At 36.7% G+C, this 235075-nt stretch overlaps 13 protein-coding genes and 1 long non-coding RNA gene across 33 annotated transcripts in view; 8 read left to right on the top strand and 6 right to left on the bottom strand.

Moving 5' to 3' along the window:
* Positions 1-7503: 7503 nt before the first annotated feature.
* On the top strand, positions 7504-11215 carry LOC113505555 (putative nuclease HARBI1). Its single transcript, XM_026888330.1, has 3 exons — positions 7504-10060; positions 10161-10438; positions 10600-11215. Exons 1-3 carry the CDS (start codon positions 9852-9854, stop codon positions 11169-11171), a joined length of 1059 nt encoding a protein of 352 aa, XP_026744131.1. The 5' UTR covers positions 7504-9851; the 3' UTR covers positions 11172-11215.
* On the bottom strand, positions 11175-12760 carry LOC113505556 (fibrinogen silencer-binding protein-like). Its single transcript, XM_026888331.1, has 4 exons — positions 12179-12760; positions 11730-11882; positions 11519-11644; positions 11175-11410 (listed from the first exon to the last, which is right to left on the bottom strand). Exons 1-4 carry the CDS (start codon positions 12576-12578, stop codon positions 11208-11210), a joined length of 882 nt encoding a protein of 293 aa, XP_026744132.1. The 5' UTR covers positions 12579-12760; the 3' UTR covers positions 11175-11207.
* A 5347-nt stretch (positions 12761-18107) lies between these two features.
* Positions 18108-19508, bottom strand: LOC113505552. The gene is made up of 3 exons (XR_003401631.1): positions 19243-19508; positions 18453-19029; positions 18108-18257 (listed from the first exon to the last, which is right to left on the bottom strand). It is a non-coding gene; the product is annotated as an uncharacterized LOC113505552 (long non-coding RNA).
* A 20264-nt stretch (positions 19509-39772) lies between these two features.
* Positions 39773-63547, top strand: LOC113505642 (ATP synthase subunit beta, mitochondrial-like). Its single transcript, XM_026888445.1, has 14 exons — positions 39773-39982; positions 40513-40847; positions 41388-41571; positions 49007-49084; positions 50600-50782; positions 51463-51600; positions 52064-52161; positions 52903-53001; positions 53620-53778; positions 54227-54349; positions 61275-61487; positions 62119-62238; positions 62568-62639; positions 63404-63547. The coding sequence occupies exons 1-14, from the start codon at positions 39931-39933 to the stop codon at positions 63506-63508; spliced, it is 1959 nt and encodes a 652-aa protein (XP_026744246.1). The 5' UTR covers positions 39773-39930; the 3' UTR covers positions 63509-63547.
* Positions 63548-72128: 8581 nt separating this feature from the next.
* Positions 72129-95770, bottom strand: LOC113505558 (exportin-7-B). 2 transcript variants are annotated; one of them, XM_026888334.1, is made up of 24 exons: positions 95710-95770; positions 92960-93055; positions 91667-91770; positions 91205-91304; positions 90571-90678; positions 89654-89778; positions 88922-89129; positions 88213-88428; positions 87172-87318; positions 85432-85604; positions 83506-83684; positions 82841-83007; positions 81766-81932; positions 80980-81124; positions 80033-80183; positions 79097-79256; positions 78218-78408; positions 77778-77907; positions 76805-76886; positions 75881-76019; positions 75321-75398; positions 73809-73915; positions 72816-73030; positions 72129-72396 (listed from the first exon to the last, which is right to left on the bottom strand). In XM_026888334.1, exons 1-24 carry the CDS (start codon positions 95722-95724, stop codon positions 72300-72302), a joined length of 3300 nt encoding a protein of 1099 aa, XP_026744135.1. In that variant the 5' UTR covers positions 95725-95770; the 3' UTR covers positions 72129-72299. The 2 variants fall into 2 exon arrangements, with proteins under 2 accessions (XP_026744135.1, XP_026744136.1); XM_026888335.1 differs by having other exon boundaries at positions 82859-83007.
* Positions 95771-96865: 1095 nt separating this feature from the next.
* LOC113505619 lies at positions 96866-108512 on the top strand. Of its 2 annotated transcripts, XM_026888410.1 has the most exons (4): positions 96866-97310; positions 98727-103091; positions 106910-106934; positions 107220-107327. In XM_026888410.1, the coding sequence occupies exons 1-4, from the start codon at positions 97205-97207 to the stop codon at positions 107248-107250; spliced, it is 4527 nt and encodes a 1508-aa protein (XP_026744211.1). In that variant the 5' UTR covers positions 96866-97204; the 3' UTR covers positions 107251-107327. The 2 variants fall into 2 exon arrangements, with proteins under 2 accessions (XP_026744211.1, XP_026744210.1); XM_026888409.1 differs by lacking the exon at positions 106910-106934 and having other exon boundaries at positions 107220-108512.
* Positions 108513-112782: 4270 nt separating this feature from the next.
* LOC113505643 (hemolin-like) lies at positions 112783-119114 on the top strand. Its single transcript, XM_026888446.1, has 6 exons — positions 112783-112809; positions 113110-113165; positions 113716-113857; positions 115690-116292; positions 118212-118414; positions 118777-119114. The coding sequence occupies exons 2-6, from the start codon at positions 113117-113119 to the stop codon at positions 119040-119042; spliced, it is 1263 nt and encodes a 420-aa protein (XP_026744247.1). The 5' UTR covers positions 112783-112809; positions 113110-113116; the 3' UTR covers positions 119043-119114.
* Positions 119115-119475: 361 nt separating this feature from the next.
* LOC113505610 (protein TEX261) lies at positions 119476-129252 on the top strand. The gene is made up of 5 exons (XM_026888397.1): positions 119476-119738; positions 126229-126308; positions 127659-127880; positions 128112-128226; positions 128858-129252. Exons 1-5 carry the CDS (start codon positions 119669-119671, stop codon positions 128974-128976), a joined length of 606 nt encoding a protein of 201 aa, XP_026744198.1. The 5' UTR covers positions 119476-119668; the 3' UTR covers positions 128977-129252.
* Positions 129253-132748: 3496 nt separating this feature from the next.
* LOC113505460 (gastrula zinc finger protein XlCGF57.1-like) lies at positions 132749-165879 on the bottom strand. 9 transcript variants are annotated; one of them, XM_026888158.1, is made up of 5 exons: positions 165402-165865; positions 163500-163656; positions 162914-163015; positions 162306-162467; positions 132749-133947 (listed from the first exon to the last, which is right to left on the bottom strand). In XM_026888158.1, the coding sequence occupies exons 1-5, from the start codon at positions 165555-165557 to the stop codon at positions 132845-132847; spliced, it is 1680 nt and encodes a 559-aa protein (XP_026743959.1). In that variant the 5' UTR covers positions 165558-165865; the 3' UTR covers positions 132749-132844. The 9 variants fall into 9 exon arrangements, with proteins under 9 accessions (XP_026743959.1, XP_026743962.1, XP_026743958.1 ...); XM_026888161.1 differs by lacking the exon at positions 132749-133947 and adding an exon at positions 134909-136112 and having other exon boundaries at positions 165402-165863; XM_026888157.1 differs by lacking the exon at positions 132749-133947 and adding an exon at positions 138454-139658.
* A 605-nt stretch (positions 165880-166484) lies between these two features.
* LOC113505468 (zinc finger protein 208-like) lies at positions 166485-171922 on the top strand. Its single transcript, XM_026888188.1, has 5 exons — positions 166485-166806; positions 168163-168298; positions 168415-168495; positions 169265-169438; positions 169973-171922. The coding sequence occupies exons 1-5, from the start codon at positions 166678-166680 to the stop codon at positions 171169-171171; spliced, it is 1719 nt and encodes a 572-aa protein (XP_026743989.1). The 5' UTR covers positions 166485-166677; the 3' UTR covers positions 171172-171922.
* A 4329-nt stretch (positions 171923-176251) lies between these two features.
* LOC113505469 (zinc finger imprinted 3-like) lies at positions 176252-183340 on the bottom strand. The gene is made up of 7 exons (XM_026888189.1): positions 182961-183340; positions 181425-181563; positions 180734-180802; positions 179836-179991; positions 179062-179141; positions 178239-178347; positions 176252-177275 (listed from the first exon to the last, which is right to left on the bottom strand). Exons 1-7 carry the CDS (start codon positions 183087-183089, stop codon positions 176272-176274), a joined length of 1686 nt encoding a protein of 561 aa, XP_026743990.1. The 5' UTR covers positions 183090-183340; the 3' UTR covers positions 176252-176271.
* A 189-nt stretch (positions 183341-183529) lies between these two features.
* On the top strand, positions 183530-208332 carry LOC113505463 (zinc finger protein draculin-like). 7 transcript variants are annotated; one of them, XM_026888167.1, is made up of 5 exons: positions 183530-183836; positions 185046-185190; positions 185701-185781; positions 186686-186811; positions 204153-206399. In XM_026888167.1, the coding sequence occupies exons 1-5, from the start codon at positions 183699-183701 to the stop codon at positions 205301-205303; spliced, it is 1641 nt and encodes a 546-aa protein (XP_026743968.1). In that variant the 5' UTR covers positions 183530-183698; the 3' UTR covers positions 205304-206399. The 7 variants fall into 7 exon arrangements, with proteins under 7 accessions (XP_026743968.1, XP_026743969.1, XP_026743972.1 ...); XM_026888168.1 differs by lacking the exon at positions 204153-206399 and adding an exon at positions 202562-203791; XM_026888171.1 differs by lacking the exon at positions 204153-206399 and adding an exon at positions 200298-202163.
* A 1535-nt stretch (positions 208333-209867) lies between these two features.
* LOC113505475 (zinc finger protein 569-like) lies at positions 209868-211665 on the top strand (the record flags this gene model as incomplete). The annotated part of the gene is made up of 1 exon (XM_026888198.1): positions 209868-211665. A coding segment is annotated over one exon (1215 nt), but the record flags the coding sequence as incomplete, so codon positions are not given.
* A 16969-nt stretch (positions 211666-228634) lies between these two features.
* LOC113505471 (zinc finger protein 501-like) overlaps positions 228635-235075 on the bottom strand; it is a 9934-nt gene continuing 3493 nt past the window's right edge. Inside the window, exons 5-8 of one of the 4 annotated variants that reach the window (XM_026888191.1) lie at positions 234819-234953; positions 232360-232725; positions 230508-231055; positions 229107-229225 (exon numbers count right to left, since the gene is read on the bottom strand). In XM_026888191.1, the coding sequence (XP_026743992.1) occupies positions 229193-229225; positions 230508-231055; positions 232360-232725; positions 234819-234953 (1082 nt within the window). In that variant the 3' untranslated portion in view covers positions 229107-229192. Of the gene's footprint in view, positions 229226-230507; positions 231056-231879; positions 232726-234818; positions 234954-235075 lie in introns of those variants that run through there. The other 3 variants (XM_026888193.1, XM_026888194.1, XM_026888192.1) reach the window with 3 other exon arrangements.

Below are 235075 nucleotides of genomic sequence, written 5' to 3'. Positions count from 1 at the left end.
CTCGCCTGGAGAGCTGAAACTTCGAGTCCGTGGTTTGAAGAAAATTAAAAACGGAGGAGTTATTATCAGTGCGGACAGCAAAGGCGACATTGAGAAGCTGAAAACTTCAGAAAAACTGGTTTCTTCAGGCCTCAAAGTCGAAGAACCCTCAAAGCGCCGTCCTCGTATCGCAGTCGTTGGTGTCCCGGTAGCCCTTACTGAATCGGAGGTAATGGAGTGCATTTTTGAACAAAACCTCTCTGAAAAATTGCCGAATACTACGCGTGCGTCATTTCTAAGTGATGTAAGATTGAGCCACAAGTCGGGTAAGAAAGATCGTCCTACCTGTAACTACATCATTGAAGTTCCAGCTAGCATTAGAAAAATGCTGATTAATCAAGGCCGTATTTTTATTAATTGGACGTCGTGCCCAGTAAGAGACTTTACAATAGTGACCAGATGCTTTAACTGCCAACAGTTTGGTCATGCAGCCAAGTTTTGTCGCGAAACAAGCCCTACTTGCAACCACTGTGGGGAGATGGGACATTCTTTTAAAGAATGCAACAACAAATCCGCTCCTGCCCAATGTGCAACCTGCAAGCGATTCAAGCGTAAATGTGACCACCCTACTGGCGATGGGAACTGCCCAGCACGCAAATATGCAGAGGACAATTATATACACACGATAGATTATGAAGGCGCCTAAGAGCGCCGATTATTTTACTTGTAAGTAGCACTTAAACACTAGATTTTACTTCTCTTTTGTGTTAACTTATTTACATCTTAACGCAATGATAAATAATCTCTTAAGCGAAATTGATCATTTTTCCGTATCTGAAGCAATAATCTGCAATGTCGAAAACTGCAAAAAGAATATTCCTACTGGTGAAAAACTACTAACTTTCCTAACTCAGAATATTCGTAGTATTTGCCGAAATTTTAGTGGGTTTGAAGTTCTTCTACAGAACCTTGATATAAGCTGTGACATCATAGTACTTACGGAATGTTGGTTATCAAAACAAATAGATAATTTGCCATTGCTAGATGGTTATACTATGTATAAAACCGCGATAAATGTCAATCAAAATGATGGCCTGGTTATATATATTAAAAATACCCTAAAAGTAGCAGTAGAAGAACCCTTATTCCAAGGCTGTAATAGCCTCTTGATTAAAATTAACCTAAACATAGTAGCATTGGCTATATATAGGCCACCATCTCAAAATGTTGATACTTTTTTAAACTCGCTTAGTATAATCTTAGAACAGCTTTCGTCTTATAATAATATCATACTTTTAGGCGACATAAACATAAACATTGTTTCTGGGAAAATTAACACTCATGCACATAACTACCTCAATATCTGTACATTCCATGGACTATGGCCAGCTCATGATTACCCTACACACCAAAGTGGTTCATGCTTAGATCACATATTTATAAAGTCTAAATTACCATCAAAAACTTATATTACGAATTCATCGCTTACTGACCACCAAGCAATATTACTAACATTACAAACCTCGTTACCTAGAAAAAACTGTATGCGTAGCATAACAAAATTAAACATGACGACACTTGAAAACGACATACGCGACTTAAATCTTGACCGCGTTTACAGTTCTAGTGATCCAAATATTAGTTTGCAGTATTTTGTTGGTTCATTACAAACTTTAATTAGTAATAATACCTCTAACAAAATGATACCTAGAAAATACAGCAATATTAAGCCGTGGATTACGCCTGGCCTTGTCCGTTGCATTAGACATAGGGATAAACTTCACCAAAAGCTAAAACTTGCACCTGATAACGAGATGCTTTCCATTACTTACAAACGCTACAGGAATTTCTGTAATAACCTATTGAAAAAAATAAAAACCCGATATGACAAAGTTCAAATACAAAAAGCCGGCAAAAACAGTAAGCTGATATGGAAAGTTGTTAAAAGTAACACTTTCAGATCTAAGAAATCAGACTCTGCTCTAGAACTTTTAGCAACAGATGTAACTCCAATACTAGCGGCAAATAAAGTGAACAATTATTTTGTCAATTTGGGTAAAGATTTAGCTGAAAATTATTCCCGAAATTCTTGTCCACAAACTACACATATGTCGCCTAATACCTTATATTCGTTTGTGTTATTAGATACGGACGTTAAAGAGGTTGTTAGTATTATAGATGGTTTAAAAGACTCTTGTGCCGTTGGATGGGATAACATCCCAAATAGCGTACTAAAAAGATTCAAGCACATAATTGCACCTCCACTAACTTACATATTTAACTTATGTTTATCGAACGGTATATTTCCTAATCTGCTTAAAAAGGCCTTAGTAACCCCAGTTTTTAAAGCCGGAGACAAAAACAATATTACCAATTATAGACCAATTGCAGTTCTATCAGGAATTTCTAAGATTTTGGAGAAAATAATTAACGTTAGGCTTATTAAATATCTTGAGAGCAATAATTTGCTTTCGGATCGCCAATTTGGCTTTAGATCAAAAAGATCAACTAACCAAGCGGTGCATCAGCTAACTAACTATGTATGTACAAGTCTAGATAAAGGTATGTACACAATGGGGATCTTCTTAGACCTTGCCAAGGCATTTGACACCATTGCTTGCTCTCTGTTATTGTATAAACTGGAAAAAATTGGTATAAGAGGAACACAGCTCAAATTATTCTCGGACTATCTTAATAACCGTGAGCAGTGCGTAAAAATTGGTCAATATAGAAGTGCGGGACTAAACAGCAGTAGTTACGGAATCCCCCAGGGTAGTATATTGGGACCTACTTTATTCCTAGTTTACATAAACGACCTGTGCAATTTGTCTCTGCAAAATGGTGTCATTATATCGTATGCTGATGATACAGCTCTTGTGTTCTCAGGCAAGTCTAAGGATGAGGTCTATCAAAATGCCCAAAATGGTTTTAATGTAGTGTCTAACTGGCTTAACAATAATATTCTAACATTAAATTCAAGTAAAACAAATTACATGTTATTTTCAATGAGAAATAGTAATAAGTCGACTACTAACCTAAATATTTATGCGCATAAGTGTAATACGAGCGCGTCCGCGGCGACTGCATGCGCTTGCCCTACATTAGTAAAAACTGACAATACTAAATATCTAGGTGTCACTATTGACAGTCACCTTAATTTCCGTAAACATATTGATTCATTATGCACCAGAGTACGTAAATTAATCTATATCTTTAAACACTTACGCAACATTGCAGACTTTAATCTAATTCGCCAGGTGTATATGGCTTTGTGCCAATCCATTCTTACCTACTGCATAGGCTCATGGGGTGGTGCATCTAAATCTATTATCTTGCCCCTAGAACGTGCTCAAAGAGCAATCCTAAAGGTCGCCACCTTTCGTCCTTTCAGGTTTCCTAGTCACCAGTTATACAGGGAATGCAAAGTACTTACAGTACGCCAGTTATTTATTCTACATATAGTACGACTCCAGCATACTGAAATTGGTTTCAGCCCGGTACCTTCCGGCAAGAGAAGAAAGGATTTAGTTTGCACTAACCCACAAACGCAACATGCTTTTACTAACAGATTTTATTTATTTCAAGGACCCTATTTATATAACAAGTTTAACAGGCTACTTAAGTTATATAGTGTAAGCTTAAATAGGTGTAATAGAATGGTAACAGAATACTTACAGTCCCTCAATTACTCAGATACGGAAAAATTTCTAGAAATATTACAATAAACTGTTTAGCTTAGAAATTATAATAATAAGTACAGGTAATGTAATTAAATAATTCAGGACAGCTTGTCCTGCTTAGTCTTTTATAATACAATTAAGTGATAGAATTACATTAAAATATCCATCAATCATTTTTCTGCACTGATAACCCGAAACACAGGTTTAAAACAAACCTAGTTCGGGTGTCCCTATATTATCTTTAGACCATCCTTCTCGTATATTATTATGTTTTGGTGTAGATTAACTCAACTCCTATGATTATGACTATTAAGATATTTTTACTGGTTTTACATCCGAGTCATTTGTATTCGTACATGTATTTAAGTAATGTGAACTATGTTTTTAATAAATATATTTTTAATTTAATTTTTTTAATATATACACAACAATTACAAATATTGTTATTTATGCCTAAATAAAAATAATGTTAATCACAGCCTATACTCGCATATCTGATTGTCATTTCTACCTATTAGGTACATGATTATGAATCAATAAAAATGATTTGGCCTTAATCTTTGTGTGTTTTTTCAACATCTTCATACAGTCGTATTGTGCGAATTAATTTTTCGTAGCATTCTAATCGCCTGCTTGCAAGCACATTTCTGAGTCTAAAAGCAAGCATCATACCTAAATCATGCTCGAACTGGGCGTAGATTGGAGGTAGTTCGTCTTCTGTATTTAGTTCGCTTCTTAAATCTTTTGCAAATAATGCGTTAAAATATTTTTTGGCGGCACAACATACAGCACTCGTTTTGGTTTCACTTAAAGTTTCATTATTTTGTGCCGTTGGCAATTTGTTTATTTTAATTTTCTTTGCAACAACTTCATCAGAATCAGTAATTTCATCAAGGCTACTGTCTGTTGATTCTGTGTCTAGACAGGTACGTGAATCTTCAAATTTCCTTTTCAATGGAATGTTTTGTAATATTGATTGACTGCATTCAGCATAATCTTCATATTCCTGACGGTTATCTTCCAGTTGTTCATCTATGTCAGTAAATACTGCTTGACTACATTCAGGATAGTTATCATTGCATTGTTTTTGATTACCTGCAGTTAAACAAATAATTAATAGTATTAAATAAATTACTAATAATAATTAGGGTTAGGTTAGGTTAGAACAATAACCATAAACGCGCGAAGACGAGCGATAGAAGCGAGCGTGTTCGGCAAGCGGCCATCGAGCGCCAGATTTCCTCTTTTGCTCAAAAATTCATCGTCATTATAATTAGTTTTATCATGTATAAAAAAATTAAAAATATAGCAAATAACTTTATTAATTAAACCTATTAATACAGTTAATCGATTAGTTATGAAAGTAGTGAAAATAATTATTAAGTATTTAAGATTTCATGATTATGATAACTGAAACTTTTTTTCTAATTAAATTATGACATACCTGTAAAAATGGCAACACAAATACACAATCAGGCTTCACATTTTTTTACTTTATTACTATTTTCTAATTATTATTTGTGAGAGTCTTCAATTATTTAAATTCCTACTAATTACTAGAAATACCTACATAAGACATAATAATCCTAATACCTAACATATTTTGCATTATGTAGGTACATAGCTACGTACATTTTTGTTTTATGACACCCGCAGGGTATGTAGGTATCTACTCATATTTATTTATAGTCTGATTTTTAATTCGAGTCAGTAAAATGACATTTCCAGTGTTGCACAGTTTTAAAAAAATAGGGTCTCAAATAAATAGTGATGTAGAAAATCGAGATTTTTAAATCGAGAATTAAAAGTTGTACATACATTATAAATATGTAATTTACGGAAATTAAACTGAAGACATGTAATAATATATTACATAAAATACTGTTGTTATATTTTTTTTTTGTTATTGGCAGGACTATCACGAACGACGAATTACGAACGCTATGCTGTGGAAGAGTTGGCCGCTGAATATGGTGTCACAATCCTGCGGCTGCCCCCTTATCACTGTGAGCTCAACCCAATAGAGTTAGTTTGGGCTCAAACAAAGGGGTATGTCGCCAGGAACAATAAAACTTTTAAAATAAAAGACGTAAAAAAGTTGTTTGAAGAAGGTGTTAAAGAAGTGACACCTGAAAATTGGCGACAGTGCATCAACCATACAATAAAAGTCGAAGACAAAATGTGCCAACTCGACCACATCATAGACGAATGTGTGGATTCATTTATAATAAATGTAACTGATTCCGATTCCGATTCTGAATATACTGATTCAGAATCGGATTCGGAATCGCAACTGTTATGAATAAAAACCTATAAAATTACTTGTATTATTCTTACTTTCCATTATTGATTCCTCTGAATCCCCCATCTTTAGTAATAATGTTGTAGTGAGAAGTTTTAATATGCCGGGAAGGTTCATATTTCTAAAATTGTATTATTTAATACGTTATGCTTTAAATATTTACAATAAAAATAACGCTCTGATACCTAATAAAATAAATCATGACTAAACTTCTAAGTCGGTCGATTGTGGAACATCACTATTGTAGTGGGTCACCCTTTTTTGTGAAAGTGACAGTTGCCCCTGTCATTTTACTGACTCGAATTAAAAATCAGACTATAGTTCTTAAATCACTGTGTATGTACATGATGCAAAACATAAATAAATATGTATATTAAATTAGTGCACACATTAGTAAAAAATTTGGTATTTGTAGTAAATAAATACGATAACTTCAACTAAAACAGGTATCGTGCCGTAAACTTACCTATCTAAGTTAATATTATGTATAAAGTATTTCAAAATGACTACATGTTTGCGATCTCTGATAAAATTACGATAATTACTTACCTAAAAATCTATTTCCAGCCATAATTCCAGGTTAAATTCACTACCGTATTAGAATCACCTTTATTCTTGCGAAGCGAAATGCGAAATAACTAATATTCATCGTTAAACCCGAGAAATAGACAAATTTAGAATTTAACTTCATCGACGTGCCACTGAACACGCCTAGCGTGTCAATGTTTAACTAGATGCAGTGCCGCCGACACGCCTGGCGTGTTCGCGTGAATTTATAGGGCGGCATCGCTATGAACTTCAAGAAAATTGTGGTGGCAGTGAACGTGTTAACGGAAGATGTGCCGCTAGAAACGAGGCGAAACATGATATTCATGCATGATGGCTGTCCGGCGCATTTTAGGCTAGCTGTGAGAAGTTGGCTAGACCAAAACTTCCCCGACCGATGGATAGGTAGAGGTGGTCCAATACCATGGCCGGCACGTAGCCCCGACCTCACACCCATGGACTTCTTCGTGTGGGGTCGAATGAAAACTTTAGTTTATGCCACTGACGTCCCTGTACCAAACGTTGAAGATTTGCGCAACAGGATAATCCACGCAGCGCAGGAAATACAAAGGGAGCTTACAGACTCAAGGGTTGTAAAAACGGGTGTCGTAAGAAGAGCACTAGCTTGTATTAGAAATAATGGTGGACACTTCGAAAATGAACTCTAAACAGTTTTTTTTTTTCAATAAAGTTTTATTCTTCAGTAGTTTGGTTTTTTCTTTCATTTTTATTATTAGTCTTATCTTGATGGTTCCTTAATCGATTTTGGATTTTAATATCTCATTTAAAAGGGAACAAAACGTAGAAGTTTTTAAATTATTTTATTTGTACGTAATAATAAAGGGTGACTTTTTATAGAAAATTGATGTCTTATCAGCCATCAAAGTATTTTCTTTACATTTTCCGTTTTTGTTTAGCAGTTTTTGCATAAAATAATGACAGTTGCGGAAATTTTACAATTAATATTACTTATTTAGAATATCTTTGTTGCAAAACAAAAAAAAGTAGGCCAAAATCACTTTTTTTTAGGATTTATTACTATTTGAAAATTTTTTGGACGAATTTTTGGGTTACCCTCTTTAAGTAGGAATATCTTGGAAAGGGTTAAGTAAGGACGGTAGGTCTCATAGTGATATCTGTCGGAATAACCCTAGACTACCTCCCCTTAACGGCTCCGCCACTAATTTCCAGTCACCCCGTATATACCACGTGGCTATCATTTAGAAATAATGATATTTGAAGGGAGCGCTACAAAAATACTCCTTTTTGTACATTTTATCAAAGAATTTTAACGCTCCTTTTGGTATGGCTTACATTTTTCAAAAACTATTCGATACGAGTATCGCTACTTTTTAAACGATACCGAGTTAGTATCGATACCTCGATCAATGTTACAGCCGACAATTGGTTTTCTTCTAAAGAGCTTTTTGATGAACTTACTAAAAGAAATGTGACTTACGTGGGAACTGTGAAATAAAATAAGAGGGAGATACCAAACGAATTCTTGCCACAGAAGAATCGGCAAGTGAACTTCACCTTGTTCGGATTTATTGGCCAAAACACGGTGTGTTCCTATGTGCCAAAACCAAACAAAGCTTGGTTTCTTCTATGCACCATAATGATAATCATAAGATTGATAATGTCTCTAAAAAACCTGATATGAATGATATGATTCTATACTACAACTCTACAAAAGGAGGAGTCGATGAAACAGACAAGAAATGTTTCATTTACTCAAGCAGTCGTCGAACACGCAGATGAATTCTTGATTTGAGTGGCGTCAATGCTAATGTACTATTCAATCAACATAAGGACAATAAGGAAATAGATAGAGGAATCTTTATAAAAACGGTAGCGCGTAGTCTCGATGTAGCGCATTTGCAGAGACGATAAACCTCGATCAAAAATTTGTCAAGAGAACTGAACCTGACGTTGAAACGCGTTTTAGATAAGGATGCACCACGATGATGGATGTAGCAGAAGCTCCAGAAGGAAACCAAAAGAAAAAAAGTAGTATTTGTCTTCTTGCAAAAAGCCGATATGTCTGTAATGATGCACCAACAACCCAATATGCAAGCCAAGCAAAGAGTGGCAAGAATAATAGGACAAATGATCCTGTCAGAATTAGAATAAGAGTAGGTAATATTTTTATAATTTTAGGGGGCTATTTAGGGGAGATTATTTACGGGGCGATATATTTTTTAGTACCATAAGTGATCTCAATGAAAATGTTGACTTAAAAGTGCCGGTTTTCGTTATTTTTGTAATAATTAGTACCTTTTTCTAATAAATAATTTAAAAATATTCAAATACTATTACTTACAAACCAATCTTTAATTAAAATAAACTCAATATGTTATTTATATGGTCAAATCATTACATGGGTCTGTAAGACCCTATGTCCGTGCTAAAATACAAGATGTCAATATTTAGGTTAGGTAGATAGAGGAATTTTGCCTCTGCTTACGTCAAATCCAACGATTGTATGGTCTTTTTTGTACGATATAAAAATAATTCCAGAAAATGCCTTGTTAGAAAAGGCCTGTGCTGTTTGCAAATAACCATAGCCAATGGAGAAAATTGTGACATAAATGGACAAGAATTTATTGAAGAAATCTAAATCCATTATTAAAAGATCTGTAATCAGGAGAGCCAATAAAAGTTCTTATAAAAATAACGATCGGCAAGATGTTTTTGCGAATGTATGTGCAGCACTTCGTATCCTATTAACTGTTGCCAAAGGAGAACAAAGTTCTTACCTAAGGTCTACTGTATCAGGAAAGACTGTCCTAACTGACTGGCCTAAAAGTTAAATTATTTAGAATTGATAAAAAAGTTTGCAAGTGCTAAAGCTAGAAAAGTGTCAATATAGTTATATTCTTGCGATATTCAATCGATTTGTTTGCATGAAAATCAGAATAAATAAAAGAAGTTGACAAGCATAATAAATTATTGTTATTTTTTGCGACCCACATCACATACAGTCGTGGTCAACTAATTAGGGACACTCTTTGGTTAAACCGAATTGTTAATTAGTCATTTATGTGCCCGATTATACAAACAATAACAACTTATTAAACATTAAGGGCCTGTTTCACAATCGCGAAGTAAAGTTCTAAGTAAGCTACTTCGAACATAACTGCTCAGTAAACTACTTAATTGCGTTTCACAATCCAACAGTAAGGTTAATCACCACTTTATCTGATCAGTAAATTAATCATCGGATGGACTGCCAAGTAGCCGTTTACTGGATAAGTAAATTTGACAAATGTTATAACCTCAAATAAATGCGGTTCGAAATCCGCATTTAATTAAAGTGCCTATCAATTTGTTTTCGTTTTAAAATGGATATTTTTGATATTATTGAAGAGGAATTCGATGAATTTTTTGATCGAGTGACGGGACCGCGTAGGGAACCAATATTTCGAAATCGTTCGAATAATATGGAAAAATATGACGATACTGACTTCAAGATGAGATTTCGACTCTCTAAAGTAGCTGTGACTTATGTTTTTTCTCTAATACAGGACACAATAACTGCTCCTACGTCGAGGTAAGTTTTTATCTATCATACATCTAGGTATCTATGTAACTTCAGTGCTTTGCCTGTGTTATGCACCTACCTCGTCTAATGTATTGTGTCCTTGTTCCAGGAATTATGCAGTTACGCCTATGGATCGTCTTTTATTAACATTGAGATATTATGCAACAGGAAGTTTCCTTACCGTAGTAGGTGACTTCACTGGTGTAAGCAAGGCTTCTGCTAGTCGCATTGTTAAGTTAGTTTCACATGCGATTGCGCAATTACGATTACAATTTATAAAATTTCCTACAAATACGAATCACCTGCAGGAAGAGTTTTATGATATCGCAAGATTTCCCAAAGTAATAGCCGCTATTGATTGTACACACATACCTATCAAATCTCCAGGTAAGAATCAATTTTTGTATTTCGTAATAGTTCAAATTACTGTGTACCTACCAAATTAAAATCTGTTCTGTATTGGTCATACCTATCAGACTCCAAAAGTTCATATTAAATAAGTACAGATTCAAATTAATGTAATTTAATATATATATTTTTATTTTTAGGTGGAGAAAATGCAGAAAATTTTAGAAACAGAAAGTCATTTTTTTCTTTTAATGTTCAAGCTCTGGTAACTGCAAAATTGAAAATAATTGACATTGTGGCTAGATGGCCCGGAGCAACCCATGATCAAACTATATTCAATAATTCATTTATAAAGCAACAATTGATGAACAGAGAATTTGGTCCTTGTGTAGTTCTCGGTGATAATGGATACGAAAACAATTCATATCTTCTAACGCCCCTCTCAAATCCAAGAACACCTGCAGAGCAACTGTACAATGAATCCCAGATAAGAACCAGGAATGTGGTAGAAAGAACATTTGGTGTTTGGAAAAATCGGTTCCCTGTTCTAACCAAAAAAATAATATTGCATGTATCACGAGTTCAGGCTGTGATTGTGGCATGTGCAGTATTACACAACATTGCTATTGATATGGGAGATCAACAATTTGAAGAAAACTGGCCAGAAGAGTCTGACAACGGGGAGGAATATCACAGCAGCACACAGAATACAGAGGATAGTAGTGTACGCAGCAACTTAATAAATGACTATTTTGCTTCACTAATACGATGAATAGCTATGTACAAAAATTTATTGGAAATAAAATGTTTACACAATTTTATCTATTTTATTTTGTAACAATTGCCTCTCTAAGGCCCACATTGTTTGTTTGTGCTGTCGTTCTTCTTCTTCAAATAACCACTGTTTCCGTTTATTCTCTAATTCTTCTTCAAGAATTTGTTTTTGGATGCCTGCAATTTCCAGTTTGCTTTCTGCCACCCTTTCAAAAGGTCTCTTGGGTTTCTGTTTACCTGGAACAAGTAGTAAATAAATATATTTAGAGCATGCTGTCGACCACTCACATATAGAAACAACCTATATTTGGCTACAATATATAAAAAAAAATACAAAAAACTCACACAAAGCAGGATGTTTCTTTGCACGTAAAGATGATGGTTTCCATTGTGACCATTTTGTGGCAGATTCAACATCGGCATCATCAGAGTTGTTTTTGCTCAACTTTCTTATTTTTTGCTCATTCTCACCTGAATCCAAAAAAATATTTTTAAATTTATGTAATAATGAAACAAGGAATAATAATGGTAGGTAATAGAAATAGAAAACACTCACATGAAGCATTTGATATTGGTTCTTCATGTATCAGAAGCGTTTCATCAGGCATTTCAATAGTTTCAACAACTACAGGTTCAGATTGGTGAAACTCAGTGAAATTTCTAGAATTTTCATCAATTATATTTGGGTTGGTCATCAGTTGAGGAGATTCTGTAAATAAAAATAGTAATTTCCAATTTTAAGATCAGTAGGTTAGGTAAACAGTCAAGCTATGTTGAATGTAGCCTGAGAGGGTATTTTCTAACCCTACTATCTATCACAATCACTTTCAATTTGACTACCACTGCTCATTTGCTAAAGCAATTTTGTAAGCATGCTGTAGACAACAAGCAATGCCAGTCAAATTGAAAGCAATCGAGATAGATGTTGGGGTTAGAAAATCACCCCCCTGGTTATATATAGGTATGAGTTTACTTGTGTTTGATATGGGTAAAAAGTATTTTTACCTGTTTCTGTTATTTTGTCAGAGTCAAATACACTGTCCATTCCAACCACTGAAAGTAAAATCATCTCCTTTACTTTTTCTTCGCTCGGTGTCAACACTGGAGCGGTACTTGGACCGCCTCCCGTACGATACGTTTCTGCCCGGATCGCCGCGGATTTCTTTCTCGTATCCCTCTTTATTCCGTCGTATTTGATTTTTAGTGCTTTTGCACTACGAAATCGAACACTACTTATACTGTTAAAATTTGTTTCTATTTTCTGCCAACATTGTTCTTTTTCCGCCCATGTAGCGGCATCGCTTTTTTTGTTTTCCAGCACGTTTTTATATTTAAGTACAAGTTGAATTAACGTGTCACTTTCTACGCGCGTAAAATTACTACCTCTTTCCCGTTTTAAAGCCATTTTAACAAATTTTCGGTACGATTCCAAAGAAAATCACCATGAAACCCCAGCTAGCCTTGACCATTAAAACTGACACTGACAATTCGTTGCGTTCCGTTCTTACAGAAACATTGATTTTAAAAACATCGTCAAAAATGTGAAATGAGTCACATTACATTACAATGTACTATTTTTTTACATCAATACACCTTAATATACTTGATAATTAAACTAAAAATATTTCTAATGATTATTCTGTGTTTATTACACTTTAAAAAAATCACTTAAATTATGCGCGCCTTGAAACGAAACGTTAAACTCTAAGGTTGCCAGCACACACTTGAGTAAGTATTAATTAGTTACTCTTTACTTTAATTTACCGATTGGATGATTGTAAAACGCAAAAAAAGTTAACGAAAGGATTTAACCTCGAAGTAGTTAACTCGTTAAGTAACTACTCAAAGCTTTACATATTGATTGTGAAACAAACCCTAAACCTCTTGACAGTATAGCTGATAGATTATCGTAGTGCTATTTGTTCAAATAATGCTGGCTGGCCATTTAATTAGGGACACTGAGATATTGCGTTCTATTTTCAAAATTCGAATCTCAATACTTTTTTACTTCTTCTCTTATTAATTCGTGGTAGTTTTGGCGGCAATCCCGATATTTATTTTAAGTTTTGAAAAATATTTTGAATAAAAATGGGTAAAAATAAAAGTTGCGATCCAACACTACGAAAAATTATCATGAAGTTTGTTGTCGAGCATGGTTGGCCATACCGAAGGATAGCAGAACATTTAACACTTAAGAAATCTCTAGTGGATCTAATGAACCCAGTACTCTGTATTTTGTTTAATAATTTTAAAACTTTAACGGTTGCGACATTGCCGCTCTTAGTACCTTTCAACAATAGTTTAGCGTGACAGATAACGATTTCAGTCGTCAGTTAGCGCGCTGCGTGTGAGTGCTACGGACGTGTAAGGTGTGTATGGGTCCACAGGACCCGGTAGCGACTAAACACGTGAGTTATATTTGTTGAATGTTATTACTTTAATCACCTACCTTTTCTCACTTTATTCCATAGAAAATGGCTTCTAATCGGGTCTTAAGACTTAATGAAGTAGAAGAATATCTCAATGAAGAAATAGATAACGAAGACTGTTCTGAGACTGAAGACAACTTAGAAATAAATGAGCATGAATCAGCTTCCGAACAAGAAGGTGATGACGGCGAAGTGAATATACGATCTGAGCGTGAATTATCCTCACAGCCAAGGCAAGGCATTCGTCGACCAGCCCCTGATCTTCGTCGTTCAGATTTAGGTTGTGTTCCATTATCGATTTTACAAAATGGCTACTACATCGGCAAAGATAAAACTACCAAATGGAGTATCGAAGAACCCGCAAGGAACGTAAGAACTCGAAGTCATAATATTATACGTGAAGTTCCAGGGCCTTGTCTAGAAGCATTGAACTCGACTACACCATTAGGAATGTTTTGTCATTTATTCACAGATCAAATTTTGATGAAAATAGTGGACTTTACTAATATTTACATAACCGAAAAAGTTACAGATAAATTTGAAAGAGAGAGAGACTGTAAACCTACAATTATAGTCGAAATAAAAGCATTGTTGGGACTTCTTTTTTATATAGGAAAGTTGAGAGGAGCACACTTGAATACAAAGGACTTGTGGGCAACTGATGGTTCAGGATGTGATATCTGCATATCAGCCATGTCAAGATGTAGATTTCACTTTTTGCTTAGATGCTTACGTTTTGATGAAATTAGGACAAGGCAGGCAAGAAAAGAAACAGATTAATTGGCGCCAATCCGAGAAATTTTCGAGGAATTTGTGTCTAACATTCAAAAGTACTACAAACACGGAGAACATGTCACTATAGATGAAATGCTATTAGCCTTCCGTGGTCGGTGTCCATTTCGACAATATCTTCCCAGCAAACCAGCCAAGTACGGACTCAAAATTTTGGCCGTATGTGACGCAAATACTTATTATACGTCGAATCTCGAAATTTACGCCGGTAAACAAAGAGATGGGCCATATCAGATCAGCAACTCTCCCAGTGATGTGGTGAAAAGACTGGTGGTGCCAATAAAAGGCTCTAATCGAAATGTCGTCATGGATAATTGGTTCATGAGTTTTCCATTGATGACAGATTTATTATAGCTTTATTATATATTAGCATCTACTATGCATCATGATGCCAAAATAGATGTAGATTCCGGTGAAAAACAGAAGCCGGAAATGATAACCGACTACAATTCCTTGAAATGTGGAGTCGATATAGTTGATCAGATGACTGGCACATATTCTGTGTCAAGACGGACTCAAAGATGGCCACTTTGTATATTTTTTGGGTTACTGAATATTGGAGGACTAAACACTTATATTATTCAGAAAGCTACTGTGCCTGTTGATAACATCACACGAAGAGATTTCACCAAAACGTTGGCTATTTCCCTGAGTCAACCACATCTACATGAACGAATTTCTATCACAAACATTCCACAGCATATCAAGAACAGTATTCGAAATATAATACCAGAAGTCGAACCAACTATGGCATCCAACCCATCCCTACCAATACCTGGACGAAAAGTGCGCTGCGGCCTATGTAACTGGAAAAAAGACAGGAAAACCAAAGTTTGTTGTGTAAGATGCAATATACCAATTTGTGGAGAACACACGAAGCACGTTTGTTCAAGTTGCTGTAACTAGTATTTAGTGTAGAAAAAGACTGAAGAATTTTGAGATGTGACTTTGCGCCAAAAGAAAATAATTAATTTTGTTACTTTTCAAAGTTGTTTTTGTTTTTTTCTGTATTCATTGATCTCAAATTGCCATTTCGCCTAAGTAAATACATTATAGTAGTCTAAGAAAATATAGAAGATTTTGTTTATAATAAGTAATTATAGAAATTTAAACAATTAGTCTTAATCTTGCCTAAAAAATGTGGTAAAAATTCATTTATTTTTGTTATTATGTTTTATTAATAAAAAACAATAAATATTAGCATTTGATTGAAAATTGTCTGTGTTTTATTCATATATTACCCTTATTAAAAAGTAAACATTCACTTTTATTGATCAGTTTTGAAATAAACTACATTATTATACTAGGTCCAACGCACCCGGTAGCGAGTTTGTGTGTTACAAATCGAGGCGCGAGACCCTAAGTGTTAAATTGTTCAAAAACTATGGTATACAATGCAGTGCAACATGACAGACGCAATAACACAGATTTAAATGTGCCCAGAACAAAAAGATCGAGAAAAACAACTCCGCAAGAAGATAGAATGATAGGCAGGTTAGCTAAGTAAGATCCGTTTCTAGGCTCTATTTTAATTAAACACGAAGTGTTTGGGACAGACGAAAGAGCTGGTGTCTCAGCGAGGACCGTTCGACGACGTCTGGTAGAAGCAGGGTTGTTCGGAAGAGTGGCTCGCAAAGTACCGTTGTTGAAGAAAGAACATAGAAATGCTCGTTTGGCGTTTGCACGTAAATATGGACATTGGACCTACATGGCAACATGTATTATTCTCTGACGAGACCAAGGTTAATTTGATTTCTTCAGATGGAAGGCAATACGTACGGCGTCCAGTAAAGCGGAAATGAATCCAAGATTCACAAAAAAGCAGTTGAAACATGGCGGTGGAAACATTAAAATGTGGGGTTCATTTTCTGGACGTGGAGTGGGACCTGTGAGGAAAGTTCAGGGTAACTTAGACCAACATCAATACAAGGCAATATTGGAGGAAACGATGCTTCCCTATGCTGAGGAGCATCTCCCTATTATATGGACGTTTCAGCATGATAACGACCCGAAACATACCGCCCGTTCAGTCAAGTCGTTTCTTACCAGTCAGTCAGTATCGGTGCTAGATTGGCCAGCAAATAGCCCGGACCTTAACCCAATCGGGCACCTTTGGCACGAAATCAAGAAAAAAGTAGCCACTTATCGTACCACAACTTTAGATGAACTTAATGAAGCTTTTTGTGAGGCATCGGCAAACATTCCTGTCGAAACATGCCAGAAACTGATAATGTCTATGCCACATCGGTGTCAAGCGGTAATTACTAACAAAGGTTTTGCTACTGGGTACTGATTTTACACGAAATAAAATGGAGCTGTTAAAGATATTATAATACTGCAGATTATTAGTTTTGTTTAACTCTATTTTTCATTATAGTTTACTGTCCTTAATTAAATGTCCAGCTACAGAATTATACCTTAAAATTGAATACATGTTCAACCTTTGATATTAAATACTTTTTTCTATTTATTTATTCTTTTATTTACAGCCATTTAAAGCATAATAATCGGACCAAATTATGCAAATAATAGTTACTGAGAAATCAATAGGGTTTTATATTTGTATGTACATAACAGGTTATTGTTCTTCACTATCTTGCATGTCCCTAATTAGTTGACCACGACTGTATATGGTTTATCATTACTGGTTAAACGAACTTTACTAAGATTTGCCATTTTTGACAGCAAAATAATCTGAAGCAACTGCTTTTACTGGTGAATATCAACGCAACCGTTTTTTTTTTGTAACTCTGAAGATGCAAGAGTTCATAAAACACCCGAGTATTGGTCATTCATCATAATATATCACAATAAATCATCTTTCTTATTTTAAGCACATAACATAAATATAAAATTAACAACACCATGGTCAGAACTTGGACTTTACCCTTCAGAAAGAGTTGTTAAACCAACTACAAAACATTGATGACAAAATGAGTACAACACCACCCACAACATCAGACTTCTGGCCATCTCAAACAAAATAATTACCTGTACCGATTATAGACAAGCAACTCATTAAAATATTACTGTAAAATCGACCGATCAAAAAAGTCTTCATTAGTTACATAATTTACTATAGGCCAATACAACAGCATTTATATTATACCATATGTCATATGACAAATAAATAAGTATCGCAGAACCAAACAACCACTGGAATAAGAAACGTAATTGACGTAAATAAAGACTTTTTAACAACTCAATACAAATAACCGTGTCAGTGACTTGCCAAGACATCAAGTGCCTTGGTACCAGATTGTACATCAAATCAATACATACTCTGATATGCTAAAAAACTGGTTTTTATTATCTTTACATAAACAACTGGAATAGATGTTGACTCCTATGACATTGGCCAAAAGTTACCCTAAAAAAATCAACGCAGAAAAAAAATGTAATTTTTGTCTAGATAGGAATATTTGATGATTTTGTGACTGTTTGACCTTCATGTCTTCAATTTACTTTCTTTTTCCATACTAATAACAATACAAGTTAAATGTTTCAATATTTTGAGAGCTGATTAATGAACTATTAGCAAAGATGCCAAACTTCAGGTTATCCTACTGAGTTTTCGAAGGCACAGAAGTTTTCTTACTACTTATCATCGGCCTAGCCTTTTCCCAACTATGTCGGGGTCGGCTACCAGTCCAACCAGTTTCAGCTAAGTACCAGTGTTTTACAAGGAGCGACTGCCTATCTGACCTCCTCAACCCAGTTACCTGGGCAACACACAATACCCCTTGGTTAGACTGGCTGTCAGACTTTTACAGTTTTTTCAATTTCTTGTAGATGCGTAGTCAGATCAACCTTTCGATCAGTTGGATCCACAAAACTGGCCTCTCGATGTCACGACTTTCATTCTAAAAATAAAAACAAAGCTTTAATTAGAAAAGCAACATTCTAGTCGAAGTATTCATATGCAACGAAGATGTATCTTGAATATAAAATAAAATTTCAAATGCTTTTTACAACAAAATAATTATGCATCATAATTACGGGATTTCGGAGTTGTAATAATGAAGTACCTAATCAATGTAATTTTGATGTAGACTTACCATTCTAATTAATCAAACGAGTCTGGTATCCAAACACCGTTCGTCAAAAATAAAAAAGTGTAGAGGTCCATGGCGATTAACTGAAAATTCCTAATGTAGGTCGCAGCTTGATCGAAACAATGGATGATCAAAGAATAAAAGAATCTATGGAAAAAATAGAGGAATGGCCATAAACTGTCAGAGACGTAACAAAAAATTTCTTTTTTTCTAACTTGGTGACAAGTCTTTTGAGCTACATTAATAAATGACTTTTGATTTTTGAAATGTCTGTAACAATTTTAACACCCGAGGGATTTCGGCTGGCTAATATATTGTTAAGATGGGCCTAAGGAAATATACACAAAACGTATTTTTCTGCAAATGTATGTAATAGTGAACATGTTTACTAGTAAGGTGGTCGCATACCATTGTTCATAAACCTCAATTTATTATGTATTCAAAGGTCATGTCCGATATGCAATAAGTTAGGTTATGACGAAATATGAAAGAATTTTTTGATAAATTAGAAGTTCAGGACTCACTTGTTTCTGTGTTGGACTCCATGTCGCTGGTAAATAGGTACTGTAGGAGCAGCAGTCTGAAAAGTACGGTTTTTATGACCATTTATTTAACCTAAAGACAAATAGAACTTCAAGTCCATGCGTCCACTAAACCGGCACGAATAATTAAAGAAATCACTAAGAAATAATTAGTATAGAAGCAAAGAACTAGAAATTATTAAGTTTTTGACATTTTCAGACAATGTGACAAACGATTTTCATTCGTTTTCAGAAATAAAATGGTCACTCACGTTTTTGAGGATTGTCGAGAAATTCCTCTGTGTGTATATGTCGGAACTTAAACCGGAGCACTCCAGAGCCTTACGGCCGATCGCCCGCGTAGCGGTCAACATTTTTGCAACGATATTATCAACTATTTAATTTATTTTCCGACTTTATTTCACTTCAAACAGAACATGTGGGTGACGCAACTTCATGAAAGAACGATTTTTACTTTTTTTTCTAGCACACCTAACTCAAACTTGCCATCACAGAAAATTAATGCTTCGCGCACTAGAATGTTCTCCTTTTTACGAAGCGACTGGAACGTTTTCATTGGCATTGAAATCTTTAAACTGACATTCTATTGGTTAAATTCTTATGACGTCATAGATTTTCACCAATGAAACGCGACTCTTTTTTTGACGTCAGTAATTGTTTCCAACGGAAACGTACTTCTTACGTAATTCTAAAAAGTTATTAATTTATGATTCAATTTAATTTTCTAAAATTTTTAATGATATACTCAAAATACAGATTTTTTTAATTGTAAATAGTAAAATATTATTGAAAAATACCTCTTCGACGATTCTTTCCAAACTCCTAAATACATTAAAGTAGCGTCATCTAGTGACGACTAGCGTTTTTCTTTTAGTAATTCCCGCAAATTTAAAATAACAATTAACATTTTCATGGATATATTAAATTTACTTAAAATTTGCCCGTGTCTAGTTGAGTCTCATCACAAGAATAGAGAGCAGTATTAAAAATAAATATCACAGAATAATGAAATTAAACAAAGAGTATTTATTTTTAAAATATAATTTAATATTGTTGTATACAATAGTCATGTGATTGTGCACAAACACGAATTCACTCACAAATATGGTTCGCGATGCCTTTTTAAACTTATTTTATTATTTATTATTACTTATTTATTTAAATTTAATAATTGCACTTTATTAAATGAGATCGATCATAACTTAAATATTAAAAAGTTTATATTTCTAAACAGTTAAAAACTTAGCAATTACTGGACGGAGTCAACTTAGCCTTAATAATTTTTCATTACTTATTATTTCCTGTTTTTTTTTTGTCTACCATTTAATTAACTGCGTAGTAGGTTGTAAAACATTCAAGGACAAAATATACTTAGATGAATTAGTTAAAAAATACTGGCAGAGTTTGCACTATGCGCGGTCAAACAAAACCTTACCCTCTTTTTTTAAATGTGGATTAAAAGAAAGATGATAAAGTCATTGATAATCTGTGGTCCCTTAGAGTCCCGATTCTGCTATTTACAATGTCCGTTGAATTAATGACAATAGGATTAAATGCAATGAATTTCGGCTCGCGTGAATGTTGAGCCTCGTACTGAATTTCCAATTATTGAGTTTGAAAAATCTAAGCAATTTTCCAACTCAACAATTGGAATAATACGAATAATGCCAATTAATTCCAACGTCCATTAATTCATGGGCCATTGTAAATAGAAGAATTAGGGCCCAGGTCCATATCACAGACAATGGTTTGTTGCCATGTATAATATGTGGAATATTTCGTTTCATAACATTTTGACGAAGGCACGGGTAGCGCGGGATTTGTAATCTGATAAATAAAGAAAATCTCAAAAAAGGTTGATTACTGCATTCTTAGTTATGACGGCAGTATGGAATATTTGTCTTTAGGAGGTCCTCAATGTTTCGTACAAAGTTTGGAAAATTAATCTGGGGTCGTGGAAGAAGGTGCTGGTGGTGGCTCGTCTCTGGCTGCGAGGAGTGACCTTAAGGCGAGGGCTTCTTGACGTAGCGCGGCGACGTGAGCTCGTAAAGATGCGTTCTCTTGTTCTAGAAGGCAGGCTCTCCAAGCTATCTGTAATTGACAAAAAAAAATGTAAATTTTTTATAGTCATCACACTATCGTGGAAAGATTTGCCCAGCAGTGGGACACAGTGGGCTAGATAAAAAAATGAAACGCACTTTTCTTTTAAGAACCTTGATAAAAGCTACTGAGCAACACTTTTTATGGGACCAAATGACATCTATTTTAGGTTAAATGAAAAAATAATAAACAAAATATGATTATGTAATCCGAAAACAGAGGTATTAAAAAAATACCGATGAATTGAGTACCTCCTCGTTTTTGAAGTCGGTTGATTAAATCGAAGGTAGTAAAGAAGTCACAAGACGCCCGGCAGATGCGAAACATAAAAAAATCACCAAATTAAAATAAGTAAGAAAATTACTGGACCGGTTTCTTGATTTTTTTTTCATTTAACTTGGCATAGCTGTCAAATACATCTATCTAGCTTAAAAAATTACATCTATGCTATTTTGCAGAATACAATATTTCACTCCACTTGGTCTCGCAAAAAAAATCATCAAGGTAGTTTCAAAGTAGTTTTTTGAAAGAAAGAAAAAAAAATATTATACAGCACGGACCCAGAGACAACACATGCATGACAAAAATAACAAAACGAAAAGGAAAAACCAAAAAATAGAAGAAAGAAAAAAATATTTTCATAATTTACAGGCCGTTGTAAAGTCTCGTCGTTAAAAACGTTTAAGTTACCTGATCTTCCCTTATCCGCCTAGCGTCCCGAGATTTCTTCGCGCTTGGTTGTTGCGTCGTCGCCTCTCAAAATACTTCTCGTCTTTAAGTTCTGGTGGTATCGGACGTTTTTCGCCTCGCCGACGGTATTCTAAATCGCTGGTCGGGAAGGTAATACTGGAAAAATATGTCACAAATTAGGCTAATGTGTGGTACTTTTCAAATGTCTTTGGTGTCTTTGAACAGACCCCAGTTTTGCCCACCATTCACCGCTTCCTAAGTGCTTTTTCCGTGAGGAAGCAAAGGATAATGTCACGTAGTACTTTTCGAATGTCTAGTTGAATTGCACAGCACCCCGTTTTGCCCACTCTTCACCGCATCCTAAGTGCTTGTTCTGTGAAAAAGAAACGGCGCAAGAAACTCCACAGCATAGTTGCTGTCACTCTTTTTGCAAATAAAATAATTTATACTTAAATAGGTTATTGGCAAATTTTATCGTATCTGATTTTGTTAATTGTTTTTGCGGACGAACTAAACTTTAACTTTCCAGTCATAAGTCATTGCGCCAGATAAATATAACTTTATGCTATGCCAGCGGAATTCTCCAAAAGTATTGCCGTGGCCCCGGTACACAAATTGCAAATGAATGAACATGGGTGGGTTTAAAGTAGTAAAAATATGGTTCTCTCAGACACAACCCCAAGCCTAAGTATTAATTTAATGATTTCCTATCCGAAAAAAAATAAACATTTAAACTTAAAAACTGAAAAGCTTGACTTTCAACACCATCTAGTGGGAATCTTCTTCTAATATATAAAATTCCCGTGTCACGATGTTAGTTACTGTACTCCTCCGAAACGGCTTTACCGATTTTTGCCAAATTTTACACGCGTATTCAGTAGGTCTGATAATCGGCTAACATCTATTTTTCATACCCCTAAAAAATACATACAACTAGAAATAGTTTACTTGGCAAAATAGCGTTTGCTGGGTCAGAGCTAGTTTTTATATATTCATAGAATTATATAATTTATATAATTCTTACCATCCACCTAGTACTTACATGTGGTGCTCCGTGGTGGTATGTGGTGACAGTATGGTGGGAGGCAGTGCAGCTGTGGTGGCAGAGCAGCGAGCAGTGGACTGACTACATTGTGGACATCTGGAAATACAAGCATTTGAAAATAGCAAAAAGAAAGAAAATCCGGTGAAGAGTCACGAGCAGTCAAGAGCAGTCACGGTACTAAGGGTTTCGTACAAATATTTTAAAGATAATCAAGTTTGGGGTCCTGCTCCCATAGTCGCCTAGCATCTATAGTTATTTTCATTACTTGTCATTATCGCGGCGACATAAAATACATCATCTCTGAACATTACAACTGTCTCGCTATTATGGTTCAGAACATACAGTCTGGTGACGGATGGACGGACGGTTATATACTTTGGATTGTCATATCGGCTTAGGTTCATGATTATGTATATATAAGCCGATACGAACATAAGTGCAGCAGTGTCAACGGTGAATTCAGAAAATGGTTGGCATTGGTTGGCCATTCTTATTAGAGTTCGGGTAAACCTAAGAATTTGCTAACTGAAAAAAGATTAAGAAGACAAAAAGGCTAGGCCGATGATCCTGTTTACGAGGTCCACATTATCATTAAGTGACAAAACCCCCATACAATAATAAAGAGAAAATGAAATAATCTAAGGATACTTCCATTATGAAAAAAATCAGCGATATTTTTATCCCCGAGCCTTTAAAAATCCTGTCCTCAGTTTCAACAAATATTAGTACAATGGCAAACCCCTTAACGTCGCGTGGCGGCGATCAGATGTAACAGGTAATTATTTTGGACAGGGGTTGAGTGATACAAGTGACAAATTGAAGGGACAATATTGACTCATGGTCGTAATGGGTCAAAAGAGTAAATGCGGTGGTAGAATGAGCAAATATATTATGGAATAGAGCTTCTGTTTTTTTATATTAAACGGCTCTATGGAATTTAATCCTTGTATCGCGGGAGGTCTGGCAAAAAATTGAAGTCACATGCACCCAAAGAGATTCAATTCGCGCAGGTATTAAACCTGTGATAGGTCGCGAATTTTTCATGGGAACTTACCCCACTTTGCTATAGTCAAATTGAGTAGAACAGAGAAGACTACATATTATTATGTGGTTCAGTTAAAGTTAAGCAAAAATATTACCAGCAAACATCGTTAATATTTTTTTTTAAATTAAAACACGCCCACTTCAAAAAAGATCAACTAAGCCATACCATCTCCAATACAGAACTACCGAACCAAATTTAATGTTTTTTTATGGAAACAAATGGCATCTATTTAAAGTTAAATAAAAAATGAATCAACAAAATCAATTAATCCATTTTTAAGTTCTAAGGTAATAAAAATACATACGAATTTAGAACTTGCTTTTGAAGACTGTTGAAAAGTGCCGATCTTTGATCTATGCCCATATTACCCGCCCTAACCTTACAAAAACACGTATATTAGTTAAAATAAACTCCAGTTTGCACCTGCCGGCTAACCCCATGGGTACATGTGCACCTGTGTTTGATAATGATGGGTATTGCTAATTGTTCAAGGGGTCATCGGGACCTAATGATCGGAAAATGATTCGTAAGGATTTGTGTTTGTTATTTTTTGAGCTTGTGGCTAAGGTATAACTACACAAGTTCAAGCCTACTAATATTATAAAAACGAAAGTTTGTATGTATGGATGTTTGTAACTCTTTTACGCAAAATCCACTGACAGGATTTAGACGAAACTTGGTGACGAAACGAAACGTGGAAATAAAATCATAGGATAGTTTTTGTCTCGATTTTATGTTCCCGTGGGATCATTTGTAGCGGGTGGGACCGTGGTCATCAGCTAGTACCATGTATTCTTAGGTAGTAAAACTTTAAATAATAGATTATAACATTTAGCCTGTCGGGCACGGCAAATAAATAAGTTTAAGAGGATGAAGCTTAATATGGTTGATTGATCAAAGGTACACTTGATTTCGTCCGCGAATTGCCGACCATCTATGTCATGACGAGTAATTCCTTCATGTCTCGGAAGGCATTTTAAATTGTGGATCTCGGCTGTTATTTCACATCTTTGAGTACAATCGTCACGAGCAGTTAGAAGCTAGAAAGTATCTCCGATTATTCTGACAACTAGTCTGAATAATCGGAGGATCGTGTTGCACAGGTTGAGGAGGTCAGATAAGCAGACGATCCTTGTAAAATATGGTACTTAGCTACAAACGGTTAGAGTGCAAGCCGACGGCAACATAGTTGGGAAAAGGGTAGGATGATTTTGATTTATTCCCACTTTTCTATACACTCACTTTCTTGTTTGTTTGTCGTTCCAGATGGATTTTTGTAACTCAATTTTGAGGCACTTCCTGAAAAGCAGTAGGCTGAAATTTTCAGGGTAGCTTCAAACCGGATGACAATGCAATCAACATCTATAAAAACGGCTGGACCGATGTTGTCAAAGTTAGAATGGAGTCACATTTAAAAACGAGGATTTTTATATTTCCATCTATTAATTATTTTATTACGACATAGATCAATTTATATTCGTCGATAACAATGTTCACTTAATGTAACCTCAGTGACTGGTGTTAAGGTGACCCGGATACAACTCTTTGCCCTTTTCGACACGCCGCGTCGTTTGTGAAGCCACGTAATTATGAACTACCCTCGTAATTAGGTAGGCAAACATTTGGCACGAGATATCGTGTAATAGGTCTTATGGTGGTACCGAATAGGGGTGGATTTTAGGGCTGGTACAAAGCAGAAATGGTTTTTGAGGTAGTTCTATTGGAATGCCTTTATTTGAGAATTTCACGTTAAGTTATAGAATCAGCTGATTGTCGTAACTCCTTTTGTTTAGGAACTTAAAAAGACTGAATCATCTTTATTTGTCTTTTTATACAAACACATAAGTAACATTAAATAATTAAACGACTGATCTATTTGAGTCGTATATTAATTTGGTGATCTATTGTCGTTTATATATTTGTTTTAAGGCGCTGTCAAACTTTTTTACTAAGTTTTTAGACAAAAAGACACACCAAGATTGTTCACCTTTTTAAGTATCTAAACAAATGCAGGATAAATTTTATTCTGCAAATATCCTATTCCAAAATTGTGTTGTCTATTCCTAAGTTAAACTAAGTTCTCCAACAATCTCCGACAATTCATTCATTTTTGATCTTGCAGACAATTTGAGGTCTAACGGTTTTTTTTTTATATTTGTGTCTCTGGAAGTATTTTATTTTCAATAACTAAACTGGAACGCCATGAATACAGCGTGTATTCTCGGCCAGGTAAAAGAGCGAAAGCTGACATTTTTATATTCTGTAACAGCCCTATTCAAATATAATGGTACTTAATTAGAAGAACACTCCCCCTCTTGCAAACTGCTTGCATTTAACCCCAACAGTATTTGGTTATTCGTGATGCTCCTGTTATTATTAACTATCATCATTTTTTAACCGCGGCAAAATGGTGACGTGTGGGTTAAACAATGGTGGAACTTTATTGTATTTTTCGTAAACTACTTCTCTGGTTTCGCCTGCTGTTATTTGTTTTGTGTTATAGTGGCAGTTCTTATCGGGGTTTATTATAATTGTAATTTCTTATCTTAAAAAGAAACATCTCGCTGTAAGGAATTGATTCCTAGTGTCGCGGGGGTTTCATAAACATAGTGCAACTTGAGTCAGTAATGTAACGTTTTTAAAAAGTGCCTGAGAAACGGCCTCTTTGAAATAAAAACTTTTGATTTTAATAGAATTGACACGCACAAAGACACCCAGACTCAGGACAAGCATTCGTGGATCACATAAATGATAGTTTTTTTTTTGTCGGGATAAAATCCTAAAGGTTTCAACCCACTCTGGCTCAGGCATTTGAAGGGGCCCCGAGTGTTTTTAGTCGGTGACAATCCGACATATCCGCAAGTAAATGATTGTCCTACGCAGGAATAGGACCCGCATCACGTCGCGCACAGAGGGTTTAGCGTGGTGACCTCAACCACTCGACTATCCCTGCAGTGAACGAATCGATAAAAGATGTATCCGTATTTGACTTTACCCTCATGTATGGTCGATGATACTGATGTACGGTAAAACTCGAATGAGTTTATGTTTGTTTGCATCTTTAGTATGTTTTTGTTAATTGTACCTTTATACAAATAAATAGAAAAAAAAAAAAAATAGATTAGCTTAAGTTTTCACATCAAACATTTTTTGAAGTGAAAACTTCTTTAGCGGCGTTGTATTTTCTTGTAATGAGTAAAAACTGTTAAACTCCCGTCAGGACACGTGACCTGATCGAAAATTCGTCGACGAAAACTTCTTTAGCACAATACTGCATCGAGAGCGAAATAAAAAAGTATTGTATTCTACCACATAAATTATAGTTATTTAATATCATCATCGGCTAGCCTTTTCCCAACTATGTTGGGGTCGGCTACCAGTCCAACCGGTGAGTACCAGTGTTTTGCAAGGAGCGAATGCCTATCTGACCTCCTCAACCCAGTTACCTGGGCAACACGACACCCCTTGGTTAGACTGGCTGTCAGACTTTTCAAGCTTCTGACTACCTGTAACGACTGTCAAAGATGTAGGAATAACAGCCGGGACCCACAATTTAACGTGCCTTCCGAAACACGGAGGAACTCGCTATGACAAAGATGGGCACCCATGTACGGACCAACCGTATAGCTTAACCTGTGATCGAATCACTTATGCGGTTATAGCACATCCACGAGCTCCTCTTTTAGTTATTTAATAGTGATAATTAAAACAATTCGTGCAAAATTATTCCCTAACCATTCCAGAATATCAAAAATGCACAACTTAATGCAAGTTTTCACTTCTGCCGTCACTCTCGGAGTGGAACCCGTAGCTTTTTTAGTTATTAATAAAAACTTCACACCAAGTCATTCTGTTTGCCTTCCACCCTGTTCTATTACAAATAAATATTGATCTGAGTAATTAACCTGACCCTTAATAACACCTGGTAAATCACATAACCTAACATTTAACACGCATTGTAAATTAAACTTTATTGTAAGGGTTTAAAGTTCATATTGATAGTAGATATGAGCACATGACCCATGTTATTTTATACGTATTGTAAATTGAACTATGTTATAAGGTGATAAAGTTGATATTTTATTATTGTTGAAGTTTGAGTGATAATTTATTATTTATTGGTGTTGTAAGGACTTGTAATTCACCTCAAAGTCTGTAACGTATTTGTCATTAATGTCTTTCATAATCGCTACCTTAATGAATATAAAATTAATTCTCAATTAAAACTTCTATCTCAAAACTACAAAAATTGTACGTATATTGAAACTAATCCAAATATAGACATCTCGACACAAATTATTCACCAAATAAATATTGCACAATATACGAACACATTTCTTTCATACAATGACCACAAACTAGTAAAGAGTAATAATTTTAGAAATATTGTTCGAAATCAGATTACAAACGAAATTCAGCAGATGCGGCACCGACTGTCAAACCTAAAATCAACAACACCATTATATTGGAACCAAGAAAGGGTACAATACCGTTTTATTTTCCCGTTATTAAAAAAACATTACAAATAGAACCTGACTGCAAATTGACTAACAGAAGCAAATTTTTTCGTAACTAAGTACTCTCACACAATTTTTCATCAAAATATTGCTGGTGCGTTAAATAAAATACCCGATTTAGAAATTGCGTTACAAGAGTTAAAAGAGTTAAAGAAAAATGTTATAATAGTATGTCTGAGCGAACATTTCTTGAAAAAGAACGAAGAAAGTTACTTAAACCTAAACGATTTCTATATGGCTGCGAGCTACTCACGACTTAATCAACGACGTGGAGGTTCTTGTATACTGTGTAGGAAAGGTTACAAAAGCACTGAACTTGATGTGACAAAAACCTTTGCTGAAGATAAACATTTTGAGATCTGCGGCATACAACTAGATAAACCTAAAATAATCGTACTTTCTATATACCGAACACCCAACTCAGACGTAAAAATTTTTTCAAACATTTATCAAATATTCTATCGAAATTACGAAATAAAAAACATAAAATAGTAATCTGTGGGGGATTTTAATATAGATTTAGGAGCGTCCGATAAAAATAGTATCCAATTTAAAGAATTAATAGTTAATCAGGGATTACAATATCATATAAATAAACCTACTAGACTCAACAAATGTATAGACAATATTATTAGTAACATTGACGGTGCCATAGGCGAAACTTTCAATTTCTATCTCTCTGACCATAATACCGCTCAAACTATAACGGTAGAACACCAGGATTTAAATAACAATAGATTCTACAATATGACTTTAAAAGACTTAAGTAAGGAAAATATTAATAAATTTGTTAATTACATTGGTAGTATAAGTTTCAATGAAATTTGTGAACTAAATAATGTCAATGACGCCTTTAATGAATTTCACGATTTGTTGACACTATTTCACAAACTTTGTTTTCCTACAATAAAGGTAAAAATAAAACAGAATAATAAAAAACCTAAATGGATAACCAAAGGTGTAAAAATAAGTAGTAAGACTAAACGGTTATTAAGGTATAAATATTATTTAAATAAAAATAGTGAAAATAAGCAACAATTTAAAACTTATTCCAGACTCCTAAAAAAATGTATCAATAACCTACAGTCCCTATGTAACCGTAGAGTTATAGCCCTTTCACGAAATAAGGTAAAAGCCACGTGGGATATTGTGAAAAAAAGTATGGGTAATGTTCTGCCTAGAGAATTTATCGGTAGTATTATTGACAACTCTATAACCCTTACTTCTGGGTCTGACATATCTAATAAATTTAATAACTATTTCATTGACATTGCCAATAATAATTCATTCAATTCAATTAATAATAATAACACTGACTTGCTTAGTATACAATCACAGGACAATAGTATTTTCTTAGAACCTACAAGTGCAACGGAAATATATTGGGTAATTCATTCGCTAAAAAATACCAAATCGGCTGGTTATGACGGCATCACAACAGATCTTATTAAATATATTGCTCGTTATATTGCTCCGCCTTTAGAGCACATTATTAATCTGTCTTTTGAACAGGGTTGTTTCCCTGATAGATTGAAATTATCATTGATTAAACCACTACACAAAAAAGGCACAAAATCAGACGTAAACAATTATAGGCCGATAGCGTTAACTCCAATATTATCAAAAATATTTGAAAAGATAATGTACAAAAGATTGCTTAAATACTTAGATAAATTTGAAATTTTAGTTCCGCAACAATATGGATTTAGACAGAATAAATCGACTACCATGGCAATATTTACCTTAGTAAAAAACATCTTAGAAAATATGAATACAAAAAAACCATCCTGTGCCTTATTCTTAGATTTAAGTAAAGCATTTGACCTCGTTGATCATAATAGACTTATAGAGAAACTTGAAAAGTATGGTGTCAGAGGCCCAGCGAAAAAATGGTTTCAGTCGTATTTAAGTAACAGACAGCAGATAACAAGGATAGCTAAACTTAATAAAGTAACAAATACTATTGAAGATTTTGATTCTGTTCCACGTACTAATAGCTGTGGCGTGCCTCAGGGTAGTATCCTGGGGCCGCTATTATTTCTTGTGTACATTAACGACCTACCACAGTCAATAAGTCATCAGTGTGTCCTATTTGCAGACGATACTACTATCATCATAAAGAGTAATCAACCCCAAAATTTGAGTTCTCAGGTCAACAAAGCATTAGGTGAAATTATTAAATGGCTAGATACTAATAAGTTAAAAATAAATATTTCCAAAACTAATGTAATTTATTTTAAAACATGGAAAAGTAAGCCCATACAACTTAATGTATCTTATAATACTAGTGTTATAGAACAAATACATTGCTCTAAATTCCTGGGTATAACGGTAGACGAACATATTACTTGGAAAACTCATATCGAAAATGTATGTGTAAAAATTAATAGATTTGTCTTCGCTTTAAGAAAAATTACATGTATAACATCCATGCAAACTGCCCTAATGGTATACCATGCATACGTTTGCTCGGTTATCCGCTACGGTATCATTGTGTGGGGAAACTCTTCAGATATATCACGAGTGTTCATTGCTCAGAAGAAGTGTGTTCGTGCAATGTTTAATATTGACTGGTGTGATACATGTAAACCCGCATTCCAATCAAATAACCTCTTAACGGTTCCCTGTATTTATATCTACGAGATTTCTAAATTTGTGAAAAATAATCCTCAATTTTTTGTGTCCAACAATAATATAAATAAAAGAAAAGCTACTCATTTAGAATTTCAGTTACCTATTCCTAGATTAGAGTTATTTAGACGAAGCTGTATTTATATGGGTCCCTTAATATATAACTCTTTACCAAAAACTATAACCGGTCTACCTCCAAATAAATTTTGTGTAATGTTAAGAGAATGGTTATGTCAGCAATGTTTTTACTCAGTTGATGAATTTTTAGCAAAAAACCCATGTAAATTCTACAATTGTGAACGATCTGTGAGGTATAGACTGTAAATTAAAATAAGTTGAATTGTTATAAATGTTCTATTTCTGTGATAATACTATATATTTGAACTGTATAAAGATTTGCATGTCGCCAAGCGGCAAGATGTATATGGCACCTTGACAATGTTTTACCACCATTATGTACCTACATTTTATGCAAATAAAGAATTATTATTATTTGTATCTCTTTTAATTCACGGGTTAACTTCATGGGAAGAGACCCGGTCCTTTTTAAAGGCGTACACGGGGACACAGGTCCAACGCGCAGAGGCCTTCTTGAGAACTTTAATCTACAATGTGATGGGGCATCTACTAGGGATCATTCACCTCCGCTCTATGGGAGAACAGACATGAAGAATCCAAAGTAGATGCAAAACTATTGCAAGTATGTATGTAAAAATAATTAGGCTATTATAAAATGAGGCATGTTGTGTGGACCAGTTCCTTAGATAATTCGGAGAACTATGGCACCTGCCTTTTTACACATGGTAATGCATATTATTATTATTATTATTGGTTTTGATTGGTTTGTGTAGATTTATAATTATTTCCATACTAGCTGTTGCCCGCGACTTCGTCCACGTGGTTAGAAGATTTTGAACCATTTTCGCAGCGCACGCAACGAAAGCCATCAAAGATGAATAATTTCCCCCGTTTTTTTCTACATTTTCCATTGTATCTTGGCTCCTATTAGTCGCAGCGTGATGGTATATAGCCTTTAACCTTCCTCGATGAATGGTCTATTCAACACAAAAATATTTTTTCAATTCGAACCAGTAGTTCCTGAGATTAGCGCGTTCAAACAAGGAACAAACTCTTCAGCTTTATACTAATACTAGCTGTTGCCCGCGACTTCGTCCCCGTGGGTAGAAGATATAAGTTATGATTTAGGTATACCTACCTGCCCGGTTTTTTTCACATTTTCCATTATATCTTAGCTCCTATTAGTCGCAGCGTGATGGTTTATAGCCTAAAGTCTTCCTCGATAAATGGTCTATTCAACACAAAAGAATTTTTCAATTTGGACCAGTAGATCCTGAGATTAGCGCGTTCAAACAAACAAACAAACAAACTCTTCAGCTTTATATATTAGTATAGATTAAGTATAAGTATAGATGAGTCCCGCGCTTTTCGTATCGTTTTTCCTGTATACTAAGATTATATTTCTCTATTAGGCTTAAACCTGGAAATCCAGTTTTAAATCAATTTCTTATTAGAAAAATTCCTATCAAAATCAGTCAAGCTTTCAGAAAACCTTTCAGTCAAATCGTCTTCTTCTTTGCCTTCAAACTAATGAGTGTACCAACCATTGATGTTTATTTTTATTATTTATTGTTATCTCGCTAGTTAAACAAATGACGTTTGCTTTTTTAATAATCTTTATTTATGTTTAAGGAGTTTTTATCCACATGGAATCGTCAACTCCATTGTAATAGGCTTGTAGACCTCTTTATCAGTATCTCGGCGGTCTTCTTTAACCAAGAATTTTTCTGCTGTCAAGTTTTCTTTTTTCAGTTATAAACACAAAATATACATGCACTTTATTGTAATGTAATTTAATGAATTAATGCTGAAAGAGAGAAATAAACACTTTTGAACTCAACTGAAAACAAATTTTGTTTATATGTATAGATGAACCGGAACATTTGGTGTAAATACACAATATTCGTTTCGGAGCCACACACATGCCATTTCTTTCCAAGTCCGATGGAAAGTACAGCATGTTTGGATATAACGCATTTATACCTCTTCATCATAAATACCAACTTCTTATGCACCGATACAAAGCCACTTAATCTGTCTTCCACTTCTTTCACGTCGTCTTCCTGTATCGCTTAAATCGCAATAGGTGCCTATCCTATGCGTTAATCCTGGTTATAAACTATCCGTGTACCAACTTTCGTCCCAATCCGTTCAGTGGTTTTTGCGTGTGAAAGGAACAAACATCCATTGGATGCATATTGCATACAAACTTTCGCGAGGGATGACGACAATTTTTTGTTCGTTTTTTACTTTCATAAGCATTATAAAGGATACGTATTTTTTCCTTTGACCCGCAAATATAAATTGATTAAATTATAGTGAATAGAAAATACGCGTGACGTCACAATATGGTATACATTTTACGATATCTTTACGTCACAAGCTCCCTGTTGACCAATTGTTACATCTCCTGAACTTTAAAGCAGTTTATCTATGTCAATGTTCATAGTTTACAAAAAAGAAAGAAATACGAGTCAAATAAGTTTTAATTATCTAACTGAGGTACAAAATAGTTTTATTTTATACCCAGTTGTTTACCCTAAATTAGTAGGATTTCGCGTTTATAATCTAAAAATGTTCGTCTCAAAATTAAACTTACCGGGAGCAGGGGCAGGTGCCGTCGGTGCCAGCAAATGATTGTAACTTCTTAGGAGACACGCCACAGACTCCAAAGAATACATCGGCATTCCCGCTTCCATTGTCAAAACTTTTTTACTGGCACTTTAGCTTTGCATAATGTTCATACAGCCAAACACTTTTTTTTTCACAGTTTCGTGAAGGTTTCACAAGAAACTTCCTATTATGACGTTTCACTGGCTTGCTTTAAGTTTTCATGATGTCTTTCGCCTTAAACACTTTTTTTATATTTTTTTATTGGTCCACTATTATCATAACTTTAAATTATTTTCTTTGCCTGTACACTTTTTTTTGTTGGTCCACTTTCACAGAATACCTTAGTATTGCCTATAATCTCGTCTTTTATATTTATTTTTATTAGTCCATTTAAAATAATAACTTCGAATTATTTGCTGTGTTTCTAAAAAAAAAAAAGATGTCACGTAAAAGTTTTTTAACGTGAATTCTCTTGCCGCCAATACTTGTTTTTTTCTATTAGCACAGTAGGTTTATCTTTATAATTTAATATTAAATGCTTTCCTTTCTCAACACGTTTTGGTTTTTTTTTATCCGTTTGGTATTTTAACTTTGCGTGACGATTTTGCTTCTGAAAATATTATTTTTTTATTATTTTGCAGTTTTGCTGTGTACACTTTGCAATGTTTCATTTGCCTGTATGTGCCTTTTGCAACGGTAAGTATTTTGTGTTGTGCATTTAATAAGTTAAGTTAAACTTTCTTTTTTTGTCTCGTGTTGACTTTTTGTTACACGGATTGTAATGTATCTAATTCAAATATAAAAAATAATGAGTGCTTACTTTGACTTTTTACTTTTTATTGTTTGGTTAAAGTCGAAGTTAAAGTCGAAAAATAAATTCGCTTTTGAGCGAATTCAGTTTTAACACTAAATTAAACGAATAGAAATCAACTTTATGAAATCCTAAATTATGAGTTAAGTATTAAGGAAAAAGCTAAACACTAAAAGACAGTTCGGTAGAAAAGTTTGTCTTGGTATAAATAATTAAAGCTATTTAATTTATAACACTAACAGTTATAACTATTGTAACGGAAAACATTCGTTGCCTGATTTTTTTTAAATCCTGATAAGGGACACCAATTTAAAATATTACTAATTGAGTTTGTTTTTATTTAACGTGAAACCAGCCATGTTTTGATTTATTTCGGAGCCGTAGCTATAATTTTAAATATTTTTTTTTCAATTATTCAGTAATATTATGTTTAATTTAGATACCTAGGTACCCATTTTAATAATTTACAAAAAGTGGTCGAAATTTTTTAATAATTATAAACCGAATGAATTAATTATTTGACATATTTTTTTTTACTAATTTTTACTTTTTTAAACTCACCACCGGTTCAAAATCAAACAAGTCGCTCGAACAACTAAAACATTACATTACGACACAATGAAAATACCAACACTTATGTAATTTGGCGCGCTTTCTCTGATTGGCTGGTTCACTAATTGTCCGTCACCGTTCTCGCTCCTGATTGGCTGCTGGTGTAATTATCGCGTTCGTTGCTGGCTCGTGATTGGCTGGCCACGCCTGCTGTGTCCGCGTTAGAGGGCTATGCTTATGACACTGGCAGTAACGATCAACGGTGAATAAATAATGGAGAGGCATTAAGTTTTCAGGTGACTGAGAAGGTTAGTTTTCATGTCGACTTTTTATATTAATTTTGTAATTTTTTTCATAATTCCTATTCACTTTCTGTGTACTTTAATTCATTTTAAAGTAATTTAGCTAGTATAATGAATTTATAGCTGGGAATAATTTTGTGGAAGAATAAGGTTGATACCTTTGCCTGGCAATGGGATTATAATATCATAAGCTTGAAAAAATACCAGCGTTATTCTTGTGTATACATTAAAAATTACTTTTCTGGCTGTATTTAATAGAAACTGTTGCTAGAGACTTTGAGATGTCCGGTAAAATTGATGAAAAGAAGTAGTTACAAATATTGCGGTAGCACTAAATGATTAAAAAACTTGGCAGAGAGAGAAAATATATATAAACATATCTTGTAAAATGTGTATTACATATAAAGTTGAGTCATTCGTTTCTGCTACGACCTGCTACGCAACGCTACGCCACGCTACGGCATGCTACGAAACCTACAAACGTAGGCATGCACACTTTAGAAGGGAATCTTTTGTTATATCTATACTCTATACGAATATATAGTTTGTTTGTTTGTTTGTTTAAACGCGCTAATCTCATGAACTACTGGTCCAAATTGAAAAAATATTTTTGTGTTGAATAGACCATTCATCGAAAAAGGGTTTAGGCTATAAACCATCACGCTGCGACTAATAGGAGCGAAGATACAATGGAAAATGTGAAAAAACAGGGCAGGTATCAATCATAACTTATATCTTCTACCCACGGGGACGAAGTCGCGGGCATCAGCTAGTTACAAATATATGTTTGAAGTATAAGCCCACATGTGATATTGCATAAGAAATAACCTTTTTTTTTCTCTTTGAATAATAGAAACATGACAACAGACACGAAAAAATTGCCTTTCTCTTGATGCAATAAAATTTTATTTCGATCAAATTTTTATTTATATTGGACTGCCCTTTTGATATTTGGTGGTCGGACGGAATTTAATAAGTAACTATTCAATCAAATTGAGTTTTTTTTTGTGTTTAGGGTTTCACAAATATAAAAGTTACAAGCGCAAAGGCACCGAGACCTAGAAACCGCGTTCTTTGATCATACGCCGATACCGAACCCACTACACGCTGCGCACAGTTCCTCTTGCAATTTCTACCCTAAAATTTAAAAGATAGCCAATAAAATCCAAAATAAATATTAATACAACGAAATGAATCCGAAGTGTCGACTATAAAGAACCCGTTCAAAGCAATATGGCGTCCCGTGGCGTTATAATTGCCGCTTACGGCAACGCCACCGTACGCGTTATGAGCGCCCGGGTAACCCGGATAAAGACGGTTATGGAGACTTCTAATATCATTATTTTATATAAATTTTATCAAAAAAAGACTAATAATAAGGAAATTAATACTTGTGAAGCGGGGCTTTTACTAACATACAAATCACTTGCACCCAGACTCAGAACAAGCATTCGTGGATAACACAAATGCTTGTGCTACGCGGAGATCGAATTCACGACATGATGCGTACAGTGGGTTTGGCGTGGCTCAACCACTGGGCTATCCGTGCAGTCAAACATTTAACTATTAAAATTTTTGTAAAGACATTTGGAGGTGGATATAGCCTTCAAATTGGTATTGGCTGGTACAATTTTTTCTATTTGAGACCCTATTTTGATATTCGCAAGGTAGTTTTCTATCTGACAACAGACAGATGGTGTAAGGAAACATCGCGAGGAGACGGACAGATCCAGAGGAATATTGGAGTCTAATATCGCTAATACGTAATGGTAATAGGGATGACGACTGGGTATAAAAAGAAAAAATCTCATTAGTCCCTCAGTTAGATAATTGAAAAGTATGAGACATGGATTTTTTCCTTTTTCAGAAAAACTAGAATTGAAAAAGATTAACTGCTTTAAAGTTTAGGAGAGGGGGCTTGTGACGTAACGATAGAGTAAAATTTATACTCAATCGTGACGTCACGCGTAAGTTTCATTCACTGTAATTTGGTCAATTTATGTTTGCGGGACAAATTAAAAAATACGTATCCATTATTATACAAAAAACTACAAGACGGACACTGCAAAAAAAAATTGTCATCATCCCTATTGCAGCACCATTACTGACTCCATTTGTCATAAATTAAAAACGCTCGATTGATCGAAGATCAGATGACAGTTAGAAGTCAAGTGATATTTATAACTGCATTTTTTTTCTTAAAAATTCACCGTACTACGGAATTTAATCATTGTGTCGCGGGGGTTTTCACAAAAAGACTCTGCACAAGCATTCGTTGTCATTACGATTATGTCATAAATATATTACGACAATCATTTTTTCGTAAAAATACTAAACTTGTCCTACGATCGAACTCACGACTCGACACGGTTGTACGTTTGGCGTGGTGACCTCAACCACTCGGCAATCTTCTTTCCTTTTCTATATATAAAAATGAATTGCTGTTCGTTAGCCTCGCTAAAACTCTAGAACGGCTGAACCGATTTGGCTTATTTTAGTTTTGAAATATTCGTGAAAGTCCAGGGAAGGTTAAAACGGTGATAAAAAATTGAAATGTTGCAAAAATAATGTATTTTTGTCTGCATTGTTATCATAGACTGTTAAGCGGTACGTAATTCGCCGGGACATCTAGCCTATTAATAAAAAACAAATGTAGCAATTCATTCACCTTGTGTTCGGCGATCAAAAAGTCAGCTACGCCCTCTCCATGTCATCCCCTGTCGGGCGAAGGTTCAACATCAAATAACCGACTAATAACTATTGAATCGAAGGTAATATAACTAGACTTCTACAGTTTGGGCGCTTGGTTTAGTAGCTTAGGAATCAAATTAAAACTTATTCGATAAATATTGGCAGTTAAGTACAAATAATGCAATGATACAATACCGTTCTTTTTGTAACAAATCCTTACAAATGACTTCAAATAAAGAGTCCTGAGCCAGACTTGATGCTGTAAACTGAAGGCGGACGGAGTCGCTGGCAACAACTAGTGGGTAATGTGGGTATGTAAGGAGAAGTTTGAAAGTGGCACCGTTTACAGAGAAACTACGTAGCAATCGGCTGCCATGGTATGGGCATGTTATGCGGAGGAATGAGAATCAAGTGGTGAGGAAGGTGTTGAGTATGGATATGGATGGATATAAGGAAACGACGGATGGATTGTGTGAAAGACAATGGCTGCAAAGAGAGTTTCTTGTGAGATGACGTCAGATAGAAAGTCGTCAGACGGAGGAGGTAATACATAGGTACTTAATACATGTTTCGCCGAAACCAAATAGAATAATTGTGGTAAGAGCAGGGGTATGATAATTAACATCTGGAATTTATAGAGTTATTGCCGGTTCTTCTCCATAAGAATGACACTTTAGAATCGCGCAACTAGAGTCGTCATTGTAGCGTTTTGAAAATGCCTGAAAAACGGCCTACTTGACATAAAAACTTTTGATTTAAATTTTGACGTTTTTTGACCGAAACCAACTCGGCTCAAAGCTCAAACCAAACGCGTCAGATTACACCAACTATTAATGATCGGTGTGAGAACCTGCGCGTTGTGTCGACAATTAACCCTTTACATAAACGCCCCGTCAGGGAACATGCTGACGTGTGCCTGATATATCGTTATGCTAGCTTTAATGGTGGTAGCCAGCTTGAATACACAATAAATGAGTTTATAGATGAAACTTGGTACACAGATAGTTTATAACCGGGATTAACACATTTTTTTTGTATCAAGCCCACTGCTTTGTGTCTCAATGCTTTGACAGGTTGAGGACTATTGAGGAGGCCAGATAGGCAGTCGCTCCTTGTAAAATACTGATACTTAGCTGAATCCGGTTAGACTGGAAGCCAACCCTAAAATACTTCCACGATTCTTAGTTGTGGGAAAATAGGATTGTTTTTATCCCGGTTTAATGTTGCCGTGGGATCATATTTAAAGCGGACGGGCCCGCGGGCAATGTACAGTATAAATACAAGTTTTGGCCTTAAAAGTAGATATTTTTACTTCGTTATCAAATCGTAATAGCTTTCCAGTCGATAGTTTTTGCTGATGTATATAATATATGTAAATCCCATCCCTTACAAATCCAAAATGATGGAACACAAAATCTATTACCAAGTTTCGTCTGAATCCGTTCAGTAGTTTTTACGTGAAAGAGGAACAAACGTCCATATTAAATACAAAACTTACGATTGATACCTACGCGCCACGGTCATATTGACCAGACCACAATGATGATTATTATTATAAGTAATTCATTGATTGAACACCTTAATTATTCCCTCTTTTAAAATCAACCAAAATCTGGACAGAAAAATACAGACACAACCTCTTTCACATTTCCAAACCTCTTTAGAAAGCGTCAAATAAATAATTTTGCAATAAAAAAGCAAATGATTTTCAAAAAAGGAATTTAGCTTTGTTCCAAGGCAACATCTATTTTGGACACCACCTAACACCTTCTCTAAGTCGAAATTATATTATTTTATTTTAATAGAATTCTTTGATCTTGGTTTTATATATCTAATATACTTATAGCGGCAAACCAAGTGCAAAATGAAACGATTTACGAAACTTCCCGCCGAATACTATCGTGTCGGAAGTGCTTGTAAGTTTTATAACATTCTTGACATTTTTTTTATTGCGCTAGGCTGGCTTTTCGTTACAAAATGTCTGCTTTACTACATCTAATGAATACGACTTTAGAAATACGACCACGGACTTATTTTATGATATTTTTTCGCGTTGTAGCAAATTGTCATTATTGTGTCAAAAAATCGAATACGTTTTGTCCGTCAGGCAGATTTCTAAAAATATTCGATATTTTTTTAGAAATAAACTGAAAAGCTTAAAAGCTTTCTTCTGGTTCTCCTGCACGGATACCCAAGTGCTTATAAAAAAACCTACATAACTTATTGAGAACTAGCTTTTATCGCGTTATATCGAGTTTCCAAGAGAACTCTTCAAAAGTTCGGAATAAAAACTATCCATGTTCTTTCTCAAGGTCAAGTCTATCTCTTTATCAAATTTCATTAAAATCAGTTCAGAGGTTTAGACGTGAAAGCTTAACAGACAGACAGAGTTACTTTCGCATTTATAATATTATTAGGGATAATTTCCTTTAAACCTTTTCAACAGTTGGCCACGGCTCAAGACCCATCTCATCAATACCAACTCGAGATTTTGTGAAGAACCTCCCGGATGCTCCGTCATCTCCAAAACTAGACTCGAAGACGAAAGCTCGCCAGTACACTGAGAAATGGCGGCTACCATCGCCGTCCACGACTAGGAAAAGTCTGTCCAGTAACAGGGCGAAGGTTGTCCCTTTGCCTAGACCGACCACGGTCCTCAACTCGACGATCAACACTGCCGATAGTTGGGAACCGTATGTCGTGAAGTCAGGACTCCAGAACAGAGTTAGGCCGATGTTCAAACTCGGAGCTTGTGTTACTTTGAGGTCGTTTTCGAAGAAGGTACGTTGTGTTTTAAAGTAGCTGTTGCTAGTGGCTCCACCTGGCTGCAAAAATGGGGATAAAAACTTTTCTCGTGTTAATCCAGGTTATAAACTATAGTGTGGCCCAAATTTCATCTAAAACCTTTGTGGTTTTTGTGTGATGGAGTTGCAAACATTGATCTATAGAAACTTTGGCTTTTATAATATAAGTAGGATAACTGCATGTCCTTGTAGTTTTTCGTATGGTTGATGTACAACCTGGTGTCGGAGTTATAGTCAAAATTAGGCATCTAAAATTGCTGATGTGTTCTTTGAAAAATACCGAGATAGTTGATTTGACACGTAACTCCTTTTGTTTTTTTTTTATTTTAGTTTTATTGATAGAAACAACATATTCATTTACTTTAGAAACTAGGGGTGCAACTTGGAGAAGGCTTGACAGGCTGAATTGAGAAAGACCTCCATCAATATTATCGTCAAAAGAATACATCCCATTAAACTCACCATTCTCTACGGCATCAAATCAATGTCACATACTCAACAGAGCCGTTTGTTTTAGTTTTCCACATCCCAAATGGCTAGAGCGCCTACACCGAAGTCCACTCCGCCGCCGGCTGCCCCCGCGGCCCCGGCGGCCCCGGCGCCTCCCCCGGCGAAGAAGCCCCCGGCCCCCACCAAGACCCCCGGCCAGGAACCCCAGAAGCTCTCGTCCACTGCCGGGGCTGAAGGGAAGATTATCGCCGGTCAGTCCGATCTGTTCTACTACGACCCTTATTATTAATCGGCCTGTAATTAAATATCAAGGAAGCAATATACCTATTTCTAGAAGCTTTTTGTTTTATTTTTTTTTTGTAGTTTTTGCTCCTCTTTTCTTGTTGGGTACGGTTTTTGGCAAGACAACTTCCCATACCGTTTTTCCAGTGATCTTTTTGGCTAACTGACTTTCTTTCTACTTCATTTTCAAATTGAGAGCCTTCAATATCAGTTGGGTCTTGAATGTGATAGACTGTCACCTCATGAGACTGTCAATGTGATAATGTGACGCTCAATGGTATAGATTATTTATGTGCGTGTGAACTGAGGGACCACACTGGGAATTCGCGAAATAAGAATCCTAGGATTTAGTAGTAGATTTAAAACAATTGTAGAACGAACCTGGGAATTTGTAAACAAATGTATTAAAAAACTACGACCCATAAAGTGAGGTCCCTCAGTTCTCACAGACGATCAGCCAGATCTCAGAAAGTGTCTTAAAAAATAGGGTTTTGTGTATTCAGACTTTTAGTAGAGAATTTTTAAAGATATTTTATAAGTAGTAGACCACAAGGGATTGAAGATAAAAAAAAATATGACGACCGAACTGTGGTCCCTCAGTCCACATTAGTACGAAAAATATTTTGGTAAATATAACTGGATACAATTAATAAAACCGTTCTTTTTCTGCATGAAGATTTAGTAGAAGTCTTAAAACAATTTGTAAAAAAGAAATGAGCCCAAAATAACAAAGCACTTTGAAGATAACGATGTTTAAAACTGGTCCCTCAATCCTCACCTCCACCGACGTATGTGCGAGCGCTAGCTGCTAGACGAGAGGATTATCAGAATGTCTAGTGTACTTAACTTTTAGTAGTAAGTTCCTACTAAATAATAAGTATCTAAAACTGTGCATTCCTTATCTCTTAGCTGAGATAATACACATTTTTCAAATCTATAAAAATACATGGAGTAGTATGACCACAAATAAAACGAAATGCAGACAGTATTATTTCATTTTATTTAATACTAGCTGTTGCCCGCGACTTCGTCCCCGTGGGTAGAAGATATTTATGATTTATACCTGCCCTGTTTTTTTTTTCACATTTTCCATTGTATCTTCGCTCCTATTAGTCGCAGCGTGATAGTTTATAACCTAAAGCCTTCCTCGATAAGTGGTCTATTCAACACAAAAATATTTTTTCAATTTGGACCAGTAGTTCCTGAGATAAGCGCGTTCAAATAAACAAACAAACAAACTCTTCAGCTTTATATATTAGTATAGAGTATAGAAGTATAGATAAACCAGTTTGTATGGTTTGTATGCTAAAAATTAACTTAAAGTGCCATTTGAATGTAGCTTAATGAATGTAAATATATTTGTTGGTCAGTACTTTCAATAAGTTTAAGATTTTGGTCATCATAACAAAAGAAATATGGTAACAACGCCATCTTGAGGTTAAGTAACGTAAGTACTTCCAACCCTGAGTACTGTAAACCGTTGCACTGTTTTACCGACTATCACGTCAATATCCAATCCAATTGATTATGGCTGCCTTCACACTAGCGTTTATCTAGCGTAGGCGTTTTATGACCGTAAGCGCAGCGCAAACGCCGGGAAGACGCGTCGCGTGCTTGGCGTTGTTGCCGCTTCTCTACTGAAATAATCAGTACGTCGTGCTAGTGCCACGTGTGCGCGACGTATGCGCCGCGTTAATGCGGTGTCATGTACAATCCTGTTCGCCTCCTACCTCTCCTCGCCTGCCATGAAAAGTCTTTTTCAGCCCCAAATATGTATCCTGATATCTATTATTTCTTTGTGCTTTTTGTAACAATTCATCAAATACGTGTGTCGGAATTTGAAAGTAAGAATAAAAATAATTTGAATCATTTATTATGACCTGTTTAGAATAAAGCATAAAATAATCACTTTCGCTTAATCGTACACTCCATCATGGTTTCTCCCATCGCCTTTTATTTTCTTGTCTCCGCTCTAATTTTCCTTTAAAAAGCGCAGCCATAAGGCATGTTTCCTAGGCGGTATTCATTTTGTTCATGATAATACCGAAATGACTACGAAATGCTCCAACTGCAGAGGAAACTTTACGACAACGCGACGCATACGTTCATCGAACGTCTGTGCTGGACAAACGCTAGTGTGCAGGCAGACTTTTCGTTTTGACTTGATTTCTGTTAAAAGTAACAGAAATCAAGTCAAAACGAAAAGTCACATTTCAGAAGGATTTTAGCCAGCGCCCAAACTAAAAATAAGATTTCAACGCTGTACTTCATTAAAATCTATATACATATAAATACAAATACGGTACAGGTACGTATCATTTTCATTAACTATAGGAATTAGAATGTTTCAGTTTCAGAGATGAATAAGTTGTATGGCGACATTTAAATTGGTTTTCGCCTAAGGATTCGTGTGCTTATGCTGAAAGGTATTCGATGGTTACTTTCAAGTAGAACTTTAACAGCGTTATAAATATACGGTTATTTAAAAATATATATGGGATACAAATTTCAAATTCATGACCGATATTATAGGAAATCAATGTATGTATATATCCTTCCATCTATATAATATATGTACCTATCCTGTAATCCTTCCTCTAAAATCCATACATGTTTTTATTACAGCGGTATAATGGCCAGAGGTCGAATACCGAAAATTTGTTATGAAGATCAGTTCAATATTTTTAGGAAACATGCTGAAAAATTGAAAGATCCAAAAATCAAATATAATGATCCAATTTTTTTAATACTATCTGAAGAACTTGAGCACAGAATGACTCCCTTGGCTTTGTATATATCTCTACAACGCAATCGAAATTTCATTTTCGGTAGTGATATTCCATCGCCTGACCACACAACTGACCCCACTTGGTCAAACGACAACCCCACAACTTTCAGTGATGAAAATAATTGTTCTGCAAGCAGTAGTCCTTCATCATTGTCATCGGCAACTAATTTTAACTTAGGTGTGAGAAAATCCAAATCATTTTCATTTAATCTTGATACATATGAATGGAGAAAAATAAAACCCTTAAGTGGCTATAAGAAACGGAGTGGTACTTCAACGTATAGGCAATATAAAACGTTGCCAAAATACAAATGGAGTCACATATTAAAAGAAAAAATTTGGACACATTTAAAACTACCGTGCACATGGGTCTTTAAGAAAGATAGGATCCAGGAAGATAAAATTAATTTGCACGGAAAATGTACCCAATGTAGTGCGGAAATTAATTTATCTAATCAAAAAATGACTGACAAAATAGTTAAATTTTTGTGTAACGTTCGTAACTTTGATGTTAAATTCAAACATAACTCGAAGACTAAGTCCAAGTTAACGCCTTATAGAAGGCAACAATTGGCTAAAGAACTACGTTGTAAGCCAGCTGTCATGGTACATAATGACTTGGCTTCAAAACTGATTGACAGCGAAGACCACAAAAGTTCTCCTGTATTGCCATCCATATCGGCCTTAAGAAAAATTAAGTCAGATGCTAGAATGGAACATTTGCCTCATAATAACCCAATTATTTCGTTATTGATGATGGCTCAAAATCTTGATCATGACAAGAATATTATTCGTGAAATAAGTATCTTTCCAGATTTTCGTGTGTTTTTTTGGAGTGACCGCCAAATTAAGTACTATAATGAGTATCACGCAAAATTTAACAGAACTACCATAACAATAGATGCTACTGGTTCCTTCTTCGAAAAGTTGAGTCTTCTAGATGGTACAAACGTTACAAAACGATTATTTTTATACGTAGGCCTTATCACAGGTAACGCTAAGTTTAAGTCCGTGCCTATTTTTCAAATGGTAACAGACTCACATTCTGATGAAAATATTTTGATTTGGTTAAAAAAATGGTTAACTTTCGTAGATAGCCCACCACACGAAATCATAACTGATGATTCATCGGCTTTAGTTTCTGCTAGCGTTAAGGCGTTTTCGTTATGCAACTCCACCAAAAATTATATAGTACAATTGTTTTCCTATTTCGACGGCAACAACACTCACATTCCTAAAGCTTTTATCAGACTAGATACGAGTCACTTCATCAAATCACTCCACAATCTAACATGTTTTAAGTCTAATATCGATGTGCGGATAAAATATTTTTACATACGCTGTTTAATATTTTTAAAACATTGTGAAAATTATGTAACTGTCAAACAAACTATCCAAGACATTGTTAATGTTTGCCTTGGTCAGTATTCCAATGATACGAACAATGACTGTAAAGAAGCTAAATTACGTCTTAATAAATTTATAAACGGAGTGGAGGAAGTTGGTCATTTGGATTCAGATGGAAAAGAATCAGATGAAACATACATATTTGATAATATTACGGAGGATTTTACTTTTTCAATTTGGTTCGAAAATATTCTTAAAACTATAAGAAAGAAAAATCAAGCTGCCATGGTCTTAAAATGTAACGAAAATTTATACTATTTTCCACCGTTCATTCCAACTTTAAGAAGAATAATATTAAGACTTCCATTGTGGTCAAATTTATCGTGTTCTTATTTCGATTCCGAAAATAAAGCACCATCATCGTCAGGTGTAGAAAGTTACTTTAAAACTTTAAAACACTTGGTTTTCAAAACTAAAGTACAAAAGTATAGAATCGACGAGTTCATTAACAATTACTCCATGCTTGTAGATGGAATAATGAAAACTGCCCTCGCTGAACTAGGTGAAGATGTAGTAAATAAAGTAATCCCACCCAAAAAACGCTCTAGAAAAAGAAAACGTAACGTAAATTTTAATGTAACTCGAGAAAAAAGAAACGCCAAAAAAGTTAAATCTAATACTTCTACTTGTTTTAATGCGGATTCAATATTTTCTGATCAACCCTCTTTTATTGAAAATTGGAGAGGAGAAGCTGAAATGAGTAAAGAGAAAACAAATCATAATGTAAAATTATTAAAAAATGGTAACTTGTGTCATTCAGTATTACTAAATGATAAATATGTTACTCTTAAGAATACTTGTGGTTTCGATTCTGTAATGTATTTTTTGAGTGCAGGATTTTACGAATATGAGAATTTTCGAGACGTTATGAGCACTTCTGATAAAGATTTAATTCCACAATATATAAACAAGCTCTGCGACATAGAGTCTACAGACGATGACATTTATTTAATGAGAGCAAAAATTGCTACACAATATTTTAGCACATTAAATGAGGAAGGAAACCATATTAGCTATGATTGCCAGTGTAATATTACGTATATATTTGAACATATTCTTCTAAAATATGTTTTCAGTGCAACTTTCATAAAAAAGTGTTTAAATACTTCCTGCCAATCAAACTTAATCAAAAGAGACATTGCATTTTTACCCTTAAATATAAATGTTATTGAAATATTTGGCATAGGTATTTTAGAAGAGGCAATAAACATTGATGAAGGAAGCAGGAACTGTACCAGTTGTGATGACCAAGTTAGTTACAATTACGAGACTTCAAAAATTATATCATTCGATTTAAACGGCACTAATAAAAATTCTCTTACTAATGTTCCTATTACAATAACCGTCAAGAATCAAACCTTTAAAATCATGGGTGCATCTGAATTCATTCCAGCTTTAATTCCAGGCGGTCTTGGCCATTACCGATGTCACTGTTTTATGAATAAGCGTTTCTTTTGTTATGATGATCAAAATTTTAAACTTATTGAAAGTACTGACCAACAAATTTATTTACATTCATTAAGCTACATTCAAATGGCACTTTAAGTTAATTTTTAGCATACAAACCATACAAACTGGTTTATCTATACTTCTATACTCTATACTAATATATAAAGCTGAAGAGTTTGTTTGTTTGTTTATTTGAACGCGCTTATCTCAGGAACTACTGGTCCAAATTGAAAAAATATTTTTGTGTTGAATAGACCACTTATCGAGGAAGGCTTTAGGTTATAAACTATCACGCTGCGACTAATAGGAGCGAAGATACAATGGAAAATGTGAAAAAAAAAACAGGGCAGGTATAAATCATAAATATCTTCTACCCACGGGGACGAAGTCGCGGGCAACAGCTAGTATTAAATAAAATGAAATAATACTGTCTGCATTTCGTTTTATTTGTGGTCATACTACTCCATGTATTTTTATAGATTTGAAAAATGTGTATTATCTCAGCTAAGAGATAAGGAATGCACAGTTTTAGATACTTATTATTTAGTAGGAACTTACTACTAAAAGTTAAGTACACTAGACATTCTGATAATCCTCTCGTCTAGCAGCTAGCGCTCGCACATACGTCGGTGGAGGTGAGGATTGAGGGACCAGTTTTAAACATCGTTATCTTCAAAGTGCTTTGTTATTTTGGGCTCATTTCTTTTTTACAAATTGTTTTAAGACTTCTACTAAATCTTCATGCAGAAAAAGAACGGTTTTATTAATTGTATCCAGTTATATTTACCAAAATATTTTTCGTACTAATGTGGACTGAGGGACCACAGTTCGGTCGTCATATTTTTTTTTATCTTCAATCCCTTGTGGTCTACTACTTATAAAATATCTTTAAAAATTCTCTACTAAAAGTCTGAATACACAAAACCCTATTTTTTAAGACACTTTCTGAGATCTGGCTGATCGTCTGTGAGAACTGAGGGACCACACTTTATGGGTCGTAGTTTTTAATACATTTGTTTACAAATTCCCAGGTTCGTTCTACAATTGTTTTAAATCTACTACTAAATCCTAGGATTCTTATTTCGCGAATTCCCAGTGTGGTCCCTCAGTTCACACGCACATGATTATTTTTGGTACTTAAGTGGCGTATTTTTGAAAACTCAGTTGTCGAACTGAACGATTCGTTCAGCTTTCGAGCTCGGAGAAAAGACGTTTGTTGAGATGGTCTATTGTCCAGTACACAAAAAGTAGGTGCAAAAGATCAACTTTATGGTATGTGAAATCCAGGTTCTCAAACGATGTTTTCTTTCATTGGTCAGTGGTGTCTTGATAAGAGAAAATACTTACAACTTTATAAAAGCACACTTTGCCTGCGTTGAGATCGAAAATGCTTACAAATCCAAGCAACCGCAAGGACACCACGACGGTTGGTAGTAAGCATTCCATGCAAAAGTGTGTAGCACCCGCAGAAAAAGAGTTAATTAAATCATAGTAGGTATTCAAGATTATGTTCCTTTTGTGTCCCATCAATTTCGATACTTTTTAATGGGTGAAACGCGTTAGGATGCGTCGGTCTCCAGCCGACTAAAAACACCATGACTCCCTTCTACTGCCTGAGCCAGAGCCACGGGATCGCTCGCGAATTCGCAAGGTCTTAGTGCGGGAATGCGGGAAAAAATCTTTACAGTAAATATTAACTCTAGATCAGCCACTTGAGAAAATATGAGATTGCAACTTATAAAAAGTACGTATTAACGCAGTGATCGGAGCCGTTGTGGACGTGCAGTTTGACAAGAACCTGCCGCCGATTCTGAACGCGTTGGAGGTGCCTGGACGAAGTAAGTATCGATTATAGAATGTAAGTAATAATTATTAGATGTTAAAAATAAAAAATCCCACGTTTGCAAATGTCAAAAGCAGTATCGTGTTGCCCAGGTAACTGGGTTGAGGAGGTCAGATAGGCAGTCGCTTCTTGTGAAACACTGGTACTTAGCTGTAACCGGTTAGACTGGTAGCCGACCCCAACATAGTTGGGAAAAGGCTAGACCGATGATGTTTGTAAATGTCAAATTTTATCAAAATAAGTACAGCCGTTTTTATAGTTGTAAATTGATGTGCGTCAGAATGGCTGGTTGCCTGTGGCGTTGGTATATGAGAGTTGATTTGAAAATTGCTACATAATTGCTTATATTTGCTACATATAATAAATAATTGCTACATAGGATATATATTTAGAAATAAAATATTTATTTTGACCAGCCATCCTGACGTTTGGTTGGCTGGTCACCTCCTAGTTTAAAGTTAAGCATGCAGAGTTTCCCGAAATGTATTGCGTCAATAATTGCTACATATTTACTTCATTTATCTAATTTAGTTGTAACTTCAAACATATGTTAAATCAAGGATATAGCAATTATTTAAATTATCCCAATGAAAAGTGCCCGATAAAATAATAAATGCAAATACTTAGTTATGTAGGTGTCGGTTTAATATCGTTTAGGCTCTGGTAACCGTGTAAGTAAAGCGATTCTTGCGTTAAAAAAATATGTACTTACCCTCAATAATCCAATAAGTATCATTATTTCAATTATTCTTAGTCATTGCTGATGCAGATATAATTTTGGAATCACAGTCTAGACTTATTTAATTTTATTTGACAATTTAAATAGTTCTATGTCAATATAAGGAATAAGTGCCTACCTATAGAACCTATATTTAATTCGTGTTTTGGTGTTTGTGACGATGAAGAGAGGAAGAAAGTTCGTTGTGCCACCCTTTATTATTTTATCAGGCACTTTTCATTGGGATAATTCCGTCTTAATCCGTTAATGGTTTTTGCGGGAAAGAGGTGAACTCCCTGTGTTCCAAATTTTTCCAGTGTTTATGCGTAAAAGATTAACTAACGTCTATCTATCCAAACAAACTTTCACGTTAAAATATTAGTAGGATTACTATACGCATTTAAACATGATTTTGCATAACATTTTCAAGGTATAGAGTGCGCAGTAGGGTTTATTAATTTCATGTGCCGGCGTAAGGGCCACTGACACCCCGGTCGAAAATATTGTGGCGCCCACTTGAGGGAAGCAATATCAAGTGTTAGTTTTTTGCTGATCCCAAGTAAAATTATATTAAGAATTTCATCTTTCCTTTAGCGTTACGTTTGGCGGTGGAAGTATTCCACCTCTAGCGTAGAGCACAGTTCTGAGGGTTTGCGCCAGGAGAGGCAAGAGACTCCAACTTCAGACCTTGGCACCCCCCAGAATTTGTCGCCCTGGGCCATCGCCCCATCGCGCCCACCCTAACGCCGGCACTGATTCATTTATTAAAATTTGTATGCATTCATTGTACAGAACCCCGTCTGATATTGGAAGTGGCGCAGCACTTGGGAGAGAGCGCGTGCCGCACTATCGCGATGGACGGAACGGAGGGGCTAGTGCGGGGACAGCCTATTATAGACACAGGCGCGCCCATCACTATCCCGGTTGGGGAGGGCACGCTTGGAAGGATTATAAATGTTATTGGAGAACCGATCGGTGAGGAATATTCAAATTTAAATGAAATGTATTGAAATATCCAGCAATTATTTAACATATTATATGTTCTCGATTTTATGTTGCAGGTTTCTTAATTAAAATTAACAATTTCACAGATTACACTATAATAGGTATATGTTGAATCACTTGAAACTTATGACCGTATAGCCTATATGCCAAAAGTGCACCGTTTGTTTTAAATAAATTAATTTTTGGATGCTTTAAATCCAAAAAAAATATCTATTTAAAAAAAAAATGGTACTACTTTCTCTTGGTTCTATTCGACTTGGCGTTGATGTCTAGGACATCCATAGACATGTAATTTCTTTATCCGTTTTTTTTTCTTTTTAGAACACCTTACGATTTCTTTGTCAACCTGTAGAAGACGTACCATTTTTTTTGTCTTGGTGTATTGGTGATATTCTTCTATATTGTAGAGATCAATATTTGACCTTACAGAGTTACTTTGCTGTAAGGTAAAATATTGTTGCTTCCTTATTTTGATGGAAACTTTCGTGAGTATGATTCATTATTAAATGATGTAACGATTTACTCACGCGTATTTATCGGGGTATCCCGACTAGTTTCGGACCCAACCGGAGTCCTTAATCATGAGCAGACGCATCTGCTAAAAGCGTGAGTAAACCGTTACATCATTTAATACTTCTTCCTCATCTTAGACGAGCGTGGCCCCATCGAGACGACAGAGTTCGCGGCTATCCACGCAGACGCGCCGCCCTTCGTCGAGATGTCCGTGGAGCAGGAGATCCTGGTCACCGGGATCAAGGTCGTGGACCTTCTCGCGCCATATGTCAAAGGTATGTGTTGCGAATCCGAACTAGGGAACAATCGAAACGGAAATAGTTAGAAAAGCACTGAGTTTAATTGTCAAGTGACACCATTTGTAAGCGCTGTAGGAGTGGATGCAACCACCCTATTTTTACTGGCAGGTGGTTTGTCTTGGGGGGCTTTCTTCTTCGTACATGCGAGGTGTCAAAACGGAACCCGAACTGACGCAGAGTTTTCTGTAGTTGTATCTTGATGTATCTTCCATGGGACTGAAATTTTCAATGTCGTTCTTCTGTTGCCACTATTACATTTATGACCACAACAAATTCGAAATTAAGCGTCGCTTAGTGTGGCCAAATATTTTGAAAGGGTTTTTTTTCTTAGGATATTTGTAAGGTTACTACTACGAGTAACTTACCCATAAGCGGTTGGTTTGAATCTCTTTTAGATAACCTATTAATTGTCTAATAGCTGTCCTTACATTATTTCCAGGCGGCAAAATTGGCCTTTTCGGCGGCGCTGGAGTTGGCAAGACTGTGCTAATTATGGAACTAATTAATAACGTTGCCAAAGCCCACGGTGGATTCTCGGTGAGTATAATCTGTTATAATTATTGAGCTGAATACTGTTTGCTGTTCTGTTCACGTTGAACTTATTGCCTTAAAAAACTTCGAGTCATCGTTTTTACAAAACGGTCGTATGTCACTTACAAATAATACTCATAGGTACTTCAAAAAAAAATTGGATAACTACGTTGATTGGAAAGTGGCGGACCAAGCCCTTTGGAGACGCGGTTTAGTTAGCAGGATGTCGTATTTCATCCCCATCCTATTTGCTACAAGTTATAAGTTTGCTACGAATGTCAAAATGTCAAGTCAACATTGCTACGAATGTCATATATTTTGCTATGCACTCCATCTGCCTCTTTTCTCCACAAATGTCAAGTCAACGTTACGAAAGTTAAGTCGATGGTGCTCCGAACGCTAAGTAAGTAAAGTTGACTGCACGGATAGCCGAGTGGTTGAGGTCACCACGCCAAACCCTCAATGCGCGTCGTCTCGCGGGCTCGATCCCCGCGTAGGACAAGCATTTGTGTGATCCACGAATGCTTGTACTGAGTCTGGGTGTCTTTGTGCATGTGATTTGTATGTTTGTGAAACCCCCCGCGACACAAAGATTAAATTCTTTAGTGCGGGAGTCGTGTTTAAGAAAAAACTCATCATGAACCTAAAATAATGTTTTTTTAAGAGAAATTCGACTCGACTGTATTATGATAAAATAATGCCCAAGTCTGTATGATCTTTTGAAAGTTTTTCATTGTTTTGATTTAGGTATTTGCCGGCGTCGGAGAGCGAACGCGTGAAGGTAACGACTTGTATCACGAGATGAAGGTCGGGGGCGTCATCACTGATGACTATAAGACCTCTAAGGTGGGTCCAATGTCACACAGATCTCACTATTTGATTTTTGTACGCGTAAGATAAGATTTCGTGAAACACACATCCTACGATGTGTCTATAATTTTTTGTTGAAGAAAGGACATTCAAATTATATAAAATCAGCTCTTGTCCGCTGGCCCGCCTTTTTTTTCCGGGGTGAAACGCTAATGAATTCAACCCATGTCGAGGGCACGGCGTGAGGATATGTCGGACTTCCACCGACTAGAAACACCCCGGACCCCTTCTACTACTTTAGCCAGAGTCTCTGCGCGACTTACTTCCGAAACACTTAGGAACTAATTAGACAAAGATGGTGATCTACGGACCAACCGCGTAAAACTTAACTTGTGATCGATTCAGTTGTGCTGTTTTAGCCGACTATATAAGGAAACTTCTTATGACAAAGTTGGTCAACCATTAAATTAATTAGATTAAATTAATTATTAAATTAATTAGTTTTAGTAATCATGCAAACACAGAAAAACTGTGCAAACAGTTTTGTGAGGTTTTATGTTCAAGTAAATGTTTGATAAATAAACAGGAACGGACCAACCGCGTAAAGATTAACTTGTGATCGATTGTAGTAAAGAATAGTATGTTTGACCCCAGGTGGCTCTAGTATACGGTCAGATGAATGAACCCCCGGGAGCTCGCGCCCGTGTGGCTCTCACGGGTCTGACTGTCGCGGAACACTTCCGAGACAAGGAGGGACAGGATGTGTTGCTGTTCATCGATAATATCTTCCGGTTCACTCAGGCTGGGTCCGAGGTGAGTTAGACCATTTCTGAGGAAAATTTTCGTCCTTTTTGCAATTTTGTATTTGGTAGATCTTTCATTGTAGTCCACTGCTGCAATTGGACTGCACGTTTGGTTTGCAGTTCTATTGCAGTCGTGTTAACTGAATTCAAACTGTATTTGAACTGCAGTTAGCAATTGAAATATGGTCCGTCTGTGTAGAGCCTTACTTAGCAATAATCTTTATTCTATTTACTTTATATTTTATTATAAAGTTCTCAACTTCTAAAAGTTTGTAAATTTAGGACAAAATTACAGAGATTTCACGTTAAAAGAAAAAAATATAAAAAAAAATGTTGACTAATTGAGAACTTCCTAATTTTTGAAGTTGGGTGAAAGGTTTGCTGTCGACAAGAAAGTGTGTATGATCACACTTATAAAATGAGTCAATATAATTAGAATACACATTCCTATTCCCCAGGTGTCAGCCCTGCTAGGCCGCATCCCGTCCGCTGTGGGCTACCAGCCGACCCTGGCCACTGACATGGGCACAATGCAGGAGAGGATCACCACCACCAAGACTGGCTCCATCACCAGTGTGCAGGTGAGGGGTATGCAGCGTGGGGCTGCGATTGTGACGTCAATATAATATAATATATATCCTGGGACAACTCACACACGGTTATCTGAACCCAAGCTAAGCAGAGCTTGTGTTATGGTAACCAGATAACTGATAAACTTACTTATATATTTCTAAATACATACATATTATAAAAAAATTACACCCAGACGCCAGGACTAACGCTCATGCTCATCACACAACATTTGTTCTGGGTGGGAATCGTACTCACGAACTCCGGCATAGCAGTCAGGGTCACTAACCACTAGACCAACAGGCCTGTCCATAATGACGGCATTGTATCGCGTATATGTTGAGATGGAAATAACTGGCTGAAAAACTCTATCCCGCTTGGTCGATGATTCAAAACAGGCAAGAATATGAAAATTAAATGTAGAATAATAATATGTTAATAATTTTCGTTAAAAATTAATGACTACATTCACTGACTGGTACTTTGTCTTCAGCCTTCACTGGTACTTCGTGTCAGGCGTTAGAGTCCCACGTGAGCGTCACATTGACACGGTCACATGTGAGAGTCAGACGTGAGTGTCAGACGTGAGGGTCACATGTGAGAGTCAGACGTGAGGGTCATATGTGAGTGACAGACGTGAAATTCACATGTGAGTGTCACACGTGAGGGTCATATGTGAGAGTCATATGTCAGGGTCACATGTGAGAGTCATATGTCAGGGTCACATTGACACGGTCACATGTGAGAGTCAGACGTGAGTGTCAGACGTGAGGGTCACATGTGAGAGTCAGACGTGAGGGTCACATGTGAGTGACAGACGTGAAATTCACATGTGAGTGTCACACGTGAGGGTCATATGTGAGAGTCATATGTCAGGGTCACATGTGAGAGTCATATGTCAGGGTCATATGTGAGGGTCACATGTGAGTGTCACACGTGAGGGTCATATGTGAGAGTCATCTGTCAGGGTCACATGTGAGAGTCAGACGTGAGGGTCACATGTGAGTGACAGACGTGAAATTCACATGTGAGTGTCACACGTGAGGGTCATATGTGAGAGTCATATGTCAGGGTCACATGTGAGAGTCATATGTCAGGGTCATATGTGAGGGTCACATGTGAGTGTCACACGTGAGGGTCATATGTGAGAGTCATATGTCAGGGTCACATGTGAAAGTCATATGTCAGGGTCATATGTGAGGGTCACATATAAGAGTCAGACGTAAGGGGTCACATGTGAGTGTCAGACGTGGGATCCAGGCGTGTGAGTCACATAAGAGAATCATATGTGAGGGTCACATATGAGTGTCAGACGTGAGAATTACAAATGAGAATCATATGTGAGGGTCACATGTGAGTGTCAGACGTGAGAATTACAAATGAGAATCATATGTGAGGGTCACATATGAGTGTCAGACGTGAGAATTACAAATGAGAATCATATGTGAGGGTCACATGTGAGTGTCAGACGTGAGAGACCCACGTGAGCGTCACATTGACACGGTCACATGTGAGGGTCACACGTAAGGGTCACATGTGAGAGTCACATATGAGTGTCAGACGAGAGGGTCACATGTGAGTGTCAGACGAGCGGGTCACATGTGAGAGTCAGTCGTGAGTGTCAGACGTGAGAGTCACATGTGAGAGCCATATGTCAGGGTCACATGTGAGAGTCAGACGTGAGTGTCAGACGTGAAGGTCACATGTGAGTGTCACACGTAAGGGTCACATGTGAATGTCAAACGTGAGAGTCACACGTAAGGGTCACATGTGAATGTCAGACGTGATGGTCACATGTGAGTGTCACATGTGAATGACAGATGTGAATGACAGATGTGAGGGTCACATGTGAGAGTCAGACGTGAGTGTCAGACGTGAGGGTCACATGTGAGTGTCACATGTAAGGATCATATGTGAGTGTCAGAGGTGAGAGTCACATGTGAGTGTCACATGTGAATGACAGAGGTGAGGGTCACATGTGAGTGTCAGTCGTGATTGTCAGACGTTAGGGTCACATGTGAGGGACAGACGTGAGAGTCACATATGAGGGTCAGACGTGAGAGTCACATGTGAGAGCCATATGTCAGGGTCACATGTGAGAGCCAGACGTGAGTGTCAGACGTGAGGGTCATATGTGAGGGTCACATATGAGTGTCAGACGAGAGGGTCACATGTGAGTGTCAGACGTGAAAATCATATGTGAGGGTCACATATTAGAGTCATATGTGAGGGTCACATGTGAGTGTCACACGTGAGGGTCATATGTGAGAGTCATATGTCAGGGTCACATGTGAAAGTCATATGTCAGGGTCATATGTGAGGGTCACATATAAGAGTCAGACGTAAGGGGTCACATGTGAGTGTCAGACGTGGGATCCAGGCGTGTGAGTCACATAAGAGAATCATATGTGAGGGTCACATATGAGTGTCAGACGTGAGAATTACAAATGAGAATCATATGTGAGGGTCACATGTGAGTGTCAGACGTGAGAATTACAAATGAGAATCATATGTGAGGGTCACATATGAGTGTCAGACGTGAGAATTACAAATGAGAATCATATGTGAGGGTCACATGTGAGTGTCAGACGTGAGAATTACAAATGAGAATCATATGTGAGGGTCACATGTGAGTGTCAGACGTGAGAATTACAAATGAGAATCATATGTGAGGGTCACATATGAGTGTCAGACGTGAGAATTACAAATGAGAATCATATGTGAGGGTCACATGTGAGTGTCAGACGTGAGAGACCCACGTGAGCGTCACATTGACACGGTCACATGTGAGGGTCACACGTAAGGGTCACATGTGAGAGTCACATATGAGTGTCAGACGAGAGGGTCACATGTGAGTGTCAGACGAGCGGGTCACATGTGAGAGTCAGTCGTGAGTGTCAGACGTGAGAGTCACATGTGAGAGCCATATGTCAGGGTCACATGTGAGAGTCAGACGTGAGTGTCAGACGTGAGGGTCACATGTGAGTGTCACACGTAAGGGTCACATGTGAATGTCAAACGTGAGAGTCACACGTAAGGGTCACATGTGAATGTCAGACGTGATGGTCACATGTGAGTGTCACATGTGAATGACAGATGTGAATGACAGATGTGAGGGTCACATGTGAGAGTCAGACGTGAGTGTCAGACGTGAGGGTCACATGTGAGTGTCACATGTAAGGATCATATGTGAGTGTCAGACGTGAGAGTCACATGTGAGTGTCACATGTGAATGACAGAGGTGAGGGTCACATGTGAGTGTCAGTCGTGATTGTCAGACGTTAGGGTCACATGTGAGGGACAGACGTGAGAGTCACATATGAGGGTCAGACGTGAGAGTCACATGTGAGAGCCATATGTCAGGGTCACATGTGAGAGCCAGACGTGAGTGTCAGACGTGAGGGTCATATGTGAGGGTCACATATGAGTGTCAGACGAGAGGGTCACATGTGAGTGTCAGACGTGAAAATCATATGTGAGGGTCACATATTAGAGTCATATGTGCGGGTCACATGTGAGAGTCAGTCGAGCGGGTCACATGTGAGAGTCAGTCGTGAGTGTCAGTCGTGAGAGTCACATGTGAGAGCCATATGTCAGGGTCACATGTGAGAGTCAGACGTGAGTGTCAGACGTGAGGGTCACATGTGAGTATCAAACGTAAGGGTCACATGTGAATGTCAGACGTGAGGTTCACATGTGAGTGTCAGTCGTGAGTGTCTGACGTTAGGGTCACATGTAAGTGACAGATGTGAGGTTCGCATGTGAGTGTCACACGTGAGGGTCATATGTGAGGGTCACATATGAGTGTCAGACGAGAGGGTCACATGTGAGTGTCAGACGTGAAAATCATATGTGAGGGTCACATATGAGAGTCATATGTGCGGGTCACATGTGAGTGACAGACGTGAGGTTCACATGTGAGTGTTACACGTGAGCGTCACATATGAGTGTCAGACGTGAGGGTCACATGTGAGTGTCAGACGAGCGGGTCACATGTGAGAGTCAGTCGTGAGTGTCGAGACGTGAGAGTCACATGTGAGAGCCATATGTCAGGGTCACATGTGAGAGTCACACGTAAGGGTCACATGTGAATGTCAGACGTGATGGTCACATGTGAGTGTCACATGTGAATGACAGATATGATGTTCACATATGAGTGTCAGACGTGAGGATCACATGTGAGTGTCAGTCGTGAGTGTCAGACGTTAGGGTCACATGTGAGTGACAGACGTGAGAGTCACATATGAGGGTCAGACGTGAGAGTCACATGTGAGAGCCATATGTCAGGGTTCACATGTGAGAGTCAGACGTGAGTGTCAGACGTGAGGGTCACATGTGAGTGTCACACGTAAGGATCACATGTGAAAGTCATATGTCAGGGTCATATGTGAGGGTCACATATAAGAGTCAGACGTAAGGGGTCACATGTGAGTGTCAGACGTGGGATCCAGGCGTGTGAGTCACATAAGAGAATCATATGTGAGGGTCACATATGAGTGTCAGACGTGAGAATTACAAATGAGAATCATATGTGAGGGTCACATGTGAGTGTCAGACGTGAGAATTACAAATGAGAATCATATGTGAGGGTCACATATGAGTGTCAGACGTGAGAATTACAAATGAGAATCATATGTGAGGGTCACATGTGAGTGTCAGACGTGAGAATTACAAATGAGAATCATATGTGAGGGTCACATGTGAGTGTCAGACGTGAGAATTACAAATGAGAATCATATGTGAGGGTCACATATGAGTGTCAGACGTGAGAATTACAAATGAGAATCATATGTGAGGGTCACATGTGAGTGTCAGACGTGAGAGACCCACGTGAGCGTCACATTGACACGGTCACATGTGAGGGTCACACGTAAGGGTCACATGTGAGAGTCACATATGAGTGTCAGACGAGAGGGTCACATGTGAGTGTCAGACGAGCGGGTCACATGTGAGAGTCAGTCGTGAGTGTCAGACGTGAGAGTCACATGTGAGAGCCATATGTCAGGGTCACATGTGAGAGTCAGACGTGAGTGTCAGACGTGAGGGTCACATGTGAGTGTCACACGTAAGGGTCACATGTGAATGTCAAACGTGAGAGTCACACGTAAGGGTCACATGTGAATGTCAGACGTGATGGTCACATGTGAGTGTCACATGTGAATGACAGATGTGAATGACAGATGTGAGGGTCACATGTGAGAGTCAGACGTGAGTGTCAGACGTGAGGGTCACATGTGAGTGTCACATGTAAGGATCATATGTGAGTGTCAGACGTGAGAGTCACATGTGAGTGTCACATGTGAATGACAGAGGTGAGGGTCACATGTGAGTGTCAGTCGTGATTGTCAGACGTTAGGGTCACATGTGAGGGACAGACGTGAGAGTCACATATGAGGGTCAGACGTGAGAGTCACATGTGAGAGCCATATGTCAGGGTCACATGTGAGAGCCAGACGTGAGTGTCAGACGTGAGGGTCATATGTGAGGGTCACATATGAGTGTCAGACGAGAGGGTCACATGTGAGTGTCAGACGTGAAAATCATATGTGAGGGTCACATATTAGAGTCATATGTGCGGGTCACATGTGAGAGTCAGTCGAGCGGGTCACATGTGAGAGTCAGTCGTGAGTGTCAGTCGTGAGAGTCACATGTGAGAGCCATATGTCAGGGTCACATGTGAGAGTCAGACGTGAGTGTCAGACGTGAGGGTCACATGTGAGTATCAAACGTAAGGGTCACATGTGAATGTCAGACGTGAGGTTCACATGTGAGTGTCAGTCGTGAGTGTCTGACGTTAGGGTCACATGTAAGTGACAGATGTGAGGTTCGCATGTGAGTGTCACACGTGAGGGTCATATGTGAGGGTCACATATGAGTGTCAGACGAGAGGGTCACATGTGAGTGTCAGACGTGAAAATCATATGTGAGGGTCACATATGAGAGTCATATGTGCGGGTCACATGTGAGTGACAGACGTGAGGTTCACATGTGAGTGTTACACGTGAGCGTCACATATGAGTGTCAGACGTGAGGGTCACATGTGAGTGTCAGACGAGCGGGTCACATGTGAGAGTCAGTCGTGAGTGTCGAGACGTGAGAGTCACATGTGAGAGCCATATGTCAGGGTCACATGTGAGAGTCACACGTAAGGGTCACATGTGAATGTCAGACGTGATGGTCACATGTGAGTGTCACATGTGAATGACAGATATGATGTTCACATATGAGTGTCAGACGTGAGGATCACATGTGAGTGTCAGTCGTGAGTGTCAGACGTTAGGGTCACATGTGAGTGACAGACGTGAGAGTCACATATGAGGGTCAGACGTGAGAGTCACATGTGAGAGCCATATGTCAGGGTTCACATGTGAGAGTCAGACGTGAGTGTCAGACGTGAGGGTCACATGTGAGTGTCACACGTAAGGATCATATGTGAGTATCAGACGTGAGAGTCACATGTGAGTGTCACATGTGAATGACAGAGGTGATGGTCACATGTGAGTGTCAGTCGTGATTGTCAGACGTTAGGGTCACATGTGAGGGACAGACGTGAGAGTCACATATGAGGGTCAGACGTGAGAGTCACATGTGAGAGCCATATGTCAGGGTCACATGTGAGTGTCACACGTAAGGATCATATGTGAGTGTCAGACGTGAGAGTCACATGTGGGTGTCACATGTGAATGACAGAGGTGAGGGTCACATGTGAGTGACAGACGTGAGGGTTACATGTGAGTGTCACATGTGAATGACAAACGTGAGGGTCACATGTGAGTGACAGACGTGAGGGTCACATGTGAGGGTCACATGTGAATGACAGACGTGAGGGTCACATGTGAGTGACAGACGTGAGGGTTACATGTGAGAGTCAGAATGATTCTTGCGCCTTAGAAAATTAGAACCTAAACTTATTTTCAAGTAATCCATCTTCCACAGGCTGTTTACGTACCAGCTGACGACTTGACGGACCCTGCCCCGGCGACGACATTCGCCCACTTGGACGCCACCACGGTGCTGTCCCGGGCCATCGCCGAGCTCGGCGTGTACCCCGCCGTGGACCCCCTGGACTCTACATCCAGAGTCATGGACCCCAACATCATTGGGCCAGAACATTACGGCGTGGCTAGAGGCGTGCAGAAGATTTTGCAGGTACGTTGGACCTTGTGTGAAGGATTGCAACGCATTGCCATACACTGACACAAAACCGTGGATGACGTAGCACGGCGGTTCAGGTTTACTCAGTATGAGTCTGATACTACCCGTTTCCTCCCCCGAGGGAGTGTCCATGAGGATTCCCCAGCTTTAGTCCCATTTTGGTCCGTATAAAAAAGTTAAATAATAATATTACAACTTACATACACCGCCATCTAGTCTCAAACTAAGCAAATCTTGTATTTTGAGTACTAAATAACTGATAGGCATATTTATATATTTCTAAACATTTTATAATGTAATTACACCTAGACACAACATATGATTCTGCTTATCACACAAACATTTGTCCTGGGTGGCATCAAAATCAAACCCACGACCTCGGGTGTAGCAGTCAGGGTTACTAATCACTAGACCAACAGGCCAATCAATGAAAACAACAAATATGTGAACATCATAACAATCGCTTGGAGAGGCCTATGTCCAGCAGTGGACTGCGATAGGCTGATGATGAATGAATGAATGATGAATAACCGTCGCTTAACTTCGGTCTTTATTTTTAGTATTTCCGCATCAACCCTTATTTCCCTAATTTGGCGTTGGACTATACTTGCCATTGTTCGTCCAGGACTACAAATCCCTGCAGGACATCATCGCTATCCTGGGAATGGACGAGCTGTCGGAGGACGACAAGCTGACAGTGGCTCGCGCGCGCAAGATACAGCGCTTCCTGTCGCAGCCGTTCCAGGTTCGTTCTCACGAAAAAGACGCGAGTAACCATCACAGGCAATTGAAGTTAAACTTCTTTGCTATATTGTACGAGATGGCAATTCATTTCATTTTTTTTTTCAATAATTTTTGACTGATTTGTTTATAATGTATAGATGTCTAAATCAAAAATATTTAAAACCCGGATGGTGCAGAAACGTTACGCCAAATTACCTATTTATAAAATAACTAAATACACGTGATATGTTTCTTCGGGAACACTTTAAGTCAAAAACAGTGTTACCAGCTCTGATCCGTTGAACATTTGGTACGAGGATCGTTTGCCAGAATTTGTCTTCTATGTTTTAGGTAGCTGAAGTGTTCACCGGCCACATCGGGAAGCTGGTCAAATTGGAAGAGACTATTAAAGGATTTAAGAGGGTAAGGATAAAGACGGGAAGGAGCTCGTGGCTAAGCTATAACCGCATAAGTGATTCGATCACAGGTTAAGCTATGCTTGACGCGGTTGGTCCGCAGATGGGTGACCATCATTGTCATAACGAGTTCCTCCGTGTTTCGGAAGGCACGTTAAATTGTGGGTTCCGGCTGTTATTCCTACATCTTTGACAGTCGTTACAGGTAGTCAGAAGCTTGAAAAAGTCTGACAGCCAGTCTAACTAAGGGGTATCGTGTTGCCCAGGTAACTGGGTTAAGGAGGTCAGATAGGCAGTCGCTCCTTGTAAAACACTGATACTTAGCTAAAACCGGTTGGACTGGTAGCCGACCCCAACATAGTTGGGAATAGGCTAGGCCAATTATAAGAGGGTAAGGATAACTAGTATATTCAGCATTTTAATAAAAAGGTACTCCATCTTTAACTCATTCATCATAAGACATTGGATTGGGCTGGACATTTTTGTCGCTTGCCCGAAAACTTCTTGGCCAACATATGTACCAAATGGGTTCCATCATGATCCCAAAAGAGTTGGCGCGACGAAATGGATACCAAAACAAATAGACAAGAAGAGCCATAGACCGGACAGGTTAGAAGAATCGAAGGAAGGCCTCGAAGGTTAGAGGGACAGTAAAGGTTACATGAAAAGAAAAACCTGATATTTTTACTAAATTTATTATTAGCCATTAGAGGCTTTCCTTGACCGTTTGCAAGAATGAGAAATACATTAATACATACCTTTTCATAACAGATCTTGGATGGCGAGTTAGACCACATCCCGGAAGCCGCTTTCTACATGGTAGGGACAATTGAGGATGTTATCGCTAAAGCTCAAGATTTGGCGAAGAGCGTGTAGTTGTGATAACCATATTTATTTATTAAATATCTATATATTATCTATGTAAGCTTTTGACATCCGAAGTGTCAAATTATCTGCGCCATTTGCTGGTAGATGCGGCCACCATTTAGGCCCGATTTTTCAATCGTCAGATAACTTTTATCTGAGGAATAAATATGGCCGTTTGACATATTTTCTATACAAAAGCTGTCAAAACGTCAAACATATTCATCGAATAAAAGTTATCTGGCGATTGAAAAATCGGCCCTTAGACGTCAATAATTGAAGGTACATATAAAAATTTTCGAGATGTTATAAATAGCTTTTATTTAGGTTCATTTGTCTCTTTCTGCTAGCAATGAGCAATTAGTGGAGATTATAAAGCTCATTTCCGCTTTTCCGTAAGTAGATAGATATTTTGTATTCTTAATAATGCAATGTTTTTGTGTAAGTCTCTTAATGAGTTAAGTTTTTTTTGTTCCATTGTAAATAATGTTAATGTTATGAACGATGCGAGGTGCAATATTTATTGAAATAAATGTAGTCTTAAAAGCTTTCCATATTGTTTTATTTTGCTTATTATATCGATTTTTCTTAGAAGTTTTTTTAATATTGTGGAATTTAATATTTGTATCGCGGGTTTCCTAAACTTGTATACTTGAAATAAAATACTCGGATTTATGCTCCATTTATTAAAGTACCTAACAAAACATGATTTGTCCTTATGTATACTAAAGTTTACCAAAAAGTCTAAAAAAAAATTTCGCTTATCCTCTGTACTTTGTGAATAATCTCCCAAATTCTATAAAACCACAGAAAAGAAACAACATTATCTTTTATACTTATTTTATTTAAAGAATTACATTAATATTTACACACACTATATTATATACGACAACTATAATATATAAATGGCTTTAGGTTGTATGGAGTTTATACTATTCATACATAACTTATACAATTATTATTTTTTCCATACATACATTTTTCAAAAACACCTAACTTTGGCTAATACATGTTAAATGGCTATTTTCTATAGAAAAATGTATATGGACAGGTTTTAATGTACCTTTAAGATATAAATTATCTACTAATAGTATCCAGAGTTTAATTTTGAAAGATGACAGTTAAAAATGTTGCCACCTGAAAAATATATAGAAAAAGGTGACATCTGGCTGAGTATTCAATTTTGAATTCTAAACACTCATTTTTAAAGTAGGTTCTTATAAAATTAAGGTCAATTTAGTGTTTAAAAAAGAACAAAAAGAACGAATAACTTATTTAGATTAATTAAAAACGTTAAAAGACAGCAATTTGTCAGGTTACATTTTAATTAAAACATAAGAACGGTTAGCATCAAGAGTCGATAGAAACAGTCCGTTTTATTGCGTGGCATGTTAATCAATGTGCCCATTTTAAAATATCAGTATCTTGAAGATTTCTAACAAAAATATATTTTTTGTTTTCAATGCTAAACTTGTTTGGCTAAACAGATGTATCTATTGAATATTCTTTGCTTACCGCACATTCATTTTTTTTAAACCATCATAAAACAAATTCTTAACACTCATAAGACAGAAATACAGAACCGAATTTGGATAATTTCAATGAAATGACAACGATTTTGAAACTACAAATACATGTAGTATTAATTCTAAAAATGCTATCTTAGAGCCAAAAAGACTTATAAATAAATTATTGCTCTTATTCATTAATAAATATTATAGTACATTAGTATAAACTCCTCGAACCGATATGAGCAGCCGAATGTAGGAAACTTGATGTTTTAACTTAAATAATTAGAATTATTGATGTAAAAACTAATTTTTAAAGATTGAAAAACTATGACGACGTGACATTTTATAAACATAGCCATTACCATACAATACAGATTATATATTTAGACTTTACTTGTGCGAACTGCAAACTGTTAATACCGATTTACTCTGATATTGTTTATAAATTTAACTCGCATTTTAAAATTGTCTGGACTGAAAAGAGACTGCGACCCCTGAATTTAATATAAATATAAATGCGATCAACATCACATACATTGTTCTGATCCCAAATTAAGTTGCTAAAGCACTTGTGTTATGGAATTCAGACACAACGAAGGTACCACAAACACTCAGACCCGAGACAATGTAGAAATGTGATTTTTTACATTGACCCGACCGGGGATCGAAACCGGGACCTCAGAGCTAGCGACACCTTGAAACCGGTGCGTACGCCACTCGACCACGGAGGTCGTCAAAACGTTGTTTCGACATTTCTCCTCAGGGTAGTGAGGGTAGTCAGATAGGAAATGTCGACTCGAGCGTTCTCAAAAAAGACATGTAAAAGTGATGAATTAATATCCTAGTTGCAGAATATATGATTTCATTTCATATCGAGATCGCCAGACTAGTTTCGGACTCAACCGGAGTCCTTAAGCTGACGTGGGCGAGCGAGTCGTTTTTCATGCGAAAATGATCCGATCTTTAAAATCTTTTAGATTTAGATATCCCGTTTTAAATAAACAAGGCTACAGGATATATACCATCACGCTATGATTAATAGAAGCAGGGTAGTAATGAAAGCTAAAACTATTTAACAAAAGAGTAAAAATTCGTGAATCTTTATTACTACGCGGGCAAAGTCGCGGGTAGCAGCTAGTTTTTTACATAATAGTTTACAGATTCATTCAAGTAAAGTCTTACGGATAGAATAAGCACAAAAGTGCACACCCCGTTCATAAATTTGACATCGGCCAGCTTGAGACTATGAGACACAATATTTAATAAATATTTTTGCATATGGCTACACAGTCATAATGAAAACACATCTAATCTATAACTCGTGCGCTTTCAGAATTAAAAAAAAAACGTGTGAAAGAGACATTTCTTTTCGTAAATCGTTTCAATTTCCGCCTTCCTCAGAGCCTTCATTCTGACGCGGGTTGGGACGGACGATAATCTAGCATATTTAAAATAGGGATGATGGACGGCTATAAGAAGTAAAATCATTTAGTCCCTCAGTTAGATAATTAAAAACTATTAGACATGTATTTTTGCCTTTTTCTTAACAACAAAAAATTACAAAGATAAACTGTTTAACATTTAGGAGGAGGGCCGTATGACGTAACAATTTGCGTCACTGTACATGATAATTTTTAACTTTTCCATTTTTACGTATTAAACTGTAAGACGGACACTTTAAAAAACAATTGTCATCATCCCTATTTAAATCCAATCCTTCGATGGAAACATATTTCAAATACTTTCTAAGAATCGACTCCAGAAGGCAATCTATTACTGTTATAATGTTCTTTCACACATTTTTTTCAATTGAAAAAGGGCACTAAATACATACATATTATTATTAAATTTATTGCATAATGAACGCTGGCCTCAGTACATAAGTATCCAATATTATTGCATATATCCATAGGCTGTTTCGTGGTTGACCTTATAACATTGTGGAATGTCATATCTTAGACATTATCTTATAACACTTGAGTGCAGATTAAAAATAGTTCATTACGTTTAAAAGGGATTAAAATTATAAAAAAATATGGAAATAACTTGTATTGTTATTAAAAAATGAACATTTCAAAAAAAAGATTTTGAAATTAAATACAAATAAGACGGTGGGCAATTCAAACCACAGACAAGTGGTTAGTAGACCTGGCTGCTATTCCGGTCGTGGGTTCGATTACCACCTATAACAAATGTTTGTGATGAGCACGATCATTTGTTCTGTGGTCGGGTGTAATTTATCTATTTAATGTATGTATTTGAAAATATATAAGTATGTTTATCAGTGGTCTAGTAATCATAATACAAGCTTTGCATAGTTTGAGACTAGATGGCGTTGTCTGAAGGCATCTGCACTCAAGTGATATCAGTACCTGTACCAAAAGATCTTGAAGTAAAACTGTTTGTGTTGAAGCGAGATGGCAATACATATAGTTTTGTCTTGCTTCTACATCAACAATCTTATTTCAAGAGGTGTTAGTACGGGTTTAAAATTCCTTTATATACCTGCTAGGTGTTGGGGGATGAACTAGTTTTCTTGGTTTATTAATATATTATGTCTAGCAGTTTTTTGAATTTTAGAAATTTAACAAAATCTAGGCGAGGAGAGACCTGCGCCTAGAATTGGGTCATATACAGGCTGGTAATATAGAAAAATATTGAATACACCTGCAGTGACACAAGAATGTGTTTTAGAAATCAATATAGTCAAATTCGGGTTAAGGAGGGCACTTAAAATATGCGTCCTAGATATCTCTCCGGTCATGTCCACCGGGTTATGAGTCTAAGCGCCTTTATGCCAACACAATAATTGGAAATTCAGTAAGGGGCAGAACACACACTGTCAATACAATGAATTTTCATTAATGCAATGCTTAGGAGAATACGAATTGTGTAATTTTATTGAAATTTCCATTTAAAGGCAATAGTAATGATCAGAATCGGGGCCCTGAGAGTGCACCTGTGTTTGGCGAAACCGCTTGTGGATTATAACACATCCAGCATAGTTAATCATAATAAAGTTCATTTTCGTCCACTAGACATAATATATAAATGAACGGCTGAATGTTATAAACTATAAATGCTAGCTACAGACATACATACACGTACATGATACGTATTATTTGATTTTTATTATATGAAATTTTAACAGTTGGTTTTGTGTGAAACATTGTGTTCCACAATAGTCTAAACATTTTTTACGTACTTTTGATTTTATTGTGGACTTAAGATACATGCTTTCGCAGAAGACGTTTTCTATTGAAGGTATAACAAGAAATAAAAATCGAGTTTAAGCAAAATCAGATGCGGTCATCAATCTGACAGGTGACCGATATTTTATTGCAGCTAAATTTTTTTTTAGGCTATTTGTACGAAACCCTTAGTGTCGCGAGTCCGACTCGTAATTGATCGGTTTTTGTTGGTTAGATAAGTTTCTAAAGCCACTTAATTTGTTAATTCATTAATAACTATTATAATCAGCATTATTCATTTGCACAAAGTCAGTTTAGGCTTTAGAACGCCATTGGGGTCACCGGTAACCGACAAACAATATTACCTTGCTTCATACAAGTTTCAATTATAATAAAAATCAAATAAATACATAAACAACCAGATATTATTGAGAGACTACAAAACGAAAGGAACTTTGTGTTCAAACATGACATTTAACAGTGAACTGGCAACACTGACTTCTATTGTGATACGACAGACTGGTTATTGATTAAAAAAATACAGCTATATTTTTTTCAATCAAAAAATTACGATTTCAGCACTGTGATTTTATTTATTTATCCAAAAACACAAATTTTACTGTAACAAAAACAGTTTTTTGGCGAAATTAGCGCTGTTATAACTAAATATTTTTTATTAACAATCTTAATAATAATCCTTTACTCCTTGTGATTTTAGATTTTCTCCTCTAGTAACACTCTCATGCTTTACAAATGCTGCTTGCAGGTGGTGTCCTGGTGTCATCCTCATGATTACTATTTCTACCGTTCCCTTAATTTAATATTAATACATTCCATTGTTACTTGAATGCTCTCGGCTTCAATCTATACTAATATATAAAGCTGAAGAGTTTGTTTGCTTAAACGCGGTAATCTCAGGAACTACTGGTTCAAATTGAAAAAATGTTTTTGTGTTGAACCATTCATCGAGGTAGGTTTTAGGCTATATACCATCACGCTGCGACTAACAGGAGCGAAGAAAAAATCATAACTTATATCTTCTAACCACGCGGACGAAGACGCGGGCAATAGCCAGTATAGATATATTAATACAGGATTCATGAAGTACCGATAACCAGTCTATCATATTACAATGGAAGTCAATTATTTGCGTTTTAATGACGTCATACGGCATATCTCACTATTTTAATAATCATTACGTCATAGGATGAAATATACTAAAATGGTACCGACTGTCATTTTGATTTCGCTAAATTCATGTAAATTTTGTTATACAAACATAAGTTCGTTATACAACGACTGTCTATCTTAAAATGTATTGGAAAGTAGACAGTCTATGTATAAATATGTCTATGTAACAAAATGTCTTGAACACCCTATTTCGGCTTGTTACATACGAATTTTTAAAACATTGTTGTTACACAGCCTGTATAAATAAATTCCTAAAATAGTGAACACGCCGTATAACGCCAGGATAACCTTAAAAAATCTAGACAACGAATGCTTAAAGAAACTCAGGAAGAAACTAGATTTAGTTATAATAGTTATAATAATAATAATAATAAAAAAAAAACAAAAATAAAAAAAAATACTATGTAATTTTATTGTGATACACTTACTGCTTGACTTGACAGAACTATTTTCATCATTAATAATAATAATATTATTATTTAAAACTTTCATATGTATGATACATTATTTTAAATATATTCATAGTTATAAATATTCAAATTTCTCCGTAAAGTCTGTGGCCTGAATTACACACTGTCCGTTTTAGGAGTAACTTTTTGACAGATCGTCAAACTGATTGACCAAACCTCACAAGTATTACGTTACTGAATTGTTGTATTTCAGCCTGCAATCTTTTCACTGTAGACGAATCTAATGCATGTTGCTCGTTCGTTTAGATCAATATTAGGACCTGTCAAAGTGTTATTGTTAAATAGGGATGATGACTGGGTATAAAAAGAAAAAAATCTCATTAGTCCCTCAGTTAGATAATTGAAAAGTATGAGACACGTATTTTTTCCTTTTCCAGAAAAACTAGAATTGACAAAGATTGACACTCTTGTGACGTAACGATAGAGTAAAATTTATACTCAATCGAGACGACACGCGTAAGTTTCATTCACTGTAATTTCGTAAATTTATGTTTGCGGGACAAATTAAAAAATACGTATTTAATTTATTATTTTTTAATTTGTCCCGCAAACATAATTTTTTATTATTTTTATTTTTATACAAAAAAAATTACAAGACGGACACTGCAAAAAAAAATTGCCGTCATCCCTATTGGACACTGTTTAATTTAACACCGTGTATCACGCTGACACACTTCTCCAACCATAATAATACAAGTGTTACTTTACTTAAAAAAAAGGATACCGGGCCATCTTTAACTCAGTATTTTCTACTTTTAAAAAGATTTACGGTAATTTTAAGCCAATTTTTCTTTAATTTAAAACAATTTATAATACACATAAAAGTTTTAAACGCTTGACGAGATGATTGCTACATATGTTCTAAAAAAAATATTTGCTTATTTTTAACCGATTACAAACAAAATGAGGATATGTCAATCAGATGAATTTTATTTTAGCGACATCTATTAATTTTTAATGATTATTTTGTTACAATTATTTGATAAGAGTATTATTTATGTTGTATTTCTTCCTTACCAGCATGAGAAGTGACTTTTGCTCAGTATTTGGATAATTCTAGGCTGGTTTTATAATTTTTCTAAACTCTCTAGACGCATTACAGATAGGATTTCGCTTTCCTACGTCAAAACTTATAAGCGCCATGACTGGACTATGCCCAACCGTGGCATATTCTTAAATACCTTGACACATAAAACCTGATTTTAGATATCAGTTAACTTTGTACTTCGACATCAAAATCGGTTCAGTAATTTAGACAACCCACTCCACCACACAACAAACAAACATTTTATTTATAAACATATGTATAATCATCTCGTCTGCTTGTCGATCACAGCGGAACGATCGTTACGAATAACTACTACATTATATTACAACTTGCGTCAATTTCGGACTCGAACCGACTAGTTTCGGACTCATAAGGAGTACGGAGTTTAACTATAGATTTCGGACTAGTCAGGCGAGTCCGAAATTATAACGCAAGCGTACTACATGTGGGGCGACTGGGTGACAAGTTGGTGTACATGTTGATAGGACTAAAATGTAAAGATTTTATGATAATTATATTTTCGAGTTATTGACGAAGCTCATTTTTTGTAGCATCCATTAATATAATCAAATCCTTCCACGATTCTCTATACTGGGCCTCACGGTACCAGCCTAAAATGCGCATATTGTTAGTTTAAAAAACAGATCAAGATTTGTCTGGCTTAATTAAATATGAGATCTTTAAGTTGCCTCAGTTAGTAGATTTATAGAAAAACCCTCATTTTGATGCAGTTGAGTATAATAAAATTATATGTAATTTAATTTGTGACAATGAAATATAGATTTTACTGTCATGTTAGTTCAAAATACCAGACATGATATATAAAGGATAGCAGAGAGGCTGATTTTCGGGCTAAGGAATTTAAGCCTTGTATGTCAGAACAAGCATTCGTGGATCACACATACGCTAATAACGCGAGGATCAAACTATCTACACGCAACACAATGAGTTTACTCAGACGCTCAAGCAACTCACTTGAGCAACGGCATAAATTAAGAATGAATATTCTTTATTGTACGAGACGGAATAAAATCAGTGAGATTAACAGCACAGAGTAAATCTCTCCAACACAACGTTGTCACAACGTGACTGCACGGATAGCCGAGTGGTTGAAGTCACCACGCCAAACCCACTGAGCGACGTGTTAGGTCGATCCCCGCGTAGGACAAGCATTTGTGTGATCCACGAATGCCTGTTCTGAGTCTGGGTGTCTTCGTGCATGTTTGTAAAACCCCGGGACACAAGGATTAAATTCCTTAGTGCGGGAGTCGTTTTTATTTAAAAAAAAACACGCTTTTGTCCTATCAACAGGTCTACTCTTGTCACACAGTCGCCTCACACACGTCACACATCTGATACAGGCTACAATATGTATGTATACAGTGGCTCACATTACGACGTCATCATGTCGTTGTTGCCGCCGCTGACGCCGGCGCCCTTCAGCAGGTCGTTGATGTCGCGTCTTAGCATCGACATGTTTTGGGTGAATCTGTTGGGAAGGTGATAATATTATTATATTGTCCGTAATTGTGATACGGAACAAATTATAGTAGTTTTATTTTTATTAATAATCAGCGTCATCCTACTGCTAGCCTTTTCCCAACTGTTGGGATCGGCTACCAGTCTAACCGTTTTCAGCTAAGCACCAGTGTTTTACAAGGAGCGACTGCCTATCTGACCTCCTCAACCCAGTTACCTGGGCAACACGATACTCCTTGATTAGACTGGTCGTCAGACTTTCAAGCTTCTGACTACCTGTAACGACTGTCAAAGATGTAGGAATAACAGCCGGGACCCACAATTTGACTTGTTTTGACAAAGATGGTCACCCATCTACGGACCAACCGCGTCAAGCATAGCTTAACCTGTGATCGATTTTCGCTCCTTGTAGACAATAATTTAACCAACCTATCTCTGTTCTTGGTGAGCAAGTTGGGTTCGATGCCGGCCATGAGACCGTTGAACCAGTGAGCGAGCTGCTGCTGCTTGTCGCGCGGCTGTTGCGCGATCATTTCGCTTCGGATGCGCGAGAACTGCTCCTCGTTGAGCAGGATCAGGCCGAGGAGGGGCCGGGACATCGACCACTGGTTGCAGCGGTCCTCGAACATTATTAGGTTTAGTACCTGTTGGGGTAAAGGAGGATTATATAATAAAATGCGGACAACATCACATACATTGTTCTGAACCCAAAGTAAGTTGCTAAAGCACTTGAGTTATGGAATTTAGATACAACGAAAGTTCTACAAGCACCCAGACCCGAGACAATTATGTATTTGTTAGGAATATGTTGAGAACCCCTGAGAACAATGCTAATAGATTTTAAGATACTTTTACCGCGTTCTTCTTCAGTTTATAACTGAACAGATGAGATGAAACATTGTAAAAAAAAACTCGCGACACTGAGGGCATAAAAAATAAAGAAGTGTTTCGCTCATATTTATTTGTGGCTTATCGTCGATCTTTATTTTTGTTATTATAACAACAGGTTACGAAAATAGTTTTTTTTATTAAACAATACATAAGAAATACGCTATAACTGTAGCTATTATATACAGGATGTCCCAAAACACAACGATAATCTGAGACCAGATGAAAGGCTAAGTGATAACAGATCAGGGAAAAAAAAAAACCATATTACTCAGTTCAGCGATAAGAGAGATTTTTTCATTACATTAATTTATAATTGCGATTAATAGCATTTCAACTTTTTAAATGTCTCTTATCGCTGAACTGAGTGATATGGATTTTTTTTCCCTGATCTATTATCACTTGGCCTTTCATCCGGTCTCAGATCATAGTTGAGTTTTGGGACACCCTGTATACATTTATTATACTCCAAAAACACTGCTACCAAATTCTTCAGGACTCCGACAAGAGCTTTGCCCAACAAGTACAACATACCGTTGCTAACAGCTGCTGCATGATCTCGGGCCGTCGCTGCAACACCTCGATGAACATGTTGCTGGTCTCCGGCGGCGGCTGGCGCGGGTTCGGGACCTTATTGCTTGCTGTTAATATGGAAATATTAAATTAAAGTTGTTTTATTATGATTTTTACTATACACGGTGATTTTTTAATCGTCTTACAAAAGCAGCCCAGTTCATGTATCCGACGTAAATAAAATACCTCTAGGCGCGATTTTTTTTTTATTATCAACTAAGATAATAAGTACGAAGAAAAATTAAACAAGAGAAATCTGAAATATGCTTTTAAAACGCCGCCGCCCGCGCCCCTCACCATTGTTACAAGGCTCGGACCGCGCTCGTAACAGAGTTGTGTTGCTAAAAAACTACGAATTGCATCATAATATTGAATAAAAATTTCATTTTAAATTTATTCAAATCTCATAAATACCTATTTTTTTTATCATGAACGTGTTCTAGTCATTGGATACATGAACTGGGCTGCTTTTGTAAGACGACTAAAAAATCACCGTGTATTGATGTATTATACATGTGAATATTGTGAAGACTTTCTTTTTTTGTTATGTTGTTGTGCATTTGAAATTGATGTAAATCTAGTTTTAGGATTCGTGAAATGTTAATTTTTATTTTTGTGTTTATATTCAATTATTTTATTTATTTATTACACATGCCTGTGTTATAATGTTAATCATGATAAGAACATTCAATCTGGTGCAATGTCTAACAAAACTATGGACATAGTCTGTCTGTTGGATCTTGTTAAACATTTCTTAAACATAAAAATCTAGGAAATGTTGTTTATGTGCCTTAATATATAAATATTAATTAATTAATATTCAAGGAAAATGTCCTGAGAGAATGAGACTTGTTGATTAGTCAGACATTACTCAAATATAATGAATTGAAAAATCAAAGTCACGACAAATGTCGAAAATAAATTTCATTAATAAATATCGCAAAGGTTTACTCGCGCGTATTTATCGGGGGTGCCGACTAGTTTCGGACCCAACCGGAGTCCTTAATCATGAGCTGACGCATTTCATCATTTAATAATGTGTAATTCTCACAACATTTACTATCAAAATAAGGAATTTTATTTTCAAAAAGTTGACTAAAAATCTAAGTCTGTCAGGTGTTCAATACGAATTCTATTTCATTGATTCAATTTAAAAAAATCATCATCATCATCATCATCTCAGCCTATAGCAGTCCACTGCTGGACATAGGCCTCTCCAAAATTTCTCCAGCGCGACCGGTTCATTGCCACCTGCATCCAACGGGACCCAGCGGTTTTCACCAGGTGGCAGGTGGCCATATGGACCGACGACCATTATTATTTAATAAAAAAAAATACAACGAATTAATGCATTTAGACAGGAATTGCGAATGGCAGAGAGATTTGGATGAAAAAGGGGGAGAACTATTGCCCAGCTGTGGGATCTGACAGGGATCTGTCGTCTGTACGATAAGTGCTTAAATATAAACTTACATTTCTGCACAAGCTGTTTGAATAGATAGGTGACGATGTGGTCCAAAGTGGCACACGAGCCCGTACATACGCTCGTATCTGTAACGCATTGAAACGCATTAATAAATGATTATATTAACAAGAAATATCACTTCTATATACAATAATTCGAAATTAAGTTAGGAGAAAATTGATATACTTAACTGAAATGAAATCATTTATTCAGTTAGTAGGATATATTATCACTTTTGCATGTCTTCTTTTTTTGAGAACGCTGGAGTCGACTTGTTTCAAGAACACTACAGTAAGAATATTATGATAGTGTATTGCTGAACGTTCAAAATCAATATCAAAATCAAAAGTTTTTATTTCAAATAGGCCGTTTTCCAGGGCACATGTTACGTTGACCACTTTTCAGATTATGTTTTTTCACAGTTTAGCTTTATATATTACAACGACTGTCTGTACTACAACGTGTCAATTTAAACTGGAACTACTGCTGCATATCTGGCAGGGACAGACCAAGTTGGGCCTTCACTAGGGCCAGGGTTCTCGCCCAGCGGTGGGCTAGTGGGACTTACCGAGCGCGGTGAGTCCCTCTGAGATGGAGCAGAGGATGTAGAGCGTGGCGTCGGGCTGCAGCGACGCCAGGAACGGCATGTGGTCCTGCGCCAGACGCTCCAGCAACACGTAGTACGTCTGGGATAACTTCGGGTAGTCCTGCGGGGAATGGGAAGGGGTAGTATGAGAAAAAATGGTGTTGTGTGTAAATATTAAATTAATATTGTGACAAAGGTCACCGGTATATAGAGCTACGACGACAGCGAGCTGCGTTAACGCCGTGCTACGACTATTACGACACCGAGATATGGTAACGTCCAGCTACGCCGACGCCAAGCTTCAATCACGCCGAGCGAGTCGACAACGAGTTACGGTAACTCCGACCTACGCAAAAGTTGTGCCACAACAACGCCGAGCGAAATTGACATCAAGCTACGGCAACTCAGAGCTATGCCAACGACGAGCTACGGCAAGTCTAACGTAAGCTGACATAGAGCTACGACAACGGCAAGTTACGCCAACGTAGAGCTATGACTACGCCGAGCTACGACGACGCCGAGCTACGCCAGCATCAAGCTATGACTTCGCCGGGGTAAGTAGAAGTCTGAGCTACAACTACGTAGACCTACGACACTCTACAACATCCAGGCAAAACTACAACCATGACTACGACATTCTACTAAGTTTAGGTGTCTCTGATTTTTTCGAATTCCACGATACAAGACTTTCTGCTTTAGGGAGTGCTTTATTAATCAGAATATACTTCTGCGACACAAAGATGTCTTCTTTTATTTTTTCAAATAGGCCGTATCTCAGGCACTTTTAAAACGTTATATTACTGACTCTAGTTGCACGGTTCCAAAGTGTCATTTTTATGGAGAAGAACCGGCAAGAAACTCCAAAGGGAATCGTTTATTAAACAGTATTTAAATAAAAATACTTACGAGTAAATCACTCTGCGGTATGCTCAACAGCAACTTGACGAACATGTTGAGCGCATTGTCGAGCGCCTCGTCACCGTACAGTCTGAAACAATACATCAAATAATGTATTAAATAAATACGTGTGTCGGGGGGTTTTTTTTTCAGCGTCTTTCGGTTAAATCTGGTTTTTTAAATACCAGCTCTTGAGAAATCTTCGGCGTTCCATGTGTAAGGCGCATATTAAATGTAATGATTTTAGAAGGTCATTTGACTAATTCGCGTGCGTGAGCAAATGAGGCTGTATGGAAATCTAAAAAAAATAATAAAAGAACAGAAAGAAAAGAAAATTAGCGGGAAGCGAAAGGGACAATTCATGACGGGCGATTCTGGCGGGAGCATTGAAAAATACGTCTACGCTTGATGTACGGTTTAAAGATTATTGTAAAAGATTTAAGAAGGTGTGGTAACCGAATAAAGTTGTATTGTCGACAAAGGAATTTTATTAAACACGTGGTATCGATTGTTTCTCTTATGACGTTGTCGTGTTGTACTTTCGTCACTAAACCGACTTTTTTATGTAATCACTTATTTCCTGAAGCGGTATTTATAGGTAATAGTATTTTTGTTCACATTTTACAATCGATGAGGTTTTAATTCGATTCATTACATAATTCTAGTTGCTTCTCCATTTGACCCAAAGGTTGACTGGTAAAAAATCCAGAATAAAAAACTATCCTATGTTCTGTCTCAAGGTCAACTCTATCTCTGTACCAAATTTCATTAAAATCACTTCGGTGGTTTAGACGTGAAAGCGTAACAGACAGACAGAGTTACTTTCACATTCATAATATTAAGTAAGGATTATTATCGCTTATTTCTTGAAGCAGTATTTATTACGATCAGTATTTTATTTCACATTTTACGATTGGAAAATGTGATACGTGTTTTAATTTGATTTCATTACATAATTATTTCTTATTTATGAGTTTGTTACCTGAATACTCCGAAGTTGGCGTAGTTCCCGCAGAGCGCCGCCTTCAGTATTGAGAAGCAGAGCGATATGCCCTTCAGCTTCATCGCGTACATCTGTTTCTTGTTCACGTCCAACGTTAGTATTCGGCTGCCTGGAATTATTAAATAACAACCTCATTCAATTTGACTAGGGTATTGGCGCCCAAACGTGGGGCAGATAATTAAATCCTATCCCAGCTAATATTATTATTTATCTCACTCATCATAAGCGAATATACTGTTACAAAATTCGCTGGTTAGACCAGGATATATCAAAGCACAATCCTTACATAACTAAATTATTGGCTCCGCGCCCTAGCGCGGGATCCGTTAATGGCGCCCTACCCTGGGACCCGATAATGGCGCCCAACCGTGGGGCAGTTACACCCTATTAATACTAATATTACAATTTATCTCACTCACCATAAGCGCATATGATATTCGACAGCTCCCTCAGCAGCAGCGTCCCGTTGGGTGACGAGATATCGAAGTGCAGCCTCTGGTTCCTGTTCTGCGCCAGCTCGGCGGTCAGCTTCAGGACGGGAGTGGTGAGCGCCTGGTCGGCGTACCACACCTCTATGCCTCGGAGGAGAACCTTCATGTATACCGGGTAACTGGTGTGGGAGAGAGAGAGAGACGTTTTATAAACAAAATTTTATTTAGAATCTCTCATAGCAAATCTATAATTGAGAGGATTTTTTCTGTAAAAAAAGAATGCCGCAATAAATAATTCTATCCTTTTGTCCAGGGGCATTTCACAAACATTCAGTTGTCACGTCCACAAAAGACACCCAGGCTCAGAATAAGCATTCGTGGTATTGGTATCCAACCAACGACCTCTGTTTTATCACTCAGGGCTACTAAACTAGACCAACAGGCCTGTCAAAATGTAAAATCATTATCATTATCAGCCCATATTCGTTCATTGCTGGATATAAGCCTCTCCAACTCAACTCTCAACTCCTCTACACTCAAACAAGGCACCAGATCACAACTAGTATACCTAGGAAAGCAAGAATTCTATGTATAGGAATCTAATATATAAAATTCCCGTGTCACGATGTTAGTTACCGCACTCCTCCGAAACGGCTTTACCGATTTTTACCAAATTTCATAAGCGTATTCAGTAGGTCTGAGAATCGACTAGCATCTATTTTTCACTAGCTATAGCTTCTATTTTGGGCGACATTTTTTGATTTTATTTTTTTATAATGTGGCATTAAAAATACATACAACTAGAAATAATTTATTAGGCAAAACAACGTTTGCTGGGTCAGCTAGTAATATATAATATATACTTACATCCAATCAAACAACATCATATAAGTTGTCTTCGTGTTGAAGGCAAAGGCCAGTCCTCGTAGGTCCCGCGCGAGGCCAATCATAGTCTTTTTTGCGTTCTCGGAATTGTACATCGGTGACTCGGGACCACTGAGCAGGCCTATTATACTTTCGAAGGCAGCTGTTGGTGTAAAGAAAGTAATTTTAATAATTTTTACATTAATGTCGATATTTTTGCCTCTGATCGGAACGAATTTAAAAATTGTTGCAAAATATCATTGTATTGAGTCGGCCTGTCAGGATTGCATAATTATGGCCATAACAAAACGATTTTTTTTATTATATTTTTAAAGCAGGCAACAGAAATACATTATCATTATGTGTCAAATTTCAACTGACTATCTAGCAGTAGTAGTAGATTCAGTCAACACTATTAAAAACCTTTGAATCCTTCACCGCCCAAAAGGAACTCTCCTTCAGCAAAGAATTTGTTTAAAAAAACCGACACCATGACTCCCGCAGCAAGATATTTAATCCTTGTGTCGCGGGGGGTTTTACAAACATACAAATCACGTGCACAAAGACACCCAGACTCAGAACAAGCATTCGTAGATCACACAAATGCTTGTCCTACGCGGGGATCGAGCCCGCGACACGTAACACAGGCCGCTTAGAAGATTTTCGTTCATGGTCGAGCGATGCCACGTTTTGAACCGCCGCGGCCGTAATGTGCTATAATATGCTTAAATATCGAGCGCAGTTTTTACACTGGGCTAAAATAGCATTTCCGAAATCTTGGTTAGATCCGCCACTTCCATATCCTTTTTTGTAACTTTCTTATGGATATTATGATTGTTGATAATTAAGCTCCTTGTAAGTCAGAGCCAGGATGGGGCCAACCGCTCGGCTATCCGTCTGTTGTCTGTCTGTCTGTGTCTCGTGAGGCATGTGTCGCACCTGTGAGCGGCATCATGAAGGCCAGGAAGCGGTCCTCGTCCTCGCCCAGGTCCACCATGAGCAGGCGGCCGAGCGCCGTGTACAGCATGCTGCGGCAGCGCATCTCGGCCGCGCCCACACCCGCTATGCTCAGGAACGGGAAGTGTTCCGCCTGGAGAACACACCTTATATATGATAAAGTGACACCAACATCCCACTAATAAATAAATTAAATTAAATTCATTTATTTTGGACCGGAATCCACAGTGTTAGTGACAATAATCTTAAAAACTATGTTAGTAAAATAACAAGCTAAAAGACTATGAACGCGAAATGCATTGTATACTCGGTCGATACGACGGACGGGCTTTTCTTACACCTGCCTATACAAGGTACTAATTTCAAGCTCTGTACCAAAAATCAATAAAATTGGAGTAGTTTAGTCGCAAATGATTTTTTTAACTTTTTATCCCGTTTGAACACGATGTATCTTTCTTAACAGCTGATTATGACTACACAAATGGGTCATGCACTTACAACGATAGATCCGAGGAAAATCTACGATACGTTTTTGCCGCTCTGACGCAAGTCACAAGTACAAATATAAATTTTTCGCAAAAAAGATACACACTATTTCATTACGAGAGAGACAATCATAGCAAAACATCCCGCGAGTAAAGGAAATAGAAATAGGTCAGTATGTTGTTATTGCATTTAGGATCATGTATTTATTATCGTATGTACTATTATCATCGCCATATTATTACACTTAGACTGAATTACCTAATCTATACTAATATATAAAACCGAAGAGTTTGTTTGTTTGTTTGAACGCGCTAATCTCAGGAACTTCTGGTTTGATGAAGATTTGAATGACAGAAATTTTGTTACAATGCAAGCATATATTTACGCAAAATGTTACGACGACCCATCCATTTCTAAACATAGACAGCGGTAACTTGACTTACAGTATGATGAGTCAGCATGAACTGGACCTCGTCGAGTTTGACGAGCTTCCTGACGCAGGAGTAGCCTCCGCTCAGGTCGCTCAGCAGACCGAGGGTCTTCGATATGATCTGTTCAGATCCACCCCAGTATTTCAGGTTAGTTATGCTGAGGGCAAGAAGGAAAGCGATTATAGGATAAATTAAAATTTAAGAAACTCTCAACACTCTCTCGAGAAACATTATAAACTTTCACAGACTTCTTCCAACAACTTTTAAATGGCTTGACCGATTTGAACCAAACATGTTTAAGAACACTTGCACATGATGCCACTTTTAAATAATCTAAATTAAAATGGATCAATCCATTCGGAAGCTATGATGCCACAGACAAACAGAAAGCCAGAGGGGCAGACAGACAGATAATAAAGATAACAAATTTTAAATGATTAGATGTTGTGTGGGTAAGAGTTTTTACTTGGGTGGTTCTAACAAAAACTGTTTTTTTAGCGATCAATTTTAATCACGTTGGTTTCACGAAAATTCAAGTCACATGCACATAAACACTCACGACTCATAACAAGCATTCATCGATCACACAAATGCTCGTCCTACGCGGGGATCCAACATCTCTCTTTCTCGCTCTCTCTCCCTCTCTTTCACCTCCTCTCTCTCTCACAAACACAAACACACACATAAAACCTTTACTCCCTTGCTGACCTAAACAACACAACTATACAACTTCATAAACATTTCAAAACTCCCTGTAAACCGATCTATTTGAACTAAAATCTTTCATTCTAGACTCACATCTTCCTCATGAGAACGCTTAGCAGCTGGCTCTCGTCGGCGAGGCCGAGGACGTCGCTCAGCCGGCGGTAGACCTTCGTGTTCTTCTGGACCTGGTCGCCGACGTATATCTTGCGGAACTGCTCGAAGAACGACATCATGGCCAGTTCTAGTTTCTCGCAGCCGCCCTGGGGAGTTAAAAGGTACAGGTTATTTTAGAGATAACAGCAACTGATAACGGAACTGCATTTTTACATGAATTCCGAAACCTTGACATTTATTTTTAAAATGGACACAACATTTTTCCTAAGTTTCTCCTATTGCAGGTATATAGAAGGAATTTAAACACATTTATTTATTAAGGAATCTATGTAGCTTTATACATTACTATTAGAATGTATAAAGCTACATAAAATACAGTCGCTCCTTGTAAAACACTGGTACTCAGCTGAAACCGGTTAGACTAGTAGCCGACCCCAACATAGTTGGGAAAAGGCTAGGCCGATGATGATATTATGTTTTGTCCTCTGTAAACTTGTGTGTAGTTAAATAGAAAATAAAATAAAACATTAGAAAAGTCTTGCGCTGAATTTGAGATCTTCGAAGTTGAAATCAGTTGAATTATTCGTTCAACTTTTCGTTGATCCTAGCCTTTTCCCAACTATGTTGTGGTCGGCTTCCAGTCTAACCGGATGCCGCCAAGTACCAGTACTTTACAAGGAGCGACTGCCTATCTGACCTTCACAACCCAGTAATAGTTACCAGCACGGATCTTTGAATAAACTATTATAAAGTTCGAATTTTGACAAAAATTAAGGAATGATCTTGTTCACAACATGGCGGACCAAATGTTGACAACTGCCGTACTGACTGCTTTCTTGTACCACGAAACACATAAAGACAGCTGTCATCGACTAACTCACGCCATATATGCGCGTACGAGTGATAAGGACAGGGATAGTAATCCCTCACTATCGCAATGTAACTCAGTAAAGGTCCGCTTGTTTACGTTTTTGAGTTCGTCTCGTTGGCCTTACTATAGTCGAGTCACCCACATACGTTTACTGCCCATGATATAGCTATGTTAAGCTTGTACCTGGTTGGCGGGCAGTACCTGCGCCAGTCGGGAGTCGGTCAGGTCCATCAGCTGAAGCACTCGGCAGACCAGTTCGCCGTCCATGGCGTCGTTCTCATCGCAAGTGTTGACCGAGGCGCGACCGCCTATGGCCGCGCCTATTATGTACACCAACCATGTCAGTTGGCCTGGAAGGGGAAAATACAGTTAATAGTGGCGTAAGAAATATATATGTTGGTTTTGGCAGCGATTTAAACTGTGTGGGTGTTAGTTATAGCTGTGAAAAGAAGACATAATTTTGATCCTGGGAGTTAGCTACCTACGTATTGAATTGTATCAAAATTGATGAAGTTTTTTGAGGGTAAGATGTTACGTGAGTGATACTTACTGCCAAAAGGATTTCAATAGAGTTCAATTTTAAACTGGCTCACAGCCTGTGTTTCTGCTAATAACTAATGTGTTTTGAGTGTAAGTGAAAAAATGTAATAAGGTACACAATTTTTAGATATTTGCCTACAAGCGAGAGCTACCAACCTTGCTGGGGGTTTCGGATGTTTCTCGACGCTGAAGTAATTGTGTGAGCTAAAAAGGCGTGGGTTATATTCTCACCCAGGACCAATTAAGTGTGACGAGTTTAGGTGTCTATTTTGTAACGCCTGTGTGTTGCTGGGTGCCTGGCCACTCACCCTGCAGCACGGCGGTGGGCTGCGGCTGCGTCTCGCGGCTGTAGGCGGCGGCGGCGCGGTCGAAGTGCGCCACGAGCAGCGCGCACGTCTTCCCGTACGAGCAGCGCCCGATCACCGACAGCTGCTCCAGCTGCTGCTGCACAGTGCCCACGTCGTCCAGGGGGTCTTCCAGACCGTCCCTGGGGGCGGAACGGGTACGATAATGATAATTACATAGGGTTAAATTTTAACCAGGTAAATATAAATACGAAGGACGACTTACGATATGATCCTACTACTATTATAAAGGCGAAAGTTTGTAAGTATGGATGTATGGATGTTTGTTACTCTTTCACGTAAAAACTACTGAATGGATTTGAATGAAACTTTACCACAATATAGCTTATACATCAGAATAACACATAGGCTCCAATTTTTGAGGTTTCTAATGTGAGGTCGTAAAAAAACACATTTTTTGCGCTTACATTGCAGACGCTGACTGAATCCTAGACGGGACGAACCTGAAGTCCACGCGAACGAAGTCGCGGGCAAAAGCTAGTAGTAAATACATTTCAAAATGTCCCAAATAGTTTTGACCTAATAGAGACTCTATAAGGACGATGACCCCCTAAGCCGCCTACGGTGCCGCATCCACACATGCCTGGCGGCATGGCCATGTGCTTCCTCTGCCTGCGACCACATTTATCGTCACGGACCACTCTGTAAATGCTTGTGCCACGCCACTGGAACACTAACGCTAGTATCCTATTGACGTGGCACAAGCATTTACATACCGGCATTAATACTCTCGAAACACGGACCGCATAGAATTGACTGCACGGATGGCTATCCGTGCAGTCAATTCTGAGTGGTTGAGGTCAAGGTCAAGGGAGTCAAGGTCAAGGCCAAACCCACTGTGCGCGTCGTGTCGCGGGTTCGATCCCCGCGTAGGACAAGCATTCGTGTGTTTTACAAATGCTTGTTCTGAGTCTGGGTGTCTTTGTGCATGTGCACAAAAAAAAAATACAAAAATTGCTAAATAACAAAGAAATCGAGGACTACGCAGGTGAACCCGCGGGAAACAGCTAGTATTATATAAACGAAAGTTTGTAACTATGAATCGATGTTTATTACTCTGTCACGCAAAAGCTACTGAAAGGATATGGACCAAGTTTGGTACATAGATAGTTTATAACCTCTTTTTGGTTAGTCTCTTACTGACTAAACCTGAACCACCATGGAACATCTAATGCGTTTTGACCGGTACGTGGCAATACGTACAATTATCACATACAAAGATAGTTTTTAACCTTCATTGCCATATACATTTCGATTTATATCTGGCAGATCAACTGGTATCAGCTAGAATAAACAATATTGTCGCCCTACGCCCTACCACCTTTGTCCATTCTCTGATAGACTCAGGCCTACGAATCCAGCCTTGATTCGGAAAGTAATACGAAAGAAAGAAAGAAAAGTTATTCATTCAACACGGACACAGAGACAAAACATGCATAACAACTTAAATTTAATGCAAAAAATAGGAGAAAGAAAAAAAAAGGAGACAAAAAGACTACGACTCGCTCGCTTACACTTAGACACCTGATGCCACCAGACATCGCCACAGCGATGACAAAGGTTTATTCCCAATAGTTCCGTAGTACAGTTCCGCGACGAAACTGAGATCTTTCTTGCCCATTTTTGTAAAGAAAATATGACAAACCGGCCTATTTATTCCTCAGATAGGAGTTAACTGATGATTTAATGAAAAATTGGGCCTTAGTCTGAATACTAACGACCTTGTTTAAGGAGTTTCTTGCCGGTTCTTCTCCATAAGAATGACACTTTGGAACCGCGCAACTAGAGTCACTACTATAACGTTTTGAAAGTACCTGGAAAACGGCCTATTTGAAATAAAAAGTTTAGATTTTGACACACTCCACTCACCTGACAACACAAGCCACAGAATCCAGCCTGGATCCTATATAGGCGGCAGTAACTCCTGGCGCGTAGCTCTCCAGCAGATGGGGTTCGCTCGCCTTCACGTAGGGAACCGAAGCCACCATGCGTTGCCACAGCGACAGCAGATAGTGAATGGAATTGGACGCGAATTGCCACATCTGGACAAAAATATCAAATCAAATCATTTATTCATTTGCGAATATGGGTACATAGAAGTTCTTAAATATTATTATTTCACCTAAAAAGGCATGCAAACTACACAATTTTAAACATCACTGCACAGACATAAACAGTGTTTTATTAAAACTAAATCTTATATAATCTTAAGTTATCCTCTAGGTATTCTGCGACATTGTAATATGCTTTTCTTAATAATAATATCTTAACACTAATTTTAAATTATCTAAGTTTGTTACTTCCTGAACGGATTTTGGTAAATGGTTATAGATACGTGGAGACATACATAAAATGCTTTTTTGTTAAATAATGCTGTCTTGTTTTCTGGTAAACTTATATTATAATTTAATCTTTGGCTTTTTAACTTAGTGCATGTTTTTTCTAACAAAATATATGTATGTATAATCTTTTTCTTTCGTAAACGACTCCCGCAGTCAGGAATTTAACCGTTGTATCGCGAGGGGTTTCACAAACATACAAATCACATGCACAAAGACACTCAGACTCAGAACAAGCATTCGTGGATCACACAAATGCTTGTCTTACGCGGGGGTCGAAGCCGCGACACGACGCGCACAGTGGTTTTCACGTGTCCACTCGGCTATCCGTGCAGCTTAAGATCTAAAAGAGTGGAAGAATCTTCTGCGAGGCCCGTGACAGGCTAACAGGATTTCAAAATCATCATCATAAAGAGATATAGTTTTATGGAGATGATGTAGTACAACACAACGATGTGTACGACACAACACTTTCGAAACGTCTGAATTGATTTGAATGTATTTTAATTATTATGTTTTGTCTAACGTGCCTATGCCACTTGACTGTATATGAAGTCCAGAATGAAATACAGTTAAAGAGTTGTCAGTTTATTTTTCTTAGCTTATATTTCGACTCGAGACTCCGCCGCGTTAGTTCATGATTAAGGACTCCGGTTGTGTCCGAAACTGGTCGGGCACTCCCGATAAATACACATGAGTAAAGTGTTGTATCATTTACTCCTTAAAATAGTACGAACGTGAAAGTTTGGATGTACATATGTTTTTGATTATTTCACGCAAAAACCACTGAACAAATTTAGACGAAACTTGGTACACAGATAGTTTATAAGCAGGATTAACGAATAAAGTTTTTAACCACGTTCTATGTCTCTGTGGGCGAGCAGTCCCGCGGGCAACAGCTGTTATAGTAAGGCCAACTAGACGAGATAAATAATGTAAACAGATTTTCAGGGGCTCATAACATTTTTATTTGAATAAACTATTATAACATTTTAATTTTGACAAAAATGAAGGAGAGAACATGTTCACAACATGGCGGACTTAATGTTGACAACTGCCGTACTGACTGATTTCTTGTACCACGAAACACATAACGACAGATGACATCGACCAACTCACGCCATAACTGCGCGTACGAGTGATAAGGACAGGGATAATAATCCCTCGCTATCGCAATGTAACTCAGTAACGGTCCGTTTAACTCGTCTAGTTGGCCTTACTTTAGTCACTATACAAATACAGTGACAATGTGTTTAATTAATAGTGTTACCTGTAAACTCTGCACAGTGAACTTGGCTATGAGTTCGATGAGACGCGAGTAGTTATCGACCATGACGAGTTCGCCGAGCTGGTAGTTGGACTTCAAGCGGGCGAGCAGGCGACAGAACTCGTGGTAGTTCGTGGGGTCGGAGAGGCCCTGAGGGTTAATGGGACGACTGTTAGGAATATGTATGTGTACAGTTCTTCTCAGGGTAGTCAGATAGGAAATGTTGACTCCAGCATTCTCATCATCATCAGCAGCCTTTAGTAGTCCACTGCTGGACATAGGCGTCCCCCAATTGTGTGGGGATTATGGGCATTAACCCCCTTATGAGCAAAAGACATGTAAAAGTGATATCCTAAATATCCTATTTGCAGAATAAATGATTTCATTTCATCTATATTATGACAAGTAATTTGCCGTCATGACTAAGGATGCAGTAATCAACATTTTTTAGACTATCTTATTTTGTCTAGGAATGACATTTTAAGAGGTAAATGTACAAGAAAGAAAAATAATTTTCATAAAAAAACGACTTCAGGTATGTTTTTCATGTAATTATTTACATTGCACTTGCATTAAAACTGCTTCATCAAGAAACCGCCATTTTGCGATTACTGCATTATTAGTTATGACGGCTAATATAAAGCGTGGCGTTACATTGGTCCCTTTGATAATGTCATAATTGTAGCGCCACGCTGTATAATATGCGTTTGATGTTGTTAATGAGAGTAACAAAAAAATAATTAAAATAGCTGTTTTATGCGTGGATTGAACTTATTATCGATTAAGAATTATTTGCTACAAAATTTGTCGTTTCGTTGACGTTTCGACATACTGCGTAGACAACTGATAAACATAATTACATATTTCTAAATGCATACATAACATAGATAAATATCACCCAGACACAGAACAAATAATCGTGCTCATCACATAAACATTTGTCCCGGGTGGGAATCGAACCCACGACCTCCGGTATAGCAGTCAGGGTCACTAGCCAGCCACTAGACCAACAAGCCCGTCAATGTAACCCTTCTGAAATGTTACCTGAGTATTATCAAGTATCCTGAGGACGCCGGCAGCCAGCCGGTTCAGGAACTTGGCTCTCTCGCTGGAGCTGAACAGGGTCCTCCTGACGGAGGCCAGCTGCACGAGGCAGGCGAGGGCCAGGCTGGCCAGGGCGCCGCCCAACACGTGGTACAACTCGAAGAACAGGTCCAGGGTGCCGGACTCGAGGAATGTTGGACGCCATGATGTTGGGATCTGGTGATGAGATGGATATTTTATACTATACTTTAAGGACAAACTTTGAGTAGCAGCAACCAACCTTGACGCTTGGTCGGGGTTTGGCGTCATCTATTCTATATCTATATCTGTTGGAAGATCGAAGCGTAGTGACAGTGGGAGACCTGAGGATAGCACTGTCGGATAAGATGAAATACTTGTGACTGGTTTTCGACGGGCGGTTGGGGTTCCGAAAGCATTTCAAGCGGCTAGTACCAAGACTTCGAACCACAGCGCCTGCTTTCGGACGAATCCTGCTAAACGTCGAGTGTCGCCGTGTATACGCATCGGTCATTTGATCGATAGCGTTATACGGTGCACTAATTTATATTGACCGAGAGTTGGATGTTTCTACTTGGTTCGCAGCTTGCTGCCGCGTGTGTCTTGGCCGGCACGCTACCGTGGGACTTGGCCGTCCATGAGAATTTCTCTATAGCCTAGACAAATAGTGTAGCCGATGACGACGCCATACCTGCACGGTACACAGATCGTCGCTGGACTCGTCGCTGGTGGTCCCTATGAAGTCGAAGGTGAGACAGTTGTGCGCCAGCCTCAGCAGCGCGGCCAGCAGCGCGTGCTGGCGCTCGTCGGGCGCGGCGCCCGCCTGCGCGCCCGCCTTGCCGCGCAGCGACCCCAGCATGCCGCACGACAGCTCGAACATCTCGAACAGCTGCGTGTCTCTGGGGGGGGGGACGTCTGTACAGCCGAGTGCAGGCGGGTGCGGTGGAAGTGAGCGGGGTACAGTTGAGGTAAGTGGAGGTGAGAGGAGTTCAGCGGAGTAGGGTGGGTTAGGCTAATGTAGGCGGAGATGGGTGGAGTAGACGGAATGTGTGTGTCTACATGGACTCTTTTATTGTATCCTTCTTGTAAGTACCTGATTCTACATTTCAGAGCAAATATAAATATCCTATTTTATTTTATTCTAGTGTGGCGGAGAGGCTTGAATTGGGCAATCACAGAAATCTAAGTCTTTCTCACAATTTTAACTGTTTAAAAGTAATATTATTGGACAAATCACACAATTCTACGCTTAACTTGGCCTGCTTGCGTTCAAATCGTGAAAAAAAATATCAATTTTACATTTCATGTGACTCTTAACCACCCAAAATATATTTAAACCAACCTAGCAGCAGTTTAGGAGTCGAACAACATTTTTCGCCTACACATTCAATAAAATCACACACACACCTAAAGACAGTATTACCTGAAAGAGGAAGCTATCTTCCTGTGCTTGGCTAGCGAGCGGTTGGCATCAGCCTCAGACACCTGGTTGATTTCCACCACCAGCTGCGACAGGAGCTGGACACCAGTCGTGCACAGCTCTTGGCTCTGAAAGTATATGCGATATACACCATTTGCAATGCGACAGCAAAATTTTGGCAATTAATTAAAATGAAATGAAATAATTTATTCTGCAAATAGGATATTTTATCACTTTTACATATCTTTTATGAGAACGCTGGAGCCGAAATTTCTTATCTGACTACCCTGAGAAGAAATGTCGTTGTTTCTGTGTTTTTCCCCACACCAAACTTAAGTGTTTCGGTGGTTTTCATTGGTTTCATTGTAGATCCTGGCTTACAGGAGTTGCAACGACAGGCATGTGTGGCCAGCTAAGTCCCACAAAAAAATCTTTATGTTATTATAATAACTATCGGGATTTTCCCGCAAAAAAATATAGCAATGTTTTTGGGTTTCAATTCTAAAAAATAATTCACATTGAGATTTTATGTCTATTTCCTCTCTTTTAAGATATTGCTGTGCCCGACAGGGTCCATAATGGTTCTGTATCATTAAATTTTTAAGCCCTTCATCATTCATTTTTATCATTATTTTGCCTAGTTTAATATTTTAGACTGCATTAAGTTAAAATTTACACAAATAAGGCCACTTTCGTTCGAGTTTTTTTAACGACACCCACAGTAAGGAATTTAATCCTTGTGTCTCGGGAGGTCTCACAAACATACAAATCTCATGCACAAAAACGCCCAGACTCAGGACAAGCATTCGTGGACCACACAAATGCTTGTCCTACGCGGGGATCGAATTCGCGACTCGTCGGGCTCAGTGGTGACCTCAACCACTCGGCTATCTTTTCAGTCATATATCAAAAGTACATACCCTGAGAAAGTTGGTGAGGTCATAGACCACGTTGTGTATGACGTATTCGCCTTTAACCATGTCGAACCAGCTGATCTTAGTGATGCGAGCGAATAGAGACACCAACGCCTGGCAACAAACACAAAGTGGTAAGTAAATTGATTTATTTATTCGAGGAGCTCGTAGCTAAGATAACACTGCACAAGTTGATCGATCACAGGTTAAGCTACGCTTGATACGGTCAGTTCGTGGATGGGTGACCATTTTTGTCATACAGACTTCCTTCTAGTTTCGGAAGGCACGTTAAATTGTGGGTCCCGGCTGTTATTCCTACATCTTTGACAGTCGTTACAGGTAGTCAGAAGCTTGAAAAGTCTGACAACCAGTCTAACCAAGGGGTATCGTGCCCAGGTAACTGGGTTGAGGAGGTCAGACAGGCAGTCGCTCCTTGTAAAACACTGGTACTCAGCTGAAGCCGGTTAGACTGGAAGCCGACACTAACATTCTTGGGAAAGCTAGACTCTCCAGCAAGGCTGCTGATGATTGCAAGAGGAACAAACATCCATACATACAAACTTTCGCCTTTTTTATATTAGTAGGATATAATCATATAAGACATGTTGTATAATTACATCTTAATGAACCATTAGTTTACCTGAACGACAAAATTTGCCAGTTTAGGTCTGGTAGCGAGGTAGTTGAGGACATAGTTTCTGATGTCCAATCGCTGCTGTGTGGTCAGACTTGATGTGGACCTGTCGACAAACATTTATTTAGAATATATTGTCATTCAACAACTTGCATAAAACGCCATCTAGTCTATAACTAAATTTCAAATGGCTCGAGCGATTTTTATCAAACATGTCTAAAACAGTCGCACATAATTCACCATTATTACAAAGCCAATTAAATGAAATCCCAGAATCTATTTCGGAGCTATTATGCAACATACAGACAATCAGACAAACAGACACCTCACACAAAAAAACTACTCTCTTTTTACGTCGGGGCTTAAAAAAGACAATGGCTTTGCAGATGACGGATCGGATGCCTATTCCCCGACAGTTCCCCTGCCTTACCAAAAGACTTGACAGAAAATGATGAACGTCTTCCTCACCTGCTAATCAATTTGGAGAGTGTGGTGGCGGCGAGCAGTTGCGAGTAGCTCGAATCCGCGCGTTCCAGTAACGCCTGGCATTTACTGAGGGTGTCCGGTGACTCCTGGGAAAAAGAACATAAAAACATGAACATAGTAGCAAAGCAACAATGAAAAAACTGGACAAGTGGAAGTCGGACTCGCGACAGTGAAGATTCCATACAAATATGTTAGTGAAAATTGGATGGGTGACAAAATGACAGAAAAAATAACACTTTTTGTCATATAACAATGACCGTAACAACTTGATATGAATCATTATTTTAGTGTAGAGGCACCGCAAATACATCATCTCTTAAAATTTAAATTGTCTTGCTATCACGGATTCATGTGATACAGCTTATAGACAGACGGAAAGACAGCGGTGTCTCAGTAATAGGGCTTTAGCAGAAGTCTAACCCTCCTTTAAACTCAACCCAAAATGGGAGGAATCATTTGATGAATTCTCCTCCCACAAAATAGGATCGAATCTTCAGCATCTTGAAATGTAACGTCTAAGAAAACAGCGAATTAAGCACTGTTCCCATCCTTGAAATACCTCAAGAAAATTAATTGCAAAACTAGAAAATATATCTCCAATTATAAAACTATAAATATTAATTAAACGAATTATAATAAAACTCTGTTCTGGAGTTGTAGACCACAAACTTTCACTATTTAGACTAAACAGTTTTGTAATCTGAATATTTAAGTCTAAATTTTGCATTTTTAAATGCAATTTTCGGCTAAAGTTACGTAGACTGTGTTTTTGAGATAAATTGACAAGAAGAGCTAGTTTCAAATGGACAGTAACACAATTTTTGTATTAACAACCACAGTGGCCACAATGAAGCAAATAAATACAAAAGTAACAGATTTTAATTATATTTCAACTAAACCTAACAACAGCCTTATCCAAACATGATGACATTTAAGGGTCTAAACAGACGGACCGCATTTCAACAGCAATCCAACTGCAAATTTGCAATCCGGATGCAGTTTGAATGCAGTTGACACGACTGCATTGCATGCAAACCAACCGTTAAAGCAACCGTCAGACGACTGCACGCCGACTGCCCTTAGACCGGACGGTTGGTTATGCGGTCCGTCTGTTTAGACCCTTAGTGGTACCAAATAACAGCAATATCACATTAAACAACAAAAAGAATCAACGAAATCCGATTATCCAGCCCAAAGCACAAAAGTAACACGGAAAAAAACAATACAGACGAATAAAGAACCTCCATCTTTTTAAATTCGGTTCAAGTATATTACCTGGAACGCTACCACCGCCTTCTCCGCTTGCTCCCGTATCAACGGGTCCTGAGACTCGTACAGTTGCTTGCATAGCAACTCTATTTGTATCACCTCCTGAAAACAAAATACAGAACAGAATAGAATATACTTTACTCGTTATTGCCAGCGACTTCGCCTGCTATAAATCGAAAATGTATAAAGGTCGGTTTAGGGTCGTCGCACACGGGCCACCGGCCACAACTATAAAACGATGTTGGAGCCTTTATTCTCAGGCTAATAATTTTTAATATGTATATAAATATACTGGTTACTTTTCAATGACTAGTCATTCTTTTTCATATATCTGAATCGATCTGTGCCAAAAAACATAAAGTACTTTATGGGTTAACAAACATCGAAAGATTTTTTCAAATCGGACCCAAACTCTTCAGCTATATAATATTAGTAAAAAAACAAGGTTCTATTTACGCTATCAGTTGCAACAAACCTCGAAACGGTAGGCAAACGGACCGGTCATCTACTTATCTTAAAATACATATACACACATATATTCATCTCGAAACAATTTCAGAATCTAACTCAGTAACTTGTTCACCTATTCAAAGTTATTACGCAATACAGCGACCCAGTTTTCGTAACAAAGAAGATGCATAGATAATAATTTAAATTAGTTTTAAAGTTATTTATTTGCACCAGTCTATCTTTAATTATTATTATTTTACGTGATCAATTTTTGACGACCTCCGTGGTCGAGTGGCGTACGCACCGGTTTCAAGGTGTCGCTAGCTCTGAGGTCCCGGGTTCGATCCCCGGTCGGGTCAATGTAAAAATTCACATTTCTACATTGTCTCGGGTCTGGGTGTTTGTGGTACCTTCGTTGTATCTGAATTCCATAACACAAGTGCTTTAGCAACTTACTTTGGGTTCAGAACAATGTATGTGATGTTGTCCGCATTTATTTTATTTATGAGAAGAGACCCGGTCCTTAAGGACTTTAATTGAAAATAAGATGGGGCATATACCTAGGGCCATATATCCCTGCTCTATAGAAGAACAGGCGCAGACGATTATTGTTATTAGTTTTAAGATGCCGTACAGCGTACCTCAGTAGCTAATCAAAGTCATGTCCTTCACAAGACATGATTGTTCATGATCAAATTCAAAATCCGACCTGTCTTTATTTTCGAGTTTCGGATTTCGAAATCTAATAAAATTAATGAAATATCTTAATGCATACTAGAGATTTTCAATTTTTGTTGATATAGTGAAAAATTATTTCACATAATTAGTTTTTCATTGCTATTTGTCATTTATGTATTAAAATAATTTAGAAAGATATCTTTGAAAGGAATCCTCTTTAGTAAATAAAAAAGACTTTCACAAAGTTATATTTTTACATTGGAACTGAACCTATACCTTGTGCACTCAAATCCACATTTTAATATTGTCTAATGGTAAAAATAATCTTAATATATATAAATCTCGTGTCACAATGTTTGTCCTCAATTGACTCCTAAACCACTTAGCCGATTATAATAAAATTCGCACACCATGTGCAGTTCGATCCAACTTGAGAGATAGGATAGTTTAAATCTCTAGTTATAGTCGCAATTTCTTCTAACCACATAGACGAAGTTACGGGCAACAGCTAGTATTTTATAATTCGCAGTATTGTAAACATTTATAATGATGTCCTATAAAGTCAGGGTAAATAATAATTTCATAGCCGAAAGTTTAAAGTGGCACATTTGTTTAGATTAAAAAAAATGTAAACAATCTTGGATTATTTTTTAATGCAAACAATTATTAAAATAAACAACTGACATATTTTATTTGGTAACCTTTTTTGTTGTTACATTGGGTTTTATGAAATTTCATTTTTAATTTCGTTTTTGGTCAAAAAGAACTCACCCAGATTGTTTACCTTTTTTAAGTTCTTGAACAAATGGAGAATAGTTAATTTTATTCAAGCTTTGATAAGAATAGGTTCTTTGTAAGCACTCAGAGTGAGAGAAAATATCTTAAAGTGAAAGTTTTTTAGTTAAATAACACTTTATATTTATTTATTTTAACCTTAATTTGCTTAAATGTCATTTATTATTATGATTGATACCAATATTGAAGCAATTAGTAACATATTAGCCTAATTTTAAGTAATAACAAAGGCAATGTTGTTATTTTAGACAAAGAACATAACATTATTAAAATAATAAGCGATTTATTGCACATATTGAATGAACATTGATTTCGTCTTTATTCTACTTAAATAGAATATGGAATGTTATTGAGTGATTATACAGAAATATATGTGAATAAAACACTTTATCCTTTTCTAGAGTCATAAGAAACATGCTCCTATCAATTATAGTACATCAAAAATAGTACAACGCACTAGGGGGGCAGAATCTGTTGGGTGCAGTCAATTTAACACTAAGTTTTGATTGAATCTCAAGGATACTTGGTGTAAACATAGAACAATAACCAAAATGCCGGCAACACAATGCTATAATCTACTCCTGTAAAGGTATTAAGCCTTTCTGTAATTTATAATTTACCAAAATTACGCTAAATAAACGTAAATTTACTTAGACAATAATACTTCGCGGTCCAAACACGATAGAAGTGAGACGAAATCAAAGAAAATTGTGGCGGCATTTCAAAAAACTATACATTAAATAAATTTGTTTGGTTTTAAAATTATGTTCAATGCAATATTTGCAGTAAATTCATTTAATATTAGTTATAAATCATAATATTTTGGTTCTCACCTGTTCTTCAGCCATCTTTGTTATTTTCTTGCATTTGAAATGACGTTTCGTTACCTCAAAGTTGTCTAATCAGAACACTTCATGCTTAATTTGTTTATTAAGTATCAAAAATTACATTAACTTGTGATATTTTAAGTGGTATTTTATAAGTAAGATTAGAAGTACAAAAATCATTAGATTTATGTTTAGAAATAGCACTCTAATAGCTATTTCGAACTCAATATATGCATACTAGTTAGCACGAAAAATTGACTTGCAACGAAACGTTTTAGAATCGCAAAGAGGTTCGTTCATTAAAGTGCGTTCACTACTTATAGTTTTCCAATTGATCATGAAAGGTTTTACTTAAACGAAATTAAATTGAAATATGTTACTTTATTCTTTCTTTAAACTACACCTACCTTATAAATAATATTCACATATAGAATGGGCAAATATGTAAACAAAAGATGAAGAAAGAGAAGCTTTTGCTTTGTTACATAAAATTCAAATACCTATTATAAAAGCTGTTATAAGTTCTTCAAACATGTTTTGCTTTTTAAAATTCTCATAACATTCTACGTTTAATAGTTTCATTAGTCAGAAAGCTTTTTATAAGGAATGTTAACTTAATTTCTCATCTCAGTGTGAATAAGTACACATTAAAATATACCTTTGCTCCTTTTACATAATAATTGAAAACCAATAAATCCCGCTGGCCATGCTTAATAATATATCTATATCTATTCTGTGTAGCTATACGATTTTAATGTAAGTTGTAGTGCCGTTTGACTAGGATAAACTCAGATTTCAGCAGCAAGAGAGATGGACCAATCACCTAACTGACTTCGGAAAAAGAAATATTTGTACGTTATACTCAATCAAATCGAGAAATCGAGGACCCCTATAGATCTCCCCAAAGTTGCCACAACACTCTGTCCTGACGCCGCAACTTGGTAGGTAATTCTGGGGCTCAGATCCAACTCCTGGGACGACTGTCATCTTAGTGGGTGTGGGGCGTGGTGTTCGACGCGTAGAGCACCATCTAGCTTCCAACACCGTCTTGCACTGAGAGGTAATGGACCCCGTCTGGATATCGAAAGATTTCTTCAAATTTTCTCACTTATGAAAGGTTTTTTTATCAGGAATGTATGGGCCTGGGTGCGTATTCTTCTATTTTAAAAACATTGAAAACTAAGTAAGTGGGATCTCAAATTGTATTTGAATTTAGCACTTTATTTAAGCAGAGTTACCGTTTAAGCAAGAAATCTTTCAAGGAGTCCCGACTCCAAAGTCCTGTCTACTGCATTATTCTGAAAAAGAAACTCATTTACCCAATGTTACTGGCAGTGTACGCAAAGAAGACGAAAACATCATCAAGAAACAAAAAGTAAAAACCCAAAAAGGAACAAAAGACGCAATTGTCAAATTAAAGTGGTAGCCTTGTATAAGATTCAGAAAAATGTAAATAAATTATTTTCGCTGATTATCATTTCAAAATTTATGTAGTTTCAACATGTTAAGAACGACAATATCAAGATTGAAGAAGGTGTGTACAATAGCCTGCGTTCCGCGTTTACTCCGTGGTTATCAGCCATATTCACCAGGCAAACTCGAAATCTGTAAGTGAACCTTTTTGTTATACAATAACTTTATGATTAAGATAGATTCCTGAGCCTACAGCTACAGAAAAAGTTACAGTTGTGCATGAAAGTCGGCATAGGAAAATATAAAATGTGTGCAGCGTCGCAGGCAAAGGCAAATGTGAAACATCGACATTTTTTTCAAAAATTATAGCGTCGATGGGCGAGGAAAACTACGATCGCTTATTTACCTGTAAATAGTATGAAGTACACAAAAAAGGACGGGTTAAACATACGGTAGATGTCTAAAAAGATGACCGAAATTAACCGCACAGGTCATCCAAATGCTTAATTTAAAAAAAAAATTGTCGGCGCATGCCGCCACAAACACTGCATAATTTTAGAAAATTTGCGATGTTTCACAAAGGAGTATTTAATGTCATTTTTACGTTACTAGGATTTATTTATTTGCAACAACAATGATTCTTATTTGAAATTTCTCATTTATAGAAGCAAGTGTCGCTCAAAATTTTCTAGTGTTCCTTACTTCATTCACATGAATCAACGACTCTAACAGATAGTTCAAACCATCTATGCGCGCGGCGTTGTGTGTGCGATAGTTTACGTGACAGAGCACACAAATGAAAGCCGTATTAGTACACAACGACACTGTATATGTAAAACGGGCTACCCACACATAGAGCCACGCGCAAAGTTGACTTGAATTGATTATACTTGCGTGCAGTTATGACAGACTGTCACTGGTGTGTTTTTGTATCTAGTTGCCTGTTCCTGTAGGCACTATGAGCCCTTATATCGGAAGACCACTGTGCGCGACGTGTCGCGGGTTCGATCCCCGCGTACGAAAAGAACTAAGCACAATTTTAAGTCATCGTTACGAATGAAATATCTGTGTAATAATTAGTTTTACTTATTGTATTGAATCTTCTAAACCAAGATGAAAATGTTGTAGATTAAGAATAAATAGAAATTATAAGAATTGTAGTTTTATTTCTACTTTCAGATATAAAACAAATATTTTGTAACGGATATAGTTTATTTAAGTGGCATTTTGCAGCGATTATTTACCTAAGTTGCAAAACGGAAGCAATACAGAAGCGGCAATTCTTCATAATTTTAGACTTAGCATAAAGTGTTGGTACAGAGTCGCTGCAAAATGTCATATCAAACATACTTGTGGCTGTCTGTCTGAAACGAAGCACAGTAACCTATGTGTGAAGTGAAAATACAGTACGGAACACTAATACCTTTATTTTAATATTATGATCCGTTTATTGACTAATTATCGTTTTATTTCCTGCTACCAAACATTTTAAAACACGAAAAAATGGCGTAAAAAGCCCGCGAGGAGGATTAATCGCAAATTTAGTCCCAATTTGTACTTTTTATACATGAAAACAAAAAAACTCATGGCTTTTTTCGCTATTTTTTCAGTTTCGTATGCTGTGCTTAAGAAAGCTCCGAAAAGTACAAAGTCGACGGACGACGACGAGCACGAACCAAAGTCAGTAAGACACAAAGAGAATCCAGAATACTTGATTGTACCAGAGAAAGAAGCGAAGTTACCAGAAAAAAATGAAAACGAAGATGGATCGACGGAAGATGCAAAAGACGAGGGCGTCACGCCTATCGTCCTGGCGCCGCAACAGGCGCGGGATGCCCATAGCGAGGAGTGCCAACGGATTATAGACAAGGCATTCGGCACCGAGGTGGTCGAGCCCATCCTCAGCGAGCAATACTTCAGCGTCAACCACATGAAGGACACCAGACAGGCCATCACCAAAGCTGAGCTAGCCAAGTTGCAGTTCACCGCTGAATCTCTGAGGGAACAGATGGTTCCCGACCAAAGAGTACAATTTGGCCTATACAAATCCGTTGACCCCAACGTGGAGGAATGTACTACGGAACCCGACGCAGTCATAATTAAAGACAATACCTTAATAACGTCGACAGATACAGATACCACACAGGCACAACACGAACCGGCCAATCTTCAAAAGCCTGTTGATGAGCAGCTGGGCTTCTTGCAACAGTCTCTGCGTGCGCTACCCGCCGAAGAAGGCAATAGCGAACTCTCAGAAAGAGTTAGAAACGCACATCCCGGAATAGCAAAAGAAAATAAACCCTTAAGCGAATACTTAAGTGTATTCAAGAATGCTTCATTTAGCAAAGATCCGTTTGAACCCTACAGTGCCGAAAATTCGCCCAGTAATAACTCAGAGCGGATGAAGGAACACAATATTAAGTCTATCTATCTAAATAAACCAGATATAAGTGGCAGCGAATACAACTCACAAGTGCACGGCCCCAATGAGAATCCTAACAGTATGACTCTAGGATTTGATAACAACCCTGGACGCAAGGGAAAACGAACCCAAGGAGTTATCGAAAATATTGGACAAGCCCATACATTGCTAACCAACGCGCAGAAAGAGGAAGAAGAAGCTGCGATCCCTTACAACTTCGAAGGCATGCACTTGAAGGAATATTGTGTCAGAGCAACGACAGCTAAAGAAGCAGAAGAACAATTGACTCAAAGGATTGAAAATATAGAAGAGACTCCTTTAGTGGAAGCCCATACTCCGAAAGTAGAAGGATTCAGTATTACTCCGAAGGTCTTAGGCCAGACAAATGATAGCATCGACAACTACTGTGATAAGAATCTCAACAACCCAGAAGCTTCTCCTGGCATAGATACGTCCGCCAGTTATGACGAGGTAGCCAAACGTTGTCTGGACACTCCAACGAGCCAGATTGACGAAATACTCTTGAAAGAAATGGAAAAACTCGGCATACCTATAACCGGTCATCGGGATTCTGGTATACGCTTACCAGTTTGTGAAAACGATCTAGTACAAATGGATGTTATTAAGAAACCAAGGAGGCCAGTTGAGAAAAAAGACATAGACTTGGAGAGCCATGAGTGCGAGAGAGGGGCAGTAGATCTGTTTGAAAACGAAGAAGAGGATAATAATATGACATTGAACTACCCTATACTACTGATAAACAAAGAGTCAGTGTTGCCTGACTTCGACGAGGAAGCGCTAATGCAATTAGTTGAGCTTATCAAGAACGAACAAGTTAAGTGCGAAAGGCTTGAGGAAGAGGCTGAAGAAGTAGTCGACACGATGCACCCGAACCAAGTCCTAATAGATCCTTATGATAAGAAAACAATCGCTCGTGACACCGGCGAGTTCGATCCTGAAGAGTGGAAAGATCCCAAGCGAGGGTACGCGCACATCCTACCGTATTACAATACTACTAAGTCAGAATCCGTCAGACAAACGGTAGTGGCAAAAGCAAAAGTCGCAGCAGAGGTTTTGGAAGAAAAGTCAGCACAAAAGACTCCAGCCATGAGTCCGAACCATTTCGCGTGGTTCAGCGAGAATACAAACCGATGTTTGAGGCGTAATCTAACCTTTGATGAAACCGCAATGAGCGAAAGGCGACTTATACTTAGTCATGCGCAAAAAGCAATGTACGAAAACAACTTAGCCAGTAGAGAAAATAATGACAGCAATATGGATATGTATAAGGCAAAGGATCTTGGACCAAAGCAAGACATTAATTATAGCAGGATGACTGGAAGGCAAATGATAGTAGATGAAGCACAAAAACGATTATTCGAGTACAAAGAAAACAGAGAGGCATATAGCAAATACATGAATATGTCCAAAGCAACTGGTGTCGAACGGAATGAAACCGCTGCTGAAGCCAGCATGACCGGAGGGCTTCTACTAAACGAGGCACAAAAGGGATTACACGAGAATGAAGAAAAAAATACTTACAACAAATACATGGAAATGTGCAACCCAAGCAGATTCGAGAGAAACCTATCCGCTGAAGAAAGTAGGACCACTGAACCGCAACTTCTACTAAGCGAGTCACAAAAACGATTATATGAAAACTATGAAAAAGCCGAAAGCGGCATGGACACGTATAGCAAGTACATGGACATGTGCGACCCAAGCGGCTTCTGGCGACACCAGTATGCTCACGGCAGTAGAGAACAAAACGCTCAGCCAAATTATATTTACACAAACTTGAAGAAGCCGAGTGACATGTGGCAAAACGACCAATCGCGACAAGGCTACCAACCAGGGAGCCAAACTGACAACAAGTACGATTATACCAATAACCCATATCTACAGAATCCGAAAGCGCCACAATCTGAATTCACAAACATGATCGTGAATACGGCACAAAGTGAAGGCATAACAGGCACTGATCAACCAGTAACACCACTTCTGGGGAAAATGTCTGCAGGAGCGACGCGCCTCCCTGCTGGCGATGCTTACGCCAGTCGCCAAGTCCCTTGTTACCTGTCCAAAAGTCTGAATACCTCAGATAACTCGTTCAATATAAAAGAAACTCTCAGAATTTCCGAGAGAATGAAAGAGCCGTCTAACATTAATGAAGTAGAAAAGGCTCTTAACATCAAACCAAGCACGACGATACCAGAAAAACTTGCACATAAAGTGAAGTCCATTGCTCTACCACCACCCACGTATAGGATCTATAAACATATGTCGAAAACCCACCCAAAACCACCACAACGTGCAAGACCATTAAAGCCGATGCCGTTATCGCCGCAAATTTTTCAGGCCTCACATAGGGCGCACTCCAGTAGAAATGAGGTACTTGACCGGAAAAGATCCCGCACTGCCAAGGACTGGCGGCGGGCTATAGACCCACCTGCACCGCTCACACACGCACAATTTAGCCAACCAACCGCAGAAATAGTCGAAGACCTCAGTTACGAAAATAAACCTCCACTAACAGTGGCTCAAGGGCCAAACTTTAAGTACAAAACATACGCAAACGAATCCGACGAGGTTTGGGATGCAGAGGGTGATGATCGCCCGCCAACCGAGAAATATGCTCGAGCAAATTACACAAAAAGTGTCGCGGCACAAGCCCAACCGGCTAGTGAAGCGGTAGAAGCTTCCACTCACGCTGTTAAGAAGTCTATAGCACAAGAAATATGGGACAACGAGCAATTAGATCCCAAACACGTACTTACATGTAACGAAACCTGTCCCATCGCACTGAGATCTTCGACTATAGAGCCGAGCGAAGCCAACAGACTCAAAGCCATTTATGATCAGGATTTCACGAAAGCCGACTTACAGAAAGACTCACGCTACAACATGCGGAAGTTTTCACCCAATATGAATGTGGAGCGGCTACCAGATTTTGAACCGCTACCTAATACTGAAGGTCAACCCAATATGGGGAATGTGCCCAACGTGATGCATGCCGATGCTTGCTTAAGCCCTGAGCTGAGTGATACGCAAACTTTCAACGCTTCCGCTGCTACGCTGCCGGAAAGTTTCACGGAACCTGATCTGGCACCCAGACACTCTACCAAAACCCATGCAGGCGCCAGCCCCGTGCAGATCTCTGAGTGTCCCTCTCTACCGAAATTAAACGAAGACGTATCTCTGTCCGAACTCCTGAGGAGAGTGAGGCTAAGGAACAAATTGCTTGAACAACAAGAGAAAAATAAAGGCGCCGTCGAAGCCACCATGTCGAAATGCCCGAAGGCTCCTCGTTGCCCTCCTACTGCACCTCGCGCGCCTCCGAACCACCCAGTTGTGATGCCTCCCTTCGCTCTGCCGATGCTGAAGCCGCGACCGCGCTCCTGCCCCCCAAGGAAGAAGCCTAAAAGCGCAAAATTCTCCACTTGTGACTTGGACGTGGATACAGGACTGCCACTAGGCAGTCACGCGACAATCGCCTGCCCAGAGATGGTTTGCGAAATGAACGGTGTTGGAACATTCGACCTGGCTCCCAATGGTAAGATGACAGTTGCAGAATTGACTGACGATGTCATTGAACGTCTACATAATTTAGGTAAACTATTAGGTGGGATCTGGCGGGGATCTAAGCTTGTGTTGGCCAAAGACTACGATCCTTGGACTCCTATCCCTTCCTGGCCGTCCAAAAAGAAACCAACGAACGATAGTAAAAAACCTTCGCGATGTGATCCAGGCTGCAAGAGCTACCCCCCGACCCGCTCAGAACACGACCCCCCCTGTGAGCAGAAGCCCTGCATTTTCCCCAGGAAACACTTTTCCCTGTTAGACTGCTTTGCTGTTTCGATTGGTGACCATAAAGTGTACAATTTTAGCGAGTATTAGTAAATAAATTTCAGTTATATTTAGATTTTTCTTGGTAAACAGCGAAAATAAATTTCCGGACATACAATTGATGTTTTCTTTGCTTATTTTACAACCTTATCTTGGCTTGACAGTATTTGGTCATGCAAAGTACTATAAAATTGTGATTGCAAGGATTGATTTGTTGGGTAGTGATGTATCTATTTATGAGGACTTTCTCGGTTGTTTTTTAGACTAGAACTTTTAGTTACTTACGTACTAGGAGTCTATACACAATTCGTTATTAATTATTGCCAAAATAATCACTCCACAAAACATTCTTGGTGTCCCTGAGCGCCAGTTAAAACTCTATTAATCGTAAAAGATAATCATTGGCCTAGCCTTTTCCCAACTATGTTGGGGTCGGCTTCCAGTCTAACCGGATTCAGCTAAGTACCAGTACTTTACAGGAGCGTCTGCCTATCTGACCTCCTCGACCCAGTTACCGGGCAACACGATACCCCTAAGTTAGAATCGTACGAGATAATATCTGCTATAATTATTTTTTCAGGCGTTCGTTTTTTTTTTCACTATTTCCATCAGAATCTTTTTAAATTAAGTAGAATCCTAAAATGCTCTGGTTGGTCTTGTATGATTAATATACTAAATAATTGAAAAACGCATATAATAGAGCATTTAACTTTGACAAAGAAACCGTTTATTCCGTCAGACAGATTTCAAAGTATTGAGGATACGTATTTTTGCTTTTATCCCGTAAACAAAACATGTGTGTTACCCGTCTCCACAGAGTTGCTTTTGCGGTACGAATATCCATTCAAAAATTTGACCTCCATAACCCCCCACCCCCAGCCTTTTCTTTTAGCTAAAGCGTAGCCTTTGTCCTTCCTCAGGCTCTAGACAATATGTGTACCAAATTTCGTTAGAATCGGTTCAGTAGTTTTGGAATGAAAGCGAGACAGACAGGGAGATATACTTTCCAATTTTATAATTATTAGTATGGAAGTTCAGATATTACTTTCATATGTGCCGGTAGGCCCTGAGAACTTTACATTGTAGCTGTGTATGACTAAGCGGTACTTCCCTGAAAACTTCAAAAGTAGATCATTTGTGGAAATCTGAATAAGTCACTAATTTTCCTGTTGTTATCTATGCAAGTGTATTGTTATCTGCTTCAAGAGAGAATATTTAAAGGTATTTGCTAAATTTCCTAGGTTTAGTTTAGTAAAACAGGCAGAGAATTTAGCACATTTTACGCACTGGAAAAAAATGGTTTCACGAACTAAGTAGGGCATTTTTTATAAAAGTATCAGTATCGACTAGTTGTGGACTTGATGGAAGACCTCGTGAACCCTCATCAGATCATGTTTAAAGACTCTGGTTTTATCCAAGGCATAAACTATGGTATAGTACTTCCAAGGCTTGTCGGACGATGCCGACAAATGCGCAAAAGTAGACAATTGGTAGGAAGGCGAAATTATTACGCAAAGGTGGAGTTTGGTTTAGAACCAGTTCTAGAAGTTTATGTATAACTGACATTAATTTATAGAACAGAAGCTGACTCATAAGCTACGAAACCCTGTCGCTGTCAAATAGGGATGATGACTAGATATGAAACAGTAAGAATCTATAGACGTGTATTTTTGCCATTTTCTGAACAACCTAAAATTGACCAAGGAAATCTGCTTTTAAAGTTTAGGATAGGCTTGTGGCTTAACTATATCTAGAACGACGTTAGTAGCTATAGCAGTGAGCAATATAAAAGAATGTTTGAGATATTTTTACTCATAATACACGATTTCTTAATTTATCACTAGATGGCGTTGTATGACCATTGTGTAATAATGGTCCATTGCCCTAAGGTAGTCCCTATATCTGTTTACCGTTTTATTATTTATCAAATCAATGTTCAATCTATTGCTTGATTTAATTACAAAACTACCTACAACATAACAATTAGCTTGAATGTTTAAGGAAAATTGCTTCGAAATGCACAGAATTTGCAACTTATAAAAACCCGCATAAGTGTTATATTTATGTATTCGATATAGACATGTTAAATCTGTTACTGAGAGCTTCTTTTTACCTGTTTCCTGTAAATGTTGCATCCCACCAAAAACATTTTCGTGTAAAATGTTGCCAAGACGAGCTCATGTGACTCGCACTGTCAAAAAGTTATCAGATCTCATGTAGAGCCAAGCTTCTAACACTACACGCCGTAACTCTACAAGGCCTAACTTCACAAACTCTACACCTTAGTCAGAATATGTGGCTTGGCCATTTCGCTACATTCACATAGGCGTAAGGTGAATAATTAATTCACTGTTCAATGTCACCAATGTCTTTATGAAGTCATGTCTGTAGGTGTAACAAAGTAATTACAATGTGCTTAAACTGTGGACGAAAACTTTGTGAGGAAACCGGCACAGCTTGAATATTCTTTGGTGTGTTGAGCCACGTCAGTGGTCTACGGGCGCGACAAACTCTGACACCAGGTTCTACATTAAGAATACGAATGTTTTTAATATTATACTCTGCATGACCAAGACCGTAGTTAAGCCAAGACTAGTACACAACTTGCAACCATAAAAAAACCTCGGCCATATTACAAAACAGCGTCTGTCCATGGCAATGAAAAATTCTTCAAAACACAATCTGTCTGTACCATGTATCTATATAAGGCTATTTGTTACTGCTTCCTCTCTCCTAAGATATTGCTGTGCCCGACAGGGTCCATAATGGTTCTGTATTATTAGATTTTAAGACCTTGATGTACATTATGGAACGCAATAAATAATTGAGTATTGTGTATCAAAAAACCTCTGCTCGTCCCGACAAACAAATTTGTTTAATGTAGGTTTTTTAAGCCTGTAATGTCCCAATTCCAGGCAAGGGCCTCCCTTAATCCTTCCACATTGTCCAATCCTGCAGTACCCTGAATTACCCTCGCGGTATGCTTCCAAATCATCCTGCCTTTTTGGTTGCCTGGTTTTTGAACCAACCACGACGTGCTGTACATCTTCCAGCAATTTTTTTGCAACTCCTTTAAACCAGGATCAACAATGACTATCAATGAAAACCATCCAGCTTTTAAGATCGGTGTGAAATTAAATAGAAGTAGAAGACAATGTTTTCTACTTCCCTCCAGTGTATTTAGGAGACACAAGAATTTATGATTCAGCATTGAAAAGACAGCAAGTGCATGAGATAAACCCGTAGGAAACTGAACATAACCTAAATCTGATGGGGCTAGTATTTAATAAAGACAAGAAACTCTCGGAGTTCTTGCAGAAAATTGGTCATTGCCATGCATAGAGGACTCATTTACGACATTAACGACCTTTACTTAAACTGTAAATCAATTTAAAACATCAATAATTTGTATCAACGAAAACAGCATAGCATGTCTAACAGTCCAATATCTGAAGTTTTTTTTATGAGAACCTTTAAATAAGTATTTACTTACTTAATAACTAAAACCTCTTTTGTCTTAATCAGGTATCGAGTTGGCTGCATCAGGAGGGTTCGTGTTTCCTGTATCTATTAAAAAAATATTTCTCAACATTATTTCTCATATTTGTGAGGCGTTGTTTAAACCAAGTATAGTTTATTGAATTTTCATACGTTTTCACTTGGCATGTATTAAACGTTATAACGCTGTACGCAGTAATTGTCGAAGTACCGAATAGGTTGAGTATATAAACGGTCACAGACTCACTATATTTTTGGTTTAAACAAAGCCTAAAAGATGTTCATTATAATTCCAGGAATCACTATAAATATTTAAATAAACATCATTTGTTTTCAGTCGAAGAATGTCTGCCGTTACCGAATCGTAACTTTTCGAAAACCGAATGGACAAAACCGAAATTTGACGTGAGTAAACCATATTCTAACAATAGAAAAGATGGCGACCCTAGCAATAAAATCTATGAGAATAACAAAGACAAAAACCTATTGTCACCATTGAACCAAGATAAGAACGTTAATGATGAGAGATCGGTTTATCAAGCCTGTCAGAGTTTACGAAGCATCATTAACTCCTTCTGTACCAAAGTGGATTTACGCGCCACGATTGCGCATTTGAATTTAGAACGTCTTCTAGCCCCGCCAATGGCCGCGGTCTCATACGTCATGGTCAGATACTACGGGAACACAGACCCAACAAAAAAGGACAAATTCTGGAAACCCAAAGTCAGAATACCCGTCGGTCCAGACTGGAAAAGCAAAGTCCAAAACCCTAAAGATGTTAAAGAGATGGAACAAGAACTAAAATACTATTTGTTGTCTGTCGAAGATTCGAACGCAAAAAAACAAAATCCCAAAATGAGAGCTAATAAATAACGCTCACAAATGACATACCTGACGAGAAAACCAAGAAATAAACTTACACCTTAAATAATATAATAATAAAAAATCGAAAATATTGTTTATGGTGCGTTCGGCTGTATCGTAAAATACCATGTTCAATTTTAAAAGATGAAACAAAGATGTCTGCAAAAAATGGCTGAATGCTTGATTCGCGTCGTTTTTCGCCAACGCTGTTTTATTCTTGTTTTGACGCCTTTGCAGTTGTAATTATTGCATTCTGTAAATGTATTTTAGGTTTTCAGAAACTCCGTTAGCTTTCGGAAAAGGCGCGCTTTATCAATGTGTCATTTTTTGACAGATTTCTTAAATTCTCTTAATTATTTGAGCGAGTACTTTATGACATCAGTTTAATTTATATTTCTTAAATCAATTTTGGTCGTGAAATTTTTAGTTTCAAGCTTTCATTCTAAATTACATGCATTTTGAATTTGATAATTTGGCATTTACATAATTCTGAATAGGTATACATTTTTATGTTTATTTGTTCATAGCCAATTGATGTTTGACATTTGTTAGTAAAAATTTAAGGTTATAAAAATGAAATTAATTTCAACGCAGGATATTGACATTATTTTGGCTTCATATTTTTTTATGTCTTCAAAATTCGATCAGTTTTAAAACACAATTGAGACAATTTCTATATGTTTTGTGGCATTCTTATACGTTTACAATTTCATATAATTTGTCTTTATTGTATTTTTTTGTTTACATTACAATAGTTTCTTGTAAATGGAGTTTTATTTTGACCCTATTGTTAAAGTAGTACCTTACAATATGACATCCATTATTAAATGATGTAACGGTTTACTCACGCGTATTTATCGAGGTAGCCCGACTAGTTTCGGACCCAACCGGAGTCCTTAATCATGAGCAGACGCGGCGGGATCGCGAGTCGAACTCGACTACCTCGGGCTACCCCGATAAATACGCGTGAGTAAACCGTTACATCATTTAATAATGAATCATTCTCACGACAGTTACTAACAATATGACATCCGATGCAAAAAGAGGGGTGTTATAAGTTTGACGTGTATGTCTGTCAGTGGCATCCTACCTCCCGAATGATTTCAATTTAGAACGCATTAATCAGGAGTTTATAACTTCGATGATATAATATGGTGGTGCGAAAACGAGATATCAAAATTCGATTGTCAATATCGATTACTACATAGGATTTTTTTATAGGGACCTGTTTATCGCATAACATTTGAGGGAGGCAGATTGATGTATTAAGATTCTCGGAGTTTCAGAAGACTGCAATACTCAAGTTCCCACTTTTCGTTTACAGGTGCCTAAAAATGTATAAAAACTACGAGTCGTGCCGGAGACGTCACGTCGATACGAGGTTGTGACTGTGTTTTAAATCTACTACTAAATTCTTTGATTCTTATTTCGCGAATTCCCAGTGTGGTCCCTCAGTTCACACGCACATGTTTTCGCGAGTGTACCGACCACTATTGTATTCTGCTTTTAATATTTTTTCACTAAGCCTTAATTTATAGTTTCAAGGTGTCGCTATCTCTGAGGTCCCGGGTTCGATCCCCGGTCGGGCCAATGTAAAAATTCACATTACTACATTGTCTCGGGTCTGGGTGTTTGTGGTACCTTCGTTGTATCTGAATTCCATAATACAAGTGCTATAGCAACTTACTTTGGGTTCAGAACAATGTATGTGATGTTGTCCGCATTTATTATTTATATTACTATTTATTAGTAATCCAATGAGGTTTGACTTTTAGGTACCTACCTGCATTACAAATGATGATCTAATATAGCCAGGGAATCACATAGCGTCTACGAGGTAACTTTATTCCTACATTTTCCTTTTGTTTCGTTGCAAGAAACTTCCTTAAGACAATTTATTAAGATGTTTTATAATATGGTGCAATTTAAGAGGTAAAAGGTCTGGGTGAATAAAACATACGGTAAAACGGGGTGAATAAAGGCATTTTTGGGGTGAATAGGGACGGAGGATTTGTTAAAATTTCGACGTTTAACAAGACAAAATATTAAAATTGTATGAACATTCTCAAGTTGCTCATAAAATCATTGTGTTTAAGTATTTTTTATGTCGCCAAATGCATGATTCCCTAAAAAAAGGGATTCTTCAGGGATTCTTAATTTTATTGTAAACCTGTTATCTTGGCAAATAAATGTACCTAAGTATTCTTTTAACTTTCGTAAAACCCAGCGGGATTGTTCCCTACAGCGTGCAGAGTCATAAGATGGTGTCTAAGTACTTAATTCCTTTTGACTTGTCAAGAAACATCCGTTACAAGTGCCATACAGGAAGTTTATTGCAAGAACGCATTGTAAAATTTAAGGAAAATATTCGTAAAGTGTACTTTGCTCCTGTTATTAGCTCCGTAAAGACGAATCATCATTGGTAATGTTTTTACCTTTATCTGAAGAAGTAAAGGCAAACATGAAAATACAAGCTGTAGTCTGCTGGCCCGCCCTCTAAAAATGACCGCACGGGAATATTAAATCTTGATAAAAACTATCATATATATGTGGTAATACTAATATTTTAAATGCGAAAGTAACTCTGTCTGTCTGTTACGCTTTCACGTCTAAACCACTGAACGGATTTCAATTAAATTTGGTACAAAGATAGAGTTGACCTTGAGAAAGAACAGGATAGTTTTTTATCCCGGAATTTTGATGAGTTCTCTTGGAAACGCGACATACCTCGCGACCGACCTCGACGCGGGCGAAAAGCTAGTAAACTATATGTTAACCGAGTTTCGTCTAAATCCATTCAGTGGGTTTTGCGTGAAAGAGGAACAAACTTACAAACTCTTGCCTTTATAACACTAGATACTAGTAGTGTTAATTAATTTAAGTGAAGCCGCATAAACTATAAAAATAGGTGCCTCATTAATCATAGTACGCCTTTATGCGAGCGAAGCAGTGGGCAAAAGCTAATCGACAGTTGTATCGGAGGGAATATCTAAAAATATCCTTCCATTGCAAGTAAGCGCTAAGCACGCCGTCAACAAATAATTTTAAAACCAGTAGTTTGTGTGTACCGTTGTAAAAACATGTCTTGTTTAGCTCATTACAAGTTATGTTAGGTTATGCACCAGCTTCTTGTCTTCAAACATGTTTATTATATACCAGCTCTGCCAGCGACTCTGTTCTTGGGGCAGTATTAGTTATTTACTAGCTGACCCAGCAAACGTTGTTTTGCCGATTTTTTTTTTCGTATCTATGTATTTTTAATGCCACATTATAAAAAAAAATAAAAAACAATTTCGTCCAAAAAATTTAATATTTTTAACATGCAATGTCAAGTCATTCATGATTGATTCATGTTGGTATCAGTTCCCGCTTAGATAGGCAATCTTGGAACAAGTTCTTGTAACTTGCAACCTACTTGTAAACGCGAAAGTTTGTATGTATGGATGTTTGTGCCTCTTTCACCCAAAACCACTTGTTATCCGTATTGTAAACGGAAAGACAGCGTACTGCTGGGGTTGCGCCGTTTCTTCTCTCGCAGCAAAAGCACTTAGGAAACGGTGAAGGGTGGGCGAAACTAGATGCTGTATTGTTATTTGACCTTTTAAAAAGTGGTACTTAAATGACTTTTCTCACTTGATTTATGAGTCTTCTTTCTTTTTTATTCGAAGACTTGATTTCATTGAATCCCCACTGTATATATTGCACGAGTATATTTCCAGACACTCAGTTATTCCACTTTTACCCCTCACACCGTTTACACTCGCACACGTACATATTCGGCGGCCATGACAGACAATCAGAGACGTCAAACTTTTAACACCCCATTTTTGCGTCGGGGGTCCAAAGGCTTTACCTCACCCAACATCGATCTACCCAGATACAGACAACATAAACAGACAGACATTTTCACCATATTTTTACCTTTTAAAGAAAGCTATTTCATAAGGAAACCAGTGCTCGTATAATAATTGCCTCTCCAGTAAAGTCCCGTGTTTATGTAGGTAAGTACTTATGCGGTTTATTAAAGCAACAGGCACAATACAGATAGGTAAGAAGGTTTAAGACTAGACGGAAAAACGTATTGAGGAAAATAGTTCTGAGTAAAGAGGTTGGATATCTAGGAGCAATAAAAAACGATGAATGAATTAGCTAATTTGTTTCATGTTTATAATATTCAATTCTTGTGTCGCGGTGTTTTTAGTTAAACAGAAACGGCTTAACTGATTCTCATGAATTTTTTTGTACAATCGGGCATCTATTTTTCATCCCCTGAGTGATTTTTTTTTCATTCCTTTATAATCTTTTTGAATTCCATGTATGTCATTTGAGACTAGGAGTTTCTCGCGGTATTTTTTTTCAAAAATGATGCTTTTCTGTATGCAGCGAATAGTATCAGTAATTTATCAGTTAAACTTGTCAAAGTCGTACAATTATGGGAAAATTCTATACCAATTGATACGGAAGCAGTACGGTTTTATACCTATTTGTTTAGTCTGAAGTAGTCTGAACACATCGTCATCGTTTTAGCATGACGATTAATTAACTGAATATCAATATTTGTAAGGTTTCCCACGGATTTCGTCTTTACATAACGTTTGTGTTTATCCGATTAAGTTCTTTCTGTATTTAATGAAAGGAACTGCTAAATACATTTTACAGAAAAACTGAAGTTATTTATTTTTTATATTAAGTATAAGATATTGGGAATGAAATGGAATACAATTTTATTTATAACACATCGTATTAGGGAGTCAGGGAATCATTGTCATACTAAATTTTTAATAAATTCGCCAGCCGACGCGTCAGCTCATGATTAAGGACTCCGATTTGGGTCCGAAACTAGTCGTTCACCCCCGATAAATATCTACGCGTGAGTAACACGTAAAATAATTCGGCCCCAGGCCCTCACAAACAAATATCAAAATAGGTATATATGTTTACTTTATTTAATAAACCTTCTGCTTTTTTTTTGTATTCTGAATAATCTGAATCATTCGCATTCAATATATAAAGTGCCATCGTCCGCCATGATGCGTAGTCTAGTTCCCGCCAACTGCGGAAAGGTGCGTTCTTTATTGAAATTGTTTTGTTTTTAATTACCGCGCAATATAATAAGTGCTATATTTTTTCGATTTACGTCTTTACATTTTATTTTGTAGTTTTAACAAAAAGCTTTTAATTACTCTGAGTTATTTTTATTTTATTTTATCATAATTGGTTTTTGCATATAAAACATCAATATTTCTTTCGAAGGCTAAAAGTTAATGATAATTACAGATCTTTGTACTTTAGTTTTGTTAAATTTATATTAGATAGTTAAGATAATGTGTGAAAATATGTATATTTTACAATATTATTCACAGATTCAAAATGTATCGTATCACATCAACAGTGGTTTTGGCTGCCTGCATAGTTCTATGTAAGTTTTTATTAATCTTTTAATTTTAGAAAAGGCATGTAAGCCTTTGATTTAAACAGAAATTCCGACAATCATGTTCAAAATAATGATTTCGAATAATTTCTTTAAAGTGACAGAAAAAAATATTTTGTTTTTTTTTAATGCCAGATAAGTAATACCTATCACTTAGGGAGTTATATTTATTTAAATAATATTAATGTCTGTCATATGAATTTCAATAAATTTAAATTCAAAACAACATTAAACATTTTCAAAATAGACATAAAATACCAGTCTAACTAGAAACTTGTCTAGCAAAGATTTTATCACAAAAGCCAGTTTGGATTTATAGATTAAGTGTCTTTAAGTCACACCACTGAGGAAAAATGTTTGCGTGATGAATACTACATTTTTTCAATGTCTGGGTGTGATTTATCTATAATATGTATGTGTTTAGAAATATATAAGTATGTTTATCAGTTGTCTAGTACTCATAATACAAGCTTTGCGTATTTTGATACAAAATGGCGTTGTGCGAAAGTTGTGTGTTATATTATATTTTTTCTTTCAGGCACGGCATTGCCCGTAGAGAAGCAGAAGGTCCAAGAATTGCCCGTGCTGAAGGACCAGAAGGCTGAGGTTCTGTTCAGGGCTGACAACTACTCCACAGCGTTCCTGGAGTGCGCCCTTGAAGGGCACGGGAAGGATGTTAAGTAAGTTCTAATTCATCATCTTCATTGTCCCAGCTATGTTGGGGTCGGCTTTCAATCTAACTGGATGCTAAGTACCAGTGTTTTACTGAATTCAGTTTAGTGAAGTGAAATGGAATTTGATTCTTATTTGAATAATCAAAAGGTATCGTTTTAAGTGACATTTCTAGACCAGGGGCTCAGCCACCTTATAGTCAGAAATTCCAAAATTTAAGTTACATAATTTGAAAGGTCCCACAAAATCAGAAAGTTTTTGAAGTTATGCTCTTAAACTTATTCTTTCAAAAAACGCGTTATAAAAATATGATGAGAGTGAAATTTTACGATGCACGCGCATCAGTGCCCAAATTTTCATTTTTCAATTTTTATTTATTATTTCAAATAGAAAAACATTTGGCTACCGCTACTGTTCTATTACTCTCTTACGATAAAAAAATACTTCGATTTTACTGTACGGACAGCCGAGTGGTTGAGGTCACCCAACCAAACCCACTGAGTGCGCCGTGTCGCGAGTTCGATCCCCGCGTAAAACAAGCGTTTATGTTTCCCACAAATAGTCGTAATCGTAATCGTGAAATCGTAATTATTCATTGATTGTTTAATTATATTTTATTATACAAGTTATATCTTTGATCATCTCATAATACTTCTGCCAGTATCTTGACAAGCCAAGTATTTTCCTCAATAAAATATTTATGGGTAAAACAAAATCACCGTAGTCTTATTTCGTAACGAGCTAAAGCAAAATAATAAATACTACAATAATAATTATTATTGTCTTACAAATCTATACTCTATACTAATATATAAAGCTGAAGAGTTTTTTTGTTTGATTGTTTGTTTGAACGCGCTAATCTCAGGAACTACTGGTCCAAATAGAAAAAATCTTTTTGTGTTGAATAGATTATTCATCGAGGAAGATTTTAGGCTATAAACCATCACGCTGTGACTAATAGGAACGAAGAAACAATGGAAAATGGGAAAAAAACAGGGCAGTTTTAAATCATAACTTATATCTTCAACCCACGGGGACGAAGTCGCGGGGAACAGCTAGTAGATAATACTTGCTTCTGATCGCGGATTCGCCCGCTTGGCAGTCGACAATAAATTGTTAGCTATATACTACCATACAAAATGTCATCGAAATCTGTCCAGCCGTTTGAACGTGGAGATGTAACAAGCATGCACACATACTTTCGCATTTATTATATGAGTGTCGTAGCTAGCTGTAGTTTTAAAAGGAAGTTAAATTAAATAATCTTGTATCGCTGCCTCTTTCGATACGATCGCAAAAAGCGCAAGTAAAAAAGAAATAAAATTACAACTGTTCAATTATTTATATCGCTATGTTAAGATAATATTAAATTAATGCAGTTTGTCTGTATGTCACTGTGGCGTAGTTGTTTTAAAAACCAGATTCTTTTCAAGGTTGTTTTTAAAGTCAAACGACTTGACTTTGTATCTTGCTTCTCTTGATTATTTTTATCTAGGCGAATGTATGTGTGCTTGTTACATCTTAACGCTTAAACCGCTGCACCGATTTCGATAAAATTTATTACACAGTTAGTTGACATAATGTGACTCTAAACGTATCCTAACAGCTTAGTTTTTAAATGAAACCTCTTATTTGACCTCTAAGAAGGTTGCTTAAAACTTTTAACGCTAGGAGGGAGTATTCAACGATAAATGGGGTGGAATAGAAAGAGACAGAGTGAGACTGAATGTAGCATTCGAATTCATTTCCACATTACGAAGCTTCATTTCCTTCGGGCGGAGAGACTTCACTTACATTTTTTCGTTTTAATTCTAACTTAACAAATAAAACCTCTTTCCAGATACACCTGGTACAAAAACGGCCAGATCTTCGACTGGGAGAAAGCAGGTCACATCGCTCAACGCCCTGGCGAAGGCAGCATCATGTTCTTCAACCCACAACCATCCGACGAAGGACAATACAAATGCCTTGTCGAAACCCCCGCTGGGATCGCAAGCACACGAACAATTACCCTGAAAAAAGCTTTCATCAACATCCCAAAAGTGACACTTCAAGAGCATAGACCAATAGAAGGGAAACCGTTTAAACTGGAATGCAAAATCCCCGAATCGTATCCTAAACCAACAATACTTTGGAAAACGCAACTGGTAGCTGAACCTAGTATTATAGAAGACTTCTTGAGCCAAAGAATCACTCGTTCCCCGGACGGTGCGCTGTATTTCTCGAATGTGACGGAGGAAGATGTCGGTGATAAGTTTAAATATGTATGTTATGCTCAAACTCCTGCATCCAGGGATGATGTCCTGTTAGCTGAACATAAACTGGTCTCTTTGGAGAAGCCTAAGACGCCGAACGATGGAGAGCTGTCTTTGCAATACGTTACAAATGATATCACTTCGAAAGTTGGAGATGTGACCATGATTTACTGCATCTACGGTGGAACGTGAGTAGTTTTTTTTTTTGTTTTTTATCCGAAAGTAGACTTTTTTGAGTTAATTAATTCTTTAATATACTTATTAAGTATCTAACTTAACTTTCAGCACGATGATTTCACGACGATCTCGTATATATCTTCGTAATATTTTTAACGACAAAAACTTATAATTGTCTTCAGATAAAAAAAATCTGGGCAAAACTTGATGAATTTGTCAGACCAAAGATAAATAAAATAAAAAAGAATCAAGAAAATCGGTTCATCCAGTCCAATTTTCTAAGGCGACAAACAAAAATAAATCTATTTGAGATCTTTCTCTTTTTTAAAGTCGGTTAAACACATCTAAAGTTATAAGCAGTTAGACACAAGTATTGCCGAGACACTGGGCAGAGCAAGACAAGAGATCGTATTCACAAGAGCACATTTTGATTTTATAACAAGAAAACTGCATTAAAATAAAAACACAATTTATTCAGCTTCATAATCAAATATTGAATAAAAAATAATATTCAAAATGAAAATAACTAGCATTATAACAGTCATCAAGGTTAATAATCTGAATAACGGGACTAATACATTCATTTCGTAGGTACATGAAATAAAAAAGTTACCTACTCTAGTCCGCTAGGTAGGGTCGTGTGAAATCTCCATTTTCTATTTGACATTATAATCGTATTACATGGTTCAAATCATTTATTTCACCATAAAAATTATATCTGTAAAATTGTCTTGCGATAAACATAGAAATTTTCTATTTCTTTCAATTATGTAAGCATGAAATAACTTTGAAAAATATTCGAATAAAAAACTATTATTTTCTTATCGTGACATATTTCACATTTTCTTTGCACTCAATAATAAATATGTATTTATTACGATTTGCTTAATAATGATAACAGGTCTTTAATGCGGGATTTTACTAGTGTGACAGCTGTCAAATTTGAAAGCTGTCAAGATAGCGATGAGTTCAGTTTCACATATTTTTGTAGGGACCAATGAGTATTTAATGTTCACATTCAATAAACAAGTAGATTCTTATCTGCTTAATTCATAGCCTGAAGAGTTTGTTTGTTTAAACGGCCTAATCTCAGGAACAGCTGGTCCGAAAATATATTTCAGTGCTATTATTAGCCTATTTATTGAAGAAAACTATAGAATATTTACCATTACGCCATAGGAGCAGATCAGAAATGAAATATATTGTTACAAAAACAGAGGAAAGTAGCGTGCGCTCTAAAACTCGTTATAAATGTTATAATATCGTTATAAATAATAAATGCGGACAACATCACATACATTGTTCTGAACCCAAAGTAAGTTGCTAAAGCACTTGTGGTATGGAATTCAGAAACAACGAAGGTACCACAAACACCCAGACCCGAGACAATGTAGAAATGTTAATTTTTACATTGACTCGACCGGGGATCGAACCCGGGACCTCAGAGCTAGCGACACCTTGAAACCGGTGCGTACGCCACTCGACCACGGAGGTCGTCAAAACTAATAGTCCGATTTGAAAATCCACACTTAACCTTGCGGACAAAGTCGCGCACATAAATAATTAATACGACCCCGCCGCGTCTGCTCATGATAAGGTCTCCGGTTGGGCCCGAAACTAGTCGGGCTACCCCGATAAATACGCGTGAGTAAACCGTTACATCATTTTATAAAAAACTCGCGTGGTTAGAAAATATAAGTTGTGATTTATATCTGCCCTGTTTTTTCCACATGTTCCATTGTATCTTCGCTCCTATTAGTCGCAGCGTGATAGTGTATAGCCTAAAGCCTTCATCGATGAATGGTCTATTCAACACAAAAATATTTTTTCAATTTGGTTCCTGAGATTAGCGCGTTCAAACAAACAAACAAACTCTTCAGCTTTATATATTAGTATAGATTAGGTTGCTAAATGACAAAATTTTCCACAGCCCCCTGGCCTACCCCGACTGGTTCAAAGAGAACAAGCTGATCGAAGCCAAGCCAGGAGACAGGATCACGGACCACAACCGAACTGGAGGAAAGAGGCTGCTCATCAAGGAGACTCTGTATGAGGACCAGGGAACCTACAAGTGTGAGGTGAACAATGGAGTCGGCAAGAAACTGACGCATAGCATGAAGTTGACTGTCGTCAGTAAGTATCTTGGACCTGAAGTTTTGTCTTCTTCTCTTTAACTATATCTGTACAAGTTGGTCGATCACAGGCTAAGATACGCTTGATTCGGTTGGTCGGCTTGGTCGGTCCATCTCTGACTTAACGAGTTTCTGTGTTTTTTGGAAGGCACGTTAATGTAGTTACAGGTAGTTAAAAGCGAGAGAGTTTGGCAAGCAGTCTTACTAAATGGTTGAGGAGGTCGGATAGGTAGTCGCTCCTTGCACACTGATACTCTCGCACTAAAGACCTGCAAGACAACAAGTTCCTTTTCATTTAAATTTTCTAAACAACTTTCGGTAACCTACAATAATTTATTTAACAAACTTTTCTTTTCCCAACAGGCGCGCCAAAACTGTCTCAACAACACGAAAAGCGTATTCTCGTTAAGGAAGGCGAAGATGTATCCCTGCCGTGCAAAATAACAGGTTTACCAGAGCCCAAAGTAACTTGGACTTACAACACCAAAGCTGTCAGCGAGCGCGCCATTTACAAAGATGGCGTCTTGAAAATTAAAAACGCTAAGAAGGGTGACACTGGTTACTATGGCTGCAAAGCCGAAAATGAACATGGCGACTTATACGCCGAAACTCTTGTGCAAGTCGCTTAGGCTTTCATTGTATTTTTAATTTAAGTTATGTGATGATTTTTTAACCAAATAAAGGTTTTTTTAAGTTGAAAATTAGTTTATTTTTATTTTTCATATCCCTTTTAGCTCAAGCCTATTGGTCTAGTGGTTAGTGATCCCGATTGGCATACCGGAGGACGTGGGTTCGATTCCCAGTTAAGACAAATGTTTATCATTTTTATCTTTTCAAAATGTTGACCTGACAATATTATAAACTTTATCGTTGCTTAACTTTGGTATACATTTTTTGACTGGGATAGCAAATTAGTACACGTAGTAGTCTAATAACTAATACGGGCCTTTAAATGTCTCGTAGCTGCATGAAACTGCCCTTTTCCCTTGAGCAGTTCACATTGGATTTTCACATGAGCATAATATACTATATTAGGGGTGTGCTTTATAGAATAACACTTAAAAAAAAGTTTATATTTTCTACCTAAAACATGGGAAACCACAACACTTTAACAATATTTGTACAAAGCCTGGTAACTCCATTTTGACTTAAGGATTTGATTTTGACGTTGATTGCATTGACATTGGAATGACAACGCGTATAACCTCAAAGACTGCAGAATTTTCAAAACAAACGGGATATAAAATAAGAAACCATGATTTTCTTTTACATTTTAAGTATTTTATCTTTAGCTGTTCAAGCTATATTCGTCACTCTGGCCATTGGTAAGTTAACCACCATTTTTAAACACAAAATTCTAAATAAAATTTACGTTCAGCAAATATTGCAACTTACGTGTTAGTAAATTAATTAAACATTACTTTTATGTATTAATTGGATAGTTCTAAGATTCTTGCTCATTTCAAAAACGTTTAAAGTACTGTTTGCCCTAACTCAAATTAATTTAAAACATTTTTCTAACAACTTATACTTAACAACAATTAAGCCATTTAATTTTAAAACGTAAATAAAGAAATCAAATAGCCTACTGTTAATTCAATCAAATATTGCAAACTAAAGTATTTTAGTAAGTTCTCAATGAAACGCTTAATTTATAATTAAATATTTCAATTAAATCTTTATAAAACAATTGGCCACAATCCAATAAGAAATTGGCAGAAGAAAAGATAATATGTTTTTCTATTGTGCTATCATATGGTAGGAAAATCATAATTAGAGTCATTCTTCAAGGATAATATCAATAAACCCTATATATGGCTATAAACAAAGAATAACATACTTCATAATACAAAGATTTCTTACGAAACAGACATGTCTACGAAGTAACCATTGTAAAAGTAATAAAATACAGCAAAATGTAAACTGACATAGGTACTTGGAAAGGACAAATGTTTGTGTAATGAGCTCAATGACTTGTTCTGTGTCCGATAGATAGAATACTCTTTCTTGTACACCATAAGGAAAAATGTATAAGTATGTTTATCAGCTGTCAAGTACTCTTCAAACAAGCTTTGCATAGTTTGAGACTAGATGGCCATGGTATGAATGTTATGGAAATAATGTGTATTAGGACTGTTATTGAGTGGCACAAAATAGGTTATCATAGTATGATCTGGAAGAAACTGTTGCTCAACAGTGGACACTAAAAATATAAAGCTAGAAAGAAACAAAACTCTATCTAGTTCCTATTATACATATGTAATACGATAGTTACTTAATCATTGAAACAAAAAACCAAGTTGTTGCTCTGTAATAAAAGAAATTTATTTCTGGTTATAAAATCATAATTACAAGTGAGATAAGTACTTCAAAATCCATGTTTAGCTACACGGTACACATAAATTAATAACATTTACTAACCTGTAATAAAAGAAACAACGTTAAATGCTATTGCTTCAATTAATATTTTATTTTACAATGCTGCGCCTTTAGTTGCACAAGCTAGAGAGAAACCATATTAAGAGCCGTGCTGTCACCATTAAAAACTATCCTTTGACAAAACGTCAAAGATGAACGCGCGCGTATTTAAAGGAAGAGCAAAAAGGTCCTACTTTACATCTCCCCCCCATTAAGTCGTTACTGGTATAAGCTTAGTGATGTGAAACAAGTTTGATTCAAACTTTTTGTATCCTGTATCTATCCTGTAAATTGAGTCTGATAGTTTTTCTAAAATTTTGTATGGCCCAATCTTTAATTCATCTATTTTCTTTCTGTTTAATCTATTACCATTCTCTACATACACAAAATCTCCTACTTTTAATTTAATGTCTTTTCTGTTCTTGTCAAATTGTTTCTTATTATAATTATGTGATTTTATTGTTCTTTCCAATGCTATCCTCCTATCTTCTAAAAGATCATTTTGTGTTTTTTGTTCATTCAATTCGTCTGGTAAGATATTATTAACTTTCCCTTCCATTAAATAAGCCGGGGAAAATCCGGTCACAGTGTGTTCTGTGTCATTATAACAATTGATACACTCATGAGCGACAGTTGTCCATGCTCTTTTACCATCATTCTCATTAAATTTACACCTAATCTTGTTAACCAATGTTTGATTCAACCGTTCATTCAATCCATTTGAAAAAGCTGAATTCACTGCCGTGAATATAATTGGAATATTTTCTTTTTTTAAAAAATCTTTGAATTCCTTTGAGTTTATACCCGGGTATTGATCAGATAGAATTGTTCCAATTTTGTTTTCAGGAATTACTTTTCTTATAAGTTTTATAAAATCAGCTGCATTTTGTGTTTTTGATGTTAAAATGTAGGCATATCTGGTGAAGTGGTCTACCAACAGATGTAAATATGTCTTTGTAGAGCGGGACCCACCAAAACCACCAATTGTGTCTATTGAGACTATTTCAAAAGGGTAAGTAGCGGGACCCAAATGGGACAGCAGTCCATAATTCAATTTAGTTCTTGATTTATTTTTTATGCATATTTCACAACTGTTACAAATCTCTTTTATATTTTGCATTAAATTTTTTGATGTATAGTGCGGTCTTATTTTGTTTTCTATTTGTTTTATTCCTATATGGCAGTATGTATAATGTATATTCTTTATGATTCTCTTACAAAATTCTTCAGTTAGTATAATTTTGTTTTTCTTTTTTATCCTTTTGTAGTATATTTTATCCTTTAATATTAGTTTATTTTTGTGTAGTTTTATATATTTATTTTTTTCTTGGTCTTTTTGAATATCTTCTAGTTTAATGAAATTGACAATTTTTAAAATTTCCTCTTGATTTACATGTGATTCTAATACGGGATTTCTACTTAAACTGTCTGCTTCCAAGTTATCTTTCCCTGGTGAATATATAACTTCAAAATTAAATTGTGACAGGTAATATGTGAGGTCCCCTAGTTCTTCATCTGTCCTTGCCTTAATATTTAGTTTTTCTAGAGGTTTATGGTCTGTAAATACTTTAAATTGTTTGCCTATGAGCCAATGCTGCCAATATTTAACCGCTTCTTTTATAGCCAAACATTCTAAGTATATAGCCTTTTTGCGTTTTTGACTTTCATTTAATTTTCTCGAAAAATATGCACATGGCTTTTCTTCTCCGTTTTCTTGAGGTTGTTTCAAAATAGCTCCTATACCCAGTATACTGGCGTCAGTGTAAATATGAATTGGTAATTCGGGATCAAAAATTTCTAAAATTGGTTTCAAGCATAGAAGTCTCTTTACTGTGTCGAAACTTTCTTGACATTTTTTTGTCCAAGTAAATGTTTGGTCTTTCCTTAACAAATTGTGCAAAGGATCTAATAACACTGCTATATTTGGTATATATTTTCCATAGAAGTTTATTTTACCTAAAAATTGTCGAACATTTTTTTTTGTTTTAGGAACGGGAAATTCTTTTATAGCTATTAAATTATCCTTTAATGGAGTCACCGTGTTATTTTGTATAATGTGACCTAGGTATTTCACTGAGTCTTGTGCAAAGTTACACTTAGTGAATTTCAATCTAAAGCCCTCTTTTGAAATTGCTTCCAATAGTAACGATAAGTGTTTTATATGTTCTTCAAATGTTTTAGAATACACTAAAATGTCGTCAATGAAATTTACTGTAAAGTCCGATAATTTGTGTTTTCTAATAATACTTGTTAGTATTCTTTGGAAAATTGCTGGAGATGTTTTTAAACCAAACGGTAGACAGGTCCATTGAAAATGGTTTTCCTGTGTTACAAATGCAGTTTTTTTCCTGTCGTCTACTTTTAAAGGTATGGACCAGAAAGCGGAATTTATGTCTAATGTCGAAAATAATTTACAATTTCGTGTCTTAATCATTAAATCCTCTATAAGTGGAAATGGTTGCGACTGTGGTACCACAATTTTATTTAAATCACGAAAATCAATACACAGTCGACATTTTCTACCTTCTTCCTTCTTATATGCTAATGTAACCGGAGCTGCAAAAGGACTGTAAGACTCTTCAATTAATTTTCTTTCTAACAATTTTGAAACTTGTTCTTCTATCTCTTTCTTATCTTGATAATTGCACCTATATGGTCTTTTGCTGCAATATGTATCTACTAGTAGATCTATATGTGCTTCATAGCCCTTCACTGTACCCACATCATACTTATCTTTAGCAAATAATGATTTGTATTTACATACTAATTCATCTATTTTGGATTGTTGTTGAATGTCTAAATGATTGACTGAAATGTTGAAGTTTGTTACTTCTATGTGTTCATTGAAGTTAACTTTACAATTATCATTATTATTATTAATGTAATTTTGTTTGTTTTGTATTTTGTCACCTGTAAAGCCAGGAATATTTTCATTATTTTGTTTTTTCTCTTTCTTTTGTTTTTGAGTGATTGTTAAGTCTTCATTCTGAATAAGCTGAAAGGATTTTATGCAATCCAACCCAATCAAAAAATCGTAATCAAAGTTTTGTTCATCTATGACAAAAACATTGGCATTTTCTTCAATATCTAAAATCTTAATCTTGAGAGTGACAATCCCTATTGACTTTTTTACACCATTAATCGTTTTTAATTTTGCGTTATTGTTATTGTCGCCGGGGTGGTATTTTAAGGACAATAATCTTGAATTAATCAAACTTACATTAGATCCTGAATCATAAACCCCCAGCGTCTCTATGGAATCATTTATTTTTAATTTAATTTTGATTAATGGTGGTACTACTAGTTTTTTGGATCTATTTCATTTAAACTCATTTCTAATTCGGAATTATTTACACTTCGAATGGACTCTTTTTTAAAACGATCATCATCTCTGTTTTTAAACCAACATACAGATTCTGGGTGATATCGAGTACCTTTTTTTTCCTTTTCGCAGATTCTGCATGCCTTTTCCTTTTTATTTTCCTTAATCTTAGTTTCTACCCCCTCTAACATTCCCTTTTTCTCCACAATCCTTTTATTCATTAAATGTTCTAAACCGCGTATACTATTAAATAAATCTTCTGTATTTTTTAATTTGTTTCTATCTATTTCATCAGCTATAAAATGTGGTAACCCAGTTGCAATTAGATCAATTAAAGTGGGTTTATCTATGCATTTATTCACCTCTAACAGAAGCCTCTCTTTCTTTAAAGCGTAATCCAGTAACGAGCCCTGCCTGTATTTAAATAAAATAGCATACCTTATGGGTGTCCAGCCCTTGCTTGCATATGTCTCACAAAAGCTTGTTTTCCACGTACACCATTCAGAATCAATTGTATACTTAATAAGCATAGAATTATACCAATCTTGACAAGAATCATCTAAAAATAAACGAAACACCTGAATTTTTTGAATGTCCTCACCAATACCTATACGAACACATTCAGTTTCAAAGATGGCCATCCACTGTGTAACGCTTGTTGTTTTCTTTGTGAACTTTTCTAGTACAAACTTTTCAGATAATTTCTTCAAATTGAATTGTTTGGATTCCTTCTTCAATTCTGCAAAATTTTCCAAGATTTTTGTCAAAGCTTCTGTAGACATTTCACTCGTAGTAACTCGCTCTTGCATTTTTTGTGTAGCCTCTTCCAATAAATATCCTCTAAATTGCATATTCCCATCATCATCCATATAAGTGTCACGTAACTCTTCCGTTAATGAAATCCAAACTTGTCTTTTTTCATGTCTCCTTTGTAGAGTAGTTTTGACCTTCAAAAAAGCCTGGGTTCTCATTACAACATCATGCAATTTGACTGGTTGTAATTGTTCCGGAATAATAAACACGTTTTTTTCGACGTCCGTGATTGAGGTTATGCATAAAATGTTTGACTTCGGGTCTTCATTTTGTTTCACCATGAATTCAAATTTTAGCTTTTCCATGGTCAACAGCTATAATTAACGTTGTTTTGTAATACGATAGTTACTTAATCATTGAAACAAAAAACCAAGTTGTTGCTCTGTAATAAAAGAAATTTATTTCTGGTTATAAAATCATAATTACAAGTGAGATAAGTACTTCAAAATCCATGTTTAGCTACACGGTACACATAAATTAATAACATTTACTAACCTGTAATAAAAGAAACAACGTTAAATGCTATTGCTTCAATTAATATTTTATTTTACAATGCTGCGCCTTTAGTTGCACAAGCTAGAGAGAAACCATATTAAGAGCCGTGCTGTCACCATTAAAAACTATCCTTTGACAAAACGTCAAAGATGAACGCGCGCGTATTTAAAGGAAGAGCAAAAAGGTCCTACTTTACACATATATTTGTACTAGCTGTACCCGGCATGCGTTGCAATGCAATTTTTTTTACCTTCTACATACTACCTACCTACAAATTTTTCCTGAATTTTCTTTGGTATAAACCTCACAGAGCCCGAGACCTTTCTAACGTATGCAACACTGTGGAAATCGGTCTTGCATTTTGGAGGTATAGCATCAGGAAGGAAAACCCGACTTATTTTTATATATTAGACTAGCTGTTGCCCGCGACTTCGTCCCCGTGGGTAGAAAATACAAGTTATGATTTATACCTGCCCTGTTCTTTTTCACATTTTCCATTGTATCTTCGCTCCTATTAGTCGCAGCGTGTATTTATAGCCTTCCCCGATGAATAGTCTATTCAACACAAAAATAATTTTTCAATTTGGACCAGTAGTTCCTGAGATTAGCGCGTTCAAACAAACAAACAAACTCTTCAGCTCTATATATTAGTGTAGATTATTAATTATTTTATCTTCCTTAATTTATTGCACATTACTCTTCTAACAACTGTACATGCCTATTTACTTTTCCTGTTTATATTTAATAGAAATAATTTTAATTTTCAGCGGCCGGACTATATTATTTAGCAGAATTAGTTGAGGAGTACACTGTTATGGCTAAATATATTATCACATGGGCTGTTATAGTAAGTATAACACCTAAATAACTAGACTTATGTTGATGGATTTTTGTTAAAACATTTCTCATTAAAAATAGCTACATACAATGTTATTTATTTAAGTTATAACTAAGTCCAATTTCTATATAATATTGTACATGCTGTACAGACAACAACTATAGTTTTGTTAGTAACTATCGTGAGAATGATTCATTATTAAATGATGTAACGGTTCGACTCGCTCGCCCGCCGCGTCAGCTCATGATTAAGGACTCCGGTTGGGTCCGAAACTAGTCGAGCTGCCCCGATATATACGCGTGAGTAAACCGTTACATCATTTAATAACAACTATGGTGTGATTTTTAAATGGTCGGACTAAAATTGACGACCTCCGTGGTCGAGTGGCGTAGGCACCGGTTTCAAGGTGTCGCTAGCTCTGAGGTCCCGGGTTCGATCCCCGGTCGGGTCAATGTAAAAATTCACATTTGTACATTGTCTCGGGTCTGGGTGTTTGTGGTACCTTCGTTGTATTTGAATTCCATAACACAAGTGCTTTAGCAACTTACTTTGGGTTCAGAACAATGTATGTGATGTTGTCCGAATTCATTTTATTAAAAAAAAAAAAAATGACGTCAGTTTAGTACCTACTCATAAAACAAGCTTATATTTTCTGATGTTAGTGCCTATAGGTTAGGTTAAGCTTGTTTTTTGTGTATACTTTGTTGGTAATCGAAATATATATTCAACTAGCTGACCCAGCAAAAGTTGTTGTCCCTAATGATTTTTTTTCTAGTTGCATGTATTTTTAATGCCACATTATAAAAATAAAAAAAATAAGGGGAAGTTTGATAGTGGCACCGGTTACAGAGAAACTACGTGGTAACTACGTGGTAACCGGCTGTCATGGTATGGGCATGTTATGCGGAGGAATGAAAATAATGTGGTAAGGAAGGCGTTAAGCATGGATGTGGATGGATATAGGGGAAGAGGACGACCAAAGAAACGATGGATGGATTGTGTGAAAGACGATATGGCTGTAAAGTGTGTTTCTTGTGAGATGACGGCCGATAGGAAGGTATGGAAGAAGATGACATGTTGCGCCGACCCCAAATAAAATAATTGGGATAAGGGCAGGGGAATGATGATATAAAAATAAAATTAAAATCATCCAAAAAATAAATAAATAAATTTTTGTATGAGCAACAGGGCATGCAATAGGGTTATGAAAAATATATGTTAGTCGATTCTCAGACCTACTGAATACGCATATAAAATTTGGTAAAAATCGGTTTTGCCGTTTCGGAGGAGTACGGTAACTAACATCGTGACACGGGAATTTTATATATTAGAAGATTAATCTCAATTCTAATTCCTCAGGCCACAGCAGCTATCCACATAGGCCTCCTTCTCTTCGAGGACGTTCCTCTTCACCTGAACGCTCTGGGCCTTCTCCAGCAGTTCTTCCACGTTCTCCTGCTTCGAGACTTCCCCGTCGTCAGGGTCCTGAGCGTACCCTTCGTGGCAGGAGTCCTGACGCTAATTCTGCATCATTATATGGCCTTCAAGTTCTTTGGGGCTGTGTATTACACGTTTACAGAGGTAAGAATTTAACCATGAATCAACAATTAAAAGAAATCAATACAGCAATTTGGGCGTAAAGATTTATCAAACACACAAACATTCATCAGGTCTTTTCTTATTCCCGCTCTTTAGTTCTCGACCTACTAAATGGCTTGACCGATTTTGATACAAGATAACTGTTTTGCCTAAAAAAAATCGGTCTTTTTCAAATTATAATAAAATGTAAATATAATATACTTCTAATTTCAGGTTCTCGCGTACTTCACTCTATGTTTATGGATCGTTCCGTTCGCGTTATTCGTGTCTTTGTCAGCGAACGACTACGTTTTGCCCACTACTGGGGAAAAACAGCCACTTTTATTAGGTAAGTTCTTTATAAACTCTCACATCTAATAATCTAGTTTTCTGCTCTTTTTGCTGGTGACGGCTTTCTGTATAACCGGTTTCTTCATTTTATTTAATTAATTCATTCATTTCTCCACATATCTTGATAATTAGTCAATACACGGTGATTTTTTAGTCGTCTTACAAAAGTAGCCCAGTTCATGTATCCGACGTAAAATACCCCTAGGCGCGATTATATTTTTTTTATTATCAACTAAGATAATAAGTACGAAGAAAAATTAAACAAGAGAAATCTGAAATATGCTCTTAAAAATGATAAAAACGCCGCCGCCCGCGCCCCTCACCATTGTTACAAGGCTCGGACCGCGCTCGTAACAGAGCTGTGTTTCTAAAAAACTACGAATTGCATCATAATATTGAATTTTAAATTTATTAAAATCTCATAAATACCATTTTTTTTATCATGAACGTGTTCTAGTCATTGGATACATGAACTGGGCTGCTTTTGTAAGACGACTAAAAAATCACGGTGACTATAAAAACAAAAAATATATCATATTTGGTTTAGTAGTTTATTATTCGATGTATTTTTGTATGTTTTTGCTGTTTAAACTATATGTTTGAATAATATTTCTTTTTTATATTTACAGGAGATAATAATGTATTAACAGATTACCTCTCTCGCAAATCGAAGAGATATAGTCTTCTCTCATTCTTCAGTTTTGCAAAAGAGTCAATTTTACCTCAAAGGAGCAAGAAAGCATTCTGAACACGGATGCGGATTTACGGATCTCGGATGTGAATTAGGAAATTGTATATACCAGAGTGCTAGCCAGGTAGAGGATTATTTAAAATGACTTCCGTACGGATTTCATTATTTATTTTGGGAAAACGGATGCGAGTTTGGTGTTCTGAAGATCATCATCAGCATATTGGTGAGGCGAATAATAATTACTACTGCGCTACATCCGGGTTCGATCCCCAAGCAGGACAAATAATTTTGTGTTCCACGAATGCTTTTTATATGTCTGGGTGTCTGTGTGCATGTGATTTGAATGTTTGTGAAACCCCTGCGATACAAGGATTAAGTTTCTTACTGCGGGAGTCGTTTTAAAGTGATCGTAGATTTGTAACTTGTGAGTGACGGATGTGGATTTAAATAAAATCCGCAAAATCCGTTTTACGGATGTGAATATTTTTACTTGCTTTTGTTAAGATGTTGTTTAGTGAAGCAATATAATTAATATACAGTGCAAAAATTATGTGCTTTGTTTTAGACTAAAATGTTGGGTATTTAACTAAAAAGATCTAATTATTCCGTCAGATAGATTTCCTAAAAATACTAGCTGAATATTTTTTTTTCTAGTTGTCTGTATTTTTATTACGACATTATAAAAAAAAAACAAACAATGTCGTCCAAAAAATAAAATATTTTTTTTTAGTGTGAGCAACCCTTATCACTTAGGGGTATGAAGAATAGATGTTGTTCTATTCTCAGACCTACCCAATATGTATACAAAATTTCATAAGAATCCGTCGAACCGTTTCGGAGGAGTACGGTAACTAACATCGTGACACGGGAATTTTATATATTAGATCTGATAGGTAGATTTTCTTCTATCGTGTGATGTCAATTTTCCGTACACTTTTTACCGACTAGAGACGTTACTGAGACCCACTTTAATACGTTGCAATATCTTTATTGCATGTTATATCACTTTTACCTTTATTTTTAAACTAGCTGTTGCCCGCGACTTCGTCCGCGTGGTTAGAAGGTATAAGTTAGGAATTTTTGAACGGAAGCCTCGAAGATGAATATTTTTCCCCGTTTCCGCCACATTTTCCATTGTATCTTCGCTCCTGTTAGTTGCAGCGTGATGTTATATAGCCTAAAACTTTCTTCGATGAATGGTCTATTGAACACAAAAAGAAAATTTCCAATTTGACCAAGTAGTTCCTGAGATTAGCGCGTTCAAACAAATAAACAAACTCTTCAGCTTTATATAATAGTATCGATCTATCAGACTACCAGTTAGATATTTTTAGTCGAATACCCTATTTCAGGCGTGGTGGATAGTCTACGGACTTTAGATAACCATCTAGTCAGTAAAAAGACAACGTTTGTATAGCCAATTAAACTCATCTTTATACGGCGTTATGTGTGAGTAACCCTTGTGTACTAACACAGCTGTCATTTGTGTGTCACTGTCACACAAAGTGACTGCACGGATAGCCGAGTGGTTCAGGTCATCACGCCAAACCTGTTCGCGACGTGTAGCGGCTTCGATCCCCGCGTAGGACAAGCATTTGTGTGATCCACGAATGCTTGTTCTGAGTCTGGGTGTCTTTGTGCATGCGAATTGTATGTTTGTGAAATTGCCAGCGAGAAGAGGATTAATATTCTTGCTGCGGGAATCGTTTTTTAACCAAAATTAAAAATCAGTCACACATGGCGCCGCGGATATAGATAAGTTGTAAAATGTGTAAATATTTAAATGTAATCATTATTTATTTTTATTTGTATATTTTTTTTTTATATTTGTACTTACTTATGGTCACGGAAGCGTGATAGCACTACCGGGTGTATAGCGTTGTCCCTTTTCCTCAAATGCAATATTACTTAAAGAAGGAGCACTCATTTGAGACAATAGTATCTTTCTTCTGTCGTTTTAATCCCCGACGCAAAAAGGTTGTTATAACCGCGGTTGGTAGTTCAACCGCTATGTGACTGTCTGAGGTATCGTAGCACCTAACCGGCTGAACCGATTTGGATGTTTTTATAATTGAAAGAGAGATTTCTCGAGATCGTTCTAAGATATGTTCTGCCGAAATCGGTCTAGCCATTTCAAGATAATGAACTTTTTAACTGAGAAGGGTAGTTCTAAATCTGGGGGTGTTAGAAGTTTGACCGATGTGTGTGTCTGTCTGTGACACCGTAAACGAGGTTTTAAGTGGTATTTTCCTGTTTTTGAAAATTTGTTAATACATTGTAATGTAATATAATTTTCATTGTAATACTCATCGAAATATATCTTTTGTCCTTTTCCAACTGTCTATGTAGGAAAGAGATAGATGCATTAGTGTGCTAGCTGTTAAAAGGTTTTCGCGCTTTTGACCTTATCTGAATTAATAGTCATCGGCTTATATGTATATTTTTTTGAATGCTATGTTTGCCAATTGATTTTGTATCAAAAGATCATTTGTATCATGTAAAGTATGATAAAAGGGTTCTATTCTTAACATTTGTGAGCGGAACCCTATAAACAGAACCAAATTAGTTTCGCGAATGTCTTGATATTTTCTCTTTTGGATATAAGCGTGATAGACTTGGATATTAGGAATGCAATAATGATTTGTTTATTGTAAATAGTTAATGTATTATAAAGTTTTACACTGGGTGATAATAAAATAAGTATAAATATTGTTGTTTTATTTACTTTTTCGAATTGCGCGTTAAGCCCACTGTTGGGCAAAACCTTTTCTCGAATAGGTGAGAAATGGATACTGATCTAGTTTCTTACAGATTTTTGTTTTCGAAAAGAATTAAATAATAAATTTATTTAGTTTTTATTGCGTACGTACTGACTTTACTATATCCGACTGAACGGTTAGCCCAGTGGCCCGACGGCAAACTGCAATACGTCGCGGGTTCGATCCCGTAGTCGTGGGTCAAGCATAATACAAAGTACCATTAATTAATCGTTACACGGTGGCAACAATAATTGAGAAAATATTGCCGTCAATGGTACCACAAGAATGAAATCCTAGATACCCACCTCCTCGGGGCACAAGCGGGTAGTATCAGACTCTTACCAACTAAACCTGGCCCGCCGAAAACCTGCAAATGGCTGAAGAGATGATAAAATACGCAATAATAATAACTAGGTACACATTTAATACTTTAAACATAACATAAATAATATATTTATATCTAATATCACTATTAATAGACAACTAATAAATAGTCTTAGTTCATGTCCCAACCTAATGCTAATATTTTTAGTAACATTTACTTTCATGAGGATAATTCATTATTAAAAATGCAACGGTTTACTCACGCGTATTTATCGGCATTGCCCGACAAGTTTCGGGCCCAACCGGAGTCTTTAATCATGAGCTGCCGCGGCGGCAGGCAAGAAAAAAGAATGGTTTAACTCGAAATCCCTATAAATACGTGTGAGTAAACCGTTGCATCTTTTAAGTTCCAATGTTTAGCAATCAGCCGTAGATGGCAGGCTCGCTATGAGCCCAGTTTGGACGTGACACTATATGGTTAGTGCATGTCCACATTCACCCATTTATATTAAAAACTAACCAAACGTGTGGTATGAACATGACCTATGACGTATAAACGCAACGATTTTAACAGATTATAAAAAGAGCCAAGTTGGAGTCGATCCGGAAGCGAAAGATCTTCGCATTTTTCCCACGTTTTAAGCTCACTTTCTTGTTTGTTTGTTTGTCGTTCCGGTTTAATTATTGATTATTTTTATATTGATTATTATGGGTATTTAGATTTTTTTTATCTATTAATTATTTTCGATATGGCTGCTGTTTTGAAAATAAGATTGCTTCAAAGGAAACATTTATTCAGACCATTGTGCCCCGATGTGACAGATGGATGTACAGATACTACTTCAATGCCAAGACGTCCCTTCGTTCCCCCCATGATGGACTCTCATATGCAGTTTCCAGCTTGTCACCTGAACGAATGCTCTCCCGCACTCCTTGCAAGCATACCGCCTATCGTTCGTATGTATTCTAGTATGAACCTCCAACGTCTTCTTCCTCTGAAACGATTTCTTACAGAACTCACAAGAATACGGCCGGGAATCATCATGGCGGACCATATGACGTTTCAATAACTCATTATTGAAAACTTTGAAGCCGCATATTTCGCACTCAACAGTCTTCTGCTTCAGATGCGTTCTCAGTTTGTGTTCTACAAGTTTGCTTTTCATTGTATACACTTTATCGCATTCGTCGCAATGGAATTGTAGCTTTTTGACGTCGTGAACGAGCGCTAGATGGCGCTTTTTTAAATATTTCGATGCTAAGATCTCAGGGCATTTTGGACATTTCAACATTTCTGTTTTATGTGTACGTTCGCGATGTATTTCCAAGGCGTATGGACTACGAAATACTTTGTCACATTTCTGGCACTGTCTATTCTTGAATGAATGTACGTTTTTGATATGGCTATCGACGTTTGCTTTCGCTATAAAGCCTTGTCCACATATCTCGCATAGATACGTTTTGTATTTATTATGAAACTTGTGCGAATGTTTCAGTAACGGTCCAAAGAATCTGAATTCCTGTCCACAGTCCAAGCAAGACATTCCTTCGTCAGACAAACTGAAAGTGAAAAGACTTTGGGACATGTCCTTATTGAATTTCATATCATGAACAGTTGCTACATGGCTTAAAAACAGTTCGAAATTATTGAAACTTTTCGAGCATTTTCTACATATAATATTTGAAATATCAAGTTTGATTCGACTGCTCCCGATCAGACTTCGGAGTACGTTCTTCAGTTTTGCCCCCTTGTGTTCCTCTGCCGTATGCTCTTTTAGCTTCACGCTATCCACAAACGTGCAACAGCAGAAGAAGCACATGTATTTGTTGGCCGCCCACCTGAAAGGCATTATCGTGGAGTTTTCTAGAACTACAGTCACCAAACGTGTGAGATCATCTTTACGTTTCTTTTCGAGACGTTTATCGTCTGTTCCTTCTGATTCATCTGTAACAAAGAGTTTTGTGATGTAGATTTGTATTTTATGAGATACGTAAGTATGCATATTGTAGGGGAAAATGACTGACTGACATATCAAAGCAGGATCCAAAATATAAGGATTAGAAACTTGTATTTTTGAACAACCTTTTCTGGGAGCTCTAAAACACGATTTTTGAAAATGTGGGTGTAGATTTTAAGGGGAAAATCAGGAAGTAGGGAGGGGCATAGTTCGTATGATTTTAAAGTTATAAACAATAGTAATAAAAGAAACCCCTGAGTTTGTTTCGACGTTTCTTCTCAGGGTAGTCAGATAGGAAATGTCGACTCCAGCGTTCTCAAAAAAAAGACTTGTAAAAGTGATGATTTATCCTACTTACAGAATAAATGATTTCATTTCATTTCAAAGGTTTGATATTATAATTTGTCGTACCCAAATACTCAATACCCCCAACAAAGGGACTGGCAATGTAAAATAACAAAACTATTTAAAACTTAACAGGTATTTATTTAAAACATCTTAAACATTATTAGATAAAACAATATTAGATTTTAAACCTTCACAACATTTAAAAAAATACATATAACTATAGCACATAGTGCCTTAAAGATACAAAATATTAACAAAAGTGAACGCCCTTATTGTCACGCGTATTTATCGGGGTTGCGCAATTTACTATTGTTGTTTTTAAAATCCTGTAATTATATGGTTTTCTATGTGTGGTGTATTATATTCTAGTTTCAACCTCCGGTTAGGTCTGAATCTAGTCCCACGATCCCGATAAATATGCAAAGGTAAACCCTTCTTAAACCGTTAGTTCGACTCGCCCGCCTGCCGTAGCATCAACACATGCCCATGAAACTAGTCGGACGATCCCGACGCGTGAGTAAACCGTTGCATCATTTATTTACTTTCTTAAATAATTACATATCTGTCTCAAGAAATCTAAATTATAAAAAATCTCGTTTGACCGGTTTACGGTGTACGAAATTGAGCTCCTCCGTAACGGCTTGACCGATTCTTACGAAATTTTGTGGTAGGCCTGGGAATAGGACAACATCTATTTTTAAAAGCATTTTTTTCTTAACAATATAATATTTTTCTGTATGGCAAATAACCTTTTGCTGTGACAGCTAGTATATTATAAAACCTATCTAATAAAATTAAGAAAAGCTATCAACTACAAGCAAATCATCCATTTTATGCGTCCTCATGTGAATAACAAGAGTCTTCTTTCTTCTGAAAGTTTTCTCACAGAGTTCACATTTGAACGGCCTCGTCTCATCGTGACAGACCATATGAGACTTCAAAGAATCCATATTAAACGCTTTATGACCGCAGTATTCACAAGTAACATTCTTCTCCTTGAAATGCACGCGAAGTTTATGCTGCATGTACTTATTATTCCTGGTAAAAATCTTTGAGCACAACTCGCAAACGAATTGAGAATTCTTGCAATCGTGAACTAACGCAAGATGGCGCTTTTTCAAGTACCTGTTTCCTAAAACTTCGGGGCAAATCGGACATTTCAATTTCTCTGTTTTATGAACATTTTCTGTGTGGTTCAGCAAAGCGTATTGCGTTTGAAATGTCAAGTTGCAATCTTTGCACGACTTGATTTTGTGTATCTGTTTCACGTGGTTGTGAACGTTGTGTTTACCTACAAAACCTAAACCGCAAACTTCGCAGAGGAACTGGTCTATATGGTATTTATAAGTGTGTAATAATAACGGTCCAAAAAATGTGAAGTATTGCCCACATTGGAGACAACACATGCCGTCATCGGCTAAAGAAAAACAGTCGAATGACTGCGCTGCATCGGTTTCGAAAGATAAACTGTGTATTTTGGATAAATGTTTCAAAAACGATTCGAAGTTTAGTATTTCGGTATCACAGGGCCTGCAATTGATGTTGGTGACATCTAGTTTAGTTCTCCCTCGCCTATAGAGACTCCGGACAATAATTTCTCGGATTTCAATCTCTTTATGCTCAGTACTGGTGTGGTGTTTTAGGCCACAGCTTTCGACGAACAGTGCTCGGCAGTAGAAGCACATGTATTTGCTCTTATGCCACCTAAACGGTACTATATCTGTGTTCTCTATGATGATACTCAATAGTGTCGCCAGCTCCTCTTTTCGGCGTTCTTCGATCATTTTATCTGCCACTGTTTGGTCTGAAATGAAAGAATTTTTCTTTCTTAATATATTTGCAGCTTGTGAGATGATTTTAGCCATTTTAAGGCTTAATATACAGGGCGAAAAAGTTGTGATTTCAATAAATAAATTTATATCTGAAAGCGGAAACTGTCCAAATATTTTATAGCAAAGGTTGATTTAGGAAATTCTTTTACCAATAGAAATTTTATTTTTGAGTGTAAGGAATAAAAATTAATAAGAATTGGGCACGAGTCAGCTAGTTCAATATAAGAAGATCTGCTATGCGTCTGGGGGTCTCAAAATTTATTCTAATAGAGGAGGAGAGGGCATCCAGGGGAATCATTTGGGGGTCATTTGTTACCCCGAATTAAAAATTGAAATGAAAGTCATATTATTAAGGTGTAATGTGAAAATGCCGACCGACCGATATAAGAATTGAAGGGATGGATGCTGAATAGTAGAAGACATGACTAGGAAATATAGATATAGCACTCAATCCGGATTAAAAACGGATCCAAGTGTGTCCAGTATGGGTTGTTAATATTTTGTTTTGAGAACACTGCAGGTTTTGCTAAGTATAGATGTTTCCATAATTGAAACAGTCTTACTTCATGAGCACATACAACAGGCACAACTGAACTTGTTTACCATAAGTGAGGTATAACGAAATAAAAGACAAAAATATATTCAATTTTAATTTATTTCTTTACAATACTAATACTTTATCGTCTATAGGAGGAAAACAATTAAGCAAATGTAATTTAAGTAAGTATTTTTTATACACAATGGTCAGGGAATTTAATGGAAAATAATTACAGACTACAGTGAGTGTCTTTTTTTCCCCTTGCTCAGATCGATCGATCGATACTTTCTTCAAAATGCCAGTCCAAAGAAATACCGTGCATTGGTTTATGCATTTCTATTCGCATTGAAATTGTCTGGACTTCAAAAGAGACTGTGACCACTAAGTTTGTTTCGACATGTCTTCTCAGGGTAGTCAGATAGGTCGACTCCAGCGTTCTCAAAAAAATAAGAAGACATTTAAAAGTGATGATATATCCTACTTACAGAATAAATGATTTCATTCTAGTGAATGTTATTGTTTAGAATAAAACATTTAGTCATAGGAATATAATTGAATGAAACAATAAATATTTTTGATTTATTTATTAATTCTATTACGAAATTCTCAGACCAAATTTGCTGTTAACATAATATACCTCAATATAATTTATTAATATACTTAAAGGGATAACTATTTTGGTATGTAATTTTTGCCTAAAAACAGTTTAAAAATCAAACGCGTCCAGAAACAAATGTAAAATAAGTTTAAATATTACCAAATCAAATGTTTTCCACTGAATCGCGTACTGTGCAGTGTAACTCGTATTATACACGGTGATTTTTTAGTCGTCTTACAAAAGCAACCCAGTTCATGTATCCGACGTAAAATAACCCTAGGCGCGATTTTTTTTTATCATCAACTAAGATAATAAGTACGAAGAAAATTAAACAAGAGAAATCTGAAATATACTCTTAAAAATGATAAAAACGCCGCCGCCCGCGCCCCTCACCATTGTTACAAGGCTCGGACCGCGCTCGCAACAGAGCTGTGTTTCTAAAAAACTACGAATTGCATCATAATATTGAATAAAATTGCATTTTTTTTTTCAAATCTCATAAATACCTATTTTTTTTATCATGAACGTGTTCTAGTCATTGGATACATGAACTGGGCTGCTTTTGTAAGACGACTAAAAAATCACGGTGTATATTAAAGAATGTAAATCTTATCTTAGGATTTTTGGAAGCATGATATTTTGTTTGCATTTTTAGCCTAGTGTATTTTTAATATTTTGAGATCCTTTTTTTAAACTGAAAACAGCTGAATACAAGTATTTTAGAATAGTGTAAAGATAACCGACTTCCTTATCGAGACCTTCTTATTTAACTTTATTTCCTTATATAGACCTTACGAGTCGATACGTCGACTACCGTAACGTATTTACAGGTTTTTTAGAGGCGCGGCTGCAATGTAAGCTCTAGTGGGCATAGAAGGGCTGTTCATCTCCTAAAGTATTTGATTGCACGGATAGCCGAGTGGTTGAGGTCACCACGCCAAAGCCACTGAGCGCGACGTGTCGTGGGTTCGATCCCCGCGTAGGACAAGCATTTGTATGATCCACTAATGCTTGTTCTGAGTCTGAATGTCTTTGTGCATGTGACTTGATGCTTGTGCAAACAAAAAACGGACTAAATTCCTTAGTATGGAAGTAGTTAAAACAGAAAAGTGCGGAAGATTAACAACTGAATTTCGAGCAAGAGTGGCAAGGGCTCTACAAGAAACTACATGGCATAGAACGGCAGTCTCCACAAATTTATTTCTATTAATTTAAGAAGTGGTGAAAAGTCCTTAAGAGCTATTAGCACGCACTCATTACACTTATAAAGCTACTGTCCGACGTACGAAGCATCGTACTGCATAATGGGTTGAGTATTTTTATGCATCCTCGCAAAGTGAGCCTTCATAATCTTCTTCGTAGTGAACGCTTTATCACACACTTCACATTTGAAGTTCTTTTCCCCACTATGCTTGTACATATGATTCTTTAACCGGTTACTATTAAAGGCTTTCCAACCGCAGACACCGCAAACGTGGTTCCGGACCTTCAGATGCGTATCTCTCAGGTGAGTCATCATCATGCTTCTAAAAACGAAAGTTTTAGGGCAATGAGGGCACTTAACCTCCTGACGATTCTTATGTTCAGCCGCCATATGCCGCGACCGCTTGTAATGGCTTTGAAACATCAACGAACAACTCAAACATTTATACTTTTTATCTAAATCATGTTGGTTTTTCTGATGAGTTTTTAATTTAGAACGAGTCTCGAATTTCTCTCCACATTCTGGGCAAAGAAAGCCTATGCTTTCGTGTACAGTTTTCACGTGAATCCGAAGTAAGTTGGCGTCTTTGAAATGCTGTCCGCAAACGTCACAGAGAATCGCTGAGGTACCTTTATGATCTTTATTCGTATGGTACAACAACGGGCCGAATGTGTAGAAACTAGCACCGCAAGCTAGACAATTCACATTAAAATTATCGAGCTTGAACGCCACCATGCAAATACCGACATCTTTGTTATATTCCATCCCATGAGCAGCTATCAAATGATCAATCAAATCGTACAAATCTGTTATATTTTCGGGGCATAGCTTGCAAGATAAGTTTGAAATATCTACGTAGACGACTGCCTCCCAATAGTTACTCATCGCTTGCTCCTTAATAGCGTCCCCGGTATGTGTCGACTGATGATTCTTAAGCTCAGACGCTTCTTGAAAGATGTCGTAGCAATAAAAACATCGGTAGGAACTTTTTAGCCATCGAAACGGCATGATTGTGGACCTGGTTAGCACTTGAACGACATTATTCCTCATTATTGTGCGTTTGTCTTTAGCTGTCAGTGTTTTCTTGGTTGGTATTGCACTGATCGTTACGTCATAGTCCGGTGTTTCCGTTTCGGGTTTTTCTATTGGTTTCGGTTTCTGGATGCCTCTGGTTTTCCCTGTAAGGAAAACAAAGGGTTATTAGAGGCAGCCAGAACACGATTAGTTATTTTATGTGTATACGATCATATTCAAGTCATGGTAAGGTTTTCGGTTTTTCTCAAGTGTATTTATTGGTATTGCAAGACTAGTTTCTGACCCAACCGGAATCATTATCTGACGCGGCTGAGGGTCGCGAGTCGAACTAGTCGGGCAATCTCGATCAATGCTCGTGAAAAAACCGTTGCATCATTTGAATATGAATAATCTTCATGAAAGTTACTACGCATGCTTACGACACATACTTTGCAAAGTTCTAGATGTAAAATTTGATTTCGTCAAAATATTCTCGACCCCGTATGTTTTCTGGAAATCTCAGGAAATTATTATTAATTCCTAGATGTTATAGATAATGTTACGTTGGAAACTAATTAAATGCATGTAATAATCGACGCCATTGATTTTATTTTACTTTCCTCGTAAAATCTAAGCTAAATCTTTTGCTACCAAAGTACTTGTTGATTAATCAATTAACTCAGCCTGTCACGTTGGACATTGAAGTACGTCAGAGGATTGCAAAATCTATCTTTTATTTCGTCATAATTCACCCGCGCCAAGGAAACACGCAAGACACCTAGACTCGGACAAGCATTCATGGTTCACAAAAATTCTTGTCCTACGCGAGGATCGAAAGCAAGGCATGTCGCGCTCTGTGGATTTGGCGTGATGGCCTGTGTATACTATCCGTAAGGCTATCCGTACAGTCAAAAATCAAATGAAAATCAAGCGTTTAAGATATCAGGTATATTGAAGTTGTATCGAACTATACATAACGTGTAACATTTAAATTAAATACATTCCAATAAATGTATTCTGCATTAGCATACAAAAGTGTTCCGTTCATCAATTAAAATATACTTTCTTAAAAAAAAAACATTTCTATGGACATAAATGAAATAAAATTCAAATAACTTTAAATTGCAATTTAAACTAGCCTCTAACATTTCTCAAATACTTTTATTATTTAGGTTACCATACACAAATTGTTTAAAACGAAGTCCTATCACTGAGGCTCCGCTGTCTAACCGTCTATTCGTCATCAGGCTGTAGGTACCTGATGATAGCTAGACGTTTAAAATTTAAGCAACGGTTGTAACGGTCATTATCACCCAACAGATTCGTTTTTCTTTAGCTTTTTTTTACGGAACCCTCTACGGACTGGTTTTAGTTACTTTAGGTCTAAGACACCTAAGTATCTTAATCTTCCATATAATGTACCACTTCATGTCGACTTAAAGTTTCATAATCCGTGAAACCACGTCGACAAAATCTGCAAACGCGACCTGAAACCCCAGAATGCACCTTCATATGGGCTCTGAGGTTACTAGACCTTCGGAACAGCTTCTCACAGACACTGCATGCATAATCCCTACTACCAACATGTTTCCGCATATGCAGAGTAATCAGCCACTTAATCCCAGTTCTGTATTTGCATAAATCACACTTGAACTTCAATTCCGAATGCTGTGATTGGACATGGAGGAGCATAGCTCCTTTCGTCGTACATACTTTGGGACAATGCTCGCATTTAATAAGATATTTCTCCACGCTATGTACTTTCCCTAAATGCACTTTTAATTGATATTGACTATGGAAAGTGGCTGAACATAAATCGCATTCGTAAAGCTTAGTTCCTCCATGGATTCTTTGCTTATGTCTTTCCATTCTATGTGAGGCGTTAAACATTTTCCCGCATACTGTGCATCGATACCCAATATGACTGTTACTGATATGTCGTTTAAGTCTTATTTGGCTGATGAAACTTATGCCGCAAATCTGACAGATTACGGAATGGTTAATATGTTCCTTGTGCATATGTCCCATCATACACGTGAAATTATCGTAAGAATGGTCGCAGAGAACACAGTGCATCAAATCCTTGTGTAACACGAAGGGAAAAATGCATACGCCCATATTGTAATCGTATCTTTCTTTGTGGACTTCCGTGATATGAGCTACGAGATTATCCAGATCGGTGATCGGTATTTCTGGACACATTTTGCATGATATCTCGGACACATCGATTTTGACTGGTATATCTTTGGATATAATTCGTTTTGGGATAAACTTTTCTAGATCGACTATATGTTTTTTTGTGTGTTCTTTTAACGTATCGCAGTCTCTCATGGGTTTTGAGCAGTAGAAGCAACTGAATCCTTTGGTTTGCCAGTTAAATGGCACCACGTTTCCATAGCGAAGGACTTGTAGGATATTTCTTCGCTTGTTTTCGAGGCGAGCGATGTATGTCTCTTGTGTCTTCTTTCGTCCTGCAACGAAATTTAATTTTTACGGTCCTTTTTGCTTATGAATGGGTTTTGAAAATTGCTTTATAGTATTGATAATACGTAGAAGGCAGTAGGCATGTAATTATGACTGAGTGTTGGTTTATGAAGATTGAAAGGAACAATTGCTCCTGAACGATTTTAATTAAGTTTATGTGTATTAAAGGTGAATTATGGGCTAATATTCTTTGGCATGTTTGATCAAAATCGATCGAGCTATTTAAAAGTAGTACAGGGTCAAAGTTTTAACTATTGGGCTTTTAACAAATTCTAACAAAGCTTATATTCGCGTTCTACAAACTAAATTCATTGCAATTATAAGTAATTCAGGAGTTGGATGATACCTTTAAAATCGGAGTATACTATCCGATAATTAATATTGTCCATTGCAGCAGTAAGATAGCGCATTACATTTCTCGGAGTGCTGTCTTGTTAGCACTACGGAAACTAACTCGGTGTCATGTCTATAATCGCTAACGACAATATAACGCTCAAATGTATGTAAATTACATTTTGTTTAATAAGATTCGTTAATTAAAAAGGGGGAAATTCAATGAAAACGATGATCTTAATTAAAACATATTTATTTACAAATCAATCAATAACAAATCAAATATTTACAGTCGCCTAATTTTTAAAATCCTGTCTTTTCCGCCAGAGAGGACACAAAATTACATTACTTTTTGATATTGTGACATAACATGCTTTCAGTTTCCATAAAACGGGGTGACTAGAGTTTTAAGGGGCGAATAGAAAATATTGTTTTTTAGCTGGTCTCATGGGTTTGCTTACATAAAAATGCTTACACAGTTATTTTATGAAATGCTTGAGAACTTTCATATTATCTTTATATTTTGTCTTGTAAAACGTCCAAATTCAATCCACCAGAAAAATACCTCTATTCAGTCTATTCACCAAGTTTTATTGATTCTTCACAGTCGTACAAAATTAACATTTTACATTACATTACAAAAACTTGGACGAGAAATGTCGTATAAGTTGCGATATATTGCCAGAGTTCATAAATAACATTTGCTACGCGAACAGTGAGGTCACGCATTGCACAAAACTATTTAGTAGTACGAATGGTACCAATCTTCTTAGTTAAAATATTCCCATTCATCCCTCTAAAACCCTGAATAAGACTACCGAATTAAATTTAATATCATCATCATCATCTACAGCCCCCACAGCTGGGCCTATATAGGCCTCTCCGTTCTTGTGCCAATTTCTAATGTAAATGTAATATAATTCCCGTTGACAGGTACGAAGAGGATGGGGTGAGCGGGAATACAAGGAAACTCTCACGATATTTCTCGCATGGTCTAAAGGATCCTTCACTGACGGACTTAATAGATTTATCTTACCCAATTTTTCCGTTCCCTTTACTACGTAGCTAGTAGTTTTAACTATACAGGTTACACTAAAATATATCTAACTATACATGGCATGGACGCTATACAAGTTTAAGCACATTATCATTCTGTTTTTATGTCGCCTTCAGACAAGCATTTCTCTATTTATTTATATTATGTATAAACCTGCCACGATAAAGCAATGTGTATAACTAGCATAGTTGCCACTCTTCTGCAGTCAAATGAACGCCATCTTAGTTGATACGTTACAAAACAAAGAAAATGGTAAAAACTTCTGTGAAGATGCACTAAGTATATCAAAATAATCTATGAAACAGACAAATGTAGTGCAACTGTCAAACATAGTACAGGAGTTTTCTTGTGTATGTTTCATTAACGCAACAGTAATATTGAGATTGGTTGGGATTGTACAAACCAATAATCACGGCTCTGTATTTGTTTTGTCTAAAATATATTTAAGTAGGTCTGTGTTGGAACTATGAAAACAGGATATGACTGACCGGAATTCGATCCGAGAGCCTAACACATCTAAGAGTAAATCTGTTGCTATCTCGCTTTGACAACGGCAAAATTACTTAAAGATGTGACGGCATGCCCTCAGGATATATAATATCATTCAATATACGATCCTGGCTCTCCTTCCAACTCCTCTTGTATAATTTCCATCTGGACTATCTCACTTTGATCCAGGTCATCAACAATAGGGGTCTCAAACTGATTGTGACGACTTCGAATATGCATTCGTAATGTCGCCTGATGTGTAAACGCTTTATTACAAATCACACACGAGAATTCCTTTTCTCGTGTATGGAGAAGGAAGTGCGAATTCAAATTGCTTCGTTTTGAGAATTTCTTGCCGCAAACTGAACAGACAAACTTCTTTTCCCCATTATGCTTTACCATGTGAAGTTTCACGTCGTACGGACCGAAAAACCGATCCCCACAGACCTCGCATTCAACGTTCTTTTCTCTTAAATGTACCCTCCTCATGTGTCTAGACATAATGGACTCTTGTGGATACACTTTTGGGCAATAAGGACACTTAATTTTCAACTCCTCAACTCCATGCACGTTCGCCAAATGCAACTTCTTTAAATATGGACTTTTAAACGTTTCGGGACAATGCGGGCAAGTGGAAAGGTTAACTAAATGCACGTTCTTTTCGTGTAGAATCTTCTTGGATAACGTAGCGAGGCTGATTCCACAGTATTCACACGTATAACCTCCCTCCCTATGATAGTACCTGTAGTGCATTTTCAAGTGATTCTCCCCTTGGAAACTAGTCCCACAAACATCGCAAATATAATGATGGGACAAATGATGTTTATTCGCGTGACGTAACAAATACTCGAAGAAAACGAATTTCATATTACAAGTCGGGCAAGTCGGCTGGTCTTTGTCTAATTTGAATGGTAGTAGGCAGTTCGGTACGCTGACGTCATACTCCGCATCATGAGCTATGATCAGATGATGGATCAACTCTTCTAGGTTTGTGACGGCTTGCGGGCACAGTTTGCAAGAAATCCCTGTGACATCGATTTTCACAGCGGCATCCTTATTCCTATTGTTCTTCGTTCGGTCAAAAACGACCAGTTCAAGGTTCGCAAATTGATGTACGCTTGTCGTGTGCTCGCGTAAGACGCTTGGATCTTTGGTCGTTTCGCTACAATAGAAACATTTATATTTGCCTTTGTGCCACATGAATGGGGTAACATTGCTGTATTGCAAAACATATTCGACGTTACGTCGCTTTATCAATAGCTTACGCGACACTTCCATTTTCTTAAACTTCTCCTCGACTGTATTGAATTTTGAACCTGGAAAGAAATTCAGCTTTTATTTTTTGAGGTTTCTGCAGTTGGAACTTTGTTGTCACTGGGTTTGTTTTACACTGTCAAAAGTCTGGGAAACAGACGAATTGAACGATGGGCTTATGTGGTTGAATAATTGGTAAATGTTCAGAAGTGGACCGCGATAGGCAAGACGTAGCGCATTATAACTTAAATAGTACGATATACGATACGATAAATTACTTTTTAGTTAAGTACTTGGGCTTGGGTAAGTAATTTAAGGACTAGTGATATACAAACAAAAGGGAATTCGACATCCGAGCCTCGACAAAAGGTGATTTTTTAGGTGATCTGTTGCTATTTTAGTAGTGAGATATCGTTATACTGCTCATGGCTGCGTTTCTTTTTCACAATTCTCATTTAGAAGCCAAAAATATCACGTGAGTTACAATACATTGCGTTGCTGTGCAGCTCTGGCAGCAAAAGTAACATTAACGACGACAGTGTATCGCAATTCGCACGATACCTTTGGCATATGAAAACGACGATATCGCGTATAGCGGTATCTCACATCTAAAATATCATCACTCCACTTAAAAAGTTCTCGACACAATGGTGGGTTTGTTTTAAGGGAAAAAATCTAATGCACCTAGAGTTATAATTGTAACGTTTTAAAAGTAACTGAAAAACGGTCCATTTAATTTGAAATAAACGCTTTTGATTTTAGTAATGAAGAAGACCGACAAAGATGACTATTTACGAAATAGGTAACAAATAGATGACGGAGTAATAAAAATGGCTTATAGCGATTCAGATTTATGTTTTTTATTTACAAAATAATATAATATATATAATTCATCATACAAGGCTTATGTATACAATATTTCATACAAGGTTGACACGATTTCACATGTCATGGGGAGGGCAAACCGACAAAGCATGGTACTTTAATTACAAAATAATTAATTTTTACAATTTTTTAAGTATAAGTATCACGTAACTAACGTGTTTCGGCAAGCCTCGCTTTTATTTAAATAACGTCTTCGTAGAATAATTATAGCTTCTGCATATCACACAAAAAACATTTTTTGTCTCTTAAATATGCTTGTTTTTGTAGAGAGTTTAAAAATATATTTTAAAATAGACGGCACTTTTTAAAACCAAAATTAGTGTACTAAAATTAAGTCATTTCCTTTGAGATCATTATTGATACTTTTTTTATAAGAAGTTGATGCTAAAACAGCCATGCGTTACAATTAAATAAATGCGGACAACATCACATACATTGTTCTGAACCCAAAGTAAGTTGCTGAAGCACTTGTGTTATGGAATTCAGATACAACGAAGGTACCACAAACACCCAGACCCGAGACAATGTAGAAATGTTAATTTTTACATAGACCCAACCGGGGATCGAACCCGGGACCTCGGAGCTAGCGACACCTTGAAACTGGTGCGTACGCCACTCGACCATGGAGGTCGTCAATTTAAGTATTTCTCACACAAAATATTGATCAAGAAATTCTTATTAGTTGACAATGTTACATTGCATTAAAAAAGAAAACTTAAAATGTATGCGAATGAGATTTACGAAAAGTGACGTCATTTAATTGTACGTGAATGGGAGACCTCCGTGTTTCAGAAGGCACTTTAAATTGTGGGTCTCGGCTTTTATTTATACATCTTTGACAGTCGTTACGCGTAGTCAGAAGCCAGCAACTTTAACAACCAATCTAACTAAAGGATATCGTGTTGCCTAAGTAACTGGTTTGAGGACAGATAGTCAGCCGCTCTTTATAAAACACTTAGCTGTATCCGGTTACAATGGAAGCCGACCCCAACATAGTTGGGAAAGGACTGGGATGATGATGCATAAAGATAATGCCTGTTAAGTTTAGGATATAATTTCAATAAAATACAACACAGCCTTAACCACCTAATCAAACTAAACCTGCAACTGTACATGCCCATATTTCTTATGCATTTCCATATGAGTACTTAAATTCGTTCGCCTCAGAAAAGCTTTACCACATATCGAACAACTAAATTTCCTTTCGCCCTTATGCCTCACCATATGTAACTTCAAAAGGTAGTTATCAAAGAACTTCTCGTTACAAACTGAACATGGGACATTTTTTTCCTTTAAATGCGTTCTCCTTACATGATCCTTCATGAACGAATTCCGCGTGAACATTTTGCCGCAGTACGAACATTTATGACCGATATCATGGACTTTGATCAAGTGTTTCTGCTTGTGATACTGAGATTGAAACAACTCCGGGCAGATCGGGCATTTGTAGTCCTTAGCGTTGTGTTTCGTCGCTCGATGACGTGCTAAACACCATTGATTCTTGTATTTCAAGCCGCAGATATCACATTCGCAAGACCCGGTATGAGCGTATGACAAATGTACGTTCAAATTCGCTACGTTACGAAATGAACGGCCGCAGAAATCGCAGATTCGATTGTTGTTACTATGTTCTGAATTCATGTGACGTAGTAAGATTCCGAAGTACCGAAACACTTGATCGGGACATAGTGGGCAAGGAATATTGTCTTTAATAATCTTAAATGCTTCTAGAGAACTTGGTATCGTCCTATCATAATTCGCCTTATGTTCTTCAATCAAATGATCGATCAATATTTCTAAATTGGTCATAGGAACACAGCAAAGCTTACAAGCTAACGCAGACACGTCTATTTTAACATTAATTCTTTCTCCTTTACATCGTTTCATACATTTAGACTTCAAATCGCACACAGGATGCTCTAAATTGGTATGCTGGCGTAAATCGTCGAACTCCACAAACTTTTTTGAGCAATAGAAGCAGGAATATTTCGCCATGAATTTGAAAGGTATAGCTGTCGACATGTTCAACACGCACTGTATATTTTGCCTGATGGTAATAATATTCTGTTTTTTTCTCGGTTCTGTTTCGTCTTCGGGGAGAGATGGTTTGGGCTCTTGTGATACCATTTTGACTTTGCATTTGTTGATGTGTTGTCGAACTCCAAGTGATGTATGAAACTCTTTGGAGCAGTAAATACATTTCATACTACCCTCTTTATGGGGATGTTCCACTTGTAGGTGTTTTTGCAGCAAAGAGAGTGACGCGAATCGCGACCCACACGTTTTGCATTGCCGATAATGTGTACTGTTCTGATGTCTTCGTAATGTGTGTGAAGTTTTGAAATGTTGCATGCATAGGTCGCATGGGTAACCTCCTTGCTTGTGATAGTTCCTTATATGTATCGCTAGATCTCTCTTCTTGTTAAATGTGAGTCCACAATCATCACATATAAAACTGTTTTGCGGATGAGCAATATTTACATGCTTAACCAAATATCCGAAATAAGAAAACTGTTCATCGCAGAATATACATCGATAATCTACCAAACGATACTCCTGAAATGGTATTTCAATGCTTTTGTTATACTCCATACTGTGTGTATCGATTAAATGATCGATTATCTCTTCAAATCGATTGAAAGTTTCATTGCAGATATCGCAAACGATTTCCGAGACATCGATTTTAATTTCGACATTATTCCCTTTAATTAATTTGAGCGAATAATCTTTTGTCGTACACAGGCCATGTGATTTCGTATGCTTTCTGAATTCTGTGTAATCGGAATAGTTTTTACCGCAGTAGAAGCAGAGGTATTTGCCTCGCCATTTAAAAGGTATTATGGAAGTGTGGTTGAAGAGTATTTTGAGGTTTTTTCTCCGTCTCTCAGAGGTACAGCCCTCGTAAGGGCCTGGTGGGTCACCTGAAAAGAAATTGTTCTTCTCTATAGTTTGCTGTTATTTTTCGTCTTCTATTGCGTTTGGAAGATTTGTTAGTTTGTGGAGAATCTTTATCAAGACTTGTGGTTCCCACTCGAATGTAAATTAAAATGAGTTCTAGTCTAGATTATTCTTCATAATTATTTCCAGGTGTCATACTTAATCCAATAAGGTAGTTCATTTTTTACTGGTATATTTAAAAACGCATCTTTTTAGCAATTTTGTTATTGGAAGTTATGGTAGGACTTCTTATAAATTTATCGCAGTTTTTAGCCTTATAAGTAACTATGCTTTTAATAAGTAAATACTTATATATACTATTGTTGTATTTATTTCGGGCAAGAGGAAATCTGCATTCGATTTTTTCAGTTGAAAATTGCTAGTTTAAAGCTAAAATACTGTGTTATATTCGGATAGATGATTAAAATATTTAAAGAGCAACGAATATGGTGTATGTGGTAGGGTATTTTGAAAAATAAAATCTCCGAATATTAAATTATTAATATATTAATATGTACAACGATTACACTAAAATATAAACTATAACAATATACATATCTTACTTACACAAAAGATCATTAATAATTATGGCTTTTAAGTAAAAGTTTTATCAATATTGATTTATCATTTTACAATAAATGACGAGTAAAAATAGGAAATAACACTGATTTAACTTTATTGGGGTTCATGAACAATTTTTTATATCACCAAAGTATTGAAACCTCATTAAATAATGTAAAAAAAACTACAATTGAGATCAATTTCTTAATACTTCACACCATACTTGGAACTTATTTAATACACGCTTAAAATAATTATTTACAAAAGGAGGTTTATTGCCTTTTTTATTGAAACTAATACTTTTTAACATTTGCTAGGTAGTTTCTTTTTCAGTCATTATTTCACTATTCCTTAGCTATAGGACTTTGTCGTCTTTCACCGTAGAAATTCATAGATTTATTATCATAGATCATAGATTCTATTTTTTGTTTATTTAGTAATTGACGTAGCCTCTGTCTTAAGCGTCTTGCTTAGACTGCTTTATTTGACTTATTGACGAGACCTTGACGAGACGAGATCATTAATAGAAAACCTTAGATTTTACGGGAATGACTTTCCCCTTTTAATGACCCAGCCGAAACAAATGACGGACATTGAAAAAAAGGCTACGACCCCATTATTTCAATTTGGAAAAATCTGAAACCGCATTCAGACATCGGACGGAACTACCAAACATGTCATGGCACTAATCTTATCAAAATAGAAATACCACAAAATACTATGTAACTTGAGCATTAGAATTCCTTATATGAGAAGACATATGCCCTCTAAGATTCCGTTTCCACAGGAACTTCTTACCGCAAACATCACAATGGAAATTCCTTTCACCTATATGTTTAACCATGTGCATTTTCAATCTTTGCCCATCGAAAAATCTCTCGAAACAGACCGAACACTCAACATTTTTCTCTTTCAAATGACATCTTCTAACATGGTTCACCATAAAAGAGTTTTTAATGAAAAGTTTGCCGCAATAAGAGCACTTGTGGCCGGTACCATGAATGGTAATCATGTGCCTTTGCATCCAATATTGTGAGGTGAATTTATCTAAGCACTCACTACATTGGATGATTTTGCTCCCGTGGACAGCTCCCAAATGGATTTTCAAAGCATTATTCGTCGGGAATACGAGATCACAGTCCGAACATTTATAGTTACCTAAGTTCGTATGCCTTCGGGAGACGTGAGCCCTCAAGTTCGGGTCAGTACGGAAAGATTTTCCACAATACATGCATATGTATTTATTATCCGTATGAGCTCGGCTGATATGATTTAGAAGAAGTCCGAAATATCGAAATATCTCACCACATATGGGACAAGGGAAATTGTCTTTAATTAATTTGAAACATTGGATATTACTCTCAAGAGATTTGTCGCAGTTAACTTTGTGCTCTGAGGTTAGATGGCGAATTAGATCATCTAAATCTGTTAATTCCTCAAGACACAGCTTGCAAGAAAGATTCGAGATATCAATTTTGATTTGGACACCATCGTATCTATTTCTCAACTTCATGGATTTAAATGAGATATCACATAAGGGGTGCTCTGATAGAGTATGCTGTTTCAAATCATCGCTGGTCGTAAAATCTTTTGGGCAATAAAAACATCTGAAGCGGTTCATGAAGAATTTGAAAGGTAATGCTGTAGACATATTAAAGATACACGCTATACTGCTCCTTAATTCTTTAACGGATTGCTTTTTTTCTTCGTCATCTATAACTATTACGTCCTTTTTAGTATTCTCCGTGCATATGGCTGCATGTCTTAAGAACGCTTGTTTGGTTGTTAAAACTCTTTGACAGAACCCGCATTCGGTTTGATCGTCGTGATCCCTTTTCATGTGAACCAGTCTTTTGCTATCAGACGAAAATGTTTTGAAGCAGATATTACAAGTGGATGAATGGGCGTTTGTTCTATGGGTGTGTAACGCAGAATTTGACGGGAATGTTTGTTGGCATTTCATACAAGCATACTCTTTTCTATGATGGAAACGAACGTGTGAATCTAAGTCTCTCTTTTTGTTAAATTTCTGATCACAATCTTGACACATAAAGCAGTTATTCGGATGAAAATTATTCATATGAGAGATTAATTTACGTAAATAATTAAATTTCGTATCGCAGAGCAGGCATTGGAGATCAATTAGCCTATATGCAGACATCATTAGCTCTACGTTTCTGTTATACGGAAGACTATGTTCTAAGATCAAATGATCGACAATTTTATCTAGATCGGAGAAAGTTTTTGAGCAAATCTCGCAAGTTACATCTGAGACGTCGATTTTAATTTCACTGTCTGATGCCTTAACGAGTTTTAAAGCCCTATCTTTGTGACTACAGAGGCCATGGCTCTTGGTATGCTTTTTCAATACTTCGTAAGTGTCAAAATCGTCACCGCAGAAAAAGCACATGTATTTCCCGCGCCACTTAAAGGGTATTAAAGTGGTATTGTTGAATAATATTTGCAGATTCCGCCTCCTTAGATAATTAGCACTGTTCTTTGTCGGCTCACTTTCCAAACCTGAAAAGAAATTTATTGTTTGTACTTTTGAAGCAGCAAAGACAGTGCAAGGAGGGGTTGCATATTGATATTCTTTTTTAAAGTGTAGCAATTTTATATCAAAAAATTACATAAAGTATCATATTGACTTATAATCTTTAGGTATATCTGCAATATTCATCAATAAGAGTGTTTTGTGAATCTACAGAGTAGGATACAAAACACTTTCATGGAGCTTGTTAATAACCTAAATGCTCCATTTTGTATAAATGTATTTAGTATTTTACATAGTAAAGTAAGCCTAGTGGTATGACCTGGTTGGACTGCCAAGTCAAAGTCGTAGGTTCAGAACCGCACCTGACTTTTCGAATTTTAACCCGTGAAGCTTATGTAAAGTAATTCGTTGATTTTATTTTTAACAATGGATAAAATATATTGTTTGCTTTTTACTAAAAGTTTTGGTTTACATTTGTACAGCATTAAGCTTATTATGCCTCGCCATATGAGTCCTAAGACTCTTCCTCCAAAAGAATCTCTCCCCGCACACATCGCAATGAAAATTCTTTTCACCGCTATGCTTAACCATATGCCGTCTCAAAAGTATATTATTAAAAAACTTCATATTACAAATAGAACACTCAACATTCTTTTCTTTCAAATGCGTCCTTCGTATATGGTCTCTCATGAAAGAGTTTCGTGTGAAAAGTTTGCCACAGTAACTGCATTTGTGGCCGGAATCGTGTGCTTCGATCAAATGTTTTTGCCTTAGATATTGCGTGGCAAAACTTTCTGGACATTTCGGGCATTTAGCTGCTTTAACGCCATGCGCTCTCGCCATATGCATGTATAATCTTGATGGGATGTTACAATCAGCTCCACATATATTGCATTTGAATCTGCCGTCTCTATGATGCCGCCATATATGGACTCGTAAGTTTTGGTCGCGACGAAAAGTTTGGCCGCAGTAAACGCAAATTATATTATTGTTGGTGTGTTTCTTGTTCATGTGTTTTAGTAAGGTACCGAAAAATCTGAAGACCTCGTTCGGGCAATTTGGACAAACCATGTGGTCCTTTATCAATCTATAGGGTTGAAGACAAGTTGTTATAGACTTGTCATAATTAGCTTGGTGTTTCTCTATCAAATGATTTATTAAGCTTTCCAAGTCCGTTAGAGATTCGAAGCAGATTTTACAGGCAAGTGATGAGATATCGATTTTAACACACGCGACCGACTCCCTACATTTCCTTATGCATTTTTGTTTGACATCACAAACAGGATGCTCCATAACTGTGTGTTCTCTCATCGAATCCGAGTCAGGGAAATCCTTGGAGCAATAGAAACAGTTAAACTTATTTTTATAGAAATTGAAAGGTATTGCTGTGGACATGTTTATTACAGTAACAATATTCTCTCTAACTTGTTTGACACTCGGCCTTTTGACTTCATCGTAATCCTGATCTAAATCCATAACGCACTCTTCTTTTTTTATCGCTATATCAAATAGATCCTCTCCTTTGCATTTCCTGTTATGCATTCTGAGACCCTGTTTCGTGTGAAATTCTTTATAACAGACGTCGCATTGTAAGGAGCCGTCGTCTGGATGTTCCAAATCCATATGTTTCTGTTTTAATGCCGCAGAGGGTAGTTTCAATTGGCATATATTACATCGGGTCATATGCCTATTATTTCGATGTTTTCTTAATATATTTAGGGAGTTGAAGACTTGTGGACACATCTCACATTGGTACCCGCCTTCCCGATGATAGTTTTTCATGTGTGAAAACAAGTCACGTTTTTTATTGAATTTCTGATTGCATTTATCGCAAATTAGGCATTTTTTGGGATGGTTATTGTTGACGTGTGACACAAGGTAACCGAAATATGTGAATTTCTCGTCACAACCGTTACAACTTAGATCTATTAACTTATATTCCTCGATAGCCATTTCAACAGTCTTGTCATATTCCAATTTATGTTTAACGAACAAATGAGTTACGATCTCATCTAAACTCGGAAAAGGTTCGGAGCAGATCTCACAAGTGATGTCTGAAATATCGATTTTGATCTCCATATTCTGACCTCCTTTTAAAACTTTTAGCGAATGGTCTTTTATAGAGCAATCACCATGAGATTTCGTGTGTTTTCTCAGCTCTGCATATTCAGCTAGATCTTTACTGCAATAAAAACAAAGATACTTCCCGCGCCACTTAAAGGGTATTATTGAAGTGCTGTTGAATATAATTTGTAGATTTCGCCGCCGTCTCATCGACGACGATTCTGTTCCGTTGTATTTCTTCGTTTTTATACCTGCAAAGATATTTTTCTACTGTAAATGTACCCAATATATATAGACAAGTTTTCTAAAAGTTCTACTTCATTTCATATAACGTTTTATTTCTGTGGTTAGGGTACATTTAAAGTTGGTTCTTTAATTCTAAAGCTGATTATCGGAACTTGAATCAGTATTAAGCCTCCATTAAAATCCTCCTTGATATCAAAGTCCCTGCATCATCATCGGCCTAGCCTTTTCCCAACTATGTTTGGTCGGCTTCCAGTTTAGCCGGTTTCAGCTGATTACCAGTGTTTTACAAGGAGCGACTGCCTACCTGGCCAACACCATACTCCTTGGTTAGACTGGTTGTCAGACTTTTCAAGCTTCTGACTACCAGTAACGACTGTCAAAGATGTAGGAATAACAGCCGGGACCCACAATTTAACGTGCCATCCGAAACACGGAGGATCTCGTTATGACAAAGATGGCCACCCATCTACGGACCAATCGCGTCTGCGTAGCATAACCTGTGATCGATTCACTTATGCGGTTATAGCTTAGCCACGAGCTCCTCAATCAAAGGTATTCAAAGTCCCTGCATAATTTTAAAAAATAACTTTTCACAAGTGGTGTCTAAGAATGATGTTCCTTTTCGACAAGTGACGTGTGGCTTTGATTTGTCAATGCAGTACATTAGAACGACTCAAAAGCGTTAGCGGTTGGAGGAATGTAACTTGTCTTCAAACTGTTGTCGACTGACCTATTGGTCTAGTGGTTTGTGGCCCTGACTGCTATACCGGAGTTTTGATTTCCATCCAAGTCAACTGTGTGGTATGCAGGGAGACTTATCAGGGTGTAATTTAACAATATTATGGATGTATATAGAAATATATAAGTATGTTTATCAGTTGTCTAGTACTTTTGTATATAATGCTTTGCTTATTTTTGAGACTAGATGGCGTTATGTAAAAGTTCATCATTATCCTAGCCTATTCCCAAAATCTGTTGTGGTCGGCTTCCAGTCTAACCGTATGCTAATCTAATTATCAGTGTTTTTGCAAAGAGGGACTGAGTGTTAAAGTTGTGTAGAAAATATAAAGAACCTGAGGTTTCTGAAACTTAATCAGTGCAATATGTTATCGAATCAGCTGATCATGACTGTTACTGGTAACGAGATTTAAATCCAAGCACAGTGCTGAACACTAGTATTGACAGGCGAATAACTCATTTTTGTTTTAATAGAATATGATAAACCGACTCCAAAAAGCCAGACTTCCAGAAAATCAATCGTTTTCTATGTTTTCAGATCATTATTTTTAAGTATCGATTTACCGTCGCATAGACGAGTTGAGGTCCCCACGCGAAACCAACGACATGTATGTTTAGCTCCCCGCGTAGGACACGGGTAAGTGTGATCCACGCTTGTCCCGAGTCTGGATGACTTTGTGCGTGACGTCATGTGACTTGAATGTTTGTGAAGGACCCCGCGAAATAAGAATAAAACTCGTTCGAACTAGAGAATCATTATTATTTTTGTCGATATAATAGTAATTTACAATGTTAGTGTAATTGAAAAACCTTGTAATTAAAAATAAGAAAACTTACTTATTCAATACTGATTTATTTGCTTAGTATATAAAATTAAAAACTCTACTCTTATTGATAATACAATGTTATATTGATATGGCTTCCTGATACAGAAAAAACTGTTATCTACCGAATTAATGGATGTTTGTTCCTGTTTCACGCGAAAACCACTGAACATATTTAGATGAAGCTTTGTACACAGATAGTTTATAACCAGGATTGTCATATAGGATAGGTTTTATCCCGATTTTATATTCCCGTGAGATTTTTTTCGAGGTTTCTATCGATTAGCTTAACTTAATCAGTAATCCCCGGATGGTGGACCTTCATATGCAACCTCAAACTGTTATTTTGGACAAAGGTCTGACTGCAAACGGCGCAAATAAACTTCTTCTCGCTACTGTGTATCCTCATATGGTCTTTTAAGGTCTGTTTCCTGGCATATGACTTCTTACAGATATTACATTCATGTACCCTATCCCCAAAATGTTTGACCATATGTTTTTGCACATGAGTCTTGGAGAAAAACTTCTGATCGCACATCGAGCAAGCGAAATTTTTCTCTCTTATATGTACCTCTTTCAAATGGACTCTCATTTTGCTTAATATTTGAAAGATTTTCCCGCAAACCGGGCAGTTATATTCCGGTATTTTGACGCCATGCTGTAAATTGTGATGTCTTTTACGCTGGCTATAATTTTGGAATGTTTCTGTGCAAAAGAAACATTTGAGTAGCTTATCTATATTATGTACTTCAGACTCATGGTTGTTTTTTCTCGTTAGAGAATCGAAGGTTTCTGGGCAGCTGTTACAACGAAACCCAGATCCATGGGTTAAAGAATGACACCTCAGTCTATCCTGACTTAGGAACGATTTGCCACATAACTCGCAGATATAATTCCCGTAGTGCACATTCATATGTTGGTTCAGTTTCATGAAATATTGGAACTCTTCCTTACAAACCGCGCAGTGAAAAACATCGTTATGCAAAAAGTATGGTATCAGACCATACCCGCATTCCTCTGTAAACTTTATACTGTGTAGACCTTTCAAATGGTCTATCAAAGAGGTTAGATTGTCAAAGTTTTCTTTACAAGTTCGACATTCGATGACCGAGACATCGATTTTGACTTTTTCGTCCCTCCTTAAGTACGAAACAGCGGCTTTAATATTCGATTTTTGGTGCTCATTTCTCGTATGATCTTTGAGTAAAGTCGTGTCTTTAAAGTTCAAATGGCAATAGAAACATAGGTAGTTCTGTCTGTGCCACTTGAAAGGAAGAACTGTGGAACTTTCTAGAATGCTTATAGCGTTCTTCTTCATTAGTTTGTTTCGTCTAGTGGCTGTCATTGAGGACTTACTCGATGCCTCCGAGCGCATTTTCGTACCTAAAAAGTGAAATTTTTGTATGAGATTCTGCGTTTTTCGAATACTTCGGGGTATTTGCTTTCGTTAGTCCATTTTCTTGATAAGTAGTCTTGTGGTACGTAGTAACAATTTGCAAAAATATTTTAATGATAATACGGTTTAGTCCATTTCAATTGTTTATAAATTAAGTTAAAATTATACATTTCCTTCGACAGTTTCTTCCTTTGACAAGCATAGTAATACTTTTAAATCTATGATTAGAACGCAATTTTAGACGAGATTATTTTGATAAACCTATGTTTGGTTATAAACTATAGTAATGCGAAGCAACATAATATCTAACAACACATCTAATAAACAAATAATGCATATTTTTCTTTTTATATTGATATAGCTTTCAAAATGTAAATATTAGTTTAGTTTAGTTCCTAGATACTCCTAATTTTAGATGATGAAGATTAACTTTATTTTAAATTAATATAAGACATTTTGATTAAAAATAAACAAATATTGTATAAGATGGGCAGACGGTATAAATAAGATGTTAGGATTAGGACAGATGCGAAGGGCAAGACACAGTGGAGAATTGCAAAAATAGAAGGTTTGTACCTAGCAGTGGGTTATTCAAGGCTGATGATAATGATGATAAATATAAAAGAGAGATTGACAAAGAATTCTTAAGAGTCCGAGTTCAAACTGAATTCAATGCAGGTTTTCATCAGCATAAAACCAGAGTGCTTAAAGATTTTAATTCCTCCCTAATATTAAATTCATCAAACTATAGGATACCTCTGATAAATAGGCGTGTATAAACCGTTCTCAAAAAAATTACTAATCAGCTTTGGGAAACTCTTTTCTGTCACGGCATAACTTATACTTAAGGCCGTCTTGAGAAACTTGATTTAAAATGTGATGAGGTATCTACCAGCGGCAATCCACCCCAGTTCAGATATGATACACGTCCATATATTTTTTTAATTTTGCCTTCCCCGCCCACAGCAGTCAATCGAGCGATGTGGCGAACACCGCAAACGATTATACCCAAAGATAAAGGATGTACAAGACAAAAACCTATTCAAGAGGCGGTGACAGAAATGGTTTTTAACATGTTTATTGTGTCAACGACAAAAACGTATATACTTATGAAATTTATATCCGTTTCGACGATTTTCTTTTGTAAAATCACATTCGTACATAGAATATGAAACCGCATTGTTACCACAACACTAAAAACACGTTTATTATTGGTTTAAGTTATATTTAAATAAATAAATTTTAATACAAACAACCATAGATCTTATAACTTGTCTCTCTTTTACTCGCGGTAATGTTCAATGAGGCCCAGAATAGAGAATCTTGGAAGAATTTGGGGGAGGCCTTTGCCCAGCAGTGGGATACAGTGGGCTAGATAAAAAAAAAATGTTCAATGTCTTTCAAAAGCTTATTTTTCGGATGAGAAATCTTTGACTTCTTCCGCTTTGGGTTGAGGGGAAAACAGTGTCAGACTTCTACTGACTAAAACCACCCATGTTCCTTCCTTTGCCCTTCGTGTACCGGGGCCATAGTAACCGTTTCGAACAATCCCGCTGCCCTGGACGCTTTGTGACCGTTTAGCATAGCGTATTATACTAAGTCTGTTTTTATACTGGACCACGGATTTAAGAGCTGCGAGCTTTTTATAAATTTTAAAGATCATTGCAATAATTTCATGTAATAAAAATACGATGGGAGACAAAATATCTTAAAAATACTTTGCTGTGCCCGACAGGGTCCATGATGATCTCATATTTTATAATTTACCACCTAAAAAACACATTGTGGAATGCAATAAATGATTGAGTATTGAGTATTGAGAATATTTAGTTCAATTTCATATATTATTGTTTAAGTTTGTAATCTGTACAACAGATCATTCAATTTGTTGAAGAGATATTCAGTCAATAAATAAATAGTTAGATGACAAAATAGTTTGCATATGTTTAAGATCAGATGCAGGTCAGAGTCAATTAAAACACGTAATAATATTATAAAGGAAAACACATATAACTGAATGGCTAAATCATTTTTAAGGACTTAAATATTCGTATAGTAAGACCAACGAGACGAGATAAAGAATGTAAACAAATTTTCAGGGGTTCATGACATTTATATTCGAATAAACTATTACAAAGTTCGAATTTTGTCAAAAATTAAGGAATGAACTTGTTCACAATATGGCGGACCAAATGTTGACAACTGCCGTACTGACTGCTTTCTCGACCAACTCACGCCATATATGCGAGTACGAGTGATAAGGACAGGGATAATAATCCATCGCATTGTAACTCAGTATCGGTCCGCTTGTTTACGTTTTTTATCTCGTCTCGTTGGCCTTAGTATCTATACTAATATATAAAGTTGAAGAGTTTGTTTGTTTGTTTGTTTGTTTGTTTGAACGCGCTAATCTCAGGAACTACTGGTTCGATTTGAAAAATTCTTTTTGTGTTGAATAGACTATTTATCAAGGAAGGCTATAGGCTATATAACATCACGCTGCGACTAATAGTAGCGAAGATATAATGAAAAATGTGGAAAAGACGGGGAAAATTCTAACCACGTGGACGAAGTCGCGGGCAACAGCTAGTAAGTACATATATCTTTTCATTCTCGGGTTAAGTTCATGAGAAGAGACCGGACTCTTTTTAAAGGCGTGCATCTCCTACTTTAAAGCAGTTAATCTTTGTAAATTTTTGTTGTTCAGAATAAGGAAAATACATTTCTTATATTTTGAAATTATCTAACTGAAGGAGTGAATATATTTTTAGTTATCATCTCTGTTAAAATGGAGATTCTTGCCGGTTCTTCTACATAAGAATGACACTTTGGAACCGTACAACTAATCAGTAATGTAACGTTTTAAAACTGCCAAAAACTGCCAATTTGAAATAAAAAAGAGCCGCAGCCTCCAAAAGTTATTTCTTGATGGTATCCCTATTCCTTACTCCGATACAGCCAAAAATCTAGGTGTAACAATCGACTCCAACTTATCATGGCGTACGCACATTAATGATGTTAGTCGCAAAGTTCATCATGCTTTTCATTCCCTCAAAAGCTTGCAGTTTTTTCTCCCAATAAAAACTAAAATTTCGCTGGCACAAGCTTTGATCCAGCCAATAATTGATTATGCCGATGCCTGCTATTTAGATGCTACTGAGGAGCTATTAAACAAACTTGAGCGCTTGCAAAACTTGTGCATACGTTTTGTTTTCGGGCTACGTAAGTACGACCACGTCTCCAACTTCCGCAAGGATCTCAAGTGGCTCCCGATCCGACTTCGCCGGAACACTCGGATATTATGTCTCCTATTCAACATCCTACATAATCCTCAATATCCATCCTACCTGCGAGAGCGTTTCTCTTATGTTAAGCCTCCTGACGCTCCGTGTCGATCCCACCTCAAAACCCTCCTTAAGTTCCATCCTCACAGCACGGACTTTTACTCCTATTCCTTTTCTGTGCATGCAGTCCGACTCTGGAACTCACTGCCGCCTGACATACGTAACTCTCCTTCTATTTCAATATTTAAGAGACGAGTGAAGGAACATTACCTGTCCTCTTAATTTATGTTGTTTTGTTTCTTTTTTTTTATATTGTTTTTCTCGTGTCACTATCTAGTATGTATTATCTATATTCTTATCTTTGCTCTCCTATTTCTTTTCCTTTAACATACACAGTATATATTATTATCTTATTATTCTCTCTTGCAAATTTGTGCACCTATGTCTATATTTCTAATTTTCTTCTCCTTTCGCAGGTCTGCTGGAAGAGATTTCTTATAGAAATAAGCAGTACCTTTGTACATGTATTTTCATATCCCATATTTTTGTGTATTTTCCGTGTACATGAATTGTTAAATAAAATAAATAAATAAAAAAAAAAAGATTTTGACAAGAGCCTTACTTTGAAAGATGATGGTACATCAGCCCATGTTTTTTAGTCATGTAATTTGAATATTATTTCACACAAAATTAGCTCGCTTTCCTTAAAAAATGATTTAGCCTTTCAAAACACTATTAAAAAATACTACATTATTGCTACAGATATTTTTTTAAATGCTTTTCTAGACATGAAAAAGATTTATTTATCAATTTGGAAACGACATAGATCAATCACATATAAAAAAGTCTAGATAGATTTAAATTGACTTACTACTACTTGTAGCAGAAATATAGTACACAAATTACAGAGTGTGTGTTCTGATTCAAGTAAATTAAAAAATACTACATGTCGTAGTGGCCTTGCGGTTCTATGCACGATGTGCAGATTCGATCCTGACGCAGGCAAATGGCTTTTTTAAACTTTTGTACTTGCAATACTTTCTGAATTAATCTAAGACACCACTGACAAAACGTTGAAGGAAAACATCATGAGGAAACCTGAATTCCTAACATTAGAATCTGAAATCGCCCGCAGTGAGCTAGTATGGTGATCAGTGCTCAAACCTTCCCTATACGGGACGAGGCCTGTGCCCAGCAGTGGGACGTAAATATGCTAGTGGTATTATTATACTATTCAAGAAAACTGATTTTTCCATTTCTAAATATTAGAATATTATTTATTTTAAAGGCAAACTTTATAGAGCCCCTACTTGGTATTTTAATATCATCAACTGGTACAGAGTTAACCGGGGCAGCTAGATCTCGTTTATAAAATAACTAGCTGACCCAGCAAACGTTGTTTTGCCAAATATATTTTTTTTCTATTTGAATGTATTTTTAATGCCACATTATAAAAAAAATGAAACAAAAAATTTCGTCCAAAAAATAAAATATTTTTTTTTAGTTTAAGCAACCTGTAACACTTAAGGGGTATAGATATTGTTCTATTCTCAGACCTACTGAATACGCGTCTAAAATTAAGTAAAAATCGGTTAAGTCGTTTCGGAGGAGTACGGTAACTAACATCGTGACATGGGAATTTTATATATTAAAAGAAGATCATCAACCGGTACGAAGTTAACCGGGATAACTAGCTCTCGTTAATAAAATCACTACAAATCAGAACACACACTCCAAAACAGCTGTTATCAGTAAAACAACCTACCTTTAGCCACGACTTTCTTCTTATCATCGACTTTGGTCTTCAATCGCTTCTCTGGCTTGACTAGCGCGTTCTTGCGGGGCCGCCCGCGTTTACCCTTTACCGGTAGAGTGGAGACAGTTATGTCGGAGACTGACGGCTCCGTCTCATCTTTGATTAGGTCTTCTGGAATGAGGGTAGGAGGATATTAGATTTCTGATTAGCTAAAATCAAAATGGAAAGTCTAGTATTCAAATAAGAGTAGCATAATAATTAGATCGGTTAATGCAATGTGGCTGTTGCAGCAATGCAATTTCTCAAGGTTAATTCATTACAAACCTGAAGCAATTTTTTTAAAATGTAAATCCTCATCGGCCTAGCCTTTTCCCAACTATGTTGGGGTCGGCTTCCAGTCTAACGGGATTCAGCTAAGTACCAGTGTTTTAACAAGGAGCGACTGCCTATCTGACCTTCTCAACCCAGATACCTGGGCAACATGATACCCCTTAGACTGCTGGCCACACTTAGTAGCTTCTAACTAACCGACACAACTTTCAAACCTGTATAAAAAACAGCCGGTACCCACAAAATAACGTGCCTAAAATAAGTATGAAACAAAATGGAAGCCATACCTTCGCCGAAATCGATATCGTCTTCGAGATATTCCACTTCAGCATCATCGGCAACCGCCTCGACTGCATCCTCAGCCTTCATCTGTGTCTGATAGATTAGCACTGGAATATCACAAACAATATTAATATAGATAAAATTAAGTAATACAGTTACAATTTTCACCCTTACAACTTTGAAATGGTTGCCCCCATAATCAAAATCAAGTTTTTATTTTAAGTAGGCCGTTTTCCAGGCACTTTCATAATATTATAATGATGATTCTAGTTGCGCAGTTCCAACGTGTCATTGCTATAGAGAAGAACCAGCGAGAATCTCCACACCCCATCATCGGCCTAGCCTTTTCCCAACTATGTTGGGGTCGGCTTCCAGTCTTACCGGATTCAGCTATGTATCAGTGTTTTACAAGGAGCGACTGATCCACATCCCATTTTTATAAGACATGTTACGAACCAAAGTAACTTAAAATCGGTCAAGCCGTTTGGAAGCTATATGCCACATACAGACAATCAGACAAACATGTTAAACATATAACACCCCTTTTCTTGCATCGGAGGATTATACTGTTATCAGGATATTACTACTTACTCTTCGGCCTGAACTCTCCCCGTCCCATCATGTCAATGAATTTCTTCTCCGAGTCCAAGACTTGCTTCTTAAAGTTGCAGGCATCGCGTAGCCGAGTGATGCAAACTTCACATATTAAACGGTTTGGACCGTTCGGACCTTCGTTGTGTTGCGTTATCTATGATCAAAATATTTCATTATTAAATATTTTACAAGGAAAATTAAAGTTCTCTGTTGACTGGTTTTGAAAAAAAACTTAATACGAAACGACTCCCGCAGTACGGATATTAATCCTTGTGTCGCGGGAAGTTCTATAAACATACAAATCGCGTGCACAAAGACACCCAGACTCAGAAAAAGCATTTGTGGATAACACAAATGTTTGTGCCACACGGGGATTGAACCCGCGACACGTAGTGTACAGTGGGTTTGGTGTGGTAACCTCAAACATTGGCTATCCATGCAGTCAAATCTTAAGTGTACTAGTTATCTATCGTACAAAACACAATGCTAAAGAAAATTCAAAATATTTTAGTTATAAAGTCAGTACAAAATTCATTCAATTCAGGTAGAAATCAAAACCAATATCATTGCCTAGCCTTGTCCCAACTATGTTGGGGTCGGCTTCCAGTCTAACTAGATTCAGATAAGTACCAGTGTTTTACAAGGAGCGACTGCCTATCTGACCTCAACCACCTGGGCAACATGTAATGACATAGTAAGACTGGTGTACTACTAATAAATACTTGTCATTGAAATAGGTATTCAACTCAACATTATAAGCTCTAAGATAAGCCAAATGAGTTAAAATGTCCTCGTATAATAGCATTATTGCAGTTATGGAAGATAGGCAACAATATACATCATGTAGTGACAATTTATAATACAATCTCCAATCCACTTGCTCACCACAACACAAACATAGAACTGATTTGTAATAACACACTTCAGAAGACACTTATTACTTTAAAAGGCAGTTGTAGGCAATCTTACGTCTTTGAAATATTTGTTTATCATTCTGCATTTGCTTAATGTTTCACAAAAAACTTTTGTTCCAGGGGTTTTCCAAACATTCAAGTTACATGTACAAAACACACAGATTCAGAACAAGCATTCATAGATCACACAAATGCTGGTACTAGGCCGGTATCCAATCCACAATGTGTGGCCCTCAATTGCCTTGGTAATGTTTATCACTTAGCTATCCATGAACAAGTCTATTTCAAGTATTACATGAAATGGTAGTACCATATTTAAACATTTCAGAATTTAGCTTAGATCAAACAGGCTGGCAGAATCGAAGGGGGATATTTGCCCAGCAGTTGGACAATAAAGTATAAACAAGCAAAAACATTATCTAATTAGAATTAGCATTATAAACATGGTGGTATGCCTCACATCTGATAGACAGACTAACATGTGCAAATTGGGTGACTTAGATAGATAGTCTTTTTGGTCTAGTGGACTTTTATAAGTTAATTTACGGGTTCGGTTTCGCCAAGGAAAATGATTTTCTTTTTCATATTTATGTTTTTAGAAATAAATATTTTTTAGAAATAAACCTTTTGTTAATTACTCTTGATACAAGGTTTGCTTCATTTGAGGCTCGACTGTGTGAAAATTATGGAAGCCGTTATCAAACTCAAAGGTGACTAAAGAAATGCCTACATTGATTTTTGATTTGTTTTATTTTTTTAATTTATCCAAAATCCACTGCAAGGCAAAGCCTTTCTTATATCCTGTACGGTTTAGTTTGTTTTTGGGAGATAAATGACTGTATCATAGTATTATACAGAAATACTACGGACTGGATGGTAAAGGCGAAAGACCCAGTGTTGTGATTCCACTTAAAAATTATTATATCCATATGAACCTAGATTTTTATGCCATTAGGTACTATCAATGAATTAAATAAATACTTACACTTATATCAAAGCATTCTAGCAACATATCAGCGTAGACTTCCGTCTCATTCATCCATGAATATTCAGACCCCAAGTCTTTGTAACAACCTTCGGAGAGACAACACCGGCAAAGGCCGGGCGTTTCTTTCACCACTATCTCGTCAAACTCCATCATTATTGCACTATACTATCATAACCACGACAAAAAATAAAGTTTTTAAGCATTCAAAGTGAAATCGAAATATACATGGCGTCGAACCGCTAACAATAATCAATTACAGCGGCCATTTTGATTTCACTGTTTTTAATTTTGAGTTTGACTTTTCTTTTAGTTCTGTTTCGTTTTGTTTCCTTTTTGTAAAATTTTCAGGTAGAATGATTTATTTACTAAAGGAAATTGCTTCTTAAGCAACTATGATTTTATATGTTAAAGAAAAAAGAAGACAACAAACTTGACGATATTTGGTTTCCAATGACAAATTCAACACAGGTTTATTGGGGTTTATTATAGAAAATAATTTCGACTTGATTTTACAAATTATTTGGAAAATATTAAAAATATGAAATAAATAAGCAGTTTGCTTCTTGGGCAGCTCATCAAATGGTGGTTAAGTCATCTAAGAAAAAACTAAACGCACATTGGTCTGTGCTCTAACTAAATTGTCCCTCTTGAGTGGAATACCCGTGAATTATCAATGTTATCACGATGTATTTTGAATTTAATAAGGGAAGAAAAAAGTAATACTTCTAAATAATGAACAATGGTGTAAAATTACATTGAAAACGGAGAGAATTACAAAGATACTTCTTTGACTCTTTGCCTTTTAAATGTCGTTTTTGTAATCGAAATAAAGAAATCATATTAATTATTGAAAAGTAACTTCACGTCTTTAATTGCGTTGGGTTCCCCCTAAGTCTGGATAAATCCCTAAGTTGGAAACACTTGACACGGTTTTTTTCCCTTAAATGTTGCAATGTTTATACTCAATCATGCTGCTGTTGTTTATTAAATTCGGATTAAATCAAATCAACCCGGTAGTTTTACTGAATCCCGACACTTACGAATTACGATACGAAAAAATGTTGCACTCAACTAACCGTGATCCCAATAAAAAAAGAGAACGAAAGAAATTTCTAACATTTCGTTTTAGTACGCAAGTAGTAGCATTAATAACTCACATGCTGGCATCCCCAAATAATAAAAAACAAGAATTGTATTAGAATTTTTCAGCAACATATTTTAGGATTAACTAAGTTATGAATCAAATTAAGTGGATGTGAATAAAAACTTAATAATGGAGACTGTCGGTGTTTGTCGCTGCTGCCTCGCGGAGGGCTTACACAAAGGGTTACACACTAGCTATACTTGGCTTGACAAGAAAGAGATTTATTCAGACATGCTACAAGAATGCTTTAATATTATTGTAAGTTTACCTTTTACACTATTTATTATACATCACAAACCTTTAGAAATGTTGAAAGGATGTAAATAACAAGTAATTTTCCCTAAAAATTGATATTTAGGGACTTTAAAACTAGGTCAAATTGTTTGCGATTTCACTGTTAGCTTTTTTTTTTAATACCGGTCGCTAAATGCTTTTAAATGTAGTAAATATGCGTATAAAATGCCTTACAGAAGCATCGCCTTGATTATTATTTGTTGATGTACTTAATTCTTTTAAATGTTACTCTATCCTTTGATTTTTCAGGCTTGTGTTTATACATAAATTGTACATAAATTTTCCTCTAAAATAATCAAAAAATAAATAAAGAAGAAATGTTTTAAAGTTCTCTTGGTCTCATAATCCTAGATTATGCAATTGCAATTTTTTTTTTAATCTAATTGGATTCAGATTAAGTGAAGCTGTTTAAGTTATATATTTTGAATATGCTTTCAAATAAATGTAGACATAGTATTAGGTAACTAGTATCCAAAACATAATTTATATTTAATTTACTTTAGTTCAGAATTTAGTTTTCTTTTTAATTCTTAGAATTATGGAATAACATTCATGTGTAATATTTTATTTTATTTTATGTAGCCTGCTTTAGATCCCACTGCTGGGCAAAGGCCTCCCCCTTACTCTTCCACACTTCTCTATTTTGGGCAAGTTCCGGCCACATGTAATATTACCAGCCAATAAATATACTGCTGCAGGGCTTAGGCCTATTCCCATATAGGGAAGGTTTGAGCATAGATTACCATGATATCTCAATGCATGCAGTGATAGATACCAATATCTGGAATCTGGGTTTCCTCACAATGTTATTTTTTTCCATAGTGTCTTTTATCAATTTTGAAAAGCAAAGTGATTTTGAAAATGATATTTTGTTACTCTATGGCATGCTTCTTTCTAGTTTGATAAAAAGAGAAAACTTAAGCTTTAACTTAAAGAAAATTCATGAAATGGAATCCTATTGGATTCGGATTGACCTTCAAGTCGAGATATTCTGTGACATTCTGTCACATCTAATTGAGTATAATTTTAAACAAAGTGTTTACAAACAGCCTATTTTCAAGTATCTACATTTCTAATGCTAATTTACAATAACACAATTGTCTTTTAATATAAGTTGTCTGTATAATACAGCTGAAAAATCATAAATTAAAAATTAAACTACACTTGTATCACAAATGAATCAAAAAACATGATTCCCTCCTATAAGATTGTTTTTTGTTTTTATAAAACAAAAATATGCACTAAACAATAAAATAATTCTTCACTTATTTTTTTCAAAAAGAAATACTGTAATAGTAACAGCAATTCCTACATTTCCAGGTGACTCCCTCGGCAGACAATATGGGTATATGTGACGCATGCATCAAAACCCTCCGTAGTTCCTTCAGCTTCAAGCAACAAGTGCTGGCGGTGGAAGAAGACTTGTTCAAGAAGTTACAAGATTTAGGACAGAAAGGTAAATAAAGGTTTACTCACGCGTATTTATCGGGAGTGCCTGATTAGTTTCGGACCCAACCAGAGTCAAGGGCTGACGCATCATTTTGTTTTAAATTGTTGTCATAAATATTACAGATGAGAAAGTGGTTGAAATCAAAGTGGAGCCAAAACAGGACAGTGGTGATGAATCTGATGACTACTTCCTGGCTGATGCAGGTGAGGATTTGAAGCTTTTTATTTTAATTTCACAATATGGCCGCAAAGAGTGTTTCTTGTGAGATGACGTCTGAAAGAAAGGTACGGAAGAAGACATGTTACGCCGACCACTAATTATGATTGGGATAAGGGCCATTGAATAATGATGCGTTGTTTTCGCAACAAATCATTAATGAATAAACAGATTTTTTTGATACATGATTTGTCATTAGAACCCCTACAAGAGTAGAAAATTATATTTATTTAATTGTAAGTAATTCGTTACATATATACAAGGTCCATAATATTTTCTTGTTTTGCGTATAAATACTTTAGTTCTCAACAATAATGATTGTTATAATAATATCCCTTTCTCACAACGCCATCTAATCTTAAAGAAAACACGCTCTTTTTATTTATTTATTTTAAATCTGAGCTAGTTAGTGTAAATTTGCTTATAACAAGCTTTCACCAATGAACGCTTTGCAGCTATATCACCTTTTACTTAAACTAAATAAATAAATAAAATCATATTTTGACGAACTCCGTGGTCGAGTGGCGGTTTCAAGGTGGTCGCAAGCTCTGATGTCCCGGGATCGATCCCCGGTCGGGTTAATGTAAAAATTCACATTTCTACATTGTCTCGGGTCTGGGTGTTTGTGGTACCTTCGTTGTATCTGAATAATACACATACCATACCATAACACAAGTGCTTTAGCAACTTACTTTGGGTTCAGAACAATGTATGTGATGTTGTCCGCATTTTATATTATTTATTTTATATTTCCAGTACGAGAAGCTTCGATAGAGAAAATCAAAACCGAGGAAAAGGAGTTACCCGTTAAAAAGAAGTCGGATGTTAAGAAAAGTCGAACGAAAGCCGCCGTGAAGAAGTCGACCTCGGGTGATGCGTGGAAGAGCGGGAAAATCAAAACTTTGGTGTCCAGACTCGCCACGTCTATCAGTAAGTATTTATATGACCTTGTTTAGATTTAACTAGAAGAACGATTATCGGTAACTTACTAGTTTGAGCCCTCAGGCAGAAAATGAACTCATGGGAATATAAAATCGGGATATAGAAATTAAAGGTTATCTGTGTACCAAGTTTGGTCTAAATATGTTCAGTGGTTTTCGATTGAAAGCGATCCATACATACAAACTTTCGTGTTTATAATATTAGTAGGATTGTATTTCGATATACATACGGGGCTATTTTTTAACGATAAGTTTTTTTTTTTGTTTTTTTCAAATAATTCCAATTTTCAAATCGATTTAAGCGAAAAAACAAAGTACTATTTTGTAAACATTTTTTTTATGTTTGTCCCTTATTAAAATACCGAACTCTGAATACTTACCAGCCCAAGTCAGTTAATTCACCTTAAGGCGGACGAATACTACAGTATCGCATTACCTGTAACTTACTCATTAATAATAAGATAATATTTTTCGCAATTTTTATCAATATTACATCTACATTATAACTATCTTCAATTTACAGATACCTGCGAAATGCCAGAAATAACACCAATAAAGAAAAAAGATACGAAAAATAGAAAGATAACGATCCCTAAAGAAACATTCTCATCGGAATCCAAAATCAACCTCCTTTGGACCGGCAAAGCACATCACGACAAGATGAAACACAGAGAGAACTTACAAACAATATTGAAATTCTCGAACGCAACCCCTTTTAAGAACAAATCCTTGCTCGGCTACATGTGCGGGTACTGCGACACCTCTTACCCAGATCCCGCGGATCTACGGATCCACACGGATGCGGATCACAAGAAAGAACGACTCAACTTCAAAACTAATTTCGATATGACCGAGTATAATGTGAAACTTGATGTCTGTGACCTCATCTGCACTCTATGCGACGAAAAAATGGACAATTTACCAATTTTAAAAGAACACCTAGTTACAAAACACGAAAAGGTTATCTACAATGATATTAAAGACCATATCTTGCAGTTTAAGTTGAAAAAAGGCGAGGTTTACGATTGTGCGATGTGCCCGTCGACGTATGAAACTTTTAAAATGTTGAAACAACATATGAACAAACATTATTCGAATTATACATGTTCAAAATGTGATACATCGTTTGCAACGAAACGCTCACTGAACGCCCATCGAACAACACACATAGAAGGCAGTTTTAAATGTGATCATTGTGAGAAAATATTCTCGAGTCGAGCAAAGAAACATTATCATGAGAAAATGAAGCATTTAGGTGCTCGGAACATCTCAAACTGTCCGTACTGCAACCAGCCGTTCAGGAGTTATTACCAACGAAACCAGCATTTAATCAAAGTTCACAATTCGGAAGCTCAGTACAAATGTAATGTGTGCAGCAAGTCTTATATCCTCAAGAGTTTGTTGATGTATCATATAAAGAAGAGTCACTTGATGGAGAGGAATTGTCAGTGCACGGAGTGTGGTTACAGGTTTTTCAGTAAGAAGGCTTTGAAAGCGCATATGGTTAAGCATACCGGTGAGCGTATATACGCGTGCGAGGTCTGCCATAAGTCGTACGCTCGGAAGTACACGTTAAGAGAACATATGAGGATTCATAATAATGATAGGAGGTTCAAGTGTGATGTGTGCGCAATGACGTTTGTACAGAAATGCAGTTTGAAAAGTCATTTGCTGTCGAATCATGGGATTAGTATGGCTGCGTCGGATATAACGTCTGTTTGACGGTTTCGTTTTGTAGTTTAATGTGTTTAATTGTCGCTAGATGGCGTTGTTAGGCGGGAAGAAACTGACGTGCAGTGTTGTGGATTTTTTTGAGGCAATTGCAAAAGATTTTGAAGTTGAATGAAAGTTTATAAATGTTTGACTAAATAGGGTTTTTGAGTAAATCTTATTCTAAAATTGGAATCTTGCTGGTCAAAAGAAACAGTACGTACTTAATATTATTTATGAAAATACTGGTGATTATATAAAAACTTATTAAAATTGTTGCAACAATAAATATATAAAAAGGAAAAAAAAACAATAAATATATTAGAAAAACAATAATTTCTGATAACGTTTTAGAAATTTGTTTGTTCGTACTTAGCATCAAAACGGCTGGACCGATTTTGATGAAACAATTTTTGAAATCAAACTATTTGTTATTTACCAAGTTTAGGTATTGGTATAATTTTTAAATGTTTTTTATTTTTTGTACTTACTGATATGACTTTGAACGTTTTTTTCATTTCTAGCAAAGATGCGTAGCGAGAGATTGTTAATAGCTAATAGTTAGCTCCAATAATTATTTATCTAACCTCTTTTACCGGTGTAGAAGTCATCAAATGGATACCTCCCACTTTGGGTTGAATGGAAGGGAGTGTCAAATTTCTTATGACTAAAAAATTCAGGTGGAGAAAGCCAGTCTATTTAAAAATAACTCGTCATACGAAATAGGGCACAAAATAAAAGTTTTATCCGTCGGACAGATTTCCAAAAGATTCTTTTATATATATAGATAGATAAGAATTGTAAAAAATATTTACCTATATAATTACTAATTATAAAACTGAAAATGTTATTAATAGCCCTCCTCCAAATTCTTATTTTTGTTATGCCCGACAGGGCCCACAATGCTCCAAAACTAATGTATCTTGTGTACCTACCACCTAAGTTCACATTGTGGAATGCAATAAACGTATTGAGTATTGACGTATTGAGAATATATCTCGTAAACAAAAAATGATAGTGATTTAAAATCTCGTGTGACGTCACTGACTCTTACGAGTTTTACCAGCAAGTGATGTTTTTAATCCCTACTATCAAACTTAAATGATTTTTATTTTCCTTACGTTCTAATTACGGGATAAAATGAAAAATATGTATACAATATTTTTTTGGAAATCTATCTGAAGGGCTAAGGGAGTACACTGAAATTGGTCTCATCTTATTTATATTGTTTGTGATTTTGTGTGTATTTCCTTTGTTGGAGGTCCTAAATAAAATTAAATTAAAATAAACAGATTCATAATATGAGAAGATCTATAATATAACTTTAAAAGGCCTTCAAATGACTTTCATTGAACAAATGTAAATTATTTTAAAAAATTTAGAAAGGCACATTCATAATTAATTATTTATTTAATAACGGTAAAAATTTGACGTATCCCGATAAATACGCATGAGTAGACCGATATTAAATAAATAATTATACATTTAATGACTTAAGTGTAAATGTTTTAATTACTTTACTGTGATAATCTAACTGTTTTCGAATTATTTTGAAAGTACAGAATTAAGTTTTTGATGCGATAGTGACTTATTAAGTAAATGTGTTGTTCTTAATTTTAAGGATACAGCATTAAAATCTCTTTGAAGTATATACTTTTATTGTGTTTTATTTCATTTCATAGGCTAATTAGTAAGGTATATTCACTACTAGTTGTTGCTCGCGACTCCGTCCGCGTGGATTTTGGTTCACAGAGAGACAGACAAAGTTACTTCTTCATTGACTTAAATAAACAATATTCAAGCAAAATGTTAAGAACGTAGTCCATACAGAAAAAAAGGTTCAGACAAACTGAAAGTACGGAAAAGTGGCGGGTAGGGGGGTCAACCCCCACTATCCGCCCTTATAGACCTGTTTGTCGCGGCAAAATAGCCTATGTCCTTCCTCAGGCTCTAGACTATCTATGTACCAAATTTGATTGCAATCGGTTCAGTAGTTTTGGCGTGATACTATCACATTTATAATATTGGTACGGATTTAATTGGCAGAAGCTGCTGCGTCATCGGGCTAGCCTTTCCCCAACTATCTTGCCTAGCCCTAAGGCTAGCTTACTAGACGCCGCGTAGTAGACAACATTTGTAATTATGAACAGCACTGCATGCGTAGCTGAGAGTTCAACACAGCAGTACTCACTAGCTGTTTCCCGTGGCTTTGTCCGCGTGGCTATGATATAATAGATATACGATAGGATTTTTTACTCCTACTCCTCATATTAGCACATCGTTTCCTTGGAACACACCGATCTTAAGCGGACAAAAGATGATGGGACACAAAAAGGTTAGCCAAAAAAAAAATACAAGAATAATTATAAAACCTTTTAATATATTAACAAAAATAAATAACGAACTTACATTATGTTTAAATAAGATAACTTATGGAAGAACAAATTAAGATATTATGAACATTAGACATACTATGTATAAAAAAATAATTATTTTCTATTTGACAAAAAGAGAACAAAATATTTAGATTATTGCACAGACTAGGAAAATATGTAGACGGACCATAGACCATTAATCATAGACTATTATGGAAAACTAGTCAAGTGCGAGCCGGTTTTAATATGATGGGTTCCGTACTACAAATTAAAACTGCAAAGATGCAAGTCAAGAAGTGACGTAGTGGTCAGCTGTGATGAATAACCCACAATTGGAAAAATCTTTTTAACCCCCGAAGCAAAAAGAAAGTTATTTCGTGGGGAGTGAAATAAAGGCGTACTAATGCTGCCAGCCTTTTGGGCACACTCCCAGCCGGCAGCGATGCCGATGAATTTTTTGATGCATTGATTTAATTATTGTTTATGTTTTTGTATATAGAAAATCATTGTACTGTAAATATTTAACTCGGTATAAATAGGAATATTTATTCTTAAAAGCTATGACATACATGTAAGTTTGTCTTTAACTTGTTAAAACTTGGCTAATTATACAAAAATAAAGGAAAAAATAATTTACAGGTATACTAAAATAGAATATTGATGGCTTGAATCAAGAGAGTTCTTGGATTCGTTAGATGAGGAAAATGAGATATAGAAATCAGATTATCTAGTGAGAGTATCTTTGCTAATATTGATTTTTAATGTGGGTTATAGTCGGGAGTACACATTTTCCTTAGTCTTTAATTTCAACACCATTTTGATACCTATTAACAGGTCACTGTAGTTTTACATCGGACCTCAACTGGTCTCACGTAATCATACAATGATTTTAACTTGCTTGGTTTACGTTCATAATGTGACAACCTCCGTGGTCGAGTGGCATACGCATCGGTTTCAAGGTGTCGCTAGCTCTGAGGGCCCGGGTTCGATCCCCGGTCGGGTCGATATAAAAATTCACATTTCTACATTGTCTCGGGTCTGGGTGTGGTACCATCGTTGTATCTGAATTCCATAACACAAGTGCTTTAGCAACTTACTTTGGGTTCAGAACAATGTATGTGATGTTTTTATAATAACTATCGTGAGACTGATTCATTATTAAATGATGTAACGGTTTACTCACGCGTATTTATCGGGGTAGCCCGACTAGTTTCGGACCCAACCGTAGTCCTTAATCATGAGCAGACGCGGCGGGATCGAAAGCTTCGGGTCCGAAACTAGTCGGGCTACCCCGATAAATACGCGTGAGTAAACCGTTACATCATTTAAGTATGTGATGTTGTCTGCATTTATTTATAATATGACATATCAAATGTACGGGCATTTAGCGACTTGAAGACGGGGTGTGAATATGACGGTATATACGCGTAGGAGTCGTAGCGGGTATCGTAGCGCGTAGCATTGAGCGGCGTAGCGTTTTATCGGTTAGGTGCGAATGAAAAAGTGAATATATTATACTCCCTCGCAGTCGGTGACTTTTAAGTTTTTTTTAAACGACTCCCGCATTAACGAATTTAATCCTTGTATATCGCGGGTTTCACAAACATACAAATCACATGCACAAAGACACACAGACTCAGAACAAGCATTCGTGGTTCACACAAATGCTTGTCCTTCACGGGGATCGAAACACATCACGACAACTCGCCCTCAGTGGGTTTGTAATGGTGACCTCAAACACTCGGCTACCCAGTAAGTCAACAGTCACTTGAAAACGGCGAAACGAGGATTCCCTTAGTACGGGAGAAGATTGCAAAAAAAATACTATATTAATATTGATCGGTACAAAAAGTATCGATTAAAATGGACCAACAAATTGAATTACTTTACAAAGTCCTGAATAAAGTTGTCCCCAACCCCATTTTAATAAACCTTCCTAATTTGACTACAATTTAAACATTTAAAACAGATTCCCAACAATTATTCAACATTACTACGTTTATTATCATTCATTGTCTCTGTGGTTGGTGGAGCAGTGATAAGGCTGTCACGTGACATAAAATGACAAAAATGTATGACATGTCACTGATCTGCGTATCTACCAAAACCAGTATTTAAAGTCAATAATAATACATTTTGAAACAACTCCGTTGTTTATTTACACCTTGACTTTCTAGAGAACGGCCACGCATGCAAAAACCTACCTCACCAAGCGTAACTTAACGCTAAAGATCTAGCTTTATAAATCCGATTTCCAGTCACACCCAAAAACAAATCCTACCAACAATTGCTTACCCTTATAGATTAAGCTTCAATAATCCGATTCCCATTCACCCATCCAAATACAACCTCACCAAACGTCGCTTAACCTTAAAGACCAAGACTAAACCTTTCTAAGTCCGATTTCAACGATCACCCATCCAAAAACCGGCCTTACCATCAATCAAACTTAACCATTTTTCCCACGTTTTTTTACACTCACTTTTCTTGTTTGTTTGTCGTTCCGGTTGGATTTCTGCAACTCAAATTTGAGGCACTTCCCCATAAGCTAGCAGGCTGCAATTTTCAGGGTAGCTTCAAACCCGATGACAATGCAATTACGAACTATAAAAACGACTGGAACGACTTTGATAAAATTTGAATGAATGATTTAAAAAACGTGGGTATTTCGATTTTCTATCATTATTATTTAACACCATTCGTTTCTTTCACATTTCTTCTATAAATAAATTTCAAACTATGGACTATTTTCAGTCCTAGAATTCTCATATTCAGCCAAAGTTATCCCATGATTTGACAGCATATGACTTTTCAAACTGCATTTCTGGACGAAGGCTAACGCACAGACCCCACACTTGAATCTCCTATCATTATTGTGAATTCTCATATGTTCTCTAAGGGTTTTCTTTCTAGCATAGGCCTTACTGCAAACCGTACATTTGAAAACCCTTTCGCCATTATGCTTAATCATATGCTCATCTAACGACTGTTTTATAAAGAAACCTTGTCCGCATTCGCTGCAAATATGATTGCGTTCCATTAGATGTACTTTCTTTATGTGAGATGTCAGTTTCGATTTCAAAATGAAGGATTTGTCGCATATATTACATTTGTAAGTCGCCGCCGCGGAATTATGTTCAACAGACATATGCCTATTTCGTCTGTAATAACTTGTAAAAGACTGATCGCAGTGCGGGCAATTAGTTGTATAACGAGCGTTCGAATTGTGAGTGTATTTCTCGTGACACAACTTCCGGACTCTTGTTGTAAAGACTTTTTCACAGAACGAACAATTGAAACTGCCTATATCGTGTGTACGCTGATGATTCCTCAATTTATGCTTATTAATGAACCCCAAATCGCATATTTCGCAAATATAATTCCTGTAATGTCCGTTCATATGTTGTAATAACATTTTGAAAGTTTCAAATGTTGAGTTACAGAGGGCGCAGTTTAAAATTTCACCATCTGTCAATTTGAATTCTAGTACATAGTCTTTTACGTCGGGATAAAACTTGACATCGTGGTCTTTGATCAGGTGTTTTTTTAAATTGGCTATGGTGTCGACGTTGAGGTTGCATAACTTGCATTTTAAGTCTGTGACGTCAATTTTTATTGAGAGGTTGTTTCTGTCCATCCGTTTGTTATCGATAAGGTTGTCTGTTGAGTGGGTCTCTTGTATGTGCGTTTGAAGTAAGTTCAGGTCTTGATAAGTACTTTTGCAGTATGCGCAGATGAGGCCTGGAAAGATAATAAAAAACTGAGTTATATGTTGTGACATGAGAATTTAATATTTATACAAATATATAAAGCTGAAGAGTTTGTTTGAACGTGCTAATCTCAGGAACTACTGGTCCAAATTGAAAAAATATTTTTGTGTTGAATAGACCATTCATCGAGGAAGGCTTTAGGCTATAAACCATCACGCTGCGACTAATAGGAGCGAAGATACAATGGAAAATGTGAAAAAAAAACAGGACAGGTATAAATCATAACTTATATCTTCAACCCACGGGGACGAAGTCGCGGGCAACAGCTATATAAGATATTAGGCAGGTAAAGTTTGAATCGATTTTGAAGATTTTTTAATCGTAGTTTGGATTATAATAAAGGCTTATTTAGACGTTGGGACAAATAACCTTGAATTCCAAATATTGAAATCTGAAATCGCTCACTCGCAGTGAGCTAGCATGGTGATCAACCCTTCTCTAAACGGGAAGACGCCTGTGCTCAACAGTGGGGCTTATATAGGCTAATATCATTATCAATTTTTATTTTGATTTTCTCATAACGAAACCCCGTGTTTCGGAAGGCACGTTAAATTGTGGGTCCCGACTGTTATTCCTACATCTTTGACAGTCGTTACTGGTAGTCAGAAGCTTGAAAAGTCTGACAACCAGTCTAACCAAGGGGTGTCGTGTTGCCCAGGTAACTGGGTTGAGGAGGTCAGATAGGCAGTCGCTCCTTGTAAAACACTGGTACTTAGCTGAAACCGGTTAGACTGGTAGCCAACCCCAACATGGTTGGAAAAGGCCAATTATGATTTCTCCAAGGTTCGATCCTCCGTAGGACAGGCATTTGTGTGACCCACGAATGCTTGTCCTGAGTCTGGGTGTCTTTGTGCATGTGACTTGAATGTTTGTGACACCCCACGCGATACAAGGATTAAATTCCTTAGTGCGGAGGTCGGTTTCATAAACTTACCAGCGAGAGTTTTGTTCAAGAACGGCGTGCAGTTGGAATGTTTGAGTAAGTTGTCGATGTTCACTTTGTGTTTTGTGTTGTCACTCACTAGTCTTATTGAAGGAGATACCTGGAATAAGAGAAAATTATTTAACTAGGTGTCGAAACAGACGTTGTTTTGCCAAGCAAATGAGTTTTGGGGAATAAATAAGAGGCGGTATGAAAAATAGATGTTGTCCGATTCTCAGACCTACCGAATATGTGCACAACAGTTCATGAGAATCGTTGAAGCCATTTTTGAGGATCTCAATTGACACGAGAATTTTATATATTAGATTGGCAGAAAATTATTCATAAACACAATGAAATTTGAGAGTGTCGAGATCGAAACAAGGAGGAATTTCTCTAGAAAAATGAGGATCTATATTATTATTTTTAGGGCTTAGTACTCACTGCCGGGGCAGAGGGATTATCAAAAAGGGGTTTTTTGGCCTCGGTACACGAAGGTCAAAGGGAGGAATATGGGTAGGTTTTAGTTAGAAGATGTTTGATACTGCCTTTCACTCAATTTAAAGCGGAAGAAGACATTTGATGATTTCCCATACGAAATAAAACGGCTTAAATGGGGAAAAAAATGCGCATTCAAAAATATTATTCTTATGCGGCTGGTAGTTTCACAAACATTCAAGCCACATGCACAAAGACACCCAGACTCAGGAAAAACATTCATAAATCACACAAATGCTTGTCCTGCGCGGGGATCGAACCCCCGACACACACACATTCGGTTTGGTGTGGTGACCTCAACCACTCGGCTATCCGTGCAGTTTAAATATTAATATACCTTGACTGGCTTAAGCAGCTTGTTCATATGAGAGAGGGCACGAAAAGATATCTTCATCGAACGGTTCTTGGCTTTCAGATCTGAAAATAATAATTATATAATTAAATTTCTGTTATTGATACTCAACTTTTGATTCTTTTCTTAACGGAAAAATACCGAAATGCATGACTATTTATTGCCTGACTGGGTCGAAAATGATTATCTTGCTGAAGTCAAAAGTTTCGAAAGTTAGGTAAAGAATTAATCCTACACAGATCAAAAATTAGCATTGATTATAATGCCTCTGCGAGTTAATATTTTCCAATTTTTAACTTTCGTTTACTTATAATAATTATTGGGTTCAGGTTATTTTAATAAATACGTACGATTAAGCAAGCTAACAATAAGCATAAAATATATTGGCATAACGAAATTGGGCATAATATTAACCTAAACTGACATTTTTATTATGCCAAAGCAGTATTATCACTCCAATATAATAATATAAATGCGAAAGTATGTGAGTTTGTTTGTATGTGTGTATGTTTGTTATCGCTTCACGCACAAATTGCTTGACAAATATCGATGAAATTTACTTTGGAGCTAGCTGGCACCTTGGATTAACACATGTTCTACTTTTACTCGACCTCTTCAAAGGAGGGTGATGTTTGTGTAGTATAACCGACATCCAGTCGAGCAAAACCGCAGGCAATAGCTAGTTATGCTAATAAAAGGTTTGCCAAACTATATTAGACCTTATTGTTCAAGCAGTAAGGGTTCTATCTATTTTCTTACCAGTCCCCGTCTTATCCATAATAAGTTTCTTGGTGCGTCGCTTGGTGGAGTGTTTCTTAATTGTGACATCTTTAAAACCCAGCATCTCCGCCAACTTCTTGTTGTCATCCTCGTCTTTAAAGTCGTCAAAATCGTCTGATATCTCGTCCTTTAATTCTAGAAATAATAATTATAATGTATCAAATTCCACAACTAGCACACAACGCCATCTAGTTTAAAAAAAGCAAATTAATTGTAGATTTTTATTATTGTAATAAGTTTAGTTAGGTGGACTTATAATTATGTATTTAATTACGTTTAAATGTATCGCTGGCCCGCCTACGCCTTTGTTCATGATTAAGGACTCTGGTTGGGTCCAAAAATTGTCCGGTACGATACATAAAAGTTGCAATGCCAGTCCCATTAAATTACTCAAAAGTCGAACTCATATATCCTACTACTATTATAAAGGCGAAAGTTTGTAAGTATGGATGTATGGATGTTTGTTACTCTTTCACGTAAAAACTACTGAATGGATTTGAATGAAACTTTACCACAATATAGCTTATACATCAGAATAACACATAGGCTACAATTTTTGAGGTTTCTAATGTGAGGTCGTAAAAAAACACATTTTTTGCGCTTACATTGCAAACGCTGACTAAATCCTGCAAGATAGATAGAAGGCAGGTATAAATTATAACTTATATCTTCTAACCACGCGGACGAAGTCGCGGGCAACAGCTAGTTCTCATATAAAACTGCTGTATAAAAAAAATTATTATTTTCTCATCATCACACAATGTTACAATACTTATTTTTGTACTAAAATAGAGACTGGTGTCTGTGATAGGTAAGACCTGTGTTACAGATCACCAGGCTACCCGCCGAGGAGACAATACTGCTGTATACTGCTTACCTAGAAAATATATTCCATTCTCGTCATCTAGATCTTCGATTTCTTCCTTCACCTTAGGAGTTGTCTCTTCTGAAATTAATCAATGTTAATATTGAAATAATTCAGCTTATATTTTGACTCGAGACTCCGCCGCGTTAGCTCATGATTAAGGACTCCGGTTGGATCCGAAACTAGTCGGGCAATCCTGATAAATTGCACAATGACAGACTCAGAACAAGCATTCGTGGATCACACATATGCTTGTCCTACGCGGGGATCGAACCTGCGACACGTCGCGCACAGGGGGATTGGCGTGGTGACCTCAACCACTCGGCTATTCGTGCATATTGACAGTGAATGCAATGCCGGCGTTAGGTGGGGGCGTGATGGGGCGATGGCCCAGAGCCAAATTCTGGGGGGCGCCAAGGTCTGAAGTTGGAGTCTCTTGCCTCTCCTGGCGCAAACCCTCAGAACTGTGCTCTACGCTAGAGGTGAAATACTTCCACCGGCAAACGTAACGCTAAAGGAAAGATGAAATTCTTAATATAATTTTACTTGGGATCAGCAAAAAACTAACACTTGATATTGCTTCCCTCAAGTGGGCGCCACAATATTTTCGCCCGGGGTGTCAGTGGCCCTTACGCCGGCACTGATTGAATTTTAAGCCCTGAATAATAGCGACTTGGCTCCGTGCAATCGAAAGTTAAGTTACCTTTAACACTATATGCATTAAGTTTAGCTTGAAAGTCCTTCTGGCACTGTTGCACTTGTAACTTGAAGTCGTTTGCATCGCGCAGCCGTGCGATGCAGACCATGCAGATGCCATCCGCGTCATCTGGGCTTGGTGTTATCTGAAATTGTCGTAAAATAACGGTTATTTTTAATCTATTTTAGACGAGGCTTCAGCATAGTCAATTTGACTATGTAAGCCAAATGGGTAGTTTAATTTTTCTTTTTTAATTACTTCATTATAGGTTGTAATGGATATAGGATGAAGAAGTAAGTAGTACATGGGTGAGAATAATCTGGCTTCTGATTGATAATAGGACACATAATTCCATCATTGTCTTTGAAGAATTTAGCCATGTCAGATTCCAGGATGTCATACAGGTGGGTTTGTGGGGGGGGAGGCGCATGTGTTTGGGGACAGGTGGGTTAAACTCTGACACCAGGTTGTACAAGAAAGCTTACCACGCCAAACTCAAGGCGTGTGGCGTGTCGCGGGTCCAATCACCATATAGGGCATGCATTTGTGATCCATGAATGCTTGTCTCTGGGTGTCTTTGTGTATGTGAATCTATATCTATACTAATATATAAAGCTGAATAGTTTGTTTGTTTGTTTGAACGCGCTAATCTCAGGAACTACTGGTCCAAATTGAAAAATTCTTTTTGTGTTGAATAGACCATTCATCCAGGAAGACTTTAGGCTATAAACCATCACACTGCGACTAATAGGAGCGAAGATACAATGGAAAATGTGAAAAAAACAGGGCAGGTATAAATCATAACTTATATCTTCTACACACGGGGACGAAGTTGCGGGCAACAGCTAGTTAAATTATATTTTGGGAAACCCAGCTTTACAAGGATATTATATTTGGACAATTTTGCGGTTTCTATGGGTTCATAGAATATTTTTATAGTAACAACATGAGACTGATTCTTTAAGCAGAATATGTAAAGTTGTCCTAAAGCCTTACATGTCAAAGCTTTATTATGCACAACTATTTTAGACCTAAAATAGAGCAACAGCCTCTCTTATTTAAATTTGTCTATGGGACAACTTGCTATACCTCATTTGTTATGATACTTATAAAAAGTTTAGTAAAAATAGAGTAAATTAAAAAAAACAACGTAAATGTAAAGAATACTACTGAAACCTATTAGTTTTTTATTTATTTAATGTTAATGTAATAACTTATTAACTCTAGTCTCCTCAATTAAACTTGAATTGGGATTGAATATTAGTGATCTTGTACTATTAGTGATATGACATAAAGTTTCTATAAGACAATCTTTTACCTTCACAAGATATTGTTGTAAAGATAAATGGATGTAATTAAATAAGTAATTGTCATATTAAAGTCCTATTATTGAGGTCATACAGCCCACATAAATAACAATCTATCAGAAACCAAAATAATAGATTTTTGGCTTAATTTTATAAAAATTATGGTATTATTAACTGGGAGTCATATAAAGAGACTTTATATAGACGAGAGAAGTTGTTTATAATGAGTATTTACGTGAATTTCGAAGCAATCCTTCAACATATCTCCATAAATTTCTGTTGCCCCTAATCTTGTGTATTCAGTCTTCAAGTCCTTCTCGGGAGGTCGCAGCAGGCAGCAGCGGCAAGCAGCCTCTTCGGACATCGCTACAACCACTTTAAATTACTTTATATCTAGCTTTTAATGTATTTTCTTGATAATCTAAATAACCAAACCCAGAACTATTAATTTGATGACATTTATGTTCGTGTAAGACTCGCATTAACTTTAAGCATAGTTTTAACGTTCATCTTGTTCTTTCACAAGAGTTAATTAATCTATCTGTTTCTTTTTTATGCTATAATTAAAGTTAAGGTATGGGAATGAACTCGTATCGGGAGAATTCATGAAATAACTTAGTTGACAGCTGTCACTATTAACCTGTCACTTTTATTTTTTTTATTTAATTGCTTCTTTCATCTGGGAACCTAAATGTGTCGTTGGAAAATATTTTTGTATTCCTAAAAAAATACAATATCAATATTCATTTTATCTTCATTGACCAATATTGGTTAAATAATTAAAAGTAAAACTAATTTAAAACAAAAAAGTACGTATGTAGCAGTTACCTTTGCCCACATTTCACTGGCAGAATAAGTTTAAAAAAATCCATAGAAAATGGCGGAGCTTCGAAGCTGTAGCGTCCTTTAGCTTTTCTCCTATTAAATTTTATTATTTTTAAGTGTAAATGGTGTGATTGTGTAATTAAAAACGATGGAGACTTCTGTGAATCATAGTATGTGTCGGTGTTGTGCGTCGGAAGGTGCATTTAAAGATGTTAAAAGCACATATCATTGGATGGGAGAAGAAGAGATTTATGCAGACATGTTGCGAGAATGTTTCGATATAAATGTAAGTTATTTACTTCAACACATCGTAAATAATAAGTAAAATAATTATTCTTAGTGTTAATACAGATATTCAATTAGCCAGAACTATATAAACGTGCATACAAATGCTGAAAAAACTGATTTCTATATTGTGTACTATCGGTAGCTATGTACTACAGACTGTAGCCGATTCGATTAGGCTAGTAACTAACTCAACCGTATCTAGAAAAACGTGTCGGTTTTTACATTATTGAAGTTCATATATAAAGATAAAACACAATATTTAACGAAAACAAACTACTCGTGACATAATGTTCTTTGTGTGACAACATTGTATACACTAAAATTAAAAAAAAAAAAATATCTATCACCCTTTATTTTATAAGTGAAGGCATCTAAAGAAACAGCCGTAATGCTTAATTAGAACCTTTTTAGTGTATGTTTTGTGTATTAAAATATTAAGTTGTTCAATAACCTTTTCTATATTAAATACAGTTTTACATAGGCTATGTTTTGCCACTGATTAAAATCATTAGATTATTATTAAGAAAAATCATAAGCATTTCCCTTTACTATGCCCATTCAGTATGTTAAAAACCCCAGTCTTAATTAGACTTAAAGATAGTTTACATAGTTTGAATAGTTTTCCAAAGCAAAATAAAGCCAATGCGTATGAATTTCTGACTACAGGTCATAACCAATTTTTAACATTCCATGCCAAAAAAGTAAAAAGAAACCCTAATACAAGACTCGGCTGTGTCTGTGTGTCCATATCATGAGTATGTGATTGTATGATTAACAGATGAAGTATTTCTATGGCCACTGTATCAACAAATAAAAAAAAAGTAAAAAAAAAATTAAGCCGCGGTTGTTAGGGTCATAATTTGTATGTCCTTTGCATTTACACTCCTATGACATGTAATTACAATCTTAAAATGAAGAAGAAAAAAAGCCTTTTTACCTTAAATACGGTAAAATGGGGTAAACGGAGGTATTTTTGGGGTAAATTGGGATGGAGGTTTTGTTAAAATTTGGATGTTTAACAAGACAAAATATAACAATTATATGAACATTCTCAAGCTGTTCATAAAATCATTCTGTTTAAGTATTTTTATGTCGCCAAATGCATCGCATGCATGCAAAAATAATACATTCCCCCTGTTCTGGTATCACAACATAACAAAAATAATTGACTTATAACAAATCTCATAAAACTATGTATCTTCAACAGTTAAATACGTCAGAGGACTGTGACGAGAGTGGTATATGCGAGGTGTGCATCACACAGCTGAGGAACGCGATCAACTTCAAGAAGCAAGTGCTACACACAGAGGAACATTACAAGAAGCTTGTGCAGAATAAGGCGCTGTTCAGAAGTAAGACTTTTTATAACATTTATTTATTTACTAGCTGTCCCGGCGAATTAAATACCACCAAACAGTTGATGTTATAAGGCAGGTAAAAACATTTTTTTTTAGCAAATTTTTCGTATTTTGTCGCCGTTTAAACCTTTCCTAGACTAATACGAATATTTCAAGACTAAAATGTGCTAAATTGAAGTAGCCATTCTCGAGTTTTAGTGAGACTAACGAACAGCAATTCATTTTTATATATAAGAAAGAAGAAGAAGAAGACGCGTATTTATCAAGATCGCCTGGAAATAATTATACATAAAATCCGGATAAAAACTATCGTCTTAATCCTAATTATAAATTATCTATGTACCAAGATTCGTCTAAATCCGTTCAATGTTTTTTTGCTTGAAAAAGGCACGACCATCCATACATACAACCTTTTGCGTTTACAATATTAGTAATATGAGATAACCTACGTCATCAATTCAAAACTTCATTTTAACATTACTAAAATTATTTTTTTGTCCGCAGCCAACATCGTAAAGATCGAAGCCAATGCAGATGATGATTCCGAGGGGAACGTGTCAGCTGATGATGCATTTTCTGGTGCCGGTAAGTTGGTAACTCCTAAAGAGTATTTGCAGGTATACATTTTTTACACCACAGCTGTAAGAAGGTAGTGTTACTTGAGTGTATATCTTTGAGATTTTCTGCCAGTAGTATTTATTTGGTAGTATACCCACCTATAATAGGGATGATGATTGGGTATAAAAATAAAAAATCTCATTAGTCCCTCAGTTAGATAATTGAAAAGTATGAGACACGTATTTTTCCTTTTTCAGACAAACTAGAATTGACAAAGATTAACTGCTTTAAAGTTTAGGAGAGGGGGCTTGTGACGTCACGATATGGTAAAATTTATACTCAATCGTGACGTCACGCGTAAGTTTCATTCACTGTAATTTGGTCTAAATTCTGTAAAAAAAACTGTTTGCGGGACAAATAAAAAAATACGTATCCATTGTTATACAAAAAACTACACTGCAAAAAAAAATTGTCCTCATCCCTATTCAAGTCAACGTAAAACCTAGTTCAGTTATAAAATGAAATTGCGTTGTTGATTGGTGGACCTTCCTTCCTATACGTTCCACCACGACACTGTTCAATGTTAACCTTTGTTGGTCCGGAGATGGGTGACCTTCGTCATAACGAGTTCCTCCGTGTTTCGGAAGGCACGTTTAATTGTGGGTCCCGGCTGTTATTCCTACATCTTTGACAGTCATTACATGTAGTCAGAAGCTTGAAAGTCTGACAACCAGTCTAAGTAAGAGGTATTGTGTTGCCCAGGTAACTGGGTTGAGGAGGTCAGATAGGCAGTCGCTCCTTGTAAAACACTGGTGCTTAGCTGAATCTGTTTAGGCTGGAAGCCGACACCAACATAGTTGGGAAAAGGCTAGGCCGATAATGTACGACAATACCATACTAAATTCTCATCCAACCCCAATCTCATTTCTAGAATTCGACGTCCCCATAAAAACTGAGGAAGAGGAACAGAAACCTAAGAAACGAGCGGCCACCACCAAAACCATGACCACGCGCTCGAAGAAAGCCAAAACGGAGAGCGGCGAGACCTCCACCAAACGTAAGTTGTTATAGTTTAATAGATAGTGGCATTGGCTGTGTGTGTACTCGGCTAAATTTTGGGATAATATCCAAACTGTGTATTTATTCAACGCTATATGAGTCGAAAATACTTACTTAACTTGAGATTTTTTAGCCCAAATTCGTGTAGATACTTTATTGATCTTCAAGATCTTTACTGGTATAATTGTACTTGCGTTATATTGTAAGCTAGCTGTTACCATCTTCTCCGCCTGATACAAATCGAAAAGGATCCCACGGGATTCCTATTCTATGTGTTCATCCAGATTATAAATAATCGGTTTACCAAATTTGGTCGAAATACGTTAAGTGGTTTTTGCGTGGAAGAATAATAAAAATCGGAGTAAAAAACAAACTTGCATGTCTTAAAGTGAAGGTGCTCTCGCTTGTGAACGGCAGAAGGCTAAAGATTTGTAACATTCGGGAGAAGGATGCGTTTGGTCTAACGGCTCCAGAGTGTGCAAATTGGTTGTTCACCTATTAAACATATGCGGTTCATCTAATCGCAAGCTTTGACGGGACTAAAGAAATTTTCGAGAATTCTTGGAATGCTGTGAACGGTTTTGATATGACTGTGACAGAGTTCGTACGAGTTTCTTTGTGGATTCGCAGATAGTGAGAATTCACTTGCAGATACGCGCACCGTTCGAAGACGGTTCGTTACGGCACCACGGAAAAAACATGATGTATGCAAGGAGCTTTATGCCCACCACTGGAATGCATTTAAAAGGATTGAAGATTTTTAGACAACTGAAAACTTCAAATTAATATGACGGTGCTATATTAGAAATATGGTTATCATTGAAAGAAACAGGTATTATGAAAGCTATGGAATAAAATTTTGCATTTGCCTTTTAACAAGTTGTCGCTAAGAAGAATCCTTCAAATAGAAATCAACACATCAACTTAACCCGTTGATATCAAATGGTGTCACATAATTTAACTTGATAAATTATTTGTCACCTATATAAGAATCAATCTCAAAAAGTTTATCATAATATAATTGGAGAAGTCCTTGAGTGGAGACCGTGGTTCGGCTAACGCAGTTCTCCAGCCTGACAGACCGGTGTCCTAAGAAAAGGTATCTAGTAGTAGATCGAAGGCTTCGAGTGGATGCGGTAGGTGGAGGATCAATAGTGAAACTAGATGGGCTGAATTAATTGATGATTAATAAGTAGTTTATTCTTTTATAGATAAGGTATATTTCTTATGTAATTTTTGTGAAATAAATGTTTTTGATCTAAAGCCTCCTTTTATTATGCCTGTCCCTATTTGCAATCTGAATTAAAGTGTAATTGTTTACTTGTTCCACAAGCATTGTTATTAAAATGAATATAAAATATTATAATTTGAAACGGATGTCGAATGCACACACAGTCAATGTTTCACTTAGAGATATGTCAAAAAAGTTGCGAAGATTTGAGAATATGAACAATGTTCTTGTAGTTCCAAAAAAAATTTTCCTAAATAGTATTTCTGATGATAATGAAAAGGATTATGTTGCTTATAAAGTTTAATTTTTCCATTAATGTGTCGTATCTACACTCAATTTTGTTTAGGTACTTGAAAGGTAAACAGTCTTGTAATAGAGAATCTTAATCTTTGTATCTTTTTATACAAAAACCATTCTAAATAAATGAACTACTAAAATATTTCAGTGGTTTATTTAATTTGGTTATCTTTATTATTGTTTAACAGTCGTTCTTAGTCGCGTTTCATTTTGTAGACAAAACGACACACTATGTTAACATTTTAGTAACGACTAATTACAAATTGAATTAAATGCTTAGTTTTAAATTGTTTACTCTTACTAAGTAAACCGTTTGTCTAGCGACAGTGTCAAATGGTTTCCACGTCTAATTAAGTCATACCAAATGAAAAGCAACATTTTTGACATATTTAATCTTTTCAATGTTTCTATGTTTGTTTTTAAGGTTTACGGTGTTGCAAAGTTAAAAAGATGCTTCTATCATATCCAAGCTTTTAATTAAAGAGGTTACGCGTTTGTTTTTTTTTCAGGTTTTTCATCTGGTCTTAGCCGTGTAGTATAAAATATGTATTCTTGAAATTGTGCGGAAATTAAAAGTATTTTAATTAATTTACAATCTGTAGAAGAGGTTTTTACCTAACAGTGGTAATGTAAAACATTTCTGGGCGCTAAAAGCCAATATCAATAAAAATGAATTGCTGTTTGTAAGCCTCGCTAAAACTCGAGAACGGCAGAACCGATTTGGTTTATTTTAGTCTTGAAATATTCGTAGAAGTCCAGGGAAAGTGTAGACGGTGATAAAATAAGGAAATATTGCAAAAATAATGATGAATTTAGGAAGGCGCTGTCATCATCGACTGTTAGGCGACACGTAGTTCGCAGGAACAGCTAGTTTTACATAAGAACATAAAATCCACGTTTTTAAATGTCACTCCATTTGTTTGTAAATTGCATTGTCGTCGGGTTTGAAGCTACCCTAAAAATTTCAGCTTGCTAGCTTATCGGGAGATGCCTCAAAATTGAGTAACTAAAATCCAACCGGAACGGCAAACAAACAAAAAAATGAGTGTGTAAAAACGAAAATAAATAGGCCATTATGTTGTAAGTATGGAAGTAATTATGAGAAGAGGTCTATGCTCAGCAGTGGGATATATACAGGCTGGCATCTAAAAATCTTAGTCTAATCTCTAAATAATCTAAGGTCTATGATATCAGTTGGCAATAGGCAGACTATTTAACTTCAAATGTTACTTATTATTGGAAAAAGGTAAGTGAGTAACATAGTTTTTAATATTATAAAACCTCATTTTTAAATATATTTTGCTTGGATATCGATATTTACCTATTTTTTAATTAGTCTAGCGTTTTTAACTTTGCAATGCTTTATATGTTTGCATGTTTCTGTGACATTTTACTTTACCCCTTGAAGTTTTGAATTATTTTTAAACCAGGTCATATACACCGAGATATAAAATTTAAAAAATACTTTTATACAATACAATTTACCTTGAACAATGTTTAATAAAAAAAGGAAAGCTCCTCAATAAAATAATTTTCGTTAGATGCACTTACCAATTTTTACATAAATATATTTTACAACTTTAACAAACACGAAAAAAATAATAAAAGGTATCTAAACTAAAGAGTTTTAAATTACTACAATATATTAACCCATAAGAAACGGCTAAACAAAATTTATTCAATTATTTTTATACTATTTAATCATTGTTATTTATTGAAAAATATTTTACCCATCTAGAGTGATATATAAGTTACATATTTTGATCAATGGATAACCTGAACACAATATTATTAAAAATCTGGGTAAATGTAATAAGCGAAATGTTTTAAAGACATGAATATTATCTGGAACGATACTCGTTCTAAGCCATATATATTCTCTATAACACGCTTTTATTAGCTTCACTTGTAAGTATGTAAGATAATCTTGGAATCTTAATTTGACCCACTTCCCGGTCTTCCATTAGGATGAAATTTTTTACACTCTACTTGTACCGTCTCATCATAAAACGTTATTTAGATGATGCATGAACTATAGTGCAAATTGCGATATACATTAATTTTCAATTTGAACAGCTCTGCAATATATTACAAATCGAACGATGTTTCTTGGTAGTTTTTATAATAGTACATAAATGTATATGCGTATGTATGAGCATATGCGCACATAGCAATGGTTGCCGGTAGGGTGGGGATCAGCCTATGCCCAGCCGGCAGCTCGGTAACAAGCTATATCACGTAGAGCGAGCCGAATATAAAACATTAATAGCTATTATACTTAACCAAGCAGCAACTACAGCTAGTACAATTATATCTGTGATATTTCTCTCTTTTAAAGAAGTATTGATTAGTGATATTAACTTTTCTTGATAGATTTTTCTCATATGTGTTGTACTTATGAGAAAAATCTAGCCAGAAAGGTTAATATCTAGCCAAAACGTCAACAATCCGAACGAAGCAGTTGATTATAGAATGTAGGAAAAAAACTATATAAAACCGTTAAGTTATCTACGCCGTTAACTAAAACTAACGCTACTACTTGTAAAACGAAAAAGGATAATGTAATCTACAAAACCTATTTGCCCTGTTATAAACACTTGCCGTATGCGAAATACCGACATACTATAAAAATACCTCCAAATGAGATTCTAACCCGACAAAAAATAAAATGCCCAGATTGCAACATCCTCAAGAGATATATTATACGAAGAGTGAATGTTTCCCAAGCTATATCGGGGTCGGCTCCCACTCACCTGAACACCGTGTTAATGGGACTGCCTAACTGACACCCACAACCCACTATCGGGTAAAACGAAGGGAGAGAACGAAGATAATCAGATGTGCTCGTTTGTTGTAGGAACGGACGCCGACGGGCCCAAACGGAGGAAACGGAAAAAGAAATCAGACGATAGTGCGACACCGGAGCGCGTAGAGCACAGGGTCAACCTGACCGCTATACTGCAGTACTCCAACGCGAGCCCCTTCAGGGACAAAACCATCCGAGGCTTCTCATGCCTCTACTGCTCCAAAGCATTCTCAGACATCCAAGACCTACGGGACCATACAGCACAGCAATCGGAAAAAGACAAAATCAATTCTATCATAGATTATAAACTAAGTTACAATCCTATCAAAGTTGATATCACGAACTTGCATTGCACGGTATGCAATCTACAAATGAAAGATCTAAACGATCTCAAGGACCATTTAGTTTCTATACATAATAAAACTATTTACAAGCACATAAAAGACATTATTCTACCTTTTCGTTTAGAAGATGGGCATAATTTTACATGTGTCCTATGTTCCGTTGTCCATATTTCATTTAAAAACTTATACCATCATATGAGCAGTCACTATAGGAACTATTGCTGCAAGAAATGCGGTGCTGGATACATAACTATAGCTGCTTTAAGGAAACATGGTAAAACTCACGCTCAAGGCATCTTCCCTTGCGATTTCTGCGACAAATCTTACACGTCGTTAACTAAAAAACGAAATCACGAAAAGGGTGTCCATACGGGCGGTTGGCTGAGAAACAAGTGCCCACATTGTCCGGAGATTTTCGTCAGCTATTACGACAGGAGTGAACATCTGGTTAAAGTTCACAATCAGACCCCTGTTATATACCCCTGTAACGCTTGCAATAAGACTTACAAAAAGAAGTTTGAATTGAACAGACATATCAAACATCATCATTTGCAGCAACGAAGCTTCTTGTGTGATAAATGTAACGCGAAATTCTTTTCTAAAAGAGGTTTAGTTGATCATTTATCGAGGCACACCGGAGGTGAAGTCTGCTCCTGTGATATATGTGGCAAAGCGTTCTCTCGAGCTCGCACGCTGAAAGAGCACATGAAAATACATGAAGACGACAAGAGATTCCAATGTGAGATATGTCATAAGACCTTCATGCAGAAATGTAGTTTGAAAAGTCATGTGAGACTCCATCAAGACGATTTGGATATTTTCAAAGAGTTTGATGACGTCAAACATTTAATAGATAATAGGGAACTTACATTAAAACAGATAGCGGCTGAGAGTAAGAGTAAAGCTATAGCCGATAAAGCTAAGGAGCAGTATGTGTAGTGTAAATTTAAAGGTTTTTGGAACATTCCAAAACCGGGTGGACTTTTTTTAGGTGTAAGTCTCCATAGGTTTCTGTGTTCTTTGGTATATGACGTTTATTATCTTCACAAATTGGTGCCAATGCTAACACCAATGTTGGTTGTACGTGTTGTATCATGTTTTTTGTCTGTTGGTGTTGGTGCTAATCGTTTGACCAATGTTGGTCATACAAGGACCAACTACCAAGTTAACTTCAACATTATCAAGCAAAGCTGTTTTATACAGTATGTATTTAAAAAGCCTATCCGGTCATTTAAGGGTTTATAATGTAGTGTTAAATGAATACTTGTGATTATTTGTTAAAAAAAAACCAAGAATTTTCGCATTCAGTTTCAAATTTCGCATACACTGAAAACTAATAATTCATAACGAGTAAGAAACAACCTAAAATTGGGAAATTGCCCAAAACTCGGGCTAAAATCTACGTTAGAGAAATGTATTTTAATTTCACATGAAGACCTAGATTATTGTAAAATATTTTTAGCACGTCTTTCAAGTCACGTAACCTCAAGGACCGGACAGAGTTTTTTATACATACTGTATATTTGGCCCAACCTGTACAGTTGGCTATAGATCACAATTATTTGTTGACCATGAAGCAATATTGGCTTGAACCGTCCTTATATAGAATTTTCTTTAATATTTTTCTTCGACAAATAAATTATATGTTTTGTGAATTTTAAACCCGAATGACAGGCCATCTGTTATATTTGTAAATTGATTGTCAAATTATTTGATAAATTAAGAGAATGTTTGACAAAAAATCACAGCGTTTTTAACTTGAAATATGAACATTGTCAATTGTTCTACAGGTTTTTAGAATTAAATGTCGAATTGTTTTTAGAACTACTTATAATTTGTATACTAAAATACTGATTTGGGTTTTGGACGGTTATGAATAAATGACAAATTTATTATGTTTCAAACGCCATGCCATTGCCAAGTCTTAAAGTGATATTATAAGGTATTTGACAAAATATTATAAAATAAATCTGTTTAGTCATTCAGACAGATTCTCAAAAATTCTGGCAGTGCCTCAAAATTGAGTTGCCATAATCCAACCGGAACGGCAAACAAACAAGAAAAGTGATTGTATAAAAACGTGGGAAAATTATGTGTATTTTTATTTTCTTGATTAATGTCATAAATATTATGTATAGAAATACATTTTTTTGTTTATATTTTTATTTTAGTTCTTTTTATTATTTCTACAATGATAATATAGTATTTCAGGAATGTCTTGATATTCATATGAGTTTTATATTTAGGGACCATCAGCCGTTTTTAATCTGATTATTTATCAACTACAACTCCCTTTGTTTAGGTACTTAAAAAGGTAAAAAACCTTGGTAATTTTTTTGTCTAAAATCTCAGTTTAATTATATTATAGTGGGTATATTGAGTTATAGTGATTTTCGTTGGTTTCTTTGTAGATCCTGGCTTACCGGAGTTGCATTGAAGGTTGAATTAAAGAAAAATAAATATGGAAATGAGTAAATATAATTCATGGGATAGGTAAACGGTTAAGACGTGATTCTCTTTTCTTAGGGCCCCATTGCTATAGTAATTTCGATCTATCCTTTAAAATACATATGGAATCAAGACATGACTGTTTCAATGAGCCTCTGAAACCAGCCTTTAATACATAAACAATAAATAAATAATGAATCATGTAAATAGATATTGTTATGTACCAGACATAGATGTGTTTTAAATAAACTTATATTATATTTGATTCGTATGTGTTTTTATTATATCTAAATCATTGAATATCCACCTAACGCAGACAGACGGGTTAAAGTTGTTTAAACTTTTTGAAAATCGCTGCTCAAATTGTAATTGCTGTATTTTTATTGTAAATTGAGATTTTCTTGACGATTTTAATAAAGCCCAATGACTAAATAAACACTGCCAACAAAACGACTAATAAAATACTGTTTAGTGTATATTAGTCCTGGATTAAACTTAGATAAAATGAAGTGTCGTCTACAACACTACGGTAACGTTTTGTTGCACTGACCGATATCAGAAGTAGGCCTATTTAAAACCATCAACGAGATATGACTTTAAGAGTGACCATTGGTATACCTTGTCATAAACTGTTTAGCTTATTCTAATGCGGTTTCCCTGCTTTTGCGGACGTATTTAATTTAAACAATAAAAAAAAAACAATCGTACCAAATAAGGCCCGAAATGTGAACAATTTATTAATAAGAAGCCCTGAATCGCGTGTGAAAGTCATTTTTCTTTTATAGGCGATACCGGAGCAACAAAAAAACCACGAAAACGGGCTGTTAAAGAAGAAACGGACGACGAAAGTCTGAGTCGATTGATCTACCGCGAAAAGCATCTGCCGGAAATGAAGAAACAGTGGCACAATCTCACAACACTACTCAAGTATTCGAACGCGACGCCGTTTAAAGATAGGAACGACGCGGGCTATATATGCGCGTATTGCTTTAAAACGTACCCAAACCCCGACATCCTACGATCTCACACACACAACGACCACGCAACCGAAAGGCCTTCTTACAAGGCTGGTTCTGGGATGGCCAGTTTCGTGGCCTTCTTAGATATAGTCGATCTGAAATGCACTATTTGCGAACAAGCAATGGATTCTTTAAATACTTTGACCGAACATCTAGTTAGTGTACACGAAAAGAAGTATTATTTGGGCGTCACAGATTACTTTCAACCTTTCAAACTGTCGAATGAGCAGCAAATTAATTGCTGCCTCTGTAACGAAGTCTTTCACAACATGAAGTTACTCATGCAACATATGAATGTGCACTACAGAAACTTTATCTGCACTACTTGTGGCGCTGGCTTCGTAAACTCTTTCCGTCTCAATAGGCATGAGACCACGCATGGGAAAAAGAAGTCCAGTTTCCCATGCCGGCATTGCGGCCAAGTCTTTGCTGCTGAATCAAAGAAGAAAGCTCACGTCAATACGGAGCATAAAGGAATAGCAGGAGACAGTGTCTGCCAAATTTGTAAAGCGAGATTCAAAAATTACTACCAAAAAACTAGGCATATGATGCAAATACATAACGCTGAAGGAATCAAATGCGATCTATGCGAGAAGAAATTCAATTTGAAGTCGAATTTGATGCTGCATATGCGGAGTGTCCATTTAAAAGAACGACCATACGAGTGCTCGGTTTGTAGCATGGGATTCTTTATCAAACGGCATATGCTGGGACACTACATGGCCACGCACACGAATGAGAGGAAGTTCAAGTGTGAGGTATGCGGGAAAGCATATGCGACGCAGAATAGTAAGAGGAAACACATGAAGAAGAATCATGGTATTTCAAAAAACATGATGGTTCCGAATTTGGCGAAGTAAAAATGTGATTTGATGATGAGATTTTGTAGGTTCATAAAGTAGCAGCTGAAATAATGCGGTCGATACTGATTTGTATGTCCATATGTCATGCAGATTGACCTTGGTACTTGTTACTTGATGGTGGGGGGTCCCTTTTCCGCACTTTAGTCCGGTTTGCTTAGGCTAGTTTCGGAATGCGCTCAATCCAGCCTTGCCAACTCCTTCAAGAAGCGCGGAAGGGTAGTCTTCTGGGACCTTCGCGATCCTCCGTGCTGGAAATTGTATTTCAATTCTCCGACCGTGATAAAATCTTGTGATATGCAAGCTCTTGGCTTGACAGAAGAACTTAACTAACATTGCTGAGTAGGGATAACGACATTTTTTGCTTAGACGTCCGTCCTGTAGAATCAATAATAATGGATATTTATTTCTTCAAGCAAAAACTGGTCAAATTAGTGTGAATGAAACTCATGCATGACGTCACTTCTACGTATAAATTTTACTAAGTTGTTACGTCACAAGCCCTTTCAGTTTAGCAGTTTATCTTTATCAATTGTAAATGTTCAAATAATTGCAAAAATGTGGGTCGTAGTATTTTTAATTATCTATCAGACGAATTACAAACATGCATGCAACAGTCGTCATCCCTATTGTATTTAGCCTAGGATTAAATTAACTATATAACCACCAGTATTAACTTCCATGTAAACTATAGTTATATACAACTATTAAAAGTAGGTTAAGCATTGATCTCGCAAATGTAAATGACATGGTTTATCTGTAATAGTTTCGTCCTAGCATAAGAGATTTACCTAAATCTTAAAAATGTCTCACGTACTAAGGAATTCAATCCTTATGTCAAGATGGTTTCAGTTTCATTTGTGTGACCCACGAATCCTCGTTCTGAGTCAATCTGAGTGAATCAGCCTCATAAGGACACAGTCAGACATTCATATGTTTAAGGAACTCCCCACGGCACAAGGATTAAATTCCATAGGACGTGAGTCTTTTTTTAAGATTTACGCATATCTACTACTGTGGGCGTTGGAGATGAGAGTGGCCAATCCTTGTCTATTAAGACTATTAAGACAAGTTACACCAACGCCAGTGTTCTGCTAACCCTAGAGAGACACTATGGCAACAGTAGTCTTTAGTTTGCTCTAATAAATGAATCCCAATGATCACAAAAACACATCACCTCCAAAACGTCTTCTTTGTATTATTATTGTGAATTCCAAAACTTTATTTAAGGTGTAATAAGCATTTATTTATATGTAGCTGTTTAATTGTACAATTCAGTAATATAATTATCATGACAATGAATGGTATTTTCTTTTTAACTAAGTCTAAGCCTTTTCCCAAGGCGTGTTTTGTTTGCTTCTAATCTTAACAGACTCTGTTTATCTTGACTCTGTCTGAATCATATTATACATTTAAATCGCACGATTTTGGTTTTAAAAGATATGAAAAATGAGTTTTACTTCAATCTTCACTAGTGCTGATATATACATGAAGAAAAGCAACGTTGGCAGTTGTTATCTCTCAAGCAAGGTGTCATAGTTAATTTTATTATGTAAGGACAATCTACATTGGTTTTCTTAACTATTGTTGTTTAGAATTTATAATATAAACAAGTATTTTATAGCGCGTTGCCCAAATTTCTAAGACATCGTGCTTCGGTGTAACTGGTCCTATGTCTTTCGACCTTCAAAAAGTTGTATTTTGTAGCCTAATTTACCAAATGACTTTATTTGATTTGGTTTCGATTTCGTGGAAGTTTCGCGCAGTGTTAGTGATCGTAAAAGTCCTCTCAATAATGTTCGAAGTAATTAATTAATCAAGAAATTTTAATATTCCTTTTCTTTGTAGGTATCGGCCGTGTATCGGAAATAAAAGTTAAGTTAGACCAAAATGTAAGTAAAATTAATGAAGTAACTATTGTCGATGAAACAGGAAATGAAAAAATATTTGTAGAATATAAAAATAAAACTGTTAATAAGAAAGAGACCAAAAGAGTTTCAAATGATGCACAGAAACCAAAAAGTGTTACAAAAGTATCAAAAGGTCTTAAAGCCAATTCTGATAAAGGAAATACCAAAAATGATACGGAAAAGGCCAAAAATGATACACAGGATCCAAATGTTGACTTGAATACAGATAAAAAATCAAATCAACCCATACTAAAAATCCCTGACGAAAAAGAAATAGATAAACATTTACAGAATATTAGAAGTATTCTCTTAAATACGAACGCTACACCGATCAGACGCCATACTGGAATGGGCTACATATGTAGTTTCTGTAATGATAACTTCCTAATCCCGAAAGATTTAAAAACTCATACGATTGACCAACATGACGATACTGCCAAACTACGCTTTATGCGAGGGTGTCCATTAAAAAGTTATGTCGTTAAGTTGGATATCACTGGACTAAAATGCAAAGTATGTAACGAAGATATAAATTCTCTAGAACAAATTTTGGACCATTTAAAACTGATGCACAGTGAGACAATTTATACTGACATCAAAAATTACATCGTACCGTTCAAATTTGAAGGCGAAGAATTCAATTGTATATATTGTCCCAATAAGTATTCGCGTTTTAAAATGCTACAGGAACATATGAATCATCACCTTGCGAATCATATTTGCAAAGTTTGTAATTCTCCCTTCGTTAATTCAAGAACGTTACGGGGTCACATGATGCGGCACAAGCAAGGAGAGTTTCCCTGCATAACCTGCCGAAAAGTCTTCGATACTCCAACGAAGAAATACAACCACGAAAAGTTCGTGCATTCCGGCAACCCGAAACGCAATAAATGCTCTTTTTGCGCCGAAAAATTCACAAGCTATGCACTCAAAAACGACCACATGGTCAAAGAACATGGTGTTGAACAAGTTGTCTTAAATTGCCTGGCTTGCGACAAGTCTTTTACGAGAAGGGCGAGACTTAATCTGCACGTAAAACGAGATCATTTGTTAGAGAGGAACTATGGGTGCGATCATTGTGAGAAGAAGTTTTATGATAAGAAGGAATTGAGTAATCATATGTTGAAACATACTGGTGCCAAGCCACACGTGTGCCAGGTGTGTTCGAAGGCATTTGGGAGAAAGCATACACTGAAAGAGCATCTGAGGATACATGCCAATGATAGACGATTTAAGTGCGAGCATTGTGGTCTCGCTTTCGTCCAAAAGTGTAGTTGGAAAAGTCATTTGAGGTCGAAACACGAGGAGTTGTTTTTCCCTCACATGAATACTTAATTACCTTAAAAACCCCTTTAAAGATTGGATAACGGGTAACTCCAAAAGAGGTTTCAAAATTATTAATATTCAAATTTTATAGTCTGTTCTAGTCTCAGTTTTTTGCCAATAGATTGAGTTACATTAATTGTGACAAGTAGAAAACTTGATAGATTTTGTTTTAAGTCTTTTATTACTCCATCGTGTGACTTGCCTCTGTAATTAAGTCAAGGGAGTTGTGCAATACTGTTGTAAAATAAGGTTTTCCGGTCACTTCACTTGACCTAGGTCATTCAATATGTGGAGCAACCGCGATCAATACTGACAGTCTAAAAGAAAGGAATAACCTGAAAAAAATCATTCGTGGCGCGACCCAACACTCGATTCAAAGAGTAAAACTCTTTTATTTATCAACAAATATATATAATTGATGTAAAGTTGTAATTTTATGTATTGTAGGCTAATTTATAAAAAATAAATAGTATGATCTCAATTGTATTTATTTTACTATTATGAAACGAAACCCAAATTATCAGCACAAGAAACAATAAGAATCTATTACTATACCGCCTACGACGACTGATGAATTAAACGCGTCTTCACCGAAAGACTTGACTCTCCAAGCGACTGTCGCCATATTAACTCCAGGTTCTAGCGCTCATCAAGTCCTCTAGTTTCGGAAACTTGCTTTGGATTTTCTATGACAAAGATTTATATATTAGGTTTATATGTAAGATTATTTATGAACGTAAACCCTTAGCCTTCGCTCTGGAAAGTTCGTCAAGCCACTTATGAACCTTCTTCGATCTTCGAGGTCATATCATGGCCCCTATACTCTTAAATGAAGAAGTAGGATATTAATAAGGAAGGGTACCTAAAAGGACTATACGAACGAACCAAGGTTTCACATGTATATACATTTCAGCTAGTATTTACTGGTAGACAGAAGCCGGAAAATCTGAAAACCAGTTTCACCGATAGGTATCGCTTTACCCGGGTGACTAAGTCCGGTATCAAAACAAAAGGTTTTTATTTCAAGCAGCCCTCTTCTATAAGTCCTGTAGGTGGTCGCAAAATGTAATTTCTGTTGAGAAGATCAATCTCGAAACTCCATATTTTTTTTTATTCAAGTATGCTATGTAGGAAGTCGATCCTAACGTTGTTGAGAAAAGAATGGGTTAGACAATGATGACTTGGAAAATACGATCTCATAAACACGATTCAAAAATCCAAATAACCTATCTTTTCTTTGTAGGTAAAGTGAGTAACGCGAAAGCCACGGTCGAAAAACGCGTAAGTAATTCTCAAACGAGCGCAAAGAAAGGAATTCCGGAACTGTATAAGCATAGGAGTAACATAAGACTCATACTACAGTGTTCTAATGCTACCCCGATAAGGTGCAGGGGCGGCATCGGGTACGCCTGCAGCTTCTGCGGCGACGAGTACCCAGAACCGGCTAATCTAAAAAAACACACGATCGAAGAACACGATGATATAACCATATCAAAATTTACACCCGGAAAGTATCTGGCTGATTTCTACGTTAAACTGGACATCACTAACCTGATTTGCAAAATATGCAACGAGAAATTTAACTTACTAGAACAATTCATAGACCATCTCATAAACAAGCACGATAAGAAATATTTTAACGATATCAAAAATCACATAATGGCTTTCAAATTCGACGACAATCTCCTAAAATGTATATACTGCTCACAGAATTTCCACAAGTTCAAGAATTTACAGCAACACATGAATTTGCACTGCCGTAATTATATATGCGAAGTTTGTGACGCGGGTTTCATTAACAAAAAGATTCTAAACTGCCACAGCGAGGCTCATAAAATAGGTACTTTCAAATGTGATTTGTGCCCAAAAGTTTTCGACACACACCGGAAGAAAACGGGCCACGAAAAATCAGTCCATGTGTACGCGAGCTTCACCCTAAAATGCGGTTATTGCAACGAAAAATTTAACAGCTATCGAAAAAAAGACATACACATGTATGAAAAGCATGGAGTTCAGATCAAAACATTGAAATGTTCAGCTTGCGAAAAAACATTTGAAAGTAGGAACGCGCTTACGATACACACTAAACGCGACCATTTGATGGAGAGAAAACACTGTTGTACTGAGTGCGATATGAAATTCTATGGGCGTCGAGAATTGGATCAGCATATGGTTAAGCATACAGGGGCTAAGGACTTCAAATGTGACGTGTGCCACAAAGAATATGGACGGAAGAAAACGTTAAGGGAACATATGAAAATACACAATGATGATAGGAGGTTCAAATGCGAGCATTGTGGTCAAGCGTTTGTGCAGAAATGTAGCTGGAGAAGTCACATGAGGAGTAAACACAACGAAGTCGTTTGATTTCCATCTTGGAACAAGGTTTAAACAATAGCTGGTAGTTTTATATGAGAATATAAACGTTCTACTATTTGGTACAGAGGCATCTTCTCGTATAGGGACAGTTTGAACATTGATCACCTAGTCTACGCCTTCAATTCCGGATTCCAATATTTTTTAATCCGAGAATTTTTTTTCAACATGCAGAAGGAAAGTTGGGCAGTGACAAGGCTTGGCTTAGGAATACCTAGAATTCAAGTGGAGTAGCGAGTGCCACGGAAGTTTTTCTCCTTCTAAGAGACAGGACTTGCTAAGCAGAGCAGATTCCTAAATTTCGCTAGTTATAGAAGCCATTCAACAAAAGAACAGAATTATAATTTGACAGGTGAATCTGATGATTCATGGACCTAAATGTTGACGACTCCATTACCGACTGCTTTCTCGTACCATGAGACGTCCAACGTCACCTAAATAACTATGTTTAATTAATAGTTAACGTCACTTGCCCTGGTATCGTTATAGGACTTAGTAGAGGTTAGGTCACGTGTTAAGCACGTGTTCTGATTGTTCTGATTGAATCACTTGACCATACCATTGTTGTGTTGTAAATTATTATTGTTATTAATTCTGTAATTACAAACTTTATCAATGCCATTATATGTGTTTGAATTACATGAGGAATAGATAAATGTTTTGAAGTACTGTGCAATGTCTTATAACAATTAAATACACAATTTGACTGAAATCAAGCTCACGTTTTATTTAGTAACCTCTTTAACTAACTTAAGGATTTCTCTAAACGAACGATATATTTTTTCATGGGAGAGATTCGCTATAAAGTTTCAACGCATTTTGATCATTGGTTTAGGATGTCAGAGAAGATTACGATTTTATACACTTGCGCAAATAAATATTACCGTTTTATTTTTATTTAAATGAAACTTGTCATTTTAAGAGGTTGGTGTAAACTATATCAAATCGTTAATAAATGATGCAACGTTTTACTCAAGCGTATTTATCGGGATTACCCGACTACTATCAAAATATATAAAATCGTTATTAAAAAGACACACAACTCATTACGATCTTAACGCATTCAAACGAACTAAAACAAGAAAAAAAACGATATTCAAATATCAAATAACTATTTACTTTTCTTTGTAGGTATACGGCGTAAAGCAAACGCCACTCTCGTCTCTAGTGACAATAAAGTGACACGAAAACTAAAGAAAGCAGAAGAAAAAGGCCTAGAACTGGATAAACATAGGAGTAACATAAGACTCATACTGCAGTGTTCTAATGCTACCCCGATAAGGTGCAGGGGCGGCATCGGGTACGCCTGCAGCTTCTGCGGCGACGAGTACCCAGAACCGGCTAATCTAAAAAAACACACGATAGAGCAACACGATGATAAAGCCAAACTAAAATTCATGGCTGGCAAAATGATGTTTTCCTACCTAGTCAAATTGGATATCACGAATCTTACTTGCAAGATATGTGACGAGAATTTCAACTTATTAGAACAATTGATAGATCATCTCATCGGCACCCACAATAAAAAGTATTTTAATGATATTAAAAATCATATTATGGCGTTCAAATTTGATGACGACGTCCTTAAGTGTATTTATTGCCCGCAGAATTTTCATAAGTTTAAAAATTTGCAACAACACATGAATGTGCACTGTCGGAACTATATTTGTGAAGTTTGTGACGCCGGCTTTATTAATAAACATATTTTAGCATCTCACAGTGAAGCCCATAAAATAGGTACTTTCAAATGTGATTTATGTCCAAAAATCTTCGATACATACCGAAAGAAAAAGAGCCACGAGAAATCGGTTCATATTCACGCGAGCTTAGTCAGCAAATGTGGCTATTGCAACGAAAAGTTCTCGAGCAGTAGAAAGAAAGATGATCATCTAGTAAAAGTGCATGGAGTACAAATGAAAGCTTTGAAATGTCCAGCGTGCGACAAAATCTTTGACAATAAGACTTCTTTAACCGTACACACGAAACGAGATCACTTGATGGAGAGGAGACATGACTGCACACTATGTGATATGAAGTTCTTCCAGTCAAACGAATTGAAAATACACATGGTCAAGCATACTGGCGTCAGGGAGTTCAAATGTGAGATCTGCTTCAAGAAATATGGGAGAAAGAAGACTTTGAAAGAACATATGCGGATACATAATGATGACAGGAGGTTCAAATGTGAGATTTGTGGACAAGCCTTCGTTCAAAAATGTAGTTGGAAGGGTCATATGAGGAATAAGCATGGTGAACTTGTGTGAATGTTACGTCATACCACGGTTTACTCACGCGTATTTATCGGGAGTGCCCGACTAGTTTCGGACCCAACCGGAGTCCTGAATCATGAGCTGACGCGACGGGCGAGCGAGTCGAACTGAGTTGATGAATCAGTCTCACGATAGTTACTAAATCATATCGTTCGGCTCTAAATTCGTTATATATTTCTGTTAAATGTTGTAATGTAGTCTATGTATTATTTATTTAATATATTATTATTGTCCGATGCAAAACTGTTGTTTGATTTACTTGTACTTTTTATTATCCTTAAGTTATAGATTCGTGGCTTATGCACTGTTTCAATGTTGTCCTTAGATCGCACCCTAAACTGTAATTCAATGTTTCTTGGATAAAACTTTCCGTAGTATGCATTAAGTGCACTTAATATTAATCTTAAAAGGAAGAAGTGTACCGAAAAAGTAATAAAACCTTTTCGTTATAGGTAATGAAGAAAAACCTATCGCGACTAACTCAAAAGAAACAAAACAAACGTCGAAACCAAATGAAAAAGACAAGAAGGAAGCCAGAATCAAGATAATTAAGGAAATCGTTAATAATAAATCGAATGTCAGAGAGATTTTGATGTCTACAAATGCTACACCGTTTCTCGGAGGCGGGTACACGGGTTACAAATGCTGTTACTGTGACACTCAATTCCCAAACCCAGCTAACTTGAAAACCCACAGCCAAGAGTTACACGGCGACAGAGTCGACCCAGCACCCACACACATGATGCGATACAAAGATAAATACAGGGTGCTGCTTGACATTACACACTTGAAGTGCAAACTCTGCAACACAGAAATCAAATCATTAGACAACTTACTCGACCATTTAAAAGATGAACACAATAAATTTGTTCACAAAGACATCAAGAACAGAATCTTGCCATTCAAGTTTGACACAGAAGTCTTACATTGCGCTATCTGTCCGGCTGTCTTCGATAAATTTAAAACGTTGCTTCAACACATGAACAACCATTACGGGAATCATATTTGCGAAGAATGTGGCCAAGGTTTCGTAACAAACAAAAGCTTAAAAGTGCATTTGGACATCCATAAATTGGGCGTGTTCAAATGCAATTTCTGCGAGAATACTTACGAGACCCATGTCAAAAGGAAGGCCCATGAAAAAATCGTTCATATCAAGAATAATTCGAGGAGCAAATGCAGGATTTGCAACGAAGCCTTCAAGTCTTACGTGAAACGGAACGAGCATTTGAGTAAAGTACACGGAGTACGATTCAGCGAGATCAAATGCAAAGCGTGTGATAAAACGTTTTCTTCAAACTTTTCGCTTACGGTTCACACACGACGAAATCACTTAATGGAACGACGAAACAAATGCAGCCAGTGTGATATGGCCTTCTACACGAACGCAGAATTGAAACTACACGAGGTCAAGCATACTGGTCTTAAAGAATTCAAGTGTAATATATGCTTGAAAACTTATTCGAGGCAGAAATCTTTGACGGAACACATGAAGATACACAATAACGATAGGAGATTTAAATGTGAACATTGCGGACAGACTTTTGTGCAAAAATGCAGCTGGAGAGGGCATTTGAAACATCGACATGGGAAAACTGTTTAAAGGAAAAATAATATGATTTTTTTTTGGTATTTAATGCACTGATTAAAATAGTAGATGTAAAGAAGTTATATGAAAGAAATGAGATATAGTGTTAGCACGACGAGTACCTGAAAAGGATGGTAGAAAATTACGTGTTAAGCCTACCCCAAATGATTAGGGATAAGGGCAGGAAGGAAGGAAAAAGTACTGAAGGAAATAGTGGAAGTGGCAATTTAAAAGAAAGTGAAAGCGATGGGACGAGATTGAGAAAAATGGAAAAGTCACACCGGAAAGTGCCCAGTACTTAAATTGTGGTTAAACTGACTAATGAAGGATTGTGGGTTTTAATACCGACACGCATTTATGCCTTTTCGAATTCATGTGTGTATTACAAGCTTAAAATAGGAAAGGAAAACATCGTGAAGGAACTCAAATCAGACAGTTTCTCAACGATGATTAAAGCTACGTCACACCAGCTTTCGCAGTAGTTTGTATCGCGTTCCCGTGGTCTCAGGTACCAGCGAATGGTGTAGCACTGCGGTGGTTTTAGCTGATAAGAGTCCAGCATTCCCCAGGGCGGAGAAAGTCCATGAGGATATAAAACAAACGCCGGGTAACAAAGGCCAGGCAGCTTAAATTCTGACACCTCAGCCCATCTACCAATCAGCAAGAAGATTACAATTAAGAAGTTTTTATTCTGCTTATCAAAAAGTTTGCAAACATATAAATGTCATAGTTAAGAAGAGTAAATGTTAATAGTGGGTAGAAAATAGATTGAATTATATAATACACACACATCCAGTTTTAGGCCTTTAATTAACACAAATTAATAATATATAATATAATCTTTTGTCAAATCTCATGGTTGGTATAGTTTTCATCAATCATGACTCAATTTGACAAAATATTCCATTGGTCAGCTAGTCGCACCCTATAGTTCATATAGAGAAAAATATTTAATAAATAACTTATATGCATTCGTATTTCTCTTACAAAATATTGATGGTAAATAATTATAAATGTAATAAACATGTATACGCACGGATTTAACGAATTTTCATTTTTTTCTTTAACCATTTGACCTTTTACTTTGCCTTTCGGGGTTTCGTTACCAAATAGGCTGTAGATGCTGCAATTATTTTTACACATTTTTATTTAGAAATCTATGTTTACAAAAATATCATTCATTATTTCAAAAGATGTGCGATGCTACTGCTTATTCCTTTCAGAAGTGTCTCCTAGCATTAAATTATTAATTTCAACAAACACTTTTTACTAAGACTTAAAAATTGGACCTAAATCTTTTCCTTAAACCATACTCGAAATTCGACGCCGAAATCTATAGCAAAATCTTATAAGAATTATTATACCAATTAATTGTGTTAAATCCAAATTGTGTTAAAAAGTGTGAAAGAAAAAACCAATATAAAACTTCAAATTTTCATTTTAGGTATCATCATACGCATGGCACCGGAAAAAAAAGCTATAGTGAAGGATGACTACTTTCATAACCGACTACGAAATGACGACGAGTTGAAAAAACATGAGAATAATATCAGACATGTACTCACATACAGCAATGCAACACCGATAGATAAGATGCAGGATGCAAATTACCTATGCTGCTACTGCGACTCGCAGTATCTCAAACCAGCCGATCTAAAGACTCACACGCAAGAAACGCATAACGACGAAACAAACCCTGCAGTTGTGTTCTTCAACAGAAAGAAAAGATCAAATTTCTCAGCAAAAATAGACATAACCGGTCTAAAATGCAAAATTTGTGCTACAGAAATTGAATCGCTAGAGAAATTAATGGACCATCTCCATAAAGATCATGATGTAAAGATTTACACAGACATCAAAAATCATATAATACCGTTCAAATTCGATAATGATTATCTAACCTGCTGTATGTGCCCAAACACCTTCGATAAGTTCCAAAAACTCAGACAGCATATGAATATACACTACAGAAACTACATTTGTGAGAAATGTGACCTCGGATTTGTAACCATGGTATCCTTAAAACACCATTCGGAGGCCCACAAAGTAGGTACGTTTAATTGCACCTTCTGTGAGAAAATTTTTGACACGTCACGGAAGAAAAAGTCGCATGAAGCAACAGCACATATAAAAGGCTATTTCTCGAGTAAATGCGGGTACTGTAATGAGAGATTTATTTCAAATCAGAGGAAAGACGAACATTTAGCAGAAGTTCATGGTATCAGCCATGTGTTTAAATGCAGAGCATGTGATAGAATTTTCAAATCTAAAAAATCTCTGACAACTCATACGAAACGAGACCATTTGTTGGAAAGGAGGTTTAAATGCACCTCGTGTGACATGAAATTCTTCAATACCTCGGAGCTAAAACAACATGAACTGAAACATTCGGGAGTGAAAGATTTTAAATGCGATGTCTGCCTAAAAACATATGCCAGGAGGAAAACTTTGATTGAGCATTTGAAAATACATGCTGATATCAGACGTTTCAAATGTGATTTTTGTGGTTGTGCTTTCGTCCAAAAATGTGGCTGGCGGGGCCATATGAGATCTAAACATGGGGAAAATGTATAAAGTTTAAATTCAATATAATAGGGTATTGGACTAAAAAAATCTGAGTAGTCCTAATATTGATTGCATTCATTTTATCACGTTAAAAGTTAGGAAGATTAGCACTTAGATCATGAAATGTATGGTAGGTGGCTAGTAACATCACTTGCTTGTAAAAACCGTACTGATAAGTGACGTCATACGTTTTAATTCATTGTATCCTTTTGATTTTTTCAAGATAAAAGAACAAATGGGTATTTATAAAAACTTTTTTGAAAACCTGTCTGTCGGATTGCGTCATGTGTGGGTAGCCATTGTTATTATACAGTAACGTTGTCTACTAATAAAGCTGTCATTTGTGTGTCACTGCCACAGAAATTAATGTTCCAAAATAAACAAGCGCACGCACACAGCGTCGCTCGTGTAGTTACCGGCACGGATCTTGAGCGTTGACCTTCACCTGCGCAGAAGTGATTTTTTGGGTCCCTTTTCCGGTATGAAGTGAGGCGCAGGGCGGACTCAAGTGCAGTGATTGGCCCGCAGCGCATCGCGTCATAACCATCACTCGTGATTGGTTGAAATTCATTCTTTGCTGCAGTTGCATGCATCTCAAGATGTAGAATACGCACAATTGATTGGCGTTTTATTTTAAGTTGCGCAAAGCGATCCCTACTTTTCCGCCGAGCGCTCAAGATCCGTGCCGGTACCTATACAGACGTTGATGTACGTGCTAATTCTTTTTTTTTTTTCAAACTTTAATAATTGTTTTTATTTTTAATTTGCTTTCTTTTAATAATTGTTTTTATTTACTTATTTGTGTTGTTAAGTGTAAAAATATCTAGGTTAGTATTAATTCTATAATATAAGAGTGGCTAATGAAAAACACTGATTAAAATCAAATTTAAATTAATATACACTTGACTTTAAATAATAAAAATAATTGTATTGGACGATTTCCCATTTGAGTGAATAGATACTTAAAAATTAAACACTTACATTCGTAGAGATAAAAAAAAATCAGACGGGATTCGAACTTGCTATTCGAATCGCTTAATGTTTTGGCTGTTAATTATTGACTAACTATCTGTTGCCCGTGAGTTTGCCCGCTCGAAAATAATCCCACGGGAACATAAAACCAGGATAAAAACTATCGTAAGTCTTAGTCCAAGTTATTAACTATATGTGTACCAAATTTCACCAAAGCCGTTTAGTGTTTTTTGGGTGAATGAGTGACGAACAACTATACAAACTATGTTTTTATAATATTAGTGGAATTATAGGTTGTAATATTATGTTGGTTATTACGTTAAGTAAATATAAAAATAAATAAATAAAAAGTAGATATAGATACTAATTGTTTTATTTCTTAACTTTAAAAATAGTGAATAAGAATTAAGTTTACCAATCATACTAGCTGTTGCCCGCGACTTCGTCCCCGTGGGTAGAAGATATAAGTTATGATTTATACCTGCCCTGTTTTTTTCACATTTTCCATTGTATCTTCGTTTCTATTAGTGACAGCGTGATGGTATATAGCCTAAAGCCTTCCTCGATGAATGGTCTATTCAACACAAAAATATTTTTTCAATTTTGACCAGTAGTTCCTGAGATTAGCGCGTTCAAACAAACAAACAAACAAGCAAGCAACAAACTCTTCAGCTTTATATATTAGTATAGAGTATAGATTATATGCTTTTGCAATTTTGCACTGATATAATACGGCAACGTGATCGAATACTGTTGCTTAGCGGACATTTGTGATTTCAAGTTAATCTAACCTCTTCATTATATTTTTTAATTGTTTACATAATATTATATTTTAACGATTTCAAATGCTATCTTTTAAAACCCGACGGCTAAATGTCTAAAGGCATTTTAGTGATAAGATATTAAAAATAACACTCGTATTTTTGTGTGAATCTGCTAATGAGATTGTTTAAAAGGTTTGCTCAAGTTCTCAATAAATATTTATATTTTTTCGAAGAAGTATTCTGCGTTTTAAGTACCTTACATTTTATCTTTTAAATGATTATTAATTTTCTTTTTAGGTGAACAGAAAAAGAGTACAGAAATAATAGATGTACTCAACGCTCAACTCCCAAAAACAATCAAATCTGAGACGGAATTAAGTGACAACGAATTTGAAGATACACATAAAAAAATACCCAAAACTACACCAAGAACAGAGATATTAAAACACAGGAATAATATTCGGGAAATATTGTTACATTCTAATGCTACGCCAATCAGAAAGTATGGAGGAATTGGCTATACTTGTTGCTTCTGTAAACAACAGTACACAAAACCAGCTGATCTAAAAAAACATACTTTGGACATCCACAAAGACGTAAATAAAGCCAATTTTATGATCAACATGAATATGTCAGAATATGTTGTGAAATTAGATATAACGGGATTAAAATGTAACATTTGTAATGATTGTTTTGTGACGCTCGAAGATTTCATCCGCCATCTTAGATTTTTGCATAACAAGCAATGGCACGATGACATTCAGCCTCACATCTTTCCTGTCAAATTTGACAGTGAGTTATTCCACTGCGTATTTTGTCCGAATTCGTTCAGTAAATTCAGAATGCTTGTCCGACATTTGCATAAACATTTCAGGAATTATATCTGCGAGATTTGTGACTCGGGTTTCGTAAATCGGAACGCATTGACTCAGCATACTGTGAATCACAAAACTGGAGCATTTAAATGTAATTTCTGTCCTAAAGTTTACTCAACGCAAGTCAAAAAGCGACTTCACGAACGAACGTCTCATACACATGTTGAAGCGAATAAATGCGCGTATTGCAACGAAACTTTCAAAGATTATAGAAAGAAGGAAGTCCATTTATCTGAAGAACATGGTATTGAAGCAGCCACAGCGGTTTGCAAAGCTTGCGATAAAGTTTTTAGCAATCGAAAGATGCTGAATATTCATATAAAGAGAGACCATTTATTGGAAAGAGCTCACAATTGCCCGGAATGCGATAAAAAGTTTTACTCAACAACTGGCCTTAAGAATCATATGGTAACACATTCGAAAGCGAGAGATTATCAGTGTAAGCTCTGTCTGAAGTTCTACGGGAGGAAGAAGACTTTAAATGCGCATATGCGGGTTCATGAGGAGAAGAAACTGCAGTGTGAACAATGCCCAATGACGTTCGTGCAAAAATGGACTTTGAAGAGTCATATGAGGACAAAGCATGGGGAAGTTGTGTGTCAGAGTAGTACAGATTGAATGAGTTAGTTATAATTTTGAAATTTAAGACAAAGATATGACTTGAATATTTCTGATTATACATAGATATATGATTTTGTACTTTGTCGTTTCATTTGCGCTTGCTTAGTTTAAGAAACACGATTTCAAGAAATTTCGAAAACTTTATATTAATAAGGACTGTATTTTTGGAAAAGGCCTAAGGCCAGACTAGGCCACAATTAACGAAAATAACAAATATTAAAACGTTTTGACAACGTTTTTTCGTATGGGGATTCTTCTAATGATTCCGCCCTCTTTGGGTTGGGCGGAAAGAAATGGCAGACTCTTACTAAATATGGCTCCGTTCAAATTCCTTCCTTTGCCCTGTACTGGAGCGGTAACCCTTTTGGACAAAACCGCTGGCCCGGCAGACCATCAAACCTATAGTTGGATAAATATCTGATTTCATTATTTAGCCGGTAAAAAATATCCGTACCCTAATCTTAGGGACAGTTCAAAATACTCGTCCATACCAGTGTCTTCCTTTAATAATAACTGTCTATCTAATACATAACTCTAATTTGTGCAAGTGAACTCAGTGCCGGTGTAAGGGCCACTGACACCCCGGGCGAAAATATTGTGGCGCCCACTTGAGGGAAGCAAAAATCTCAATAAAAAATATGCAGCACAGAACACAGTTCTGAGGGTTTGCACCGCGAGAGGCCAGAGACTCCAACGTCACACCTTGGCACCCCCCAGAATTTGTCGCCCTAGGCCATCGCCCCATCACGCTCCTCCCTAACGCCGGCACTGGAACTGATTGTTAGTAAAAACCCCTCGGCAATCGGCATAATGTTTAAATTCCTTAGCGAGGGATTCGTTTTTCTTATTAAAGAGAATATCAAATTAAGCAAGAATCAAATTATTGATAGGTTCACCCAAAGATTTATTAAAAGAAATACAAACATTCAAAAACTTTATTTCCAAAGAAAAAGGTGTTACTGTAATTTTATATTTAAAAGTGTTTGTCATCATGATTTGTAAGTGCATTTTTCTTGATACCTAGGTAAATATGTATAAACCATTATTTTTCGCGGAACCAAAAGTTATCGCATTCAAAGAGCTATAATAATCACAAAATCCGAACCGATATCCTCCAAGGTGGTTAATGACGTAATATACCAGCGTTTTAGGCATATTATAATGCACAAGTGAATGCGCCAACACAGGTGCATCAACCATCCCTTACTCTGATATCCAGATGGATACATCCGCCTTCCGAACACGCCCATATAAAGTAAACAATAATACACATTATTAAATACAATTTTTCTTTGTAGGTCCCCGGCGAACTAGAGTAATCACAATAGAAAAGCCGTCGAAATCAAAAGTTGAGTTGAAGTTCATTACAAAGCCAAGAGGTCACTACAGAGACCATGATCTAACCTCCTTGAACGAACCGCTAAAGAATCGAATTAACCTCAAAAACATACTTCTAAATTCCAACGCTAATCCCATAAGAAAAAAAGATAGTCAGGGATACGGCTGCTCGTTTTGCCGACGGCCTTTTCCAGATCCGAAATTACTAAAAAAACATTTTCTAGAAGAACATAATAATGATAAACTGATAAAATATATGTCGACAAGAGCGTTCGAGAACGTTATAAAACTTGATATCACTTATTTAAATTGCGCTCTATGTGATACAGATTTTGACAGTTTAAATGATTTTCTTTTTCATCTCAAAATGGATCATAGCAAACCAGTCTATGTTGACGCTAAGAATCACATCTTACCATTCAAATTCGATACGCCGGAACTCAAATGTGTCATGTGCTCTGTCGAATACGCGAGTTTTAAACTGCTACAAGAACATATGAACTCGCATTTCAGAAATTATATTTGCGAAACATGTGACAGTGGGTATGTGACAAAAAAACTGTTAATTAGTCATATTAAAAGACACGGGAGCGGCGAATAGAAATGCGAGGAGTGCGACAAAACGTTCCAAAGCCTTTACAAAAAACGCGACCACGAGAAGCGAACGCATCAAGGCCAGAAACGAAATAAGTGCGGGCATTGTTCCGAGAGATTCGTTGACTACTGGAAAAAAATAGACCATATGGTCAAAGAACATAATATGCCCCCAATTATACTAAATTGTACAGCTTGTGACCGTACTTTTAATAATCAAAGATCTTTGGCCCGACACACGAAAAAGGATCATTTGCTTGAACGCAGACACAAATGTTTGGAATGCGATATGAAGTTTTTTACCAAGAGCAGTTTGCAGCGGCATAATGCGAAACACACTGGCTTGAGACAGTTTCGGTGCGAGGTCTGTTTAAAGGCGTATGGAAGGCGGAATACTCTGAGAGAGCATATGCGGATCCATGCGAATGATAGGAGATTCGTATGTCGGTATTGTGGACAGGGTTTCGTACAGAAATGTAGTTGGAGGGGCCATATGCGATCGAAGCATGGTGAAGAGGTGTAGGAAAGACTATTTTTTTTTGTTTTTATAATCTGGAATGTCCAGAATATAATGCAGTCTTCCTTTGTAGTTTCTTTAACACGTCTGTTGTTCTTTAGTCCTTGTATTTAGGAGTGTTTTATAAACATTTATTTATTAGGATAAAATTTAGAATTACGTAGGTCAATTACACTGATTTGATTCGATATCCGCCGTGATTCTTTCGTGATATACAGCGCTACGATAAAAAAAAAATCAAATATCACAGGAACTAAAAAATATAATTAAAATTATTACAATAAAGTTTTAACCAAACATTCCAACAACATTATCTTCCATTCGCCTTTAAATTACACTACCATTATATTCTAGCCACAGGTTACTCCAATTTTATCTACTGATTTTAAAAAGTAGAAGTTGTCAGATTTTTATTTGATTAGGAGATTAGGTTTTATATTGCCTCAAAAAATTACATCGAGTTTGGCTCAGTGGCTATATTTGAAGTGGGCTGCATGTAAATACTTTAGTTAAAAAATAATAAAATTAAACAAGATGGTTCGTTACGGTAAATAGAGTAGCCGAATACTTTGTAAATAAATAAAAAGTTCTGTAGAAAATACTTTAATATTGTTATACCTAATGCTAATAACTTTATTGCTAATGTTTCCCGACCCAAAAAGAGGGGTGTTATCAGTTTTACTTATCTGTCTTTCCGTTTCTGTCATCCTATCTTTGCACCGGGGGTAATTGAATAGTAAAATTAAATCGAATGCCGCCATGTTGGATTTGACATTTGATTAAATAGTAGTTAGTTTAAAATAGTAAATGGTTGCGTATTGATCACTGGTGAGTAGGCACATTATATGTTATTTAAAATAATATATAGATCCTATATAAACACAATGTTATTTAAATGTTATGCAAGTCTATTATAATTAATAGATATTTATAATGTCCAACTAAATAAATCCTTTGAAATAAATCTAAATGTGCTTTTTTCTTGTTAAATTCGTTTCGGTATTTTTATACTGAATATTTTTAATGCATTTGTTTCAAGTGTCATTAATAAATAGAGGTTAGGATACTCAATACATAATTATTCTTTAAGAACTATCTGACTGACATTCATAGTTTCACCCGCATTCTTCCCGCCCTTTTTGGCTTTAGCGAGATGTTGCCTTCATCAATAAATGTATTCAAATATCAAACACAAAAAATCTCCAAAAATTTTGTTGTTACTTATCTTATTTTGTATTAATATTAACTCCGTTCAATATGCGGTAATCCTAAAAGTGTACCTGTATAAAATTTTACAAATATAGATTTAATGCACGGCTCATACACTCCACATACCAAGATGATCGAGCGATGAGATGAGACAATACAGGATGAAACATAACCTAAAAATTCTAAACAGAAAAAACTCATTTTCAGATCAACGCTCAAGCACTAGAGAACTTCGGGATTCTTCTCCAATATTCTGCGAAGACGATGGCAAAAAGCTTACCCTGGACAGAAAGCTGAACTTCACATCTTTCGTGACTATCCGTCCAGTCGGGAAGAAAACCATACCCTGGGTTCGAGAACAACAAAAGAAAATCGCGGAAGAACGACGCCTGACAGAATTAGATTGGCAATTTGACAACATTAAGACGATTTTGAAATGCTCAAATGCTTCTCCGGTCCGTTGTCGCGTTGGATCTAGATTCGCTTGTAGCTACTGCCTTGATCAATTCCAAGATCCTACGGAATTAAGATCGCACTCAATCGAAGACCATGTCAACGACAAAGCTGAGTTTTTCAACGCCCGATCACTTTCCCGCCATATTGTGTACCTGGATATAACTAACCTAAAATGCAAAATTTGTCACGAAAGTATAGAAAATCTAGAACTGTTAATGGATCATTTGAAAAGCGTTCACGATGAATTGATACATAAACAGATTAAAAATCAAATTGTACCGTTTAAATACGAAGGCGGGAAAATATTGTGTGGAGTTTGTGCTATTGACATTGGGGAATATACTGATTTACAAGATCACATGTCGGAGCATTATAGAAACTATATTTGTGGCTTTTGTGATTCTGGCTTTGTTATTCGATGCAAGATGCTTGAACATAAGAAAGCTGTTCATTTAGTTTAGGTATTCGGGTAATTCTTTAACAAAATCATAAAATACAGAAACAAAATTGCGACGTTTTAACGAAAAGTTTATTTGTTTCATAAGTTTGACGTACTCATGTGTGTGTTACTGCGGCATCTTATTTGTCGAAATATATTTCATAGAATTAGTTTTTTTTAAAACGTCATTTAGTAAACGTAAAATTTAGTTTGGAGTGCACTTACTTCATCGTCGGCCTAGCCCTTCCCAACTATGTTGGGCTCGGCTTCCAGTCTAACCGGATTCAGCGAAGTACCAGTGTTTTACAAGCAGCGACTGCCTATCTGACCTCCTCAACCCAGTTACCTGGGCAACACGATACCCCTTAGTTAGACTGGTTGTCAGACTTTCAAGCTTCTGACTACCCGCAATGACTGTTAAAAGTGTTTGAATAACATGATGTAAATCTGTCTAAAATGGCCAAGACAAAATGGCGAGGGAGGCCCGATGTATATTTTATCATAATTCTCTAAAGAGGGATATGATATGACGAGATGATGGCTTTACTAGTAGAATATTATACAATTTCAAATACCATTCGATCGGGATATTTATAATATTCACGTGTAAATGAAGATCTTTTTAGATTTTAGAAGGTAGCCTATTTTTTATAAGCTTGATGTTTCAACTTTTCCCTTATTTTGCATAACGATGCAATATTATAATGGCATGGAGCTGATCTGATACTGGAGATGGAAGGTTTTCAGAAGGGTGTCGCATCAAAACGACACAACCACATCAATTTGAACTCACTTTATGTGTTGACGGCCGAGGAGAAAACAAGATGCAGGGAGAAATGATTGTTCTGAATTTTTTTTTGCTTGTATTGAATTTTAATTCCTAATTTAGATATGCATGTAGTTATGTTCTCCTTAAAGGCCTAGTTATTATTAACTAAGGGTTTTATAATCTTGTTTGGGTGTTGATTGATCATTATTCATAGTACTACGTATTTTTACTTAGATTTCAGTAATTTAAGTAAAACCCCTAAAAGTTTAAAAACGGTAATAAATGTATGTGGAAACTATATTGTTTTATTTTACAAAGGTATTCTTCGAAATTCAAAAACTCAAGTCATTAAGCCTTTTCAACCGAAATAAATAAATTATTATGTATATATAGATGTGTGTCCTGCGCCTAATGTCTCTCTGCTCGTGTCTTAGGGATCAGAGGGTGCATCTGTGTTTGCGTTGTTGAGATTATTCTTTATTTTTTATTAATAATAATATTCACTTATTACCATAAGTAGGTACATATTTTTACACCACTAATAAATGAAATGTTTCCTTTTTAGAAACCAAGAAGAAAAAGAAAAAGTTCATTATCATAAACGTCGACCCAGGATCAAAACAAATTCAGCTAAAGAAAAAAGGGGTGATCAAAATTAAAGGTGGCACACAGGTAAATTTAAAAAGGAAAACTGAAGTCGAAAAGCACAGGCATAATATCCGAACGATTTTACACAACTCGAATGCTACGCCCATTGGAAAATACGCCGGCATCGGATACGCCTGCAGCTTTTGTAACGAACAGTACGAAACTCCCGCCGAATTAAAAACGCACACACTCAAAGACCACGAACAATCTATACAGAAATTCATGTCTGAAAAGGCAATGCACAACTACATGGTAAAATTGGACATCACTAATTTGAAATGTGACATCTGTCAAATGAAAATCGATACGCTTGAGCAAATTATCGAGCATCTAACAACGGTCCACGATAAATTTTACTACGGTACTATTAAAAACCATATTTTACCATTTAAGTTCGACAAAAAAATTATTAAATGTGTGGTTTGTGGCAACTTTTATAGCAACTTTAAAGTTTTATTGGAACATATGAATACTCATTACAGGAATTACGTTTGCAAAGTCTGTGACTCTGGTTTCGTAACTAAAAAAATACTGCAAACACATGCTTATAGACATAAAACCGGCGTTTTTAATTGCTCATATTGTTCAAAGATATTTAATACACACATTAAAAAGCGGGAGCATGAAAAAGCTGTTCATATACTTTTTAATATGCGGAGCAAATGCGGTTACTGTGGAGAAAAGTTCACAGATTATGCTAAGAAAAATAGCCATGAGGTCAAAGTGCATGGCGCCAAAAAAGTCGTTTTAGAATGTCAAGCGTGTGACAAAACTTTTGACAACCAGAGGTCTTTGACTGTGCACACGAAAACTTATCATTTAATGGAGAAACATATACCAAAATAGATATTATTTATCATTTTTTAATATTTTTATCTTGAGAATATTTATTCTACAGTATGTTTATGTAAGAATTTTTGTTCAGCAACGCAAATCTCCATCTCCGACGAGTAGGATAAATACGAATCTTGATAAGTTTAGCGGTAATCGATAAGAGACATTTTTAGGGTATATCGATTAAAAAGATATCGAGATTGCCGTCCGAACACCTTTGTTGGTCACTTGACTAAATAAAAAAAAATCTATTAACACTTAATTGAAAATAGTAATAATTTATAGTGGAGACTTCCGATGTCGAGTTAGTAAGGCAGGATTTTTAATAGTTGACTAATTTATCGTTTCTCCATGCGACTAGACAAGACAAGACATTCTACATAATATTTATATTTATGAGGAAACATGTTGTAAATAATTTATAAGTATTTCAAGACTTCCAATGTATTCATAAAATAAGTGTAAAATTATGAAAATTTTAAAAGTTTCTTCCATTTACGTACTTCTTAATTTTTGATTGAAAATTGACGTGCCTGTTGGTCTAGTGGTGAGTGACCCTGACTGCTATACCGGAGGTCGTGGGTTCGATTCCCACCCAGGATAAACGTTTGTGTGATGAGCACGATCAGTTGTTCTGTGTCTGGGTGTAATTTATCTATAATATGTATGTATTTAGAAATATATAAGTAAGTTTATCAGTTGTCTGGTTACCATAACACAAGCTCTGCTTAGCTTGGGATCAGATAACCGTGTGTGAGTTGTCCCAGGATATATATTATATTAATTTAGTAAAGACAAAAAATATCAATTGTAAATAATATGCCAAGTACCTACTTCCAAAGTGTTATATTTATTCGTATAAATCTTACAATTATTGTTTAATAGAATTTTCAATTACACAATTTTAACGTGATCTTTTAAATCCGTATATTATTCCAGTATTGAATAGAAATAGACTAAAACCGAATATCTTCCAAGATCTGTCTACCTTGTTTATTTATTGCTTCTTAGAAAAAAGTGTTGTTTCAAATTCGAATCAATTTATATATAAATAGCTTAAATATTAAAGATGTACCTACAATCCTTTATCTTGTTTTATTAACTAGTAGCTAGGATGTTTCAAAAATCTACCAAACGGTCTACCACTACTCTTATAGAAATCATGATGGTTCTTAAAACGTGAAAGCGCGATATAAGGCGTAGAACGACATATTTCTCCCATACTGTTTATTTAGTGAGGCGGGGTAATTCTATTGGACACCCGCTCACTCGGTGAAAAAAACGGGTAGTGTCATACTGACTAAACCTGTAGAGAAACCACCGCAAAACCTTACGCGCTCGCTACTCGCTATCGAATACGTTTCGAATATTTCGATTTGTTTTATTTGTTAACTCATACTACCGATTTTAGTTTTTCAAGTGACCGCTAGGGGCGCTGTACATTTTGTCATATATATTTGTTGGTTCTTGAGGTGTTTGAAGTAAAACGATCCAGTATTTAACGAAGTTTATTGAAGAACGAAAAAAAACGAAACATGCCTCGACCGTAGTGATCGGCGAGTGACGCTTACGCTCGCGTCGCCGCGTCGCGTTGGGCGTTCGCTCCCCCCGTCCCGCGCGTTCCCCTGTGCAGTAGTTCGCGCGCTAACATACTCCCCCCCTGGAAACTTGGTTTTCAGCAGGAACAATGTCGACAGGCAGTGGGCAAATCTTGCTGAAGCTGGTTTGATTTATTTTTTTTGGTTTGACCGATGTAAGACCAAACGAAGCATAGGGACCCGCGTTAAAGAACACATAGCTGACGTCAAACACCGCCGCTCAACGAAGTCTGCAGTCGCCGAACATGCTGAAGGTTCCAGCCATTATATTAGATTTGACCAACCACAGATCCTCGCTAAAGAATCCAAATCCCTACCTAGGATGTTTCGCGAGGCTATTGAGATTAAAAAACACCCTAATTTCAATAGAGAAGATGGCTGGAAGATATCACCTACTTGGGATCCAATAATAAATAAACTCAAGGCCAAACCCAAGAGCAGCGCTGCAAGACATCAAGACACAGTGAGCTCATACTGCGTAGGTCGGACCACAAATAATTAATTAAAATATGAAGGTAGAACGAGCAACATCTTCTGTCAAGACGAACGCCATCTCAGTCTGCCCGTGACCATGATACCTGCAAAGATTTCGAAACGTCGGGAACTAAAATCTAAAATTAAACCGCGATAAAATCCGTAAAAGTAGTTTCATTTCAATGAATTTAGGTAATCTTTGTGTCGCGGTGGGTTTCACAAACATACAATTCATGGATTCACAAAGCATTCGTGGATCACACAAATGCTTGTTCTACGCGGGGATCGAACCCGCGACACGTCGCGCAATGTGGGTTTAGCCTGATGACTTTAAACACTCGGCGCATAGTCTAGTCGGAGCATAGTCTTCAAAGAGAGACATAATATGAAGTATTAGGGTTTCTGAATGGATAATCTGGCAAAGTAAAATGGATAAAGCCTGTAGGAAATTTAGAACGTCCTGTTTAGGTCTTTTTTGGTAAAATTCTTGAATTTTTACCGATAAATATAGATTTCTTGATTTGAGACTTGAAACTAGTACAAAATTCCCGATGTAAGGAATTTAATTTTTGTTTTGCTTGCGGCAAACTTTCAAGTTAATCAGAATCAGTATTCGTGGATCCCACGAATGCTTGTCCTACATGGAGATCGACCATGCGACACATCGCCCTTACCTAGGGGCTTTGCAAGCTTGCCATACACACACACTACTTAAGTTGTTAGCCAGAACGAAAATTTATTTAATTGCGTTAGTAATTAATGCTAATATAACGCTCTAAAATAAGAACCAAAAATTTGGCAATTGAGTCCACCCCTAGATCCGTCCCTGCTGCACACAAGCAGTCGCAATGCCATTTGCACAACTTCAAGATATCCATGTAACATCAACATGTCTAAAATCTCACCAACACCAAACACACTTCTAGCACTATCCCAAAATAACTAACAAGCTCCCCCTTTTCATAGTATCACCTTTCAAAATCACTCCACAGGGACTCACACCAAACGATCTTCCTCCGAATGCCGGGAGGCCACTTCCTCCCCACGACGATGGTTGGAATCCTGGGATAACTCCATCAAGGACGAACTCCGAAGGAACAACTCTTTGCGGGAAAATCGCCGGGATCTGCTACAACGGGATCGGGATATCGCAACGCCTGCAACATCTATGGCGTGAAAGTAAAATTTGTGAGGTCCTGAAAGATTTGACGGGGGATAATGAACGATACTGAAAGATTTTAGACATATTTTGACACTTTAATTCAGTGATCAAGTCCCTCTTGCCAAATGACAAGTGATATTCTTGAATCAATCAATATCAATCAATCATCAGATGGCAGGTCAAGGTCACGTGACTAATTAAACGATTTATTTTGTCTTAGTGGTACATGGTTATGTGGATGGAGCCCGATGATATGTTAAATACAACTTCTGTGTAGAGATACTAAGCTTTTTTTCTCAAAAAACAAAAGCACTGATAAATTTTAGTCATCCCGTATTCATTTTGATCGAAGGATAATTATGTGTGGTGAGCCAAGTTTGTAATTTCATTGAATACTTAATGAAAACCGAAAAAAAATACAGAAACTAGTGTATTAGTCTGCTGTAGACAGCTTAGAAACCGTCTAAACAAAAACTGCGAATTTCGAAAAATCTTCTGAAAAAACCCCATTAAATAAATCAGTAGGCTTGTTTTAATTAAATAAAAAAATAGTTCTAGTAGGCGAGAAAACAAGATTTGCTTATCACATTGGCAAAACAAGAAAAATCTTTGAGATTCACACAAGCTACTTTAGAAAATTAACCAACAGCGTTTCTTGATGTTTTCTTGTTTCTTTTTCTGGTATCATTCAGTAACCCCCGTCAAATTACTTAGAAAAAAATATGTATTTATTCTATAAATTGTCGATTTGTCTAAAAACTGAGGTTATCTACCTCAGTCGTGTCGTAAATCGACAATTTATTAGGGGAACACCCTGTGGAGTCCCCCGGGAACACTGTAGAGTCCCTCGGGAACACTGTGCAGGAGTCCCTCGGGAACACCCTGTGGAGTCCCCCGGGAACACTGTGCAGGAGTTAGACAAATCGAAGTCCCTCGGGAACACTGTGCAGGAGTCCCTCGGGAACACTGTAGAGTCCCTCGGGAACACCCTGTGGAGTCCCTCGGGAACACTGTAGAGTCCCTCGGGAACACCCTGTGGAGTCCCTCGGGAACACTGTGCAGGAGTCCCTCGGGAACACCCTGTGGAGTCCCTCGGGAACACTGTAGAGTCCCTCGGGAACACTGTAGAGTCCCTCGGGAACACTGTGCAGGAGTCCCTCGGGAACACTGTAGAGTCCCTCGGGAACACCCTGTGGAGTCCCTCGGGAACACTGTGCAGGAGTCCCTCGGGAACACCCTGTGGAGTCCCCCGGGAACACTGTAGAGTCCCTCGGGAACACTGTGCAGGAGTCCCTCGGGAACACCCTGTGGAGTCCCTCGGGAACACTGTGCAGGAGTCCCTCGGGAACACTATAGAGTCCCCCGGGAACACTGTGCAGGAGTCCCTCGGGAACACTGTGCAGGAGTCCCTCGGGAACACTGTAGAGTCCCTCGGGAACACTGTGCAGGAGTCCCTCGGGAACAGCCTGTGGAGTCCCCCGGGAACACTGTGCAGGAGTCCCTCGGGAACACTGTGCAGGAGTCCCTCAGGAACACTGTAGAGTCCCTCGGGAACACTGTAGAGTCCCTCGGGAACACTGTGCAGGAGTCCCTCGGGAACACTGTGCAGGAGTCCCTCGGGAACACCCTGTGGAGTCCCCCGGGAACACTGTAGAGTCCCTCGGGAACACTGTGCAGGAGTCCCTTGGGAGCACTATAGAGTCCCTCGGGAACACCCTGTGGAGTCCCTCGGGAACACCCTGTGGAGTCCCTCGGGAACACTGTGCAGGAGTCCCTCGGGAACACTATAGAGTCCCCCGGGAACACTGTGCAGGAGTCCCTCGGGAACACTGTGCAGGAGTCCCTCGGGAACACTGTAGAGTCCCTCGGGAAAACTGTGCAGGAGTCCCTCGAGAACAGCCTGTGGAGTCCCCCGGGAGCACTATAGAGTCCCTCGGGAACACTGTGCAGGAGTCCCTCGGGAACAGCCTGTGGAGTCCCCCGGGAACACTGTGCAGGAGTCCCTCGGGAACACTGTGCAGGAGTCCCTCGGGAACACTGTGCAGGAGTCCCTCGGGAACACTGTAGAGTCCCTCGGGAACACTGTAGAGTCCCTCGGGAACACCCTGTGGAGTCCCTCGGGAACACTGTAGAGTCCCTCGGGAACACCCTGTGGAGTCCCTCGGGAACACTGTGCAGGAGTCCCTCGGGAACACCCTGTGGAGTCCCCCGGGAACACTGTAGAGTCCCTCGGGAACACTGTGCAGGAGTCCCTCGGGAACAGCCTGTGGAGTCCCCCGGGAACACTGTGCAGGAGTCCCTCGGGAACAGCCTGTGGAGTCCCCCGGGAACACTGTGCAAGAGTCCCTCGGGAACACTGTGCAGGAGTCCCTCGGGAACACTGTGCAGGAGTCCCTCGGGAACACCCTGTGGAGTCCCCCGGGAACACTGTAGAGTCCCTCGGGAACACTGTAGAGTCCCTCGGGAACACCCTGTGGAGTCCCTCGGGAACACTGTAGAGTCCCTCGGGAAAACTGTAGAGTCCCTCGGGAACACTGTGGAGTCCCCCGGGAACACTGTGCAGGAGTCCCTCGGGAACACTGTAGAGTCCCTCGGGAACACTGTAGAGTCCCTCGGGAACACTGTGCAGGAGTCCCTCGGGAACTCGCAATCCCGCCGCGTCTGCTCATGATCAAGGACTCCGGTTGGGTCCGCAACTAGTCGGGCTACCCCGATAAATACGCGTGAGTAAACCGTTACATCATTTAATAGCAGAATTGCATGCTGGCAATTTTCAAATCTTAAACCAGTGAACCGATTTCGATGAGATTTTTCTCGAATTTTATACATATTTATTTTTAATTTTTATATAGAACAATATTACTAATAACATAGTATAGGTTACCATTGATAGTGAGGTTGTAGGCCTTATCCCCGGCGACCACGGGCGTGACGGCGCGGTCACACGAGCGCGACACCGCCGACACCGACAGGTACTGCACTGCGGAACCCGACGAGTCTGCGAACATATACAGTTATAGTCAATAACGTGAGGCAAGGCTAAAAATGTTGTTTTTAACCGACTTCAAAAAGGAGGAGGTTCTCAATTCGACCCGTATGTTTTTTTTGTATGTATGTTATTCGATTTCTCCGCTAATTATGAATGGATTTTAATGATTCTTTTTTTGTTCGATAGGCCATCATTCAGAGGTGGTCCCATAAAAAAATTATCAAAATTGACTTAGTGGTTTTTTAACAAAACAACAATAACCAAAAAATACAGAGTTTACGTCGTTGTTTGGAGATGAAATTCGGTATATATAGGAAGTTTGCGGTCTGGAACTCGGGAAGTATGCGGTCTGGAAAATGTAATGGTGGAAAAGTGGTGGGAGACCAGGTCATATTCAACAACCTACAGAATTTATAACAGATTGAGTGGCAGTTTCCGAACAAATATTACTCAAAATCCTTCGCAGATTCATGTTGTAAAGAATATTTTGGAGACCAGGTTATGAAGAACAGTCCGACTAAACGGTAACACATAGAAAGGTGGTCCTAAATAAATATTATTCAAAATCTTGGGCAAATGCTAAGTGGTCATTTTCTTTTTCAAAATGGCCTCCATAATTAACATCACTCTCAAATTGTAACAGACTGGGTGGAGGCTTTCGAACAAATATCACTGGGAATTCTGGGCAGTTTCACGGGGGCAAAGAACAAATGTTATTCAGAATCTAGGGCAAATAATAAGTAGGCAATTTTTGTTTTAAGATTCTGTCTTATTTCTATGGACCCCTTATAATAAAATATTGAATCTGCGACCGACTCATAAAATAACTGATTTTTAAATGTAAATAGTGTGCATAAGTATCAATAATTTCGTTGATTTTCCTTTAGTGTTCTTTGGCTTGTAATTAAAATATTATTTTATACTTTTTAGTTCAATTGTATATATTTTTAGTGTAGTCTTGAAGTCGGTTTTTATTTTTTTTTTTCAAAAATAAATTTTATTAATGACCTTAAGTTTTTTAATACAGAATCTATGAGTTTTCTAAGTTGTACAGGAGATTCCTTTGTAATCGTTTGTAACGTAAACAAAGATTTTACGTGATTATTAATTAACAACCTATTGTTATCGAATCTATTCGTCAACAATTCCCAAGCTACCTCGTAACTATCTGAACAAAATTCTAATGATTTTATAACCTGTAAGGCACTCCCTTTTAATGAAGAACGTAAATAGTGATATTTTTGAATTGGCGTGATGTCGGTTGCGTTATGGATAAGCGAGACAAAGGTATCACGATATTCAAGCCAATATTCAAGAGAACCGTCAAATGAAGGCATCGAGATGGTAGGTAATTTTATGGTTTTAGTATTTTGCATACATTTAGTGGATTTATCGTCACTTTTATTGCAAACACACTTAGCTGACAACATAGCCGCGTAATACTGTGATTCAATGGAGTCACGTATCTCCAACTGTGATAACAACTCTGCCTCGTCAGCGGCATCTTCGATGCGACTTTGGATATCTTGAAAATCACTAAAAAGTTTCTCCGTACTAGTAACACGTAATTGCAGTTCCAAAATTTGTTCCTCTACTAACATAAATTTATCTAATGAGTTAACGTATTTTACAAAGAGTGTTAACCTACCACGAATATTACCTCTTTTTTTAATTAAATCGCGTAAATCTGTATCTAAACCCATTTTCGTGGCTGCGTAAAACAAAAGGGAAGTACTTACAAGTATCACCAGGAACCTTTGAAGTAGACGATCACTGTTAGTTCACGGTAACGAATAAAAACGGTATTAATGCAATTGGAATCGTAATTCCACCCGCGCACACGCGACGCACTTGTGCTTCGATTTGTTATTTCTTCGGTTTATCCGGCGTCGAAGGTCCAATGTAGGTTCTTGAGGTGTTTGAAGTAAAACGATCCAGTATTTAACATAGTTTATTGAAGAACGAAAAAAAACGAAACATGCCTCGACCGTAGTGATCGGCGAGTGACGCTTACGCTCGCGTCCCCGCGTCGCGTTGGGCGTTCGCTCCCCCGTCCCGCGCGTTCCCCTGTGCAGTAGTTCGCGCGCTAACATATTTTTTACGCAGACGCTAGCAAGCTCCGTCACTAAAAACTCATGGTAGAGGTACAGAACCGCCGTGCTACGTCATCCGCGTATTTGTGTAGTTGTATAACCATTGCTGCGACCCTTTATACACCGACCGCGCGGCCGCGGTTCATTTCCACTCCCGCAAAAATATTACTATTAGACATTGGGGCAAACCCCGTAGGGTTTGAAGGTTATCTATAAAGATACTGTCTCATGCGCACTGGTGGAGGGGACACTGGTGTAAGAAGTCAGTCGCTAACGTTAGCTGTTGACAGTAAAGGAGTCTGCCCACTACACCGTTCCATACCATGACCGTGCTATGAACGAGTCCGGCAAAAAAATATTCTCTATATTAAAAAGGCGACGACGCTGGTCGGTAACGGCACGGGCTAGTGGACGGTCATGGTATGGAACGGTGTAGTGGGCAGTCGCCTTTAGACGTATCATCCGTATTTGACACAAGTGTGGTTATGACCCAATGAAGTGACTTATGGTGAGGACGACAGATCCAAAACTACACGTAAACTTAAGCCAGCGCTGCGTGGACGCGATGCTGCTCCACGCCGCGTAACCAGCGTGCTGCGGTAGACCCTTGTCCAGGGCAGAAGTCGGTTATATGACACGTGACTATAACATACAGCTATCGGTCATTTTGGGCCCTGAATGTAAGGTAAGTCGTTACGGTAAGCATGCATCTGACAGCTGAACTCGTAACATAATTTTGAGTGGTGTTCTTTTGTCTATTTGTCTGCAAATTTGTATTCAGTGGCGTAAGGGCCACTGACACCCCGGGCGAAAATATTGTGGCGCTCACTTGAGGGAAGCAATATCAAGTTACAGTTTTTTGCTGAACCCAAGTAAAATTATATTAAGAATTTCATCTTTCCTTTAGTGTTACGTTTGGCGGTGGAAGTATTCCACCTCTAGCGTAGAGCACAGTTCTGAGGGTTTGTGCCAGAAGAAGCAAGGGACTCCAACTTCAGACCTTGGCGCCCCCCAGAATTTGTCGTAAATGCACGTGCCTGTAATGTTGTACGACGCTGCCTAATGATTTATATGATCGCTTGCAAGTTGTACACGTGTATTTTTTTGCTCCATCCTCATCTGTTTCTAAAGTGTAGTAGGTAGCCTGTTTTGTGCTTTCTGTAACAAGAGATAAGTATTTTAGTGGATGTTTTATTTCTATGCATGGATTGGTATGGACGAGGTAGGTAAATTAAGTATTACACCTCTAGCGTAGAGCACAGTTCTGAGGGTTTGTGCCAGAAGAGGCAAGGGACTCCAACTTCAGACCTTGGCGCCCCCCAGAATTTGTCGCCCTGGGCCATCGCCCCATCACGCCCCCCCCCCCCCTAAAGCCGGCACTGTTTGTATTGACAGTACTTATAGTTTCCTACGCGCGCTTATTACTTACGTTCTGAGTCAAAGGGCTAACCTTTGACTCAGAACAAGCATTCGTTTATCACACAAACGCCTGCCCCACGCAGGGAACGATCCCGCAGCACGTCGCGCAGTGAGGCGAGGTGTTTCCAAGCACTCTGTTACCGAAAACCATTAAAAAAATCTAGGGATATTGTATTTATTTGCAGGTAACAATAAAGCTTTAAATAAATTAGCCTGTTTGAAAACGTGACGTTTTTGTTCTTCTAACTAGAATGAAATAAAGAATTTACAGCGCCATCTAGCGTCGAGTAGTTGAACTAGTTGCAAATCTGTCAAAGGGAGAACGCATTATGAATAAAAAAACAAAACCTAGCAAAGGGAAAGTAACTTAAAATTTAAGTAAAATATTACTTTTAATTCTATACTTTTGTAATTATTTTGAGGAGCTCGTGGCTAAGCTATAACCGCATGAGGGATTCGATCACAGGTTAAGCTATGCTTGACGCGGTTGGTCTGTGGATGGGTGACCATCTTTGTCCTAACGAGTTCCTCCGTGTTTCGGAAGGCACGTTAAATTGTGGGTCCCGGCTGTTATTCCTACATCTTTAACAGTCGTTACAGATAGTCAGAAGCTGAAAAAGTCTGACAGCCGGTCTAACCAAGGGGTATCGTGTTGCCCAGGTAACTGGGTTGAGGAGGTCAGATAGGCGGTCGCTCCTTGTAAAACACTGGTACTTAGCTGAAACCGGTTGGACTGGTAGCCGACCCCAACATATGTAGTTGGGAAAAGGCTAGGCAGATGAATTTTGTAATTATTTTCTTCGTTTTGTTACTTATTTCTATTGATATTTTGTTTATTTTTTTCTCGCAGTTCCTGGATTTTCTAAATCTTTTCCGTGTAAGTATGTGTGTTGCTGCTCTGGCTGCATTACCACAAAAGCGTACGAAGCACCTCCCTCCACATATTATTTTCTATTTTACTCTATCTTACAACAATCATCGAATGTCAATAATAAATAAAACAACATGAATAACTTTTAATATATATTAAACCATCTCTGGATGTCTTTTCATGATATGATACTTCAAGCTAGTTTGCTGCACGAAGGCATCCTGACAGACGCTACACACATGCCTCCTCTCATCCAAGTGCATCATTATATGCGTCCTCAAATTCTTCTTCCATTTAAAAGCCTTCTCACAAATCTCACACTTATGAACCCTTAAAGACGAATGCTTAATTGCATGTTGGGCTAAATTCGCCGCAGAATTGAACTTCATCGGACAATGTTCACACGCAAACGACTTCTCCCCCATATGATGATATTTTTGATGTCTTAAAACTTGGAAAGGGTATGCGAACTTTTTGCCGCAAGCATTGCATGTTGGGGCAGGGATCCCGTGTTCCTTCTCCAAATGAAATGCTCTGACATGGCCGGGGACTTTGATAGGGCACAGGTAACAGGAACGGAGTTTTGGCCGCAAACGCAAATGCACGTGCCTGTAGTGTTGTACGACGCTGCCTAATGATTTATATGATCGCTTGCACGTTGTACACGTGTATTTTTTTGCTCCATCCTCTTCTGTTTCTAAAGTGTAGTAGGTAGCCTGTTTTGTGCTTTCTGTAACAAGAGATAAGTATTTTAGTGGATGTTTTATTTCTAAGCATGGATTGGTATGGACAAGGCAAATTGTTAATGATACATGTGAGTTACACATTTTATGCAAACTCCTAATTAGGTAATATAAGACTTCACTGACAAACGGTCAAGGAAAACATCGTGAGGAAACCTGGATTTCAAATATTGGAATTTGATAATTTTGATATCGCCCGCAGAAAGCTAGCGTGGTGATCAAGGCTCAAAAACCTTTCCTTTACGAGAAGAGGCCTGTCCCTCCTCCTTACCCTCCTACCTATAATCCGGTAAGTATTATAAGCATGCAATCGACTTTATTTTTCCTTTTTAAAGTGAAACTTCTTTATTACCGAAAAAAAATTACCGTCACGCATCACATTTTTTTTCATCTTAAATAAAAAGTATAAATATGAGAGCCGTGCCTCGAGCGGGGTCGAGGCGCCATCTTTATTTTTTTTAGAAGTCGGTTGTCAATGATATTTTGGCGGCAGATTGTTACTTTCGAGTTTCGAATGGGTAATCTTCAAATGCCCCGTTTGAATTGACCTAAACGGAAATTCCTTTACCTTTACCTGAATGAAAACCCACCCATATTATTTCCTTTGCCCTTTGTATACCGGGGCCGTGGTAGTACCTCTCATACAACCCTGCTAATCCGGGATAATCACCAGTTACTTTATTTATATACCAACGTATTTTTTTAGCTCGGAAAGGATTCGAACTTGAGCCTCATTGTTCGACGACAGTCGCTTAACAAGCTCGGCCACCGACCAAGGTTACTTCTTCAGGTACATAATAAAGATACAATAACACAGGTTGAAGGAGCTCGTGGCTAAGCTATGACCACAAAACAAACTAGGTTGAGTAGGTCAGATAGGCAGTCACTCAAAATACTGGTTAGAATGGAAGCCAACCCCAACATAGTTGGGCTAGATGAGGGGCTAGGATGATGATCTTGTCTAATTAACGTTAACAGTTAGTCGGATATATATGATCTCTCACACTTCTAGAAAAACAATTTCGCAATATGTTCTCCGTGTAATATTTTATAAAAGAATAAGTATTATTCTTAAAATTAATGAAAAATACTCGTATTTAATTTAACTGTCTGACGTATTTAATGAATGCCTTTAATTTTTGCGGGACAAAATAACGAATACGTATCCAATATTTTTTTATTATTTACGAAATTTCGATAAACGTCGTATCAAAAAAAGAAAACATCATTATTATTACAAATAATTTAATTTCAAGGATAAAATCATACGTCAACACCCGGATGATTTCTTCCGATATGTTGTTTTAAAGTAGATTTCTGAATAAAGGCCTTTTCGCACACACAGCAAGCAAACTTCTTCTCCCCAGTATGTATTTTGACGTGATCCTTCAAATTATTCTCCCAACGAAACATTTTACCACAGATACTACATTTAAACCTCTTTTCTTCCGAATGTGTTGCCATATGCAATTTTAAAGTTAAGTTGTCAAAGAAGCTTTTGTCGCAAACCTGGCAGCACACCTTCTTTTCTCCCATATGAACTTTTCTTTGGTGTTGTAAAACGTTGCAAGGGAACCGGAACTTTTTGTTGCAAACTCCACAGGTTGGAGCGGGTATACCGTGTTTTTTTTCTAAATGCTTAGCCCTTAAGTAACCCGGTATTCTTTCGTCGCATTTCGGACATTTTCTGTCTTTGGGACGTCTCTTTAGATGCACGAATCGATAGTGTTGCGACACTAAAGGCTGTGATGCGTACGATTTGGCGCAAATGTTGCATTTGTAAGAGTTCTGTGTAACTGTGTAGTACGATGTGGCCCCTAAAAAGAAAAATGGATCTTTATTTTTTTGTCTCGTTCAGATGAAAAAAAACAGGGTCTCTGGATGCCCTGAAAACCTCAGCTTTTCTCCAGCTTATTTATCTGTCTAGCCAACCAAGTTGTACCAATAAGATTAATTATATATCGGAATCCTCGTGAATAAGCCATTTATGTATAGATATAATCATGATAATAGTTTGAATAAAACACAAAATAAAGGTAAGTTTACAATAACTGTTTATTTATATATTTTCAAAATAAAAATCAGTGTATTTACAACTAAATAGATGCACCGTAAGAATAATAAAATAATATTATTATGTAACACAACTGTACCAACCTAACAATACATGGCTGAATACATAAATATCTTTGCCTAATTAAAGCAGCTATATAAAAAATGTATAGATGGCGGGAAAAATATAAAATATAATCTGTTTTTTACAAGACAGCCCAAAACTGCAGTACCTATGTTTATTTAGATTCACTTTGATTACCTAACCCGATTCTTTAGGAATCGTTAGAATCTTTCGCATGACAATAGTTTAATTTTGGATAAATAAAAGCCATTGAAATAAGCGCTGTCGTGTTTAAATTTATAACATATTTATTTGCATGTTTACATAAATGTAAATCAAATATTTTTATTTTACATTATATTTGACTGATAAAAATGGAGAAATAAATTTATGAACATACTTTGTTCTCCATTTTTGTGTCCTTTTAAAAATAAAAATTAAATTTAAACGACTCAGGGTAGTGTTTATTTGTTTTTAAATATAATTGAATACAAAATAAAAACACCATGTCCAGTCAATTTTTTCGCCGTTTCTTCTTCTCAGCTAGAGAAGTTATGAAAGGCGATTATGTTTTTTTTTTGAAGTTCCGATAGTGCTACTTTGTAGCGTTTTTCGAATAAATTAATTCTGATCTGATTTTCCACAGCAAAATTTGACTCAATGTAGTTCCTTATCAAGTTTTAAGATCACTTAGGATTTTAACCAACAAATCAAAATGCATTTAAGGGCTATATTACACGATAACTGCCCCTAGAATAGCCAGAAACTAAAATTCTTGCATTATTCGACTTTAAAAATTGACCTCCGGATGATATTTCGTCATATGATAATTCAAAGAAGCTTTCTGAACGAAAGCCTGCCCGCAGACCGTACAAACTTTTCTTCGATCACCTGTATGTATCCGTTCGTGTAAATCTAACGTGGTCTTCCTTAAAAATGACTTTCTACAGAACCTGCAGTGATAATCTTTAACGGTTTTATGTTTAAATTTGTGTTTATACATACCTTCGAAGCTAAACGACTCGTACTCGCAAAATTCACATTTATAAATCTCGCCTAACATGTGGAAATTGTTAATATGCTTTCTTAACTGAACTTTCGTATTGAAAATTCCCTTACAAGCTTTGCATTTGAATCTGTCGTCGATGTTATGTATTTCTAACTTGTGTACGGTTAGGGGGGCCGGCGTCATGAATTCTTTCAAACAGATTGGACATGAAAACCTAGGTATTTTGTAATGTTTCGTCTTGACATGGAATCTTAATGAGAAATATTTGTCGTATTTTTTGTCGCATCTCGAACATTGGTATATGTCGCCCTGCTGAGTGTAATCTTCGTCCATTAGATGAAATTTCGGCACCACTTTCCGGCCTGGTGACAGAAAAATATATTCTTTAATATTTTTATAAATTATATATCTATTATTTATTTTCGCAAGGCACGTTAAAGTGTGGGTAGAGGCTGTAATTCATATACCTTTGACAGTCGTTACGGATAGTCAGACGCTAGAAAGTCTGACAACCACTGTAACTTAGGAGTATCGTGTTGCCCAGGTAACTGGGTTGAGGAGGTCAGATAGGCAGTCACTCCTTGTAAAACATTTAGCTGAATCCGGTTAGACTGGTAGCCGACCCCAAAATAGTTGGGAAAAGGCTAAGACCAGTAAGCCACGTTTGGACTGAATGACAAACTTTTTAAACGCTTTTTATATTTTTATTTAACCCACAAATAGATTACAGTTCAGAATCATGACGTGGCTGTAAAACCGACACCTTTGCTTCAAAATGGCCGTCAAAAAGTTAGCGAAGTTAATAATTGGTGCCGAAATTAAAATCTATTTTATTTTTCTCTCTAATGGACGGATTACAAACATTCCAAGGCTGAATTTTCAATAGGGAAGCGCAACGACCAATGAATTGAACTAATACAAAGGCTATTTTATGCTTTTTACTGTGCGAGCTTCGCACCGCCGGCGGAAAAGCAGCTATTTATATATTATAGTGATATATATATAGTAGTATTATATATCAACATCACAATCAACTACTAAGGCAATCATAGTATACTAATATTAGCCGACACGCAAAACGTTTCTTTATCATATATAAAACTAGCTGACCCAGCAAACGTTGTTTTGCCGAATATATTTTTTTCTAGTTGTATGTATTTTTAATGACACATAAAAAAAAACAAACATTTTCGTTCAAAAAATAAAATATATTTTTTTAGTGTGGGCAACCCTTATCACTTAGGGGTGTGAAAAATAGATGGCCGATTCTCAGACCTACTGAATACGCATATAAAATTTGGTATAAGTCAGTTAAGTCGTTTCGGAGGAGTACGGTAACTATAATCGTGACACGGGAATTTTATATATTAGAAGATAGGAGTTGCTCAATTAAATACTTATCAAAGGGGTGTGAAAAATTAATAGTAGCCTATTCTTGGCCGTACCAAAGAAGTATAATTATATTATTCAATAAAATCGGTCAATCCTAGACTATAAAGAGGAAATCTTTGTGAAGTTGTAGGAGTTTCTCTCAGGATACTCTAAACCGACTTTAATCATAATAATGATAATCCACGGCTTTCACACAACGCCATCTAGTATCAAACTAAGCAAAGCTTGTATTTTGAATACTAGACAACTGATAAACATACTTTATACTTCTAATTACATATAAAATATAGATAAATTACACCTAGACACAGGACAAATGATCTTGCTGATCACACAACAAATTGTCCTGAGTGGAAACATACAAAAGCGGCGAATACTCAAAAATAGGGGTGTTATAAGTTTGATGTGTCTGTCTGATTGAGGCAGACGTGGTTTGTAGCTATCGAGGGATTTAGCGGTTTCAATTTAGTCTTGAAAAATAACAGAATGTCTGCAACTATACTCGAGTGGGGACACAAATGAAAGTGCACTGAAAATATAATATTGATGAATTAATCAAAAGAGTTCTTAGCTTCGTTGGACGAGAAAATTTGTGGGAAATTGGAATATGATATGGAACCCAGGCAATTATTGTATGGTAGAGAAAAAGATTAACCATAGAGTTTCTTGCTCGTTCTTCTCCATCTACCTTCCAAACGAGCGGTAGCTTCAATAGGAGACTGACCGGCAGACTGACACTAGATAATATTGTTTATATAAATTGTTTGACGTTGACCTTGACTTTGACTTGTGGAAATCCGATTGTTAAAATGAGAGTATCAATTCCTACATCTCAATGTTTACAATTCTACTAAAGATGATTTTTCATGTGGAGGTCTCAATTATTATCATTTAAGTTTCTAAATTACCCTGTTACTATATTTTAGTTCGACTCGCTCTCCCGCCGCTTCAGCTCATGATTAAGGACTCCGGTTGGGTCCGAAACTAGTCGGGCACTCCCGATAAAACGCGCGAGTAAACCGTTACATCATTTAATAATACATAGTAAATGTTATTTGCTTACCTTTCTTCTTCCCCTGTTCATCTTCTAGAGAGTCCTGTTTCTCCTTCCGCGGTCTGCCGACTGCTCGGCAACCCTTCTTATCAGTCTTTTTCGATTTCTTCTTCTTTTTCGTGCTTTCAACTACTTGTGTGTGATCTGATTGTAAAGAAGGTAAGTATAATGAGTATTTATGTTTTCTTTCACGGGATAATTTTATGGAATGATTCTTTTCTACATCATTCATTTTTAAAGGAGTAAACGGGTGATTGATTTTGAAT

This window comes from Trichoplusia ni, chromosome 26 (assembly GCF_003590095.1).
Source record: "Trichoplusia ni isolate ovarian cell line Hi5 chromosome 26, tn1, whole genome shotgun sequence".
Taxonomy (NCBI): domain Eukaryota; kingdom Metazoa; phylum Arthropoda; class Insecta; order Lepidoptera; family Noctuidae; genus Trichoplusia; species Trichoplusia ni.
Note: the sequence above shows the minus strand (reverse complement) of the source record. Positions and strands in the feature narration are given on the sequence as shown.

Bases quoted from the DNA above. Each gene is read 5' to 3' on its own strand.
- LOC113505642 (XM_026888445.1), top strand. From the start codon at position 39,931: ATGAAACGATTTACGAAACTTCCCGCCGAATACTATCGTGTCGGAAGT. The intron at 49,085-50,599 runs GTAAGTATCGAT...TTCATTGTACAG, and splicing joins GTTGGAGGTGCCTGGACGAA to AACCCCGTCTGATATTGGAA. The intron at 62,640-63,403 runs GTAAGGATAAAG...TTTTCATAACAG, and splicing joins CTATTAAAGGATTTAAGAGG to ATCTTGGATGGCGAGTTAGA.
- LOC113505460 (XM_026888152.1), bottom strand. From the start codon at position 165,557: ATGATGGAGTTTGACGAGATAGTGGTGAAAGAAACGCCCGGCCTTTGC. The intron at 163,016-163,499 runs GTAAGTAGTAAT...GTGATATTCCAG, and splicing joins GGGAGAGTTCAGGCCGAAGA to TGCTAATCTATCAGACACAG. The intron at 154,304-162,305 runs GTAGGTTGTTTT...ATATCTTTGCAG, and splicing joins GAAGAAAGTCGTGGCTAAAG to GTATAAAAACGAAGAAATAC.
- LOC113505643 (XM_026888446.1), top strand. From the start codon at position 113,117: ATGTATCGTATCACATCAACAGTGGTTTTGGCTGCCTGCATAGTTCTA. The intron at 113,858-115,689 runs GTAAGTTCTAAT...ACCTCTTTCCAG, and splicing joins GGGCACGGGAAGGATGTTAA to ATACACCTGGTACAAAAACG. The intron at 118,415-118,776 runs GTAAGTATCTTG...TTTTCCCAACAG, and splicing joins CATGAAGTTGACTGTCGTCA to GCGCGCCAAAACTGTCTCAA.
- LOC113505619 (XM_026888409.1), top strand. From the start codon at position 97,205: ATGTTAAGAACGACAATATCAAGATTGAAGAAGGTGTGTACAATAGCC. The intron at 97,311-98,726 runs GTAAGTGAACCT...CTATTTTTTCAG, and splicing joins ACCAGGCAAACTCGAAATCT to TTTCGTATGCTGTGCTTAAG. The intron at 103,092-107,219 runs GTAAGATGACAG...ATTTGTTTTCAG, and splicing joins ATTCGACCTGGCTCCCAATG to TCGAAGAATGTCTGCCGTTA.
- LOC113505555 (XM_026888330.1), top strand. From the start codon at position 9,852: ATGGATATTTTTGATATTATTGAAGAGGAATTCGATGAATTTTTTGAT. The intron at 10,061-10,160 runs GTAAGTTTTTAT...TCCTTGTTCCAG, and splicing joins ATAACTGCTCCTACGTCGAG to GAATTATGCAGTTACGCCTA. The intron at 10,439-10,599 runs GTAAGAATCAAT...TTTTATTTTTAG, and splicing joins CATACCTATCAAATCTCCAG to GTGGAGAAAATGCAGAAAAT.
- LOC113505556 (XM_026888331.1), bottom strand. From the start codon at position 12,578: ATGGCTTTAAAACGGGAAAGAGGTAGTAATTTTACGCGCGTAGAAAGT. The intron at 11,883-12,178 runs GTAAAAATACTT...TTTTATTTACAG, and splicing joins TGACAAAATAACAGAAACAG to AATCTCCTCAACTGATGACC. The intron at 11,645-11,729 runs GTGAGTGTTTTC...TTTTGGATTCAG, and splicing joins ACCAATATCAAATGCTTCAT to GTGAGAATGAGCAAAAAATA.
- LOC113505468 (XM_026888188.1), top strand. From the start codon at position 166,678: ATGGAGACTGTCGGTGTTTGTCGCTGCTGCCTCGCGGAGGGCTTACAC. The intron at 166,807-168,162 runs GTAAGTTTACCT...CTACATTTCCAG, and splicing joins AAGAATGCTTTAATATTATT to GTGACTCCCTCGGCAGACAA. The intron at 169,439-169,972 runs GTAAGTATTTAT...TTCAATTTACAG, and splicing joins CAGACTCGCCACGTCTATCA to ATACCTGCGAAATGCCAGAA.
- LOC113505558 (XM_026888334.1), bottom strand. The intron at 81,933-82,840 runs GTACAAGCTTAA...TTAACTCCCCAG, and splicing joins AGGTACTGCCCGCCAACCAG to GGCGGCTGCGAGAAACTAGA. The intron at 75,399-75,880 runs GTAAGTCCCACT...AATGCGTTACAG, and splicing joins AGAGGGACTCACCGCGCTCG to ATACGAGCGTATGTACGGGC.
- LOC113505469 (XM_026888189.1), bottom strand. From the start codon at position 183,089: ATGTCCGAAGAGGCTGCTTGCCGCTGCTGCCTGCTGCGACCTCCCGAG. The intron at 181,564-182,960 runs GTAAATACTCAT...CGACAATTTCAG, and splicing joins AGGATTGCTTCGAAATTCAC to ATAACACCAAGCCCAGATGA. The intron at 177,276-178,238 runs GTAAGTTTATGA...TTATCTTTCCAG, and splicing joins CTTGAACAAAACTCTCGCTG to GCCTCATCTGCGCATACTGC.
- LOC113505610 (XM_026888397.1), top strand. From the start codon at position 119,669: ATGATTTTCTTTTACATTTTAAGTATTTTATCTTTAGCTGTTCAAGCT. The intron at 119,739-126,228 runs GTAAGTTAACCA...TTTAATTTTCAG, and splicing joins ATTCGTCACTCTGGCCATTG to CGGCCGGACTATATTATTTA. The intron at 128,227-128,857 runs GTAAGTTCTTTA...TTATATTTACAG, and splicing joins AAAACAGCCACTTTTATTAG to GAGATAATAATGTATTAACA.
- LOC113505463 (XM_026888165.1), top strand. From the start codon at position 183,699: ATGGAGACTTCTGTGAATCATAGTATGTGTCGGTGTTGTGCGTCGGAA. The intron at 183,837-185,045 runs GTAAGTTATTTA...TATCTTCAACAG, and splicing joins GAGAATGTTTCGATATAAAT to TTAAATACGTCAGAGGACTG. The intron at 185,782-186,685 runs GTAAGTTGGTAA...TCTCATTTCTAG, and splicing joins TGATGCATTTTCTGGTGCCG to AATTCGACGTCCCCATAAAA.